General features: G+C 43.7%; 2 protein-coding genes across 2 annotated transcripts; one reads left to right on the top strand and one right to left on the bottom strand.

Moving 5' to 3' along the window:
* Positions 1–86,185: 86,185 nt before the first annotated feature.
* On the bottom strand, positions 86,186–97,107 carry LOC137374444 (TLR adapter interacting with SLC15A4 on the lysosome-like). The gene is made up of 2 exons (XM_068040568.1): positions 97,019–97,107; positions 86,186–89,695 (listed from the first exon to the last, which is right to left on the bottom strand). Exon 2 carries the CDS (start codon positions 89,680–89,682, stop codon positions 88,780–88,782), a length of 903 nt encoding a protein of 300 aa, XP_067896669.1. The 5' UTR covers positions 89,683–89,695; positions 97,019–97,107; the 3' UTR covers positions 86,186–88,779.
* A 39,712-nt stretch (positions 97,108–136,819) lies between these two features.
* Positions 136,820–283,461, top strand: gk (glycerol kinase). Its single transcript, XM_068040567.1, has 19 exons — positions 136,820–137,044; positions 145,985–146,058; positions 159,201–159,307; positions 177,969–178,046; positions 184,397–184,476; positions 184,944–185,081; positions 187,092–187,201; positions 190,518–190,584; positions 200,613–200,648; positions 203,718–203,785; positions 221,272–221,314; positions 221,578–221,658; positions 226,602–226,680; positions 246,664–246,760; positions 247,894–247,978; positions 251,107–251,227; positions 258,716–258,859; positions 266,887–266,967; positions 280,966–283,461. The coding sequence occupies exons 1-18, from the start codon at positions 136,985–136,987 to the stop codon at positions 266,952–266,954; spliced, it is 1,536 nt and encodes a 511-aa protein (XP_067896668.1). The 5' UTR covers positions 136,820–136,984; the 3' UTR covers positions 266,955–266,967; positions 280,966–283,461.
* Positions 283,462–288,358: the final 4,897 nt, after the last annotated feature.

Genomic DNA, 288,358 nt, shown 5'->3' with positions numbered 1-288,358 from the left:
AATGTGGACAAAAGAGCCAAACTCCAGAGGTGAGGTGAGAGTGACAGTCCTTGACATCAAAGCAGCATTTGACTGAATGTGGCATCAAGGAGCCTTAGCAAAACTGGAGTCAATGGGAGTCTGAGGGAGAACTCTCCACTGGTTGGAGTCATACCTAGCACAAAGGAAGATGGTTGTGGTTGTTGGAGGTCAATCATCTCAGTCCCAGGGCATCATTGCAGGAGTTCCTCAGGGTAGTGTCCTAGGCCCAACCATCTTCAGCTGTTTCATCAATGACCTTCCCTCCATTATAAGGTCAGAAGTGGGGATGTTCACAGATGATTGCACAATGTTCAGCACGATTCATGACTCCTCAGACACTGAAGCAGTCCGTGTCCAGATGCAGCAAGACCTGGACAACATTCAGGATTGGGCTGATAAGTGGCAAATAACATTCGCACTACACAAGTGGCAGGCAATGACCATCTCCAACAAGAGACAATCCAACTATCTCCCTTTTGATATTCAATGACATTACCATCGCTTTTTCCCCCACTATCAACATGCTGAGGGATACCATTGACTAGAAACTGAACAGGACCAGCCATAAAAGTACTGTGGTTAAAAGAGCAGGTCAGGCACTGGGAATCCTGCAACGAGTAACTCACCTCCTGACTCCCCAAAGCCTGTACACCATCTACCAGACACAAATCAGAAGTGTGATGGAATACATTCCACTTGCCAGGATGAGTGCAGCTCCAACAACATTCAAGATGCTTGACACCATCCAGGACAAAGCAGCCCACTTGATTGGCATCCTATCCACCCACTTCAACATTCACACCCTCCACCACCGGTGCACAGTGGCAGCAGTATGTACTATATACAAGATGCACTGCAGAAACTCACCAAGGCTCCTTCGGCATCAGAGAAGCAATTGGCCACCTCTATATAATGCTGCAGGATGACTTGAAGTCGCAGGACCCTACCAGCTGAAATAAAGGTGATGACCAATGTACCCTCTAATTTCTGCTTGCTATATGTAGCCTGTTTGTTGCACTGTGCGGTTCCCTTTAAGATTGTTGTGCAGCCAGATTTGCACGCGTCTTAGTGGGAATATTAATCGTGCATGTGTTGTTTGTTCCCTACGTGGGACATTCTGGATTGCTATGCTGCCGCGCACCCACCAACTTAGAGGGATCATTGGAGTCGACAGTGATCAATTTTTATGGCTCCAGTTCCTTCCAGTCATCACTGAAAATCTTTGCAACATCAGCAAAGGAGCTGTCAGGGCCTGGATTCAACAAAATGACGGATGCCTCTTGCACAGGGATTCAGACTTCATTACATATGGTGGGCATGTGCCTTTTGGATCAAAGAGACAGGGCTATCAACATCTATAGACTTCCTCACTTCCCCAGGGGCTATTGATGGTATCCAGGTGGTGCGTTTATCAATGGGAATAAATTCCACTTACTGTTATGATCTCACTAACAATTTAAGTACTCCACACAGAATCACAGAAAGTCATTCAGCATGTGATCTGTTGGTTGGAGTTGAGCAAGACACATCATCACATGTGTAAGACAGAGCTCTCTTGTAAATGTGTTCCTCTACAAATAAAGAACCCACAGTTTATAACCACTGAACTTAAGATTGTTTGTTTGGTACCTTATTGCTACATAAAAGCAATAACACAATCTGGTGGCAGAGATGGCAGCATATGGTTTCTGAAGATTTTTCAACTTTGAAGCGCACCATCCTCGACATGGTAGCAGGATGTGGTCTCTGAAGAATCACACCCTCAACGACATCGCAGCAGTGTGTGGTCTTTGAAGCAGCACACCATTCTCAACATGGTGATAGTGAAGCGCAGGGAAGATCACAGCTCCGAGGTAACTCTACTGCAGAGAACGGTACTCACAGGAACCAGCAATCTCAGGCAGGACATCATGACCAGCAATCTCTCCCATCATAGTCCAACATTGACAGGGCAGCGCAATGCATCGGCACGGGCAATTTTGACAACCATCCATAAAGTTGGTGCTCAAGACACAGCGAGTACACAAAGGGGGTTGTTCAAATCAACAGTGGCTGGAAAGAAACAGCAGGAATTGGGTGGAGTCATGCTCGGAAACAGCGAGCAAGGTCAGTTCTTGTTAAGGCTGCGGATCGGCATCGCCATTACACACCGGGTGTATAGCCACTGTTAGTGCTTCATGGGCAGAGCCTCCCTGATCACAGGCAGAAAACCCGTGCTGCAGACATAGGTTCTGGGCATGACCTACAAGTTTTTTTCCCCTCCAGGGAAAGGCCCAAGAAATAAAAGGGAAGCTGCATTTTAAAGGGAAAGCTCCAGCTGCATTTTTGACACTGGGAATTTGGCACCATGTCCCTTTAAATATCCTTCCATGCATTAGAAAGCCCAAGACCTCCACCATGAGTTTCATCTTTTTAAACAATGGCTGGAGATGTGTTTTTTGGATCTGGCCATCGCGGAGCTGGAGAAACAAGCAGTGAAGATAAAATAACAATCGGTAATGATTGGCTACAGCGGTTTAACACGTCAAGACTTTCTGAAACCAACCCAGCAAGACTATGGTCTACGTTAGAGGACCAGCTCAAGGTCAGGATTAATTTCAGAATTCAATGCCTGGAGCTGATAACGTACAGGCAGCAATCAAAAGAGACCATTAATCAATTTGTGAGTAGGTGCCCAGAGAAAGGCAAATTCTATGATTTCACAGAGGTGGAGTTATCAGAGGGCATGATGGAGTTGGTGATTGCATCTACCCCAATAGAAGCTTTGGTTATGAAAGTGCTTCTATTTTTAAAAAATATTTTGTAGATTCATATTTTAGAGTTGTGGGCATTGGTTTATTTGGGAAAACTGAAAAGACTACATGGATATTTTTTTTTACAAGGGTCACCAAGAGGTCTTGTTTGAAAATAACCTTTACTGGAAATCACATGCCTTAAGCTCAATAAACAACAGAAACCTTAGTGACCTGGGAGAGTTGTTTACAGAGAGCTGATGTGTCAAGATTTACAGTGGTCAGGAGGTGCTGACTGCTCTTTGAGGTTTCATTTCTGAGATATTATTTTGGTTCAGTTGGGATGTGTACTGTGTTTGAAGGCAGTTGGAGAGCAGCCTGCTGAGAGATAAGAAACGAGCTCATCTTTTTCTACCTCTTTGAAAAACCTGCAAATCCAGAGTGGGATAACTGAAACCCTTGATATTACATTTCTCCTGGAAAGCCTGCTTCTCAACATCCCCAGAATGAACTGCTCCAGAAAAGATCCCAGTAATCTGTCTCTGTATACCCAGATGCCAGACCAAAAGGGACAACTGATATCCGTCCATATCATCTTTTTTTTCAAGAATTAGCAAGTATTTGGCCAAAGTATTCTTTTTTGTTTCTTTTTTTGTAAAATCTCCGCAGAGAAAATCTCTGTGCGTGTGTATGTACTGGTGAGGACTAAGCAGAAAAGGGAACTTTCCTCCCTCAATCTGAACTAGGAAGAACAGTGCACTCCTCCTCCCTTGGTCGTAACAATATTTGCATAACTTGTATGTAATTCATTTAATGTCAGAGTTACTTCATCAGCATTCACTAAAGCTTGGGAATAGACTGCCTATTGGGATACAGTATATTCAATTCAAGTCAATTAAATTCAGTTTCAATTTATTGTCCATACAGAAATTCAGTTTGGGTACTGTCATGCAGGCCCCCACCTTACAAGCATGAGGCATATTAATTTTGCCACATGGACATTAAATTGCAAACTGTTGTTGAAGTGAAGAAAAGACTTGCTTTTAAAAATTGCCGGATCTCGGCTGGAAAAATATTTGCATATTAACAGACAGTGTTTGGTAGGGCAAAGCAGCCATTCCCTGACACATTCAACCCACAATGGACTCCTGGCTGGAAATACATTTGCATATCAACAGACAGTGCTTGGAATGGACAAAGGACCATTCCCTGACACATTCAACCCACAATGGACTTTTGATCACCAGACGTTGAAGGTGGGGGAGCTCGCATTCCAGGTTGACTGCTAAAATGACCGAATACACAAACGGACATGGTCAAACCAGCTAATCACATGACTAACCTGCTGGGAAACCTGAGTTTTTTTTAAAACTTGTACAAACAGTTTAGGCAGAATGCTCCTGGACCGAAGATCTCTCCTGGCTGGCTCGCCACAGCTGCTCCTGTCTGCCTGCTCCCATCTCTTTCTCATGCAGCTCCAAATCCATTGAAGGCACATGAACCCAAAAGAGAAAAGTCTCCTGCAGTGAACAAGGTTAAAGAAGAATACTGGGCCCCAACGAAAAGCAAGATCGACCTACAATAAAGGACACTACAGTGAGCTCTAAGAACCATAACACAAAAAACCTCCTCAGATAATGCCTCAAACTTTTCCACTTTATTCTATTTTCGTTCTGTCTCTATCTGCATGTGTGTACTGTGTGTGCATGCTAGCATAGGCGCATCGTGTATCCATAGGCATTAACCGAATTACAGATTAGTTTTCAGTTTAATAAAATTTCACTTTTCTTCTTTAAACCTGAGAACACCTGTTGTGCTGGTTTCTTTGCCTTATAATTGGAAAGTGGTGAAAAAGGATTCACCAAAGGGGAGCTGAAAACACAGTGTGTTTAAAATTAAACCCTGTTACAGTAAGACCAGGTGAAGGCTGAGAGGGACCCCTAGACGCCTTTCTTACCTGGTCGTAACAGAAATTTGTGTGCGAGCATTGGAAATTTACCCAAAAACGAGAGAAACCGGAAGTGGGAAGCCAAATGTTTCCCAATCAAAAAAAGAGAGCAAGATTTCAAGACAGGTTTTCTTGTGTTTGTGTGTGCGTGAATACTAACATGTCTGCAACTGAAGCTAGTAGCTCTCCAAGCCAGGGTGAAGTAACTTGGGATAAGTTAAAAGCACTGTCTATGGAGGAGTTGAGGAAAATGGCTGAGCAGTGTTGGATCATTGTACGTTGCAAGGCTAGGAAGTCTGAGCTCCTAAGGCTAGTGGCCAACCATTTTTCCCTTGAATCTGGAGAAGCAGAAACAGGGTTAGAAGCAGACCCAGACAGGGTACTGCTAGCAAAGATACAATTGGAACAAAGGAAAGTTGAATTAGAAGACAGGGAAAGAGAAACAGGGAGACAGGAGAGGGAGAAAGAAAGAAACTTCCAGAAGGAACGTGAAGAAAAAGAGAGCGAGGAGAGAGAGAAAAAGAATGACAGGAGAAGGAACGAGAGAGAGAGAGAGAAAGAGAAAGAATATTCCAGAAAGAATGCGAAGAAAGAGAGCTGAAGCGGCTTGAGTTAACTAGGGGGTGACAGAGTAACCCTAGTGAAAGCATGGCCAATATGGAGGAGCGTAATTCAGAGCTGAGCACAAAATTGTTAAAATAGCTCAACTAATTCCAAAATTCAATGAGGAAGATGTAGAGCATTTTTTGTGTCCTTTGAGAAACTGGCAAGGCAGCTAAAATGGCTAGCTGAGACCCAGTCTCTCTTATTGCAAAGCAAACTAACTGCAAAAGCCCATGAGATTTATTCCCTGTTGCCAGATGAGAGTTCATCAAATTTCGAACTGGCAAAAGATTCTATCCTCAGGGCGTATGAATTAGTACCCAAAGCCTATCACCAAAAGTTTAGAACCCTCAAGTTAATCAAACTTATCTGGAGTTTCAAAGAAGGAAGCAGCTGGCTTTTGACCAGTGGCTGAGGGCTGTTAAAATACTGCTCAGCTGTGAGAATCTCAGGGAAGTAATTCTGTTAGAGGAATTTAAACACTCTCTCCCACTCTCAATAAAGACCCATGTAGAGGAACAGCAGGTTCAGATAGCCCAGCAAGCGGCCGTTCTGGCTGATGAGTTTGCTTTAATTTATAAGTAGGTTTCTTAAGGGAGAACCTTTTCTCATCACCCCCACAAATCCAAAAAGGACAAAGGGTGGGAAGGTGATAGGAGCCCGATTAGTCCTAGGAGAGAAGGAAAGCAGGAGACACAGGGGGCCCTCATCTAGCCAAAAAGAAAGGTGTTGTGAGCAAGAGTGAGATCCGGAGACCTGTGTGCTTCCATTGTAATAAAGCGGGGCAATTAAAAGCTGACTGCTGGAAACTAAAGGGAAAACCAGTAGGGTTAAATCAACGGGATCCTGATGGAAAGCACAGCAGAACAAGATGTGGCTTTAACTGAATTAAGAGTGAGACCCAGGAACCTTACTACTGCAAGTGCAGGGAATTTTAATAGGATTCCTGAAGGTTATCAGGGTTTTGTATCTGAAGGGAAAGTACCCCATACTACTCGAGTGGAACAAGCAAGCCCTTAGTGATTCTCAGGGACACAGGGGCCACTAGATCCTTTTTACTGGGAAAAGGCCTGACCTTTCCCCCAGAGAGTGCAGTGAATACCAGAATGGTGGTGAATGCTATTGGAGGGCAGTATATGCCTGTACCTGTACACTGAGTGCACCTGGAGTGCAACCTATTTTTAGGAACTGTGACCGTAGGGATTTTCCCCAGTTTGCGTGTGGACGGGTTGACCTGCTCCTAGGTAATGATCTTGCGGCAGTGAAGGTGGTAGCCCTCCCAGTAGTGAAAGAAAGACCGTAGGAGGTCAGAGAAACAGGGCAGTGGCAGGAGACAGACCCCTGCAATTTCCCTGTATCTTGCATTTCTCTCTCGTGCCTTTTAATGAAATGTACTTTTCTCATTGCATTTCATTCCGCTGGGTGTGGAGGTGTCATGCAGGCCCCCACCTGCCAAGCATGAGGCATATTACTTTTGCCACATGGACATTAAATTTCAAACTGTTGAAGTGAAGAATGGGCTTGCTTTAAAAAATGCCAGATCTTGGCTGGAAAGACATTTGCATATTAACAGATAGTGTTTGGTAGAACAACGCAGCCATTCCCTGACACATTCAACCCACAATGGACTTTTGATCATCAGACATTGAAGGTGGGGGAGCTTGCATTCCAGATTGACTGCTAAGCTGGCTGAATACACAAACAGCCATAGTCAAACCAGTTAATCACATGACTAACCGGCTGGGAAACCTGAGTTTTTAAAATTTGTACAAACAGTTTGAGCAGAAAGCAGAATACTCCTAGACTGAGATGATCTCTCCTGGCTGGCTCACCACAGCCTCTCCTGTCTGCCTGCTCCCATCTCTGTCTCACAGAACTCCAAATCCGCTGAAGACACATGAACCCCAAGAATGAAAAGTCTCCTAAAGCGACCAAGGTTTAAGAAGAATACTGGGCCCCAATGAAAAGCAAGATCTACCTACAATAAAGGACACTACAGTGAGCTCTAAGAACCATAACACAAAAAACCTCCTCAGATATTTCCTCAAACTTTTCCACTTTATTTCTTCTGTTTTCTTTCTGTCTCTATCTGCATGTGTGCATCACGTGTGCATGCTAGCATGGGTGCATCGTGTAGCCATAGGTGCTAACCGAATTGGAGTTCCAGTTTAAGTTTAATAAAATTTCACTTTTCTTCTTTAGACCTGAGAAAACCTGTTGTGCTGGTTTCTTTGCCTTATAATTGGAAAGCGGTGAAAAAGGATTCACCAAGGGGGAGCTGAAAACACGGTGTGTTTAAAATTAAATCCTGTTACAGTAAGACCAGGTGAAGGCTGAGAGAGACCCCTGGACACCTTTCTCACCAGGTCATAACAGGTACATTGCTCATTCATTCATATATTATATATGAATAATAACAAAAAAATTTCCCTATCAAAAAATTCTAACTTGATTAAAATATATATGCTAAAAACAAATTCCAGTGCATTAAAAATAATCAGTTAATGAGTCCCATCATGAGTACATATCCTCATCCATTCATCAAGCTCCTGTTAAAAGTTCTTACAGAGAAAGGCACGAACAAGTTCAAGAACCAATTTGACCTACATCTAAGGGATCATAGCCATTTACCTGAATGCATCCAACAGTAATACTGAGACAAGGAATGATTCTCACTGTTCATAACACTCTACTTTTGTCAAAATTCTTCAAGAGCAGATTTTGTCAAGAGAGATTTGCTCACCAAATAACCTTCCTGCCAGATCCAACCATTTCTGTACCCTTAAAGAATCTCCATTCCTAAGACAACAGTACCAAGAGAGACATCCAAAAAGGATAACACTCTCAACATAGATACATAGAAAATAGGAGTAGGCCATTCGGCCCTTCGGGCCTGCTCAGCCATTCAAAAATGATCATGACTGATCGTCTAATTCAGTAACCTGTTCCCACTTTCTCCCCATATCCCTTGATCCCTTTGGCATTAAGAAATATATCTACCTCCTTCTTGAATATGTTTAATGACTTGGCCTCCACTGCCTTCTGCAGTAGAGAATTCCACAGGTTCACTGCCCTCTGAGTGAAGAAAATTCTCCTCATCTCAGTTCTAAGTGGCATACCCCATATCCTGAGACTGTGACCCCTGGTTCTGGACTCTCCAGCCATCAGGAACATCCTCCCTGCATCTAGCCTGTCTAGTCCTGTGAGAATTTTATAGGTTTCTATGAGATCCCCTCTCATTCTTCTGAACTCTAGTGAATATAGGCCTACTCGACACAATCTCTCCTCATACGTCAATCCTGCCATCCCAGGAATCAGCTAGTAAATCTTCTTTGCACTCCCTCCATGGCAAGAACATCCTTCCTCAGATAAGGAGACCAAAACTGCATACGATAGTCCAGATGTGGCCTCACCAAGGCCCTGTATAACTGCAGCAAGACATCCTTTCTCCTGTACTCAAACCCTCTTGCAATGAAGGCCAACATACCATTCACTTTCCTAACTGCTTGCTGCACCTGAATGCTTGCTTTCAGCAACTAGTGTACAAGGACACCCAGGTCTCATTGCATCTCACCCTTTCCCAATCTATCACCATTCAGATCTGCCTGTCTGTTTTTACAACCAAAGTGGATAATCTCACATTTATCCACATTATACTGCATCTGCCATGTATTTGCCCACTCACCCAACTTGTCCAAATCACATTGAAGCCTCTTTGCATCCTCCTTACAGCTCACATTTCCCCCCAGCTTTGTATCATCTGCAAACTTGGAAATGATATTACCCAAGTCATTAATATATATTGTGAATAGCTGAGGCCCAAGTACTGATCCCTTTGGTACCTTACTAGTCACTGCCTGCCACCCGGAAAAAGACCTGTTTATTCCTACTTTCTGTTTCCTGTCTGTCAACCAATTCTCAATCCATGCCAGTATATTACCCCTAATCCCATGTGCTTTAATTTTGCACACTAACCTCTTATGTGGGATCTCATCAAAAGCCTTCTGAAAATCCAAATACACCACATCCACTGGTTCTCCCTTATCTATTCTACTAGTTACATCCTCAAAAAAACTCTAGTAGATTTGTTAAGCATGATTTCCCTTTCGTAAACTCATGCTGACTTTATCCAATCCCGAGTATGCTTTCCAGGTGTTCTGCTATTACATCCTTTATAATAGACTCTAGCATTTTCCCCACTACTGATGTTAGGCTCTGTAATTCCCTGTTTTTTCTTTCCCTCCTTTTTTAAATAGCGTGGTTACATTTGTCACCCTCCAATCTGTAGGAACTGCTCCAGAGTCTATAGAATTTTGGAAGATGACCACCAATGCATCCATTATTTCCAGGGCCACTTCCTTTAGTACTCTGGGATGTAGATTATCAGGCCCTGGGGATTTTTCAGTCTTTAACCCCATTAATTTCCCTAGCTTTTTTTTTTACGAATACTGATTTCCTTCAATTCCTCCCTCTCATTAGACCCTGGGTTCCCTAACATTTCTGGGAGGTTATTTGTGTCCTCCTTTGTGAAGACAGAACCAAACTATATGTTAATTGTTCTGCCATTTCATTGTTCCCCATTATAATTCCCCCTGTTTCTGACTGTAAGGGGCCTACATTTGTCTTCACTAATCTTTTTCTCCACATATTTATAGAAGCTTTTACAGTCAGTTTTTATGTACCCCGCAACTACAGCTGAATAGAAGAGTTTCATGATTGTGGGATCTACTCAAAAGGTTTTGAACTTTCTGAGGTAGTGTAATTGTGTATGTCCCTTGGCCACCACATCTCTATACTGTTTCCCCCAATTCAACTTATCATCTACTTTGATACCTAGATAGTCGTAACTGGTGACTATTTTAATGTCCACATAATGAATCTTCACGGAAACAATACCATTAACTGGATTTTTCCTAAAGTCTATAATTCTATGGTACTGAGAACTTGGAAAAAAAAGAAAAATATTTTATATTGACCCTTAAAAGAAACAGGATCACACCTTATGTGTACTAAGTATGCAGTACATCTATTAGCAGAGGTGTCAGAGGACTTAACTTCAGTATATGCACATGGGTGCCTCACCAATTAAATCTATGGGTCACATTAGTTGGTACCTCAAGTTCTGAACAATATATTTAAGTTCATCTTTAATCTCACTTTTTCACAGCTGCATTGTTTCCTTAATATTCTTTTGTTTTAACAGATTCGGTACTGTTGTGACAGAACTGCCAGTTCTTGTCATTAGCTCTGCATCAATTGTTGGAATTTTTTAAAGTGTGGTTGCACAAATCATTTTATACGAGGATGAATATGAGAAGAAAGTGTACTTTGAAAGTGATAAGAATTATCAGAAACTATGGCAAAATAGTATCAGAGAAAGTCACTCTATAAACATCATTAAATGGAGTAAATTCCACATTCCATAGTATCTTTTCATGTCAGAATGAATCTTGCTAATCCTGGTTTCAAGGTTTTCTAGTCTGAGCACTTGAATCAATGTCAAGCAAGAGGCTTGGTAACAACCTTGAGAATGCAATTGAATGAATCTGTACCTCTTATTCCTGAAATGTCTAATTGGTAACCATGTATATGTACTCCACAACTGTGTTGATTCATTTTGTTTAACAATGCTGATTTTAACTAAATGCAATTTAGTTGAAGGTCTTTCAAAATAAAACTTATATCCTTAACAAAAAATATATGCTTACCTGAATAGTGATACTTTGATATCCAGTTTTTTGCTCAAACATAAACAATAATGTACATTTATATAGCATCTTTACTACAGAAAAACATCCCAAGATACTGGACAGATGAGAAAGGGAACAGACATCAAGCCTTTTTGCAGAGCTGACTGAAAGTATGGTTGCAGAAATAGCTCTTGAAAAGTCTTTTAAAGGTGGAGGGGAAGATGGAGAGTTGGGGGGCGGGGGTTTCAGGAAAAAGTTCCAGAGCGTCGCCCCGTTAGCTCTGAAGACTCTGTGGCCATGGTGAAGCAGAGGTACAGGGTGATGCACAGGAGGCCAGGGCCAGAGGATCAGAGGGTATGAGAAGGGAAGTAAGACTGGCGATGCTAGAAGGATAGGGTGGGACAGGGTTGTGGAGGGATTTATGTCAGTTTTTAAATTGAAAGTGTTCAGATCTAAGAAGAGGCTTGGGGTGATGGAAGGACAAAGCTTAGTATGGGACAAGTTATAGGCAGCAGAGATCTAAAGGATTTGGCATTCATGGACAGTTGAGATCGGGAGTTGAACAGAAGGGCATTACAGAAATAGGACCTGAAAATGCATCAGGTCATTTTTTTTTGTTGGGATTTGGGCATTGTCCTTGCCAACATTCATTGCCTTTCCCTAGTTGTCCTGAGGAGACACTATTGGGCCTTTTCCCTGAACAGCTGCAGTCCCTATTACGATGGTGCTCTCACAATTAGGTCGGGTGCTTAGATCAGTCTTGTGCACAGAAGGCTGGGATTCTGAACATCTACAGCACTAACCATGCTTTGAAATGTGTTAGGAATGTGGAATCAATGCAAAATGGCTGAAGATTGCAGCAGAAGGCTGGGGAGCAATAAGTAAATGGTGAAACTTTTTCAAGACTGAGCTGACCGGCAGGTAGTTTTAATAGACCAAAGAATATCTTCTACTGTTGGAGCAGGCAAAGGGACCTAAAGAGCATTAAAAGAAGGAAATATTTTCTTTTTATGAGGCCAACCTACAGATAATTGTGGAATGAAATGCAACAAAAGAGAGAAAGTTTGCTGGGTGCCCACAGGGGCAGACTTCAAAAAAGTGGCTTATTTATCATGTGGAGCAGGGAATGGAGGTGTTGTCATGTCTCTCACCCCCACAACTATAAACTAGTGCCAGAAAAGGCTTGCTTGGGAATCATGGGCATTTACACACTGTTCACACTGTAAAATGACCAGCTCCACAAGTAAACATTCATACTACATGGTGGTTCAGGGGCTGGCTAACTCTTACTCTTACTAAAGGTGTTCCCAGCTGCCCTAAGAGGAATGACTTGCATCTAGTAGCTAAAGCTCTACTTCGGCAAGGTAACTCTTTCAAATCTATAATCTCAGCTGCTTTATGCCTGGTAGGCATCCCTCACATAAACCTTCCATCTAATGCCCTTAATCTTGTTACTGGAGTAATTTATGCCCAATTCCCATGGAAAGCAGGGAACTGGAGGGGCTTTCCAGTCATTAGGAAACTGTTTCCCTGTGAGGCGCCAACCATTGAGCTAGTAGGAAGGCATTCTCTTCAAGCTGTTACAGATGGTTAGATCAGTGGCACAATGCAGGCTCCAGGTTCGTAGATATAGCACTCGGCATTCGCCATGCATATCCATAAATCAGCAGTTAGTCAGAAGGCTCCTTGCCATTCACTGCTTGCTTCACATCAAACAGTTATGTTTGCCCAACCTTAGTTTATGCCCTCCTTTCCTGAAGGCCATTACAGCAAAGGAGAGCAATGGAATAAGATCTGGAGAAAAATAATGAGAAGAAAGAGGAAAGGAATTTCTTCCTAGTGAATTATGATGATGATAAGGAGGATGAGAATAATCAGGATCGAGCCATACAAGGATCCCTGGATCAGCATCCTGCCCCATGTTCTGTGCCCAAACTTGTAATGTTTTATTTTACACTCCCATTCACCAGCTCAAATATTTTCACCTCGGGGAAGTGGATATTGTAAGTGAGAATGTGCCACGAGATCAGGATTATCCAACCTTTTCGGGTGGAGGGCCACATTACGATTTTTGCTTGGCCCAGGGGGCTGGTGAGAAAATTTTGAAAGATGAAGGCATTAATCGTTTATCTTACTGATAAAAACAACAAATGTGTATTTTTGTGACGAAGCTTTAAATGAGAAGACTAATTTATTGACTTACTTTCTCGTCACTATATTGAAAACTGATTTAGTGACATACTTGGCATTGTTTTCGTTTGCATAAGTAGGCAATCTCTGCCTGCACACTTAATGTAGCGATGCAGAGTATGCTGGATAGATATCCATCTGTCAAAAGTGATCCTGATCTCTCTCTCTGTCTCTGTCTCTCTCCCTGTTTTTCCCCCTTTCTGTGTTGTTCCCCCTGTCTCTGTGTCATCCTCACTCGCTGTGTTCCTTCCCCCTGACCCCCTCTCTCTCTGTCCCCCCTCTGCCCCCCCCCCTCCGCCCCTCTCTCTCTCTGTTCCCCCTTCTCTCTCTGTTACCCCTCTCTCTCTCTCTGTTCCCCCCTCTCTCTATCTGTTCCTCCCTCTATGTTTTTCCCCATCTCTCTCTCTCTCACCACTTCTCTCTCTGACCACTTCTCACTCTATCCCCTTCTCTCTCTGTTCCCCTCTTTCTCTTTGTTTCCCCCCTCTCTCTACCTGTTCCCTTCCTCTCTATTTGTTCTCCCCTCTCTGTTTTCCTCTCTTTCTCTGTTTCCCCCATCCCCTCTCTGTTCCCCCCTCTCTCTCTCTGTCCCCTCTCTCTCTTTGTTTCCCTGCTCTCTATCTGTTCCCCCCATTTCTCTGTCCCCCCTTCTCTGTTTCACCCTCCCGCTCTCTCTCTCTCTCTGTCCCTCTCTCTCTCTGTCCCCTTCTCTCTCTGTTTTCCCCCTCTCTCTTTGTTTTCCCCCTCTTTCTTTGTTTCCCCCTCTCTCTATCTGTTCTCCCCTCTGTTTCTCTGTCCCCCCTCTCTCTCTGCTCCCCGTATTTCTCTGTTTCCCCTCTCTCTCTCTGTTGCCCCCCACCCCTGCATGCCACCCTCTCTCTGTTCCCCTTTCTCTCTTTGTTTCCCACTCATGGAACTCCTAGAGAGGATGAGGAACAGCCCTGAGTAAGTTTGTATCCACGGGCCACATGAAAAGCTTTTTGTGGGCCAGATCCTGGCCCTTGGGCTGTATGTTGGACAACCCTGCACTAGATGATCCAAGGTGCTGGAGGAGAAAGGAGTGAGTGAGGATATGCCACCTTCTCAGTAGTGGCTAATGAGAAGACTGCCAATGGCTTTGGAATCATAAAACCCAAAACTCATGAGTACTTCCTGTAAAGAAAGATGTTTGAGGAACATCAAACCCAGGTGCATGCTCTGATGTCAGTTTCCCAGGATGTATGGTCACTGACAGCTGTGATCAGACCCGACAGTTTTCATTTCCAGGAACATCAAGGAAGCTTTTGCTTCATTGCAGGGAGCAATTGGGTATGTGGACATTTCTTCAGAATCCATGATAGTTGCCTCACAAGTGCACCAGGACCAGTCAGTTACTATAGTTCCATAGCAACATCAAATGCTGTCCTAGTGACAGCTGGGGATAGACTAGACAGCACAGTGGCTTCCAGACATTCAAGAATGTAAGTAGATGTAGTGGCCATTAGATCAGCCATCCCATTCATTGGCAGGCAAACAGATCCAGGGTCCAGTACAATGGGAATGCCTGAAGGAGATCTGCTTTTTCTCAGGACAGCAACACATGCCAGGCAGTGGGTCGTCCCCACAGAGCACCAGGCAAGTGTCAAGTCAGCGGCAACACCAAGCTGTCTAGACAAATGCTTAGGAGCTGCAGTCAGTGGCAACTCCCTCCCAGAAGCAAACTACCATGAAGTGAGGAACACTTTAAGACCATGAGCCTTTTGTATCACATGAGCAGGCAACCACCTGATAGAATTACTGAGGTTCCAGTTGCATCTAGGAGAAGCACCAGAATAAGTGGAAGTAAAGCCATTTAGTCACCCAGGAAAGCACTGTAAAAGAAAGGAGTAGGATGGATTGTGTTCACTTTTTAATTGCTTATAAGAAGAGAAAATGGCATTTATTTCATGTTCAGTCATTCATAGAGATTTTAAGACTAACATGGTCAAGAAGGGCTCATAAAAGATTTGATGTGTTGTGTGTTTTAAGATGGATACTGCATTGAAGCAATTGGAATTTATGTGAAGACAAGGGAAATAGAGTAAAGACAACTGTTACAAAGGGGGGATATTAAACAGATGAGAACACTTCACTGTTAAATTGAGTTCCGGTGCCACTTGCTGTCATCACTAAGGAGTCCTCCAAGTGATGGTCTTCATGATGCTCCATTACTTGGTCTTCTGTCTCCAAAACAGCTGAGAATGCCTCTCCAGGAATCTTCATGTTTATGCCTTTTTAAACTGTCAAGTTATCACTATGTGGGATAATTGCTCAGGAACATTTTGCAGAGCTCTTCCCAGATCTATCAAGACAATAAAAGCAGCCCTTAAGATCCCAATAGTTCTCTCAGTTACAATAGTTACAGAAGGAATGTTTCATTGCAGTACAGCTCAGTTACTGTTGTTGCATTTCACAAAAGGACCATGATCCATGGACAGCAGGCAGTGTCATTTGCCACCCGTCAGTCATCTGGTTCCTTCTGGTCTTCTTTGAAGAGATCAGGAGAGCAGAATTCCTGAGAACAGAAGTGTTACAAGACGTTCCAGCAAATCTGACACTGACATGCAGACTCCTTTGCATCTTGGTCAGACATGATCTGTACCATTAGGGAACAGTATCCCTTTACATTCTAAAAGGTTAGGTGCTCGCAATGCACATTGAAGAAAGCCAGCAACTTAATAAAATATGGCTGCATCACACTGTTGCCTGGAATTAATACCAACCTGAATCAATTTGCCTGCTCTCCTAAAAAAAATGGACGCACAGATAGCATACTTCATAATATTAAGGCTGAAAAATTTGCAACAATCTTCAGCCAGAAGTGCCGAGTGGATGATCCAACTCGGCCTCCTCCTGAACTCCTCAGCATTACAGATGCCAGTCTTCAGCCAAGTTGATTCACTCCACATGATGTCAAGAAATGGCTGAAGGCACTGGATACTGCAAAGGCTGTGGGCCCTGACAACATTCTGGCAATAGTACTGAAGACCTTTGCTCCAGAATTTTCCGCGGCCCTATTCAACCTGTTCCAGTACAGCTACAACACTGGCATCTACCCAGCAATGTGGAAAATTGCCCAGGTATGTCCTGTCCACAAAAAGCAGGACAAATCCAACCCGGCCAACTACCGCCCCATCAGTCTATTGTCGATCATCAGTAAAGTGATGGAAGGTGTCGTAGAGAATGCTATCAAACGGCACTTGCTTAGCAATAACCTGCTCACTGAAGCTCAGTTTGGGTTCTGCCGGGGCCACTCAGCTCCTGTACTCATTACGGCTTTAGTTCAAACATAAACAAAAGAGCTGAACTCAAGAGGTGAGGTGAGAGTGACTGCCCTTGACATCAAGGCAGCATTTGACCTAGTATGGCAACAAGGCGCCCGAGCAAAACTGGGGTCAATGGCGATCAGGGGGAAAACACTCCGCTGGCTGGAGTCATACCTAATGCAAAGGAAGATGGTTGTGATTGTTGGAGGTCAATGATCTCAGCTTCAGGACACCACTCCAGGAATTCCTCCGGGTAGTGTCCTAGGCCCAACCATCTTCAGCTGCTTCATCAATGACCTTCCTTCAATCATAAGCTCAGAAGTGGGGAGGTTCGCTGATGATTGCACAATGATCAGCACCATTCACGACTCCTCAGATAATGAAGCAGTCCGTGTCCATATGCAGCAAGACCTGGACAATATCCAAGCTTGGGCTGGAAAGTGGCAAGTAACATTCACGCCACACAAGTGCCAGGCAATGACTTTCTCAAACAAGAGAGAATCTAACCATCACCCCTTGACATTCAACGGCATTACCATCGCTGAATCCCCCACTATCAACATCCTGGGAGTGACCATTGATCAGAAACTGAACTGGAGTAGTCATATAAATACCATGGCTATAAGATCAGGTCAGAGGCGAGGAATCCCGCAGTGAGTAACTCACCTCCTGACCCCCCCAAAGCTTGTCCACTATCAACAAGGCACAAGCCAGGAGTGTGATGGAATACGCTTCACTTGCCTGGATGGGTGCAGCTCCAACAACACTCAAGAAGCTCAACACCATCTAGGTCAAAGCAGCTTACTTGATTGGCAGCCCATCCACAAACATTCACTCCCTCTGTCACCAACGCACAGTTGCAGCAGTGTGTACCATCTACAAGATGCACTGTAGCAATGCTCCAATGCTCCTGAGACAGCACCTTCCAAGCCCCTGACCTCTACCACCTAGAAGGACAAGGGCAGCAGTTGCATAGGAACATCATCACCTACAAGTACCCCTCCAAGCCACACACCATCCTGACTAGGAACTATATCACCATTCCTTCACTGTCGCTGGGTCAAAATCCTGGAACTCCCCTCCTAACAGCACTGTGGGTGTACCGAACCCACATGGACTGCAGTGGTTCAAGAAGGTGGCTCACTACCACCTTCTCGAGCAATTAGGGATGGAAAATAAATGCTGTCCTAGTCAGCGATGCTCACATCCCATGAATGAATAACAAAAACACAGACTCTGTATGGCTCTTTGAAATGTGCCAGTAGTATACAAGGTGGGTGCTGCAGTTACTTTTACTGCCAGTGGCAACGCTGTCTGGACAGATTGTCACGTAGAGCTTGGTGTCATCAGCATATATATGAAAGATGACTCCATAATTATGGATGATATCATTGAGCATGCAGATGAGGAAGGAGAGGTGACCATTCGTGCTGGGAAGAGAAACCATTGCTAAGGAGCACTGGCTGGTAGGAATTGAACTATGCAAAAGCAGTTTCACAGAGATGGTCCATCAAGCAAGGACAGTAGAAGAGAATGGCAAATCGACTGTGTTAAACACTTGGAGAGATTAGGATGGACAAGGAGGTTGCTGAAGTTGGAGTCATAGAGAATATTATTGGTAACTTTGATATAGACGATCTTGGTGCTATGAATGGGCAGAATCTGCACTGGCCTGTAAATAAGGTGAATAGATTGGCAGTTGACATGTAAAAATATTGTAGGATTCAGTATTCCTGCTAAGCTGTGCGCTTGCATGACCATGCAACAACCTGGAAGGTACCACACAGGCCTTGTTCTGTGTTAAATACTACATGCGCAACTGCACAAAAAACAATTAATGGTACCACACATTGAAAAACTGGTCACGCACAACAATAACATTTTAAAGGAAACATTGGGGGGACTAAGTATTTTAAGAAGACACCCTCATATATACCATCAGAAAGCATTCTATAGTAGCTTACAATGTTCACCCTTAGTTGAGCAGACACTAACTAAATCAGAAGTGTTTGAATTATTTACGGAAAGGTTAAGTTAGATAAATATGTGCACAATGCAACTATTGCCAATTGTTAAGTAAAGGTAGTAAGGGGTGTGGGTGGTTCCCATCGTTCACCTCCCAAATGACTGCAATCGTATTTTGTTTAATGATGTTGAGTTAGCCCCTGAGTGTTTTACTTGCTAACTAAACAGACAGTGACAGGTTTCCTTGTAGCTTTAAAACAAAAGATTAACTATTAATTGAACAATATTCATTCGCCAAAATGTTCACAATACCACTCACGCACACAATCAGTCTCACATACAGTCTCAAGAGAAAATAGATAGAAGGCAAAGGGTAAGAGTTCAAAGTGTGGTAGGCATTCATGGTTTACAGCAAACCTGTTGAATTTTACAAGTAGAACCATCTCTTTTAAAGGTGCAGGCCTGGGTTGTTTGTAGTCTTGAATTTGTTGAGGTGTTGTAGATTTTTGGTGGTTAAGATTTCAGATTGGAGGTGGTGGTCACTTTCAGTTCTCTGCTGCACAGGCTGCAGTGTAGAATCAGCAGCAGGGCTTCTTCTTCTTGTTTAGGCGGGATCTTACCACAGCCCTTAGCTGTACCCCTTCTGTGAGGTTGTTGTGATCTCTCTCTCCAGAGGGTTGCCTTTTAAGGTCAAAATCCATCAAATGAGTCTTTGTCAGTTGACACATTTCCCTCTGCCCTGGTGTGACCACACAATGGACCACATTAATGTCTGGATGAGTATAATGCTGTTATGATGTGGCTACTTCACACCTTCTTCGTTTCAGAAGAAACCATTCAATTCAGGAATGTCTCCTGATGGTTTCAGGATGGGTGTAATTGACACCTCTTAGTCTGGAATGTATCCTTGATTCCTTTTGAGATAATGAGGCAATGTTCGAACACACAGGCCATGCCGTCTGACCTTCAGTTGCCATCTTTTGCAGCATTGTCCACGTTTTTTTAGAAGGTAAAGTCAATTTTAAAGAGTCCATCTTGAATAAAGTTCATATCTTAAAAGTAGGAATATGATATGTATTCACTGGGCATGACATAATGTTATCAAATTGCAACAATCCCTAGTGAGAGTAGCATTCGGCATGTCAGCAGTCATACTCCTGTTCTTTAATTAAACAGTTTAAATATAAACTACTGACAGCACACATATGTCTAGAAGTTAATTTATAGGAAAAGTGAGGTTAAGATGAAGGAAATTCTATAGTGTGCAATAATTTATCAGTTGTCTGCATTTTTCACATACCCTAAAACTACCTCTTGGTTTTTGTAGTCGTAATGGGGATTTTGTGGGTGATTGGAACTGAACTTGTTAATTCTTGTTAAGTGGTAATTTAACTTACCTTGTTCTAAGTTCCTGTGATTTCACATTCCCACAGTTTAGTAGTGATAACTTGATTGTAAACCTGAGGATAACAAAAATATCAACTTATCTAAATGGTGTTACTTTGATGTCTGCATTTTTGTTCAAACATTTAAACTGGCAGAGTTTTCAAAGGGAGCAGAGGTCGTTCAGAGGTTTGAAGGATACTTTCTTTTTGTGCTTGTGCCAGCATTGCCACTGCACATAGTGGCCTACATAGTCAATTATTTAGAGGAAAAGGAGGGTGAGTACAAAAGGTCCAAGAGCATAGAAGAAGGAAGATGTGTAAAATGATATATGAGGTATTGTAGCATCTGAGCTGCAGCTACCTGGATCTCACAACAAATTCCAGTGCCTCAGAGGGTTGTTCCGAAACAGAGTTGGGTCATTTAGATGGAGCAGATAAATTGATATATTCCTTCATTAGCATTGCACTGAAGTGATACATACGCTCAGCTTTTTTGAAACACTGCCAATTCAGGCAGTTGTTGATCCATTCTATGCAGTGTCATAGTCATATTGTCATTTACAGCACAGAAGGAGGCCATTTGGCCCATTGACTCCATGCCGACTCTCCACAGAGCTATTCAGTCAGTCCCACACCCCATTCTACGTTTTTTATGTGGGCACAGTCTAATCATCAGAAGTCAACTTGGGAGAGTGAGTTACAGGAGCCAGTTAATACAAGCTGTGCTGGTGTAGTTTGAATTGTTTCCACCATTACATTTTAACTGGTTGAAATTACCTTCATTCTTAATCAAATCACACGGCGGCTGTAAATTTCATGTTACAAGGTTACAAGACCTAGGCACCGGAAATGACAACGGCAAACGCAGCCCTGTCGACCCTGCAAAGTCCTCCTTACAAACATCTGGGAGATTGTGCCAAAGTTGAGAGAGCTGTCCCACAGACTAGTCAAGGAACAGCCTGACATAGTCATACTCACGGAATCATACCTGACAGACAATGTACCAGACACTGCCATCACCATCCCCGGGTATGTCCTGTCCCACCGGCAGGATAGACCCACCAGAGGTGGCAGCACTGTGGTATACAGTAGGGAGGGAGTTGCCCTGGGAGTTCTCAACATCGACTCTGGACCCCATGAAGTCTCATGGCATCAGATAAAACATGGACAAGGAAACCTCCTGCTGATTACCACCTACTGCCCTCCCTCAGCTGATGAGTCAGTACTCCTCCATGTTGAACAGCACTTGGAGGAAGCACTGAGGGTGGTGAGGGCACAGAATTTACTTTGGGTGGGGGACTTCAATGTCCATCACCAAGGGTGGCTCGGTAGCACCACTACTGACAGAGCTGGCCGAGTCCTAAAGGACATATCTGCTAGACTGGGTCTGCGGCAGGTGGTGAGGGAACCAACAAGAGGGGAAAACATACTTGACCTCGTCCTCACCAATCTGCCTGCCGCAGATGCATCTGTCCATAACAGTATTGGTAGGAGTGACCACCACACAGTCGTTGTGGAGACGACGTCCCGCCTTCACATTGAGGATACTGTCAATCGTGTTGTGTGGCACTATCACCGTGCTAAATGGGATAGATTTCGAACAGATCTAGCAATGCAAAACTGGGCATCCATGAGGTGCTGTGGGCCATCAGCAGCAGCAGAATTGTACTCAAACACAATCTGTAACCTCATGGCCCGGCATATCCCCCACTCGACCATTACCATCAAGCCAGAAGATCAATCCTGGTTCAATGAAGAGGGCAGGAGGGCATGCCAGGAGCAGCACCAGGCATACCTCAAAATGAGGTGTCAACCTGGTGAAGCTACAACCCAGGATTATCTGCGTGCCAAACTGCATAAGCAGCATGCGATAGACAGAGCTAAGCGATCCCATAACCAACGGATCAGATCTAAGCTCTGCAGTCCTGCCACATCCAGCCGTGAATGGTGGTGGACAATTAAACAACTAACTGGAGGAGGTGGCTCCACAAATATCCCCATCCTCAATGATGGGGGAGCCCAGCACGTCAGTGCGAAAGATATGGCTGAAGTATTTGCAACAATCTTCAGCCAGAAGTGCCGAGTGGATGATCCATCTCGGCCTCCTCTTGAAGTCCCCAGCATCACAGATGCCAGACTTCGGCCAATTCGATTCATGCCGCGTGATATCAAGAAACGACTGAAGGCACTGGATACTGCAAAGGCTATGGGCCCTGACAATATTCCAGCAATAGTACTGAAGACCTGTGCTCCAGAACTTTCCGCGGCCCTACTCAACCTGTTCCAGTACAGCTACAACACTGGCATCTACCCAGCAATGTGGAAAATTGCCCAGGTATGTCCTGTCCACAAAAAGCAGGACAAGTCCAACCCGGCCAATTACCGCCCCATCAGCCTACTCTCAATCATCAGCAAAGTGATGGAAGGTGTCATCAACAGTGCCATTAAGCGACACTTGCTTAACAATAATCTGCTCAGTGATGCTCAGTTTGGGTTCCGCCAGGGCCACTCAGCTCCTGACCTCATTACAGCCTTGGTTCAAACATGGACAAAAGAGCTGAACTCAAGAGGTGAGGTGACAGTGACTGCTCTTGGCATCAAGGCAGCATTTGACCGAGTATGGCATCGAGGAGCCCTAGTGAAACTAAGGTCAATGTGAATCAGGAGAAAAACCCTCTGCTGGGTGGAGTCATACCGAGCGCAAAGGAAGATGGTTGTGATTGTTGGAGGCCAACCATCCGAGCTCCAGGACCTCACGACAGGAGTTCCTCAGGGTAGTGTCCAAGGCCCAACCATCTTCAGCTGCTTCATCAATGAACTTCCTTCAATCATAAGGTCAGAAGTGGGGATGTTCGCTGATGACTGCACAATGTTCAGCACCATTCGTGACTCCTCAGATACTGAAGCAGTCCGTGTAGAAATGCAGCAAGGCCTGGACAATATCCAGGCTTGGGCTAATAAGTGGCAAGTAACATTTGCGCCACACAAGTGGCAGGCAAATACCATCTCCAACAAGAGACAATCTAACCTTCTCCCCTTAACATTCAATGGCATTACCATCGTTGAATCCCCCCACTATCAACATCCTTGGGGCTACCATTGACCAGAAACTGAACTGGAGTAGCCATATAGATACTGTGGCTACAAGATCAGGTCACCTCACCTCCTGACTCCCCAAAGCTTGTCCACCATCTACAAGGCACAAGTCAGGAGTGTGATGGAATACTCTCCACTTGCCTGGATGGGTGCAGCTCCAACAACACTCAAGAAGCTCAACACCATCCAGGACAAAGCAGCCCGCTTGATTGGCACACCATCTACTAACATTCACTCCCTCCACCACCGACGCACTGTGGCAGCAGTGTGTACCATCTACAAGATGCACTGCAGCAATGCGCCAAGGTTCCTTAGACAGCATCTTCCAAACCCGCGACCTCTAACTAGAAGGACAAGGGCAGCAAATGCATGGGAACACCATCACCTGCAGGTTCCCCTCCAAGCCACACACCATCCTGACTTGGAACTATATCGCCGTTCCTTCACTGTTGGTGGGTCAAAATCCTGGAACTCCCTTCCTAACAGCACTGTGGGTATACCTACCCCACATGGACTGCAGCAGTTCAAGAAGGTAACCCACCACCACCTTCTCAAGGGCAATTAGGGATGGGCAATAAATGCTGGCCTGGCCAGCGATGCCCACATCCCATGAATGAATATAAAAACAATTCTTCTCTGTCAACGCCCACCCCCCAACCCCCACCCCCATCCCTCTGAATTTGGTGTTTATTTCCTTCACTCACTCTAATCAAATTAGTACTAATGCCAGGTATAAACGAATGAATGAGGTAGGCATAGTTACCACACAATAGAAAAGTGAATCTATTCATTATGACTGCCTTGTCATAGTTGACAATACCAGGACAAACAAAGAGTAAATATATATCATACATAATGATATCTATTGCAGACAACCAGGGACTGAGGTTACTACAATCAACACTTGTGCATGTCATGATTGACTCTGGGGCCAGTTTGATGAAAGCACTTACAAGGATCAGGAGTGATAGAGGTGAGTACTGCTGGGGATTAGCACTCAGCTATCCTCATATGCAGTGATGTAATATTTTAAACAATGCTTTTGTAGGCATTCTCACCTGCATAACATTTGGCTTTTCTGATGTTGATTTTCTTAAATTTATTATTTTATTTATATAACTTGTGTCCATGCTTTCTTCTTTTCCCTGTGTTTTTTTAAATGACTTTGTTCCCTGTTGTTGTCTCTTGGATTTCAATGTCAGGATGATTCAATCATTTCAGAATTAGCGGCTTATAAAGTGTTGCGTAAACCTTGAACCTCTGTTTTTGTATAGACTGTACATAAAGACTGATCACTCCAGCTGGGAATCAGTAATGCAATATTGTAGGTTCTTTATTGATTACTGAGAGAGCAGCAATTACATTGAGATGCTAATTGTACAGGTGTATCTTCAAGACTGCATAACACTCAGAATCATGTGGTGTGTTACATCATATCTCTTACATAACTAAGATGATCTTAAAGACCTCTTAAAGCTGTACACACGCAACATAAATAAAAGCAGGTATAATTGCATAGCACTAATATCTGCTTACAATTAATGAAAAATGTCAAACATTCCGATTGGACCTCATTCAAAACAGCAAACATTTTGACAGTGACAATTTTAAACCTTAATTAGTTGCATTTCCAAACTCCCCTGAATTCCAATCTGCAGCTGAAACCTTCCTCCACAGCTTTGTCACCACCAGACTCAACTATTCCAATGCCCTCTTAACCAGCCTTCCAACCCTCTACCCTCTAACGTTCAGCTCACCAAAAATTCTTCTCCCCATATCCTACCTTACATTAAATCCTGCTCACCCTTCACCTATATCCTCACTAACCTATGTTACATCCAGTATCCCAACGCCGCAAATTTAAAATTCTTGTCCTTGTATTTAAATCCCTTCATGGATTCCTGTCTATCTCTGTAACTTTCTCCAATGCTACAACCCTATCCCCACATTTCCATTTTGACATATCTTATGTGTAGCTCTCTTCCCTTAATCCCACCATTGGCAACTATGCCTTCATCCACTTAGCCCATGATCTAAAACTACCTCACTAAACCCCAATGCATCTCAACCTCCCTCTTCTCCTTAAAAACCTATCTCGTTGACCAAGGTTTTGTCATCTTTCCTAATATCTCCTTTTGCTCAGCATCTATTTTGTTCCTTATGTCTCTATGAAAGAAAGACCACAAAAGAAAGACTTCATTTATATAGCGCTTTTCACAACCATTGGACATCTCAAAGCACTTCACATTCAATGAAGTACTTTTGAAGTGTAGTCACTGTTGTAATGTAGGAAACACAGATGCCAATGTGCACACAACAGATTTACACAAACAACAATGTGATAATGACCAGATTATTTATTGTTCTGATGTTGATTGAGGGATAAATATTGGCCAAGACACCAGGGATAACTCCCCTGTTCTTCTTCAAAATAGTGCCATGGGATCTTTTACATCCACCCAAGCAGGCAGATGGGGCCTCGGTTTAACGTCTCATCCGAAAGATGCAGCACCTCTGACAGTGCAGAGCACTCTCAGTACTGCACTTGAGTGTCAGCCCTGATTTTAGAACTCAAGCCCTAGACTGGAACTTGAACCTGGAACCTTGTGACTCAGAAGTGAAAATGCTACCCACTGAGCTCTGGCTGACCCTGAAGTGCCTTGGAATTTTATAAAGGCAAGTTGTTTTTGAGATTTGAAGTGTCTTTTTGTAATAAAGAGTTAACTGTGGCCTACAATTAATTCGTTATAACTTAATGTCAACTCCAAGCAAAATAAGAGCGATGCTTCTTCTGTAATCCAGCCAACCTTGAATATTAATTTTTAACCCAATAGGGCTTCCTCCAAGATTTTGGGAATCACTAACATAGTGAATTAAGGAATATTCTTCCACCTCTGGGACTTGAGTCTGAATTCAGTCAGATTAATGAGATGAAAAGTCTTCTCTCCATCTGCCAGTTGTAAGAATTTGGCCAGCCTGCACCAGTTTCTAGTAGGCAGGAGACCTCAGCCCAATTCAGAAATTAATATGACACCAAATTGGCTCTGAATTGACGGTTTCACTCATAGTGCCATAAGACTGGCTTGTGTGGAAAATGCAAGTGATACAAAAATTGGCCATGTAGTTAATAAGGAAGAAGATAGCTGTAGACTGCAGGAAGATTTCAATGGACTAGTCAGGTGGGTGAAACAGTGGCAAATAGAGTTCAATCCGGAGAAGTGTGAGGTAATGTATTTGGGGACGGCTAACAAGGCAAGGGAATACACAATAAATGGTAGGATACTGAGAAATATAGAGGAACCGAGGGACTTTGGAGTGCATGTCCACAGATCCCTGAAGGTGGCTGGACAGGTAAATAAGGCGGTCAAGAAGGCATATGGGATATTTGCCTATATTAGCTGAGGCATAGAATAACCTGGGAGGTTATGCTGGAAATGTATAAAATGTATAAAATACTAGTTAGGTCACAGCTGGAGTACTGCTTGCAGTTCTGGTAACCGCACTATAAGAAAGATGTGATTGCACGAGAGAGGGTGCAGAGAAGATGTACAAGGATGTTGCCTGGATTGGAGAATTTTAGTTATGAAGAAAAATTGGATAGGCTAGGGTTGTTTTCTTTGGAATAGAGGAGGCTGTGCAGAGACCAAATTGAAGTGTATAAAATTATGAGGGGTCTGGATAAAGTGGATAGGATAGTCCTATTCCCCTTGGTTGAGGGGTCCATAACCAGGGGGCATAGACTTAGGGTAAGAGGTAGGAGGTTTAGAGGGGATTCGAGGGGAATTTTTTTTCACCCAGAGGGTGATGAGGATCTGGAACTTACAGTCTGAAAGGGTAGTAGAGGTGGAAACCCTCACAGTATTTTAAAAGTACTTAGATATGCACTTGAAGTAGCATAACCTACAAGGCTACTGACCAAGAGCTGGAAAGCGGCTATAGGCTGGATGGCTACTTGTCGGCCAGTGCAAATACGATGGGCTGAATGGCCTCCTTCCCTGCTGTAAATTTCTATGATTCTGTTTTATGATTCACTGATGTGGATAATCTTCTAGTGTTAGTATAAAGTCAGTGAGCTCAGTTATCCATTTGTCCATTCTCATTTGTAATCAGAACAAGGGAACACTTCAGCAAAAAGTTACTTAGGCTAAAAGTGAAATTTAAGTAACAGGACAACTCTTACAATTTGGAAGTGAGAGTGTTTGAAGTCATTGTCTCATTTAATTCAGCGGACTCGGATCATTCGAATGAATGATTTCCAGTTCATTCTAAGCCTTACCAGCCTGGTGCTGAGTGTAAACATAGCAGCTGGAAAACTGGGGATTTACATTTAGGATCTCTCAAAGTCGAGAATGGATGAGCTCATAGACAGTTCAAGTGGCCAATGTATCCAAATAAACCATTTATATAATTACATGTCACATCAACATGTTAAATACATGTGACATGGCACTCAACATTACAAATAGCTAATAACAATAGCAACATTCTCACACTACAAGCATATAGATTACCTTGTTTTATTCACTCTATAGCTTAAATTATTCCTGAGAACTCTCCCATTGTTGTAACCCTGATTACACAAGTTACAACTGCTGTTGACTGAAGGAATTCTCTGCTTGCTATGTGTAGTTTTATGGTAAGTGCATTTATAAAGATATCCTATGGTCAGTATTTCTAATGAAATCGTAAACCGGTTCTTTTTAAATGCACTTGCAATTTCAATAGAACAACTGACCAAGGGAAATCTCCACAAATTATATTACTCCTCACAACAAGCTGGACAATTTTGCTCCTGCAGGGGACTCTCTACATTCTTTTTCCCCCCCAGCAAGAAATGCATTAAGAGCAGTTTTGTGTCAATCAGTGACCTCCTCAATTGATACAGTATATTCAGCACCATGGTTTTTTAACAAGTGAGTCTAGTCTGTTTAGTTGTCTGCCACTGGCATTTATCCAGTGTTTCCTTTCTTGTAAACATGTTTTCTTTTACCTATACTGATTCTGTTTGGTTTTATGTTATCAATTCATTTAAAAAGGGGATTTGTGAAATATTTCAAAAGTTGCTTAATTTGCTCCCCAGTGTATTTTCTGAAATTGCATTTCTTTTCTCTTGTTATTGCCAACAAATCTCTGTAAACATGGAAATTATGTCATATTACTGGAAGGTCAAGGATAATTGTGCTACAAATCAACTTTGTTTAGTATTTTTAGATAAAGCAAACACTGAAGATTGGCAAAAGGCAGGTTTCCAACATTTACACACTGGTGGTATTTGTCTGACCCTGGCTGTCTTTTATTTTGAAGCAACAGGTCAACCGACCTGGAAAAGTCTGAATGGCAAGTATTGTGGAACTGCCCGTCCAAGGCCATTATTGTTAATGTAGCTGAATGTACGCCAGGTCCCAGCAGTAGATTGTATATCAGTAACAGAATTACAGTAATCAGTGTTAAAGCTGGCCGCACTTTCCAATTTACCAAATAGAAGGAAGCAACCCGAATGTTAGCCAAATAACTTTCACAGCAGAACCTGAGGGTGAATGTATATTTAAGGAGCACTATTGCCTTTTATTGATAAAAGTGACCTTGCCTTCATATTTAAACTTTTCCCTTTCAATTAGCAGTTTGGAGAATTCTCATAACAAATAAAGATCATCTTATTGAATGAAAAGGTAAATTTAAAAGAACAGTTCACATTTTTTAAAGTTCATTTTGCTAAACAGCAGAAGCAGCATGTGATAGAGCGAAGCAATCCTACAACCAAAGGATCAGATCAAAACTCTGCAGTCCTGCCACATCCAGTTATGCATGGTGGTGGACAACTAACTGGAGGAGGCTCCACAAGCATACCCATCCTCAATGATGGGGGAGCCCAGCACAGCAGTGCAAAAGACAAGGCTGAAACATTTGCAACCCTCTTTACCCAGAAGTGCCAAGTGGATGATCCATCGCAGTCTCCTCCTGAGGTCCCCAGCATCACCGATACCAGTCTTCCAACAATTCGATTCACATCACGTGATATTAAAAAATGGCTGAAGGCACTGGATACAGCAAAGACTATGGGCCCTGACAACATTCTGACTGTAGTACTGAAGATTTGTGCTCCTAGCCACGCCCCTAGCCAAGCTGTTCCAGTACAGCCACAACACTGACATCTACCTGACAATGTGGAAAATTGCTGAAGTATGTTCTGCTCACTAAAAGCAGGACAAATCCAATCTAGCCAATTACCACCCCATCAGTCTATTCTCAATCATCAGCAAGTAGATGGAAGGCGACTTTGACAGTGCTATCACGTAGCACTTACACAGCAATAACCTGCTCACTAATGCTCAGTTTTGGTTCCGTCAGGACCATTCAGCTCCGGACCTCATTACAGGCTTAGTCCAACCATGAACAAAAGAGTTGAATTTGAGAGGTGAGGTGAGAGTGACTGTCCTTGACATCAAGGCAGCATTTGACTGAGTGTGGCATCAAGCAGCCCTAGCAAAATTGAAGTCAATGGGAATCAGGGGAAAACTCTCTGCTGGTCGGAGTCATACCTAGCACAAAGGAAGATGGTTGTGGTTGTTGGAGGCCAATCATCTCAGCCCCAGAACATCACTGCAGGAGTTCCTCAGGGTAGTGTCCTAGGTCCAGCCATCTTCAGCTGCTTCATCAATGACCTTCCCTCCATCATAAGGTCAGAAGTGGGGATGTTTGCTGATGATTGCACAGTGTTGAGTATCATTCATGATTCCTCAGATACTGTAGCAGTCCATGCCCATATGCAGGAAGACCTGGACAACATTCAGACTTGGGCTGATAAATGGCAAGTAACATTTACACCATACAAGTGATAGGCAATGACCATCTCCAATAAGAGAGAATCTAACCATCTCCCCTTGACATTCAACAGAATTCTCCACCATCAACATCCTGGGGGGGGGGGGGTCACCATTGACCAGAAACTGAACTGGACCAGCAACGTAAATGCTGTGGCTCCAAGAGCAGGGCAGAGGCTGGGAATTCTGTGGCGAGTAACTCACCTCCTGACTCCCCAAAGCCTGTCCACCATCGACAAGGCACAAGTGAGGAGTCTGATGGCATAATCTCAACTTGCCTGAATGGGTGCATCTCCAACAATATCCAGGATAAAGCAGCCCACTTGATTGGCACCCCATTCACTACCTTAAGCATTCATTCCCTCCACCACTGGCACACAGATTCTGCATTGTGTTCCATCTATAAGATGCATTGCAGCAACGCACCAAGGCTCCTTCGACGGCACCTTCCAAACCTGCGACCTCTACCACCTAGAAGGACAAGGGCAGCAGTTGCTTGGGAACACCACCACCTGCAAGTTCCCCTCCAAGCCACACACCATCCTGACTAGGAACTATATCACCGTTCCTTCACTGTCACTGGGTCAAAATCTTGGAACTCCCTTCCTAACAGCACTGTGGGTGTACCTACCCCACATGGACTGCAGCAGTTCAAGAAGGCGGATAGCCACCATCTTACATAAGAACATAGGAAATAGGGGCAGGAGTAGGCCATTTGGTCCTTGAGCCTGCTCCGCCATTCAACTAGAACATATCTGATCTTCTATCTGAATGCCATTTTCCCGCACTATCCCCATATCTCTTGATATCTTCAATATCTAAAAATCTATCAATCCCGTCTTGAATATACTCAATGACTGAGCCTCCACAGCCCTCTGGGGTACAGAATCCCAATGATTCACCACCCTCTGAGTGATGAAATTCCTCCTCAGTCCTAAATGGCTGACAAAGCGTGTCTCCTAGTTCTAGACACGCACCCCCCTCCCCCAGCCAAGGGAAATACCCTTCCTGCATCTACCCTATCGAGCCCTGTAAGAATTTTGTATGCTTCAATGAGAGCACCTCTCATTCTTCTAAACTCTAGACAATACAGTCGCAATCCCCTCAACCTATCCTCATAGGACAATCCCGCCGTTATAGGGATCTGTGAACCTTCATTGCACTCCCTCTATGGCAAGTAAATCCTTCCTTAGGTATATCCTTCCTTCTCAAGGGCAATTAGGGATGGGCAACAAATACTGGCCTTTCCAGCAATGCTCACTTCCCATGAATGAATAAAAGAAAAATTGGCACTCAAACTGAAGCTCTGTCCAGGGCTTCATTTAATATAAACCTAAAGAATCAAACCCAAATCCTTCCTTGTCTCTATATTTAAGTCAAAGGCCAGATACATTTACATTTAGCCACTGAACAACTGGGGAAGCAATTTTAAATTGAGGCCATTTGAAACCTGAGTCCATGAGACAATCCTATATGTATGCTTACAGTTTATCTAGTATTTCCCCAATCCAACTGCACTTAGGTAGTAACATGGAGTTTATTGAATGTCAAGCTACATCATGTGAATGGCAAGCTCAATCATGACCAAACTGTTTCATGAATTGAGGCAACAGGCATAGTGTTACAAGAGGTTTTATTTTTGTACTAAAATCTTAGAATTCTGTGTGTTTTCAAAACTGAAAAAAGAATTTTCAGTGGACTTGGACACCTGAAAATAGCTGGAATTTTTGGATGTTGACTTTGTATACAACAATAGGAAAGCAAGCAGTTTCAAGGAAGCCAGTCAGGGGTTTGACCTCCTCAAAGCAACACTTTGAATGACAGAGGAGACACTGTGTCTGGTCAGGTGATCGGCTCAGGAAGGATTTTTGCTTTCACTTTGGACGTTTCAAAAACCAGTGAGTTGGCCAAAGAGCAGGCATTTTGCAACTTAGACCTGACCTGCCTGGCGACTAGAGAAAAAGACCTCTCGCTGTAAAGGAGATTTGCATTTCTTGAAATGAAATTTTGCATTTGAAAGGTGGCAGATTCTTATTGCCTCCTGTCTCTGAAGAATTCCTGCATCCAGTGTGGTTCCTGTTGCCTCCTGTGTCTTGGGAAATCCTGGAACCTGCAGATCGCTTCTACTGCTATGTTGCTCATGTGAGTCCTGAGCAGACCAGTTGCTACACCCCCACTGAAAGATCTATGTGATGCCTGCTGGAGTCAAATTGCCTTGCACGCCTACTCATCAAAGACTGTTCATCAACCTCACCTGGAGATATTTCAAGGGGCATCCGACTATTCGACTCTGAGACTCTTCACCATACCGGAAACATCCCTACCAGAACATGACAAACTGATTTATTTTTATTATTCTTTCCATTCCTAAGGAACAGCTGTAAACCAAAAATCCTGTTCCCCCAGTTAACCTTTTTTTTATGTATGTGTGTGTGCATGAGGGCTAAAGAACTAAGGAGCTTTTCATATATAGATTTATCTCATTAGTCATTAGACTTATTACTTCTTTCTAATAAATAGTTAATGTTGTTGTGTATAGAAGCCTGGTTTGGTGTGTTTTATTCAGGGATAAATAGAGTGTCTAATTTGGCTATTCTTTGGTAGGTGGGAAACTTTATTGATATGCTGTGACCTCTGGAGTAGTGGGACTGAACTAACAGTGCACTTCTCCCACCTTGGTCGTAACAATAGGAGTGCACAATTGTGGCCTGCTATATCACAAATGGTACCACTGATAGCATACCAGGACTGTAACTTGGCTTGAAAACAGCAATAAAAATTGCAACAAAAACAGGAAATACTGGAAATTCTCAGCAAGTCAGACTGTATCTGTGGAGAGAAAAGCAGAGTGAATGTTTCAGGTCTCTGTGATCTTTCATCAGAACTGACAATAACAATTGCATACTGTTCATGACAGAATGTTAAAATTAGTTCTGGTAAAACAAACTATTGGATGCTACTTCATTAAAATAAAATCAAAAGTTAGCGGTAAGCAAATCTCAGTGGGGTAGACATTAGTTTTGGATGGTTGCACTTGACCAGTAGTATTGCATCCAGCTGCCTGCTATACTTCCCAGCCGATATTCAGGTCTATTCAAGCCAACTGAACGGAGTATTAGGCAGGAAGTAACGGGCAGCAGATACTGTACTGCCTGTTCCATGCTTCCGCCCAGGCTCAATTTTTACCCTAGCCACTTCTAATTTTATCGTAGCTCGACATGGAGTGATGTAACTAACATTCAAAACCTTTTTTACTACAAAATTGGGAAAGTGGCTAGCATCTTCCTATCAGTCTATAGTATCAGTCAACCTGTTGATAAATGACTTCATTATTTTCAGTTCTTAAAGATACAAATAACTGACCAGCACTGCACACTTTCTGTATCAGCATCTCCTTTTGCACTTGATACTCAAGTATGTGGAATTCTCAAAAAAAAATTAATGGCATTTAATGGAGGGGCTTTCTCAAGCTCACGCCAAAAATCCAGTACCATGATAGATGAATTGGCAAAATGTGAATGCAATTTCAGGAAAGAAGGGTTTTATCCTCTACAGACTTGTCTCTAAGGACCCTGGTGCTGCGTGCGTCAGCCTCACAGCAGGCAAACCTTTTTGCCAAAGCTTCCTTGCCAATGCCCTTTGCATAGGGATGTGGCTTAAGCAGCTGGTAATGAAGAAGTCTGCTGTGCTGTTAAGTGTCAACAAGAGTGGGCTTATCTGTGATGCCTTCAAGGTTAAATAGCCTGTCCCAGTTATCACCTGGAAGCACTTTGGCAAGGTAGCAGGGGTTTGATGGTGTTCATTAATTTGTACCCTGGGATGAATTAGTGCCATTAGAAGAAAAGTAGAAAAATGAATGTTCATTTTAAAATCTGAATATGATTATTTTCTTGTTTTAAATATTCTTAATAGAGTAAGACAAAATAAATTCTAAACATACTTATAAAATATCTTTGTATAACTCAGCAAAGCCCCTCTGAGATGTCTCATTATTCAATTGTTTCCACTTGGTTTATATACCAGCGTAACACCAATCCAACTAATTTCATGCAAACAGTTTTATGGTCAGGTACCAAGAGTCGAGCATATTGTTCTCTGAAAGGTGAGTTTGCTGTTTTACATTTTTAAAACCACTATTTATTTTCCTTTGTTGTCACTTCTAACAGACTAAGGACAAACAGTTTTTGTCACACTTGAGGTAACTTGCTCCCACACTGGGATTCCATGAGACAAGGGCGAATCAGCTGGACTTTTATTCTCTATGGCTGGTTGGATAAAGTTGGAGTAGGATTTCATAAGACGTTTTACTTCTGAGTCATGATAAAACATGTAAATGCATCATGCTGCTGGGAGCAGGGGTGGATGTGGATACCATGCTGTTCTATTGACATCTTATTATATTCCTTTGCTGACTGCTGAGATGAATGTTGAAGTTGTGGAGGCATCGTGCTCTGTAATTCTTAAGTACAGTAGCACATCCAAAAAACTGTCACCAGCAATAATCTAATAGGCACAGTTGTTCCTATATGCAGGCCTGATCTTTATTGATTGAAAAGTAAAATTTCAAGCTCCCCAATAGCTACTGACTTTAACACACCTCCCCCATTCCACCACCATCAGTTTTAGTACTAAATTCCTAGATTATACTGACTCTCAGAATCTCAACTGGGACAGCAACTGGGCAGCTGTCATAGACTGGGGAAAAAGACAAGTCAAATAGAGTTCCTGGTTGTTATCCAATGATGCTTTAAAGTGCGTATATGTAGTCATTGGGTGAGAATAGGTTTCTTACTTATTCTGATGCATGTCGTTCTCCTAATTTTGCAATATTATAGACACTGACTGAGAGACTTTTTCACTGAGAGTGGGGATTAAAGGATTGCTCGTGGAGGTCAGTGTGTCCAACTCACAACATTCACAACGTTCCCATTATGAAAATTAATGTACCCTATAAAATAAACATAGTTTTGCTTCTTTAAATTGATTTGCAATTTCTCTAACTCTTAAACCTCTTATGTGATATTTATCTGTTCTGCCCTCTGTTTATAGTAGTTTCAAACACAATCCTAATTTGTTTAGTGTTTCCCTTCTAACAGTGCAGTCTAGGAATGTAGAAACAGGAGTTCAACCTTTCAATTAGACTGTGGCTGATGTGAGACCTAGCTAGACCCAACTCTAGTTCAGTCTCCTTGCCTCACTCCTCATGGCCTCAACATCTGCCTTTCTAAGTTTGAATGTTTCCATTGCACACATTCTCTTTTTCATCCTAAGCCTATCCTTAAATTCTATCATATTGTGGTCTCTGTTTCCAAGGTATTCTCTGAATCTCACCTGCTCTCGGATCTCCTGTTTGTTATCTAATAACACGTCCAATACGCCCATTCTGCCAAGATTTGCAATAGTTCTTAGAACTGATTTACACCAGTAATTGAAAATAGTTTCCCATCTTTTAATTAGAATGAAAATGTTACTGATAGACAACTTTGAATAGTGAGTAAAAATTGTACATTAGACAACATAGAACTGTTATTTTAAGCTTTTTAAAAAATATTCCTGAAAACCCCAACCTATTATCCTGGTCTCTCTATTCTTCTCACCTCCTGCTTCTTGTCAGCTGGCTATTAACTAATTCACGCCTCAAGAGTGCCTGGTGCAGTTTCAACTCAATCAGAGTGATGGATAATTTGTTTTCCCTCATGTTTACAACTTGTAGGCACTTTATTGTGAAAGTTTTGTACATCATGACCTTGTCTTGAATAAACAATGCCATCTTTGTGAAAGCTAAATGAGCTGTGAATTGGAATTTCAAATAAATGTATAAAATGGTGACACCTTGTGGTAGTGGAGAGACTTTCACTGGGATCACTATTTGCGAAAGTTTTCATACCCAATAATTTCCAATTTCCAGCTGTGTTACACACTGTATGCTTCAGTTTGTGTGGGGAGCAGAAAATTTGGTGGAGATCCTTTCTGTTATCCTCTGTTATGTCAGCACTCCACATGCATTTCCAAATTTGCAAATATTAGGAGGAGGAAACTTCCAGCTGTTTCAGGCAGGAGCTTCAACATAATCTTTGAGTTAAGGCTGGATAATATCATTTCAACATGCATCCAATTTCCCAATGTTCCAGAGTGCATTACATACTGTGCTCTTCACACACAGAGCTTAATGGGCATCAGGATTTCTATGTTATCAGTTATATAGTTGAAGGGTCCTGTCATGCTAGGCCCTCATCTGCCAAAAATGAGGCACATTAATTTTGTAATTGATTTTAAACTGTTACTGGAGTGAAGAAAGGACTTGTTAAACAGATCAGCCATGGCTAGAAAATGCAAATGCATATGAACAGACGGTGATTGGAAGGACGAAGGACCATTCCCTGACACATTCAACCCACAATGGACCTTGATCACTAGGTATTGTGTATACAAAGTGATTCCTGACAACGCAGCCGTCCACTGACATCATCAGACTGCGCCAAGCTGCGCACATGCGCAAACGGGCTCCTGCTCTCTGTGCATTTGCGGCGTTCCACATTGCCTGGACTGGTTGGCGCATGCGCAGATTACATCATCATGTAACACGGAGAACGTGGGGGAATTGGGGAGAGAACAGGGAGAAATCATTCCCCAACAACCCCCTCCACCCCGGCCACTGAATTGGGGAGAGAGCGTGGCGGGGGGAAACAGGGAGAGAGCGTGGTGGGGGGAAGCGGGGTGGGGGGGAAGTGGGGAGAGAGTGGGGAGTGGGGAAGGGGGTGGGGGAAGCAGGGAGAGAGCGGAGAGAGTGGGGGAAGTGGGGAGAGAACGGGGAGAAATCATTCCCCAACAACCCCCTCCACCCCGGCCACTGACTGCAGGCTGCTCACTCCCCGCTCTCCCACCCCCACCCTGCTTGCTCTCCGCATCCCCCCCCCCCACCCCCGCTCGCTCTCTCCGCTTCTCACCCCCACCCACCCCCCCCAGCTCACTCACTCCACTTCCCACCCCGCTCGCTCTCCACTCCCCCACACCCCCCGCTCTCCGCTTCCCCCGCCTCGGCCACTCTCCATTCCCCCCCTCTCTCCGCGCGCTCACTCCCCACTTCTCCTGCCCGCTCTCTCCCCACTTCCCCCACCTGCTCTCTCCCCATTTCCCTTGCCCGAGCTCTCCCCATTTCCCCCACCCACGCTCTCCCCGCCTCCCCCGCCCGCTCTCCCCGGCTATTGTGTGCTGCCATGGGTTTACGTTGCCTTTCTGTGATTATTTGAGCAGTGCCGTCTTTAGTCCTGGCAGCTGCCTGAATGTCGCAGACTGTGACATTTTAGTGGAACAGGCTACATTTGCGCATGTGCCAATACAGCACCACCTAGTGGTTGCGTTGTCAGCAAATGCAGCCTTGTGTAAAAGAGAAGCATTCCAGAGACTGCTGTAATCCAAGACGTGGTCAGACCAGTTAGGGTCACTGACCCGAAACGTTAACTCTGCTTCTCTTTCCACAGATGCTGCCAGACCTGCTGAGTGAATCCAGCATTTCTTGTTTTTGTTTCAGATTTCCAGCATCCGCAGTATTTTGCTTTTATTTTAGTGTTTAATTCACTGCCACTTCTCTTCCAGGAATGCCTACCTTGAAGAAGTTCTGCTCTTCTCTCCGACGGGATTTTCGTTTGTCTCTTTTACCTTGTTCACCTTCATTGCTTTCTATTTCCCTCCTGGTGTTTGATAAGGTATCTACCAAAACTCGTTTTCACAGCCACATCTCCTTCCTCAGTGACTGTCTCCGGCTCCGACTGATTCCACGTGGATTCCAACTGCAGTTTCACCCATCATGCTTTGAAACCACCCAGGATCACAGGTATCTCCGAGAAATACAACGTTCCTCGGACTGCTACTCTCACCGCATCCTGAGATCCACACTCAGTGCTCTGCGCCGCCATATGCACACACTGGACCTCTCTCTCCAGCAGCACCGTCTCACCTCATCTCAAATCTGTTCTACTCCGCAGTTTCATCTCATCTTACGTCTCATCCGACGCATTAACAAAAAACTTTTTTTCTTCCTTTCAGGTGTTAAGGAACGCAAGCTCCAGCAGCTGATGGGGACTAATGCCCCTCCAGATCCTCCTTCCGCTTCACTTCCCTCTGACCCCACCCCTTCTGATCTGACCCCTTGCCGTGTATTCACTATACCCTCTGACCTCCCCCTCTCTGATGCTGAGCGTTCTGTACTCAGCAAAGGTCTCAGTTTTATCCCCTTACGCCCCCACCTCAATGAATTTCGCGCTCGGCATGACGTTGAGCTCTTCTTCCGTCGCCTCCGCCTCCGGGCTCACTTCTTCGACCAGGAGTCCTCCCCCCGACCAGCAGACCCATTCACCCGCCTCCAGCATTCTCCCTCTACCTGGACCCCTCCCCCTGGCCTCTTACCCGCTCTTGATCTCTTCATTGAAAACTGTCGGCGAGACATTGGTCGTCTCAATTTCTCTGCCCCCCTCACTCACTCTAACCTGTCCCCCTCTGAACTTGAGGCACTCCATTCTCTCAGGTCTAACCCCAACATGGTCATCAAACCTGCAGACAAGGGTGGTGCTGTTGTTGTATGGCGTACCGACCTCTACCTTGCAGAAGCTCAACGCCAACTCACAGACACCTCTTCCTACCTCCCTCTGGACCATGACCCCACCACCGAACATCAAGCCACCGTCCAAAGGACTGTCACTGACCTCATCTCCTCTGGAGATCTTCCCTCTACAGCTTCCAACCTCATAGTCCCGCAACCCCGGACAGCCCGCTTCTACCTCCTTCCCAAAATCCACAAACGGGACTGTCCCGGCAGACCCATTGTGTCAGCCTGCTCCTGCCCAACTGAACTCATTTCTTCCTATCTAGACTCTATCTTTTCTCCGCTGGTCCAGTCTCTTCCCACCTACATCCGTGACTCTTCTGACGCCCTGCGTCATTTTGACAATTTCCAGTTTCCTGGTCCCAACCGCCTCCTCTTCACTATGGACGTCCAATCGCTCTACACCTCCATCCCCCACCAGGATGGTTTGAGGGCTCTCCGCTTCTTCCTGGAACAGAGGCCCAACCAGTCCCCATCCACCACCACCCTCCTCCGCCTGGCTGAACTTGTTCTCACATTGAACAACTTCTCCTTCAACTCCACGCACTTCCTTCAAGTAAAAGGTGTCGCTATGGGTACCCGCATGGGTCCTAGTTATGCCTGTCTTTTTGTGGGATATGTCGAGCATTCTTTGTTCCAGTCCTACTCAGGCCCCCTCCCCCAACTCTTTTTCCGGTACATTGATGACTGTATCGGTGCCGTTTCCTGCTCCCGCCCCGAACTAGAAAACTTTATCAACTTTGCTTCCAATTTCCACCCTTCTCTCACCTTTACATGGTCCATCTCTGACACTTCCCTTCCCTTCCTCGACTTCTCTGTCTCCATCTCTGGGGATAGGTTGTCTACCAATATCCATTATAAGCCCACTGACTCCCACAGCTATCTCGACTACACTTCTTCACACCCTACCTCCTGTAAGGACTCCATTCCATTCTCCCAGTTTCTCCGTCTCCGACGCATCTGCTCTGATGATGCCACCTTCCATGACGGTGCTTCTGATATGACCTCCTTTTTCCTCAACCGAGGATTTCCCCCCACTGTGGTTGACAGGGCCCTCAACCGTGTCCGACCCATTCCCCGCACCTCTACCCTCACCCCTTCCCCTCCCTCCCAGAACCGTGACAGGGTTCCCCTTGTCCTCACTTTTCATCCCACCAGCCTCCATATCCAAAGGATCATCCTCCGCCATTTTCGCCACCTCCAGCGTGATGCCACTACAAGTCGCATCTTCCCCTCCCTTCCCCTGTCAGCATTCCGAAGGGATCGTTCCCTCCGCGACACCCTGGTCCACTCCTCCATTACCCCCACCACCTCGTCCCTGTCCCATGGCACCTTCCCCTGCAATCGCAGGAGGTGTAATACCTGCCCATTTACCTCCTCTCTCCTCACTATCCCAGGCCCCAAACACTCCTTTCAGGTGAAGCAGCGATTTACTTGTACTTCTTTCAATGTAGTATACTGTATTCGCTGCTCACAGTGTGGTCTCCTCTACATTGGGGAGACCAAGCGCAGACTGGGTGACCGCTTTGCGGAACATCTCCGCTCAGTCCGCAAGCAGGACCCTGAGCTTCCGGTTGCTTGCCATTTCAACACTCCCCCCTGCTCTCATGCTCACATCTCTGTCCTGGGATTGCTGCAGTGTTCCAGTGAACATCAACGCAAGCTCGAGGAACAGCATCTCATCTACCGATTAGGCACACTACAGCCTGCCGGACTGAACATTGAGTTCAATAATTTCAGAGCATGACAGCCCCCCACTTTACTTTCATTTTTAGTCATTTTTAGTTATTTTTTCCTTTTTTTTGCATTCCTTTTTACATTTTTTACAATCTTTTTTTGCATTTATTTCATTTCATCTTAGTTTGTTCAGTTTGCTTACCCACTGTTTTTTTTCAGGTTGTTTTTCTTCAGGTTTGCATTTGCTGATGTTCAATATTCAGTATATTCACACCTAATCTGTACTAATGCTTTGTCTTTCAACACACCATTAACATATTGTTTGCCTTTGCTCCGTGACCTTTTGGTCAGCTATGTGGCCTGGTCCAATCTGCACCTTCTCCTTTGTTATCTCTTGCCCAACCCCCCCCCTCACTTGTTTATAATCTGTGACTTTTCTAATATTTGCCAGTTCCGAAGAAGGGTCACTGACCCGAAACGTTAACTCTGCTTCTCTTTCCACAGATGCTGCCAGACCTGCTGAGTGAATCCAGCATTTCTTGTTTTTGTTTGAGTCACATGACTAACCTGCTTGGCAAGTTGGGTTTTTGTGAATTGTACAAACAGTTTGAACTCAGAGTGTCTGTTTGCCCTGGACTGAAAAGATCTCTCTCCTGTCAGCTCCCTTTTTCTCACAAACCTCAGAATCCACTGAAGACACATGAACCCCAAAACAGAAAAGTCTCCTACAGGGAAAAAGGTTTAAGAAGAATACTGGGCCCCAACAAAAAGCAAGGACTTTACAGTGAGCTGAAAGAACTGTAACAAAAACTCTTCAAATATTGCCTCAAACATTTCCACTTTATTTTTCTTCTGCTCTTTTCTGTCTCTATTTGCATGTGTGTATCATGTATGCATGCTAGCGTGGACACATTGTGTATTCATAGGCGTTAACCGAATTAGAGTTTACGTTTAAGTTTAATAAATTTCAACTTTTCTTCTTTAACCCGAAGAAAGCCTGTTTTTGCTGGTTTCTTTGCCTTATAATTGGAAAGCAGTGAACAAGAATTCACCAAGGGGAAGCCAAAAACACAGCGTGTTTAAAATTAAACCCTGTTACGATAAGACCAGGTGAAGGCTGAAAGGGAACCCGAGACACCTTTCTTACCGGGTCGTAACAGTCCTAATAAGATGATTCAATGGACATTGTCTGGACCATTTTTGCACCAGTTTGCTTCATTTTTTATCTCATTTTTATTTCGCTGCTACTCAGCAACCTTTGCAACAATAATTCCTCTTTTTTTAATCACACAGCTCTGTTATTGGCACCTGTGGGGTTCTCAATGGAATTTTTAGAAGAAGAAAAACCAAGAGGACCAATAGGGAAATGCCAGCTAGGTCAGGCTGCACCAGATGCATTCTGTGCCCACTCACCAGTGCCCTTAAACCTGCATCTACAGAGTTGAACATACCTCATGTTGGCAGAAGATTAATGCGAAGGCTCCACCTCTCAAGGTGGGTCATATAAGCCAGCTAGATGACAGAATAATATTGGATGGCTCAATCATAATGGGGCCGGGGCCAGATACGGAGGTGACCAGGGGTCCAAAATACCAATGCTGGCTGGCATGCCAATTTCCCGACACCATTCTCAGGGATGGCCATGTTCACTAGGGCGGTGGGATGGAGGGCAGCCATGTAATTCCACCCAATCCTGGATTAAAGCTAATTAAGTTGGTCAAGGAGGTCATTAAGAGCTCATTAATGGGGGGCTGTTGTGATTTTCGCAGGGTTGCACAGCTGCATGCATTGTCTGGGGCAGACCAGGTAAAGGGGCGGGGTGTGCAGGATGCAGTGGGGAGCCAGTTATGGCTACCCCAGGGTATTACCTGGGCCACAAAGTAGGACTCAGCCATTGACAAAAAGGTTCCCTTGGCGCAGTGCCAGTTGTGGGGAGAGTAGGCAGTAAGCGTCTGGTAGTGCAAGGGATTATCACCCTCTTGGAACTGTGGGGCCATAAGAGCAGGAGGCAAGGCTGCCAAGCACAACTGGGCAGCCACCTGGCCACAAGGAAGGCAGTAGCTGGCAATGGGGACATGACTCTCAAATTCTGGGCCCAGTGGCGAGAAGCAACACCCTCTGCAGGAAGGGTGGAGCCTCGGGCATCAAGACAGCAGGGGAGAGGGACAAGGGGCAGGAAGGACATGGAGGCCATACCCTTAGCATAGGATCTATTGGTGAAGACGGAGCTACCTGGTGATGATTGAGAACCAGGGGTGAAGGAGCCTGCAGGCAGATGGTCACAAACATCTGTGCCCTCGTTGCTGAAGACCTCACACCTCACAGCACTGGTCGCCATGCCCTGCTAGTAGCTGTCACAGTCACTGTGACCTTAAACTTCACTTCTGGCTCCTTCCAAGGATCCTCTGCAGACCTTGGAGACATCTCATAAACGGCAGCACACCACTGCATCTCGCAGGTCACTATGCCCGATTTGCCAGAGCTGGACAATACATTCAATTCCAGACAGATGTGACCTTGCAGGCACAGAGGCTAGTGAGCTTTGCCATCATTGCTGGATTCCCCCAGATGCAGGGCATCATCTATTGCACCTATAAGGCCATCAAGGCAACCAGTGACTGGCCACACAGAAGAGTTTCCACTTCCTCAACGTTGAACTGCTTTGTGACCACAACAAGAGCTTCCTCCATGTGTGTGCTCACTTTCCTCATAGCTGCCATGACCCCTTCATCCTCCCCCAGTCCAGGCTGCCACAACTCTTCACTCTAACCCCCAAAGTCTGTGGATGGATTCTAGGGGATAAGGGATATCTCTTTAAGAGATGGCTACTGACCCTTCCAAGACAGCTCCAGACAGATGTGATATAACCAAAGCCATCTGCTCACCAGGACCACTATCAAGCAGGCAATTGAGCTTCTCAAGATGCATCTCTGGTGCCTAGACCAGTCAGGTGGCACCCTGCAGTACACTCCTGCAAGAGTCTCACTAATTGTGCAGTCTGCTGCGCTCTCCATGCCCCTCCAGAGAGTTGTGGACTCTGAGGATGGTGAACCCCTGGAAGGAGGCAGTTCATTGAAGGAAGAAAAGGAGCAGGACATGGAGTAGGAGGAGGAAGAGGAGGTGGAGTGGGAGGATCCAGAACATGAAGGGGCTCCAGCTGCACAGGGAGGTGGTCAAGCCTGGCACAATGCTGGAAGGTCTCTTCAGGGTGCCATGAATGTAAGGGATCATCTGATTCAGAAACGTTTCAAACAAGCCCCTCTAACCCGGTTGAATGGCATGGTATGCAACTTACTCTGAGTTGCCTGTGCTAACACTTCCTTTGAGGATGCAGCCTGGCAAAGAAGGATGCACATCTGCCTGAAGATTTTGCTGTCACTATTGAGGAACCCTTGATCTCCTTCACCACCTCAAACCTCTTTTCTTGTCCCGTCATCAATAAAGAGTCTCACACATGTAGCTTCAAGTGTCAATATTTACATAGTGCTCAGAAAGGAAAACAGCGCACAGTTACAGCAAGGAGACACGACAGTGACCCATTCAGTGCTCCGTGTGACGCTGTGGCCTTCACGCTCAGCCACTTTTACACAGGGCTCCCCTTGTGGCCTCGGAGGAGGTGGAGGCAGCCTGCTCACTTGTCTCGGTTTGCGGCTGAGATGTATGTGGCGGTTGTCCTCATCATGGGGGTACGCCTGGGAGAATCTCCAGAGGCTGTTGCACTTGCATCATTGCAGTGACAGCCTCTGTCAATTGGCCTTCAGCACAGATACTCCCACTGTCTGAGGAGCCAAGGAGGCCAAAAATGATAAAAGTGCCCCTTGAGGGGTGGTACCCTTATCCTTCTTGGTGACCTCCTCAGCCCTTGGCTGGTTCTCCAGATAGCTGGAGGGGAGCACCAGCTGGGGCGCAACTGGCATCCCCTCCAAACATCTCTGCTCCACCAGCACCACTGACTGGTCCAAGCTATATGGTGTGGCCTGCATCCTGTGTACATCAGTGCACTGCTCCTGCATGTGCTCCGAGTGCTGCCACATATGGCTCTCCATGAGGTTGGTCACTCTCTCAATGAAGACGCTCATGCGCTCAAAACTCTGAGCCATGTTGGTGCACGAGTTGGATGGGATCCTCTATTCTCTGCCCATGACCCCACACTGCCTCCAGGAACTCTGACATTTAGGAATGCATCCACTGCTGCTGGTCTAGGTAGTGACTCCTGAAGCCCTGCATCTGTGCCCAGCTGAGCAGAACTGTGTCTGTCCTCCCTCCTCCAAGGGAAACTGATCACAGTTGCCTCTGCCTCTGGCATCTCCTCCTGCACACTGGTACAGTGCTCCTCATCCAGTGCCACCTTATCTAAACGTGCGCCAGGACCCAGCGAGGTGAGAGTATCTGCGCTGGTGGACGCTATGCTGATGAGGTTTGATGGTGCTCCTATGGATCTTTGCTGGTCATTTTGGCCCAATGATGAAGAGGAAGAGGATCATCCTGGGTGGACGTCTGCACCTGTGGGAAGCACAAGAAGAGAGCATGAGAGCTAGCCTTGAAGAGAAGTGCTGAGGCTTCCTAACACACCTCAGCGTTCAGCATGCTGTTAGATGGGGTGGAGTGCAATGCACTCCCTTAATGAGCACATTGTCCTCTGCAATCACTATCTCCACTATTAGTGCCCATTTCACCAGGGCCGTCTTTCCCTTGGTCTGCAATCATGGCTTTTATCATCACTCTCTCCTCCAATGGTGTGATGTCTAAAGGTATGGTACCCTCCATCTGTTTCAGTCCTCTCTCAGGCATTATGAGTCCATTTCACCTGCAAGGACAAAAGGGAGTGTGATAAGGAACCTCTGCCTTCTATGGCAAATGCCAGCTGCTCTGATTCATTAGAAGCTGCATGTATCAGTGCTGGCAGGTCCTCAGCAGCACTATGACACTCAGCCGTTCTGAGGGGTCAGTAAGTGCCCTGGAAATACACATCTACCATATGAGGAGCAGCATGTGTCCTGAAGCTCCTCAGCTGTTGTGTCTGCTGGAGGGCAAATACCCAGAGGCATGTCCTGAAGGTTGGGGGTTGCACTCACTTTGCCAGAGCGTATCAGGTTACTAAACCTCTTCCGTCACTGGATCCAAGTTCTTCTGACTCGCTTCTGCCACTGACAGTGTAAGCAATGAGTATTCATGCCTGCTTGATCTGTGTGGGTGGCCTCCTCCTGCCACCCTCCAGGAAGAGGACCTCCCTTATCTCCCTCACAACCTCAAGCAGGACCTCCAGGTGTGTACTTGAAAAATGAGGGGCTGCTCTGCCCCAAGGTTTCCAGGCCTCTGACTCTGCTGGGACATCATGGAAATGAAATTTTCTGTGATTCCTCACTGTCCAGGGACAGTAATGAAGAGACAGCCACAGTAATGGCTGCCTTGGTATGTTTAAATTGGGCCTGCACTTGAGTTGGCCTGCCTCTGTTCCCACCCCCGCAGCCATTAATTGGCTGCCAAAACTGTGTCTACATCAATTAATTGGTTGCCCCTGTGAAACTCGGGGTCCATTTCTGTCTCACCCAGGGGTGGAATTCAGGACCTGGAAATGGTCCCTATTTCCATTTCCCGCCCCACAGCAAAATTCCAGCCCAGTTTTTCATCCATTCAGTCATACTGTCTGAATGAAGACATGTCAGGGTGATTCAGGGGCCAGTCTAACCAGACTGATTGGTTGCATTCTCATGAGGCAACAAATTATATCTACAGGCGTTGGCATACCTACCTAGCAACTGTCTTCACAGGCTCCAACTCAGCAACAAGGTCATTTGTTGTGCAATTTGCTACTAAGATATCAGAGCTTCCAGATTGCCTCCAGCTCTTTCCTGGCATGGTGAAATGTTAACCCATGGGAATTCTGCACAAGAATGGCACATCCCCTCACAATCACCTTCTGTAGCATTTCTTCCACCTGAGCAGCATCAAGCAAGGGTCGGTACTGGGCTCTCCCATCACTTGCTGACAGACTCATAACTGTGCATTTAGTTTCCTTTAACTACATTTTTGTTTGTCACTTCTTAGTCCTCTCCCCCTTCATTTGTAAAAAAGGCTGATAACAGGATGAAATACCTTTTGATCCTTGCCAAAGATTGGCAGGACTTTTGTCCCCATTACTTACCTTTAACTGTCCACATCACATTCAGCTATCTGCAATTTTCCAGACCAACTTTAGTCTACCTCCCTGTGCCCATCCAAATCTGCACTTGGAGCTGTGAATAATTATGAAAATGATCTGACCCCTTAGAACTGAGTACTATTTATGCATTACCATTGTGACAAGATACACACCAGTTCCTAACTGTTGAAGTTGACATACTGGCTCATAAATATTAGCCCCTGAGAGTCATTGATCACAGATAATCCATTAGTAGATAATCTAAATAATGTATTGCTGGTTATATATGACCCATACAGTACTTGGTTTCCCTAAATGTCTCCCTGCATGTATACTCCCCAACACATATTCACAGCGACTCCCCCCTTGGCCTTGCCATCTCACGTGGTCTTGCTAGTCCCATCATATCACTTACAGATAAGGCCATCTCTGATCACTTCCTTGTATCACTCTCCACCCGCATCCCCCTCCCATGCCCCAACACTCCCTCATTTTGTATCCATCCCTGGAATAAAAATTATCCCCCTATCCACTTACAACTGCACTTTCAAAATCCCAACTGTCTAGCCATAAGCTCTTGATTCGCCACAACATTTCTGCAGCTACTGATTTGCTCAACCACACCCTCACCTCCACCTTTGATGCCCTCATCCTCAATAAAAAGTTCAGTCTCTTTCACCCTGACTATTCCTGGTACGGCCCTCATCTCTGCTCCCTTGAGTCCAAAGGAAGCATACTTGAAAGCATATGGCGGTCAACTGGTCCAACCATCCACTGCCAGATCTAGCTGGACCGCTTAAAACACTATTAGGTGCTGCTCCTGTCTGCTAAAACTGCTCACTATTCCAGGATCATCCTGAAATGCAAAGATAACCTCTGGTTTTTTTTTCTCAACTGCAAACCGTCTTCTTAAACCCCTCTCCCCTATCCCCTCCACCCTTGCCACCAGCTATAAGTGCAAGGAACTCATGGACTTCTTCGTCACTAAGATTGAGACCATCCAATCAGTTGCCTCTGCCGTGTCCCTCCCTTTCACAAGTCCACTGGCCAAACTTCCTCTAATTCTCCCCCTGCCCTAGTCCTGAACTCGCATCTTTCTCTAGTTTCCCTCCTATTTCCCCTCATGCCCTCTCTGAGCTCATCTTGTCCATAAGATCCACCTCCTGCTCCTTCGATCCTATTCCCACTAAACTACTGACTACCCAAGTTTCCCTCCTGTTTCCCAAGTTAGCTGATATTGTAAATGGTTCTCTCTGTTCAGGTGATGTCCCTCTCTCCTTTAAATCTGCCGTCATCACCTCACCTCATCTCAAAAAAACAATCCTTGACCCCCACCGCCCTTGCAAACTACCGTCCCATCTCCAACACCCCTTTCCTCTCCAAAGTCCTTGAACATGTTGTCGCCTCCCAAATCCGTTCCCATCTTTCCCAGAACTCCATATTTGAATCCATCCAAGTTTCTGCCCCTACCACAGTACCGAAACAGCTCTTATCAAAGTCACAAATGACATTCTATGCGTCTGTGAGAAAGGTAAACTATCCCTCCTTGTCCTTCTCAACCTGTCTGCAGCCTTTGACACAACTGACCACACCATCCTCCTCCAACCTGTCTCCACCGTTGTCCAGCAGGGTGGGACTTCTTGCACCCGGTTCCATTCTGAACTATTTAATCATAGCCAGAGAATCACCTGCAATGGCTTCTCTTTCTCCTCCTGAACTGTTACCTCTGGTGTCCCACAAGGATCTATCCTTGGCCTCTTCCTATTTTACATGCTACCCCTCCATGACATCATTTGAAAGCACAGTGTTAGTTTTCACGTGAATGCTGATGACACTCATCTCTACCTCACCACCACCTCTCCCGACTCCTTCATAGCTGCTAATTATCAGACGGCTTATCCAACTTCCAGTACTGGATGTGCAGAAATTTGCTCCAATTAAATATTGGGAAGACTGAATCCATTGTTTTCAGTCCCTGCCACAAATGTCTTCCCTAGCCACCAACTCCATCCCTCTCCCTGGAAAATGTTGGGTGGATAAAGGGGAACCAGTAGATGTAGTACATTTGGATTTCCAAAGGCATTTGATAAGGTGCCAGATAAAAGGTTATTACACAAGATTAGAGCTCATGGTGATGGGGGAAATACATTAGCACGGATAGAGGATTGGCTAACTAACAGGAAACAGAGAGTCAAGGCAAATGGGTCATTTTCAGGTTGGCAAACTGTAACCAGTAGAGTGCCACAGGGATCAGTGCTGGGCCTCAACTATTTAAAATCTATGTTAGTGACTAGGGTGAAGGGACCAAGTGTATTGTAGCCAAATTTGCTGGCGATACAAAGATAGGTAACCTTTTATGCAGCACCTTATCGAATGCTTTAGAAATTCAAATACACGACATATACTAGTTCCCCTTGATCCACCCGGCTTGTTCCAACCTCAAAGAACTCTAATAAATTTGTCAAACACAATTTCCCTTTCATAACACCATGTTGGCTCTACTTGATTGTATTATGATTTTCTAAATGTCCTTCTACTACTTATTTAATAAGGATTCTAGCATTTTCCCAATGATAGTTTCCTGCTTTCTGTCTCCTTCCTTTCTTGAATCGAGGTGTTACATTTGCAGTTTTCCAATCCACTGGAACCCTTCCAGAATCTAGGGAATTTTGGAAGATTACAACTAATGCATCCACTATCTCTGCAGCCACTTTGTTTAAGCCCCTCAGATGCAAGCCATCAGATCCAGGGGTCTTGTCAGATTTTACTCCCATCAGTTTTCCCAGTACCTTTTCTCTAATGATAGTGGTGGTTTTAAGTTCCTCCATTCCTTTTTCCTCTTGATTTTCTGGTATTCTTAGGATACTTTGTGTCTTCTACCGTAAAAACAGATACAAAATATTTGTTCAAAACCTCTGCCATATCCTTGTTTCTCTTTATTAATTCCCCAGTTGCATCCTCTAAGGGAACAACACTTACTTTAGTAATTATTTCCCTTTTTATATATTTGTAGAAGTTTTTATATTTCTTGCTAGTTTACTCTCATATTCTAATTTCTCCCTCGTTACTATTTCTTAACCATTGTTTGCTGGTTTCTAAATTTTCCCAAAATTCTGGCCTACCACTGATCTTCGCAGCATTGTACACCTTTTCTTTCAATTTGATACCATTCTTAACTTCCTTAGTTAGCCATGGATAGTACATTGAGAGTTATGAAATATCTCCTTAAATGTCTGCCACTGCTTCTCTACTGTCTTACCTTTTAACCTATTTTCCAAGTCCACTGTAGCCAACTCTATCTTCATACTCTAGTAATTGCCTTTATTTAAGGTTAAGACACTAGTTTCAGACCCACATTTCTCACGCTCAAACTGAATGAGAAATTCTATCATGTTATGATCACTCTTGCCGAGATGATCTTTTACTATGAGGTCATTAATTAATCCTGTCTCATTACACGTTACCAAGTCTAATATAGCCTGCTCCCTGATTGATGCCAGAATGTATTGTTCTAAGAAACTGTCCCAAATATACTCTATGAACTCATCCTCCAGGCTACCTTTGCCAATTCGATTCGTCCAATCGATATGAAGATTAAACTCGCCCTCCGTTATTGCAGTATCTTTCTTACATGCCCCCATTATTTCTTAATTATACCCTATCCTACAGTATAGCTACTGTTAGGGGGCCTATAAACTACTCTCACCGATTACTTCTTTCCTTTATTATTTCTTATCTCCACACAAACTGACTCTACTATCTTGATCTTCCGAGGAAGATCATTTCTCACTACTGTACTGGTCTCATCCCTTATTTACAGAGCTACCACACCTCCTTTTGTTTTCTTCCTATCCTTCCGAAATGTCAAATATGATTGAATATTCAATTCCCAGCCTTGGTCATCTTGCAACTACGTCTCTCTATTTGGCAATCATATCATGCTCATTTATTTCTATTTGTGCTATTAATTCATCCAACTTGTTATGAAAGCTGTGTGCTTTCAGATAAAGGGCCTTTAATTCTGTATTTTTACCATTTTTCAGAATTCTGACCTTATTTGCTGGTGCAACCTTATGTTTGTTAAATTTGTCCCTTCCTGTCATACTCTGGTTATCATTACCTGTATCGTTACCCTGCACTATTGCCTTGTCTTTTCTCTTTAACTTTCCAAGTCACCCCTCACATGAACCCTGCCCACAACAAATTAGTTTAAAGCACACTCTGATGCCCTAGTTATACAATTTGCCAGGACACTTGTGCCAGCAGGGTTCAGGTGAAGGCTGTTCCAACAGTACAGCTCCCTCTTTCCCAAGTACTGGTGCCAGTGTCCCAGAAATCAAAACCCATTTTTCCCACACCAATCTATGAGCCAAGCATTCGACTTTCTGATCCTATTTACCCTATGCCAATTTGCTTGTGGCTTAGGTAGTAATCCAGAGATTATTACCTTTGTGGTTCTGTTTTTAATTTAAATCCTAGGTGCTGATACTCCCTCAGCAGAGCCTCTTTCTTAGTCCTACCTATGGTGTTGGTACACATGTGGACCACGACAACTGGATCCTTCCCCTCCTACTACAAGTTCCTCTCCAGCCCCGAGGAGATGTCCTTAACCAGCAGGCGGGCAACACAGCCTTTGGGACTTACGCTCTCAGCTGTGGAGGACAGTATGTATCCCCCTAACCATACTGTCCCCTACTGAAACTACATTCCTTTTTGCTCCCCTCACTTGAATGGCCCCCTGTACCACTGTGTTATGGTCAGCTATCTCATTTTCCCTGCAGTCCCTGCTTTTGTCCACACAAGCTGCAAGAACATCATACCTGTTGGACAAGTGCAAGGACTAAGGGATGTGACTGCCTCCCGGTACAAAGAGTCCAGGTAATTTCCCCCCCATCCCCAACTCCACCCGGATGCATTGTCTAAAGCTCGGGCTCCAACACATCAACTCTCAGTCGTAGTTCTTCGAGCTGCAGACACTTACAGCAGATGTGGTTGCTATGGATCACACTGGTGTCCACCAGCTCACACGTGCTACAGCTGCAACACATCACCTGCCCTGCCATCTGCAGCCAAAGATTTAGTACCATGAAGATAAAGGTCCGATTCTCCAATTGGGTGCTTTTCGTGTAGACCTGCAATGTCTGATTAATCTTCCATTAACTTAAATAGACACTGTGAGCTCAATTATTTTCTGACCAGCTTCCTGTGACAACACTTTGCATTCAACTGGGTAATCAGTGCTTACATCTCATGAAGTTACCATGACACAGGACATGTCTGGAGAATTTGCATTGGGATATTGAAAGGTATGATGATAAAACACAGGGGAGGTGGTGGCATAGTGGTAATATCACTAGACTAGTAACCCAGAGCCCCAGGCAATTGTTCTGGGGATATGGGTTTGAATCCCACCATGGCAGATAGTGGAATTTGAGTTCAATAAATAGATCTGGAATTAAAAGCTAATCTAGCAGTGACCATGAAACCATTGTTGATCTTTGTAAAAACCCATCTGCTTCTCTAATATCCCTTAGGGAAGGAAATCTGCCATCCTTACCTGATCTGGCCAACATGTGACTCCATACCCACAGCAATGTGGTTGACTCTAAAATACCCTCTGAAATGGTTTATCAAGCTACTCAGTTGTATCAAACTGCTACAAAGTCTAAAAAAAGGCATGAAACCGGACGGACCACCTGGCATCAACCTAGGTACCAGAAACCACAACAGCAAACCCAGCCCTGTGGACCCTGCAAAGTCGTCCTTACTAACATCTGGGGGCTTATGCCAAAACTGGGAGAGCTGTCCCACAGACTAGTCAAGCAACAGCCTTACATAGTCATACTCATCGAACCACACATTGCAATGTCCCAGACATCACTATCAACATAAAAGCAAAATACTGCGGATGCTGGAAATCTGAAATAAAAACAAGAAATGCTGGAACCAAAAGCAGGTCTGGCAGCATCTGTGAAAAGAGAAGCAGAGTTAATGTTTCGGGTCAGTGACCCTTCTTCGGAACTGACAAATATTAAGAAAAGTCACAGGTTATAAGCAAGTGAGGTGGGGGTGGGGCAAGAGATAACAAAGGAGGTGCAGATTGGACCAGGCCACATAGCTGACCAAAAGGTCACGGAGCAAAGGCAAACAATATGTTAATGGGGTGTTGAAAGACAAAGCATTAGGACAGATTAGGTGTTAATGCACTGAATATTGAACAGCAGCAAGTGCAAACCTGAAAAAAAAACAGTGGGTAAGCAAACTGAACAAACTAAGATGAAATGAAATAAATGCAAAAAAAAATTGTAAAAAATGTAAAAAAGAATGTAAAAAAAAAAGAAAAAATAACTAAAAATGAAAGTAAAATGGGGGGCTGTCATGCTCTGAAATTATTGAACTCAATGTTCAGTTCGGCAGGCTGTAGTGTGCCTAATCGGTGGATGAGATGCTGTTCCTCGAGCTTGCGTTGATGTTCACTGGAACACTGCAGCAATCCCAGGACAGAGATGTGAGCATGAGAGCAGGGGGGAGTGTTGAAATGGCAAGCAACCGGAAGCTCAGGGTCCTGCTTGCGGACTGAGCGGAGGTATTCCGCAAAGCGGTCACCCAGTCTGCGCTTGGTCTCCCCAATGTAGAGGAGACCACACTGTGAGCAGCGAATACAGTATACAGTAGTATACATTGAAAGAAGTACAAGTAAATCGCTGCTTCACCTGAAAGGAGTGTTTGGGGCCTGGGATAGTGAGGAGAGAGGAGGTAAATGGGCAGGTATTACACCTCCTGCGATTGCAGGGGAAGGTGCCATGGGACAGGGACGAGGTGGTGGGGGTAATGGAGGAGTGGACCAGGGTGTCATGGAGGGAACGATCTTTTCGGAATGCTTCCCATTTCCACCCTTCTCTCACCTTTACATGGTCCATCTCTGACACTTCCCTTCCCTTCCTCGACTTCTCTGTCTCCATCTCTGGGGATAGGTTGTCTACTAATATCCATTATAAGCCCACCAACCCCCACAGCTACCTCGACTACACTTCCAAACGCCCTACTTCCTGTAAGGACTCCATTCCATTCTCCCAGTTTCTCCGTCTCCGACGCATCTGCTCTGATGATGCTACCTTCCATGACGGTGCTTCTGATATGACCTCCTTTTTCCTCAACCGAGGATTTCCCCCCACTGTGGTTGACAGGGCCCTCAACTGTGTCCGGCCCATTCCCCGCACCTCTACCCTCACCCCTTCCCCTCCCTCCCAGAACCGTGACAGGGTTCCCCTTGTCCTCACTTTCCACCCCATCAGCCTCCATATCCAAAGGATCATCCTCCGCCATTTCTGCCACCTCCAGCGTGATGCCACTACCAGTCGCATCTTCCCCTCCCTTCAGCATTCCGAAGGGATCGTTCCCTCCGCGACCACAGTGTGGTCTCCTCTACATTGGGGAGACCAAGCGCAGACTGGGTGACCGCTTTGCGGAACACCTCCGCTCAGTCCGCAAGCAGGACCCTGAGCTTCCGGTTGCTTGCCATTTCAACACTGCCCCCTGCTCTCATGCTCACATCTCTGTCCTGGGATTGCTGCAGTGTTCCAGTGAACATCAACGCAAGCTCGAGGAACAGCATCTCATCTACCGATTAGGCACACTACAGCCTGCCGGACTGAACATTGAGTTCAATAATTTCAGAGCATGACAGCCTCCCATTTTATTTTCATTTTAAGTTATTTTTTCTTCTTTTTTTTTACATTCTTTTTTACATTTTTTACAATTTTTTTTTGCATTTATTTCATTTCATCTTAGTTTGTTCAGTTTGCTTACCCACTGTTTTTTTTTCAGGTTTGCACTTGCTGCTGTTCAATATTCAGTGCATTAATACCTAATCTGTCCTAATGCTTTGTCTTTCAACACACCATTAACATATTGTTTGCCTTTGCTCCGTGACCTTTTGGTCAGCTATGTGGCCTGGTCCAATCTACACCTCCTTTGTTATCTCTTGCCCCACCCCCACCTCACTTGCTTATCACCTGTGACTTTTCTAACATTTGTAAGTTCCGAAGAAGGGTCACTGACCCGAAACGTTAACTCTGCTTCTCTTTTCACAGATGCTGCCAGACCTGCTGAGTGGTTCCAGCATTTCTTGTTTTTATATCACTATCAACATTCCTGGGTATCTTCTGTCCCACCGGCAGGACAGACCCACCAGAGATGGCAGCAGAGTGGTCTACAGTCGGAAGGGAGTTGCCCTGGGAGTCCTCAACATTGACTCCAGACCTCATGAGGTCTCATGGCATCAGGTCAAACACAGGCAAGGAAACTTCCTGCTGCTTACCACCTACCACCCCACCTCGGCTGATGAATCAGTGCTTCTCCATGTTGAACATCAATTGGAAGAATCACTGAGGGTGGCAAGGGCACAAAATGTACTCTGAGTGGGGGACTTCAATGTCTACCACCAAGAATGGCTCGGTAGCACCACTACTGACCGAGCTGGCCGAATCCTAAAGGACATAGCTGCTAGACTCCATCTGCAGGAGGTGGTGAGGGAACCAACAAGAGGGACAAACCTACTTGACCTCGTCCTCACCAATCTACCTGTCACAGATGCATCTGTCCATGACAGTATTTGTCGGAGTGACCACCACACAGTCCTTGTGGAGACGAAGTCCTGTCTTCACATTGAGGGTACCAACCACCATGTTGTGTGGCACTATCGCCGTGCTAAATGGGATAGATTTCAAACAGATCTAGCAACTCAAAACTGGACATCCATGAGGTGCTGTGGACCATCTCCAGCAGCAGAATTGTATTCAACCACAATCTGTAACCTCATGGCCTTGCATATCCCCCACTCAACCATTACCATCAAGCTGGAGGGACCAGCAATGGTTCAGTGAAGAGTGCAGGAAGGCATACCAGGAGTAGGTGTAGGCATACCTTAAAATGAGGTGTCAGACTGGTGAAGCTACAACACAGGACTAGTTGCATGCGAAACAGCGAAATCAGCATGCAATGGACAAGGCTTAGCAATCCCACAACAAACGGATCAGATTTAAGGTCTGCATGCCTGCCATATCTAGCCGTGAATGGTGGTGGACAATTAAACAATCGACAGGAGGAGGAGGCTCCACAAATATCTCCATCCTCAATGATGGGGGAGCCCAGCACATCAGTGCAAAAGACAAGGCTGAAGCATTTGCATCCATCTTCAGCCAGGAGTGCTGAGTGGATGATCCATCTCAGCCACTTCCTGAGGTCCCAGCATCACAGATGCCAGTCTTCAGCCAATCCGATTCATCCACGTGATATCAAGAAACGGCTGAAGGCACTAGATACTGCAAAGGCTATGGGCCCTGACAACATTCCAGCAATAACATTGAAGACCTGTGCTCCAGAACTAGCCACGCCCCTAGCCAAGCTGTTCTATTACAGTGACAACACTGGCATCTACCTGGCAATGTGGAAAATTGCCCAAGTATATCCTGTGCACTAAAAGTAGAACAAATCCACCCTGACCAATTACCACCCTATCAGTGAACTCCCAATCATCAGCAAAGTGATGGACGGGGTCGTCGACAGTGCGATCAAGTGGCACTTGCTCATCAATAACCTGCACAGTGACACTCAGTTTGGGTTTCGCCAGGGCCACTCAGCTCCTGACCTCATTACAGCCTTGGGTCAAACATGGACAAAACAGCTGAATTGAAGAGGTGAGATGAGAGTGACTGCCCTTGACATCAAATCAGCATTTGGCTGAGTATGGCATCAAGGAGCCCTAGCAAAACTGGAGTCAATTGAAATCAGAGCGAAATCTCTCCACTGGTTGGAGTCATATCTAGCACAAAGGAAGATGGTTGTTGGAGGTCAGTCATCTCAGTCCCAGGATATCACTCCAGGAGTTCCTTAGGGTAGTGCCCTAGCCCCAACCATATTCAACTGCTTCATCAATGACCTTCCCTCCATCATAAGGTCAGAAGTGGGGATGTTCGCTGATGATTACACAATGTTCAGCACCATTCACGGCTCCTCAGATACTGAAGCAGCCTATATCCATATGTAGCAAGACCTGGACAACATCTATGCTTCGGCTGATAAGTGGCAAGTAACATTCGCACCACACAAGTGCCTGGCAATGACCATATCAAACAAGAGAGAATCTAACCATCTCCCCTTGATGTTCAATGGCATTGCCATCACTGAATCCCCCACTATCAACATCCTGGGGGTCACCATTGACCAGAAACTGAACTGGACCAGCCACATAAATGCTGTGGCTGCAAGAGCAGGTCAGAGGCTGGGAATTCTGCAGCAAGTAACTCACCTCCTGACTCCCTGTGCCTGTCCACCATCTACAAGGCACAAGTCAGGAGTGTGATGGAATATTCTCCATTTGCCTGGATGGGTGCAGATCCAACAACACTCAAGAAGCTTGACACCATCCAGGACAAAGCAGCCTGCTTGATTGGCACCCCATCCACCACCTTCAATATTCACTCCCTCCACCACCGACGCACAGTGGCAGCAGTATGTACCATCTACAAGATGCACTGCAGAAACTCACCAAGGTTCCTTCGACAGCACCTTCCAAACCTGCGAAATCTACCACCTAGAAGAACAAGGGCAGCAGATGCATGGGAACACCACCACCTGCAAGTTCCCCTCCAAGCCACACACCATCCTGACTTGGAACTATATCGCCATTCCTTCTATCGCTGGATCAAAATCCTGGAACTCCCTTCCTAATAGCACTGTTGGTGGAAATACAACCCAAGTACTGCAGCAGTTCAAGAAGACAGTTCACCGCCACCTTCTCAAGGGCAATTAGGGATGGGCAATAAATGCTGGCTTTACCAGCGATGCCCACATCCCTTGAACAAATTTTTAAAAAACAATGTCAGGGTTCCACAATTATGCTAACGGCATCCAGCTCTACCTCACCACCACCTCATTGACCCCTCCATTGTTTCTAATTTGTCACACTGCTTGTCCAACATCCAAACTTGATAAGCAGAAATTTCTTCCAATTCAATATTGGCAAGACCAACACTTCAGTTCCTGCCACAAACATCTTCCCTAGCCACCAACTCCATCCCTCTCCCTGTCAACCGAGACTGAACCAGACCATTTACAACTTAAGTGTCGTATTTGACCCCAACCATGTATCCAGCCATCACCAAGACCACTTACTTCTAACCTCTGTAACATTACCCAACTCTGCTCCTGCCTCAGATGATCTACAGCGAAAACATACCTTTGTTACCTCTAGATTTGGCTATCCTAATGCTCTCTTGGCCAGACTTCCATCTTCCACCCTACATGAACTTGATCTCATCAAAGGCTCTGCTGCCCATATTCTAACTTGGACCAAGTTCCATTCACCCAACAGTCCTATGTTTGATGACCTGCATTGATTCCTGATCCAGCAATGCCTCAATTTTAAAATTATCATCCTTTTTAAATCCCTCCATGGCCTTGTCCTTCCCTATCTCTGTAATCTTCTCTAGCCCCACAATCCTCTGAGATCTCAACGCTTCGCTCTTGCACACCTCTGATTTTAACTGCTGGAGGCTGTGTTTTCAACTGCTGAGACCCTAAACTCTGGAATTCCCTACCTAAACCTCTTTGCCTCTTTACCTCTCTACCTCTTTTCTCCTTGAAGCCACTTCTTAAAACCTATCTCTTTCCATTCTAATATCTCCTTAGTGGCTCAGTGTCAAATATTATTAGATAATGTTCCCAGGGAAGCAGCTTGGCCTGTTTTATAATGTTAAAGGTGTTATACAAATGCAAGTTTTTGGTGTTGAGAATCTGTTAATGGTTTAATATATGTTCCAGAAATCATTATTTAGCAGGGAATGGTGAATGCAGAGAAAGTACCTTTTGTTAAAAGTACTATCCCTTTTTACAGAAGAAAATAACATCCTTACCAAATATTTCTCCATGTTTTTTTAGAAATGCCAATTTTCTCAGTGATTTAATAATTCTGTGTAAGGTTTTCCTGCCTCCTAACTGACTCATGCACAGCCAATTACAAAAGCTAGTGGCTGTAACTTCAAATTGAAAGCTAAAGTCTCACCTTCAGTTACTTAATCCAGTAAACTGTGCTACAGGTTGGGTTTGTAAATTAAAGCACGGTATCTCAAGTGCCAGGTCAAGAAAGGAGTGCTTCTGCCTGTGTGAAGTTTCACTTCTCCCTTATGCTGGATATGTTGGCAGTTCTACATAACTGATGTCTCTGGAGCAGCATTGTAAATTGAGAAACCTTACCTGAAGGTCTTCAGATGAATATTAAATTACTTTTTAAAAAAGTAATAAGCATCTAATAAAGTAACACTTTTCTTCCCTTTAACTCCGAATTTAAAATGTTACATGCAAAAGATCAATGGAAGACAACACTGAAAAGAAAATTCCACAGGAAGAAGAAGTGGTTTTCCACACAGAAATTTTGCAACAACCAGTGTTCTGGGCATATACTGAGTCTTACCTTAAACATTAATAACTTGAGCAGTTTCTCTGATTCTGGTCTTTGTAGATTTTATTGAATTGGTCTCTCACTCTGACATTATGGAGAAAAACTGTACAATCTGTTGCAGGGAAACTGGTATCTTAGAGTTAGAATAAGGATAATCGGATATTGTAAATGACAAAAAAGATACTGAAATGCTAAGTTAAATATTGCACTTGAAAAATTGCATTGCTTGTTTACTTTGTCATATGAGAGTGCTGGGATTGTTGAATCTCTGCTATTTTGCGTATCTGAGAGACAAAGGTTTAACTTAAAGGAGGAAAATCATGGAAGGATTGTACAATTACCTGTATAAGGAGAGGAGTTCCAGAAAAACTAAGCTGTGTTTCGATATGTTGTAGAAGCAGGGGAGCACTAAAAAGTATGAACAGACAAACATGTGTAAAGTGATGGACAGGAAAAGTACTACTGGTACTACCAGCCTCTCCCATAAATATTGGAGAGATGTTGGATAAAAAGGAAAGATGCAAGTTCATTCAATCTTTGTTCAATTTTGGATTTGTGGTCTTCATTATAAAAACTTACCTTCATGCTTGATTACTTGCTAGTGTCAACTGTATTTAATCTCCAATAGAAAAGCAAAATACTGCAGATACTGGAAATTTGAAATAAAAACAGAAAATGCTGGAATACTCAGAAGGTGTGACAGCATCTGTGGAGATAGAACTAGAATTAATGTTTCAGATTGATAACCCTACATGTGGGTTCTGATGAAGGGTCATCAACCTAAAATGTTATGGACTGAATTTTTACAGACACCCCAATGTCGGGGTTCATGGCGAGGTGCTGTAAAATGCCTCCGGGAGAGGACTGCCAAGCACTCTGATGCCGAGAGGGCCCGGTCCGATATTGCCGGTGGCGGCAAAGCCTCGTGCTGGCCCCTCCCTCTGCTCAGCGATGGGACCCCATTAACATATTTAAATTAATTTAAATTAATAAATCTTACATTCCTGCCGTCTGTCCCGGTGTAATCTTCCTGCGGCTGGCCAGCACTCCCATGCCTTCGCTTAGTATCGCGGCGGCTCTGCGACGTTCACCTGCCATCAATTTCGGCGACGAGAGTATAAATTTCAGCCCAGTAATTCTGTTTCTCTCTACAGATGCTGCCAGACCTGTTGAATAATTCCAGAATTTTCTCTAGTTAAATTTCCTCCATTGCATTCTGAATGGTATTATAACTCGCATTAATTTAGCTCAGAACATAGAAAGAGCTGTAGAGTAGCGTTTATAACATCGGTAATTTTTGGTTTGCTGAGAAAATGCCTTTTTAACAGCTGGTTTACTCATTGGCCTGGACATTTTTGGTGTTCCCATTTTAACAGCTATTTCCAACCATCCTTATTATCTAATCGCCACAGCATAACTTCATTATGATCATTAACCTTGTATATACATTGCAAGGAGCTGCATCTTTACAATTTAAGGTAGTTTGATATCCTCCGAGCACAGGGTTTTTTTGGCAATATTATTAACTGGATTAATAGAGGAAGAAATTGGCAGCTTGGTGGCAGAACAAGGAAGTATCTTCTCAATCCTCTTCTTGTTCCACTTTCAAAGTAACTCATTAGTCTTTGCTGACCAATTTCTGTTTATCAGCAGCATGACCACACAATACCAATGTGCCCCAAATATTTCATGTAGGCACTGTAATGTTACACGTTCCTTTTATCCCTACATAGAACCCTCCCGAGATGATTTGCCAAAATATGTGAGCAAGAAACTCAGCCACCTTACCAGCAGCCTGTATCATTTTATAGTGAGTATGCATGTGCCAGCCCGGATACATCCATTTTGAGGAATTCAGATAAAGAGGTTTGGGGAGAACACAGTACAGACAATGTTTCCTGCAGAGAAACAGGAACCAGAATGGAGGACCAGAACTCCTCGTGCAGGCTTATACTCTCAGATCCTCAATCTCACTATTGCTCAGTACTTCACTCAGGGATAACCCTTCTAACTCACCAAGTAATTTCTCACGGTAGGTGGCTTTTCATTGGTGCTTGCGCTGATGGGATGCCATGACACAATTGATTAGAAAGTGAGAGAAATGGCAGTTTCAAGTTCAGTCGAGGCTGTTTCTCTAGAAATGATCATCAGAGTGGCCAGACTCTTTGTGTAAACCACCTCCCTATTAAGTGAAAGATAGTGAAGCTTGTTTAACTGTGCAGCTAATGACATTGCCTCTTGAAGAACTAGTTGCTAAGTGTAAGAGTAATATTTTGAGAAAACACATGAAGTGGAGAGGAAATATGATGAACTTTGCCCTGCCTTCATCAACATTGAGCTTGCCACCAACCTCAACCACTCCGATGGACCTGCTCAAATTTAGAGCGCTTCCTCATCCTGCAGACGCAGGGGCAAGAAGTTGGTCCCATTTGCATCCACTTTTTGGGCACTACTGGTGCCCTTAGAGCTCCAAAATGGCATTTGCAGCACTTGTCAAACAAATCACATTGGGTGCCATTTTGATGAGAGTGTTCAGGCACGTGCATGCATTGAATGTCTGCCAAATGTATGCAAAGCACACAGATCATGATGTCAATCAGTGTGCAATGCTGATTTGATGTCAGTGGTGCTGTTTTGAAACTCAACATTCCAGCTTGCACCGTTCAGCAGCAAGGACTCCCCCTTCGGCCACCACCCCACCCCTCACAACCCCCAAAAGCACTACTTAAAGGGATTATCAACCAGGATGCTGGTTGATTTCTTCTGGCTGGTGACATGATTTTACAAGTGTTTTGTACTTTCTATAGTTGTTTCAAGTTGCAAACATCTGCAGGAAGTGGTGTGGCAGTTGCCGAAGGACGTTTTGCTGACTTCAAGTCTTCCACTCAAATGAGTTGCTCCCAGACATGGGTGCATTAATAGGCATTCCCCTTGGAGCACAGCATGATTGGAAGAATGAACAGAGGGCATGCAGAGTAGAACAAGCTGCTAGAAGGGGGAGGAGGGCTCTTAACAGGAGGCTTATCCACACATCGTATTCAGGGAACAATTCTCCTACTTGAACCTCAATGCCAGAATATTATTGATGTGGTGGGGGCCCGACAACAAAAGCCAGGGGCAACCCCACTTCAGCTGTCTGTGGGACTCCTGGCCTCATTTTTCAGCTTTCCATCAACTAATTAGTTGCTGTTGGGCCTCTGTCCCTTTAAAGGATGGGCTTCAACCCCAGGAACTGCCAGCCAATTGGAGAGCCAGCAGCTCAGGAGTCTCACTGGCGCCACTGGGAGCGGCAGCCACTGCTGGGACTGTGCATAGAAGACATAATGCCACTGATGCAGGCCGCCCTCCCAACCATGTAAGTGGGATCTGGGGCGTCGGGGCCAGTCAGGCAGGCCGCAACAAGGGGAGTTGGGGGGATGTTGATGAGGGCGGGGCTGTGTTGCTGCGGGGTGGCCATTGCCACCAGAGAGCCCCTCCGTGAGTCACAGAATGCGCGAATGGGAGGCCCCCCTTCACCCCAAGCCCACAGGGAGGCCACCAGGATTTACCAGGCAGTGCTTCCATGTGGCAGAGAGCTCACCCGCTGCTAGTAAAATGTCAGCGGCAGTGGGAAAAAGCCCTTAATTAACACTTAAGGGCTCAATTGGCCTCTGGATGGAAGGGCCATCCTGCACCTTCCCCACTGCTGGTAAAATGACATGGCGGTGGGAAGACAAAAGGCACTCCACCTCCCAGTCTGCCTTCCTTCATCATTTTACTAGCACACCCACCTCGCAGCCTGTCCTCAGAAGGCCGATAAAATCCAGCCCAAAGTGTGACACATCTGTGCTTCAATTAGAATATCGTCACTGAAATCTGCCACCTGCTGCAGCCACAACTGCAACCTCAGAACAGGCCACGGACTGCATTGCTAGTGTCTGTGAAGGTGACTGTGACCATGAACTTTTATGCGTCTGGCTCCTTCCAGGCTGGAACTGGAGATATTTACAACATCTTGCAGTTTGCTATCTACTGTTGCATGTGAGAGGAAACTGAGGCTCTCTTCTCATTGGGAGCTAACTACATTTCATTCCCTCTTGCCAGAGACAAGTCAGCATGTGGCTTCACTAGGATTGCATGCATCCCCATGGTGCAGGGTGCTATTAACTGCACAGATAGCATTTTGCGAGCACCACATATCAACTCTGCTTTATATCAGAACTGAAAGGGATTCCACTCCATCAACATCCAGCTGATGTGGAACCATAGCCAAAAAATCATGCAAGGCAATGCCCCATATTCTGGCAGCGGTCATGATTCCTTCATTCTGTGGCAGTTCACTGCGCCCGCTACATTTGAGCCACCACAGCAAACCAAAGAATAACTAATGGGTGACAAGGACTATCTGCTGACGACATAACTGATGACTCCAGTGCACAACCCACATACATGTGGGCTGCAGGTATACAATGAAAGCCATGGCGCCACACAAAATGTGATAGAGCAGAGCACTGATGTGCTGAAGCAACATTTCAGCTGCCTAAATCACTTTGGAGAGGGCCTGCAGTACTGGGCAGAGCAGGTTCACGTTTCATGGGAATTTGCATGATGCAGCGAATAGCAGAGGAGCAGGAGGATGAGGAGAAGGAAGCTGAAGGGAGGAGAAAACCAACACAGCCCCTTTCTGGCTGTATTATCTGTGAAGAACTCATCTGAGTGTCATACCAGCAACCACATCTGATTGGCCACAAAGCAAAAATAAAAGCCACCACAAAATAAGCATTCTAAACTAAATTTATAAATGAAATCATGCCATATTGAATACAAAAGTCAACTAATCACCCTTGTGCATTCTCATAGTGGCTGCGTTGCTTTGCAGTGCTACACCAGTGGCTGAAGTCTGGCTGGTGGAAAGCTACTGACTTTCGGTGGAGGAGACTGCAGGTGGCCTTGGAGGATAAGCTTGAGCAACTCTGGGCGTAGAAGGACCAGCTTCAGACTGCACCACCTTAGCAAGGGTTGCAGCAGTCTGGGCTGGCTGGCTGACAGCAACAGCATAGGCACTCGTGGGGTGACGGGGTGGGACGATGAATGCTGTCATTCTGAAAGAGGACAAAACATTTGTGCTCCATGGAGCCACTGCCACTCCCCCAGTGCAGCGTCTCAGAAATCCTAGTAATCTGTTGGAGCACAGATTTCTGGACTGCTGTGCCACCCTGCTAGCCCCTTTGCACACTGTAGTCCACAGCCATGAAGACAACAGTCTGAACTTGCATGACAGCAAGCTGATCTTACTTGAACAACCATATGGATCAACCATATAAATAGTGTGACTACAAGAGCAGCTCAGAGGCTGGGAATTCTGCAGCGAGTAACTCACCTCCTGACTCCCCAAAGCCTGTTTACTATCTGCAAGGCACAAGTCTGGGGTGTGATGGAATATTCTCCGCTTGCCTGGATGCGTGCAGTTCCAACAACACTCAAGTAGCTCAACACCATCCAGGACAAAGCAGTCCCTTAATTGGCACCCCATCCACCACCGGTGCACAGTGGCAGCAGTGTGTACAATCTCTAAGATGCACTGCGGCAACTTAACAAGGTTCCTTCGACAGCACCTTCCAAACCTGTAGCTTCTACCACCTAGAAGGACAAGGGAAGCAAACGGATGGGAACACCACAATCTGCAAGTTCCTCTCCAGGTTACACACCATCCTGACTTGGAACTATATCACCGTCCCTTCATTGTCACTGGGTCATAAACCTGGAACTCTCTCCCTAACAGCACTGTGGGTGTACCTACACCACATGGACTGCAGCGGTTCAACAAGGCAGCTCACTACCATCTTCTCAAGGGCAATTAGGGAACAGAAACAAATACTGACCATTCCAGCAATGCTCACGTTATATGATAGAATAGAAAAAAACTGACAGTAGTCTGAAGTTCCACTGCAGCACTCAGATTCTGGGTACTTGTGCTGTGGAAGCTGAGCCGTCGGCCCACAGTGCTTCATGGTTGGGTCCACAAAAGTGTGTGAATGGAATAGGCCAACACGTCCATGCTGCAAGGTATGGGCCCGAAGCTCTATGCAAAGCCCTGTGCCAAGTTGGTGCAAGACAGCTCCATGCTCTTTAATATTGACTGCAGGTTTTCTGTCAGGCTTCCCAATGCACCAAGCATTCTATTGTACGTACCCAAAGCTTTCTTTTGCACACTACCCTATTGAAGTGCTCATCTGAGTCCTCTGCAGCAGAAACAGGGTGTAATCTCGCTCTGCAGTGAGCTGACACCTGCATTGCCCTTTTCCACTGCAGCCCACTCATGTTCGTTGTCCCACCACATGTAGGTCAGGATTTTACGGCCCCTCAGGAGTGGGCCAGGAAGCGGAGAGAGCCTTAAAACAAAGTGGGAGGCAGGGGGGTGGGGGGGGGGGGGGGGGGGGAGGGGGGTCCGTGCCCGTTGCCTACCTGCCTCTGCTGCTATTTCATCAGCGACAAGGGAGTTAGCAAGCAGCCCGCCCACCCTTAGACCAATTGAGGCTCTTCAAGAGCCAATTAATGGCCACTTAAGGGCCTCTTCCTGCCGCTGGTGGTATTTTAGCAGTGGCAGACGGCCACTTCACCACCTGAGGAGCTGGGGGTGTCCCTCCTGATTGGGCACCCTGCATTACATCGAGGGCCCCACCAGCAGTATGGGTTGCCCCCATTAAAACTAAACGCCTGCCTTGTTCTCTTCCCACCCCCACCAGGGCCTATCCATTTGTCCCTGGCAAGACCTGACTCCACTTACCTCTTTGAAGGGTGACATTCATCTTTCCTTTTCTTGCTGGGTGCAGTCCCAGCAGTAGCCACCATTCCCAGTTGCGCTGCTTGGAACTGAAGAGCTGCCCGCCTTCCGGCAGCTCTTGGAGGTGGCACTTTTTGACTCAGAGGGGCAGAAGTCCCAAATTCTTCCAATTAAGAGCCTAGGCCATGCAAAATAGCAGCATTGCTTCCAGGCCCCATAGAGGTGGGCTCGCTCCGACTTTTCAGCATGGCTACCACCTCCTTGTGAAATCCCAGCCATAGATCCTGCCTCTAATCTGTCCTCTAAAATACGCACAGTGTTAATATCTGAGCTGTTGGCTGTGAGTGTGACATCAAGTGTGCTGTGTCTTAATTATAGTGGCACAGTGGTGCAGTGGTAAGCACTGCAGCCTCACAGCTCCAGCGACCCGGGTTCAGTTCTGGGTACTGCCTGTGTGGAGTTTGCAAGTTCTCCCTGTGACCGCGTGGGTTTTTGCCGGATGCTCCGGTTTCCTCCCAAGCCAAAGACTTGCAGGTTGATAGGTAAATTAGCCATTGTAAATTGCCCCTAGTGTAGGTAGGTGGTAGGGTATATGGGATTACTGTAGGGTTAGTATAAATGGGTGGTTCTTGGTTGGCACAGACTCGGTGGGCTGAAGGGCCTGTTTCAGTGCTGTATCTCTAAATAAATAACTCTCTTCTTGGTGTTCCTCCACTACCTGGCCAGCTTGCATCTCTTGGGTATCTGAAAGAAAATAAAGCACATGGTTAAGGTTAATTAAAGCAACATACTGCAGATGCTGGAAATCTGAAATAAAAACAGAAAGTGCTGTGAATACTCAGCAGGTCAGGCAGCATCGCTGGAGAGAGAAACTGAGTAACGTTTCAGGTCTATAACATGGTTGTTGTGTGGGGAGTGAGAGGAAGGAAGAGGTTATTGGTTACACCATCTGCAACTTGTCAATCAAAGAGAGTTTGCGATGAAAGGGAAGTCGGCTGAGAGAAGGAAGATTAGGTATGAAGATACCGTTATCTTTGATGGTTTCTGATCTGCTGGTGACCACAGCCTCAGCAATGGGCAGCTCAATAATGGCCAGTACTATCTCCTCCTTGAGGGATAAGACATGAAAATGTGCCTGTCCTCTTCCAGTTAGCGCCTGCTGCTTCTGGTTTTGTGCCACTTTGTCCTGCAAGAGAGAGCAAAGTGTGTCAGTGTATGGTGCAATGTGAGTGGGTGATTTCCCTACCTTATTTGAATAGCTGGCCATGTGTGCAAGTTGTGACATGTGAGTGTACAGGTTGCATCAGTGCTAAGTGTGTGTGGCTAAGGTGAGGCTATGAATGAGGTATGAGTCATGACTGATGGGGATTGTTGGTAGGTGAGTGATGGGGTTGTGGTGCATTGAACAATATTTGAAGCTAGTGGTGCAGTTGGTGGGATATTGCATTTGAAGATGCATTCACTGACCTTAACCACTCATGTGAGGACATTGAACTTCTTGTGGCACTGCATCCAGGTCCTTGGGCTTGACTCCTGACATTGACCTCAATGGCTATCTGCTCCCACTGTCTTTTCATTCTGTGTCTGGAGAGCCTCCTTTCCTATTGCGTATAGAAGACATCTCTCCTCATTTACACCTCATCCCCCAAGACCACCAGTGCAGCGTCGGAAAACTTGGAACACGTGCTCTCCCCTGTTGTGTCATTCCTCTCTCTTTCCCAGGTTAGATTCTCCTGAACCACAACTCCCAGCACCTACAATGCACCTACCCTTTATAAAGTACTGGCTAACTTTAAGTGATGCTAGCCACCCATACACCCACTGTTGATGCCAAAGAACAGCATGGGGTTAGCGCTGGCTGGACACAGAGATCATGGAGGTGATCCCCGTGCCTATTTTCAGGGACTATCCAATTTAGTCCTCAGGATCTTCTATCGTCTTGATGCTCCCTAAATGATATTCCTCTGGCATTGATTGTCGGCCAGATATTAAGGGGAAAAGGTAAGGTAGATAAGAGGAACTATTTCTGATAGTAGGGGAGTTTAGGAGTAGGGGACATAGTCTAAAAATTAGCACCAGACCTTTCAGGAGTGAACTGAGAAACACTTCTAAACACAAAGGACAGTAGAAATTTGGAAATCTCTTCTGAAATGGGATGCTAGATCAATTGTTAATTTTAAAATTGAGATTGATAGATTTTTTTGTTAACCAAATGTATTAAGTGGTATTGGGCAAAGGTGGGTATGTAGAGTTAGTTTGCAGATCAGCCATGATCTCATTAAATGCTGGAACAGGCTTGAGGGATTAAATGGCCTACTCCTGTTCCTATGTTCCTAGACCAGCTTTTCCTCTAGGGAGTGAGGATGTAATGTTACAGGCCTATGGGTGGCATGAACGCTTGACCCCCATATGTGTGCATGCATCCAATGTTCAATTTCAGAAAGTCAGCCTGTGAAGGATAGAACTGAAGCCAATCTTTACAAACTTTTATACATATTTACAGAGTTGCACCTTACAAGCATAGTTTTACTCTGTTTCTATTTATTCCTCTTTTTGGATACTGATATAACAGGAGGGACTAAGTGCACCTCCAGAGATGCATCTGCCACCCTTTTGAAAGGAGCACCATTAATAAACTGTAACAAAACCCCAAAAAACTTTAAAGGAAACTTTAATAATCAAACTATCAAACTTGTCAAAGGCTTTGCTGAAATCCATGGAAACTACATCAACTGCTCTACCCTCATCAACACACCTGGTCACATGCTCAAAAAATTCAATCAAATTTGTTAGGCATGACCTCCCTCTGACAAAGCCATGCTGACTATTCCTAATCATATTTTGCCTCTCCAAGTGGTGATAGATTCTCTCCTTCAGAATTTTCTCCAATAATTTCCCAACCACTGACATGAGACTCACTGGTCTGTAGGTCCCTGGCTTATCTCTACAACCTTTCTTAAATAGTGGGACCACATTAGCTGTTCTCCAGTCCTCTGTTTGGGATTTTCTTCTCCCTGCTGCTCTCACATGCGTTCAAGTCTTCAGAAGAAGGAATTTTCCTCCACACAAGATCAGGGGGCAGGTTGTTCAACCTTGCTCATCTAAGAGCGAAGACCAAAGTACGGAAAGTCCTCATCAGGGAACTTCTCTTTGCTGACGATGCTGCATTAACATCTCACACTGAAGAGTGTCTGCAGAATCTCATCGACAGGTTTGCGGCTGCCTGCAATGAATTTGGCCTAACCATCAGCCTCAAGAAAATGAACATCATGGGACAGGACGTCAGAAATGCTCCATCCATCAATATCGGCCACCACGCTCTGGAAGTGGTTCAAGAGTTCACCTACCTAGGCTCAACTATCACCAGTAACCTGTCTCTCGATGCAGAAATCAACAAGCGCATGGGAAAGGCTGCCACTGCTATGTCCAGACTGGCCAAGAGAGTGTGGGAAAATGGTGCACTGACATGCAAGACAAAAGTCAGAGTATATCAAGCCTGTGTCCTCAGTACCTTGCTCTACGCCAGTGAGGCCTGGACAACGTATGTCAGCCAAGAGCGACGTCTCAACTCATTCCATCTTCGCTGCCTCCGGAGAATCCTTGGCATCAGGTGGCAGGACCGTATCTCCAACACAGAAGTCCTTGAGGCAGCCAACATCCCCAGCTTATACACCCTACTGAGTCAGTGGCGCCTGAGATGGCTTGGCCATATGAGCCGCATGGAAGATGGCAGGATCCCCAAGGACATATTGTACAGCGAGCTCGCCACTGGTATCAGACCCACCGGCTGTCCATGTCTCCACTTTAAAGACGTCTGCAAACGCGACATGAAGTCCTGTGACAAGTCGTGGGAATCAGTTGCCAGCGATCGCCAGAGCTGGCGGGCAGCCATAAAGGCGGGGCTAAAATGTGGCGAGTCGAAGAGACTTAGCAGTTGGCAGGAAAAAAGATAGAAGCACAAGGGGAGAGCCAACTGCGAAACAGGCCTGACAACCAATTTTATCTGCAGCATCTGTGGAAGAGTCTGTCACTCTAGAATTGGCCTTTATAGCCACTCCAGGCGCTGCTCCACAAACCACTGACCACCTCCAGGCGCTTACCCATTGTCTCCCGAGACAAGGAGGCCAAAGAAGTCCTCTGGCACCTCCCACGTGGTCAGAGAGGAATTAAAAATTAGGGTCAGAGCCCCTGCAATCTCCACCCTCACCTCCCACAGCATCCTGGGACACAAATCATCCGGACCTGGAGATTTGTCCACTTTTAAGCCTTCCAAAACCTCCCATACCTTGTCACTCCCTATGACAATTTGCTCAAGAACCTCACAGTCTCTCTCTCTCTAAGTTCCATCTCTACATCCTTTTTCTCCTGGATGAAGACAGATGTGAAGCATTCGTTCAACACCCTACCAATGTCCTCTGGCTCCACCCACAAATTTCCCCCTTGGTCCCTAATGGGTCCTACTCTTTCCCTGGTTATCCTCTTCCCATTGATATACTTATAGAATATCTTGGGATTTTCCCTACTTTTACCAGCCAGAGCTTTCTCATATCCCTCTTTGCTCTCCGAATTGCTTTCTTAAGCTCCATCCGACACTTTCTGTACTCCACTAATGCTTCCATTGATTTGCTCTCCTTGTATTTGCTAAAAGCCTTTCTTTTCCTTCTCATCGTACCCTGAATGTTTCTGGTCATCCATGGTTCTCTGGGCTTGTTGCTCCGACCTATTATCCTAGAGGGAATATGTTGGGCCTGTACCCTCCTCATTTCCTTTTTGAATGCCCCCCACTGCTCTCCTGTAGATTTCCCAACAAGTAACTCTTTCCAGCCTACCTTGGCCAGATCCTGCCTTATTTTACTAAAATTCGCTCTCCCCAATCCAAAACCTTTTTTTGCAACTTGTCTATTTCTTTCTCCATAACAAGCTTAAATTGTACCATGTTGTGGTTGCTATCACCAAAATGTTCCCCCATCAACACATCAACCACCTGTCCGGCTTCATTCCCCAGAATTAGGTGCAGCACTGCACCCTCCCTTGTTGGATCCTCTACATATTGAGCTAAAAAGTTCTCCTGTATACATTTTAAGAACTCCATTCCATCTAAGCCCTTAACACGATGACTATCCCAATTAATATTGGGAAAGTTGAAATCACCTAATATAATTACCCTATTATTTTTACACACCTCTGCAAATTGCGCACATATTTGCTCCTCAATTTCCCGCTGACTATCTGGGGGGCTATAATAAACACTTAGCAATGTGGCTGTCCCTTTTTTATTCCTAAACTCTACCCATAAAACTTCATTTGATGCCCCCTCCAAGAATTCATCTCTCCTTACTGCAGTAACTGACTCCTTAACTAATATTGCAATGCCCCCTCCTCTTTTACCCCCTCCTCTGTCTCGCCTGAAGATTCCCACATGCAGCAAGAGGAGCAAACCACGGCTTCAAGCTCTCCTGCCATGACTAAACCCTTTAAATTTAAAACTTTAGAAGATTATAATTTTAAAAAACAACTAAGTCTTGCTAAAACAATGACTTACAATTCAATCCACTTTGAAAAATACCCACCAGGACTTACTTACCAGTCAGCTGTGCTCTTTGGAAACTCTTGGCTCCCCTCACTCTGAGGACAGGTAGGAAATGAAAGGAGCTCCTCGCTCACTCCTCACCGAACTTTCTCAGTCACAAAACTTCCACTTTAGCACTCTATTGCAACCCAAGTCAGCACTCCAGCGCAAACTCACTGGTCACTGAGGAATACTCACAATCGCGTAGTAGATGGTTTGCTTTAATTCCTGTAAGTAGTGGGCCCATGCCACTTAATTATTCTTGAACTGTTAGGATACAAAGGAAACGCTCACCTACTAGATGAAAAAATATTCGCTTGGCCATACACTTCCAACGCAAAGGACATGAGAAAAATGCCTGACTGCCTCTACCACAAGGTGCTGACTCATATCAGAAGTCACCAAGTCAGTAAATTTAAATAATACTGGGTGGGACAAGGACAGAAGTCCCACAAGCAATAAGATAGTTATGTCCAGGATGGCAGGAAAATTTAGGAGCAGGTCAGGGGAGGAAAGCCCAGAGCAGAATTTAATGGTCTGTATCGTGTTGAAGGGGCCAAGTCACTGGAGGAGAAGAGGAGATGGTACTGGCTAAAGAAGCAAAGGGGGATTTAATGATGTGAAAATGCCTCTGGCAGAAAAAGGATTGAGAGGGGAATCCTTGTTTGAAGAAACGAGATTTCAGGCAATGCAGCAAAACATGTTGCATGGAAGGAGGTGACAGAGGTATTCAGCAGCACCTTTATACCACTGACAACCACTAACCAGCCTCCTACCCACCCAACACCTTAAATATAGGAAAACATTTAAAGACCTCACCAGGACAGCAAAGGTAAGTGATATGCTAACTAAGTGTCTTGACAACCTAGAGATAGTCACTTCCTATCCTCAATATGAATATGCAGTCTCTTTGAGGTTTCATAGAACAAATATTTTTCCATGCACCAGTCAATCTGCATGTTACATACACTCCTCACTTAAAATTCCCTCAGATATTACCATATATATTTGCCCTTTAAAGTTCACTTATAGAATCATAAAAACTTACAGCACAGAAGATGACCATCCGGTCCATCGTGCCCATGCTGGCTCTTTGAAAGAGCAGTCATGCTTAGTCACATGTCTCCACATTTTGTCCGTAACCCTATAAGTTCCTCACACTTTCCATATCCAAATGTCTGAACATGTCCTTCTATTTCTCGACACATCTTAAATGTTGACACCAAAGATTGAGAGTACTGCTGCAGTAAATGACAGCAGAAATCAGGTAACAAGAGCTTTTCTGCTCTTGCCTGAAAATTGCCAAGCAAAGAAGCAGCAAGTGAAGTAATGGAAGAAGTTGTTCCAGACCATTCCATTTCTGGCAGCAGCTATAGAAACTTGTCCTCCCTGTTGCTTTCGGTGTCACATATGCTCAGCAGTCTAGATAGAGTCAGTGGGGATTCTGAGCAAAGAGGCACCTCTGTCTCATGATTTTCTGAGCTCCCATCCACATCACAGACCCCTTTTCTTCAGGTTGCTTTTCGAGGTTGTGTTAGAATAGTGCTTATGATAAATATGAAGTTCACTTGGGCTTGTACATTGAGGAATCATCATAAATATTGCACAGAACGTATCCAGCCATTTGGGGAATGTTTTTGTATGTTGCCTTTTGCTGAATTTTGGAAGACAAAATGCATGACTTTATATTTTCTGCTGTCACTATTGTAAGGGCTTTGTATTCTCCACTGATTGCCGCATTCAAGGAGATAAGGATGTGATTTATGTAAAGGCAGCATTGTGATTCTCTGTGCAGGGAAGTGTGTGTTGACAAGCAGTCTTTATGCTTCAGTGAGAGTCCTGAATAAGCTGCAGTCACAGCTCTGTAGCTCGTGTGGCTGTTGGCTCATCAAATTCCTCTGCCTGTAGCTGATATTCATTTTCCATTGCATTGCCATCTGTGTCTCCCTCATCCTCTGGTACGTCAAATTGAATGCCTTTCTAGATTGCCAAGTATTGCAAGACACAGCAGGTTACTATAATTTGAGATATGCCAGGAACATGCTGAAGGCTATCCCCCAATCTATCTAGGCATCTGAACTTTGCTTTGAGCCTTCCTATTCCTTGTTCAATGAAGGTTAGGGCGGCACAGTGGCGCAGTGGTTAGCACCGCAGCCTCACAGCTCCAGCAACCCGGGTTCAATTCTGGGTACTGCCTGTGTGGAGTTTACAAGTTCTCCCTGTGTCTGTGTGGATTTTCTCCGGGTGCTCCGGTTTCCTCCCACAAGCCAAAAGACCTGCAGGTTGGTAGGTAAATTGGCCATTATAAATTGCCCCTAGTATAGGTGGGTTATAGGGACAGGTGGGGATGTAGTAGGAATATGTGATTAGTGTAGGATTAGTATAAATGGGTGGTTGATGGTCGGCACAGACTCGGTGGGCTGAAGGGCCTGTTTCAGTGCTGTATCTCTAAACTAAACTAAAGGTAATTTAGGTAAGTTTCATTATTGTATCTGTATTTTGCTGCATTGATTATTCTGCAATGTTGTGTCATGAGCCATAGGAGGCTTGCCCTTCATTTTGAAAACTAGCAGCTGGAGTGCCTGAGCATAAATTCATCATGTTAGCTATCAGCATGCTTGGTATTCACGTGAAGAAACTGGTGCTTAGAATCATGAACTAGTTAAACATTTAAGATGTGGAATCCCTATCAGTTAATGAAACAATGAGAATCACCTGTCAGGCACATATGACTACATGAATGCCAACAATATAACCTACAAACTGGGGAAATCTTGTTGCTAACAGCACATTAGTTCATTTTTCCACTGTCTAGTATCAAACTTGATGAAGTTGGCAGCCTCAGAATACAGAGCATAAGGAGTAATTTTAACCTCATCCATCCAGCAGGCAGTCAATAGAAAGTAAAATCAAGTAGGGTGTAAAACTGGTGCCAGCTCCCACTGGATGGGTTAAGTTAAAATTATCCCTATGGTGATTTACCTTAAGGTAATATGGACTGAAAACTGACTAAAATAGCAGAAGTCACCTGTCACAACTAGGAACGAGCCAATGTTAAAACAAATTAAGGCTATGGTCGCCTCCCCTGCAATGATAAATGCAATCCAAGCTTCAGGTCTGGGCGTCAGTTCTCGTTACAACAGGGAGCAGAGATTTAGGTTTGAATCAAAGTCCCCTATAGCATAACTCCAGAGACAGGATTAGGAAGGCGTGCCTAGAACTGTACACTGTGTTAGCAGAGTGTATCTGTAAGATGATCTGCCCCATTGTTGGTGCTTTCCCTGAAGTCACTTGTTCCTCCTCTTCGTCCTCCAAGTTATAATTATGAAATGAGAATTGGGGAAGATTTTAACTCAGAGTAGGGGAGAAGAGTTTTAACTTTTTGGCTTGCTGGGAGCAGAAGTACACAGTAGCACACAGGAAACCCACTGCGTGCATATGACATCACTGACAGGTTCTCCACCTGGACGTCAGTCTGATTGGCAGACCTGGCTTCCAGTCGGGCAGGGAATGGTGAAGAAGAGGCTGTACAACCAGGTAGATCCAGGATCTGATCCCAGTGGGCGTACGGAGGGGGATCCCATCAGGGGAGGGGATGGGGGTCTCCAATCCAGAGGGTGGGTGAGGTCAGAGTTGGAGGCTAGAGAAGGGTCATGAGCGGAGTCTTTGGGAGTGTGATTGGATGCCTTGGAGGGAGATAGGAGGGGGAGTCGATGGGTGAGTACTCAATTGCAGGGAGGTTGATGAGGCAGGTTTGCTGGAAAGTTACTTACCTCCTGGATCCAATTGTTCTTGCCTACCTGTAACGGCTGTGTTTCCCAAAGCCCGGGAAACCCGCCCGTCCAGAGCTAAATTTGAAATGGTGGATAAATATGAGGCACGCAAATGACCTAATATTTAAATTGCCAACCCACCACCTAGGAAGGGGTTGGTTCCCCGCACCACCACCCCACCCCATACCATTTTCATTAAAACCGGAAGTGAATGGTTTGGAGGTGATTGGGGGTCGGGATTTCAATTCTTAACGCATTAGTCTCCCAGCCAACCCAAACCTATCCATTCTTTGGGGTTAAAATTCCCCTGCCCAGGATTTTGGTAAAAAAAAGTTCTCCAACGAGAATTTGTAAAACCTAGCCTTTAGAATTATATTATGGAAATTATTCCATGAAACTGTTCAGGATAACTTCTCTCCAATGCTCATCTCAACATTCAGATTGGAATTTGTTTGTGTGAGTCAGACACCGAATTTTGTGGAGGAATTCATTTAAAATAGGGTAGTAGTTTTGTTGAATTACTAGAAAGGAAAGTTAGATATTTTTCCCATAAATATATTTGAATTGTTTATTTAAGCAATGGTTATCAATGTGGTGAGAAATGTATGTGATTTATTGCCATAACTTTTAATATTCTTTAATTTTGCCCATGCTTGTAAAAATAAGCATTGAAAATGTTTCTGGCCATTAATAAATTCTCATTGCTTTCATCTCCAAAACTTATAGGAAGTATGTCCATTTCTTGTGTCACTTCAGTAGTTAAAGCTCATTTAATTTGCATTGCAAGGCACACTGAAAATAGCTATTTATATTTGCATATTGTAATTTTAATGGAGCTAATATCTGCTCTATTATATAGGTAAAGTCATTTTGTCTTACATATGTTCAACTTTTTACTAAAAATTCAATTTTACATCAATTATCTTTGTTGACATTGAGAGCACATATACAGTTGTGCTGCTCCTCATTTCTGTTTAGCCACCTCTGTGCTTCTGGGCACTGTAGCAGAAACTGATGTTAAAGATGACCAACAGATGTTTCCTGCTGATTATAACACAGCCAATCTTTTATAGTGTTTCATTTCCACAGCTTCTCCTCTGTGGCTGATGAGCTATAAGTAAATAGAAGCTTAAGTTTCCACTAGTGTTCTTGAGGCTAGAAGCAGGTGTTGCTTTTTCTGTTGACTGCCAAACAGAAACTCAAATAGAAGATGGACCTGAAACCTATGATGATACAAGGTAGATGTTAATTTTTCCATGGTCTAAATAATCGTGGCACTGGTCATGGATAACAATTTTTTAAAAACTGATTTTGCTGTACCTTCCAGAAAATATTTCTTTTGTCCCCCATCCTTTAATTCTTTCTGTCTCCCTCCCTCAATGTTTGTCTTCCACTCGACTGTCTCCCTTGTTCTTTTTGAATGCCTGTTATATACATGCTCTTGTTATTGTCTCTGTATTTCCTTATTTGGTCTCTGGCTATTTTCTCTCTCTCTCTCTCTCTCTGTCACTATATCTCATCGTCTTCCTTTCCTTATGGCTTGTCTTTTTTTTTAAAAAGATATTGGCTCAAATGTCCAAGCAGCAATAAAAATTAGAATTTATAAAGACAAAACAACTACGAAAAAGATAAATAGAACCTTGAGACCCAAGAATGGGTGGCTGAGTACTAGCACTAAAATATTTTTCAAAACTAGTTAAAAATAAAGATATGTCTGGCACCTGATCTTTCGATTAGGCACTCTAAGGCCTGCTGGACTGAACATTGAGTTCCATAATTTCAGAGCATGACTGGCCCTTTTTTATTTATTTTTTTATTTTCTATTTTTTATTTTAATTTAATTTTATTTTATTTTATTTCATCATTCATTTTTTTTTACCATGTGTCTCCCCGCTGGTTTTTTCATGTTTGTGCTTTTGGCTAGGGCTGTTCATTATTCTGTCATTTAACACTCTCTCTGCACTAATGCTTTGTCTTTCACCACAACATTAGCACACACTCTTTGCCTTTGCCAAATGACCTCCTTGTCAGTTCATGTCTCTGACCCTCTGTCCTATCAACACCTCCCCTTTTGTTCTCTTTTCCCCCATCCCTGCTTTATTTGCTTAAAACCTATTACATTTCTAATCTTTGCCAGTTCTGATGAAAGGTCACTGACCTGAAACGTTAACTCTGCTTCTTTCTCCACAGATGCTGCCAGACCTATGACAGGATGGGGCCACAGTGATTTTAATGATTGGACCTCATTCTTCTTCTTCTTAGGTGGTCCCTCAGGAACGAGGATGACTTTCTTCCACTCCAGGGTTGTGGGTCCTTAGGTGACTGAATAGTTCAATTCTGGATCCGCACACTCTGCCATAGGTGGGGCAGGTGGTGTTTGATGAGGCGAGTGGATGGGATGCTCGAATTTCCGAACACTCCTTCCACTGTTACCTCATTAGCATGTTGTTGACCATCTTCCCACTTGAAGTGCAAAGGGCAGAAAGTAGATGGGAAGCAGTTGCTAGCCTGCAAAAATTCAGGCCGGTGCTCAGATAAGTGTGAGCACTGGGACTCTGCAGTGGGGTGGAGAGAAGTCTGGCCTTGTGGAAGGGAAGGAGGCGAGAGTTCATAGCAGGGAAGGCCTAAACCTTCCAAGTGGGACATGGAGGAGCATACAAAGTAAAGAATTTATTTTGAATGGCCTCTTTTGTTTCTGATTCTGATCTAACCAGAGCTTACCTGGTGGAAAAGCCTCATCAGCTTCCTCTCGCAAATCAGAGTTAAATTATAAATCAGGGCCCAATGACACTATCAGACCTTGATCTGCATATTTATAGAAGGGCCCCAATGGATTCTAGTGGGTGTCTTTGCAACTGCTCTGAAGAGCAGTTAAAATTGAAGATGAAGGGATCCACATGGGTGGGTATGTCACCTGGGCAATGTTAACTGCCAATCCATTGGTTTCTACCCATTAAAATTGATCTCTTAGATTCAAATTACAAAGACCAGAATTTATTTTAAAATAAACTCTTCGACTGTTTAAGATTTAAGTCTAAATCATCTACCATTGATTGCAATGTAAAATAATCATGACAGTACATCCCAGTTCAAGTGAATAACAGAGGTCCTTCTCTCTAGTGAAATGCTGTGAAATATCCTCCAGACGTCAGCACATGAGACATTTATGAAGGATACCTCTATCAAGAAAATACTGTCAACATTCTTTGACAGATCTCTAAAAATCTTGAGCAGCTTTTCAAATTTGAAATAGGTCTATAACTTGGATTAAAACTTTGGGCACATTTTACTTCTGTGTCTGCTTGGCTCAGTTGGCAGTACTATTGCAATTGAATGGATTTGAGTTGGATATCAAGGGTTCAAGTCCCATTTCAGAGACTTGATCATAAAATCTAGGCCAGTGCAGTACTAAGGGACTGTTGCACTATCAGAGGTGCCAATTTTCAGATGAGACATTAAATCACAGATGGATATAAAAGACCCCATGGCACTATTTCAAACAGAGCAGGTAAGTTCTCACCTGCGCCCTGGCCAATATTCATCCCTTGATCAACATCATTAAATATTAAAGATTATCACATTGCTGTTTGTGGGACCTATCTTCACAAATTGGCTGTCATGTTCACTGCATTACAACATTGACTACACTTCAAAATAGTACTTCATTGGCTGTAAAGCAGTTTGGGATGTTCTAAGGTCATGGAAGACACCAGATAAATGTAAGTTTTTCTTTCTCATAATCTGACCTAGCACTGCAGTGCATGTCTGTGGGAATGCTATGCCATTTGAGTTGCTGTCATTTAAAAGAGGTTAAAACCAAGACCCCAGCGAACTGCTCTATTAGATCTGGTTTATGTTAAGGACCGCATGGCACTACTCAAAGCAAAAGGCACCATGTTTTTCTCAGTGCTCTGGACAAATACTGTTCCCACATTTCTCAATTAATATCACTAATTCTGGTCTCCAGCAATGAACTAAAACTGCTTTGACATTGTGGAAGACCCATGCCAATGCTGCTGATATTAAAAGAACAGGTTTTCTGCAACATGCTGTAAACTGAATGAAAAACTGCTGGTCCTCATTTGACAGCTGCCAGGAAGGCTGTTCTTTTGCAGGTAGCTATGCTGCTAGTCTTAGCAAGTCTGGATGGTTTTATATTTGGCTTAGAGCTCATTGTCGGAAAACCCATGCTTTGAGAAGTAGCTGCATCAGCACACGTCCTATGCAATGTAAAAGCAGCCTAAACAATGAACTGCAGTCCCCTGTATGAGTGTGCCCTTTTGCATAGAAATGAATGAAATGATACCTACCCAGATGCACCTAAGATTTCCTGAACTTTTATCAAACAAGCAACAAGGAGGTTATCAAAACACATTTCTTAAAATCATAGTTTGCCTATGTTCTAAAATTCAAAATATTTCCATGTGTATAAATATTTTATACAGAAAATGAAGCGCATTCTCAGCCACAGAAGGTTTTCTAGTTTCTCTCTAGTAAGTGTGCAGTAATAACTTAATTTTGCTGTTTCTATATAGTGTGGTTTATTTTTACAATTTAAATATAGTTGACTTCCTCTTTCTTCACATATGGATGGTTTTGAAATGAGTGTGATCATGCACACCACCCAGGGTAGATTAAGCGAGTTGTCAAACGTTGATCGTAGATGGCGTAGCATCACTCTTGCTTTACCACCTTTCTTCCATTCAGGATTTCCTGTACACCGTCTCACTGTGCTACCTTTGTTCTTCTATGAAATAATCTCCCTGCTAGGAACCTTTCTATTCCCTTCTGAAAAAAAACAATCTGCAGCCAGGTGGCATATATGGTTTGCTCCTCGCACATTTCCCACATGCAAGCAATGTAGTTTCTCAGCATCAGTCATACTATCCTGCTACCTAATTCTTACACACAATGTTCTGAAAGCATCCTAATTCTATGCCTTTATTAGGCTGCACAGGACTTCTGACTGGATGCTAACCACATACATTTGTTTTTACACCATATATTGGGCTGAATTTTATGCCGCACCAGCGGGTCAGATGATGGCATGGGGGCAGATGGGGGTGGCTTAAAACTGAGTGGGAGGCTCCGGGAGGCCTTCCCGCCCCGTGCCCGCATCCAGCCAACTTTATGGCAGTTGGTGAGGTGGGAGGGGGGGGGGGAAACGGCCCGCCCGCCCCAGGCCAATCGAGGCCTTAAGTGGCCACTTAACGCCTGTGGCAAGCGGGCATGCTGGGGTCGTGAAGGCCGCCCAGCGATAGCTGCCGGCCTTTCCCCGCGCGGGCGGGGTGGGGTGGGGGGGGGGGGGGGGTTGCCATGGCAGTCGGGCACTGGGTGCACAATTGAGGGCCGCCCCGCCTCCCAACCCACACCTGAGACCCATGACCCCCCCTTTCCCCCAAACGACCACCTTGCCTCGCCAGGGTGCACCTGATTCCCTCAGCGAGGCTTCGAAAACCTACCTTGGATCCCTGCTCCATGCCATACTCCTCGCTCGGCTGGGCTGCAGTCTCAGCAGTGGCCACTGCTCCTGGTGGCGCTGCTGCGACTAAGAGCTGCCGACCCGCTGATTGGATGGAAGTCCCGCCTCTGGACAATTAAAGCCCGGGGACCCGTAAAATGCGGGTCAGATCCCCGGGCTAGGCGGAAAAGGTTCGCCACCGACATTAGGGCTGGATTTTGCCGTAGACGGACGGGACTTTGCCACCGATGTGAAAGGGATCAGTGGGCACTGCTGGGAATGAAGCCCAGCCGACCAAGGAGGATGCCATGGAGCCGGGATCCGAGGTACGTTTTAGATGCCTCGCTGAGGGAATCGGGTGCGCCCTGTCGAGGCAAGGGTGGTTGTTTGGGGGGACGTGGGGTGCCTTGGGCCCCGGGTGTCATTTGGGAAGCGGAGGCAGCCCTCAATCGGGCACCCTGTGCCCGACTGCCATGGCACCCCCCCCCCCTCCCCCACAGTGTGTGGAAAGCCCGGCAGCTATCACTGGGCAGCCTTTTGCATCCCCAGCGTGCCCGCTTGCCATGGGTAAAATACCCGTGGAGGAGGACGAGGGCCCTTATGTGGCCATTAAGTGGCCACTTATGGGCCTTGATATGCCTGGGGTGGGAGGGCGGGTTTTTCCTCCCCCACCCCACCCCACTGACCACCGTAATGTTGGCCGGAGGCAGGAGCAGGGTAGGAAGGCCTCCCGGAGCCTCCCGCTCAATTTTACGCTGCCCCCATTCACCCCCACGCCACCATCTGACCCACTGGGGTGGCGTAAAATTCAGCCCATTGTCTCTGTTCTGTTCATCCTGATCACAGCCCCAAGCTCAACACATCAAGCACACACACATCTGTTGTTAGGCTGGACAATGGTCAAAGCTCACAGAACACTGGGCTGCACAGTGGCACAGTGGTTAGCACCGCAGCCTCACAGCTCCAGCGACTTGGGTTTGGTTCTGGGTACTGCCTGTGCGGAGTTTGCAAGTTCTCCCTGTGACCGTGTGGGTTTCAGCTGGGTGCTCTGGTTTCCTCCCACAGCCAAAGGCTTGCAGGATAATAGATAAATTGACCATTGAAAATTGCCCCTAGTGTAGGTAGGTGGTAGGAGAATGGTGGGGATGTGGTAGGGAATATGGGATTAATGTAGGATTAGAATAAATGGGTGGTTGTTGGTTGGCACAGACTCAAAGAGCCTATTTCAGTGCTATATCTCTCTATGACTGATGCACCCTCCAACCAGGATTAAGTACAGCCTTTGTTCTCATCAATGGTATTTCAGTAACATTGACCAGGGACCTTTGTCATGAAGGACACTAATGACAAAAAAGGAGGTTTTTTTCTTTACTTTGTTTCATATTTGAATTAATTTAAAATTACCACCTTCCATGACTGGGCTCTGTCTTTACTTAGAAGTGAGCATCTTGGCCACAGAGGCAGAGGCCTGGATTTGCCTGATATTGTTGGTAAAATGGTCAGGTAGGATTTTCACCTAACTCACTGGAAGACTGCAATTTATTTGAGGAGGGGCCTGATTTAATAGACAACACTGCAGATGTTGCTGGTACTCATGGCAGTGTCAATGCACTGGCATCAATGAAGACTCCTCCAAAGCAAGTACAGGAGGAAGATTCTGGTCTGGGCCAGGCAGCCATTGGACACACAAGCACCATGACACCAGAAACAGGAATTTCAAAGGCATCGGGTTAACCTCAATCCTCAAGGGGTCACTCGGTACAGTCCCAGCCACAAAGCTCTCAAACTCTTGGCACTGAGGAAGCACTACTTGGAGTGAGAGGTAAGGATCATGTATGAAAATAATCCCAAACATAAGTGGTAGTCACTGTGATAAGAGGTAGCAGCAATAGTAAGGCACAATGCAGGGACAAGATCATAGTAAGCATGTATTTATAACAATTTACTGTGTTTGTGTACTTTTTCCAGGGAGACCTCCAAATGTGATTCATGTTTGTAATTCCTATGTTCTTACAGACAGTACCCTCAATGAGACCACCATAAAATACCTGGGACCATCCATAATTCAGCTACCTAATGAGTCACGAAGCACCAACTTGTTCTTTCAATTATCTACTTGCCCACAAATATGAACTTTTAACTGGATATTACTCGAGCTGTGCAGAAAATATCCCTCTGTGTGGATCATGTTTTTTTTTCTTGTGAGATGTGCAAAGTGACATATCAGATGGAGCGATGTTTATCCATTACACACGACAGCACACAATTTTTTAAAAATTCAATGGGAGTGAAAACAGTTTATGCCAACAGTGCAAACCAGGCTGACATTTCACCACGTCAGTTTTATTTTCCATTGACCTGGAAAATAATGCAATATTTTTAATTTAAAGCTAAGTAAAAGTGACAGAGACTAGGAAACGAGTCTGCAAAAAAGTGTGAACTTCAGTGGAAAGAATGTGCGAGTATCAAGCTGACATGTCAGTTCAAGAATAATATGAACTTGAACAACAGATAATGCTCCTCTGCTTGTCCCAACATTATATCTGCCACCCATCCAAGACCAGGCTGACTGATTGAAATCCAGGTCCAAAGGGTGAAGTGAGACATTGGGATGAATTTGTTTCAGTGGAGGATAAAATCCCGCTGCTGGGGCTGCAAGTGGGAGCCTACCCCGCTCTGGCGGGTGGTGGGACCCTCGGGTGACATTTTGCTGCCATCGGCCAATTAACAGGCTGCCACCTGGGCTGCCATCCAATTGAGGACAGCAGCACGCCTCCTAGAGTTGCCAGCCCATTAAGGGGCTGGCAACTCAGCAGCCTTGGCTGTGCTACTGCTAGCAGTGGCCACTGCTGAGGCTGCAGCTCCAGGGAGTTGACACCTTAATGCCGAGGAGCCCTCAGACATGTAAGTAATTTTTGAGCAGCCAGGGCTAGGCAGGCAGTCCCCAGCAATCAGGGCGAAGTGGGGGGGGGGGGGGGAGGGGGAGTGGGGGGGTCATAGTGCATCAGCAGTGCCGTAACCGCGAGGGCGACCATTGCCTCCAGCCTTCCAGCTTGTCTCCACGTGGCTGGGAAAATTTAACCCATTCATTCAAAGCTTGATTGTATAACACACAGCTAAAGTTAGCTTTTCAAAGAAAGTACTGAAAGTTAATATGTTTTGTCAAGTGCTATGAAGGTGCTCCGTTCTTAGGATGTTTTGAGGACTTGTGATAAAGATTGTAGACATTTGTTCATTTGGAAAACTGAAAAGCTTCCATTGATGTGTTTTTTTTCTATGAGGGTCATTGGGAAGACACTTGAGGTTTTGTTTGAAAACAAACCTCTACTGGAGGTCATATGCCTTGGTAAATCTTGCTAAATAAACAACAGAAGCCTTGGTGACTTGGGGAGATGCCGCATTTCTCCTGAGACGTTCCCAGAAAGCCTGCCAGATTAATTCTCGCCGCTACCTGAAAAAAGTGCTCCAGGAAAGATCCCAGTGACCCGTCTGCATGTAATCAGACATCAGACTGTATGCCATTTGGGACACAACGGGCTGAATTTTACTTGGGCGGACGGGAATTCGCCACCGACGTGAAAGTCCCTGGGCTTTAATTGTCCCAAGGTGGGACTTCCACCCACTTGGGGGAGGAGGTTCTGCCTCAGTGAGCAGCCAGCCAATCAGCGAGCCAGCAGCTCTTAGTCCCAGCAGCGCCACCGGGAGCGGTGGCCACTGTTGGGACTGCAGCCCAGCCAACACCATGGACCCTGGAGAGTTGGAGAGTGAGTGAGTTGGGCATGCCTCATCAGGAGGATCGGTGCTTCCCTGGTGAGGCTGGAGCGGTAGTTTGGTGGGGGGGGGGGGGTGCTGTCTTGGGTCCCGGGGGTGGGTTGGGAGGCGGGGGCAGCCCTCAATCAGGCACCCTGTGCCTGACTGCTATGCCCACCAACCCCCAACCCTCACCCCCCGGGGCACAGAAGTGCCGGCAGCTATCGCTGGGCGGCCTTTCACGTCCCCTGCCCGTCCGCTTGCCATGGGTAAAATACCCATGGAGGCGGGCGCGGGCCCTTAAATGGCTGTTAAGTAGCCACTGAAGGGCCTTGATTGGCCTCGGGCAGGCGGGCCATTTCCCCCCCATGCCCGTCCGCCGTAAAGTCGACCGGAGGCAGGAGTGGGGCGGGTAGGCCACCCGCTTAATTTTATGCCGCCCCCATGCCACCAACTGACCCGCTTGGGGCGGCGTAAAATTCGGCCCAACATATCATCCTTTTGCTTCAAAAATTAACAAGTATTTGGCCAAATCATTCTATTTTTGTTTTTTTTGGTAAAAGACCGCTGCAGAGAAAATTTCTTTTTTTTATCTAACTGGTGTGTGTGTGCTTGTGTGTTGGGAATCTAGAAGGCGTATATCTATTTACATTCATATTTCAAACTATGTGTCTTTACTGGATAATTCATGTTTTATAATAAACTGATAATTTTGTTGTTTAATAAAGAAACCTGGTTGGTGTATTTTATTCTGTGATAAAGAGTAGAGTATATGATTACCCAGTTACTGATATTGTCAAACATTTAAATATATTTTGTGACCTGTGGAACTAGAGAAAGACAGTGCATACCTTCCTCCTCGGTCATAACACAAGTGACAGAAGCACAGTAAAATAAAGCTGTGAATTGCTACTTCATTTTTGCGAAAATAAAAAGATAAAATATTGAAATATAAGATTTAATGGATAATATGAAAATAATCATACAATCTTTTAAGTTGAAACATGAAATATGATTCAAATACAACCGAAATGTTTTAACAGCAAACCAGCCAAATCCAAAGAAACTTATCATATTAACTATTTTACACAGTTTAACAGCTAAGCATAGTTACAACAAGCCTTAAATAATCATGATGCCTAATATGAATTGTTGATACAAAGCATTTTCTCTTTATTAAAAAAAGGGTGTGATTCAATAACACTTAGAATATCATATCTTTGAAATTAGTCAGCGACATTTTACTTATAGTAAAAGCAAGAGTGTCTTCAAACAATAACTTCTCAGTGCAAATGTCGGGATTTTAATAGAACATATCCAAACACCAAGGTGCCAGCATAATCAAAGGCAATCTCTAAAACTGTTACACAGGTCATAAGAGTGTACAATCAAGAAAAAGGCGATTCAGGTCCTGTTTCAAGACTCATTTTGATCACATTATCTTTTCACTAAGTAATAGATTGATCAGGAATCAATCCAATCTTATTTTTAATGATCATTAATTATATAATCATATTATAGAAAACATTGTCAAGTAAGAATTATTGTAATAGCCAATGTACATTATTCTATTTTTTTATAGCATTCTGTTTTGCTGCCCTAAATAATACAATGACTAACAAATCTTTGCCGAGTCTGTGAATTAAGTACAATTTTGTGGCTGCAAACCAAGAGCATATCTCTCCACTGGGGGCAACACATAATATTTACATTGTATCAGTATGAAGAACTCCTGTCTAGTATAAGTGAGATACCTGAGGAATTACCAATCTAATTTTTATTCTTTCTAGGAGGCACTCTAGCTTCAGTTTCTATAGCACTAATATCACTAGCTGGCAACAGTATAAACATGCCACCACACCTTCTCCCCGAGATTGTAAATTTGTGCCAATATGAGGGGTATCTTTCTGTGTTGGACTTGCATCCATTTGAAGTTGAATTGAGAAGCCACTTGCAGCTGGCAGAGAGAGAAGACGTGCGTCAATCCTTCTGGTTAGGCTTCAATCTCATGTCCCAGAGATGAAGGAACAGTGTCATAACCCACTGTGACATTAAATTTCTCAAACAGGTAATATTTTAACTAGTGCACTTGATATACATATGATTAGTTTAATCCTTAAAATTCAGGGCAGTTTCACTTTAAGTATTAAATCCCAATCTGTTTGAGTTAATGTTAATGGTGTAATTTAAGCACTATCATTGTCCCTATCACTTTATTGAAAAGTTTATTTGAGAAAATCTAGGAAACATTGGGGCCAATTTTCCTCTGCCCACCATCACCCAAATGCAAGTTAGGCATAGGGCTCCCAGAGTTCATTCCACCTGAAGGGATTGAGCTCAGTTGTCCTTATAGGTTCTGGTCATTATAATGGTCCCAGCATTCCCATGGTGCAATAGCACCCCTTGGAAGAAGCTTGCACCCAAAAGTGGGGGAAGAAAGTGTGCCCAGGCCCGCAGCAGCAGTACTGTTCACTATCCTCAGGAACTGTTGGCTGCTGTACAAAACCATTTTTGGAGATCCTGCAGTCTGAGTGGGCTGGATGCAACCATGAAGGTCCACCAACAACGGATGCTGGTGGACTTGGGCCTCTGCCAAGCAGAAAACAAGGAAAATGATGCAAAGTTATAGAAAGAACTTTCATTTATCTGGCACCTTTCATGACCTCAGGATGTCCCAAAGTGCTTTACAGCCAATGAAATACTTTTGAACTGTAGTTACTCTTTGAAACGTGGCAACTAACTTGTGCACAATTATGTCCTACAAAAAGCAATGAAGCAAATGACCAGGCAGTTTGTTTTTAGATGTTGGTTGGGGGAATATATTTTGATGAGGAGAATTCCCCCTCTCTTCTTTGAATTGTGCCATGGGATCTTTAACATCCACCTGAGAGGAAAGATGGTCTCAGTTTAATCTTTCATCTGAAAGACATCACTGCCATTTCATTACCATGCCATTTAAAAGCTTCTCCATTCTGAGCAAAAGTTCTTCAGCCTCAGTGCAGTGCCAGGAGGCAGAGGCACATTGTAACACACTTACATTCTTTAACGTTTCCTTTGCACCGGGAAATAGGTGCGACACAAAGGAGAGACTAGTGGGCCTTGTTTTCTCTGGCCTCATGTCCAATTTACTTGAGGTATAAATAATAAAAAGGATTAGCAATGCAAGGAAATGGCTGCGCTTTAACTAATGGAGTCAATTGAGCCACTTCATAGTGAAAATGTTTGGATTTATAATGTAGAGAAACTAAACAGCTACCCTTAAATGTTTCCACTTGATCAGTTTTAAGCCAGGCAATATAAGCTTTAAATGAGCTGATCAGAAGTTCTTTAGGAATAAACCAGACACCTATTTTTCTAAGTAGAAGTCATTTTATTTTTCCATTTATATATGTGTTATAATGTGGAATTATTAGTTATTACATCCTATGTGACTGTGATCAAGGTAAACTACCCCTCCTCCTCTTCGTAACCTGTCTGCAGCCTTTGATACGGTTGAGAACATCATCCTTCTCCAACACCTCTTATCCGTGGTCCAGCTGGGCCTTCACCTGGTTCCATTCTTATCTATCCAACCTTAGCCAGAGAATCACCTGCAATGGGTTCTCTTCCCACTCATGCACCATTACCTCTTGAGGCCCCCAAGGATCTATCCTTGATCCTCTCCTATTTCTCAACTACATGCTACCCCTCAGCGACATCATCTGAAACACATCAGATTCCACATGTACAATGATGATAACCCAGTTCTATCTCACTACCACTTCTCTCATCCCCTCCACTCTCTGATTTGTCACACTGCTTGTTCAACATCCAGTGTTGAATGAGCAGAAATTTCCTTCATCTAAATATTGAGAATACCAAAGCCATTGTCTTCTGTTCCTGCCACAAACTCCATTCCCTAGCTATGATTCCATCCCTTTCCTTGGCAACTCTCTGAGGCTGAATCAGACTGGTTGTAATCTTTGCCCCAAACAATATTTGCCTTGGGATGAGCTTAGGACCACATATCCACACTGTCTCTAAGATCGTCTACTTCCACTTCCGTTACATTGCCCAATTCTGCCCTTGCCTCAGCTCGTTTGCTGCTGAAACCCTGATCCATGCCTTTGTTACTACCGAACTTGATAACTCCAGTGCACTCCTGGCCGTCCTCCCAGCTTTCACCCTCTATAAACCTAAGGTCATTGAAAATTCTACTGCGCATATCCTAATTTACACCAAGTCTCATTCACACATCACCCCTGTGCTCGCTGACCTACACTGGATCACAGTCCTGCAAGGTCTTAATTTTAAAATTCTCACCCTTGTTTTCAAATCCTTCCATGGCCTCACCCCTTCCTTTCTCTGTACACACATCCAGCCCCTACAACCCTCTGAGATCTCTGTGCTCCTCCAATTCTGACCACTTATGCATCCTTGATTTTAATCAGTCTACCATTGGTGACTGTGTTTTCAGCTGCTGAGGCCCCGAGCTCTGGAATTCCCTCCCTCTCCCTTCTCCTTAAAACCTACCTCTTTGACCAAGTACTTGGTCACCTGTCCTAATATCTTCTCCTGTGGCTCAGTGTCAAATTTTTGTTTGATGATTCTCCTGCGAAGCAGCTTGGAATGTTTTGGCACCATATAAATGCACGTTATTGTTGTTCAAACAACTTTCTCCAGCAGGGAAAAAACAATTCAGAATTCAAACCATGGTCACACCCTCCCAACCCCCTCTTATGTCCCTATCCTGCCTCCTGTCCAATCCTGGACATGGCTACAAGTGGCAATCCTACTCAAAATTAACTCGTCTTTAATAACTCATACTTAAAGCCTAGATAACCTATTTTTTAAAACTGCTTTTTTTTTCAAGAAGATATCTGTAAATTTGGTGTACTGAGTTCATTCGATTGTATTTCACTTGCAAGACGTAACAGGCAGCTGATAACCATGTCCTTCGCCTTTGTAGTTTCCATATTCTGCTCTCGTGATATCATCATGCTAATTTGGTCAACATTACTCATTACAAGTTCTGATTCCATGATTTTTGTTGGTGATGCACTGCTTACCATGCTGTCCATCATGTACTGCTTGTACAGCTCTAAAACTTTCTGCTCTAGGTAGTCATTGAGCTCAGAATTGGTAAGTGGCTGAGAGTGCTGGATGATGCTTTTGTCTTTAGCACTGCAAATTCGCCAACAGGAAGTGTCGCTGTTGGCTGGCTTGTTTGGGAACTCTGCTGACAGTTTAGGAGACTCCATCGGCAGTGGAATTTCCGACGAATACAAGAATGGGACCATATTTGCTTCGTAGCTGCTCTGAGATGTCAAGCCAGATGTTTCTGAATTGATTGGCAGCACATGATCTCCTGCAATTTGCAGGTCATTGTAATTATCACAAATACTTTTACAACATGAGGGAACCAAATATGTTTCCTTGTTTACACTGGAGCTTCCTGGAATATCTACAACAAGGGACTTCTGCCTTGCAATTGGTGCCAAATTTGAGACCTGTAGCGAAGGTGTATTTATTTTTTCCCGTGTACCCAATCTGAAAGATCTGCCAATGGATTTACACCTTTCAAGAAGTGACAGAGCCCCATTAGGTATATCAGAGTGAGAGAGATGTGTAAAGTTACTGACAGAAGTCAGCTCATGTACCATGTCATCCTCTGATGGGTTTTGTTGCTTCTGCTCACTCTTTTTCATTCTGGTTTCAATTTGGTTTTCATTCCAGTAAGGAATTCCACAGATGAAGCCTTCACTTAACATCGCTGTTGAGAACCTTTAAAGAAAAAAGTAAAGCACAGGTAAAATGTAATAGGAATTTTGCATGCTGAAAACGGACTTCTCCATAAGACAAGGTTTTAAAGGAAAAATAAAATACTGCAGATGCTGGGAATCTGGAATAAAAAGATGGCTGGTCATAAAGGAATGGATTTTGTGCAGGAGGCGGGGCGCCTGGCACTGCGCCAAAAAGGCAGGGGAGCCCTGCCTCTGCATTTTTTCAGCCCGCCCACCCCGCCCCGGATCGATTCTCCTGTCGTCTGTGGTGAAAGTTTAAAGATTTTATGGGGATGGAGATGCTGCCTCCAAGAACTTCCAACCAATCACAGGGCCGGCAGCACAGCAATATCGGCAGCGCCACCGGGAGCAGTGGCCACTGCTGGTTCTGCATAGGCCTTTGACCCAGGCCCAGCACTGGAAACTTACAGAAGAGGGAGGTGAGGTGGGGTCACTGGGGCCTGTCTGGATGGCTCCGGCGAGGAGGGGTGGGGGTTGGGCATTTGGTCCAGGGGGAGAGGGATCCCGGGGGTTGAATTGGTTCCCAGTGGGGTTCCACAAATTGCCCACAAAGGAGGGCCCCCCAAGCCCATAGGGAGTTTTGTCTCGTTTTACAAGGCATCCTCCCCACGTGGCCAAGGCCACCCCCCAGCATCCTCCCCGGTGGCGGCGGAAGATGCCCTTAAGTGGCTGTTAATAGGCCACCTACGGGCCTTAGTCAGCCTCTGGGTGGGAAGGCTGTCATCAGCCGATCCTGCCCCGGGATGATCGGGCATGGAAGTCCCGGTGTCGGCTTCCGTGATGGCCACTCTCACTCCGATTCTCTGCCGCCCCACCCCCACCCCCCACCCCACCACCCCCAACACGGAACCAGCCATCAGGAGGAGAACAAGATTCAGCCCAAAGGAAGTGAAAATATTGTTGGGGAACTAAGTAACTTTCCATTTTCTGCATGAGGAGAGCAATCACTTCAGCTATAGCAATATAGAAAGACTTGCATTTACATTGCATTTTTCACAACCTCAGGATGTACCAAAGTGCTTGAAAGCCAATCGTTTAAGTCCCTTTTTTGGAGTGTCATCACTGTTGAGATTTAGCAAACATGACAGCCAATTTTCATACAGCAAGGTCCCACAAACAGCAAGGTGATAGAGCATTGACTGTTGGTTGAGGGAGATATATTGGCCAGGATTGCTAGGATTCCCCTGCTCTTCTTCAAACAGTTCCATGGGATCTTTTACTTATCTTATCTGAAAGATGCCACTTCCACAGTGCAGTACTACCTCAGCACTACACCAAAGTGTCAGCATAGATTTTGTTTTTAAATCTGTGGAGTTTAAAAACAGTGCATTGCTTCTCCATTTTGCCCAGGCTGCTTCCAAATTCTCAGAAAAGCATTCAGTAAGCTCTCCCAATAGGCCAGTGGGTAAATGTATTGCTTAATGCATCAGTAAGCTGGTAAGAACCAAGAGGTCTCAGGTTTCATACCTGCTCTGTGCCCAGTTAACTGATATCAACTGGTACCGCAGTATGGCTCCTGCAATCAGCTACATCAGCCCTGGGCTGGAGGAGGAAAAAAAAGACAAACAGGATAGCTATCCTGTGATTTTTGCTGAAACCCAAATGTTGGATGAGGTCAGGATCTGGCTTAGCTACATAGGAATGTAGGAACAGGAGTAGACCATTCAGCCCATCGCGCCTGCTCCGCCATTCAATACGATCATGGCTGATCCACTTCAATGCCTTTTCCCAACATTATCCCCATAATCCTTTTTGCCGTTTGTATTTAGAAATCTAACAATCTCTACTTTAAACATACTGAATGACTGAGCGTCCACACTCCCTCTGGGGTGGAGAATTCCAAAGAATCACAACCCTCTGAGTCGAGAGATTTCTCCTCATCTCGGTCCCAAGTGGCTTCCCACTTATTTTGAAATTGTGTCCCCTGTTTCAAGACTCCTCAACCAGGGAAACAGCTTACCTGCATCTACTCTGTCTATCTCTTTAAGTACTTTGTAGGTTTCAATGAAATCACCTCTCATTTTTCATCTAGATTGATACCTGAAGGATGAGTGAAGTACTGGAGTGCTGATGATGCTTGTGGCACCATTACCCAGCACAAGGACAGCGGTTCCAGGGGAAGCGGAGAAAGAAAAGACAAGAAAATGTAAAAGGAAATATAAAACAGCACTTTCAATATACCAATTTATTTTTATTTTTCAAAATTGTTATCATTATAGCCACTAAACATGGATTATGCTGAATTATTGAGGCTATAGGATGTCTGAGAGGGATTGGTTCTGGGTTTGTTGTATTCCGGCTTTGAATGGACAAATTGTTAATGCATGGTAAACAACAAAAGGGACAGATGGGAATGCTGCAGTTTCTCCTGAGTGAACCATGATAGCCTGTCTTCTCCATGAGAGGTTTCTGTCCTCCCGGAGCTCGACTTAGGACATCTGTGCTGCAGTGAGCCAGGTTTACTACCCCAGCAAAACTTCCCGCCTACCACTGTCCTGAAGGAGAGTTGTTTCTAATGAATGAAGGGCAGAAGGCTTTGATTATCATGTTTAATGCCTTAACAGGCAAAAAATGAGCTTCCTGAACTTCATCACCAATCAGTATGCGAAGAAATACATAAGTTTGCAAAGAATGAATAAGATGTCTTCAAATTCACAAACAAATACAAAGATCACACTTTTCAATTACCATCTTGGCATGCAACATGTAACGTGTCTGACTGGGCAATGGGCAATAACAAGTTTGGTAAAGGGAATTGTGATAAGCTTTATTCTGATATTTTATCCAGCAATTCTTATGTACAAACCTATGTAATGGTGTTAAATTATTATGAAGGTTCCACATGGATGCCTAATACCACCAAGACTGGTCAGTGAGGGTTCTCAGTACTGGAATGAATGGTAATCATGTTGATTCTTATCTTCAAGGGCTATAGCTACCTTATCTTGTCCTGGTATAGGTTATTGGAGCTCTATACGCATATGACACAAAGGCATTCCTCATTAAGATATAAATGAAGCTTGTCTTGATGATAGGTTTATATAGCATGGAGTAAACTACAATTATTTTGTACACTTTGCTCTCCTGGTTGATGAAAAAGATTGCAATTATATAGAACCTTATCATACTTCTCAGAAATGTTACAAAGCAATTCACTTGCAAAAACTAGCCTTAAAGTGCAGTGACCTTAATTATACAGGTAAATGTAACAACTATTTCGCAAATAGTAAGGTCCTACAAACACCAACAAAATCAACGTCCAGTTATCTGTTTTGATGTTGTTGGTTGAAGGAGGAATGATGCCCAGGACAGTAGAAGAACTTTCTGTTTCTCTATGAATTGTCTTTCTTTTGGGCCTCCTTATCTCGAGAGACAATGGATACGCGCCTGGAGGTGGTCAGTGGTTTGTGAAGCAGCGCCTGGAGTGGCTATAAAGGCCAATTCTGGAGTGACAGGCTCTTCCACAGGTGCTGCAGAGAAATTTGTTTGTTGGGGCTGTTGCACAGTTGGCTCTCCCCTTGCGCCTCTGTCTTTTTTCCTGCCAACTACTAAGTCTCTTCGACTCGCCACAATTTAGCCCTGTCTTTATGGCTGCCCGCCAGCTCTGGCGAATGCTGGCAACTGACTCCCACGACTTGTGATCATGAATTGTACAATTGTACTATTTGGATAGATTGATGTCTTACTCAAAGTGTAGCATGTCACCTAGAGTCATACACATAGACTAAGCCAAGAATATCTGCTCAAGTCCTAGATTGGGGCTTGAACCCAATCCTTCTAATCAGAAGGGAGAGTGCTACTAAATGAGTCAACATGCAATGGAACCTGTGCTTTAGGGCATTGATTCCTGAATCCTGTAATGTGAAGCTTTTTATGTTGTCTGATGCAACATAAATAAGATGCATGGAGTTCAGTTGATTGAAGATCTCAAACAGATTTATGAAAACTAACAAGTATATACAGTGCAGAGCTATCTACTTACATGACCTGCCTCTTGATATTACAGTTACAGAGTGCCTCAGGCTTGTAGTCACATTACTCTAGCCTGGCACGCAGCTCATTAGCATACTAAGATCTTAAAGGGACATAACTCTTAAAGGCAATCACACAACAAATCCTGAATGAACAATGAAGGTAATTTCCTGAAGAAATCAATTAAATTAACCAAGCATACCTTGCCTTTATAAATCTATATTGGCGAAGGTAACAGCAAAAGGCTAATCTTCCATCAAGAAAATCTAGCACTATTCCCCAGTTACAAGCAAAAGGAAAATGTAAAGCAGGATTTCAGTTGTTGGCAGCATCTCAGTCACGGTTTTATGCCATTTTTATTTCCTCCCTTCCATTTAAGGAACAAGTCCCCTCTACCAAAGTTACTGTTAAACTGTCGGTTAGCAGATGTGTAATTTCCAAACTTCCTGCGCTGCAACTGCACTATTTTCATGAAAAATCTGTTTGTCATATCAATTTTCATTGGTTTACAAATGCATGGACTAATTATATAAATTGCTTTAAGGGAATTATCCTGTCATTTGCATCTGATGCCACAATATTACAAATGGCATGGAGCGCTTCTGGCTCTGCAACCAAAAACAAAATTGATAAACTCTTTTTTCCAGCAAGATGTGGCCCAATTAAGAGATTGGAGTCTTGCCATTTGAGAAATTTGCAAAAATGTGCCAACGACCAACCTACTGCTTATATGGTACAGCTTGCCAATATACCAATGTGTTGTACCTTAGAGCTGACTCCCAACAGATGGCTTCATAAAGGTAATATTTGCAATTATTGTGCTTATGTTGCCTGTTTCTCTTTGTTCTGAGCTGAAGTAAAATGTCTACGAGGTAACAGTATGTTGTTTAAAGGAATTGAGTATATATACATAGAGAGCGAGAGAGAGAGTACCTGATAATTTCAGGTATATTTGAACACTTTTTTCTTTCTCCATAAGGTGGGTAGTCATGCTGGGTATAGTTCCACAGACATCATCCCCCAGTATTTTCCCAGAATGAGACTCTAGGGGCTGAATTTTACCGTGGGCTTCGGGAACATGACATTGGGCCAAAAAGAGGTTTACGAGCCTGCACTTGTTGGCAACAGGACTAGCTTGACAATTTTACTGCAGGCAGTCTCCTAATTGGCTGTCTGTGGGCTCGCCATCCAATTAAGGGTGGTGGGCGGGTTCCTGATGCTGCCGGCCTGAGAGGGCCAACACCTCGAGAGCGCAGCAGCCCCACTAGGAGAGGTGGTGCTACTGAGGCAGGTAGGAGACCTCAAGAGCGCCTCATAATAGTATATAAAATTAAAATTTAGGGGGCCGAGGGTGGTAGACCTCATAGGACAGAGGGGAAATCCTTCCGGGGGATCACTGGAGCTGCAGGGGCTGCCTTTATTGCCTGCTGCTCCCTCTTTGGACCATGGAGCCTCTGGCTCTGATGGCCACCGGGCTTCCCATAGGGAGGCTCCTTGAATGAAGCCTGTGCCGTCCCCACATGGCGGGGGGCAGCTCCGCCATCAGCAAAATGCCAGTGGCCCTGAAAAATGGCCCATAATTGGGCCCTTTAATTCTGCCTCTGTGGAGCGTTGCAGCCGATCTGCCTTGCAGCCCACCACCGGAAAACTTCTCCAGCAGCGGGGCAGCAACGGGGAGCAGCCCTGAATCAGCTTTTCGCTATTTTGCTGGCCATCCTGCCTCCATTCCCGCCAGTAAAATTCAGCCCTACATGTCAGTCTCGACAGCAAAGGTTAGAATTTGACCTGGGCCCATTTCAGTGCCTTCAGCATGTGCCCGATCCAAGAGGTCTGAGGATTGTTGGAAATTGTTCCTCGGGTCTCTTCAGCATACTCACCATTTATAGTTATTCTTTTATGGGCTGTGACCTTCACTGGCAAGGTCAGCATTTGTTGCCCTTCCCTAATTGCCCTTGATAAGGTAGTGGTGAGCCTCCGCAGGCAGCTCGCCCCAGTGAAGACCTGTCTGCCTCGCTCGCAGTGATCCTCAGGTAAACTCAAGCTATGAAGCAGGCTATGGATGGGATTGATCACAACTCCTATGGAGTCGGGGAGCACTCCTGCTTCTCCTGTCTCCACAGGATATCTTTTAATGAGAGCAATTTTAAAAAATTAACTGTGGGGGCCACTGAAGAATCCTGACTAGAACAGACCCCAATTGCTGCCCTGGTCATTGCTGACTGATTTCTTAATGGGATCCTTCAACAAGTATTAGGTACCCAATTGTATGTCCAGGATGCCTAAACAAAAGGGCTCCATGGTTTATTGGTGGGACCAATGCCTGCACAAAAGAATGAATGCAACACATACCAATTTCTATACCCACGTGTTTACAGGCTGTTCAGCAGGAAGCCAAATGCTGCCCACAAAATGAGATCTAACAGTATACTGAATTTATGAACTGAAAGATAATCATGAATTTATACAATTTACTATAATAGTTCCCGAAATTATTTTAGAAAACTTAGATTTGCAATATTTGAGGTAAAACTCAACAAAATAATAATGTTGAAATGTGCAGCATATGCAATTTATTTAATGGACACCTTCTCACAAATGCACTCCACATCACAATCTTAATCTGACTGAAAGAAGACTGATGGCTTTTAGCAAATTAATTCAGATGCTGACATTTTCCTCTTTTCATGAATTGGAAAGTTAAAGCGCTTCACCTAGATCCCAGCCAAAAATTGACACACTTTATGTGAACTGTGATGTGAAGGATTTGGAGTCAAGGTATTAACATCTGAATAAGAACAGCACCATTACTGCTGGATAAACAAGCTGTAAAACAAATTATCTCTACTAAAATCCCTCTCTTTTAAAATAAATATGAATTCTACAAACCAACATACAATTAATCTACAACAAAATGTATTTTCTTAATACCTCAAATATATTATTTATCTATGTGTATTAACTATCTCTTGTAACTGAGCAGGGTACAGCTCGTCGCATGGGTTTGGAAGACAGATACCTCATGACATTTAGCCTGGTACTAGCTTAAAGTGCAGAAAGACAGAGAAATTACAGTTATTAATTGCTATTTTACTAAAAATACATGGCTTATTCATATCAGAAATATTAAGTATTAATGTTATGATATGCTTGAACATCCTTCACTACATATATTATTCTTGTCACATTCCCATGCTTAGTGGAAATAGTTCATACTGTTTAATAATATATTAAAGATATCATTGAGCTTTTCAGTTGTTTAAAAATGTCCTAAACCACAAAGTTAAGTCTCATTTTGCTAAGTGATTTAATATTTTATCTAAAAAATGCTTACCTTTAGTTGCAGTAAAAAATTTCATTCATTATACACTGCACAAGAGAGAGAAACTCCTCAATTAGAGGAAGCTGAAAGTCTAGTTATTTTTATATATCAGATCAAAGAGGAAGTCAGCAGTAACGTCAACTGTTGAACGTTTTTCTTACATAACATCATAAGAAGATAAAGGAGATAATAGTGAACTTTGACACTTATTTTACAATTGGGGTAATGGTCATTCAAACATGATATAGCTAGCACATAAAACAACACAAAATGAATCTGACATTTTTGACTTACCAAAAAATGGTTTACAGAACTTTTTCCACATTGTGGGCCAATGTTCCCAGATATCATAGGTGCTAAAAAGCCTCTGAAGTGGCCAAGATGGGGTATCAAGCTGCAACACTGGCTTAATCCGTTTTGGTGCAACATGCCATCTTGGTAAAGGAGTTGAAGCTTGCACTAGGAACAGCTGCTCGGAGAAGAATTAAGGAGTTGATTGACAATTAAATTGCTTGCAGGTGCTCCTTAAAAAGGCTGCGTAATCTAGTAGGTAACAAGTCAATTAACAACCTCTCCTAATCGAACCAGCTGAACAGGAGTAGACACGTCATTGTTGAGGATTTTGAGCACCACTGAAAGCCATGCTTGACTTTCAATGTTCATTTACTGCTGGAGATTGACTGACTAAGCTGCATTTAAAAAGGATTTTTTGAGACACATCAGGAGATTTTCTGGGATGTTTTGTTGACCCCCTGGCTTGATGGTAATGGTAGAGTGGGACATTTGCTGGTCCATGAGGTTACAGATTGTGGTTGAACACAATTCTGCTGCTGCTGATGGCCTACAGCACCTCATGGATGCCCAGTTTTGAGCTGCTAGATCTGTTCAAAATCTATCGCAATTAGCATGGTGGTAGTGTGAGGATGGGACTTCATCTCTACAAGGACTGTGCAGTGGTCACTCCTAATAATACAATCATGGACAGATGCATCGACGAAAGTTAGACTGGTGAGGACGAGGTCAAGTAGGTGTTTCCCTCCTGTTGGTTCTCTCACCACCTGCCACAGACCCAGTCTAACAACTATGTCCTTTAGTACCCGGCCAGCTCAGTCAGTACTGGTGCTACCAAACCACTCTTGGTGATGGACATTGAAGTCCCCAACCCAAGGTACATTCTGTGCCCTTGCAACCCTCAGTGCTTCTTCCAAATAGTGTTCAACATGCAGCAGTATTGATTCATCAGCTGACAGGGGGTGGGTGGTGGTGATGGTGCGAGGTGGTTGGTAATCAGCAGGAGGTTTCGTGCCCATGTTTGACCTGACGCCATGAGACTTCATGCGATCCGGAGTCAATGTTGAGGATTCCCAGGGCAACGCGCCCTCCGACTGTATACCATTGTGCCGCCACCACTGGTGCGTCTGTCCTGTCGGTGGGAGGCAGTCATTGGACTAGCAATCCAGAGGCCCAGGCTAATGCTCTGGAGACATGGGTTCAAAACCCACCAGCTGGTGGAATTTTAATTGAACTAATAAATCTGGAATTAAAAAGCTAGTCTCCGTAATGGTGACCATAACACTATTGTTGATTGTCATTAAAAACCCATCTGCTTAACTGATGCCCTCTAGGAAGTAAATCTGCTGTCCTTATCCAATTTGATCGACATGTTTGGAGTTTAGAAGAAAGAGAGGTGATCTCATTGAAACATACAAGATTCTGAAGAGATTTGACAGGGTAGAAACTGAGAGGTTGTTTCCCCTGGCTGGGGAATCTAGAACACGGGGGCACAGTCTCAGAATATGGGGTTGACCATATACAACTGAGATGAGGAGAAATTTCTTCACTCAAAGGGTTATGAATCTTTGGAATTCTCTAACCCAGATAGTTGTAGATGCTCCATTGTTGAATATATTTACAGCTGAGATAGACAGATTTTTGGAATCAAGGGATATGGGGAGTGGGTGGGAAAGTGGAGTTGAGGCAGAAGATCAGCCATGATCGTATTGAATGGCAAAGCAGGCTTGATGGACCGAATGGTCTACTGCTGCTCCTATTTCTTATGGTCTTACGTTCTTTGAGATGTAATTTCTGTAAAAAGGCATACTCTGAGGTCAATTAGATGGTAATTGTTTCCTTTAAATTGGCAGTTTATTGTGAATCCATGGTTCCTCTAAAAGATCAGAAAAAACTGCAGGAAATGACTAGGTTCCTTTTTACAGGCTGTTTTGTAGTGTGACAGCTCAAGTCCGATGGACTCAATTTTGGTATGTAGATTAGCAGAGCCATGAAAAATTTTCATGGTTCCATTGTTGCTATTTTGCCACCTCCGCTGGGTAGATTTGTACTTTATTGGAAACCCAAACTGTGACAAGCACTATATCAAAAATCACATCCTTATCCTAAATTTTAAACAAACATCTTCGTATTACATTCAGAGTCTTAGCCTTGGAGGTGATCTAAATGGAATAAAAATAGGCTTATTTTTTGGTGTGAAACGATTCAGAAAATTATCTGTCTATATAACACCAAAAATCTGTGACTGTGGCCACATTTTGAGAATAGAAGCAATTTAACGTAATTCCACCCGGCCAAAACCATAAACATATTTTTAGGAATAATTTCAGAACTGAAAATTTTGATTTTATTTCACTAAAGATCATAGAAGGCAAGAATCAGCAACAGGAAAATAGGAAGTGAAAAATTAACATTCTTTAATTACACCTGTGAGTGGAAAATGAAATAGGATGCAGCTTGTAAAACTACCTTAATCTAAGAAGGTGAAACTCTTATGGAGGAAGTGAAAACTAATGGCCCAGATTTTGTGTGGTAATGACAGAAAAACTATCTGTGTTCATCATTACTCCACTGAAATTAATGCTAAGAAAGAGAGAAAAATCAAGCTTTTATTGAACAAGTCTATAGAGAGTTAATCAATGTCTGCCTATCTGTAACTCCCAGTTTCCAGAAAACAGATTCTAGTTCTAATATCAAGCTGACCATTTAGAGAGGCATTATCATTTCATAAGGAAAGTTTTGGAGAGGCTTAGGCTTAGAAATACATTTATGCCAACCCATATTACAGGTGTAAATGATGCCTGAGCATGCAATATTGACAGATGGTGTGCAAGCACACTTTCTGTGCCAGAGTAGAGGCATCCAGAGCCCGCACTGAAATGGGGCTACCCTGATGGGAGTCACTGCTGAATCTAAATGGGTCCTAACCAGTGGTACTTAAAGAGACCACCCCGCGAGAGGCCATCACCGAAAAGGAAGGTTTTTAAAAAAATGTGCCTCAATCATGCCTTTGTTATCGCTAGGCTAGACTACTCCAATACACGCCTCCCATCTTCCACCATCCATAAACTTAAGCCCATCCCAAACTCTGCTGCCCGTATCGCAACTCGCACCAAGACCCTTGTGCTTGCTGACCTACATTGGCTCCCTATTAAGCAATGCCTCAATTTTAAAATTCTCATCCTTGTTTTCAAATCCCTCCATAATCTTCCCCCTCCCTATCTCTGTAATCTCCTCTAGGCTTAGAAATCTCCAAGATATCTGTGCTCCTCCAATTCCAACCTCTTGAGTACCTCCGATTTTAATCACTCCACCATTGGCCGTGCCTTTAGCTGCCAAGGCCCTGAGCTCTAAAATTCTCTCGCTAAACCTCTCCACCTCACTTTCTTGCTTGAAGACACTCCTTAACACCTATCTTTTTGACAAAGCTTTTGGTCATTGGCCCTAATATCTCCTTATGTGGCTTGGTATCAAATTTTGTTTGATAAGCTCCTGTGAAGCAGCTCGGAGCATTTTACTACATTAACGTTGTTGAAATTGGAGCCAGAAAGAGCAGGTGACGCAGCAGCCTGATATTTAATTACTTTGCCAGCAAGCTACCTGGAAATGTGCAGCAGCTTGTCAATCTAATGAAATGACACCCGAGGCCCAATATCAGTGTGCCTTCAGCCTACCTGCTCCAAGCTTGTACTGGCAGGACAGCACTATCCAAATTCATCCCCACCATACGTACAAATTAGCAACAATGCTACTAAATTGGCCACTGTGGGAAGTTTGTGCTGACCCTGCACCTGCTACTGCACAAGTATTTATAACATGATTAGTGATTGGTGACGACACTGTGTTGCCAGCTCCATCATTGTGCTCTTCTCTATCAATAATGATGGTAAAGTATGCTGGAAAATGACACCTTCTATTTGGCAGGTAGAGATCTAGTGAACATAAAATAGCTACTTACAAGGTGTTCCTAGGTATTTGTACGAACAAATGTAAAGTACCATTCAATATTGAGGATCACCCCATTTTTCTTTCCTTTACACATGCCAAAACTTTTTAATGAAAAACAATATATGTAAAAACTTTTCATGATTAACTACAAATGTTGTGACTTATGTTCTTCAAACAATTATGCAAACATTAAGGCTGGAATTTTACCAGACCATTTACAGTGTTTTTGACGTGGTGGATGGGGTAGGTGGGTGAGGCGGGGGGAGGGGGTAGCCGTAACACAGAATCACAGAATAATACAGTGCAGAAGAGGCCCTTCAGCCCATTGAGTCTGCACCGATGCATTAAAGACACCTGGCCTGTCTACCTAATTCCATTTGCCAGCACTTGGCCCATAGACTTGAATGTTATGACGTGCCAAGTGCTCATCCAGGTACTTTTTCAAGGATGTGAGGCAACCCGCCTCTACTACCCTCCCAGGCAGTGCATTCCACACCGTCACCACCCTCTGGGTAAAAAAGTTCTTTCTCAAATCCCCCTTAAACCTCCTGCCCCTCACCTTGAACTTGTGTCCCCTCGTAACTGACCCTTCAACTAAGGGGAATAGTTGCTCCCTATCCACCCTGTCCATGCCCCTCGTAATCTTGTACACCTCGATCAGGTCACCCCTCAGTCTTCTCTGCTCCAGCAAAAACAACCCAAGCCTATCCAACCTCTCTTCATAGCTTAAATGTTCCATCCCAGGCAACATCCTTGTGAATCGCCTCTGCACCCCCTCCACTGCAATCACATCCTTCCTATAATGTGACGACCAGAATTGCACATAGTACTCTAGCTGTGGCCTTACCAAAGTTCTATACAACTCCAACATGACCTCCCTGCTTTTGTAATCTATGCCTCGATTGATAAAGGCAAGTGTCTCAAATGCCTTTCTCACCACCCTATTAACCTGCCTTTCTGCCTTCAGAGATCTATGCACAAACACGCCAAGGTCCCTTTGTTCCTCGGAACATCCCAGTGTCAGGCCATTCATTGAATACTTCCATGTCACATTACTCCTTCCAAAGTGTATCACCTCACACTTTTCAGGGTCAAATTCCATCTGCTACTTTTCTGCCCATTTGCCCATCCCGTCTATATCTTCCTGTAACCCAAGACCTCACTGTTAACCACTCGGCCAATCTTTGTGTCATCCGCGAACTTACTGATCCTACCCCCACATAGTTATCTATGTCGTTTATATAAATGACAAACAATAGTTGACCCAGCACAGATCCCTGTGGTACGCCACTGGACACTGGCTTCCAGTCACTAAAACAGCCATCTGTCATCATTCTCTGTCTCCTACAGCTAAGCCAATTTTGAATACACCTTATCAAGTTACCTTGTATCCCATGTGCATTTGCTTTCTTGATAAGTCTCCCATGTGGGACCTTGTCAAAGGCTTTGCTGAAATCTATGTAAACGACATCAACTGCACTACCCTCATCTACACACCTGGTCACACGCTCAAAAAATTCAATCAAATTTGTTAGGCATGACCTCCCTCTGACAAAGCCATGCTGACTATTCCTAATCAAATGTTGCCTCTCCAAGTGGAGATAGATTCTCTCCTTCAGAATTTTCTCCAATAGTTTCCCTACCACTGACCTGTGACTCACTAGTCTGTAAAATGGGTGCTGACCATATTTGGCCAGATGTCCAATGTCTTAATGTCACTTCTGGATTTTACAAGTGAAGGGAACCATGGAGGGTGGATTTCCAACATCGAGACGGCAGAGCACCAATTGAGGTATTGAAAAGGCCAATTAACTCCAATTTTTAGCGCCTTTCTAATTTTATCAATGGCACACGGGGACTATGGGACGTCGGAGCGCCACCTGGTGAAATGAGGCGGCAAGGAAGGGGGGGATGACAAGGAAGTGGGGGATGTCCTGACTTTCTCATGAAGACAGCATGCGGTGGCAGTAAGAGTGGAGCACAAAGGGCAGTGGCAGACGTCAGTAGAAATGGGCACGTGCCAGGACTATGGAGGTGTGTAGCCAGGGTCACATAAGGGCAATGGCACCTGTCCAGAGGAGAGGACTCGGGGACATTTTGTTCTGGGAGGGGTGGTTGTAGGGTGCCATCCTGGTAAGGTGGCCTAGGAAGCAGAGAGAGAGGACACCTGCTATGGGCCTCATCCATCCAGGACTCATGGCTCCCATCGGGGAGGAGGGGAAGCTCAGAGGGAGGGAGGTCCAGGCCCTGGTGGGGGCATATCACTGACCTCAGGACCAGCAAGGATGTCAGTCTTTGGGTGGACACACTGGAGAAGGGCACAGAGGGGCATGCCAACAGCCATGTGAGTGCAGAAGAGCCTTTCCTAGGAGAGAGTCTACTGCCTGAGGCTGAACTTCCTCTAAATGTCCAAATGGTGGTGTCAGAAAAGACTGCAGCTCTCTAGGGATGCCATCACTGGTCTCTGCACCATGCTGGACAAGCTGAGACCCATGGGGTTGGTGGACAGCTAATGCCAGTGGCCTGAAGATGACTATGGCACTCAACTTCTATGCTGCCGGCTCTTTCCAGGAATTCACTGTAGACATGTGTGAGAGCTCCCAATCTTTTGCCTATTGGTGCATCAAGAAGGTGACCAATGCCCTGTTTAAGAGGGCTGGCAACTATGTGCAATACTGTGGCAATCTGGAAAGTCAAGTGGAGTGGTCCATTGACTTCAGGACAATTGCTGGATTCCCCCAGGTGCAAGGTGTCATCGACTGTGTCCATTAAGGCTCCCACAGATCAGCCAGCCACCTTCATCAACAGGCAGGAATTCTAATCCATCAATGTCCAACTGGTCATCGACCACCGAAAGCAGATCCTTCAGGTGTGTGCAAGGTTTCCAGGAAGCAGCCACGATGCCAACATACTAAGGCAATCTGAGGTGCCACTGCTTTTCTGGCACCCCATGTGCCTTCAGGGATGGATACTGGGAGACAAAGGCTACCCACTAAAGACATGGCTACTCATGCCTGTGAGGAACCCACGCACAGATGGCAGGTAGAGGAGAGGTACAATATCTGTCACAGGTCAACTAACGTGAATGTTGAGCAGGCCATTGGCCTTCTGAAGATGTGTTTCAGGTGCACTGAGTGTGAAGAAGGGATTTTGGTAAATGAGTGAATTTTAAGGGTTAATCTTTCAAGACTAGTTTTTGTTTTGTTTACATCTTGCAATTAATTAAAATTCCTGTTTCAGTTAAAGAGGTAAGTTAGGTTTCTTGCAGTTTAAACAGAGGCATACTAACACTCTGAGAGTAGCTGTAGCTAGTTAATTAGGTAGCTAGCTTAAACTGGTTTCTGAGCTTTAGCAGAGCTCTAGCAGAACTGACATAGCATTGTTTTCAGAGTCACAGCGTGTAAATTGGGAGTTTGGTGCATAAGGGAGGGGCTCCTTTCTTTCATTCTTTCTTCCACCTTTTTTCAGCCTCCAGTAGCTGCCTCTCTCTTCGGTACAGGGTAATAAGTTGATTGGTGAGCAACTGGTAAGTTATTTTACTTCTTATTGTAATAAAAAGTTTTTATTGTTACGTTATGGCAGGTCAGCTCGGCCAAGTGGAATGTACACCCTGCGGTATGTGGGAAGTCATGGACACACCACGTGTCCTAGACCAACACATCTGCAGGAAGTGTCACCAGCTGCAGAAGCTTGAGCTCCGGGCTTCAGAACTCGAGCAGCAGTTGGAACCACTGTCCTGCATCTGCAAGGCAGAAGACTGCATGTATAGCATATTTAGGGAGATGGTCACACAGCAGGTTAGGAGCATGCAGGCAGAGAGGGAATGGCAGTCTAAGAGTACCAGGCAAGCAGTGCAAGAGTCTATCTTGCTTGCTAATCGGTTTTCCATTTTGGATACTGGTGAGAGCAATGGTTCCTTGGGGGAATGCAGCTAGTGCAAAGTCCATGGTACCACGGTGGCTCAGCTGCACAGGAGGGGCGGAAGAAGAGTGGAAGACAAAGTGATAGGGGATTCAATAGGCAGGGGATCAGACAGGCATTTCTGTGACAGTAAACATGACTCCAGGATGGCGTGTTGCCTCTCTGGTGCCAGGGTCAAGGATGTCACAGAGCGGCTGCAGGATATCCTTCTGGGGGAGGGTGAACAGCCATGGTCCACATTGGTACCAATGACATATGTAGGAAGAGGGATGAAAGCAGATTTTAGGGAGTTAGGAAGGAAATTAAAAAGCAGGATCACCAAAGCAATAATCACAGGATTACTCCCAGTGCCACGTGCTAGTGAACATAGGAATAGGAGGATTGATCAATTGAACACATGGCTGGAGAATTGGTGTAGGAGGGAGGCCATCAGATTTCTGAGGCATTGGGACTGGTTCTGGGGCAGGAGGGATCTGTACAAGATGGACGGTCTACACCTTAACAGGACTGGAACTAACATCCTCACAGGGGGATTTGCTAATGCTGTTGGGGAGGTTTAAACTAGCTTGTCAGGGAGATGGGAACCTGAGAGGTAGCTCAAATTGGAAGGAAGTAAAGCTGGTAACAGGAGGTAGAAAAGTAGCAAGTGACATTAGAAGGCAGGCGAAACAAAGGGAAGCATTAACTAGACTTAGAATGCAGAATGTCAAGAAGACAAGGTTAAGGGCACTCTACCTGAATGCATGCAGCATTCGCAATAAGGTACGCCCAAATAGAGGTAAATGGGTATGATCTAATTGCCATAACAGAAACGTGGCTACAGCATGTCCAAGACTGGGAACTGAATATTCAAGGATATTCGACATTTAGAAAGGACAGGCAAAAAGGAAAAGGAGGTGATGTTGCACTGATAATAAGGAATGGGATCAGTACATTAGTAAGGGAGGATCTCAGATCGGAAGAACAAAATGTGGAATCTGTTTGGGTGGAGCTATGAAACGGCAAGGGGCAGCAAACATTGGTAGGAGTTGTTTATAGGCCACTAAACTGTAGTGGTCGCGTGGGGCATGGCATTAATCAGGAGATTAGAGAAGCATGGGTAATACAGGAATCATGGGTGAGTTCAATCTGCATATAGACTGGGTAAACCTAATGATCACTAATGCTGTGGAGGACGTTTCTGGAGCGTGTTAGGGATGATTTTCTGGAGCAGTATGTTGAGGAACCACTAGAGAACAGGCTATTTTAGATCTAGTATTATGTAATGAGAAAGGGTTAATTAATAATCTTGTTGTAAAAGGACCTTTAGGGATGAGTGACCATAATATGATAGAATTTTACATTATGCTGGAAACTGAGGTAGTTCAATCTGAAGCCAGGGTGTTAAAATTTGAACAAAGGAAATTATGAAGGTATGAAGGGCAAATTGGCTGAGGTGGATTGGGAAAATACATTAAAAGGTATTACAGTACATAGGCAATAGACAGTCTTTAAAGAAATATTCCATAGTTTACAGCAACTATACATTCCTTCAAGGCATAAAAACCTCAAAAGTAAAGGCAGTCAACAGTGGATAACAAAGTAAGTTAAGGATTGTATAAGATTAAAAGAAAAGGCCTATAAAGTTGCCAGAAATAGTAGTAAACCTGAGGATTGGGAGGATTCTAGAATACAGCAAAGGAGGACGAAGAAACTGATAAAGAAAGGGAGAATAGAATATGAATGTAAGCTAGCAAAATATATAAAAACGATTTGTGAAGGCTTCTATAGGTACCTAAAAAGGAAACATTTGGCTAAGAAAATGTGGGTCCATTACAGGCAGTGTCGGGAGAATTTATAATGGGGAATAGAGACATGACAGAGAAGCTAAATGATTACTTTGTGTCTGTCTTCACTGAGGAAAATACAAGAAATCTCCCAGAATTAGAGATACAAGGGATTAGGGTTAATGAGGAATTGAAGGAAATTCGTATTTGTAAGAAGGTTGTATTGGAGAAATTAATGGAACTGAAGGTTGATAAGTCCCCAGGACCTGATACTCTGCATCCCAGAGTGTTGAAAGAGGCAGCTATGAAGATAGTGGATACATTGGTGATCATCTTCCAAAATTCTATAGATTCTGGAGCAGTTCCTGCAGATTGGAAAGTTGCAAATGTCACCACACTATTTAAGAAAGGAGAGAGACAGAAAACAGGGAATTATAGACCTGTTAGCCTTACATCAGTCATTGGGAAAATGCTAGAATCTATTCAAAAGGATGCCATAAATGTACATTTGGATAATAATGATCTGATTGGGCATAGTCAACATGGATTTATGAATGGGAAATCATGTTTGTCGAATCTGTTGGAATTTTTTGAGGATGTTACTAACAGAATTGATAAAGGGGAGTCAGTGGACGTGATATACTTCGATTTTCAAAAGGCCTTTGATAAAGTCCCCCACAGGAGATTGGTTAGCAAAGTTAAAGTACATGGGATCAGAGGTAATATACAGGCATGGATTAAGGATTGGTTAACAGGCAGAAAACAGAGAGTAGGAATAAACAGATCATTCTCGCTTTGGCAGGTTGGGACTAGTGGGGTACAGCAGGGATCCGTACTTGGAACCCAGCTGTTCACAATATATATCAACGATTTTGATGTGGGGACCAAATGTAGTGTTTCCAAATTAGTGGATGACACAAAACTAGGTGGGAATGTGTGTATTGAGGAAAATGCAAAGCGGCTTCAAGGGGATTTGGAAAGTGAGTGGGCAAGAATGTGGCAGATGAAATATAATGTGGAAAAATGTAAGGTTATCCACTTTGGTAGGAGGAACAGAGGTGCAGAGTATTTCTTAAATGGTAAGAGATTATAAAGTGTAGATATACAAAGGAACTTGGGTGTCCTCATCAATAAGTCACTGAAAGCTCACATGCAGGTGCAGCAAGCAATTAAGAAGGCTAATGGTATGTTAGCCTTTATCACAAGAGGATTTGAGTACAGGAGTAGTGAAGTCTTGCTTCAATTGTATAGAACCTTGGTTAGACCGCATCTGGAGTACTTTGTGCAGTTTTGGTCCCCTTGCCTTAGGAAGGATAGTATTCCCATAGAGGGAGTGCAACGAAGGTTCACCAGATTTGTTCCCGGGATGGCGGCACTGTCCTATTAAGAGAGATTGGGGAAACTGGGCCTGTATTCTCGAGAGTTTCGAAGAATGAGAGCTGATCTCATTGAAGCCTACAAAATACTTCAAGGGATAGACAGAGTAGATGCAGCCAAGATGTTTCCCCTGGTTGGGGAGTCCAGAACCAGGGGATACAATTTCAAAATAAGGGGGAAGCCACTTAGGACCGAGATGAGGAGAAATCTATTCACTCAGAGGGTTGTGAATCTTTGGAATTCTCTACTCCAGAAGGCTATGGAAGCTCAGTCATTTAGTATGTTTAAAGCAGGGATTGACAGATTTCTAAATACAAATGACATAAGGGGATATGAGGATAGTGTAGGAAAAAGGCATTGAAGTGGATGATCAGCCATGATCGTATTGAATGGGAGAGCAGGCTCAATCGGTTGAATGGCCTACTCCTGCTCCTATGTTCCCATGTTTCTAGGTACCTGGACCAATCTGGTGGAGATATTCCGTATGCCCCAGCCAGGGTCTTGTGTATCATGATGGTCTGCTGTGCACTGCACAGCCTAGAACTGCAGAATTTGAGGTATTGAACAATGAGGACATTGGTGATCACAATGCCTCCTCCCACAATGAGGAGGTGGAGGAACCAGCTGGCCATGCGATAGAAGATGAAAGACCCCCTTGAACCACAAGAAAGGTGCAATGAGATATGCGCAAAGGAGGCTTTGGACACCATACTACATAGCCTTGTGACCCTTGTGCCCTCTCAGAAAGGTACCAATAAAGCCTTACCTTTAATCAGCCGTGCTGTCATCCCCTTCATTTTGCCCTCCATCGCCCAGTGCCCAGTTACACAGCACACAATGGCAAGGCCAAGGAGCTGAACTGATACACATTAGTCCACCGCTTCAAGTTCATTGAGGGAGTACGGGTATAGATGAGAACTCAAGGGCAGCAAGAATTAGAATGAGAAGCACTAACAATGAGTAAAAGATTTATTCGGCACAAGGCTCAACATCTACAGACTGTAATCACTCATGAACCCCAAATGTAGCTAGGTGCATCTCTTAATCTTTTACAAGTCCTCATACAAGGTGCTACCCCTTCACCTGCAGCTGAGGTGGAGGTGGGCAGTTCATCGGGATACCCAGTGATTTGAGATGACCTTCGCTGTCCTCTGGCTACCCGAGGACTAGCGGGCCCCGCCATGCTGAGGGGCTCCTGTCCAGGTACAGAACCCTTCTCTGTCATCATGACTTTGAGTCGATGGTGTCAGTGGAACAGGGGCTGAGAAACCACTCTTTACCCAGGAGTGCCCTGAGAGGAGCCAGGAGAAGCAGAAGTCAGCTACTCCTCTTCCCTTGCAAGGCACACTTGTACCTACTTGCTTACCTGAGAAAGATAAGGAGCTGGGATGATGTGTGACTTTCATTTTTTCTTTGCTTGCCAATAATTTGTCTTGCATCGATGATGATCTCATTAAGTGATGACTTGGAAGAATTGTCTTGACTTGCCTTCCGAACATGATTTCTGTTGGGAATGTTAATTCTGTAACTAGGGATGTTTCCCATAAATATAACATGGCAATTTGGAGATTTTGATTAGTTTCTTTGCATTTCAGAATTAATGACTTTACTGTGCGCACCATCCTTTCTGCCAGCCCATTTGACTGAGGATAATGTGGGGATGATGTAACATGATTCACAGCCCACTTCGTGCACACGTCTTGAATTGTCTTACTGGTGTACTGTGGACCATTATCTGACACTTTCTCCTCTGGGGAAACCAAAGAGAGTAAAAATTGTGCTCATCGTGTTTGCTACCAATGCGCTTGATGTATCCCTCAATTGGTGGATGATGGGGAATTTGAAGAAGTAGTTAGTGATGAGTAGAAGTTTGTCACCTTTGACAGTAAACAGGTCAGTGACTATCCTTGACCATGCATGATGGAACATCATGAGGATGAAGTGGCTCTCTGTGTTGGCTCAGTTGATGCTCTTGACATGCATTGCACATCCTCACTGCTCGCTCTACATCACTAATGATTCCTGGCCAATAAACCGTTTCACATGCAAGTCGTCTGAACTTTTCAACACCCATGTGACCTGATGCAATTGTGTAAGGATATCTTGAATAAGCGTTTTTGGAATCAACACTTGTCTTCCTTTAAAAATAACGCCACTGAATATTCCTAACTTGTCACAATGTGGAAAGCTCTTGTATAGTGTTAGGCTAGCTACAGATAATAAGCTGCCATGGCACTTTTAGAACAGGATCTTTGGAAGTCTTCACATTTCTTCTGTCCAAATAGCATTAGGTCAATATTGTATACATCTTCAAGCTCCACATCGATTTCATCTACTTGGACATCGAGTAGTATGTCTTCTTGTTTCGTAATGTTGGGTAATCTACTCATTGTGTCAGAATTAACCATGAAGTTTCCAGGTTTATACTGAACCTCACAGTCGTACCCTTGTACCTTAATTAATAGTGTTTGTGTTTGAGGTGGCGCACTGGTGAGTGGTTTTTGCCAAATCATTGCCAACAGTTTGTGATCTGTCTCAACAACAAAGTATTTGCCAAAGAGGTATGTATGAAACCTTGTAATACCAAATACTAATGCTTCTCGTTTTATGTTCAAATAGTTCGCCTGAGTGGGTGACAAACTTTTGGTCTACCTTCTTGTAATAGACATACTCCAAGACCCTTTTGCAAAGCATCTACCTCAAATGTAGTTTTATTTTCCTTGGGTCATAATACTGCAAACTTGCTTCTGCAGAAAGTGACTGTTTCAGCGAATCAAATGTATACCAATGATTTTCGTGCCACACGAATGGCATATCTTTCTTGAGAAGTTTACGCAGTGACAATTCTTTCTCAAAAAAATTGCAATATAGGGCACTAAATGTTAAACAAACCCAAACAGCTTTGTAAATCTTCTTTGTCTTGAGGAGTAGGCATCGATTGTATATCCTCAACCTTACTGGGATCCAGTCTTATAGCTGTATCAGAGTAGACTGAGCTGAAAAAGTTGATGTATCTCACATTAATAGTACATTTTTTGCCATTAAATACAAGATCTTCTCTTCTGCCTGCTTCCTGGTCGGCATGGACGCGGTGGGCTGAAGGGCCTGTTTCTATGCTGTACGACTCTATGATTCAATTAAGATATGAAGATTCTTGTCACGCTCTGGCATGGACTTGATGGGCCGAATGGCTTCACTCTGTGTTGTGAATGTTTCTATGACTCTTGTTTAGTACTTCCTATGACTACTATGTCATTTGCAATGCAAACACATTCAGTAACATTTTCAATAATGCAATCCATGTGCTGTTGGAACAGGTCTTAGCTTACTGCCATACCAAATGACAAGCATAAAAAGCAATATCTTCCAAATGGTATTCTGAAAGTCGTTAGTTCCTGTGAATCTTCAGAAAAGTGGACCCACCAATACCCATGTTTTGTGTCTAACTTCAAGAAAAACTTGCCTCTTGCAAATCTTGGATTTAACTCTTCCAAAGTAGGACATTGTTGAAGACATCTTTTGAGTTCTCGGTTTAACTTTCTAGGACGTAGACATACACTGTTAGTACCGTCTTTCTTGATCACAGCGGTTATAAAGCTGCACTAATCAGTGTGTTGCTGAACACGGCGAATAATCCCCTGCTGTTCCATCATGTCAAACTCCTCTTTTAGCTTGTCCTTGATGTGGACACTGCACTGCACTTCCATGGTGAATCTATGGAGGGAACTGCATCATGTTACAAAAGTGCTTCCTTTTCAAAAAAATTTTTGAGGACTTGTGTTAAAACTGAAAAGATTCCATGAATGTATTTCTTTCTACCAAGTTCACTGGAAGGATATTTGAGATGTTGTCTGAAAACAACCTGTGCTGGAATTCATGTGCTTTAAGCTTAATAAACAACAGAAACCTTGGTGACCTGGGGAAGAAGTTTACAGAGAAGCCACATGTCAAGATTTATGGAAGTCAGGAGGCTAACTTTCTCTTTGGGGTTTGTATATTGTTTTCAAGTCAGTTGGGGTGTGAACTGTTTTGAAGACAGCTGGAGATCAACTTGCCCAGGAAAAACCACCCAGCTCACCTCTTTCTCTACCTCTTTGAAGAAACCTTGCAAAGATCCATTGTGGGAGAGCTAAAATCTCTGGTGTTGCATCTCTCTTGAGAGGCTGGAATAACCTGCCAGATTAATTCTCAATGCCACATGTAAAGAACTGCTGAATCTATGGAAAAAGTGTATTAGCAAGTTAGCTGTAAGGGAGAGGAAGAGATTAGTTAAGTTGAAGAAGCTCGCCATTTTGTTTAGGGCGGCACAGTGGTGCAGTGGTTAGCACCGCAGCCTCACAGCTAAAGCGACCCGGGTTCAATTCTGGGTACTGCCTGTGTGGAGCTTGCAAGTTCTCCCTGTGTCTGCATGGGTTTCCGCCGGGTACTCCGGTTTCCTCCCACCACCAAAAGACTTGCAGGTTGATAGGTAAATTGGCCATTATAAATTGCCCCTAGTATAGGTAGGTGGTAGGGGAATATAGGGACAGGTGGGGATGTGGTAGGAATATGGGATTAGTGTAGGATTAGTATAAATGTGAGGTTGATGGTCGGCACAGACTCGGTGGGTCGAAGGGCCTGTTTCAGTGCTGTATCTCTAAAATAAAAAAATAAAAAAGATCCCAGTGACCTGTCACCGTATACCCGGACACCAGACCCAAAGGGGTGACTGACCTCCTTCCATATCCCTTCTTTTTCTGTATGAATTAGCAAGTATTTGGCCAAAGTACTTTTTTTGTCTTTTTTTTTGTAACAGACCTCTGCAGAGAGAATTTCTGTATTTTTTCAGTGTGTGTGTGTGACTTTGTGTGTGAGTGGTTTCAAAAAGGAACTTTCATATCTCAATCTGTGTATTAAGACTTTGCTTCATTACTGGATAAGTCTTGTTTTATAATAAACTGATAATTTTGCTGTTTATTAAAGAAACCTGGTTGGTGTATTTTATTCTGGGATAAAGAGTAGAGTATATGATTGACCGCATCGGTAACTGGGTAAACATTTAAATATATGTTGTGACCTGTGGAGAAGTGAAACTAGCAAAGACAGTGCACTCCTCCACTTTGGTCGTAACAATCATCTTTCCAATGAAGACCAGCATCTCCTCTAAAACTGCCCATGGTATCAAATCCGTCCAAGTATTTCTGTTGCACATTTACCATGATCGTGTAGCATTGGCACATTACTGATCTTGTGAATCATCACAATCTGGAGTTCACTGCATGCTGGTAGTACTGCTACTAATGGACCATTGTTGTCAACAACACAAAAGACATGTGGTGACCATGCAGAATTTCCATAACTGCACTCCAACGTCAGTGCTCCCACGAAGCATATTGGTGAACCATTATATGCAGTGAGTATAGCTCTCGTCGGCTGTAGCATAGATTCCCATTTAACCAGGTACATATCCTTTAGTACCCACAGTGGTAAAATTGGTGCTTGCCCCAGTATCAACCTTTAGATGTAACTTGTGCTTGCCACTCTTGTTTGGGCATATGATTTCAATTGTAGTGAAGGCTTCCAGCTGTGTAACTGCATCCATGTGGTGTGCAACTGTCACCATGTGGAAGGCTTGTTCACTTTCAGTGCCTTCTTTGCTGTCCTGGTCCTTTCCTACTTCATGGACATGCTTGTGTTTAAACTGGCATTTGCAAACTCTTTTCTGTTTTTGCCACTAACCGGTGTCTGTTTCTTATTGAGCTGTAGCTTCTGACTGCTGCTTCATTGCCAGACCTTCTGCACAGTTGGAAGTGCATATTACACTTCTAATATAGATATAAAAATCTGTCGAGTAAGTATTTCTAGATAATGTGCATGAAATATTAAACATATTTCTATTGAATATTTTGTATATCTATCATATAATGAAAATATTGAGATTTTAGTATTTATTTTTTTTTAAATTTTATTTAGAGATACAGCACTGAAACAGGCCCTTCGGCCCACCGAGTCTGTGCCAACCAACAACCACCCATTTATACTAATCTTACATTAACCCCATATTCCCTACCACATCCCCACCATTCTCCTACCACCTACCTACGCTAGAGGCAATTTACAATGGCCAATTTACCTATCAACCTGCAAGTCTTTGGCCGTGGGAGGAAACTGGAGCACCCGGCGGAAACCCACGCGATCACAGGGAGAACTTGCAAACTCCGCACAGGCGGTACCTAGAACTGAACCCGGGTCGCTGGAGCTGTGAGGCTGGAATATAACTGTGAATGAAGTTGGATATGCTGTTACAATCCTGTTAGAGGCCAGTAACGTTTTAAAAAGAAATTTGAACTCCCAGTTATTCCTGAAAGAATTACACCACAAGATTTCATGTTTTAAATCAAAAAAAAACTTCACTGTACGAGTTAAATAAAGTAAGCACTACTAACTTAACACTACTAACTTAACACTACAATTTGTGATCACATATTTTAAAGTTAAAATTTTAACAGCACATGAAGACATTTACTTTAAACTCTAAATCTCAACATAACACTTTCCATTTAAATTTAACTTCCACCCCAAGTGTTCCCCTATACTTTACAGGATCTTGAGAGGTACATTTGCTTCTTCTGGGACCAATCCAGAGTGTGTCACAGCTCTTAGAAATTCACATTGATTCTCCTTAGGTACCCAGCTATCTTGCGAGGTTTGAGATTTCTTGGGGTCCTTCTGCTAACATCCGCTAGGCAAACCCTACAACTCTCCTACAACTGTCCTTCAACGCCTCATGAATTTGGGTTTCCCCAGACTGAGCATGGGCCTCACTCAAATCAGAAACACCCCCAATTCCTGAAAGCCCTTTGCCAATGAGTCCCAGCTGCTTCCAAAGCCAACTAACTTTCTGTGAGCAAAACACAGAGAAAAAAACATCTGACCAAAAGGCATTTCCCTGCATAATCTGTCTCCATAGCACTGTGGTACATTTGGGATGTCTCAGATTGAAATTTAAGCAAATTACCTCCAACTCCAAAACAATTCTTTGGTTCTGGATAACCACATAAATAATTCACATTGCTAAAAAAGACAAGACTTACTGGCTTCAGTTCCCCAACTAAATGGGTCCACCTGCTGTTTTATGGCTGTCACCTCTCTAACGCTGTTTCTGTAAGTACACACGGAACGATCTTTGAAATCTTGGGTCATCTGGCAATCTTTAAGTTCCAGAGTTTCAATTACCTTACACCTATACATTAAATTTCCACAAAATTAAAAGTGACCAAAAAACAAATATTATTATAAACCATGAAGTAGATGATCCTAACAATATGATGTTCAGAGATATAGGTTGGACTGTTTGGCTGGTGCAGAGGTATATAACATTGTGCTGCTTAGTTACTGGCTCATAATTTTACTCATCCATGGATTAGTCTTTCGTCTTTTTTTTTTATTTTGATTTAGAAGTTTCTTCAACTGTTTCTTGTTTGGAGAATTTCCCTAAAGTGAAGGGGATTCCCCTTTATTTATTGGATGGAAGAGAATGAAGAGAGGAACAGAAGGAAGCACCAGAAGAAATCTAGAGGCTGCTTCAGATATGCCAACCCAACAAGATCACGTATTGTTTTGACAACTATTGCAGAATTCATAAAACTCCTGTTCTGGAGTCCACATACAGGCCATAACTCTTCAAAGGGCAAGTATGCATTGCAGGATTCTCCATTGATATAGTTGAAATGATCCGTGGGAATAACAATTCATTTAATTCATAGGCTTATATTCTGAATTTCAACACTATACTTTTAGAGTTAAGTTTGTAGATGTCTTCATCTTGCTAAGTGTTGAAGAGAGGAACAGAAGGAAGCACCAGAAGAAATCTAGAGGCTGCTTCAGATATGCCAGCCCAACAAGATCACGTATTGTTTTGACAACTACTGCAGAATTCATAAAACTCCTGTTCTGGAGTCCACATACTTCTTCAACAACTTCCAGATATTTGCTATTTGTTTGCCACCTTTTGCAGTAGTATGGTGAAGATCACAACCCTACAAAGTGTGAGAATTGAATCTATGTTCCGCTACATTTTTGTGCCACCTTTGGCAGTAAAATGCACTGTTGTATTTGCCATGTTTAAACTGTCAACAAAACTTGAAAACAATCATGTTGAGTAAAAAAAATCATCTGCACAATATAAATGTAATTGCCAGCATACATTTGTGATCACTATGATTTTTCTGCAAACTTTAACAGCAGTCCAGCTTTAAGATCTACGCTTGAGCTCTCCTTTGTCCCTCCATGTTTTTCTGAACTCACCAACTGCTGGCAGGATTTGTACCTTTTGCCTGTCCAGCAATATTAAAATTAAATGACACTGCAGTTTTGGGTCGGGTCTGAATCTGGGCAATCAGGCTGTTAGAAGTTCCTCTCCACTGCACTTTGGGCTGAGGAGGTTTTGGATTGCGTTTCCTTTAAAAACAAGAGGGTTAAAAAAATGTGAACACGGAAGGGTAAAACTGGCTTTGTCCCAGGAAACGGTGCAAAGTGAGTGGTGTGTTTAGAATTTGCACCCACAGATAGGGGCCCAAGCTTTGCTCAAGATTGGACCTTAGGCCTCACCTTCATAAAAGGGTGGATGCTGATTGACATCCCCTGTAGCTCACCTACCTGGGCTTTCCTGAAATCACCTGGTTTGGACATCAAGTTGGATCACAGGCAATTTCTGGAAGGCAGAAGAATAAGCACCAGCTGACAGCAAGCTGCAGTAGTAAAACCAAAAAGAATGAAACATTCTTCAACAACCTCCAGTCCCACCTCGTTTTTACCGAATTTGGAATCAGGGTCCTGAAACAGTCCTTCGGCCTCTGATTAGTATTTTCAAGGGCATAATTGCTGTTCTAGAGGCCGTCTGGGCACTCAGAAATCACTTCCGGGGAGAGATCAAATGTGGAAAATTGCACTCCGGAATTAGTCTCCTTCAACATCCATTTTGTGCTCAAAAATACAGGCAGGATGGGGAACAATTTCCTCCCATGAAAGTTGGAGCAAGAACATACAAGAGTAGGACTAAAGAAAAACAGGAACAGGACTAAAAAGACACAGCTATATTTTAAAAACTTGCACCAAGGGCAGATTTGAAAAATAATGCCAAATTTGGAGTGAGACCAGACAAAATAGAAACTCCAGCAAATACTAAGGCGACATTAGTGCCTTTAACAGTTGTTATTCTTTAATGAAATATTGTTTTAAATGTTTGACGCTGGTGCAGTATATAACAGCATCAGTTCCCTATGCAACGAACTGACGGGACATGGATGTGTACAGTGAATTCACAGTCTCACCTGTGCAGTTGGAGGGAGATGTACAGAGAGTTGAGAGAGCAGCAGCATAGTGAAAATATTGGTCAGATTGCCTCAGGCTACTCTTGAGTAAACTCAAAGTGTACAAAGCTGTAGTCCTCACCACCCTTCTGTATGGTGCCGAGTCGTGGGTCCTATACCGCTGTCTTGTACACCTTCTAGAGTGCTTCCATCAGCGCTGCCTCTACAGCATCCTCAAGATCTGCTGGCAGGACTGCATCACAATCAGTGAAGTCCTGGAAACAGCCAACATCACCAGCATTGAGGCCATCCTCCTGCAAAACCAACTGCATTGGGCAGGTCATGTTGCCCGGATGGACGACAGTCGCCTGCCCAAGATCGTGTTTTATGGAGAGCTGACCACTGGCAAAGGGAACAGAGGGGCCCCATGCATACATTTCAAGGACGCCCTGAGGAAGTCCCTCTATGTGTGCCACATCGACCATCGCCAGTGGGAAGCGCAGGCCTTAGATCATGATGCCTGGAGATGCTACATCAGGAGGGTTACAGACACCTTTGAGACTGAGCAAAGAACCAATATTAAAACAATATTTCATCAAAGAGAAAAGGAGAAGGATCGATCCATTTGCCCCCAGCAGCGACTACACCTTCACTTGCACCCGCTGTGGGAGAATCTGCCAGTCACCGATAGGCCTGACGAGCCACCAACGGGCCTGCAACCGATGAGTACAACCTTCCCTTGAAAGTGTTGGAAGTAGAGAGGGTTTTAATCTGAATAGTGGAGGCAAGGAATCAAATTTGGGAAGATATGGTAAATCAAGGAGTAGAGACAAGACAAGAGAGATAGTCATTAGCGATAGTCAGCACGGTTTTGTGAAGGGTAGGTCGTGCCTCACAAACCTTATTGAGTTTTTCGAGAAGGTGACCAAACAGGTGGATGAGGGTAAAGCAGTGGATGTGGTGTATATGGATTTCAGTAAGGCGTTTGATAAGGTTCCCCACGGTAGGCTATTGCAGAAAATACGGAAGTATGGGGTTGAAGGTGATTTAGAGCTTTGGATCAGAAATTGGCTAGCTGAAAGAAGACAGAGGGTGGTGGTTGATGGCAAATGTTCATCCTGGAGTTTAGTTACTAGTGGTGTACCGCAAGGATCAGTTTTGGGGCCACTGCTGTTTGTCATTTTTATAAATGACCTGGATGAGGGTGTGGAAGGGCGGGTTAGTAAATTTGCGGATGACGCGAAGGTCGGTGGAATTGTGGATAGTGCCGAAGGATGTTGTAGGGTACAGAGGGACATAGATAGGCTGCAGAGCTGGGCTGAGAGATGGCAAATGGAGTTCAATGCGGAAAAGTGTGAGGTGATTCACTTTGGAAGGAGTAACAGGAATGCAGAGTACTGGGCTAATGGGAAGATTCTTGGTAGTGTAGATGAGCAAAGGGATCTTGGTGTCCAGGTACATAAATCCCTGAAAGTTGCTACCCAGGTTAATAGGGCTGTTAAGAAGGCATATGGTGTGTTAGCTTTTATTAGTAGGGGGATCGAGTTTCGGAGCCACGAGGTCATGCTGCAGCTGTACAAAACTCTGGTGAGGCCGCACCTGGAGTATTGCGTGCAGTTCTGGTCACCGCATTATAGGAAGGATGTGGAAGCTTTGGAAAGGGTGCAGAGGAGATTTACTAGGATGTTGCCTGGTATGGAGGGAAGGTCTTACGAGGAAAGGCTGAGGGACTTGAGGTTGTTTTCGTTGGAGAGAAGGAGGAGGAGAGGTGACTTAATAGAGACATATAAGATAATCAGAGGGTTAGATAGGGTGGATAGTGAGAGTCTTTTTCCTCGGATGGTGATGGCAAACACGAGGAGACATAGCTTTAAGTTGAGGGGTGATAGATATAGGACAGATGTTAGAGGTAGTTTCTTTACTCAGAGAGTAGTAGGGGCGTAGAACGCCCTGCCTGCAACAGTAGTAGACTCGCCAACTTTAAGGGTATTTAAGTGGTCATTGGATAGACATATGGATGAAAATGGAATAGTGTAGGTCAGATGGTTTCACAGGTCAGCGCAACATCGAGGGCTGAAGGGCCTGTACTGCGCTGTAATGTTCTAAAAAAAAAAATAGGTATTAATATGGAAAATGTTAAACATACTGAGACAGGAAGGGACAGAACGTACAAATCTAAAAGTAAATCAAATGAAAAGGCTAGAGGTTACAAAAATAATAAAATGACAAAACTAAAGGCTCTGTATCTGAATGCACGTAGCATTCGAAACAAAACAGATGAACTGAGAGTGCAAATAGAAATAGATAAGTATGATCTGATAGCCATTACAGAGACATGGCTGCAAGATGACATAGATTGGGACATGAATTTATTTTTTTATTTTAGAGATACAGCACTGAAACAGGCCCTTCGACCCACCGAGTCTGTGCCGACCATCAACCTCACATTTATACTAATCCTACACTAATCCCATATTCCTACCACATCCCCACCTGTCCCTATATTCCCCTACCACCTACCTATACTAGGGGCAATTTATAATGGCCAATTTACCTATCAACCTGCAAGTCTTTTGGTGGTGGGAGGAAACCGGAGTACCCGGCGGAAACCCACGCAGACACAGGGAGAACTTGCAAACTCCACACAGGCAGTACCCAGAATTGAACCCGGGTCGCTGGAGCTGTGAGGCTGCGGTGCTAACCACTGCACCACTGTGCCACCCACATATTGAAGGGTACATGGCATTTAGGAAGGACAGGAAGCTAGGAAAAGGTGGAGGAGTAGCTCTGTTAATTAATGATGGTATTAGCGCATTAGATGACCTAAGTTCAGGAGACCAGGATGTAGAAGCAGTTTGGGAAGAGATGAGATATCATAAAGGCAAGAGGTCACTTGTGGGAGTGGTGTACAGGCCACTGAACATTAACCACACTGTAAGATGGGGTATAAGGAAGAAATAATGGCAGCTTGTCAGAAAGGTACAGCAATAATTATGGGGGATTTCAACCTACATATAGATGGAAAAATCAGATGGACAGAGGTAGACTAGGTGAGGAGTACATAGAATGTTTTCAGGATAATTTCTTGGAACAATACATTCTGGAGCCAACCAGACAGCAGGCTATACTAGACCTGGTGCAACAAGATAGAATTAATTACCTCATAGTTAAGGCGCCCCTAGGTAGCAGCGATCATAAAATGATTGAATTTTACATTCAGTTTGAGGGAGAGAAGAGTGGGTCCAAAACTAGTTTTTTAAACTTAAATAAGGGCAATTATGAGGGCATGAAAGCAGAGCTAGCTAAAGTGATCTGGCAAATCAGGTTAAGGGATAGGTCAATAGAGATGCAGTGGCAGACATTTAAGGGGATATTTCAGAATACACAGAAAAGATACGTTTCAATGAGAAAGAAAAATTCCAAGGGTGGGACCTGCCATCCGTGCTTAACTAAAACAGTTAAAGATAGTATCAAACTTAAAGAAAAAGATGGGAGGCAGGTCAGAAGATTGGACAGAATATAAAAAACAGCAAAGAATGACTAATGGATTGATAAGGAAGGTAAAATTAGAGTACGAGAGAAAGCTAGCTAGAAATATAAAGACAGATAGTAAGAGTTCCTATAGATATTTTAAAAAGAAAAGAGTTAACAAAGTGAGCATTGGTCCTATAGAAAGTGAGTCTGGGGAATTAATAATGGATAACAAGGAGATGGCAGATGAATTGAACAGAAATTTTGCATTGGTCTTCACTAGTGAGGATATAAGTAGCATCCCAGTATTCTCCGTCAGTCAGGAAACGGAAAGGAGGGAGGAAGTCAAGAAAATTACAATCAACAGGAAAGTGGTAATGAACAAATTTTTGGAGCTGCTAACTGACAAGTCCCCGGGTCCTGATGGACTTCATCCTAGGGTCTTAAAAGAAATGGCTCGTGAGATTGTTGATGCATTAGTTTCAATTTTCCAAAATTCCCTAGATTCGGGGAAGGTTCCATTAGTTTGGAAAATAGCGAATGTAACTCCTTTATTCAAAAAGGGAGACAGAAAGCAGGAAACTACAGGCCATCTGTCTTAGGGAAAATGTTAGGAGCTATTATTAAAGACATTATAGCAGGGCATTTAGAAAAATTCAAGGTAATCAGGCAGAGTGAAGATGAATTTGTGGAAGGGAAATCATGTTTAACCAATTTATTGGAGTTCTTTGAGGGAGTTACATGTGCTGTGGATAAAGGGGAACCAGTGGATGTATTGTACTTAGATTTCCAGAAGGCATTTGATAAGGTGCCACATCAAAGGTTATTGCAGAAAATAAAAGCTTGTGTAGGGGGTAACATATTGGCATGGATAGAAGATTGGCTAGCTAACAGAAAACAGAGAGTAGGCATAAATGGGTCATTTTCTGGTTGGCAAGATGTAATGAGTGGTGTGCCATAGGGATCTGTGCTGGGGTCTCAACTTTTTGCAATTTATATAAATGACTTAGATGAAGGGACCGAAGGTATGGTTGCTAAATTTGCTGATGAGACAAAGATCGGTAGGAAAGTAACTTGTGAAGAGGACATAAGGGGGCTACAAAGGGATATAGATAGGTTAACTGAGTGGGTAAAGACCTCGCAAATGGAGTCTAATGTGGGAAAATGGGAAATTGTCCACTTTTGCAGGAAGTATAAAAAAGAAGCATATTATCTAAATGGTGAGAGATTGCACAGCTGTGAGATGCAGAGGGATCTGGGTGTCCTAGTGCATGAATCACAAAAGGTTAGTATGCAGGTACAGCACGTAATTAGGAAAGCTAATAGAATGTTATTGTTTATCGCAAAGGGAATTGAATACAAAAGTAGGGAGGTTATGCTTCAGCTACACAGGGCATTGGTGAGACCACATCTGGGGTACTGTGCACAGTACTGATCTCCTTATTTAAGGAAAGATGTAAATGTGTTGGAGGCAGTACAGAGAAGGTTTACTAGACTAATACCTGGAAGGGGCGGGCTGCCTTACGAGGTAAGATTGGACAGGCTCGGCTTGTATCTGCTGGAATTTAGCAGTGTAAGAGGTGACTTGATTGAAACATATAAGATCCTGAGGGGTCTTGACAGGGTGGATGTGGAAAGGATGTTTCCCCTTGTGGGAGAATCTAGAACTAGGGGGTCACTGTTTTAAAATAAAGGGTCGCCCATTTAAGACAGAGTTGAGGAGAAATCTTTTCTCTGAGGGTTGTGAGTCTTTGGAATTCTTTTCCTCAAAAGGTGGTGGAAGCAGAGTCTTTGAATATTTTTAAGGCAGAGGTAGATAAATTCTTGATAAGCAAGGGAGTGCAAGGTTATCGGGGGTAGGTGAAAATGTGGAGTGATCAGTTGAGCCATGAACTTATTGAATGGCGGAGCAGTCTCGAAGTGCTGAGTGGCCTACTCCTGCGCCTAATTTGTACGTTCTTATGTTCTCAAAATCTTCAGCCATGAAGAAATGCCAAGAGAGACAGGGAGAGACAGACTCTTGAGCATCTCCTGGTGGCTGGCTAGGCAGCAATGCAGAGGCTGGGAGCAAGTTGCCCGCAAGCAGGTTCATCATATAAGAGTTGCGTAGAACTAGCAAGAAAGGAAATAAAAAAGCAACTTACAAACTAATTAACCTTTATAAAGTTTTTTTTATATCTAATAAAAGTTTCTGTTCAGTAGTTTGTATGCAATTCACCCCATTACCATCCTCTCTATGATTCAAATGTCCGTTACTTCTTTTGCCTGCTTCTTCATTCCCTATTTCGCTATTAATTTCTTCACTGAATGTTACTAAAATGCTTGTTTGTCATTTAGTCTTCACTCCGAGTATTTTTTTAGTCTTGCTTTCTGTATTTTTGCAATAAGCACAATGAATGTGTTGTGATATATTGAAAGAGTAAAGATAGTTAATATAATTAAAGGCATATGACACACAGGAGTCGCACGTGATATGTTGCCTGCCTGGTGCCAAGTTGAGGGCCATTTCAAACCAGCTTGAAAGGATATTGGAGAGGGTGGGGAAGGATCCAGTCATTGTGGTCCATGTTGGGACCAACAATATAGGGAAGAATAGGCAATAAGTCATGTTTGGAGAATACCAGAAACTAGCAGCTAAATTCAAGAACAGGACTTCAAGGATTATAATCTCTGGATTATTACCCAGGCCACGTGCAAATTGGCATTGAGAGAAGCAGAGGTGAACACATGGCTGAAGGTGTGGTGTGGGAAAGAAGGTTTCCATTTCATGGGACACTGGCACTAGCATTGGACCAGGAAGGAACAATACTGTTGGGATGGGCTCTACCAGAACTGGGCTGGGACCAGGGTCCTAGCCGAAAGGATGGAGTGGTCAAAAGGACTTTAACAATAGCAGGGAGGGCTGAGGTGCAAAAGGAAGTATTAAATATATTTCAGAAACAAATGGAAGGGGAAGAGAGTAGAGTAACAGCCGGAAATTGTGCTTTAGGCAATAGAGGTAAAGGGTAAACTAAAAGATATTTGAAGAGATTAAACCAGGAAATAGAAAAAAGAAATATGGGAGTTAAACATTCGTGGTCTCCACTGAGAGCTGCTGAGTCTTGTACGTCTAGTAGGAAGGAGTTTTAAGGGTTAATTTCGATCTAAAGTCTAGTTTTTTTCTTCAGTTTAGCAGTTAACTTCTCTTAGCGTTAGGAGTAATTTTTAGGGAAGTTTTAATCCAACCTTAAAACAGGGACATACAAGCTCTCTTGGAGAAGCTGCAGCTAGTTACTTAGGAGCGAGCTTAAACTGGTTTTCAGAAGCTTGAATCACTTGTTTTTCAGAGAGTATAAAAGCAGGGCTTCCTCCGTGATGCTTCATCTGCACTGTGTGCTGCTTTCAGTACGCAGAGTGTAAAGTAGGAGTTTGGTGACTGAGGGAGTTTGGTGGGGGCGGTGCTCCTTCCTTTTTCTACATTTTCTCAGCCTCCGGTAACTGGCTCTCACTTCGGCATGGGGAAGACGCTGATTGGTAAGTAACTGGTAAGTTTTTCTATTTATTCTAATTGTAATAAATAGTTTTTAAAGTTACGGTATGGAAGGCCAGCTCAGCCAAGTGGAATGTACATCCTGTGGTATGTGGGAAGTCATGGATGCACTGTGTGTCCTCGACGAACACATCTGCAGGACGTGTCACCAGTGCAGAAGCTTGAGCTCTGGGTTTCGGAACTCGAGTGGCGACTGGAGTCACTATTGTGCAGCCATGAGGTGGAGGACTACATGGATAGCATGTTTAGGGAAGTGGTCACATAGCAGGTTAGGAGCATGCAGAGAGGGAAAGGTGACTGCCAGACAGTCTAAGAGAACCAGGCAGGCAGTGCAGGAGTCCCCTGAGTCTATCTTGCTTGCTAATCACTTTTCCATTTTGGAGACTGGTGAGAGCAATGCTTCCTCATGGGAGTGCACCTAGAGCAAAGTCTGTGGCACCACGGATGGCTCAGTTGCACAGAAGGGGAGGAAGATGAGTGGAATAGCAATACTGATAGGGGATTCAATAGTCAAGGGATCAGACAGGCATTTCTGCAGCAGTAAACATGACTCCAGGATGGTGTGTTGCCTCGCTGGTACCAGTGTCAAGGATGTCACGGAGCAGCTGCAGGACATCCTTCTGGGGGAGGGTGAACAGCCAGAGGTCGTGCTTCACATTGGTACCAATGACATAGGTAGGAAGAGGGATGAGGTCCTGAAAGCAGATTTTAGGGAGTTAGGAAGGAAATTAAAAAGCAGGATCACCAAAGCAATAATCACAGGATTACTCCCAGTACCACATGCTAATGAGCATAGGAATAGGAGGATTGATCGATTGAACACGTGGCTGCAGAATTGGTGTAGGAGGGAGGGCATCGGATTTCTGAGGCATTGGGACTGATTCTGGGGCAGGTGGGACCTGTATAAGATGGACGGGCTACACCTTAACAGAACTGGAACTAATATCCTCGCAGAGAGATTTGCTAGTGCTGTTGGGGAGGGCTTAAACTAGCTTGTCAGGGGGATGGGAACCTGAGGGGGCAGCTCAAATTGGAAGGAAGTAAAGCCAGTAACAGGAGGTAGAAAAGTAGCAAGTGTCATTAGAAGGCAGGCGAAACAAAGGCGAGCATCAACTAGGCTTAGAATGTAGAATAATGCAAGAAGACAAGACTGAGGGTACTCTACCTGAATGCATGCAACATTCGCAACAAGGTAGATGATTTAAACGCACAAATAGAAGTAAATGGGTATGATCTAATTGCCATTATTGAAACGTGGCTACAGGGTGACCAAGACTGGGAATTGAATATACAAAGATAGTCGACATTTAGGAAGGACAGGCAAAAAGAAAAAGGAGGTGGTGTTGCGCTGATAATAAGGGATGGGATCAGTAGATTAGTAAGGAAGGATCTCAGATCGGAAGATCAAAATGTGGAATCTGTTTTGGTGGAAGTAAGAAACAGCAAGGGGCAGCAAACATTGGTAGGAGTTGCTTATAGGCAACCAAACAGTATTGGTAGCGTGGGGCATGGTATTAATCAGGAGATTAGAGAAGCATGTAGCATGAGTGACACAGTAATCATGGGTGAGTTCAATCTGCATATAGACTGGGTAAACAAAATGAGCACTAAAGCTGTGGAGCACGAGTTTCTGGAGTGTGTTAGGGATGGTTTTCTAGAGCAGTATGTTGAGGAACCAACTAGAGAACAGGCTATTTTAGATCTAGTATTCTGTAACAAAGGGTTAATTAATAATCTTGTTGTAAAAAGACCTTTAGGGATGAATGACCATAATATGATAGCATTTTACATTATGTTTGAAAGTGAGGTAATTCAATCTGAAGCCAGGGTGTTAAATTTGAATAAAGGAAATTATGAAGGTATGGAGGCAAATTGGCTGAGGTGCATTGGGAAATTACATTAAAAGGTATGACAGTATTTAGGAAATGTAAAGTCTGTAAAGAATTGTTACTTCGTTTGCAGCAACTATACATTCCTTCAAGGCACAACCACCCCCCCCCCCACCCCGACACCCCCCCAAAAAAGGCAGTCAACCGTGGCTAACAAAGGAAGTTAAGGACTGTATAAGATTAAAAGAAAAGGCCTATAAAGTTGCCAGAAATAGTAGTAAACCTGAGGATTGGGAGGATTTTAGAATACAGCAAAGGAGGACCAAGAAAGGGAGAATAGAATATTGTTATGACCAAGGCAGGAGTAATGCACTGTTAATTCAGTCCCACTACTCCACAGGTCACAGCATATTAGTAATGTTTCCCACCCAATGGAAATTAGCCAAATTAAACACCTTATTTATCCTTCAGAATAGATCATGCCAAACCAGGTTTCTTTAAACAACAAAAAAAATTAACTTTATTCATGAACCAAGTTCTAAACGATAATGATAAATCTATATGTATGAACATATTATTATAACTCCTTAATCTTCCTAACCTTCATGCACACACATACATCCACACAAACGGTTAACCAGGGAAAACAGATGTATTGATTTTACAATAGTTTCTTAGGGATAATAAAATAACTGGGTTGTAACTTCTTGTAGGATATTTCCAGATCAGTGAGGTGTCCCGGAGTCAAATAGTCAGATGCACTCAAAGTCTCTTCAGGCAGTCTGTGATGGGTAGGCGTTCAAGGCAATCTGTCTGCAGCAGGCATCACACAGATCTTTCAGCAACAGGTCTACTTAGATTTTAAAGTAGCAGTCTCACAGTAGAAACAGCAGTACTCCAAAAGTACAGAAAAAAATCACTCTTGAGGCAGAGATTTATGAGAGACTGGATGCAATAGTAATTTTTGCTACCTTCAACAATGCAGGCTTCCTGTCAGCAAAGCAGTGTTTCTCCACAGAATGTAGCAACTCCTCTTTTCCTCTCTTCAGGCATAAACAGCAACAAGTGTTTAGCTCCCATACATTAGATTTGCAACTCCTTCAAAGTTCTTTTAATTTCATGAAGAAATTAGAATTTTATTTGATACAGGAATTATTTTTCAAGAGAAAGAGTTTTCTGGGCTGTATTCCTGCCTAGTCTCCATCAGTAACTGAACAACCCAAAAGTGAAACTAGCTTTTCAACAACCACCTAGGTCACAAGGTAGTAGTAAAACTTTCTGCTTGCTTGGATACAAATTGCCTTGCAGCCTGCACTTCAAATATCAAGGCAACAATCAGTTCAAAGAAAGTCCTTTTTTTCAGTCTTAATGGATACCTACCTCTTTGTTTAAAAAAAAACAAAACTCTTATGACAATATGAATGTAAACTAGCAAAAAATATAAAAATGGACTGTAAAAGCTTCTATAGCTATGTAAAAAGCAAACGTTGGGCTGAGACAAATGTAGGTCCATGACAGGCAAAGTCAGGAGAATTTATAATGGGGAATAGAGAAATAGCAGAAAAGCTAAATGATTACTTTGTGTCTGTCTTCACTGAGGAAGATACAAGAAATCTCCCAGAATTAGAGATACAAGGGATTAGGGTGAATGAGGAATTGAAGGAAATTAGTATTAATAAGAAGGTTGAATTGGAGAAATTAATGGGGTTGAAGTCTGATAAGTCCCTAGGACCTGACATTCTACATTCCAGAGTGTTGAAAGAGGTAGCTGTGGAGATAGTGGATGCATTGGTGATCATCTTCCAAAATTCTACTGATTCTGGAATGGTTCCTGCAGATTGGAAGGTTGCAAATGTCACCCCACTATCTAAGAAGGGAAGGAGAGGGAAAACAGGGAACTACAGACCTGTTAGCTTTACATCATTAGTAGGGAAAATGCTAGAATCTATTCTAAAGGATGTGATAAATGGACACTTGGATAATAATGATCTGATTGGGCATAGTCAACATGGATTTATGAATGGGAAATCATGTTTGATGAACCTGTTGGAGTTTTTTGAGGATGTGCTTTTAAGTTATCCCAAGTTACTTCACCCTGGCTTGGGGAGCTACTGGCTTCAGTCACAGACACGTTAGTATTCTATCACACACAACCACAAGAAAACCTGTATTGAAATCTTTTCTCTTTTTGATCGGGATAAATTTGACTTCCAATTTCTTGTTTGTCTGTGGGTCAAATTCAGACGCTAGCCCCCAAATTTCTGTTACGGCCGGGTGAGAAAGGGATCTAGGGGTTCCTTCTCAGCCTTTTCCTGGTTTAACTGCAACAGAGTTTAATTTTTAAAACACTGTGTTTTTAGCTTCCCCTCAGTGAATCCTTGTTCACTGCTCTCCAATTGTGACGGCAAAGAAATCAACCAGACAGGTGTTCTTAGATTTAAACAAGAAAGATGTAAGTTTATTAACCTTACAATTCTAATTCGGTTAAAACTACTAATAATATGCAACATGACCATGCATATGTGATAAACATACATGCAGATAGAGACAGAAAAGGAGAAAGAATCAAGGGGAAAGGTTTGAAGCAATAGCTGGAGTTCATTTACTGTCTTTTGAGTTTGATGTAAAGTCTTTGGTTGCAGTTAAATCTTCCCATCTCGTTGGGGTCCAGTACACTTTCAAACTTGTTCCGATGGTTTTCTGTCTTCTTGAAATCCAGTTGCAGTTTCTTCTTTTCGTGAGAGAGAGAGGGAGTGAGACAGGGAGATACTGTCTTCCTTCAAGTTCAGTTGCAGTCTGACCCGAACTATTCTGTGAACACAATTCAAACTAAACCTGGGTCAGCAGGTCAGTCATGTGACTAGCTCCCCACCTGGATTGTTTGTGGATTCTTTTATTCTCAGTAGACATCCTCAGTAGAGTCTGGAACGCTAGCTTTCACACACTCAATGTCTGTTGATCAAAATCCAAATTTTCAAGATTTTACCAGGGTAGATAGGGAGAAACTATTTCTCCTGGTTGAAGACTGTGGCCCCTAGTGTTATAGCCATTGAGGTTGAAGCTGCAGGAATAAGAGGACACCTCCATGTCGAGGCGCCCTCAAAGGCCAGGCAAGTTTTTTTATTGTAATGTGCTGGGGACACGCAGTTGGGCCCCAATGATTGGAGGGATGCACCCTCCAATGGCTGTGTCCAAGCCACGAGGCCAGCCAATGCGGCCAGGGTGGTCCCTCCCTGAGCCATGGAGCAGCCATGAAAGAAGACCCCCATCCCAGGAACCCGCTAGGAGGCTGTCATGGTTTATCCATGTGGTAGCGGACAATTATGAGGCTGGTAAAATGCTGGTAGGGAAGTGGCTTTTAATTGGTCATGCTGGTGAGGTTTCCACCGTTCAGAATATGCCATGGCAGCGGAAAGAAGTCGGGCTGAATCCATGGTAATCCTTCCATTGCTTAGACTGTTTTATCCAATATCCCATTGGACAATTGAAAAAAAGAGCAAGAACGTGCATATATATACCACGCTTTCATGACCTCAGAATTCCCCAAAGCACACTACAACCAATGAAGTACTTTTGAAGTGTAGTCACCATTGTAATGCAGGGAAATGTGCCAGTCAATCTGTGCACAGCAAGATTCCACAATTAGTACTGATATAATCACCAGTTAATCTGTCATTTTTACATGATACTGGTTGAGGGATAAATAGTGACCAGGAAACCAGGGGGAGCTCTAATTTGAATAGTGCCATGGGATCTTTCACATCCACCTGATAGGGCACATTGTTTCAGTCTCATCAAAAAGATGGGTCTGACATTCCCCCGTGATGAAAAATAGCTGAATGTCACCGCTCTCCAAAATTAATGATCCGCAAATAAAGTTGTGAACAGAAACATTTTTGAAGCAGTGACTGATGGTGACCCTTTTGACATTTGAGGCAGACGCTATAGCTGGCCAGATGAATTAATATAACAAAATTGGATCTCCAGTCCCTGACTGTTCCATGTTTAATTTGAAAGAATAATAGTATCCCACATAAATTTTAAGATTTGGAGTTTATGTTTCTGGTTTTGCAGAGACAAAAGTGGGGTTTCGTAATCAAAAAGGGTTTATTGATCATTATTGATTTAATAACGAACACTGGAAATAACAAATAATGTTTGTACAGTGACTTAGATAAATGTAGCAAAAACATGTGCTCACTGGAATTTCAAGTATACACTACCTTATTGTGAAAAAGCAAAAATAAATTACATTTTAATTATCTAGACGCTATGTACACTTCTGAAAAGGTTACAGTTGAGCACGGACATCAGAAGATTTCTTTCCTGGAACAACTTGTTTGTACAATGAGGCCCTGCTAGTAATACTGGGCTTTTGTCATTCAAACTGTGAAATCATGTCTCGCATTGGCTGGCGGTTTGCCAAATACCTGCCAAACTGTGCAAACAACTGTCTGATTGGCTCTCAGCCAGTCTTCACCGGGTTGCAGGAAAGCAGCCGCAGCCCAGCTACAGCAAGGTTCAAGATGTTCTGTTGCCCCAGCTGCGCTGTTAACAGTCCGCATCACTTAAACATGCATGAACAAACTGAACTAACAGGGCACACCATGAGATGCCCAGCTCCAGCAAAATCTGGGCCATGGTTTCTTGGGGCTTCCAAAAAGACCCAAATGGCCCTAGAGTGACAATGTAGGCGACGCATTTCCTTGCCTGACGAGCGACCCCTGCTTTGAATTATGTGAATTGTGAAAACATTAATTACATGATAATGTTGTTCATCTTCGGCCTTCTTGTCTCGAGACACAATGGGTAAGCGCCTGGAGGTGGTCAGTGGTTTGTGAAGCAGCGCCTGGGGTGGCTATAAAGGCCAATTCTAGAGTGACAGACTCTTCCACAGGCGCTGCAGATAAAATTGGTTGTTATGGCTGTTACACAGTTGGCTCTCCTTGCGCTTCTGTCTGTTTACCTGACAACAGTTAAGTCTCTTCAACTTGCCACTCTTTAGCCCCACCTTTATGGCTGTCCGCCAGCTCTGGTGATCACTGGTAACTGACTCCCACGACTTGTGATCAATGTCACAGGACTTCATGTCGCGTTTGCAGATGTCTTTAAAGCGGAGACATGGACGGCCGGTGGGTCTGATACCAGTGACACGCTCGCTGTACAATGCGTCCTTGGGGATCCTGCCATTTCCCATGCGGCTCACATGGCCAAGCCATCTCAAGTGCCACTGGCTGAGTAGGGTGTATATGCTGGGGATGTTGGCCGCCTCGAGGACTTCTGTGTTGCAGATATGGTCCTGCCACCTGATGCCAAGGATTCTCCGGAGGCAGCGATGATGGAATGAATTGAAACGTCGCTCTTAGCTGACATACGTTGTCCAGGCCTCGCTGCCGTAGAGCAAGGTACTGAGGACACAGGCTTGATACACTCGGACTTTTGTCTTGCATGTCAGTGCACCATTTTCCCACACTCTCTTGGCCAGTCTGGACATAGCAGTGGAAGCCTTTCCCATGCGCTTGTTGATTTCTGCATCGAGAGACAGGTTACTGGTGATAGTTGAGCCTAGGTAGGTGAACTCTTGAACTACTTCCAGAGCGTTGTCGCCGATATTGATGGATGGATCATTTCTGACTTCCTGTCCCATGATGTTCATTTTCTTGAGGCTGATGGTTAGGCCAAATTCGTTGCAGGCAGCCGCAAACCTGTCAGAGTCTCTGCAGACACTCTTCAGTGTGAGATGTTAATGCAGCATCGTCAGCAAAGAGGAGTTCCCTGATGAGGACTTTCCGTACTTTGGTCTTCGCTCTTAGACGGGCAAGGTTGAACAACCTGCCACCTGATCTTGTGTGGAGGAAAATTCCTTCTTCTGAAGACTTGAACACATGTGAGAGCAGAAGGGAGAAGATGATCCCAAACAGTGTAAGTGCGAGAACACAGCCCTGTTTCATGCCACTCAGGATAGGAAAGGGGTCTGATGAGGCACCGCTATGCTGAATTGTGCCTTTCATATTGTCATGGAATGAGGTGATGATACTTGATAGCTTTAGTGGACATCCAATCTTTGCTAGTAGTCTGAAGCGACCATGCATGCTGACGAGGTCAAAGGCTTTGGTGAGATCTATGAAAGCACCGTAGGGGGCATCTGTTGTTCACGGCATTTCTCCTGTAGCTGGCGAAGGGAGAACTGCATGTCAATGGTCGATCTCTCTGCTCAAAAGCCACACTGTGCCTCAAGGTAGACACGATCAGCCAGCTTCTGGAGCCTATTTGAAACGACTCGAGCGAAGACTTTCTCCACTATGCTGAGCAGGGAGATTCCACGGTAGTTGTTGCAGTCACCGCGGTCACCCTTGTTCTTATAGAGGGTGATGATATTGGCATCGCGCATGTCCTGCGGTACTGCTCCTTCATCCCAGCACAGGCAAAGCAGCTCATGGAGTGCTGAGACTATAGCAGGCTTGGCACTCTTGATTATTTCAGGGGTAATGCCATCCTTCCCAGTGGCTGTTCCACTGGCTAGAGAATCAATGGCATCACTGTGTTCCGATTTTGTTGGCTGTTCGCCCAGCTCATCCATGACTGGCAGAGACTGGGCTGCATTGAGGGCGGTCTCAGTGACAACATTTTCCCTGGAGTACAGTTCTAGGTAGTGCTCAACACAGCGGTCCATTTGCTTGCATTGGTCAGTGATCATGTCCCCTGATTTAGACCTGAGGGGGGAGCGATCTTCTTGATGGTTGGCCCAAAAGCTCTCTTAATGCCATCATAGATTTTTCTGATGTTTCTGGTGTCAGAGGCCAGCTGAATACGAATGCATAGGTGTCGCCAGTAGTCATTTGCACAGCGCCAGGCTGTTCTTTGTGCAGCACTTCTGGCTACTTTAAGTGCTATGGATGTTAACTCGCTGGGGACTTTCTTATAGTTCAACAGTGCAATGCGCTTAGCGGCTATGACAGGTTCCAGCTCTTCAAAGTGAGATTGAAACCAGTCTGCATTCTGCTTCTCACGTTTGCCATAGGTTTAGTTTAGTTTAGAGATACAGCACCGAAACAGGCCCTTCGGCCCACCGAGTCTGTGCCGACCATCAACCACCCATTTATACTAATCCCATATTCCTACCACATCCCCACCTGTCCCTATATTTTCCCTACCACCTACCTATACTAGGGGCAATTTCTAATGGCCAATTTACCTATCAACCTGCAAGTCTTTGGCATGTGGGAGGAAACCAGAGCACCCGGAGGAAACCCACGCAGACACAGGGAGAACTTGCAAACTCCATACAGGCAGTACCCTGAATTGAACCTGGGTCGCTGGAGCTGTGAGGCTGCGGTGCTAACCACTGCGCCACCCAAATTCCAAATTGCTGAGTCACAGATAATGTCATTAATTAATGCCATTAGTGACATTCTCTCATTTTTCATTACAAGGAATTTCTCACCTAAGTGCTGCTTTGATTTTTGGCTACAGAGGGTTGCTTGCTGGCTTCCAATGCACAATTTCTTAAATATGGCTGCTGGATGGATCTGGTTTTATTCAACTGTGAGTTAGCCTGGCAAGCTTACATTGTGCAGGCCTGCAAATGGGAATTGGCACTGCAAACAATCCTTCTAAAAGCAACTTTGACTTTTGTTTTTTGGGCTACTCTTCTCTACCGTAGCCACAGTAACTGAATCAGCTTGCAAGAACCCCAGAGCACATCTTGTAACATCGCATCCAGCACCATGCCTAACATCTCCAACACATAAACACTTGCAATATATCTGTCCTACTACTCAACTGATGTTTCAGTTTTACAAATATGATACAAAATTGGCAACAATGGTGGAACAGTGCTTATCACACAAGTGAAGAAAGGCTATGAAACTCATTTGTGTTTCGAAGCCAGCATTTTTTATCAAGTACTTTAAATTGGGTCATTTCCATGAGGCTAAATTTCCACAAGTGAGCTTAATGACCAATTCACATAATTTTAACTTCATGCCTGCCTATTTTGTAGTAAACCAGTTTTTTAATCACTTACCTTTTGTGACAAAGCAACAAATATGAAATAAAGCTCACGAAAGTTATCCAATTTACAGTATCCACTTCAGTTTATACAGAATATGTTTTAATAAATTCTGTGAGCTTATTGATTACTTATTTTGCATTTCCAGCATTCATCACAGAAGCATGCACAACAGCACTTTAGCATAATAATGTTTCATTATCACATTCAAAAGAGGGGTCTAGTTCACTACAATTCTGGAAATAATGTTCTTCTTATCCCATATTAATTTCCCTAAACCCTATGGGGTAGAGTTTCCACTTTGGATGCAATCAACGATTCTGGTGCAAATTGCACCCAAAATTGCCTCTGTTTTACAAAGTTTTTTCTCTCCCCCAAGTTTTCGCACCAACTCATTTGCACATCTGCAAACACAAAATCTGCCAAGAATTCGTGCAATCAGGAAATAGTTTTGCTTTAAAAATATTCCTTGATATATTTAAGATCGGTAGCTTTGTGTTGTTTGATTAATATAGCAGAAAATGTGTTTATCACCAAAAATAAGCATTTTTAATCTTTAGTGGAGACATTTCTTTACTCACAGCATTGTGAATCTTTGGAATTCTCTACCCCACTGTTGTGAATGCTCAGTCAACGAGTTATTCAAGATGGAGATAAATAGATTTTTGGATACTAAGGGAATCCAGGATATGGGGATAGTGCGGGAAGATGGAGTCGAGGTAGGAGATCAGCCCTGATCTTATTGGATGGCGGAGCAGGCTTGAAGGGCCAAATGGCCTACTTCTTCTAGTTCATACGTTCTTATGTTTAGTGAAAGAATGAATCATGGATGGCCATGGTAAAGAACGTGCACCAGGGTTTTCTGATGATGCACTTGAGGCCTTGCTGGAAGCTGTGGAATCCAGATGTCCTGTACCCTCAGAGAAGCCAAATAGGAGGTGGTGAGAAGAAATAGCAGCAGACATCAATGTCAGGAGTCTTGGTTGTCAACATACAGTGAAGGAAGAAGTTTAATGGTCTTACATGAGTTATCAAGGTAAGTGAGTTATCCTATGGAATATGTAGTAATTCAAATAGGATTTATCTTCAGGAAATTTTCCTTAAAAATTCAAAGATTACACACAAAGACTTTTATGAATGCTGGACTTTGTAACATGATTATGTTTTTAAAAAACTGATTTTTAAGTTTAAGATGGAATCAGAGAAGTCAGGTGGCCTCACATCCACACCCTATGGACAAGACGGAAATCTTGGTTACCAGTGGCATACATTAAAAGTCTGTGCATCATGAATGTGCATTGGTTTCAACAACAACTTGCATTCTATAGCAGTTTTAACATAGTAAAACATCCCAAGGTTCTTCACAGGAGCATTATCAAACAACATTTGACAGCAAGTTACATAAGGAGATATTAGGACAGGTAACCAAAGAAGTGGATTTTAGGGACTGCCTTCAAGAAGAGATAGAGAGGTTTAGGGAGAGAATTCCAGAGCTAAGGAACTTGGTAGCAGAAGGCATGACTATCAATGGTGAAGAGAAGAAAGCTAGGTATGCGCATGTAGCTAGAATTGGAGGAGCAGAGATCTGTGGGTCAAACTGGAGGAGGTTATAGAGATATATAGAGTCAAAGTCATGGAGGGGTCTGAGAACACAGTTGAAGTTTAAAATTGAGGCTTTGCCAGGCTGGGAGCCAATGCAGCTCAGTGAGCACAGGGGAGAATGGGTAACCTGAACTTAGTGCAAGTTAGGAAACAGGCAACAAAATTTTATGTAAGCTCATGGTTATGGAGGGTATGTGACTGGCAAGGAGAGTATTGGAACAGCCATGTCAGGAGGTACAAAAGGCAAGGCTGAGGGTTCAGCTGAGGCAGAGGTGAAAGTAGTTGGTTTTAATGATGGAGTGGATATGGGGCTAATTCAGTTCAGGGTTAAGTAAGAGGATAAACTTGTAAACAGTCTCGTTTTGTCTCTGACAGTTGCCAGGGAGAGGGATGGAATCAGTAGCTGAAGAATTGAATTTGGAGCAGGGTGTGAAGAGAATAATGGCTTCAGTTTTGCCAATATTCAGTTGCTGGAAATTTCTGCTCATGCAGTACTGGATGTCCCAACAGCACGAAAATTCGAATTAGGCATTTCCCAATCGCCCGTGCACATCCTACGTTCAGAAAACTGCTTCCTGGTAATCCCTGGCCATTCAGCGCGGTGCAGTTGAGTTTGGTTCCCCGACAGCTGCCGCACCTTCCGGCGCTATTGACCTCAAATGTCGCGGGATAGTGGCGGTGGTGGTGGGTGGGGCAGCTTCCTCTGCCTTCTGATTGGCTGCAAGTTGGCAATGCCTGATTGGCTGCAGCGTTCATTGGGGTGGGTGGAGCATACGCGGCAGAGTGGCCGGAGGACGTGTCATTTGCGATAATGAGAGCGGCAGCGTCACAAAGCGGTCGCTGTGGAGACGGGGTCAGCACCTAATTTTCCTCGGTTGCCTGGAGACGGGCTGAAGACAGTTGGTTAGGCAGAGGGAGAGAGCGGCAGGAGTGCTTGTTAACCATGGCTTCGGGTCCTCTAGTTGGTGCTATTGATCAGGGCACTAGCTCTTCTCGGTTCTTAGTGAGTACAACTTGACTCCCCTTTAATCAATCATTGTTAGCGGTTGCACCGGCTCTCGTCACCGTGACTGTTTGAAAAGCTCGCGGCGCCGACAGCATGCGCCCGCGCGCCAGGGAGTGATTTGCAAAGCTGCCCCCCCGGTTACCCCACCCCAACACACAAAAAAAAAACACTACTGCTTCCTTTGCCCTGCTCCAGCAGTGAGGCTGTGACCCAGTCACTGCAATGCATCGGCATTGTAGAACACCTCCCTGATGTGATCAGGAACATTAGCAGTAACCAAAACATTCTAAATTTTACGCGTGTCCTTTATGTTTTAAAAAAAAGTTAGCAACCCTACTGTAGTGATGCAACATTGCAGGACTGCTCCAGTTTCATTTCAGATCGAAGTTTGCAGTGAGACGAACATGAAAAGAAATGTCTCGGGCTGACCTCATGGCAAACCACCCCACACGTATTGGGACAGATTCTATGCAATAGTGTTTGCTGTCTTCATCCTGACAGATCATTGACACTCCCCTCTTGTTAAGTGATCGACGTCGCACGTGAGATCTCCTACAAATATTGACGCTAGGGTCTGATGAATTCTGCACCCGACTCACTTACCCAAAGAAAGCATTGTTGCTATTGAATTTTTTAAAAAACCTTTTGTCTAAACAACAACAAAAATGGTGAGCAATTATTTTGCTACACAGAAACCGGGTGGGGGAAGAAAACAAAAAAAAATGGAAAGGACAATGCAACAGCCAGCCCCGGGCAGCATTAGACTCTGGGGGTCAAGCTGATATCAAAAGATTACGAAGGTGGTGAGGGTGCAAAGGTAGATCCACAGGGCCATAAAATATTTCACAATAAGGAAATGAATGAAGAATTTAAGTGTGGTGTATTGTTTTATTATGACCTGAATGAGTAGGTGGAGTATGACTTTTGCCGGAGTGCGATTGACCTAATGAACAGGTGGAGGGAGGTTGACCATATTTTATTTATTTTTATTTAGAGATACAGCACTGAAATAGGCCCTTCGGCTCACCGAGTCTGTGCCGACCAACAACCACCCATTTTATACTAACCCTACAGTAATCCCATATTCCGTATCACCTCACTACACTAGGGGCAATTTACAACAGCCAATTTACCTATCACCTGCAAGTCTTTGGATGCAGGAGGAAACCGGAGCACCCGGCGAAAACCCATGCAGACAGAGGGAGAACTTGCAAACTCCACACAGGCAGTACCCAGAATTGAACCTGGGTCCCTGGAGCTGTGAGGCTGCGGTGCTAACCACTGTGCCGCATAAGAATGAATTATATAAATAATGAAATGTTAAATTCTAAAGCTTAAAACAAGGGAACGATAGGTTTTTAATTGAACTAGTGCATTTGTATACTGAATTTCAATATTTTTTGATAATGATATGAAGCAATGTTAGCAGAAGTTTCAAATGAGTTTATCATACATTTACTGCTGCAGGAAACTGCTGCGTTCCATTTCACTGTTGTGCAACACATTCCTATGTAACTTTTATAGCCATGACTTCCATGTTTGTAAAGAAATTGATCACTTTGAAATATTGTTTTTCCTCTTTTACCTTTCTCTTTTCAAGCTTTTATTGTCATTCCAAAATATGTTTTCACATCAGTATTAGCCTCAGGAGGGATTAGTGCACATCTCACAACAGCATGAAGCAAAATATTTGGCTTGTGCACCTGTAGTTTAGAATAGTTATGAAAAAGGACAAGGTACAATCAAATGTAAAAATACTTAACAGGAGGAGGGTGAACTTCACTGAATTGAAAAGGCCCAGGTGGATTAAAATAAAAATTGGCAAGCGAAACAGGTGAGGCCTTTGAGGAGTAGACATATTCTCATGAGGGGGAAAGGAAGGGCAACGAGAGCTAGAGTTTCCTGGATGACTAGAGATATAGAGGTTAAAAGCAAGCATCAAAATCGAGGCTGCCACTCCAGTGCAGTACTGAAGGAGTGTTGCACAGTTGGAGGTGCTGTCATTTGGATTAGACATTAAACTGAGGCCCTCTCTGCCCTCTCAGTTCGATGTAATAGATCCCATGACACTATTTCAAAGAAGAGCAGGGGAGTTATCCTAGTGTTCTGGACAATATTTATCCCTCAATCAATATCAGAAAACAGATTATCTGGTCATTATCACATTGCTGTTTGTGGGAGCTTGCTGTGCATATATTGGCTGCTGCATTTCTTGCATGTGGCTACACTTCAAAAGTATTTCATTGGCTCTAAAGTGCCTTGAGACATCCGGTGGCCATGAAAAACACTATGTAAATAGTCATAGATTCATTTATGGCATAGAAGGAGGCCACTCGGCCCATTGAATCCATGCCAACTCTCCGCAGAGCAATCCAGTCAGTCCCACTCCCCCACGCAATCCCTGTCGCCCTGCCAGTTTATCTCCTTCAAGTACCCCTCCAATTTCCTTTTGAAATCATTGATTGTCTCTGCTTCCACCACTCTCATGGGCAGCGAGTCCAGGTCATTACCGCTTGCTGCATTTAAATAAAAGTTCTTCCTCACATTCCCGCTGCATCTTTTGCCCAAAACCTTAAATCTGTGACCCCCCTAGTCCTTGTACCATCAGTTAATGGGAACAGCTTTTCCTTGTCTAACTATCTAAGCCTGACATAATCTTGTACATCAAATCTCCCCTTAATCTCCTTTGCTCCAGGGAGAACAACCCCAGCTTTTCCAACCTAACCTTGTAACTAAAATCTCCCATCCCAGGAACCATTCTGGTAAATCTCGGTACCCTCTCAAGGACCCTCATATTTTTCCCAAAGTATGGTGACCAGAACTGGGAGCAACACTTGGTTGGGGCCTAATCAAAGCATTATAGAGATTCAGCATAACTTCCCTGCTTTTGTACTCTATGCCTCTATTTATGAAATCCAAGATGCCATATTCATTGCTAACCACTCTCTCTCAATATGTCCTGTCACCTTTGAAAATCGATGCACATGTACCACACCACCCCCCCCCCCCCCCCCACAGGTCCCTTTGTTCCTGCAGTCTGAAGCCTATATTGCCTCACTGTTCTGCTAAAATGCATCACCTCACACCTCTCTATTAAATTTCATCTGCCACTTGTCTGCTCATTCTGCTAGCAGTGCAAGTCTTTCTTTTAAAACTGAGACAATAAAAGGACATTTTTGACAATTGTCAGTTTCATAATACAGTAGAGATCCAAGCTGAATATAAAAAGTACAGAAGAGGCCTAAAGAAGGGAATAAGAGGAGCAAAGAGGGAGTCTGAGAATAGATTAGCTGCTAATATAAAGGGAACCTAGAACACAAGTCTTTTACAGACATACGGGTAGTCAAAGGAAGAGTTGGGCTGATTAGACATCAAAAAGGAGATATTCTTGTGGAGGCAGAGGGCATGGCTGAGGCACCGAATGAGTACTTTGGATCTGTCTTCACTAGAGAAGAGGATGCTGTCAAAATCGCATTAAAGGAGGAGTCAGTAGCAAATTGGATAGAATATAAATAGATAAAGATGAGGTACTTAAAAGGTTGGCAGTCATCAAAGTAGAAAAATTACCCAGTCCATAGGAGATGCTTCTTAGGCTGCTGAAGGATGTAAGGGTGGAGGTTCTGACCTCAATCTTCCAATCGTCCTTGGATTGGGAGTGGTGCCAGAGGATTGCAGAATTGCAAATGTTACAAAAGGGGAGTGGGATAGACTTGGCAACAAATGATCCCTCTAAATTTCTTTGAGCATGGCGTATTTATTTCAATGCATGGTACCTTTACATTTTTTGTGCAACCGTGTACGTGCTGTATCTTAAGGAGACAGCTGGTGAGTGGCCTGGGCGGTCTCTTCATGATTGCTGTACACATTTGCAGCTTAGAGAAAACATTGCTGGCAACTCCAGGCTTGTCAGTCTAACATGGGGGAAACTTTTAGAGATAATAACATGCAGGACAAAATTAATTGGCATTTAAAAAAGAATAGGTTAATAAATGCAAGTCAACATTGATTTTGTTAAAGACAAATCATATTTGACTAACTTGATTAAATTCTTTGAAGAAGTGGAGAATGTGGAAGAGGATACTGTGGTTAATTTTATGTATCTGGACTTTCAAAAGGCAAATGATAAAGTACCACATAATACATTTGTTATAGGATTAAAGGGACAGTAGCAGCACAGATACAAAATTGGCTAAGGGATAGAAAGCAGAGTTGTGCTGAATGTTTGTTTTTCAGACTGGAGAGAGGTATATAAGGGTGTTCCCCAGGGATCTGTATTCGGACCACTGCTGTCTTTGATATATTTTATTGACCTGGACTGGGGTATACTGGGCATAATTTCAAAGTTTGCAAATGACACATAACTCAGAAATGCAGTAAACAATGAGGAGGGTAGTAACAGACTTCAGGAGGATGTAGACAAACTGGTGAATTGAGCAGATGCATGGCAGATGAAATTTAACACAGAGAAGTGTGAAGTGATGCATTTTTATAGTAAAAATGAGGGAAGGCAATAGAAACTAAATGGTACAATTTTAAAGGAAATACAGGCATAGAGAGACTTGCAGTGTATGTACGCAAATCTCTGAAGATGGCATGACAAGTTGAGAAGGGTGTTTAAAAAAAGCATATGGGTTTCTTAGCTTTATTAATAACGTGATAAAGTACAAAAGCAGGGAACTGAGGCAAAGCATTTATAAAACACTGGTTCAGCCCCAGTAGGAGTATTGTGTTCAATTCTGGACATCACGCTTTAAGATGGATATCAAGGCCTTGAAAAGAGTGCACAGATTTGCTTGAATGGTACCAGGGATGAGAGACTTCAGTTATGTGGAGAGACTGGAGAAACTTGGGTTGCTCTCATTGAGAGTGTCAGGCAAACCCCCACCTGCCAAGACTGAGGCACACATTATTTCACCACCTGAACGTTAAAATTTAAAATGGCAAGACCCTGGCTGGAAGGACAATTGCATAGTACTAGCAGTGTTGGAACAAAAGGGCCCCAGTCGTTGCTTCCCCAATACACAGAAGGAGTGGTCGGACCAGTTTTAGTCACATGACTAGCTGGCTGTTGAGATTTGAACTTCCAACAAAGGATTCAAATTCAGAAAACTCCTGGCTCCTGTTTTGATAAGACCAGTTTGATCCTGTCTGCCCTCATATCGCTTTCACCAGCTTTGGAAACCATTGAAAACACGTAAACTCAAAGAGGGAAAAAGTCTCCTACATGAACAAGGTTTAAAAGGAACACTGGGCCCCAATGAAACGCAAGACCATATCTTCAGTCAAGGACTACAGCGAGCTCGAAGCACAGTTACAAGAAATTGCCTCAAACTGTTCTACTTATCTTTTCTTGTGCTCTTTTCTGTTCCTATTTGCCTGTGTGTATCGCATGTGCATGCAAGCGTGGGCATGTTGTATATCCGTTGACGTTAACCATATTGGAATTTAAGGTTTAATAAATTTCATCTTTCTTCTTGAAACCTGTTTTCAAAAGAAAGCCTGTTTGTGCTCATTTCTTTGCCTTATAATTGGAAAGTTGTGAACAAGGATTCACAAAGGGGGAAGCTCAAAACAGTGTGTTTAAAATTAAACCCTGTTACAATAAGACCAGGTGAAGATAGTAACAGACCCCCAGACACCTTTTTCACCTGGTCGTAACAAGAGCAAGGAAGGTAAGAGGAGGTTTGTTAAAGCCGTTCAAAATCAGCAAAGGTTTTGATCAAATAAATAAGGAGAACATATTTACAGTGACAGAATGGTCAGTAATCAGAGCAGACAAATTCTTTGGACTCTAGAATATTTCCTGTGGATTGGAAGCTAGCAAATGGAACCCTGCTGTTCAAGAACGGAGGGAGAGAGAAAGCAGGGAACGATAGGCCAATTGGCCTGACAACAGTAGTAGGGGAAGTGCTAGAATCTATTATGAAGGGCAAGGTAACAGGGCAATGGAAAAATCACCAATGATCAGGCAGAGTCATTATAGTTTCATGAAAAGGAAGTAATGTTTGGCAAATTTTCACATTTTATTTCCAGCAGGGTAATTGAGGAGGAACCAGTAAATGCAGTATATTTGGATTTTCAGAAGGCATTCCATAAAGTGAGAGATTGCTAACAAGAATAGGGCTCAATGGATTGGGTAAATATATTAGCATAGATTGAGGATTAGTAAATGGACATAAAACAGAGAATAGGAATAAGTGGGTCATTTTTGCAGATGAGAGGGCTGTCCTATGAGGAGAGATTGAGTAAAATAGGTCTATATTCTCTGGAAGGTGATCTTATTGAAACATATAAAATTCTTAGAGGGCTTAACAGGATGGCGACTGTTTCCCCTGAATGGAGAGCCTAGAATTAGTCCCAGGATAAGGGGTCAGCCATTTAGGACTGGGGCGAGGTGAAATTTCTTCACTCAGAGGGTTGTGAATCTCTGAAATTTTCTACCCAGAGGGCTGTGGATGTCAGTCGATAGATTTTTGGACAAATACTTGAATGAAAAAAGAAAGAGCAAAGGGGAAAAAGCAGGGGAGTGGGATTAATTGGAAAGTTCTGCCAAAGAGCTGGTGCAGGCAGGGTGGGCTAGTTTGCCTTCTTTTGTGCTATCTCGTTCTATGATTCTATAACATCTCCCTTTGTTTATTGATATTGCTTTAACTATGTTAAAGGGATTTGAATATTTACTTAACTTTAATCTACAAAAGTCTCAATAAGTGAGACCAAGGCAACATGTTAAGTCCTGAAGAAGCTCTCGAAACTTGGTCAGTAACTATTGTTCAGCCAGCAAATAAAAAATAAACATAGTGTATTTTATCTAAATTGTGCACGCATTAGTTTAAAAAAGATAGTACATGAAGCTTCCTATATGTTTATAGCATTATTAAGGGAACTTGTCAGCATCAATTCAGGGGACACTAGTTACAACTGTGTTAGTGTTTTGTTGCAAAATTTACTGGGTTTGATCTCTCTCCATGTAATCTCTTTCTGTGCCAGTGTAATATACCAGCCATTCTTTTGACTCTTGTATGCGAAGTTGCCAGTTTGTACTGAAATATGGACAATTTTGCGTTATGGACATGCATAACTTGTGACTACACTCATTTGCGTTAGATTCAAACATAATTCTGAGTTATGAAAAGCATTATGATCATCCACTTGCATCATTCAGTACCTTTCCTTGTATCATAACATTGGAGTTAGTGATCTCTAAGCAATGCCACCGGGACAAAGGTCAAATCTGATTTTAGGTAATTGAAGCCAAGGAAAGTTGGCATGGAATTCATTTTGCTGTTAGAAATTAGCATTTTAATCTTGTACTGCAGATGCTCTTCAAGAGTATTGTAAAGCAATACACTGTTACCAGATGAGGACAATGATATGTTTAATTACACCAATATTTTAAATACATTTTGAACAGTCATTCATTGACTATTTGACCTATAAGGGCTTTTTGGTTTAAAGTAGAATATGTTTTTGATAGAATCTTGAACTTGACCTTTAAAAGTTAAGGTTCAGTATTTTTTTCTAATGGCCCAACAAAAAGAAAATAGGACAGAGCTACTGGTAAAAGGATGTCTGAGAATGTAGAGGGACTCTCCCAAAAGATAATTGGCTAGCCATTAAAACTTATCAATATCACATAGACAAAATTGGCTGGATTTTGTGGTCCTGCTGCTAGCAGTGCCGGCGGGCTCGGAAAATGGCGGCCATGCTTCTTGGGACATGCGCCACCGCAATTATGCAGTGGGTGGCCACTTTACATATTGACGGCAGCCACTACCACCCCCAACCAATGATGTGGAGGGGGCGGCCTTGGCGACGCCATGAATGGCGTCACCTGATTTATGAGCAGGTGCTGCCGCCATTTTTAATAGGCTGCCGGCACTACAAACAAAATGCAGATATGCCCCCAGCCCCCCCATCTATAAAATAATAGCGTTGCCCCCATTCTCCCAACCATGTGCACACTGAAAGCAGAGTTGACCCCTCCCCCGCCACCACGTATACACTGAATGCAGAGTTGACCACTCCCCCCCCCACCCCCCCCGACTCCCCACCTATACTCAAAATGCATCAGTGACCCCTTCCCCCTCCTCCATGGAGCCAGCTTCTCCTGAATGGAAAGTGAAGGCGTAAGTGCCATACGTCATTCTGAAGATCGGGAACGGATGGGAAGGTCAGGGCGGACAGCAACATAATGTATGCAGAGAGGTATTTTAAATATTCCAACTCTGGTCCTGTCACAGAGTGGCGGAGGGGCCGCCACGGAGTTTCCCAGCCGCCTAGAAGATTGGGCCTGGCAATCCCGACGTCTGGTTCCGTGGCGGCCACTGACGCTCCGATTCTCTGCACCCCACCACTGGACTAAATGTCGAAGGGAAATTGCGATTTTTTTTTTTCTTTCATTAGGAATGTTTTTTTCTATACAAGTATTTTTCACTTACAGTTAGTTATCTAAAATATTTTTAGTGTAACTTCCTCACATAGAGCAGATATAAGTTCTGGCAAGTCCCAAGTGCTTGTTATACATGCGTTGGTGTTCAGGGTAAATTTGATAAACCTGGTAGTTTTCTGTTCCTAATATCATGCCTGGGAAGAGAAGGGATGGCAGGGCCATTTAGTAGCATTCTCAATGAATCTCCATAAAATCTCAGTATCACATGTTTTGATAGTTACCCTAGCTCCCCTGTGATCAAATGCTGGGATTTTTGAAAAGATATTGCAAATATGCTTTTCAATATTTCATTTATTTTTGAATTATTTAGCTTATGTGATGCACCATTTTGTTATTTTTCATTCATGTTGAGTCCCACTGTGTCTATGGGTGGTACAACGTAATTTGGCAGTCGATACATACAGTTGTTTATTTGGCAAATGAATTTATTGTTTACTTCTTATCTCGTACTTTGAAGAAACTGACACAATTTAACAACCACTTCACAGGTATTTAATCCCAAGACAGCTGAAATCGTTGTTCAACACCAAGTGGAAGTTGTACAGAAACTTCCACATGCAGGGTAAGAGCTTCAGTTGCAGTTTACAGTTTTCTCATTAGTTTTTCTTGCTGACAAAATTTCATGTGTTTTTTTCTTAAAACTCATTTTATGTCTTTACTCATTGCAACATTAGACAACTCCATCAATTTTACAGCATGCCAGTAAAGACTCAACAAGGCTTCCTGATCAATGATGCTTTTGTGTTAACATTGTGTTGCAAATTCCATTTATTATATGCTCACGCTTGATGTCATCAAAGTTTTTGAATTTTCCTTTTTTCCAAAAATATACTTCATTCATAAAAATCCATTAAAAAAAAAATACCTAACAGTTCCAAGTTGACATTTCAGAAAGTGCAAAAGAAATCCGGTTTCTTCAATACAGAACGTGAGTTGCCTCACAACCCTTCCATTCCATTTTACATGCAATGTACATTTACATTACACAGCAAAACCATATTTTGGTGCAGACAGCCCAAGGGGTTTTACACAGGTTCCAGTCCCTCGGTTCACTATGGTAGGAGGACCTTACACAGCGGCCTTTCCCCATTGAGCCTTTGCAGTGGCTGCCCTCAGCACGTAGTCCTAGACCTTGAAATGTGCCAATCTGCAACACTCGGTCGTGGACAACTCTTTGCACTGGAAGGCCATCAAGTTTCGGGCAGACCAAAGAGCAGTTATTGAATACCAATTGTACAGTACATGAATTGTATAATTTACAAAGCTTCAATGATTCAGTTAAATTTGCTACAATATGTCCTTCTGAACGCACTGATCTTTTTCTGTAACTGTTCTGAATGCACCAGATTGATAGTATATAGTGCACTTAAATCAGTCGACTATCTTCCATTTTCATGCATTAGATTATTTTAACTTTTACTGCTGAGCAACTAACTGCCACTACCACATACACTCCACCCACCTTCTTTGCATCTTCACCTTTATGAGCCTTCTCTTCTCCATTTTTCTTCAAATTCCACCACCGAAGCCAAGTTATTTCCTTCCTATCCACATAGACTCAATGTTGACTGATAATCTGCTTTCTGCTCTGCATCAAGACACAGACCTGAAACGTTAACTCTGTTTCTCTCTCCACAGATGCTGCCAGACCTGCTGTGTATTTTCGAGCACTTTGTTTTTATTTCTGATTTTCAGCATCCGCAGTATTTTTCTCTTATTTTAATTTAATTTAATTTATTTGTAGGTCCTTGATTTTCTTCGACCTTGCATTTCTGACTGTAATGACCACTTCCCCTTCAGATTTTTAAAAATTCGTTCATGGGATGTGGGCGTCACTAGCTAGGCCAGCATTTATTGCCCATCCCTAATTGCCCTTGAGAAGGTGGTGGTGAGCTGCCTTCTTGAACCACTGCAGTCCTTGGAATGTAGGTACACCAACAGTGCTGTTAGGAAGGGAGTTCAGAATTTTGACCCAGCGACAGTGAAGGAATGGCATTACAGGTCCAAGTCTGGATAGACTGGAAAGATCAGATGGGCAAAGATAGCCTAGATGAGTTCATAGAACATTTTCAGGATAGTTTCTTAGAACAGCAGTTCTGGAGCCAACCAGGGAGCGGGCTATACTAGACCTGGTATTGTGCAACTAGATAGGATTAATTTATGGCCTCATAGTGAAGGCGCCCCTAGGCAGTTGTGTTCAAAATATGATTGAATTTTACATTCAGTTTGAGGGAGAGAAGAGTGGGTCTAAGACTAATATTTTAACCTTAAATAAGAGTAATTATGAGGGCATGAAAGCAGAGCTAGCAAAGGTGAACTGGCAAAGTATATTCAAGGATAGGACAATAGAGATGCAGTGACAGACATTTAAGGGAATATTTCAGAATACACAGAATAGATACGTTCCAACGAGAAAGGAAAATTGCAAGGGGAAGACCCACCATCTGTGGTTAACTAAAAAAAATTAAAGATAGTGTCAAACTTAAAGAAAAAGCATATAATAGCTCAAAGGTGTGTGGCAGGTCAGAAGATTGGACAGAATATAAAAAGCAGCAAAGAATGACTAAAAGATTAATAAGGAGAGAAAAATTAGAGTATGAGAGAAAGATGTTTAGAAATATAAAAACAGTAAGAGTTTCTATAGCTATTTAAAGAAAAGTTAACAAAGTGAGCATTGGTCCTATAGAAAGTGAGTCTGGGGAATTAATAAGAGCAAATAAGGAGATGGCAGATGAATTGAACAGGTATTTTGCATCGGTCTTCACTATAGAGGATACAAGTAACATCCCAGAAATAGCTGTAAATCAAGAACTGGAAGGCAGGGAGGAACTCAAGAAAATTACAATCACCGGGGAAGTAGTACTGAGCAAATTGTTGGAGCTGCGGGCTGACAAGTCCCCGGGTCCCCTAGGATGGACTTCATCCTAGGGTCTTAAAAGAAGTGGCTAGTGAGCTAGCTGATGTGTTGGTTTTAATTTTCCAAAATTTCCTAGATTCGGGGGAAGTTCCATTAGATTGGAAAATAGCCAATGTAACTCTTTTATTAACAAAATGGGAGGTAGACCGTAAGTAGAAAACTACAGGCCAGTTAGCTTAACATCTGTCTAAGGGAAAATGTTAGAAGCTATTAATAAAGACAGTATAGCGGGGCATTTAAAAAAAATTCAAGGTATTCAGCCAGAGTCAATATGGTTTCAAGAAGTAGCATGTGCTGTGGAAAAAGAGTAACAGATGGATGTACTGTACTTTGATTTCCAGAACGAATTTGATAAGGTGCCACAACAAAGGTGTTGCGGAAAATAAAAGCTCATGGTGTAGGGGGTAACATTTTGGGATGGATAGAAGATTGGCTGGCTAACAGGAAACAGAGTAGGCATAAATGGGTCATTTTCTGGCTAGCAAGATGTAACGAGTGGTGTGTCACAGGGGTCTGTGCTGGGGCCTCAACTTTATACAATTTATAAAAATAACTTGGATGAAGGTATGGTTGGTAAATTTGCTGATGACACAAAGTTAGGTCGGAAAGTAACTTGTGAAGAGGACATAAGGGGGCTACAAAGGGATAGAGATAGGTTAAGTGAGTGGGCAAAGACCTCGCAAATGGAGTCTAATGTGGGAAAGTGTGAAATTGTCCACTTTGGCAGGAAGAATAAAAAAGAAACATATTATCTAAATGGTGAGAGATTGCAGAGCTCTAAGATGCAGAGGGATCTGGGTGTCCTAGTGCATGAATCACAAAAGGTTAATATGCAGGTACAGCACATAATTAGGAAAGCTTATAGAATGTTATCGTTTATCGCAAGGGGAATTGAATACAAAAGTAGGGAGGTTATGCTTCAGCTACACAGAGCATTGGTGAGACCACATCTGGAGTACTGTGTATAGTACTGATCTCCTTATTTAAGGAAGGACGTAAATGCGTTGGAGACAGTACAGAGAAGGTTTACTAGGCTAATACCTGGATTGGGCGGGCTGTCTTACGAGGTAAGATTGGACAGGCTTGGCTTGTATCCCTTGGAATTTAGAAGGATAAGAGGTGACTTGATTGAAACATATAAGATCCTGAGGGGTCTTGACAGGGTGGATGTGGAAAGGATGTTTCCCCTTGTGGGAGAATCTAGAACTAGGGGGTCACTGTTTTAAAATAAAGGGTCTCCCATTTAAGACAGAGAAGAGGAGAAATTCTTTCTCTCAGCGGGTTGTGAGTCTTTGGAATTCTCTTCCTCCAAAAGGTGATGGAAGCAGAATCTTTGAATATTTTTAAGGCAGAGTTAGATAAATTCTTGATAAGCAAGGGGGTGGAAAGTTATCGGGGGTAGGTGGAAATGTGGAGTGATCAGTCGAGCCATGAACTTATTGAATGGCGGAGCAGGCTCGAAGTGCTGAGTAGCCTACTCCTGCGCCTAATTTGTATGTTCTTATGTTCTCAAAATCTTTATCCACGAAGAAATGCCAAGAGACACAGGGAGAGACAGACTCTTGAGCATCTCCTGGTGGCTGGCTAGGCAGCAATGCAGAGGCTGGGAGCAAGTTGCCCGCAAGCTGGTTCATCATATAAGAGTTGCGTAGAACTAGCAAGAAGGGAAAAAAATAAAGCAACTTACAAACTAATTAACCTTTATGAAGTTTTTTTATATCTAATAAAAGTTTCTGTTCAGTAGTTTTCTCAATTCACCCCATTACCTTCCTCTCTATGATTCAAATGTCCGTTACTTCTCTTGCCTGCTTCTTCATTCCCTATTTCGCTATTTATTTCTTCACTGAATGTTACTAAAATGCTTGCTTGTCATTTAGTCTTCACTCCGATTATTTTTTTAGTGTTGCTTTCTGTATTTTTGCAATAAGCACAATGAATGTGTTGTCATATATTGAAAGAGTATAATGTGGGAAAGTGTGAAATTGTCCACTTTGGCAGGAAAAATAAAAAAGAAGCATATTATCTAAATGGTGAAAGATTGTCGAGCTCTGGGATGCAGAGGGATCTGGGTGTCCTAAGTGCATGAATTGCAAAAGTATGCAGGTGCAGCAACTAATTAGGAAAGCTAATAGAATGTTATTGTTTATTGCGAGGGGAATTGAATACAAAAGTAGGGAGGTTATGCTTCAGTTATACAGGGCATTGGCTGCTTTGTCCTGGTTGGTGTTGAGCTTCTTGATTGTTGTTGGAGCTGCACCCATCCAGGCAAGTAAAGAGTATTCCATTACACTCCTCACTTGTGCCTTGTAGATGATGAACAGGCATTGGGGAGTCAGGAGGCTGGTTACTCACCGTAGAATTCCTGGCCTCTGACCTGCACTTGTAGCCACACTATTTATGTGGCTGGTCCAGTTCAGTTTCTGATCAATGGTAACCCCAGTGATGTTGATAGTGAGTGATTCAGCGATGCTAATGCCATTGAACATCAAGGGGAGATGGTTAGATTCTCACTTGTTGGAAATGGTCATTGCCTGGTACTTGTGTGATGCAGATGTTACTTGCCACTTGTCAGCCCAAGCCTGTATGTTGTCCAGGTCTTGCTGCATATGGACATGGGCTGTTTCAGTATCTGAAGAGTTGCAATTGGTACAGAGCATTGTGCAATCATCAGCGAGCATCCCCACATCTGACCTTATGATGGAGGGAAGGTCATTGATGAAGCAGCTGAAGATGGTTGGGCCTGGGGCTCTACCCTGAGGGACTCCTGCATTGATGACCTGGGACTGAGATGATTAACCACTAACAACCTCAACCATCTTCCTTTGTGCTAGGTATGACTCCAACCAGTGGTGAGTTTTTCCCTTGATTCCCATTGACTCCAGTTTTGTTAGGGCTCCTTGATGCCATACTTGGTCAAATGCTGCCTTGATGTCAAGGGCAGTCACTCTCCCCTCATCTCTGGAGTTCAGCTCTTGTCCATATTTAGACAAAGGCTATAATGAGGTCAGAAGTTGAGTGGCCCTGACGGAACCCAAACTGAGTGTCTGTGAGCAGGTTATTGCTAAGCGAGTGCCACTTGATAGCACTGTCGATGACCCCTTCCATCATTTTGCTGATGATTGAGAGTAGACTGGGGCGGTAATTGGCTGGGTTGGATTTGTCCTGCTTTTTGTGTATGGGACATACTTGGGCAATTTTCCACATTGGCGGGTAGATGCCAGTGTTGTAGCTGTACTGCAACAGCTTTTAGAACATTAGAACATTACAGCGCAGTACAGGCCCTTCGGCCCTCGATGTTGCGCCGACCATCTGACCTACACTATTCCATTTTCATCCATATGTCTATCCAATGACCACTTAAATGCCCTGAAAGGTGGCGAGTCTACTACTGTTGCAGGCAGGGCGTTCCACGCCCCTACTACTCTCTGCGTAAAGAAACTACCTCTGACATCTGTCCTATATCTTTCACCCCTCAACTTAAAGCTATGTCCCCTCGTGTTTGCCATCATCATCCGAGGAAAAAGACTCTCACTATCCACCCTATCTAACCCTCTGATTATCTTGTATATCTCTATTAAGTCACCTCTCCTCCTCCTTCTCTCTAACGAAAACAACCCCAAGTCCCTCAGCCTTTCCTCGTAAGACCTTCCTTCCATACCAGGCAACATCCTAGTAAGTCTCCTCTGCACCCTTTCCAAAGCTTCCACATCCTTCCTATAATGCGGTGACCAGAACTGCACGCAATACTCAAGGTGCGGCCTCACCAGAGTTTTGTACAGCTGCATCATGACCTCGTGGCTCCGAAACTCGATCCCCCTACTAATAAAAGCTAACACACCATATGCCTTCTTAACAGCCCTATTAACCTGAGTAGCAACTTTCAGGGATTTATGTACCTGGACACCAAGATCTCTCTGCTCATCTACACTACCAAGAATCTTCCCATTAGCCCAGTACTCTGCATTGCTGTTACTCCTTCCAAAGTGAATCACCTCACACTTCTCTGCATTAAACTCCATTTGCCATCTCTCAGCCCAGCTCTGCAGCCTATCTATGTCCCTCTGTACCCTACAACACCCTTCGACACTATCCACAACTCCACCGACCTTCGTGTCATCCGCAAATTTACTAACCCACCCTTCTACACCCTCATCCAGGTCATTTATAAAAATGACAAACAGCAGTGGCCCCAAAACAGAACCTTGCGGTACACCACTAGTAACTAAACTCCAGGATGAACATTTGCCATCAACCACCACCCTCTGTCTTCTTTCAGCTAGCCAATTTCTGATCCAAAGCTCTAAATCACCTTCAACCCCATACTTCCGTATTTTCTGCAATAGCCTACTGTGGGGAACCTTATCAAACGCCTTACTGAAATCCATATACACCACATCCACGGCTTTACCCTCATCCACCTGTTTGGTCACCTTCTCGAAAAACTCAATAAGGTTTGTGAGGCACGACCTACCTTTCACAAAACCGTGCTGACTATCGCAAATGAACTTATTCTTTTCAAGATGATTATAAATCCTATCTCTTATAACCTTTTCCAACATTTTACCCACAACCGAAGTAAGGCTCACAGGTCTATAATTACCAGGGCTGTCTCTACTCCCCTTCTTGAACAAGGGGACAACATTTGCTATCCTCCAGTCCTCCGGCACTACTCCTGTCGACAATGACTACATCAAGATCAACAACAACGGCTCTGCAATCTCCTCCCTGGCTTCCCAGAGAATCCTAGGATAAATCCCATCTGGCCCAGGGGACCTATCTATTTTCACTCTTTCCAAAATTGCTAACACCTCCTCCTTGTGAATCTCAATCCCATCTAGCCTAGTAGGCTGTATCTCAGTAATCTCCTCGGCAACATTTTCTTTCTCTACTGTAAATACTGACGAAAAATATTCATTTAACGCTTCCCCTATCTCCTCTGATTCCGCACACAACTTCCCACTACTATCCTTGATTGGCCCTGTTCTAACTCTTATCATTCTTTTATTCCTGATATACCTATAGAAAGCCTTAGGGTTTTCTTTGATCCTATCCGCCAATGACTTCTCGTGTCCTCTCCTTGCTCTTCTTAGCCCTCCCTTTAGATCCTTCCTGGCTAGCTTGTAACTCTCAAGCGCCCTAACTGAGCCTTCACGTCTCATCCTAACATAAGCCGCCCTCTTCCTCTTGACAAGCGCTTCAACTTCTTGAGTAAACCACGGCTCCCTCGCTCGACAACTTCCTCCCTGCCTGACAGGTACATACTTATCAAGGACACGCATTAGCTGCTCCTTGAATAAGCTGCACATTTCGTTTGTGCCCATCCCCTGCAGTTTCCTTCCCCATCCTACACATCCTAAATCTTGCCTAATCGCGTCATAATTTCCTTTCCCCCAGCTATAATTCTTGCCCTGCGGTATATACCTGTCCCTGCCCATCGCTAAGGTAAACCTAACTGAATTGTGATCACTATCGCCAAAGTGCTCACCTACATCTAAATCGAACACCTGGCTGGGCTCATTACCCAGTACCAAATCCAATGTGGCATCGCCCCTGATTGGCCTGTCCACATACTGTGTCAGAAAACCCTCCTGCACACACTGGACAAAAACAGACCCATCTAAAGTACTCGAACTATAGTATTTCCAGTCAATATTTGGAAAGTTAAAGTCCCCCATAACCACTACCCTGTTACTCTCGCTCCTGTCGAAAATCATCTTCGCTATCCTTTCCTCTACATCTCTGGAACTATTCGGAGGTCTATAGAAAACTCCCAACAGGGTGACCTCTCCTCTCCTGTTTCTAACCTCGGCCCATACTACCTCAGTAGCCGAGTCCTCAAACGTCCTTTCTGCCGCTGTAATACTTTCCTTGATTAACAATGCCACACCCCCCCCCCCCCCCCTCTTTTACCCTCTTCTCTGTTCTTACTGAAACATCTAAATCCCGGAACCTGCAACATCCATTCCTGCCCCTGCTCTACCCATGTCTCTGAAATGGCCACAACATCAGGATCCCAGGTACCAACCCATGCTGCAAGCTCACCCACCTTATTCCGGATGCTCCTGGCGTTGAAGTAGACACACTTTAAACCAAGTTCTTGCTTGCCAGTGCCCTCTTGCGTCCCTGTAACCTTATCCCCTACCTCACTACTCTCAACAGCCTGTACACTGGAACTACAATTTAGGTTCCCATTCCCCTGCTGATTTAGTTTAAACCTCCCCGAAGAGCACTAACAAATCTCCCCCCCCCAGGATATTGGTACCCCTCTGGTTCAGGTGAAGACCATCCTGTTTGTAGAGGTCCCACCTACCCCAGAAAGAGCCCCAATTATCCAGGAAACCAAAACCCTCCCTCCTACACCATCCCTGCAGCCACGTGTTCAACTCCTCTCTCTCCCTATTCCTCTCTTCGCTAGCACGTGGCACGGGCAACAACCCAGAGATAACAACTCTGGTTGTTCTCGCTCTAAGCTTCCACCCTAGCTCCCTGAATTTCTGCCTTAAATCCCCATCTCTCTTCCTACCTATGTCGTTGGTGCCTATGTGGACCACGACTTGGGGGTGCTCCCCCTCCCCCTTAAGGATCAAGCTTGACTAGGGATGCAGCTAGTTCTGGAGCACAAGTCTTCAGTACTGTTGCTGGAATGTTCTCTGGGCCCATCGCCTTTGCAGTATTCAGTGCCTTCAGCCATTTCTTGATATCACGTGAAGTGAATCGGATTGGCTGAAGACTGGAAATGTGATGTTGGTGACCTCAGGAGGAGGCCAAGATGGATCGTCGACTCACCACATTTGGCTGAAGCTGGATGCAAATGCTTCAGCCTTGTCTTTTGAACTGATGTGTTGGGCTCCTCCATCATCAAGGATGGGGATATTTGTGAAGGCACCTCCTCCTGTTAGTTTTTTATTTGTCCTCCACCATTCACGACTGGATGTGGCAGGACTGAAGAGCTTAGATCTGATCCGTTGGTTGCAGGGTCACTTAACCCTGTCTACTGCATGCTGCTTCCGCTGTTTGGCATGCAAGTAGTGCTGTGTTGTAGCTTCACCAGGCTGATACCCCATTTTTAGGTATGCCTGGTGCTGCTCCTGGCATGCTTCCCTGCACACTTCATTGATGGTCATTGTTACGACCAGGTGAGTAATGTGTGCAGGAGTCTTTGGCTGTCTTTACCTTGTCTTACTGTGTTTTAAACAGTGTTTTGAGTTCCCCTTTTTGTGAATCCTTGTTCGCAGTTTCCAATTATAAGGCCAAGAACTGAGCACACAGAGGTTTTCTTTGGTTTAAAGCAGGAAGAGGAAATTTATTTAAACCTTCAACTTAAACTCTAATACGGTTCATGCCTACGGATATACGACGCGCTCATGCCAGCATGCGCACGCAATATAAACATGCAGATAGGAATAGAAAAGAGCAGAAGGAAAGATATGTAGCACAGTTTGAGGCAATAAAAACAAGAAGCGCTGGAAATACTCAGCAGGTTTGGCAGCATCTGTGGAGAGAGAAGCAGAGTTAACGTTTCAGGTCAGTGACCCTTCTTCAGAACTGGCAGATATAAGAAATGTAAAAGATTTTAAGCAAGTAAAGCAGGGGTGGGGCAAGAGATAACAAAAGAAGTGTTGATGGGACATGGTCCAGAATAGCTGACCAGAAGGTCATGGAGCAAAGGGGGCTGGTGGGTGGGGGGGGGGGAGGCTGCTATCTACACGGCCGTCCCACACCGATATTCCGGCTGTTTGCCGTAAGCCCCGCACCTTCGGATCTCCGTTCAGAGATCCTCGGTGGAACACTGTTGGGGAGTGGGGAGGAGCGATGTTTTCAGGGCAGGGGGAAACGGGGAAAACTGTTACGATTGGCTGAGGAGATAATGGGTAGGGATTGAAGGGCAAAGATGATAAAATTTGGGGGTGAAAAGTTAGGACCCGACGAAGAAGTTTTTTCGGCGGGGAGAGGGAAATAAATATTTTGTTTTGTCATTGGGGGTGCTGGAAGAGAGGCTTTGATGTTTAATTGACTGTTTAAATTTGCAAATGCAGTACTCTTTCAAGATTTAAATTAGCTGTTGGGGCTTGAAGCCCTTTAAAAATGGCAGTGGCGTCGGACCCCGTTGCCAGGCAAAGAGTGCCTGCCCCCTCCATGTTATTGGGGGCAGGCGCTCCACCCCCTCCATGCTAATGAGCCTCCGCCCAAAATATCACGGTGGCTCCGCGGCGCAAGTCTCGCGTGTGTGCCGTGCATTTTTTCAAGCTCGCCGTGAACGGCAGCGAGCTACTAAAATTTTCCCGATGTGTCTGACGTTTTGATATGGGTGATGCCATGCCAATGTGTGCAAAATAAAAAGGTCCAACTTGCTCATGGAACATTCATGCATTTTAACTCAACACCTGGTACGGGTAACTTTAAACAAATATATAACTTGCAGGATTGAGTGCCTAAGGCTGCTAAGTGGAAAAAGAACCAGTGTGTAATAGTGCAAGTGCCATTGAAAGTATGCTACCAATGTATTTGTGGTGTTCGAATTTACTACCAACATAATTAAATATAAAGCAAGGAACACAATTCTTTTTTCATGTATAGGGACTTGGTCAAGCCTCATCCAGAATAGCATCCAGTTTTGATCCCTTTGCATGGGTTATTATAGAGGCTTTGGAAAAGGTACAGTGGAGGGCCACAGCAACAAGGATCTGATATCTGGCACTCACCATATACGTTAAAAGTTTTTGAAATAGATAAAGATAAACCATATTGCTACTTTCTTGCGTTTAGTTTTATTTACCGCTCTTGCTGCACCCTTTCATTCTTAGCATGAAACATTGCTTCAACATTTGGAGCAAATGACTGGACTGAGGCTATCTTGAGCATCAAGTTCACGTGTGTCTCACCCAACTTGTGAATGTGGTTTAATTTTTGCCACAATTTCAGTTTCTAACTCTCCATTTAGGGCGCCCTGTCTGTGACCATACTCTCAGCTCTTGTCCCATTCACATCCAGTTTATAAAGAGCTCCCACCAAGTTGTTCAAGAGGTCTTGTGTAATGTTGAGTCTCTCTTATCTACAGGCTGCTCTGTTATGCACATGTACTTATTCGTATAATTGATGAGGACTACTAGCTGAGCCACATCAATTACATGAAGCACAGTTGGAAAAAACTGCAAAGGACTTTGCTTTGTCCTGGAGTTGGCCGTTCAAATTCTCAGTGAAATCATTGGAAAGAATTTTAACCCCCCCCCAAAACTATGTGAATTTGGGTCGAGTGGGATTTAAAAATCTGAAACCAAGCCTTCTTCAACCTGCCCACCTATGAAGTGGGGCCAGGGGAAGGCAGGCAACGATCTCACTTGTAGTAGACAGCTTGGTTATTTAAATATTATAATGAGGCTGCATGCGTCAGAATTACCCACAATTTTAAATTTGCTCCTGATTAATTGGTTTTCCCAGGCATCGAGAAATGTTCCACTTACCAGCTAGATCCAGTTTACCTGGTTCACCCCCCTCCACCCTGCCCCCCAGCCTTTCTGATCCCACCCTCCCTCCACTCCGCGCCCCCCAGCTGCCACTCAATCTGGCTGACTGAGGCAAAAATGGTAATCAGGTCCTGCCATGAAAATCAACAGGACCTGAGAGAGAACAGTTCTCCTGAGTTTCCCAACCCAGAATTTGCCTCCCATCGTCCAAAATAGGTTATGGGTCATTGAGAGTATCAATGATTGTGTTTCTTGGAAGGCTGATGTTTTCAGAAGCTTTCTGCTTCTCAACACGCTGGTCTTTATATTCACCCCCTGATGGTCAGGGAGAGGGGATTAAAAATTGGGGAATGCATACACGCCTGCTGCCATTTTTTTGTGCAGGTTGTGTGGCGTACATCTGTCCCATCTTGATGTGGCATGAAACACTTCATTATCATACTTAAATCAGGCTTGCACAATGTCGTTGGGAGCCAGATTTAAACTTAACAGCAACTGGCTTGCTTTCCCATGGAGGCGAGAGCTACCAGCTGAAGCAGGTTGGTACTTTTTGTCGCACTTGTTGGCAAGAAGGAGCAGGAGTGCCCTCCCTAGCCTCTCAAGGAAGCTACCGATCGTGGTACTCCTTGACTCCACAATCAGCGATTTCAAGCCTTGATCTCTCCCTCCCTCCCAATTACTGGATTCTTGGCAATAATAGCTATTAGATGCAGTTGGTGGGGGGTGGGGGGGGGGGCCGGGGGGGTGCACGGGGTGTAAGTGATTTCAACTTGTTGCAAAATGCATTGAGTAGGCTTGGTCAGGGGTGTTAACTCAACAGGTAAATAAATTATGGTCTTCAAAATGATAGAATTAGACTCAGTCCAAAGAATTAGACACTGTCCAAGTGGATAGGCTATTCAAGCTAGGTATATTAAGGAGGACAGGGGACATAAGTAAGTTACAGAGCATGTAACTAGGTTAAATCCTGGGCGATACTTCTCTTTGTAGTGTTATTCACCTGTGGAACAAGTTTTTGGCACAATCAGTCAGTGAGGATTCATGACAAGCATTCAAAAGGGAGCTGGCTGAATTCCTCAGAATAGCCAACATAATTGCACACAGAAGGTAGGTGGGTCAGTAGGAGGGAATGTATCATCCGTGCAATATCATTTATTTATTTTTCTTTAGTATCTCCCAGGAGATTGCATGGGTAGGAGTATGGACACGGACGAAAGTGATGTGTGCATAAGTTGCACCATGCCACTGTGGGATGGGTTCAATAACCTTTCTTGTATTTTTGTATATGTTCATCAATCAAACATTTTTTTTTTGATGCTATAGGTGGGCAGAAGAGGATCCCAAGGAGATCTTGCACACTGTTTTTGAGTGTATTGAGAAGGCATGTGATAAATTGAAGCAACTCAAGATTAATGTTTCCAGTATTAAAGGTATTTAATAGTTAAATATTTGTGGCATGATCATAACGTGGTTTATTAACCTTTTAGAAAAAACTTATCATTGTAAGTAAGCATTGATTGCAGAAGTAAAGAACTGAATAAAGTTACATAATAAGTACGTTGCATCCGTAACATTCATGCCGCACAAGTGCGAGGCAATGACCATTTCCAACAGGAGAGAATTTGACAATCTGCCCTTGACATTCAATGGCATTACAATCGCTGCAAGCCCCACCATCAACTTCCTGGCGAATACCATTGACTAGCAGCTTAACAGGACCAGCCACATGCCACATAAATACTGTGGCTACAAGAGCAGATTATGAGTTCTGTGGTAAATAACTTACCTCAGCCTGTCCACCATCCACAAGGCACAAATGATGGAATGCTCCCACTTGCGTGGACAAGTGCAGCTCCAACAACACTCAAGAAGCTCAACACCATCCAGGACAAAGCAGCCCGCTTGATTGGCACCCCATCCACCACCTTCAACATTCACTCCCTCCACCACTGGCACACAGTGGCAGCAGTGTGTATCATCTACAAGATGCACTGCAGCAACTTGCCACGCCTCCTTCAACAGCACCTTCCAAACCCATGGCCTCTACCACCTAGAGGAACAAGGGCTGCAGATGCATGGGAACACAACAACCTCAAAGTTCCCTCCAAGCCACACACCATGCTGACTTGCAACTATATGGCCGTTTCTTCGCTGTTGCTGGGTTAAAATCCTGGAACTCCCTCCCGAATAGCGTTGTGGGTGTACCTACCCCATGTGGACTGCAGCAGTTCAAGAAAGCAACTCACCACCACCTTCTCAAGGGCAACTAGGGATGGCAATAAATGCTGGCCTTGCCAGCAATGCCCACATCCCATGACTGAATTAAAAAAGGTGGTTTATATGTATTGCTTCCTTCAAAATCACATTTAATCAATCTGACCCTTTGTAGTGCAGAAACTGGAGAAACCTATTGTTCATGTAATGTACCTCACTTGAAAAAATGATTTGTGAAATTCCTCTTGCTTTTGATCCCAAATTCTGTACCTTTTATGAAGAATTGTGTAGTAAAATATGGATAATGGTATTCTTTTAGAAGATACACATTAGGCTACAGTAATACAACTCCTACTATTTCTAGTGGATCAACAAATTTTGGCTGCCTTTCCAATGGCTGTGCAGGTCAATAAGTGGCTGGTAAAAAGATGTGGGTGGCAGGAAATGGAAACTATGGATATGTGAGTGGCATCACATCCAATCTTGGTTTATTGGTGACTAAGTGGAGGTGCTGTTGCATGAGGTGTCTTGTGACTACTTCAGGGTACCATCCCAAGAGGACAGCAGTGCAGCACACTTTCAAAGTGACTGCCAGGATTAACTTTTTCAGAAATGGCAACACAACAATACGGTGCACCAGGTAGATGGCTTAGTGTGCATACATGCCAAGTGTTGTCGTTCAACCTGGTACACATTTATTGCCTGCCAATAACCTTGTAGCTTTCAGTACTTGCTAAGAATATTCTAGCAGAGTACACCTAAACTTGCAACTGAAACTTACTAGCAACTTCATCTCTTAAGTGCTTCACAAAGCTGCTTGTTGTAGCACAGGATCAGCTGCTGATACATAGGATGGGGTGCAGATTGGGCAGATGTTTGTCAGTCCTTCAACTTGCAACATTTTAAATCTACATTTCTGCTTGCACAACAATTTGATGCTCAATACAAGATGAACAAACCAGACTGAAGGAGGGCCAGTAATTACAGGCTCTTGGATCAGGATACTTTAAGGGTATGATATAGTAGCCATTATAGAGAACTGGGTTTGATTGGGAGCTAAATATTACAGGCTATAAGATCAAAGGAAATGAGAAATGGAAATTGAAAAAGTAGGAAGAGTAGCAATATTAATCAAAGCATATACAGTAGTAGAAAAATGGATTTTAGTAAGGGTGATCTATCAGTGGAAGTGCTATTGATAGAATTAAGAAACAGCAAGGAATGTGAAACTCCAGTAGGTGCTATCTACAGACTTCATGATTGTGACAATGTAATGGGAGAGGGAGGTGTATAAATCCAGAGATCAGTGAAGCATCTAGAAAAAAACAATGCAGCTATCATTGGGAGGTTTTGATTTTCACATAGACTTGGGAAAGCAGAACAGTTCAAATAGCAAAGGCAATGAATTTCTAAAATGTATTCAAGGTTGTTTTCCAGAACACCATGCTTTAGAACTAACTGGGAACAGGCCATACTTGATATAGTGATGAGTAAATGAACAGAATTAGTCAACACAGTGGCGCTGAGGTGCTAACCACTGCCTCACCAGCGACCTGGGTACTGCCTGTGTGGAGTTTGCAAGTTCTCCCTGTGACCGCGTGGGTTTCTGCCAGGTGCTCCGGTTTCCTCCCATAGCCAAAGACTTGCAGGTTGATAGGTAAATTGCCCCTAGTGTAGGTAAATGGTAGGAGAATGGTGGGGATGTGGTAGGGAATATGGGATTAATATCTTCTTTGGCCTCCTTATCTCGAGAGACAATGGGTAAGCGCCTGGAGGTGGTCAGTGGTGTGTGGAGCAGCGCCTGGAGTGGCTATAAAGGCCAATTCTAGAGTGACAGGCTCTTCCACAGGTGCTGCAGAAAAATGTGTTTGTTGAGGCTGTTACACAGCTGGCTCTCCCCTTGCGCTTCTGTCTTTTTTCCTGCCAACTGCTAAGTCTCTTCGACTCGCCACACTTTAGCCCCGCCTTTATGGCTGCCCACCAGCTCTGGCGATCACTGGCAACTGACTCCCACAACTTGTGATCAATGTCACAGGACTTCATGTCGCGTTTGCAGACGTCTTTAAAGCGGAGACATGGACGGCCGGTGGGTCTGATACCAGTGGCAAGCAGGCTGTACAATGTGTCTTTGGGGATCCTGCCATCTTCCATGCGGCTCACATGGCCAAGCCATCTCAAGCGCCGCTGACTCAGTAGTGTGTATAAGCTGGGGATGTTGGCCGCCTCGAGGACTTCTGTGTTGGAGGTACGTTCCTGCTACATGATGCCAAGTATTCTCCGGAGGCAGCGAAGATGGAATGAATTGAGACATCGCTTTTGGCTGACATATGTTGTCCAGGCCTCGCTGCCATAGAGCAAGGTACTGAGGACACAGGCTTGATACACTCGGACTTTTGTGTTCCGTGTCAGTGCGCTATTTTCCCACACTCTCTTGGCCAGTCTGGACATAGCAGTGGAAGCCTTTCCCATGCGCTTGTTGATTTCTGCATCTCGAGACAGGTTACTGGTGATAGTTGAGCCTAGGTAGGTGAACTCTTGAACCACATCCAGAGCGTGGTCGCCAATATTGACGGATGGAGCATTTCTGTCATCCTGCCCCATGATGTTCGTTTTCTTGAGGCTGATGTTTAGGCCAAATTCATTGCAGGCAGCCGCAAACCTGTCGATGAGACTCTGCAGGCATTCTTCAGTGTAAGTATCATCACCTCGTTCCATGATGATATGAAAGGCACAATTCAACATGGCGGCTCCTCATCAGACCCCTTTCCTATCCTGAGTGGCGTGAAACAGGGCTGTGTTCTCGCACCCACACTTTTTTGGGATTTTCTTCTCCCTACTGCTTTCACATGCATTCAAGTCTTCTGAAGAAGGAATTTTCCTCCACACAAGATCAGGGGCAGGTTGTTCAACCTTGCCCGTCTAAGAGCGAAGTCCAAAGTACGGAAAGTCCTCATCAGGGAACTCCTCTTTGCTGATGATGCTGCTTTAACATCTCACACTGAAGAGTGTCTGCAGGGATTAATATAGGATTAGTACAAATGGGTGGTTTGTTGGTCATCACCTGTTTCAGTGCTGTATCTCTAAATAAATCTGACAGAAAGGAAACATCTAGGGAATAGTGACCATATAATTGTTGAATTTGATATTGGGTTTGAGTGGGAGAAGGAAGAGTCACAAAACTTTGAAGTAATAAGAACTTAATTGATCACTGTAAACTGTTTTGAAATTTTAATGGGTAAACCTATGGACAAAGAATTATTTACAGAAGTAATTGATGAGATACAAAATCGGTATGTACCCTAAAAGGTCAAGGCTGCACTTTTGTATGATTGCTTTACTGCACAAGGGGTAAGAGCCAGTATTAAGCTAAAAGAAAAGGCATACAAGAATTCAAGGAAAACAGGAAATCCGGTGGAATAGGAACACTATTAAAAAAAAATTATGAGTTATAAAGAAAATAATGAGGTGCAAAAAAGGATAATTGTGGAAAAATTCTTGCAAGAAATATTAAAGCTAATAGCTTGTTGGAAGTTAATCATCACAGTCCCAGAACATCACTGTAGGAGTTCCTCAGGGTAGTGTCCTAGGCCCAGCTGCTTCAACAATGACCTTCCCTCCATCATAAGGTCAGAAGTGGGGATGTTCCCTGATGATTGCACAATGTTCACCATTTGCAACTCTTCAGATACTGAAGCAGCCATGTCCAGATGCAGCATGAGCTGGACAACATACAGGCTTGGGCTGATCAGTGACAAGTTTTGTACCATATTAGTGCCAGGCAATGACCATCTCAAACAAGAGAGAATCTAACCATCTCCCCTTGATGTTCAATGGCATTAGCATCGCTGAATCCCCCACTATCAACATTCCGGGGGTTACCATTGACCAGAAACTGAACTGGACCAGCCACATAAATGCTGTGGCTACAAGAGCAGGTCAGAGGCTGGGAATTCTGTGGCGAGTAACTCCCCTCCTTTCTCCCTGATGCCTGTCTACGATCTACAAGGCACAAGTCAGGAGTGTGATAGAATACTCTCCACTTGCCTGGATGAGTGCAGTTCCAACAACACTCGAGCAGCTTGACACCATCTGGGACAAAGCAGCCCACTTGATTGGCACCCCATTTACCACCTTCAAAATTCACTCCCTTTATCACTGACACATAATGGCAGCAGTGTGTACCATCATCTGCAGCAACTCACCAAGGCTCCTTCGACAGCATATTCCAAACCCGTGACCCTTGGCACGTAGAAAGATAAGGGCAGCAGATACATGGGAACACCACCACCTGCAAGTGCCCCTCCAAGAAGGCAGTTCACCACCACCTTCTCTAGGGCAATTAGGGATGGGCAATAAATGTTGGCCTTTTCAGTGACGCCCACATCCCATGAACAAATTAAACAAAAAATGTTTTACAAGTGAGTTAAGAGCAAGTGAGTGGTAAAGAGGAATGTGGGTCCCTTAATAATTGATGGAGGCAAGACTTTAAAAAAAAACTTCCATTTATATAGCACCTTTCATGACCCAAAGCACTTTACAGCCACTGAAGTACTTCTGAAGTGTAGTCACTGCTCTAATATATGCGACAGCCAATTTGCACAGCTCAAGCTCCCACCAGCAACAGTGTGATAATCACCAGACAATCTGTGTTTTTGTGATATTAATTGATAGCGAAGTACTGTCCAGGACACTAGGGATAACACCCCTGCTCTCAGAGTCATAGAATCATTTACAGCACGGAAGGAGGCCATTTGACCCATCGAGTCCATGTCGGCTCTCCAAGGAGCAACCCAGTTGTCTCACTCCCCCACTTGACCCCGTCGCTTTGCAAGTTTATTTCCGATAAATTGCTATTCAGTTTCCTTTTGAAATCATTGTCTCCGCTTCTACCACCCTTGTGGGCAGCAAGCTTCAGGTTGTTATCACCCATAGAACCGTAGAAAGGTTACAGCACAGAAAGAGGCCATTCAGCACATTGTGTCTGCGCCAGCTGAAAAAACTATCCCACCATCCAGCACCTGGTTTGTAGCCTTACAGGTTACTGCACTTCAGGTGCAGGTCCAGGTACCTTTTAAATGAGTTGAGGGTTTCTGCCTCCACCACCGATTCGGGCATCAAATTCCGGACACCCGCCACTCTCTGTGAAAATGTTTTTCCTCATGTCCCCTCATCTTTCCCAATCACCTTAAATCTGTGCCCCCCGCTAATTGACCTTTCTACTAGGGGAAACTAGTCCTCCTCCTACTGTATCTCGGCCCCTCATAATTTTGTACACTTCAATTAAATCATCCCTCCGTTAGGGTCTGAAGTTCTGTTAATGGATGATAAATACCTCGTTGTTTGCTCCAGAGCAATTATGTCCTTCCTGTAATATGGCGAACAGAACTTCAGGCAAGCACAATGGCGCAGTGGTTAGCACCGCAGCCTCACAGCTCCAGCGACCCGGGTTCGATTCTGGGTACTGTCTGTGCGGAGTTTGCAAGTTCTCCCTGTGACTGCGTGGGTTTTCGCCGGGTGCTGCGGTTTCCTCCCACAGTCAAAGACTTTCAGGTTGATAGGTAAATTGGCCATTATAAATTGCCCCTAGTATAGGTAGGTGGTCGGGGAATTGAGGGAAGGTGGGGATGTGAGAGGGTAATGGGATTAATGTAGGATTAGTATAAATGGGTGGTTGGTGGTCGGCGCAGACACGGTGGGCCGAAAGGCCTGTTTCAGTGCTGTATCTCTAAATAAAAAAAATTTAAAAATAAATAATACTCCAGCTGTGGCCTAACCAGCATTTTATATAGTTCCAGCATTACATCCCTGCTTTTGTATTTTATACCTCGGCTAATAAAGGAAAGCATTCCATATGCCTTCTTCACCACTCTATCTACCTGTCCTGCCACCTTCAGGGACCTTCCTCTAACCCTGTCAATACCCTTCCATTTATTGTGTATTTCCTTGCTTTGTTTGCCCTCCCCAAATGCATTACCTCACACTTCTCTGGATTGAATTCTATTTGCCATTTCTGCCCACTCAACAAAACTGTTGATATAATTCTGAAGTCTACAGCTATCCTCTTCACTGTTAGCTACACAGCCAATTTTTGTGTCATCTGAAAATTTCGCATTCATGCCTCCCAGATTTAAGTATAATTCATTAATATATACTACAAACAGCAAGAGACCCAAAACCGAGCCCTGTAGAATGCCACTGGAAATTGCTTTCCATTCGCAAAAACATCAGTCGACCATTACCCTTTGTTTCTTGTCACTGAGCCAATTTTGGATCCAACTCCCTTATTTCCCCTGTATCCCATGGACGTTTACTTTTCTGACCAGTCTGCCATGCAGGACCTTGCCAAATGCCTTACTAAAATCCATGTAGACCACATCCACTGCACTGTCTTCATCAATCCTCCTTGTTACATCCTCCAAAAATTCAATTAAGTTAGTGAGACATGACCTTCCCTTAACAAATCCATGCTGACTATCCCTGATTAATCTGTGCCTTTCTGAGTGACAGTTTATTCTATCTCTCAGAATTGATTCCAATAATTTTCCCATCAACGAGGTCAGACTGACCTGCTATAACTATTTGGCCTATCCCTCACACACTTTTTAAACAATGGTACAATGTGCGCAGACCTCCAATCCTCTGGTACCTCACCTGTATCCAGTGAGGATTTGAAGATGATCCTCAGAGCATCTACTATTTTCTCCTTGGCTTCCTTTAACAGCCTGGGATACAATCCATCCAGCCATGGTGATTTTATCCACTTTCAAGGATGTCAGACCCTCTAGTATTTCCTCTCATGCTTATTGCATCTAATATTTCACACTCCTCTTTAACTACAATGTCTGCATTATCCTATGTGAAGACCGAGATTCATTAAGAACCCTGCCAACATCTTCTGCATCCACGCATGTTACCTTGTACTTCTCTGATAGGCCCTTAATTATCCTCTTGCTCTTAATAAACTGATAAAACATCTTTGGGTTTTCTTTAATTTTACCTGCCAAGATTTTTTTGTGTTCTCTCTTTGCTTTCCTAATTTCCTTTTTTATTTCATCCCTGCACTTTCTATACCTCTCTAGGCTTTCTAAAGTATTTTTTTTTCTGACTGTCATAAGCTTTCTTTTTCTGCTTTATCATCCCCTGTATGCTTCTAGATAACCAGGGGGGCTCTAGATTTGGCAGTGCCACCCTTTTTCTTTGTGGGGACATGTCTACACTGTGCCCTTAGAATCTCGCTTTTGAATGCCTTCCACTGGTTTGCCACTGATTTTCCTTCTAGTAGCTGTATCAAGTCCATTTTCGCCGTATCACCTCTCGGCTTTCTAAAATTTGCCTTCCCCCAATTTAGAACATTTACTTTTGTTCTGTTTTTGTCCTTTTCCATAATAATGCTAAACTCTAAATAATGCTAAATTCTGATGGTCACTGTCTCCAAAATGGACACTCACTGCTACATCATCCACTTGCCCTGCTTCATTTCCAAAGACTAAATGATAGAATTGCGCCCCCTCTTGTTGGGCTTATTTGGTGGTATTTTCTGCATGTGTAGTTGTCCAGGACATGGGTGGGTTCATGGAGTTCCCACATGCCACAGGATGTCCATTCGACGGGTGTGAGCAGCCCTCGAATTATTTATTTACTGCACTGAAATTGGAAGTAAAATAAATACAATAAAATGGTTATAAATAAAACAAACAAACGAGTAACCACCTACCAACGACTGGTATTTTCACTTCTACTTAGTAGATAGACTTAAATGTTTGAGAAAAAATTAAAATCAGCAGAAAAAAGAAAATAAAGTAAGAAAATACCCACCAGATACTTACCGACTAGCTCTCTCTGCCTTGCTGCTCTCTCTCCCCTCTTGTGCTATTTGTCGCTCCGACTTCTCATCCAGCCAATTACCTACCTGTTTCACTGTGATGTCACACCTCGATTTTTCTTCTGAATGCATGCTGTATTGTTGGAGATGTTGAGATGTGCTCTGTTGCTGTGTCTCTTTGCCGGTGGTTCCCATGCTCTTTTTAATCTCCTCTCTCTCAAAGTGCTATGCTGCTGTGTCTCTGGCAGTGGTTCCTGCACTCTTTTTAAACTCCCCTCTTCCAATGTGTCCTAAATTCACCGGCTGGCGTGGTGCAATATGAACTCATGTCTCTAAATCATTCATTAAGGCCTCTTGATTACTAGTACAGTAACATAAGCACTATGCTACTGTATTCCCTAGTATGCTACTATATCCCACCCACTGCATAACAAAGTTCTTCATGTTCCCCCTGCATTTCTTGCCCAAAACCTTCATTCTGTGCCCTTTATTCCTTGTACCATTAGTTAATGGAAACTGTTTTTCCTTGTCTAACATATCTATGCCCGTCATAATATTGTACGCCTTCATGAAATCTCCCTCCATTTCCTTTGCTCCAAGAAGAACAACCAGAACCTTTCCAACCTCACCTTGTAACTAAAACCCCCATCCCTGGAACCATTCTGGATTCTGGTAAATCTCCTCTGCACCCTCTCGAGGACCCTCACATCCTTCACCAGAACAGGACCCCTGAATAATACCGTGCAGTAAAGCAACTATGGTCAACAAAAGTGGAGCCTTGACCTTTTAGGGGTATGTACCGATTTTGTATCATCAATTAGTTTTGTTAATATTCCTTACTGTGTTTTGTCTACAGGTTGTGGCCTAACCAGAGCTTTATAAAGGTTCATCATAAATTTCCTGCTTTTGTACTCAATGCCTCTATTTGTGAAGCCCAAGAACCCATATGCCTTAGTAACCAATCTCTCAATATGTCTTGCCACCTTCAAAGATCGATGCACATGTACCCCCAGGTCGCTATGTTCCTGCACACTCTTTAGAACTGTGCCATATGGACATCTTTAGAACTGTGCCATTAAGTATATATTGCCTCACCCTATTCCTTCTGCCAAAATGCATCACCTCACACTTGTCTGTATTAAATTCCATCTGCCACTTGTCTGTCCATTCTGCTAGCCTCTCTATGTCCTATTGCAGGCGGTTCAAATCATCCTCACTGTTTACCACACCTTCAAGTTTGGTGTTATTGGCAAATTTTGAAATTCTACTTTGTATTCCAAGATCCAAGTCATTTATGTATAGCAAAACAAAAGCAGTGGTCCAAGCACTAACCCTTGGGGAACATCACTGTCTACCATTCTCCAGTCTGAAAAACAACCATTTACCACGACTTCTTGTTTTCTGTCCTTAAGCCAATTTTTTATCCATTGGACACTGATTCCCCCTATTCCATGAGCCTGCATTCTATGTGGTACCTTATCAAACGCTTTCTTAAAATCCATATGGACAACATCTGTCGCATTCGCTTCATCGGCCTTCACTGTTACTTCATCAAAAAATTCAATTCGATTAGTCAAGCATGATCTCCCTTTTACAAATCCATACTGGCTATCCTTAATTAACCTGAGCCTCTCCAAGTGTCTGTTGATTTTTTTTTTCTCCCTGATTAATGTTTCTAAAACCTTACCCACCACTGATAAACTAACTTGCCTGTAGTTGCTAGGACTGTCCTTACACCCTTTCTTGAATAAGGGTGTCACATTTGCCATTCTCCAATCCTCGGGCACCTGCCCAGTATCTAGGGAAGTTTGGAAGATTATGGCAAGCCCTTCCGCTCTCCTCCCCCACTTACTTTCGCAATCTGGGATGCAAGCCATCTGGACCCAGGTGACTTATCTACTGTAAACATAGCCAGCTTTTTTAGTATCTCCCCATCTCAATTTTTACCCTATTTTTCTCTCTCCGCTTCTACTGATATTTTGTTATTCCTCTTCTTTAGTGCCCTGATCTTTTACATCCACCTGTGGGGGCAGGTAGGGCCTTGGTTTAATGTTTCATCGAAAGATGTCACCTTTGAGAATGCAGCATTGGAGGAATGTCAGCCTAAATTTTTGTGCTCAAGTCCTGGAGTGGGTCTTGAACCCACAATTTTCTGACTCAGAGGTTTGAGTGCTGCCACCTGAGTAATAGCTGACAGTAGCCAGACTAATACAATGAACAGTAAGGAAATGGCAGACTTGTTAAATTAATACTTTTTTTCGTTATGAAAACAGATACAGAGGGACAAATATCAGTAGTACAAGGGAATGTAAAAGTAAGTAAAATGGTAGAACCTTGTGATTTAATATAAGAAAGAAAATGGTGATGGAGAAACAGTGCCATGCCCAGTAAAGACATATCATATTCCTACTTTTAAGATATGAACTTTATTCAAGGTGAACTGGTTCTGAATACTGAGAAAAGTGATGGTTCCTCTGGGTGCAGCCAGAGCCAAGGCCATGGCACCACGGGTGGCTCAGCTGTACAGTGGGATACAAGGAAGACTGGAAGAGCAATAATGAAAGGAGGTTCAATTGTCAAGGGAAGAGAACTGGGGTTTCTGTGGCTGCAGACGTGAATTCAGGATGGTGTTGCCTCTCTGGTGCCAGGATCAAGGATGTCACTGAACGTCTGCAGAGGCCCTTGAGGGAGGAGGGTCAACAGCCAGCAGTCTTGGTCCACATTGCTAGCATAGGTAGGAAGAAGGATATGGTCCTGCCGAAAGAGTTTAGTGAGCTAAGCACGAATTAGCAAGCAGGACCTCAAAAGTAGTAATCTCTGGATTACTCCCAGTACCACGTGCAAGTGAATATAGAAATAGGAGGAAAGTGCAGATGAATGCGTAGCTGGAAAGATGGTGCAGGAGGGAGGACTTTAAATGCCTGGTTCTGGAGAAGGTGAGACATGTATATGCTGGACAGGTTGTATCTGAACAGAGCTGGGACAAATTTGCTGGCGAGACGATTTGCTAGTGCTATTGAGGAGGGTTTAAACTAACTTGTCAGAGGTGTGGGAAACAGAAGATAATACAAGAAAGGAATACCAAGGTGCACAGAGAAGTGGAAGAGACTGATAGCACTTGAGTAGGGAATAGCAAAGTATTAGGTGGGATCAGAGTGAGAGTGATGGACAACACTAGAGAAGGGAGTAGCTCCGTATTAGATGGGAGTGGACTGAGAAGGACTATGAGGGATGCAAAGAAAGAATTACAATGTATGTGTGTAAATGTACAAAGTGTGGTGAATAAGGTTGGTGAGCTACAAGCACAATAGCAGTATGGGAATATGATGCAGTGCCAATAATGGAAATATGGCTTAAAAATGGTAAGGACTGGGCGCTTAATATACAATGTGACGGAAACCCCAAATGGAAAATATTAATTTGATTGTATGGAACTCTGCCTGAGACTTTTTACTAGATATTACAAATAATTTTTAAAAAGCAGAACAGATCAACTGAAGATAGTCGCGTACAATTTGCATGTGCGAAGTTAAAGGCCAGCTGAGAGACAGAGGTAATTACCCTGTCTAGCTAGAACAATAGGGGGGTGCTCTGATTCAATTATCTAAAAGGGTTTTTGTCAGTTGTGGACATCAAAAGCCTCAACACCCATTGACTTTGAAAGAGCCAGACCCCCCCCCCCCCCCCCACAAACAAAGTATGTTTGCACAGCTTGAGAAGAACTCCAGAAACTTCTGTTTTCAAACAAAGAGGTAGTCACATGACACCTGCCTGTGTAACTCTGAGTTTGTGAATTGTGCCTCAGAAAGAAAGAAAGAAGACAGTAACTGAACACCAAGAAGAAAGCACCTCTCTCTATGTCTTCCTCTCCAGCAAAATCCCAGGGAATTCTCGGTGACAGCTACTGAGCCTCAAAGACTACAGAACCTTACAGGCAGCAACCAGGGGACACGGATAAAGCCGCTCTTTTGCATTCTGGAACCAGAGAAGCAAGCCTGAATTTTCCATGTGGCCCAGCGAGAACTTCAAGACTTTAACTTCAACTAAGGATAATAAAACTCAGCATTAAATTCCATTTATTATGGACTTTACTTCAACCTCCCAACTCTTTTCCCTCTTTGTATCTATTTGTGTATGTGTGTGTGCCTCTTGTATGAATGTGAGCATGGATGCTTCATGTGTTTTAATAATTTTAACCTGTTTAGAGTGATGAGGTTAATAAACTTAGATTTTTCTTGTTTAAACTCAAGAAAACCTGTCTGGTTCATTTGTAATTATATTCAAGGAACAGTGAGAAAGGGCTCACTGAGGTGGTAAGCTAAAATCACTGTTAAAAGAATAAACCCTGTTGCAGTCAAACCAGAGAAGGGGCGAATGGTGAGCCTGAGACCCCTTCCTCATCTGGTTGTAACAGAAATTTGGGGGCTCTCGTCTGATATCGGACTCACATACAAACGAGAAATTGGAAGTGGGAAATGAAATTGATCCCAATCAAAACAACAACAACAAACTTCAATACAGGTTTTCGTGTGGCTTGTGTTTCTAGAATGCTAACATGTCCACATCCGAAGTCAGTGCCTCCCCAAGCCAGGGTGAAGTAACTTTGGATAAGTTAAAGGCACTATCTATGAAAGAGTTGAGGAATATGGCTGGGCAATGTGGGATCACTTTCCGTGCCAAAGTTAAGAAATCCGAACTCTTAGGATTTGTGGCCAACCGTTTTTCCCTCGACCCTGAAGAGTCAGAGGCAGGGTTTGAATCCAGTTCAGACAAGGTAATGTTAGCTAAATTACAATTAGAACAGAGGAAACTAGAATTTGAATTCCAGAGAGAAGAGAAAGAAAAAGAGAGACAGGAGAGAGAAAGAGAGAAAACGTTCCAGAAGGAGCAGGAGGAAAGGGAGTTATGGAGGCTTGAATTGGCTAGGGGGCGACAGAGTAACCACAGTGAAAGCATGGCCAATATGGGGGCTACAGTTAACTCGGGGCTGTGTGCTGAACTTTTAAAATTCTCTCACTTGAAACCAAAGCTTAATGAGGGAGACGTGGAAGCACTTTTTGTAACTTTTGAAAAGCTTGCAAGGCAGTTAAAATGGCCGACCGAAAGCTGGACCCTCCTGCTGCAAAGCAAGCTAACAGGGAAAGCCCATGAGGTTTATTCCCTGTTGTTCTATGAAAGCTCGTTAAATTATGAACTGACTAAAAATGCGATCCTCAGGGCATATGAGCTAGTACCGGAAGCATACTGCCAGAAATTCAGAACCCTCCAGAAACAAGCTGATCAAACTTGCCTGGAGTTTGAGAGAAGTAAGCTTTTGATCAGTGGCTAAAAGCCCTTAAAGCACAGTCCATGTATGAAAACCTCGGGTGATGCTTCTCAAGGAATTGAAAAACTCTCTCCCACTCTCTGTGAAGACCCATGGGGAGGAACAAAAAGTGCACAGAGTGAGGCCACCCGCATTTCTGGCTGATGAGTTCACTCCCATGCACAAGTTGGTTCCCCAAGGGAAAACCTTTCCTAGTCACCCCCACAACACTGGAAAGGATAAGAGGTGGGAGAGTGATAGGAGCCCACACAGTCCTGGGAGAGAAAGAAAAGCAGGACACACGACAGGTCCTCCTCAAGCCAAAATAGATGGTGCTGAAAGCAGGAGTGAGACCTGTAAGCTTCCATTGTAATAAGGCAGGTCACCTCTGAGCTGACTGCTGGAACTATGGGGAAAGCCTGTAGGGTTAATCAGGGCGCACCCACCCAGTGCAGGAGAAGGGACCACAGCAGAACAGGCTGTGGGTTTAACTGCAGCAGTAAGACCCAGGAAACCTAATGTGTGGGTGCAGAAAAATGTAATGAGATCCCTGAAGGCTATCAGGATTTTGTATCCAAAGCAAGCCCATCATCATACCCAGGGATACAGGAGCTACTAGATCCCTTTTGCTGAGAAAAGGCATGACCTTTCCCCCAGGGTGCAGTAAATGCGAGGATGATAGTAAATGATATCGGAGGGCAGTGTATGCCCATACCTTTACATCGGGTGCGCTTGGAGTGCGACCTAGTTTCGGGACCGGTGACCCTAGTGAACGGGGTTGACCTCCTAGGCAATGATCTGGCGGGGGTAAAGGTAGCTTTCCCAGTAATAGAGAGACCAAAGGACGTCGGAGAGACAGGGCAGCAGCATGAGATGGTCCCCCGCAGTTCCCCTGATTGTGTAGTGACTTGGGCCATGGCCAAACCGGCTCCCCCAGAGGAGACTGAATTGGCACTGCAGACAGATGGCCATACAGTCTGGTTGTTTGAAACTTTCTTTGGTAAGGTAGAACACCTTATGAGGATGAGGATTAAATCAAAATAAAAGCAAAATACTGCGGATGCTGGAAATCTGAAATAAAAACAAGAAATGCTGGAACCGCTCAGCAGGTCTGGCAGCATCTGTGGAAAGAGAAGCAGAGTTAACGTTTCGGGTCAGTGACCCTTCTTTGGAACCGACAAATATTAAAAATGTCACAGGTTATAAGCAAGCGATGTGGGGATGGGGCAAGAGATAACAAAGGAGGTTTAGATTGGACAAGGCCACATAGCGGACCAAAAGGTCATGGAGCAAAGGCAAACAATATGTTAATGGTGTGCTGAAAGACAAAGCATTAGTACAGAAAAGGTGTTAACGGACTGAATATTGAACAGCAGCAAGTGCAAACATGGAAAAAAAACAGTGGGCAAGCAAACTGAACAAACTAAGATGAAATGAAATAAATGCAAAAAAAAGGTTGTAAAAAATATAAAAAAGAAAAAACAACTAAAAATGAAAGTAAAATGGGGGGCTGTCATGCTCTGAAATTATTGAACTCAATGTTCAGTCCGGCAGGCTGTAGTGTGCCCAATCGGTAGATGAGATGCTGTTCCTCGAGCTTGCGTTGATGTTCACTAGAACACTGCAGCAATCCCAGGGCAGAGATGTGAACATGAGAGCAGGGGGGAGTGTTGAAATGGCAAGCAACCGGAAGCTCAGGGTCCTGCTTGCGGACTGAGCGGAGGTGTTCCGCAAAGCGGTCACCCAGTCTCCACTTGGTCTCCCCAATGTAGAGGAGACCACATTGTGAGCAGCGAATACAGTATGCAACATTGAAAGAAGTACAAGTAAATCGCTGCTTCACCTGAAAGGAGTGTTTGGGGCCTGGCACCTTTGTGACATAGAGGGATATGGAATTAATGCAGGCAGGTGGGAGTAGTATAGATAGGCATTATGGTCAGCATGGATGGGGTGGGCCGAAGGGCCTGTTTCATGCTGTACGACTCTATGTAGTGACTATAAAGTTTGCCACGTGCCAGGTTGTGAGGAAGCCCCAACTTACAGTAAAATCTACACCCCTAATTCCTGTACTGGCATTTGGAGGGCTGGTGAATTGTGAGGGACCCCTGCTTTGAACAAAAGGGGACAGACAGACACAGGTCTGGCAGACAGTTAGGAAGGTAGGGGACAAAATGGACAGGGAGGACAGATTAAAGGAGAATTCCCTACAGTCCGGTCAGCCAACCTTGAAATATTGGAAAAATTAGACCCTGCACCCTCTTAAGTAAATGCAGAGAAAAGGAGCACACTACCAGGGCTGCTAATAGCATTTACAGTATATGCAGGGACAAAGAAAGTCCAAAAAAAGGGCAGAGATGCCTCACCAAGTCAGAGTGCTGCAGGGGAATGCGATGGAATCTGGACAGATACCTGTGAGCAGGAATGTCCCAGAGGACACGAGGGAGATTAACAAAGGGACCCTCCCTACAGTCAGGAGAAAAGAGAAACAAAAATGCCTTAAAGTTCTGTAAAGATAGAAAAAGAAAAAAGGGAGGTGGGGTGGCAGTCCTAATTAGGGAAGTGTTGGAAAGGGAGGATGTCTTTGAAAGGGCAAGACCAGAATCCATTTGGTTAGAGTTGAGGAGCAAAAAGGGTACGATCACGCTACTAGGAGTATTCTATGGGCCTCCAAATAGAGAGAGATACAGGAGCAAATCTGCAGGGAAACCAGAGATGTGCAACATCTATAGAGTGGGGAACTTTTAATTACCCAAATATCGGGATAATTTTAGAGTAAAGGGTAAGGAGGGGGAGAAATTCCTCAAATGTGTTCAGGAGAACTTCCTTGATCAGTATAGAGCCATAGAGTTATACAGCACAGAAACAGGCCCTTCGGCCCATCGTGTCTGTGCCGGCCATCAAGCACCTATCCATTCTAATCCCATTTTCCAGCACTTGGCCCGTAGCCTTGTATGCTATGGCATTTCAAGTGCACATCTAAATACTTCTTAAATGTTGAGGGTTCCTGCCTCTACCATCCCTTCGGGTAGTGTGTTCCAGATTCCAACTACCCTCTGGGTGAAAAGCTTTTCCTCAAATCCCCTCTAAACCTCCTGACCCTTACCTTAAATCTATTCCCCCTGGTTATTGATCCCTTCGCTAAGGGAAAAAGTTTCTTCTTGTCAATCCTATCAATGCCCTTCATAATTTTGTATACCTCGATCAGGTCCCCCCTCCGCCTTCTCTGTTCTAAGGAAAACAACCCTAGCCTATCCAGTCTCTCTTCATAGCTGAAATACTCCAGCCCAGGCAACATCCTGGTGACTCTCCTCTGCACCCTTTCCAGTGCAATCACATCCTTCCTATAGTGTGGCGACCAGAACTGTACACAGTACTCCAGCTAGTGTTTTATACAGTATGTTCCCAGACAAACTAGAAAAGAGGCATTGCTGGATCTGCGAAATGAGGTGGGCCAAGGGGACCAAGTGTCTATGGGGGAGCACTTGGGTGAGAGTGATCGTCGTATCATAAGTTTTAGACTGGTAATGCAGAAAAGTAAAGATCAAAATAAGGTGGAATGCCAAGGTTGAAAGAAAGCTAATTTCAATGTGATGAATAGGGATCTAGCCAGGGTAGAATGGAACCTAAGACTGGCAGGAAAAGCTGTTTTGGAACAATAGGGTATCTTTTTTAAGGAACTGATGCTTTGGATATCGGCTAGGAGCATTCCAACAAGGCTGAAAGGTAGAGGAACCAAGAACCGGGTTCCTTGGTTACGTGGGAGATTGAGTTGATGATGAAACAAAAAAGAGGGTGTATGATGCATGTCAGGTGAACTCAAGTGAGAACTTATACAATAAGGTGAGAGGGTAGGTGAAGAGGAAATTAAGACTGGCAAAGAGAAAAATGAAAATAGAATGGCAGTCAACATAAAAGGAAACACAAAGATCTTGTACTGGCATGTAAATGAGTAGTAAGAGGAGGAGTGGGACCTATTAGGGACAGAAAGGGTAATGGAGGCGCAGGGCAAGGCTAATATATTTATTGAGTACTTTGTATCAGTGTTCACTCATGAAATGGAGGCTGACAAAATATCGGTAGAAGCAGTGAGAGTTGAGGCATTGGATAGGATAAAATTTGAGAGGGACGAGGTTCTAAAATGGCTGGCTATATTTAAAGTTGATAATGGTAATGGGAGTGGAGATAGAGGAAAGGTTTGCCATAACCTTCCAATCTTCCCTGGATACGGGGAAGATGCCAGAGGGTTGCACAGTGGCAAATGTGACACCCTTGTTCAAGAAAGGGTGAAAGGACAGTCCTAGCAGTTGGCCAATTGTTTTAACATCAGTGGTGGGTAAGGTTTTAGAAACAATAATCAGGGAAAATATCAACAGACACTTAGAGAGGTTCAGGTTAATTAAGGACAGCCTGCCCTGTACTTAGCAATTAGATGCATTAACTCTCCCTGAGCTACAATGAGCTGGAATACAAAGGGAGTGTAAGTTATGTTACATGTCCCAAATTAACTGGATGAGAAATCACATGGGACAGGGGGGACCAGCTCTCATGTGCATTGGCACTTTAGTTAGGCCAGATCCCTACCTGACCTTCCTGGTCTTTGCATGCTGTTCCCTCTGACTGGAAAAGCTTCCCTTGGATATCTTGAGGGAAGGACAAAGACTTCGATTTTAAATTTTAAAAAATTGTAGAGATTGTTTAAGATTCCTTATATTCTTGAGCAAAAGAATAACAATTTTTTTTAAAATTCTAGCTGTTGGAGTTAGCAATCAGAGAGAAACAACGATCGTATGGGACAAAAAAACAGGGCTCCCACTCTACAATGCAATTCGTAAGTGTTGTTTTCTTCATTTGCTTACTCCCTCATAAATTATAGGCTGTCTGCTAAGATGGGTCATTGTATATTTCTGAAATAAATACTAGAAATAATAGATTTCACAGGAGTTCTTCTCAATTTTTAAATTTCAAAGAATGCTGTGCCAAGATGGTATTCCAGTGCCAGGATGCCAGTAGTGCTTGTCTGCATTGTGGTATCATGAGACTCTTGGGATTGAGTCTCAGGACTTCTGAATCATGGATGGACTCTGAAGGCTGTGTTACCTTTCCATGTACGTGGTCAGCCTAGTTTCTATATCTTAACAACTACACAAACAAGGATCCACGGCCATTAGCTAGAAAGGTTAGCTGAGCTATCATCAGGATTGAAGAGGCATTGTGAAGATGGACTTTGGCTGTGATATTTGTTTTGGATTCTGAATTAACAGAAAGGCAGAACTGGTAGCGTCATTTTAATCCTGCAGCCACTGAGAGATATTGCCCTGAAGCTAGAACACACAAAAACACAAGAAATAGGAGCAGGAGTAGACCACATGGCCCATCAAGCCTGCTCCGCCATTCAGAACGATCATGGCTGATCTTGGGACTCAACTCCACTTTCCCGCCTGCTCGCCATACCCCTTGATTCCCTGAGAGACTAAAAATCTGTCTATCCCAGCCTTAAATGTATTCTACGATGGAGCATTCACAACCACAAGAGAATTCCAAAAATTCACAACCCTTTGAGTGAAGTATTTTCTCCTCATCTCAGTCCTAAATGATCAGCCCCTTATCCTGAGACTGTGCGTTTGTGCTTTAGATTCCCTGACCAGTGGAAGTAATCTCTGTGTTTACTCTGGCCAGCCCCTTTAGAATCGTATATGTTTCAATCTTCTAAACTAGAGAATACCGTCCCAATTTACTTTGTCTCATATCATAGGACAACTCCCTCATCCCAGGGACCGATCTACTGAACAGCCTCCAATGCAAGTATATCCTTTTTCAAATGTGAAGACCAAAACTGCACACTTTCCTGCCCCTCCTCACTTCCATTCATTCCCTCCAGGTACTGTTCAGCCCATTGGTGGCCTGAACCCTCACCCCGTTTTATTTTCCGCTGACTGAGGCCTCCACTTAACTGAGGGGTTTGACATAGCCTGCACACATCTGTGTTTAAATTAGATGACCCAACAATTTATTGCAGGGTCAACACCAATACCTGAAAACTGGCAGAAGTCCTGTTCCACTTTTTAGTTCTGACTGTGCCATTGTAATTTTGGGCTCTGTTACGACTAGGTAAGAAAGGAGTCTAGGGTTCCCTCTTAGCCTTTATCTGATCTTACCGTAACAGGGTTTAATTTTAAACACACCGTGTTTCAAGCTCCCCCTTGGTGAATCCTTGTTCACTGCTTTCCAATTATAAGGCAAAGAAACCAGCCAAACAGATTTTCTTAGGTTTAAAGAAGAAAGGTTGAAATTTATTTAACTCTAATTTGGTTAACCCCTACGGATACGTGACACGCCCGCGCCAGCATGCATACCTGATACACACGTGCAGATAGAGACAGAAAAGAGCAGAAGAAATAAAGTAGAAAAGTTTAAGGTAATATCTGAAGATTTTTTCATTACTGTTCTTCGAGTTCGCTGTAGAGTCCTTGATTGTAGGTAGGTCTTGCTTTTCATTGGGTCCCAGTATTATTCTTAAACCTTGTTCAATGTAGGAGACATTTCTCTCTTGTGGTTCATGTCTTCAGTGGATTTGGAGTTCTGTGAGAAAGAAATGGGAGCAGACAGGAGAGGCTATGGTGAGCCATCCAGGAGAGGTCTTTACAGTCCAGGAGCAAACAGTCTCTCTGTCTCAAACTGTCTGTACAATTAAAAAAAACTCAGGTTTTCCGGCAGGTTAGTCATGTGACTATCTGGTGTGACCATGTCTGGATTCGAATAGTCATCCTGGAATGTGAGCTTCCTCACCTTCAATGTCTGGTGATTTAAAGTCCATTGTGGGTTGAATATGTCGGGGAATGTTCCTTTGCCCCCACAAGCACTCTGTGTTAGTCATTTCCTCGCTCCAGCAACAGTTTAAAATCAATGTTCATATGACAAAATTAATATGCCTCATTCTTGGCAGGTGGGGGTCTGCATGACAGGCTCTTTTGTTTTTGGCTTAACAAGACAGTACTGAGCTTAAAGTTTTACCTGCCATTAATGAGAATTGACTTTGTCATATCATGATGGCACTTAAAGTGCAGAGTTTAGGTTAGATCGCTTATTTGTACGTTCTTTACCTAAGGGGGCGAATTTTACAGTCCTCCAGATGTTGGGTGTCATGGCGGGCTGGGGGAGGTGTGGAAAAAGCCTCCAGGAGAGGCCCCTCACGGGCCTTAAGTCCGAGAAGGCCAGGTCCCATATTGCCGGCAATGAGGCCTCATGGTGGCCACCCTGCTGCTTGGCAACGGGCGCGCTATTACCGTATGTAAATAAATTTAAATAAAGGAATTAATGAAATTTATGCTCCTGCCATCTATCCTGAAGCGATGTTGGTACCGGTGGCTGACACTCCACACCTTTGGATCCCCATTCGGGGATCCGAGGTGCAACACTGGTGGGGAGGGGGGAGCAGATAAGTTTCTCAGTGTGGGAGGGGAGGGAGCGGGGTCAAACTCATATCATTGGTTTAGGGGATGGTAGGAAGGAGTAGAGTTTAAATTTAATGTACTTGGTGGGGGAGGGGGGGGGTGCAGGAGGAGGTCAGGTGGACAAGGGAAGCGTTTTTGGGGGAGAGGGCAAGTAATTAATTACATGGTTATTGGAGGGGTGGGAGAGGGGTAAATTAAATGGTTGTAAATTTTTATGTAACTTTCTTTTAAATATTTAAATTGAATGGAAGGGCTCAAAGCCCTTGAAAAATAGCATCAGCACCTGCGCAAAAACAGCTGAGGCCATTGCCGGGGATGGACAGCCCGCCCCTTCCATGACATCGGGGCGGGGCAGTCCACCCCGGCTATTTAAATGAACCATCGGGCTTAATATCACGGCAACTCCACGATGTGTGGCCCGCGTGGGTGGACCACCATTATTTACGTCCGCCGCCAATTACGGCGTGGAAGTATAAATTTCACCCCAAGTTGTCTGAATGCAGTGACCTTGTGGAGGAGCCCTATAAATATGTTGTTAATTTCCTATTTCGATACCTGGTCAGTCTCTATGCCAGTGATATTGATCTCCAGTTCTTGAGCTGTGTATGACTCCCAACCCTTTCCTTTAAAGAAAAAGATGGACATTTTTTGGAGCCTGACATTTTTGACTTTTTGTGTCTTGTTGAATTAATGATTAACTTACTTTATTTGTATAACCTTGGCAAATATTATGTTTGGATTGCTGAGGTGATCTGTTATGTCCTGCTATTAGGAAATGTAATAGATATATCACTGAAAACCTATTGTTTTCCTTCTTTCTCCACACATTGAAAGGACATGTCAAAAATTTAACATAAATGCATGAACAAATCAAATAAAACTGCAATTGTAAAGACCAATTAAAAAAAAAAATTAGATGACACTTTCTTGGATGTATGTAGCTTGACATTGTAATGCAGTTGAACTAATTTCAGTTGGTAATTATGTTACATTCTTTCATGGGATATGGGCATTGATGGCAAGGCCAGCATTTGTTGCCCATCCCTAACTGCAAAACCAAGATTGTTTCAGCTGTCAGTGCCAATTCCGTTCTCTTCTGCCAAACCTTTTAGCTCCCTCTAAGCCTTTTGCATCAACTTTATGCTACATAAATAAGTTTTTAAATGAAGTGAAAGAAAAAATAATGGGTAGCACGAAAATATGGTTATAATTCTTTGCAATTGCCTTAAATTTTATGCTGATGGTGATATTTCTTTTAAACATTTAGACTGATACTTGTGTATTGGGACTGGCATACAGAAACTCATGCCTCACCAATCTGTGACATTATGCATAGATGCTCCAAGGTAGCAAGCCATAACACTATGTAAAGGGGGAAAAGAATTGGTTGCTTTTATTTTACTTGGTGGAATAAGTTCCACAGTCTAAATGTTTTTTCCTGTTACTGAGCTGTGTACAGTGTAGCCTTCGGATAGTTCAGTGACATAAATGAAGCAGTTATGTCTAAGATTTGGCTTGGTTTTGGCTCCTTGAATTCCACCTTGGTACATAAGAACAGCAACAACATCCTTGCATTTGTATTGCACCTTTAACATAATAAAACATCCAAGGTGCTTCACAAGAGTGTTGTCAAGCAATTAAACATCGAGCAAAATAAGGAGATATTGGGAAAGATGACTAAAAGTTTGTTCAGAGGTAAGTTTTAAGGAGAGTTGGAAGGAGGCGAGCGAGGTTGTGAGGCAGAGAAGCTCAGGGAGGGGAATTCCAGAGCTCAGGGCTTGGCAGCTGAAGGCATGATGATGGAGTGATTAAAATTGAGGATGCGGAAGAAGCCAGAATTGGAGCAGTGCAGAGATCACGTCGGTTTGTGGGAGTGGAGGTGGTTACGAAGATAGAGAGAGGTGAGGAAACAGACTGATTTGGAAAAGAGGATGAGAATTATAAACTTGCAGTGATGCCGGACTGGGAGCCAATATTACTGGGCGAGCACTGGCAACAGATGAATGGGACTTGGAACAAGTGAAGGGATTAAGAAGCCATTTCACTCATTGAAATCCTGTACAAGTCCAGTTTGATACATTGCATTGAATTGAGTTAAGCTGGGATTCTATTTCTGTAAGTGAGGTTGGTGGGTTCACACCCTCATCCTTCAAATTCATGTTGTGGGGCATTACTATTCGCTGCATAGATGTACCCTTTTTAAAATGGAATAGATAATGCAGTCAGATTGTGCGAAACTGAGCTTTGCTGTATTCCAGGCCAGAATAGTTTGTTACATAGACATTGTTGCACAATACCTTCTTGGCTGCAAAACACGTCAAACTCAATTCCAAAATGATCATTTGACATTATGATACTAATTAATGGTCTTCGAATGTGTACATTTTTATATTAAAACAACACTAAGGTTATTTTCCAAGCACACATGGCAGTAGGGAACCACTCACAATTCTGACATGCAGTCACAATGGATGAAGTTTCATTTCAAAAGTGTATACAACACCACAATTGCACCAGCTGCCAGAAGAAATAATCCAGCATCTGACCTGTAAGTACTTCATGATCCCTTGAAGGTGAGGGAGTTTTAAATTCCATTTAACATCATTTTCAAATGTGCAGGGTTAAGACTAGTTTTGGTTGGACTATGAAGTTGCAGTGGCATCAAATCAGAGTTGTGCATTGATACATGCAACATCTTGCTGGCCTGCATGCTGTCAGCACTTGTTAGCCATAGAGCATCCCTTTATCAAGGCAGCATCCTGAACACTTCCCATCAGATGTGTGTGCGCATCTCTGACTCCATTTTTGAGTCTTAGTTGGCTGCATAGTGCCTAAAAAAAAAAAGACACTACACGGCCCCATTTAGTCTCCAAGTAGATGCTTTGAAATTTTTGTTATCCTAAAATATGCAAAGTTCAGTGTTTGGATGTATTCTAGCCATGTTGCTGGGGGAAAAATCAGACACTTCCATTTTTTGATCTTGCATCAATTCTGGATTATCGACAAGACCTTTTGTCAGGATAGTTGCAAATTTGGTTACTTCAGGGGGTGGTAGAGATAATAAACATCTTTAGAAACTAAACTGTGGTGGTGCTAAACTTTGGTCGTTAAATAAAATATAGGGCGGCACAGTGGCGCAGTGGTTAGCACCGCAGCCTCACAGCTCCAGCGACCCGGGTTCAATTCTGGGTGCTGCCTGTGTGGAGTTTGCAAGTTCTCCCTGTGTCTGCGTGGGTTTCCTCCGGGTGCTCCGGTTTCCTCCCACATGCCAAAGACTTGCAGGTTGGTAGGTAAATTGGCCATTATAAATTGTCACTAGTATAGGTAGGTGGTAGGGAAATATAGGGACAGGTGGGGATGTGGGAGGAATATGGAATTAGTGTAGGATTAGTATAAATGGGTGGCTGATGGTCGGCACAGACTCGGTGGGCCGAAGGGCCTGTTTCAGTGCTGTATAACTAAACTAAACTAAAAATGCAGAAAGCAGATTACTCTCCATTCATTTTATTTTGATGAATCATTCATTGTGATGAGCTACATTGACACTTGGTTGTTAATTACTGAGAAAATTTATGTTTTCACTTTGAAATGGCTCTGTAGGCCAGGGCACAATTATATTTTCCAAAATAATTTGCTCCAACATAATGCAATAGTTAACAAACTATCAATTGCCCCTTGTAATACTAGCGTTGCAATTAAGGTATATTGTATGTGTTTTTCTCATCAGTGTGGCTTGACCTCAGGACACAGTCAACTGTAGAAAAACTGATCAACAATACACCAAAGAAAGACAAAAACATTTTACAGGTGAGTGATTTATCAGTGACACTAAGTTAGGTTTGTTGTTAGCTTGTTTCAAAATACTTTTTTTAATGGTTAAAATATCCTTGGGTAAGATTCCCAAATTTTGTTCATGTTCTATCTACAAAGATGATGAGCATTTTCTATGCATGAATACACTTGGGAATAAACTTTACATTTGGCTGATAATGACTATTAACATTAACACATTAGCCTCTTGGAAAATCTAAATATATAAGTTGTTGTTTAGGTGGAACTTTGTACATTTCCAACTAAAAGTGGCCCCAAAACATGTACTACTTGTATGAAAAATATTTTTCACATTTTCCCAAATAAGTCAATTGCAGATATGTTGCACTTTATTTTTAGTCACAGACTTAGCTATGAATATGTGTACAAAACTTGTATTTAAACTATAACTTTACATGATTAACCTTTTCTTTAGCTTGCTTTTGATTTTGATTTCTTTTTAGGAAAAAACTGGCCTTCCTATTAGCACCTATTTCAGTGCTGTGAAACTACGGTGGCTTCTGGATAATGTGGATACAATTAAGAAAGCTGTAGCAGATGGCCGGGCTATGTTTGGAACAGTTGATTCTTGGCTTATATGGGTAAAGTTATTGATACTTTTCAAGTAGCCGGTTTCAGGAAGATATTCTAATCAATAAGTGTATATTAATTTGGTCCATAAGCCATGAAGCAACATTAGAAAAGAGAGAGATAAAATAGAAAAGGAGCAAAGTATGGTTTGAATGATGACTTTTATCTTAAGATTTGCATGCAGCAAATCTCGGCTTTAGATTTTGATTCTTGTTGATTTACAATACCCATTTTGAATGGCTTATAATAGCTAATGTGCTGAAGTTACGGCGGTGCACTGATTTTGTTTGACTACAACTGATTCTGTTTATGAATATGAATTCCTATAAAAATTATTTCAGAAAATAGTAGCTTTTGGGGGATGATTGTGCAATTCACACACCATTAACGTATTTTCCTTAACTGTCACAATATTATGAAAATATTTCTTTTCAACATTTTCTTTTAACCCGATCTGCTTAAAATAGAATGAAAGTAGCAAGAAATATGAAAAGGGATTGTGAGAGCTTTAACATGTATGTAGAAAAAGAAGAGATTAACTAAAGTAAATGTGGATCCGCTACAGGCAGACATGGGAGAAATATAGTGGGGCATAAGGAAAAGAGACCATAAACAAATATTTTTTTATCTGACTTCACAGTAGAAGACACAAAGAGTATACTGGAAATTGTGGGGAACCAAGGATCTAGTGAGAATGAGGAGCTTAAAATAATTTATAAATATTGGTAAAGTACTGGAGAAATTAATGGGACTAAAAGCTGACCAATCCTCTGGATCTGATGGCCTGCGCCCTAGTGTTTTAAAAGAGGTGGCTGCAGAGATAGTGGATGCATTGGTTGTGATCTTCCAAAATTTCCTAAATTCTAGAACAGTCCCTGTGGATTGAAAGGTAGCAAGTGTCTAGGAAAGGAGACACTTTCTAGGAATGGGGAATTATAAGCCAGTTAGCTTGACAGTAGTAGGGAAAAGCTAGAAACTGTTAGTAATTGCCTTAGAGTGGATGCAATGAAAGTTCACCAGATTGATTCCTGGGATGGAAAGGCTGACCTATGAGGAGAGATTGAGTAGAATCTGACGACATTCTCTGGAGTTTAGAAGATGAAAGGTGATCTCATTCTTCTTTCTTTTGGGCCTCCTTATCTCGAGAGACAATGGATACGCGCCTGGAGGTGGTCAGTGGTTTGTGAAGCAGCGCCTGGAGTGGCTATAAAGGCCAATTCTAGAGTGACAGGCTCTTCCACAGGTGCTGCAGAGAAATTTGTTTGATGAAAGGTGATCTCATATAACATACAAAATTCTTTGGATAGGGTAGATGCTGAGAGGCTGTTTCCCCTAGCTGGAGAGTATTGAACTAAGGGTCATAGTCATTTAGGACAGAGAGATGAGGAGGAATTTCTTCACGCAGAGGGTTGTAAATCTATGGGATTTTCTGCCCCAGAGAAGTGGATATTCAGTTGATGAGTATATTCAAGACTGAGGTTGATACATTTTTGGACACTAGGGGAATCAAGGGCAGGAAAGTCGAGTTCATGTAAAGGCCTACTCCTGCTCCTATTTTGTGCGTTATGTTCTTATTCTGTCTCTCCAATATTACTCTAAACTGTATGAGAACTTCTCCATTGTGCAATACCATTTAGTTGTCCTGAAAAATGTTTTTTTAACTTTTTAATGCTGTTTTACGGTGAATAAAAACTATGGAAGAGTTGACCTTTTCAGACAATAATTCTAACCTCTGTTATTATAAATTGCATAATCTTATGCTCCATATCAATTCATACTCCAAAAGTTTAATCTTGAAGCCCTATCTGAAATATTGCAAAACAACCACGAGACAAATATGTCCCTATTGGAACTTTATTTTTAGAAAGAAGCTTTAGACGAATATTCCTACCAAAGTACCCACTGTGAAAAGTTCTGTTACAAAAAGTTGGACTGTTCATTCAGTGTCATTATTCTTGTAATAGAATGTAAATATTTGTTTCATCTGTTTGAATAATGAAAGGTACTGTCTGTGGCTTTAGTGTTTGACAGGTGCACATGAGAATGGTGTTCATTGTACAGATGTGACCAATGCTAGCAGAACTATGCTGTTCAACATCCACACCTTGAAGTGGGATCCTGAGCTCTGTCAGTAAGTTGTATCTAATGAAACATTTCCATTATTGTATGGAATGATCACAATCATGATCAGGGTTCAGAGAAACTATCTCGGCATTTTGGTTTTGTACATGCTGGCTTGCTTTTAAACTTGATGCTGCTCTGCAAATTTCTTAATTTACAAAATTATATTTTGTTCACATTAACTTTGAGTTATTGTTAAATACCTTGGTATGTTGAATTTAATCATTGAAATGATGGTTTTATGCATTGTTAACTGGGTAAGGACCATTATGAGCTGCACTTCAAATTTAAGAGTGTTCATTTTCACATAACCAGCAAATAGAAGTTTATAGCACAAAAAGGCCATTTGGCCAACTGTGCATGTGCTGGGTTAAATTACTTCTACTGCCCTGCTCTCTTTCCCAACCCCTGAAAGCCATGGCCTAGATTTCGCAGTAGTAATAACAGCAAAACTGTCAGCATTTGCCATCATTGCTCCTCTGAAACTGACAGCACCTTCTGTAATTCACACTTGCACAGTTAAACATGGAAATCCAGATGTTGTTGTCAGTGATTCCTCGCTTTCCCATAGGTGGTGCTGTTGAATTACCCCCAAACTGCATACATATAGAAATCATTGATGAAAACTTGCCTTTTACACTTAGTATTGCTGTAAATATCCTTAAAAGAGTTACAACTTGTTGTATGAGATATAAATAGATTTTTAATGGCCTACCAAGTTTATAATTATTTCTGAACAGCCTCACTGACCCTGAAAAACTAATTTTATATTTGTGGAATGCCAAATTTCTCCATTATGATTTTTAAAAATTCAATTTTTTTAAATAGCTAGTTTGATATTCCAGCTTCTGCCTTAAACACTCAAGAAGCTCAATGCCATTCAGGACAAAGCAGCCCGCTTGATTGGCACCCCATCTACAAACATTCACTCCCTCCACCACCGACGCACAGTGGCAGCAGTGTGTACCATCTACACGATGCACTGCAGCAATGCACCAAGGCTCCTTAGACAGCACCTTCCAAACCCGTGACCTCTACCAACTAGAAGGACAAGGGCAGCAGATGCATGGGAACACCACCACCTGCAAGTTCCCCTCCAAGTCACATACCATCCTGACTTGGAACTATATCGCCGTTCCTTCACTGTGCGTGGGTCAAAATCCTGGAACTCCCTTCCTAACAGCACTGTGGGTATACCTTCCCCAAATGGACTGCAGCGGTTCAAGAAGGCAGCTCACACCACCTTCTCAAGGGCAATTAGGGATGGGCAATAAATGCTGGCCTGGCCAGCGAGACCCACATCCCATGAATGAATTTAAAAAAAAAAATCCCATGTTTATGTCCCAGTCATTTATTTTGCTCTCCTGTGAGGTTTTTACTTAAGAGTGAAAAGTTCAGTGCAGTTTACTTCCTGGTTTGCTGTGTGTGAGAATACTTCAATGTGATTGGTTGCTTACCTGCTTGATGACATTGCTATTGCTGGATGTCTGGAGATCCCCTTGACTTGGAACCAGATTCAAACTAATGTGACTTTTCCCTTTTCCAACATCACAGAGATCACCAGATCTTCATGGGCAGTTTTCTTTTGAGGTCACTGACAAGTGCTATCACTTTGCTACTGACCGCAAAATCCGGGCCCATATATTTTCCGCTCTTCCAATATTTGTGGTAACCATTGTGTGTCGTTGAAGAATTTGAATACCCAGTTGATTTTCTTTTGTGTGCCTGTTTGTATTTATAACCAAATTTGTTTCTTTTCAAAGTCATGCATTATGTGTGAGGTCCTTTGAGGGGTTTCTGAGTAATGTGATAAATTTCTACGTGCAACTGTTTCTTTTATCTCTTGAATATTGCTTTTGAGGACTGTAATTGATCCATAGGAAGAATGTGACTGATTCAGTCATTATTTGGTAACCATTGCTTAGTGGTCCCTGGTAATCACTTGACTGTAACAAGGAATGGTATCACAATGATAAGCAATTTCATTGCAAAGTTCCAGTTGACATTTCTTGTGCTGCAAAAAAACTCCTTCAAAATGCTTGTGCTCTTTCAGAGCTACTTAAAATGATTCAATAGCTACACCATAATGACTATTGTTCCATAGGAACAATTTTTCAATTGATACCCGTTGTCAGCTTTGAAATCTGCAAAGCCTAATATTACTGCTACAGTTGTGGATTTTTTAACATAATGGACTGTATTTTATTCTGGCGACATGGATCCCTGCGGTCCCGGAGGTTCAGGGCCCTCCGTCAGACCCTCAAAGTCATTTGACAGTGGGCAGGCAATTAACTGCTTGCCATCGGGGACGCTGGCCCTTTAAGGGACATGCTCCCGCTTCCAGAGCTGCTGGCCAATCGGAAGGCCCACAGCTCTGTAGGAAAGGCCTGCTACCTGACCCGAACACGACAATGTGTTGGGTTCGGGTTGGGCCCCTTTTGCGGGTCAGGCTTTCGGGCTCGGGCCGGACACATACTGTAAGTGCTCTGCCAATAGTATTGAAATTTTAAAAACTTACCTAAGCAGGGAGTCTGGGACGAAACTGAGTCTGTGCAGTGAGCGGGTGACATCACTATGATGTCATCATGCATGTGCTGCAGCTTCCTGGAGGATCCAAGTTGGAAGGTAAGTAAAGGGATGGTCGGGTCGGCCGCGGGGCAAAATCGGAGGGACTCTGGCCGGGTCGGGCTTGGGTCCGCTGTGGTTCGATCGGGTTCTTTTTCCACAGGCCTTTACTCTGTAGTTCTACAGCGCCACTGGGAGCAGTATTAGTGAGGTGGGCCCCTGCGCCAGGGTTGTGGGGGAGGGAGAGTGGTCTTCCTGGAGGAACGGCTATCACTGGTGGGGGGCCTTCCGAGGGCCCTGGATTGCCCCCAGAGGTGGGACTGCCCCAATCCCACTGAGGCCTCCAGGCTTTACCTGGCAGCACCTCCCCTTTGTGGGTCTCTGCCTTCTGCAAATTTGAGGTGGAGGCAGGCCCTTAACTGGCCATTTAAGGGCCTCAGTTGGCCTGGGGCAGGAAGGCCATCCTCGGACAAAATGGTAGGGGGCCCGGGCAACGTCAGGAACGGCGCCCCATCATTTTGTTTGTTCCCTTCCCCCCCCCCCCCCACCTCTATGCTGCCTCCAAGGGCAGGATAAAATTCTGCCCAATGTTTTAAAGAGGAAGTAGAGATATCCACAAGAGCATTTGTATTATCTATAGTGTCAAGATTTGGAAACTTCAGTATTTTTTTTGTTGAGTGCAGAGTTGTGTTCCAAACATCAAATGATTAATTGGATCTTTTGAGTTTTCTGGTCTGTAATTGCTTTGTTTGCTATTCTAGATTTTTTGACATTCCAATGAGTATTCTCCCAGAAGTGAGAAGTTCATCAGAAATTTATGGATTGATGGTGAGCCAATCCAAATGATTTATACATTGTTAGCAACTGAAGTATTCTTATTGATGGTAGTATAAGCTACTGATTCATTGTGTTAAATGTGAACTCTTGGCAAAGTTACTTCTATTCTTGATTTTGCTGTAAAATTTGCCTGAATTGAAGTAGGAAAATCTCATCAATTAACAGTATTCTTACATTTTGCAACTGGGCAATGTGAGGAAACAGAATACTGCAGAGTCCCAGCTCTGGTCAAAACCTGGAATCCCAGGCAGTGACTTTATCAAAGTCCCGCTGGCAACCAACAATCTGAGCAAGTGTAATAGTGAGCATCAGCTGCCACTGGGTCATCCCCTGAGTCCTTTTCATAAACTATACGCATGAGGGCTGGACTTTTGCTCTGACAGAGCGGAGCAGGGGGCTGGATTGAGGTCAGGAAACTCAGAAGAACAGGCTTCCCTCAAGCCCTGAGTAGTTCACAACAGGATCTGATTAACGTTTTTTGTCCCCATTTCCTGGCTGTAGCTAATCAGATAGAATGACAGGCTATTGGGAAGGTCAGCCTTCGGCATCAGGCTGCAGCCAGGGAGCGGAGGAGAGTGGTGGCGGTGGGTGGATGGGAGTTGGGTTTGAGGCTGGGGGGGGGTGGTGTGGGAGATCAAGGCCAAGTTCTCAGGTTGGGGGAGACGGTTCGGATCAGAGGTTTAGGGTGTGAGACCGGAGGCTTCATGGATAGTGGGTGTTTAATTGGGGTTGGCGAGGCAGGTATGCTGGATCCAGGAGGTAAGTGGAAAGGCACTAAGCTCCTGAATCCATCAGTTCTTGCTGCCAGGTTTCCCAAGGCCAGGGAAACCCAGCCAACGAGAATTGAATTTGGAACCATGGATCAATTTGAGTCTTCCCCGTCTTTGTTTCGCAGAGATTTGAACACAAAACCCCAAAATCTGGGTTTTCCCACAGGCTGAGGGGTTTGAACTCCACCAGGTTTCTTTTGTCCTTGACAGGTTCCCTGCCGGGAAGTCAGCCTGATGGACAGGCTTATTTCCAGTAGGGCAGGATGTACTCTGGAGTAGGCTGCAGGAGCAGGTAGGTCCAATCTCTGACTCCTGGAGGGGTTACCAGACCCCCGATCTCAGTGAGGCGGGAGCTGTCTTATGGTGGGGTAGCTTGTGGGGCTGGGGCCACCCTTCTGGCCCACAGGCAGTGCTGAAAATAAAAACAAAGTGCTGGAAGTACTGAGCAGGTCAGGCAGCATCTGTGGAGAGAGAAGCAGAGTTAACATTTCAGGTCTGTGACCTTTCATCAGGCACTTACTGCAAAACTTGCAAAGCAGGTTAATTCAGAGACTACCAGCCTCAATAGCATATTTAAAATGCTAACCTGCCTCCTAGGAGTAGGTTGTCTGCCCCTTGTCCAGCCTCTATAGAACTCGGAGATTGGTGGGTTGAAGCGAGCTTCCCGAAGTGCTCAGAATTTTTCGCGATTTAACCTCCCACGTACAACCTATCCCATGTGCTCGTCCATGTTAAAATTGCCCATTATGTCCAATTCAGACCACTACACTTTAGGAAGGACATCAAGGCCTTGGAAATGGTACAGAGGAGATTTACTAGAATCATAGAAGGGATGAGGGACTTCAGTTATGTGGCAAGATTGGAGGGGACCCCGATGTCGGGATCAAATGTGGGTTCCGACCCCGCACCTTGTCAGGAATAGTCACCAAACACAATTTTTGTAGGATTGGCCAGTTAACTGTCCTATTAAGGATGGCAGGCGGGCTCCCAACCCTGGAGGGCCAATAGGAGGCCCCCCAGCAGCGAGAGTATGTCAGCCTACCATTGCATATAAGGGAAAAAGCGCATCAAAATTCCCTCTCAGCACTTGTAAAAATTTATAAAAGTGAAAATGGTCACAGCTGCCATACTGTCTTTGTGGAGGGGTAGCTGCTGGGAGGCCGCCTCCTTTGGCCATGTTTTAGCAAGTGTAGTTAAGGCCCTTAAGGGATGCAATGGACTACCTGCCATTGGCGGATGGATAACCATTCTGGACCTGACCTGGCCTCATGGAAAATGGCCGTGAATCTGGACCATGCCAGAAAACCAGATGCCTGCCGGTGGTGGGAAATTCCAGACCCATGTGCCTCTGTTCCCACCCCCATTTTGCCATGTGAATCCTGCCCTGGAAGCTGGATTGTTCTCTTGGAGCAGAAGCAGTTAAGGGGAGATATTTAATAGAGTGTTCAAAATAATGAACTGTTAGCAGGAAAATGAGGAGAAACTGTTTCTGCTGGCAGGAGAGTCAGTAACCAGCGGACATGGATTTAAGGTGATTGGCGAAAGAACCACAAGTGAGTTGAGGAGAAACCTTTTTTACCAACTGAGTTATTATGATCTGGAGTGCACTACCTGAAAGGGTGGTGGAAGTAGATTCAGTAGTAACTTTCAAAAGGGAATTGGATAAATATTTGAAGGAGAAAGTTCCAGGGATTTGGGAAAGAGCAAGGGAATGGAACTAATTGAATAGCTCTTTTGCCCGCCATCAAGATTTTTTCTGTTTCATTCCTTATCTGAGCACAGTACTGACATGCCACAAATTGCCTGTGGTCAATCTCTGTCTCATCCTGTTAAAGAGAGCCATACCAAAATCTCGAATCTTAGTAACTGAGTTAAGTTTCTCTTTCCATTCCTAATAATGAATTCGGTCATATTATGATCACTAGTTAATAAATTTTCCCTTACTGTTAGATTATTAACTAAGTCTGACTCATTACTAAATCCAGAATGGTCTGTTATACTCTGCTATTCCCAATCTATATGAAACATGAAGTCTGCTATTAATACAACTCGGCTTTTCTTACAAGCCTCTCTAATTTCTGAATTACTCTGCAGCAAATAGTTTGTTCGGATACCTGTCTTATAAAGTGACAATGGTAGGTTCCCTGCTCTCCACCTACTTGTAAAAGAGTCCAGAAACACAAGTCCCATGGTCATAACTGGTGCAGACAAAATGCCTTTGTCGTTGTTGCACAATTGCTTGTTTGCCTCGAGATTTCCTTTTTCTCATCTAAATTGTGCAGCATGCTAGAACCTGCAAAGGAATACCCATTTTTGTCACTTCATATGATTTGAATTGCAGCAGCAATAAAAAATAATGATTGAATGTATTGGCTGGGAAAAATGCAAAACAATTTCATGACCCTTGCTATTGCCGAGAAGGTTTGTTGAATTGAATATTTTATCCCATTGTTCCCCTGCGTTTGTTTGGCTACATTTGGAATGTATTATGAATCTAAAAATTTCAGCTAGTTACATGAAAATGCACCAGGAAGAATTACTTGATTTCATTGGGAAATTATTATAATTGTATAAGTTTTACAGACTTCTAAAAGAATTAATGATGTCTAACTGTGGAAGAAAAGCAAATGTTTAAGTAATTTATGGTTTTATTATTGCTTGCTGCTGGTTGTTGTGATGCTAGTTCTACTACGATTAATAGAAAACCTAATCTGTATATTAGGAATTTTAAAGCAATATTTTATGTTACATACTGATAATTATCTGTTATCTTTTGGTTGGTTGTTGTGTATGCAACCCAATAAGATGAGACAGACACCAAATCTGGGAGGGGAGTATGCCAATGAGGCATGAGGCCCAAGCCAATTTAACAACCACCTTAACGGAGACTGTCTTCTGGAACACATTGAAAATTTAGCAGCCTGTCCACCTGTTGTGCACAATTTTGGTCACATCTACCTAGGCCCATTGAAAGTGGTAGTGCACCTCTTAAAGGGAGTTTGAATTCCTTGCTTTGATTTCTGTTTGCCCAACCTGAAGGATTTGTTGCTGAGTAAAAGGTCTGTTGCCCACTTCTCAGAAGCCTCTCTGGAAGTACTAATAGATGAAGTGAGGGCAAAGATTAAAGAGTTCATCATACAAGTTGCACGAGTATCCATGGGGCCACAATTGTGTGGGAGTGGACAGAGATGGCTGAACAGTCAGTAGCACCAACATCACCCCTGGAAGTAGATTCAGCTGCACTTTGCACCTCCTTTTGGCCCCTCCTCACTGCTATCAACAGTCTCCTACCCTTTGTCATATCTTTCACAAGGGCACAATGCAATACTTCTCTTTCCCATTTGAAGCACTCATCTCTTCCTTTCTCCTCCACACCACACGCTAGCACCGTCTTGCTTCTTCTGCACCTGAGGACAAACATCACTGCCCTCAGCTACATTGAGCAGAAATTCCTTAAGATCACTGGGCCAGGCAGAGTAATGAGCATCTGGGAAAGCCAGGCAGTCAGCACTGTCTGTTACTTGTAACTCTTTGTTCATCTCAGCAAACATGCAGCAACTTCAAACTGCATTCTCAGGACTGTTGGCTCCTTATGTTTAGTTTTTCTGTGCCCTTATAATGAATATCCTTATTCTCTTTCCTCTCAGTCCTTCTCAACATCAAGAGCCTCATGAAAAAGAGACCTCGAGTAGAATCCCCCTGGGTATGCATTCCACGCACTCTGTCCCTCTAGCAGCAGCTCAGGCATTGGCACAACACGTGGGTTAGTTAGTGAGTTGAAGGGATTATATATGGTGAAACACTGAGCTTGGGTAGGCAACAGCAGGTACTGGCACAGTCCAGGAGAAGAGCTCACTGCAGGGTGAGGACCTTTTCCAGCTTTGCTGATGAGGGTAGAGATGAATACTTGAGAGGCCCAGCTATGAAAAGAAAACTAGACATAACACAAAACAGTTGCACCTGGTGTTAGAAGGCCTGTGAAGTCCACTTCCAGACAGAGTGGTGTAATCTCATAGCTCACCAGGTCTCTGGAGCCTACAATTGATAGTGTGGCTACCTCCAGCAATATTATGGTTAGGCCCTCACATGGGAGTCAGTGTTGCCAGCTGTTGCTGGAAGTACAAACAGCTGCCATGCTGGCTCTGGGTTCCTTGTTGAAGAGATTGACAGACAGAATATATAAGAGTCATTCATCTTCTGCAGTTTGCTCTCCCACAGATAAATGGAAGTGCTAACTCCCAGCCCCACAAGGGTAACAGTAACACAAGAGTAACAGAGACGTGGTTGCAGGATGACCAAGACTGGAATCTAAATGTTCAAGGATATTCAATGTTCCAAAAGAATAGGCAGAAAGGAAAAGGAGGTGGGGTAGCTTTGCTATTAAAGGAAGGGATCAGTGCAGTTGTGAGTAATGATATAGGTGTAATAGTTCGTGATGTAGAATCAGTTTGGGTGGAAATAAGGAATAGCAAGGGGAAGAAATAGCAGGTGGGAGTGATCTGTAGGCCCCCGAAGAATAGCCTCTCTGTAGGACAAGATATAAGTCAGGAAATAATGGAGGCGTGTAAGAAGGGCACTGCAATTATCATGGGTGATTTTAATCTGCATATAGACTGGACAAATCAAATTGGCAAGGGTAGCATGGAAGACGAATTTGTAGAGTGCCTCAGGGATTGTTACTTAGAGCAATATGCTGCAGAACCTACCCGGGAACAGGCTATTTTAGATTTGGTATTGTGTAATGAGGTAGGATTAATAAGAGATCTCGTAGTTAAGGGTCCTTTAGGGGGAAGCGATCATAACATCGTAGAATTCCAAATTCCGTTTGAGGGTGAGCAACTCTGGTCTCAAACCAGTGTCTTCAGCTTAAACAAGGGCAATTACAGAGGTATGAAGAAAGAGTTGTCTAAAGCGGGCTGGGAAAATAGACTACAGGGGAAGTCAGTGGATGAGCATTGGCAGACTATTAAGCAGATATTTCATAACATTCAGCAAACATTTATTCCAGTCAGAAGGAAGGACTCGAAGAGAACAATGAACCACCTGTGGATAACAAAGGAAGTTAAGGAGAGTATCAAATCAAAAGCAAAGGCGTATAGTGCAGCGAAAACGAGTGGTAGGCCAGAGGATTGGAAATTTTTTAGAAACCAGCAGCAGATGACTAAAAAAACTAATAGAGGGAGAAAATTGACAGAGTAAATTGGCAAGAAATATAAAAACAAACAGTAAGAGCTTCTATGGGTATATTAAAAGGAAGAGAGTAGCTAAAGTAAGTGTGGGACCCTCAGGATGAGGATGGGGAATTAATAACAGGAAGCAGGGAAATGGCAGATAATTTAAACCAATATTTTGCATCGGTCTTCACAGTGGAGGACACGATAAACACCCCAACAATAATAGATGAGCAAGGTGTTAATGGGTGGGAGGAACTTGTAACAATCGCTATCACAAGGGAAAAGGTGATGGACAAACTGATGGGACTAAAGGCAGACAAGTCGCCAGGACCAGATGGCCTGCACCCAAGGGTTTTAAAAGAAGTGGCTGCAGAGATAGTGGAGGCATTGGTCATAATATACCAAAACTCACTGGATTCCGGTAGGGTACCAGCGAATTGGAAAACTGCTAATGTCACACCCCTATTCAAGAAAGGAGGGAGGCAGAAAGCAGGAAACTATAGACCAGTTAGCTTAACATCAGTCATTTATTAAGAAAGAAATAGCAGGACATTTAGAAAAACATAATGCAATCAAACAGAGTCAACATGGTTTTACGAAAGGGAAATCATGTTTGACAAATTTGTTAGAGTTCTTTGAGGATATAACAAGCAGAGTGGATAAAGGTGAACCAGTAGATGTGTATTTGGATTTTCAGAAGGCGTTTGATAAGGTGCCACATAAAAGGTTATTGCACAAAATAGGAGCTCAGGGTATTGGGGGTAATGTGTTGGCATGGATTGAGGATTGGCTAACACACAGAAGGCAGAGAGTCGGGATCAATGGGTCTTTTTCAGGTTGGAAAGATGTAACTAGTGGGTGCCGCAAGGATTGGTCCTAGGGCCTCAGCTATTTACTATCTGCATTAATGACTTGGCGGAAGGGACAGAGTATAGTGTATCCAAATTTGCTGCTGATACAAAAATAGGTGGGAAGGCATGTAGTGATGAGGACACAAAAAATCTGCTAAGGGATATAGATAGGTTAAGTGAGTGGGCAAAAACTTGGCAGCTGGTGTTCAATGTGGGAAAGTGTGAGGTTATCCACTTTGGTAGGAAAAATAAAAAGGTAGATGACTATTTAGATGGAGAAAGACTACAAAATACTGCAGTACAGAGGGATCTGGGTGTTCCTGTGCATGAAACACAAAAGGTTAGCATGCAGGTGCAGCAAGTAATTAGGAAGGTAAATGGAATTTTGGCCTTTATTGCTAGGGGGGTTAGAGTTTAAAAATAGGGAAGTCCTGTTACGACTGTACAGGGTGTTGGTGAGGCCATACCTGGAATACTGTGTACAGTTTTGGTCCCCGTATTTAAAGAAGGATATACTAGCATTGGAGGCAGTTCAGAACAGGCTCATTAGACTGATTCCTGAGATGAAGGGGTTGTCTTATCAAGAACGGCTAAAAAGGTTTGGCCTTTATTCATTGGAGTTTAGAAGAATGAGAGGTGATCCTAAAGAAACATATAAGATTTTAAGGGGCTCGACAGAGTAGATGTTGTGAATATGTTTCCACTGGTGGGGGAATCTCCAACTAGGGAACATAATTACAGAATAAGGGGGCACACATTTAAAACTGAGATGGGAAGGAATTTCTTCTCTCAGAGGGTGGTGCATCTCTGGAATTCTCTGCCTCAGGGAGTTGTGGAGGCTAGGTCACTAAATGTATTTAAGGAGGAGGTGGATAGATTTTTGAAATCTCACAGTTGAGGGTTATGCAGAGCAGGCTCGAAAGAGGAGTTGAGGCCTGGGACAGATCAGCCATGAGCTTATTGAATGGTAGGGCAGGCTTGAGGGGCTGAATGGCCGCCTCCTGCTCCTATTTCTTATGTTCTTATGTAGCCTCTCTCCGGATGTCAGCACAGCTACCCCTTCACTAATCCCTGAATCAATATCTGTTATGATTCCAGCAGGTCATCAAGGCAACATTATTCCAGCAGCAGTCAAAGTGCAGCCATCTGTAGCCAGGTCCTTGAAGCCTCAAGCTCCCCAAAAAATAGTGGCTACCCATATTTCAGGAATACAACACAAGGAACACCAACTTTTCTAAGGCCACTAGGGGAGTACGTTGTTGGAACAGCAGAGCTAATAAACCTTTTAAGAAAAGCATTGTGGGTTGATCATTTGGATGTGAAATGAATGGAAGGAAATAGTTAGATCTGCCATGAAATCAATCACCATTGTCACATTTGGCACTTTAGCCTACAGTAGGGTTGTGCAACATGCGCCCCGGGCCAGAATTTGGCTCTCCAAAGGTTTCTATCCAGCCTGTGATGTAAACTGCGAGAATGTCAGGCACCTTGGTGGGCAGCTACAGGTTTGTTAGGACACTGCTCCCACACAGTATGGCTGTGCCTAGCAGAGAGGTGGCGTTCACAGCTTGCCTGTATATAATTCACTTTTATGGTGAGCGGGGAGCAGGCAGTGGAGTTTGGGAAGTGAGTTAGCAGTGGAGAGCGGAGAGTGAAGAGTGAAGGACACATAGAAAGAGAGGGGGGGAAGAGAGAAAGACAGAGAGAGAGGGGCGAAAGAGGGAGGGAAGAGGGGGAGACAGAGGAGGAAGAGAGAGAGCAACAGGGAGGGAGAGAGAGAAGAAGGATGGGAGGAAGAGAAAGAAGGGAGAACAGAGAGCGCAGGTGAAGAGGGAGCGAGAGAGAGAGATAGAGTGGGCTGGTGGAGAGAGAAAGATAATTTTTAATGCCTTTATCTCACATTTTCTCACTGGCCCCCTATGTAGAACAAAAATTGAAATGTGCCCCCCCCAATGCAAAAAGGTTGGACACCCCTGCCCCCTTTCCCTCTCTCTCTCTGTCTCCCCGTCTTTTTTTTTCTCTCTCTCTACAACTGTAGCAACACTACAAAAGAACTCAGTTGGCTGTAAAGTGCTTTCGGGACATACTGAGGTCGTGAAATGCCCCTCCTGCTGCACTCTCACCTCCCCTGATATTCTTCATCTGATGAAGATTACTACTGTTGTGGTGCCTCCTACAAATGAAGAAATGTCTGGAATATGAGGTTATGCGGCATACATTATGGCAGGATGATGCGGGAAATGCTTTGTAGGGAGCTCCCAGATCTGTGGAGACACCTGAATCTTTACTTCAGAATCTGTATAGTGTGATCAATAATGATCCTGCTGGTTTCCCTTGACATTACATGTAGAGCTCAGGCAGGCTAGTGTTGTGGAGGGATGTCAGTGGCCACATTGAATATTGTGGGAGGGGTGTTGGGACTGTCCTGCAAGATAAATGCCCTCCAAAAACCTGAATGTAATGCATAATGTTTTAAAGAATCCAATAAGTAAGCAATCTAACCTCCTACAGAATGTATGCTAATTAGTTTTAAAATGTTTATGGTAGAGAAGATATTGTTCATTCACTTTTCAGATTTCTCTCATCCTATAAAAGAGTAATATATCCCTTAGACAGCAACAGAGTTTTTCTCGCCATAAGTATCACTGTTAAACTAGCAAGACGAACCCTTTTATAGTTTTAAACCAATATATATGACTGCAGATACGTTACTTAATGCTAATCAAAATGAATTTCATTGTTTCATGCCATGTTTCTTTGGTAACTTCAAAATCCATGATATGGTGTGAGTTCTTGTCTGGCGGAGGGGTTAAAATTGAGGCTTTCATCTATTTGCTTTAGTTTGTGTGTTTGAAAATTTGTGTGTACTTTTATGGGGCAGGGGGAAACTGCCGCTGGTTAATGTTTTAATTTCGTCGTTGTTGGTTATAAATACAACTGATGTAATCTCATTACTGAGGACAAGCAATAATATATGTTGGCACTGAAATAGAACCATATTTAATAATGTCTGAGTACAAGCTACATACTTCAGGATGATCATGGAAGAGACAGTTTGGAAGGAAAATTGTATGAAGGGCCTAATGTATTATAAGGTATGAGAAAAATCTTCAAGAGCATAGGTTTTAAATACAGTTCCTGATTTTGTTTTTTAAATGCAAAAACTATTGAAAATGTGAGCTACCATTGTCATATGTTTTACATTTCTTTTCTATTTTTAATAGAAATGTGGGACACTAACTAAAGTACCAATTTCAGGTGTAAGTATATTTTGTTTGTGCATTTGTGTTCTTCTCCTGCTGAAAACCCCAGAGAAGGTTTTTTGCATGTGCAATCCAGAAATATTGTGACAAGAGAGATCCTGTGCTCATTCAATTTGCAGTATGACTAAATGATGCCCTGATTCAATGCCAGGAATGGTTTTAAATTTTTAAATAATCAGTTACAAATACTTGCGAAAAGAATATATTTCAATCTGAGCCTTCAAATTTAACTAAACCAACTTGTCCCCATTATTGATAAACACGTAAGTTTGTTCCATCTAATTTTCTCTTTTTGTTATTGAAAAATCCTTGGTAAATGCCAACAGAACGATTTGAAACTAGATTCCCAAAATTTAAGAACAAGTTCCAACTTACTGAAGTGCGCAACAACTATTTTATATAACTTGGAATAGTTTCATTTCAATGGTCAAAATTCCAATTTGTGGCACAGCACCTGCACTGCAATCACTATTGTTTTATTTGTTTATTTATTTAATTAACTAGTCTATGTAGTCAATCAATGTATCTTATAGTTGTTAGTCTTTTAACTAATTACTTGATCTAGTTTAAGTTGTGGATAGATTAAATTAAATACTTAGCTGTAACACAAACCGCTGCAAGTATTGGAGGGAAAACGAGGCAGCTCCTTCCCCCGTTGTACAGAATTCCCACTTGCACCAAATGCCCAACATTTACACTGTTTTCACTCTACGATCACTCTGTGCTGACCACTGTCAAAGAAATACATGGTTTGACTATCAGTTATCTATTCTGCATAAGACTGAAATTTTTTTTTTTGAAAAAAGGACAATCGTCAGACTTCTGACGTGACCAATTTGTGTGTTATTAGTATGGTCTTAAGCTTCAGGTTTGGTAGCGAGCAGCTTTTGATAGGAACAAGTATTTGAACATAAAACGAGAATTTTCACATTTTCTGTCAGCATAAAAAGCACACCTAAGTAATTCAGAAGACAACAACTTGGATTTAGACAGTTCATTTAGCGTGGTAAAACTTCAATTATCGAGCAAAATTTAACACTAAGCTACATAAGCAAACATGAAAACAGATGACCAAAAGCTTGGTCAAAAAGGTAGATTTTAAGGAGTGTTTCAGAGGAGGAGAGAGATAGAAAGGCAGAGAGGTTCATGGAGGGAATTCTAGAGCTTGGGCCTTTACACCTGAAGGCGTGGTCAGCAGTGGGGGATTTGAAAACAAGGGTGAGAATTTTAAAAAACATTCTACTTTCTATCTTTTAAAGTGAAACAGGAGTTAAATAATACTAAAACCGGTATCTGATACTAGTTGCTCTATATTATTTCTGAAGGAATAATAACTGAAATATGAAAAATGAAATCTTCTAACCTGCTCCTGATTCAGGAACCGTTCCTTTAGAATGGAAATTTGCATGTCGCGTGTGAGGTGAGAGAGGGCAACCTGGGATTTATCGATCAGTTAGCCTAACATCTGTTGGCAAATTAAGGACAGAGTGACTGAACACCTTGAAAATTTTCAGCTGATCAGAGCGCCAGCCTGGAGTTATAAAGGCTAGATCATGCCTAATAAACCTGAAATTTTTTTAAAGAGTTGACTAAAGTACTGGACAGAGGAATGTCAAAGGATCTTATTTATTTGGACTTCCAGAAGGCATTCAATAAAGGCCCTCATAAAGAGACTGTTAGGTAAAGTTGAAGCACATGGAATTGAGGGCAAATTCCATGTGGACCGGATTAGGAAATTGGTTGAGTGGCAGAAACCAGATAATTGACTGATACTCAAATTGACAGGATGTGCGAGTGGTGTCATGCAAAAATTTGTGTTGGGGCCTCAACTATTCATTATATTTATTAACAACTTAGATGGTGGGATTGCGAGCCGCATATCAGATTGTCAATGACACTTTGTCAGCTGTGTAGATAGAAGCATAAAATTACAAAGAGATATTAATAGATAAAGTGTGCAAAACTGTGGCAAATGGATTTCAGTGTAGGCAAATGTAAGGTCATCCACATTAAACCGCAAAAGGATAGAACAGATTACTTTCTAGATGGTGAAAGGCTAGCAACAGTGAAGGTCTGAAGAGACTTGTAGGCCTAGGTATGTAGATCATTAAATTGTCGTGGACAGGTACAGAAAATAATCAAAGAGACTAATGGAAGACTGGTCTTTATATCTGAAGGCCTAGAATACAAGGGAGTAGAAATTATGCAGCAGCTGTACAAAACCCTGGTTTTTACCACATCTGGTGTACTGTGTTCAGTTCTGGCCACTGCACCTTAGGAAGGGTGTATTGGCCTTGGAGGAAGTGTAGCGTAAATATACCAGAATTATCCCTGGACTACGGGGAGAGATTAAACAAGCTAGGGTTGTATTCCCTAGAATCTAGAAAATTAAGGTGTGATTTTGTTTGAAATTTTGAAGATATTAATGAGAACTGATAATTTAGATAGAGAAACTATTTCTGTTGGTTGGCAAGACCAGGGACATAGCCTATAAATTAGAGTCAGATCTTTCAGGAGTGAAGTTGGAAATCCTTCTACACACCAAGGATGGTAGAAGTTTGGAACTGACTTCCACAAACAGCAGTTGATGCTTGGTCAGTTGTTAATTTTACACCTGAGATTGATAGACTTTTGTTGACCAGAGCTATTAAGGGATATGGGGCAAAGGTGGGTACATGGAGTTAGGTCACAATTCAGTCATGATCTCATTGAATGGCAGAACAGACTCAAAGGGCTTTTGACATACTCCTGTTCCTATGTTCTTGTATCTCACTGTCTACCCATTCTTCCTCATGTTCTATTTATTCTGCTCTACTGTGTATATACCTGAATGACAAAACTGACAAATAGATGTGGAGAACTAAACCTGCACAAGAAAGCCAATTAATATAAACTATAGGTGGCTGAGCTGCTGTACTGTCAAATTAAAACACAATTTCATAGTTCGTTTACCCCTCCAGTTGTGTTAACCGCTTTATACTACACTCCAAACAATATTTTCTACTTGCAGTGCAATACCGTTCAGAGGAACTAATTGCACTTACATTTTTGTGCTGTCTTTAACAGTGTTTAGGTGACCAATCTGCTGCCTTGGTTGGACAAATGTGTTTTAAGCCTGGACAGTCAAAAAACACGTAAGTTTGCACTTTTAAGGAAACCTTTTGCAATTCACCAGAGATTAATGAGTGATGGTGGAATTCAAACATACGGCTGGATTTTGTATTCGGTATAGAAATAGATACTATATGGGGTGGGGGGGGGGGTGGGGGAACGGATAATCGGCGCATATTTGTCCACCAAAGAACCCGCCGCCATAATGCCAGGTTCCGATTTTCTCGGAGGTGGTGAAGTTCCATGGCGGCACCTCCGCTGCTCTACGACAGGACCGTACTTCAAATAAGTTAAATATGTGTTATGACCAGGTGAGAAATGTGTCTAGGGGTCTTTTGCTGTCTCTACCTGGTCTTATTGTAACAGGGTTTAATTTTAAACACACTGTGTTTTGAACTCCCCCTTTGTGAATCTTTGTTCACAACTTTTCAATTCTAAGGCAAAGAAATGAGCACAAACAGGCTTTCTTTGGGTTAATGAAGAAAGATTAAATTTATTAAACCTTAAACGGTTAATGCCTACGGATATGCGATGTGCCCACACTAGCATGCACACACGATACACGTGCAAATAGGGACAGAAAAGAGCAGAAGAAAAGATAAGCAGAACAGTTTGAGGCAATCTCTTGTGACTGTGCTTCGAGCTCGCTGTTGTCCTTGATTGAAGATATGGTCTTGCGTTTCATTGGGGCCCAGTGTTCCTTTTAAACCTTGTTCACGTAGGAGACCTTTTCTGTCTCTGAGTTTGTGTCTTCAGTGGTTTCCAAAGCTGGTGAAAGGAAGATGAGGGCAGATAGGAGAGAGGTCTTATCAAACCAGGAGCTTTCTGAGTTTGAATCCTTTGTTGGAAGTTCAAATCTCAACAGCCAGTTAGTCATGTGACTGAAACTGGTCTGACCACTTCTGTGTATTGGGGAAGCAATTACTGGGTCCCCATTGTTTCAGCACTGTCTGTTACTATGCAACGATGACTTTCCAGTCATAAGCTTTAATGTTCATGTGGCAAAATAATGTGTGCCTCAGTCTTGGCAGATGGGGGGTTTGCCTGACATACATTTTGCATGAATTAGAATGTAATGGCGATCTGACCAGCCATTCGCAATCTTCTGGATGACGCGCGGCGGTCGCGTATCTTCGCCTTCCCGTCTTTGAAAAGTTGGTGCCACCGAGGTGAGAGTCCTCGTTGCCTGCAAAGGTTAGGTAAGTTATGCCTTGTTATCCTGTTGAACTTGTTTCAGCATCGGACATTGTCACTAAGATCAATCTGCAGGTGTGAGGGGAGGTTGGAATTCTGCAAGTGGGTCCTATTGGAGGCAGGGGAATTGATGGGTGGGAAGGGGGGAGCTCTGCAAGTGTGTACTATTGCCGGGTGGAGGGGGAAACTCTAAGTGGGTTCTATGGGGGGGTGGTTGAACTCTGCAATCCAACATCAGGAGACACCGTAAATTGCGTCGCCAATGCCACCCCCGCCACATGATTGGGGGGGACGACCGCCATCATTATGCTAAGTGGCCGCCCACCACATAATCGTGGAGGCACAGCCGCGAACGTACAGGCAGGACGGCCAGCATTTTATGCACCCACCACCGCTCCCAGCCACATAATAACAAAATCCAGTCCATAGTGTTTGAATAGGTTTTCATAGAAGCAGTGTTTCCTCCTCCAGCGGCCTTTTATTTGGTCGTGGTAGAAAATGTAAAATTACAATAGTGATGTTTAAATTTTTGTATTGGGCAGGATCTTGCTACAGCAGGGCATATCACAATGTGTGCCATTAGTTAGATTTTTTTCTGCATCCTTCAGCTCAAATTGCTTTGTGGCATAACTTGCTGGTAGTGCAAGCTGGTTAATCAAGATGGCTCCCTAGGAAACTCCCTTGCTGTGCAACTCTATCCATGGCCATCTGCTCCCATTCTTAGAGCTTTCTCCCCAATCTACCCTCTTAAACTGTTCAAATTCCCCTGGCTCTTTAATCAGTACATTTTAGCCCTAACTACAAGGTAACAGCTAGTTTAATGTTACCTGGGCCCACTGCCCTCTCCCAGCCATACCTGCTCTTTGATTTCTTCATTGAGCACTGAATTTTGCTCAAATTGACATCCAGTTTTCTGGACGCCGAGGCTACACTTTTCTACCGGACCAAATTGCAAAGTACAGCTGGTGATACTCTGATCTTCTATCCTGTTGTCTACATCGTCCAGAGCGTCTGCGGCCACGGCGTGCAGTAAGTCCAGTGCAGAGAGGAAGGAGCAGCAGCACCCTAGGGTAATAAGACCTAGTACAGAGGGGAAGCATTGAGAAAAATCCCGAACACGTAAAAAGCCACGACCCGGCCCCAGTTGACTCCATCGCGGAACGGCTCCTTGGCCACAACTTCAAAGCACCTGTGGGAGATGTGCGGCTCGTAGCGCATCTGCAGCGCAATGTCGGCTAATTCCTGCTGGTACTGGCGCCCGAGGCTGTCGCCCACCTCCCGGAGGACGCGGATGAGCTTTTCCGGCGTCGATGGTGGGAACGGATGAAATGTTTTATCACCTGCAACCCCTCCACCCCCACTTCCCCTTCTCCCCCCCCCCCCCACTTCCCCTTCTCCCCCCCCCCACTTCCCCTTCTCCCCCCCCCACTTCCCCTTCTCCCCCCACCACTTCCCCTTCCCCCCCCCCACTTCCCCTTCTCCCCCCCCCCACTTCCCCTTCTCCCCCCCCCCACTTCCCCTTCTCCCCCCCCCACTTCCCCCTTCTCCCCCCCCCACTTCCCCTTCTCCCCCCCCACTTCCCCTTCTCCCCCCCAACTTCCCCTTCTCCCCCCCCCACTTCCCCTTCTCCCCCCCCACTTCCCCTTCTCCCCCCCCCACTTCCCCTTCTCCCCCCCCCACTTCCCCTTCTCTCCCCCCCCACTTCCCCTTCTCTCCCCCCCCACTTCCCCTTCTCTTCCCCCCCCCCACTTCCCCTTCTCTCCCCCCCCCACTTCCCCTTCTCTTCCCCCCCCCCACTTCCCCTTCTCTCCCCCCCCCACTTCCCCTTCTCTCCCCCCCCCACTTCCCCTTCTCTCCCCCCCCCACTTCCCCTTCTCTCCCCCCCCACTTCCCCTTCTCTCCCCCCCCCACTTCCCCTTCTCTCCCCCCCCCCACTTCCCCTTCTCTCCCCCCCCCACTTCCCCTTCTCTCCCCCCCCACTTCCCCTTCTCTCCCCCCCCACTTCCCCTTCTCTCCCCCCCCACTTCCCCTTCTCTCCCCCCCCACTTCCCCTTCTCTCCCCCCCCACTTCCCCTTCTCTCCCCCCCCCACTTCCCCTTCTCTCCCCCCCCACTTCCCCTTCTCTCCCCCCCCACTTCCCCTTCTCTCCCCCCCCACTTCCCCTTCTCTCCCCCCCACTTCCCCTTCTCCCCCCCCACTTCCCCTTCTCCCCCCCCCACTTCCCCTTCTCCCCCCCCCCACTTCCCCTTCTCCCCCCCCACTTCCCCTTCTCCCCCCCCCCCACTTCCCCTTCTCCCCCCCCCCACTTCCCCTTCTCCCCCCCCCCCCACTTCCCCTTCTCCCCCCCCCCCCACTTCCCCTTCTCCCCCCCCCACTTCCCCTTCTCCCCCCCCCACTTCCCCTTCTCTCCCCCCCCCACTTCCCCTTCTCTCCCCCCCCCACTTCCCCTTCTCTCCCCCTCCCCCACTTCCCCTTCCCAGCTCACCCCTCGCCCCCCCACACGCTCTTCTCCCACCCCCTCCCACCTCGCAACCCCTTCCCAGCTCCCCGTCGCATCCCCTCCTCCCACTGGCATCCACCTACCCCTGAGCAGGGGCCCTAACAACCTCACTGCCTTGTGGGCATCTCGGGAGAGTCCAAGGCTAAGGGAGTAAACCAGAACAGAAAATCTGGAGCGGAACCACGTAGGCAGTCATGTGTCACCTTTGGCATGTTTCCAGCAGTTCCTGCAGCCATACTGGTGCCAAACGTCGTGCTCTGCACTCCTTTGGACCCCACCAGAAAGGCCGAGAGGGGGGTTTTGACGCTTGGGCAACTCACAACCTCCATACATTCGCCCAGGCATGCGCCATGGAGAGGTCACTCCATAGTCGCCTCACAGCGACCGAAACAACACGGAAGGCAGCAGTTACGGGTTATAAGTCCAGCTCAATTGGCGTAGAGATTGGGCGCCACGGGTTGCCTTTGTCGGTGGGAGAGGTCATCGCACCTCACTGGACAGCTACCGCCCGCCTCAAACCGGGCAGCCCCCGGTCAATAAGGTTCTGTCCCTCCACAGTCCACCTGCTTCAATGGGTGCTTGGAGCTCAGGGTCATTGCCCGAAAAGTGGACTGCAACACCGCACCAAACAGCACGAAAAAAGAAAAGAAGGTACCAGCCCTTCATTTTGCAAGCTAGAACGTCCAAACTATGTGTCCTGGCCTGTCGGAAGACCTTACACAAATCAACGATTCTCGGAAGACCGCCATCATTAACAACGAGCTCAGTAGACTCAATGTGGACATTGCAGCACTTCAGGAGACTCGCCTCCCTGCGAGCGGATCTCTAACAGAGCAAGACTACACCTTCTTCTGGCAGGGTAGGGATCCTGAAGAACCAAGACAACATGGAGTGGGCTTCGCCATCAGAAACTCTTTGTTCAGCATGATAGAGCCACCTTCAAATGGCTCAGAACGCATACTGTCCATCCGACTGCTCACCGCCACTGGTCCAGTACACCCACTCAGCATCTATGCTCCAACACTCTGCTCGCTACCTGAAGTTAAAGACCAGTTCTATGAGGAACTCCATAATATCATTAGTAGCATCCCCAATACCGAACATCTGTTCCTGCTGGGGGACTTGAATGCCAGGGTTGGGGCTGACCATGACTCATGGCCCTCCTACCTTGGGCACTATGGCATTGGAAGGATGAATGAGAATGGACAGAGACTGCTTCAGTTGTGTACCTATCATAACCTCTGCATCACCAACTCGTTCTTTCACACTAAACCCTTTCACCAGGTTTCATGGAGGCACCCAAGATCACGTCGTTGGCACCAGCTGGACCTCATCATCACAAGACGAGCCTCCTTAAACTGTGTTCAAATCACACACAGCTTCCACAGTGCGGACTGCGACACCGACCACTCCCTGGTGTGCAGCAAGGTTAGACTCAAACCAAAGAAGCTGCATCACTCCAAGCAGAAGGGCCACCCGCACATCAACACAAGCAGCATTTCTTATCCACAGCTGTTAGAAAAATTTCTAAATTCACTTGATAAAGCCCTTCAAAACACTCCCACAGAGGATGCAGGAACCAAGTGGGCCCACATCAGAGACTCCATCTATGAGTCAGCCATGACCACCTATGGCAAACGTGTGAAGCGGAATGCAGACTGGTTTCAATCTCATCTTGAAGAGCTGGAACCTGTCATAGCCGCTAAGCGCTATTGCACTGCTGAACTACAAAAAAGCCCCCAGCGAGTTAACATCCGAAGCACTCAAAACAGCCAGAAGCGCTGCACAAAGAACAGTCAGGCGCTGCTTTCAAGTCTTCAGAAGAAGGAAATTTCCTCCACACAAGATCAGGTGGCAGGTTGTTCAACCTTGCCCATCTAAGAGCGAAGACCAAAGTACGGAAAGTCCTCATCAGGGAACTCCTCTTTGCTGACGATGCTGCATTAACATCTCACACTGAAGAGTGTCTGCAGAGTCTCATCGACAGGTTTGCGGCTGCCTGCAACGAATTTGGCCTAACCATCAGCCTCAAGAAAACAAACATCATGGGACAGGACGTCAGAAATGCTCCATCCATCAATATCGGCGACCATGCTCTGGAAGTGGTTCAACTATCACCAGTAACCTGTCTCTCGATGCAGAAATCAACAAGCGCATGGGAAAGGTTTCCACTGCTATGTCCAGACTGGCCAGGAGAGTGTGGGAAAATGGCGCACTGACACGGAACACAAAAGTCCGAGTGTATCAAGCCTGTGTCCTCAGTACCTTGCTCTACGGCAGCGAGGCCTGGACAACGTATGTCAGCCAAGAGCGACGTCTCAATTCATTCCATCTTCGCTGCCTCCAGAGAATCCTTGGCATCAGGTGGCAGGACCACATCTCCAACACAGTAGTCCTCGAGGCAGCCAACATCCCCAGCTTATACACACTACTGAGTCAGCGGCTCTTGAGATGGCTTGGTCATGTGAGCCGCATGGAAGATGGCAGGATCCCCAAGGACGCATTGTACAGCGAGCTCACCACTGGTATCAGACCGACCGGCCGTCCATGTCTCCACTTTAAAGACGTCTGCAAACGCGACATGAAGTCCTGTGACATTGATCACAAGTCATGGGAGTCAGTTGCTAGCGATCGCCAGAGCTGGTGGGCAGCCATAAAGGCGGGGCTAAAGTGTGGCGAGTCGAAGAGACTTAGCAGTTGGCAGGAAAAAAGACAGAAGCGCAAGGGGAGAGCCAACTGTGTAACAGCCCCGACAACCAATTTTTTCTGCAGCACCTGTGGAAGAGTCTGTCACTCTAGTATTGGCCTTTATAGCCACTCCAGGCACTGCTCCACAAACCACTGACCACCTCCAGGCGCTTACCCATTGTCTACCGAGACAAGGAGGCCAAAGAAGAAGAAAAAGAAGAGTGCAAGCTGATAATAGCGAGGGCATCTGGGACCTTAGTGAACAGCTGCACCATCAATGTATCTCCTTAACCAATGAGATTTAAGGTTTGAGAAAGGAACGAAGGCGAAAGAGAGTGAATTAGTGTCAAACAATACAAAATGAGAAGTAGAGAAGGAAAGAAAAATTGGTTTGAGAGAAAAAAAAGACAAAGGAAAAGCAAGAAAACATTTTTTTTTTAAATTTCTAACAGTTGACTCCATGTAAAATTGAGATTGAACAGTTTAAATTGTTCACTTTCTCAGCCTAAGATGATGGTTGGCATTCCATTAAAAATTATCACATTGTTTAAAAAGGTAATTACATTATTAAGATCCAGTCCTAACTTTCTGCAGTGAATTTAATGGGTAATTAATGTGCAAATCCAACAAGTTCTTCAAAAAAAAAAATCTGGGACGATGAGATGCTGTTGATGCAAAGCAAGCAGCAGAGTGGCATAAATCTGTCAACTAATTCTGGAGATTCACAACTCAAGATATATCTCTTAAGCTCCTGAATCTGCTGCCTGAGTTGCACATTAATGATGTTACGAACATACCGTGATTTTTTTTTTCAGCAAGATCTGACCCAATATTTATTGTGTCTGTAGTTTTCTTTGAATCTGTAATCTCTGATCAGTTTTCATTCTCATTGGTTAAGTATCTTCTACTTTCTGTTTAATTCTCTTTAGGTTTCTGTTTTCCTCCTCCTTTCCTCAGTCCCTATTTTCTACTTTAATTGTCCTAAAATTATATTATAAAATACCTTATTCCCCAATTTTAATATTGTCTCCAAATATATTTCACTCATGAATATTCCACTTCATCTCACTCAAGCAAATCTAAGGTAAAGCCGTGAACGTTCCTCACTTACTTTACCATATACTCCTAAAATAAAGTTGATCATATAACAAACATACAAAATAATGTTTTAAAAATCAAAATAACTGATCGTACAATCCAATTATTACAAAAGCTGCCCACACAGCCTGATGTGAACATGTTTAGGTGAAACCCCAATTCAGCAAGAAGCATTTGTATAAAAACTTTATTATTTTCTCATGTTGATTGCCTTTTGTCTTTTCTGCTTTAATAAAAGACACCACCCTCCCAAGGCATATACTGCTGCTAGACTTGCAATCTTTTGGGTGAAGCATTAAATTGAGGCCTTGTTGGCTATTCAGGTGGGTGTAATGATCCCATGGCACTATTTAATTAATTAAATAATAAATAATTATTATTTATCAATAAAGATGGCAATGCAGGTGATATGTTGCAGCTGTAGCATGTGGGAGCTGGTAGACACCAGTCTGATCCACGGCAACCACATATGCATTAAGTTTCTGCAGCTCGAGGGGCTTCGGCTCAGGGGCTGAGCTATAGAGGCTGCAATGCATCAGGGAGGCGGAAAGTTACCTGGACACTTTGTTCCAGTAGACAGTCACCCCCCGTAGGATAACAGCTTCTGATTTGGTCAGTAATCAGGGACTGGAGGGTCTAAGTGTGAGTGAAGCAGGTAAGGGGATCCAGAAGGAGGAAGTAGAGGAGCCTCAGCCTTGCAATTGTCCAACAGGTTTGAGGTTCCTTCAGCTTATATGGATGAGAGCAAGGGCTGCAATGGGGTGGATGAGCAAACTGACCATGGCATTGTGGTACAGGAAAGCCATTCACGCGGTGGGAATAAATAGGAATGTAGCGGTAGTAAGGGACCGTATAATCAGGGGGATAGACACATTTCTCTGCAGCCAAGAGCAAGGTTCCAGAAGACTGTGTTGCCTGCCCAGTGCCAGGGTTCAGGACATCTGCTCAGGGTTGGAGAAGAACTTACAGTGGGAGGGGAAGATCCAGTTGTCGTGGTCCACGTGGGTACTAATGACATAGATAGAACTAGGGAAAAGGTTCTGCATAGAGAGTATGAACAGCTAAGGGATAAATTAAAAAGCAGAACCTCAAAGATAAAAATCTCTTGATTATTCCCTGAGCCACAAGCAAATTGGCATAGGGTAAATAAGTTTAGAGAGTTAAATATGTAGCTCAAAGATTGGTGTGGGAGAAATGAGTTTTGATTCATGGCGCATTGGCACCAGTACTGGGGAAAGTGGGAGCTGTACTGTTGGGATGGTCTTCACCTGGACCATGCTGGGACCAGTGTTCTGGCGAGTCGTGTAACTATGGCGGTAGAGTGTGCTTTAAACGAAATAGTTGGGGTAAGGGATCAATCAAGTGAGGGAAGATATGATAATTTAGAGAGAGAGGAAAAGGCAAGAGAGCAAGGTAGGAGTAAGGGAATTGATAACCTGAGTGGTAGGAAGGGAAGATTGGAGGGAAGCAAAACTGGTAACAGCAAGTAGAAAAGTAGTAAGGGAAATTAGAAGACCGTCGAAGCAAAGAGAAGCTTCAAATAAGATCGGAGAGCAGAATAATGTTAAAAAGACAAAGTTAAGGACACTCTATCTGAATACACGCAGCAGTAACAACAAGGTACATGATTTGAGGGCGCAAATAGAGAAAATGGGTATGACTTAATTGCCATTACAGAGACGTGGAGCTGGATTTTAAGAGCCTGCCGCTGCTTCCGGCATGTGCGGGCCGCACACCATGGAGCCACCTTGATCTAATGTGTGGCAGGTCATTTGCATGCCCCAATCAGCCTGGCACCCCCCCCCCCTCCCCCAATCACATGGAGGGGCGGGCTCTACGATGCAGGGAACAACATCAGTTGACTAGTCAGCAGGTGCTGGCACCATATTTAAAAGGCAGCCAGCCCTGCATGAAATCTCTTGCAAATTTAAATTTGTGCTGCTGGAGCTGACCAGCCAACAGTGACTGCAGAAGAGCCCCATCTGCAAAGGATCACCCCCTGGAAGGAGCTAGAGATGTCGGAGGTACAAGGAAGGGTGAGCGATGCTTCCCTGCTCACTCTCCTCCAAGCTGCAAGGGAAAGGTGAGAGGTCCTTTTCCCCAGCAATGGTGTGGAGATGCAGAAGAGTTAAGCTGGTGTGGGGTCATCCAGCAAGACTGGGTACAGTGCCAGAAGAGGGTGAACAATCTCATGCGTCTGGCAAAGGTAAGTGGCACTTCGCAGAAAGGTTCCGTTTGACCTGTGTGTCCCCACACAGAATGGCACATGGGTGCCACTGCCCTGTCAAAGGCAGGAAGGTTGGGCAGGGAGGGTTGATGCACGAGTGGCTGCATGCGTGAAACAACTCGGCCTCGTTTGCACCGCAGAGCATGGCACATACGTGACCGCCTGAGTCCGTATTCCCGACTGAGCTTCCCCCACCTTTTGTTGAAGCGCCCCTGTTGTGACGCATGCTTTGCAATGTTCAATATTTGCATCCTTGCTCTTCCAGGCGAAGTGGGCCCACAATGCGTGAGAGGCATCCAGGACCGGTGAAGGGGTGCCAGTGCTGAGGCCGCTGACACGGGCTGAAGAGGAGGCACTCGAGCTAGCTGGCAACCAGGGAGCATATTCCGTTTCGTACACGGAGCTTGGGGTCCCAGGTGAACATACAGCTTTTTGACGGACACAGTGATTACTCATGACATTTCACTTTTGGAGACAATGCTGTCATATTTGTGATATTTGCTCCATAGAAACTAAAACTGTGCTTTTCACATTGTATCTTGCAGGGCGAAGCTCCGAAGCGACACTGGAGGCCCGGGAGACTTCTACCACCTCTGAGGAAGAGACAGCCTCAGACGATGCAGGGTCCCATGCAGGGTCCCATGACACCATGTGCACCTTCCACCAGTGCAGATACACTCACCTTGGTGGGAGTCCGTTTGGCTTCAGAGTCGGGGTCTCAAGCTGGTGAGAGCACCACACACGCGCCCTGTCAGCTGGCTGAGGCTGAGAAAGGCAATGCCTTTAACAGTCAGAGGACTGTGAGTGGCCAGGCCCATGCTGAGGCCTAGGCTGCTGATGATCTTCCGGTATCGACAGCACGGGATGCTGGAGTTGCAGGGAGAGGTAAGGCAACATCTGGCAGAGATGCCACAGGCTGTGCACAGCTTTGAGCAGTCGATGGAGTCCATCCAGGCCAGGACAGCTGCCATGTCCCAGACATGTGAGTGCATGGCTTCCTCCATGGAGAGGCAGATTGCACTGATTGGCGCTGACCTGCAAACCCTCGCCTTGGCCATGAGCTGGACGCAACAGTGGCTAGGCGAGAGATGGGTCTGGAGAGTGTCTCTGCTACTGGTCATTCTCGGGAGAGCAATGAGGTTCCTACGAGGCTTGAGAGGGAGGAGGCGAGCCTGTGCGCCACATCTGGGGTACCCCCTCAGAGTGATTCCATTGTGGAGGCTGGCTCCTCAGCTTCTCTGGCGGTGAGTCCAGCTCCAGCAGCCACGACATCTGAGGACAGCCCTGCACTGATGCAGGAGAGCCTCGGGCAGCCGGAACCCTTCCAGGCCTTAGGCACCCAGAGGAAGACCACCAAAGTCATCCAAAGCCATAGCACATCCTTATCAGCAGCCTGCCTCCAGTCAAGCTGCTAGTACAGAAGGAGCACCTGAAAACATTTCAAAAAGACACCATCACACATATGGGTTTTCACGGGTGACACGACTATGTATTATTCTCAGTAAATGTACTTTTCGAACGTGTATCGTGTCATGCTAGGCCCCCGCCTGCCAAGAATGAGGCACATTACATTGGGCATGAACATTGATTTTAAACTGTTACTGGAGTGAGGGGAGGACTTGTTGAACAGATCGGCCATAGCTGAAAGGGACATTTGCATGTTGGCAGATAGTGTTTGGAAGGACAAAGCAGCCATTCCCTGACATTCAACCCACAATGGACTTTTGATCACCAGTCGTTGAAGGTGGGGGAGCTCACATTTCAGGTTGACTGCTAAGATAGCCGAATATACAAATGGACATGGTCAAACCAGCTAGTCACATTAATAACCTACTGGGCAACCTGAGCTTTTTGAATTTGTACAAACAGTTTAGGCAAAAGGCTGTTTTCTCCTGGACTGATAAGATCTCTCTTCTGTCTGCTCCTATCTCTTTCTCACAGCTTCTGAATCCACTGAAGACACATGAACCCCAAGAGAGAAAAGTCTCCCACAGCGAACAAGGTTTAAGAAGAATACTGGGCCCCAACGAAAAGCAAGGTCTACCTACAATCAAGGACTCTACAGTGAGCTCGAAGAACTGTAACAACTCTTCAAATACTGCCTCAAACCTTTCCACTTTATATTTCTTCTCTTTTCTGTCTCTTTTTGCATGATTGTATCGTGTATGCATGCTAGCATAGGGTGCAACATGTATCCATAGGCGTTAACTGAATTAGAGTTTTAAGTTAAATAAATGTCAATTTTTCTTCCTTAAACCTAAGAAAGCCTGCTTGTGCTGATTTCTTTGCCTTATAATTGGAAAGCGGTGAACAAGGATTCGCCAAGGGGGAGCTAAAAACACCGTGTGTTTAAAATTAAACCCTGTTACAATAAGACCAGGTGAAGGCTGAAAGGGAACCCTAGCCCTCTTTCTCACTTGGTCGTAACAATCCTTTTTCTGTGTGAATGACACATGCCAGCATATACCAATTATGTGGCCTCCCATTACATCATTGGCCTGATAGAGCTGCCAGTGTAAGGAATAACATCATTGCCATGCCATTATGCATTATGTGGTACTGCATGGATGCAGTCACATGGGCAATGGCTCAGTCAGTTGCTGCCAGTAATGGAGACACAGAAGTCACAGATGCAGAAGACTGCAGACCAGATGAAGAACAGTGGTGCGTGATGTGGGGAGCATATGGTGCACCTCAGGAATTGTGGAAGTGCTCAGCCATAAGGCATTGTCGTGCATCCGTTCCTTGCTGCTCGCCATGTATGCGCTGCATCGATGCTTTCAGTCCTCCCATGCATGTATGCTGCTGGAAGCCCTCTGTGTCCTTATCGTTCGAGGATGGATCCTGCTCCCGTCTCTCATCATCCTGCAAGGCCTCCCCCTCGAATGCAATGTTGTTTAGAACGATGCGCACAACCCTTTCTGATACGTACTGTATGACCCCACCTGATCTATCCAGGCAGCGGAAGTGTATCTTCAGCATGCCGATGACCTGCTCGATTATAGCTCATGTTACGCCCTGGCAAGCATTGTATTCTCTGCATGGCTGGTGGGGTTTCTCACTGGCATCAGGAGCTATGTCTGCAAGGGGTAGTCCTTGTCTCCAAAAATCCACCCCTGGAACTGAGCCGGTGCAGTGAAGAGCAGCAGCACTGGGGTCTGGCGCAGGATGAAGGAGTCATGTCAGCTACCTGGAAAGGGGGCAAACACTTACATGAAGCACTTCCTATGGTCGCATACCAGCTGCACGTTGAGCAAGTAGAAGCCTTTTCTATTGAAGTATGTAGCTGGTTGTTTGGTTGGAGCCTTGATGGCCACATGCGTGCAGTTGATGACGCCCTTGCACCTGTGGGAATCCCACAATGGCCCCAAATCCGAGGACTCTCTGGGCATGACTGTCAGAGTCCGTCCTGAAGCGAACATAGTCACTGGCCCTCCTGTGCGATGCACTGCTGACTGTGAAACCCCACACAGATGGATCGCTGGAATCCCTGGCTTAGATGTTAAGAGCCGCTATCACTTTGAGAGCCATAGGCATAGGGTGTCCACCAAAGCCCATCGGCTGCAGGTCATCCATCAACAGTGCACAAAGATGTGTCACCGCCTCTTAGGACATCCGCAGTCGTCTCTGACACTGATGCTCTGACATTTGAAGGTATGACACGCGGGGCCTGTAACCTGGTGTTTTTTCTGTCCTCTAATGCACCTTGGTGACTGCTGCTGCTGCTGCTTGCGTCTGGGAGCTTCCACGTGGGCTGTGCCTGCCTTTTGGTTCCACCTACGGTGGATATGGCTCCTCGGTACATGAATCAAGAAGACAGGGTGGACCAGCCCCATCTCTGTGCTGGAGGTCAACTTGGTTCCTTCAGTAGGTCAGTGGCACCTGTCAGGGTAGAGAGTGATGTGAATTGGTGCTTTAGCTGCATTCTGGCATCATCTATATGATATGGCATGACATTGCCCACCTTAGCTGTTAGTAAGAGCAGGGCAGCATGACCACACTCATTGCAGTTGCCTGGATTGGACCAGCGGCAACATGACCTTAAACCACCAACCGTTTGTGGCCCCGACCCCACATAAAGGACTCATGGACTGCCATTGTTTCCGCACCCCACCCCCCAAACATTGTTGGCCGACTGCAGGGCCATCCCCCTTTCCCCCTCCCACCCCCCATTCCCCACAACGTTCACAGGAGCAGAGTGGTCCTCTTTACAGAACAAGGGTACGGGGTACCACCCTTCATGAGTGCAGAGTTGAGACTCCCCCACAACACACACCCACCCAGTTCCCTTCATGAATGCTGTGTTGAGATCCCATTCACAACACAAACCTACTCACCTCCCTTCATAAGTACAGAGTTGAGATCTCCACAACACACACCCACCCACCTCCCTTCATGAATGCAGGATTCAGACCCCTTGTACAACGCACACCCACCCACCCACCTCAGGCTCCAAGGACTGACGCCTCGGTGCTGCCAGCTTTTCTCGGACGTAAAATCAAAGGCATGTGAGCGTCCAGCAGAAGATCGTGAACTGATGATGGCTGAATTGCACCGGCATGAATAATAATGTATGCTTAGAGGCTATTTAAATCTGGGTCCCATCGCCGAGCTTGAGGGGGCCGTAACAGAGCCTCACTGCCGCCAGGAAGATAGGGCCTGATACTCCCAGCATCAGGCTCTGTAGCGCGCCGCTGCAGGAACAATCTTGGGCTTGCCCTGCTGCCAGGGAGCTCGACATCGGAAGCTGTGTAAAATCCCGGCTGTGATTACAGGGTGACCAAGGCTGAGAACTGAATACTCAAGGATATTCGTCATTTGGGAAGGATAGACAAAAGGGAAAAGGAAGTGGGGTAGCGCTCTTAAGAAGGGACAGAATCCATACATTAGTGAGAGAGGATCTCCGATCGAAGGATCAAGATATAGAACTAATTTGGTTGGAGCTAAGAAACATCAAAGGGCAGCAGACATTGGTGGGAGTTGTTTATAGCCAACCAAACAGTAGTGGTAATGTTGGACATAGTATAAATCAGGAAATTAGAGGTGCATGTAACATGGGGAGTACAGTAATAATAGATGACGTCAATTTACATGTAGACTGAGTAAACCTAATCAGCACTAATGTTGTGCTGTGGAGAATGAATTCCCAGAGTGTGTACGAGCTGGGTTTCTGGAGCAGTACATTGAAGAACCAACTAGGGATCGGACTATTTTAGATTTAGTATCTTGTAATGAGAAAGGGCTAATTAACCTTGCTGTAAAGGAGCCTTGGGAAATGGTGAACATAATATGACTCAATTTTGCATGAAGTTTGAAAGTGATGTGTAGTTCATTCTGAAACCAGGGTCTTAAATCTGAACGAAGGAAACTACAGAAGTATTAGGAGTAAGTTCGCTATGGTGGATTGGGAAAATACACTAAAAGATTTGACAGTAGACAGGCAATGATTAGTATTTAAAGCAATACTACATGGTCGACAATAAATATATATATTTGTCTAAGACACAAAAACTCAACAGGAACGATGAATCAACTGGCTAAGGAAAGATGAATCAACTGAAGAAGTTAAATATTGCAATAGATCAAAGGAAATGGCTGGAAAGTAGCAAATGTAACCCCACTAAAGAAATGAGTGAGAAAGAAAACGGAGAACTGCGGACCTGTTAGTTTGATATCAGTAGTAGGAAAAATGTTGGAATCTATTATAAAGGATGAGATAACAGACACTTGGAAAATAGTGATATGATTGGGCATAGTCAACATGGATTTGTGAAAGGGAAATCCTGTTTGACAAACCTATTGGAGTTTTTTGAGGATATTACTTTGTAGCATAGATAAAGGAGAACCAGTGGATGTGGTGTATGTGGATTTCCAGAAGGCTTTTGATTAGGTCCCACACAGGACGTTAGTCAACAAAATTAGAGCATGTGGGATTGGAGGTAATATACTGCAATGGATTGAGATTTGGTTATCAGACAGAATGCAGAGAGTAGGAATAAATGGGTCATTCTCAGGATGACAGGCTGTTACCAGTGGGGTACTGCAAGGATCAGTGCTTGGGCCACAGCTGTTCACAATCTATATAAATGATTTGGATATGGGGACCAATTGTAATATTTTTAAATTTGCTAAAGGCACCAAACTAGGAGGGAATGTAAGTTGTGAGGAGAATGCAAGGAGGCTACAAGGGGATTTGGACAGGCTAAGTGAATGGGCAAGAACATGGCAGATGGCGTATAATGTGAATAATTGTGAAGTGGTTCACTTCAGTAGAAAAAACAGAAAGGCAGAGTATTTTTTAAATGGTGAGAGGTTGGGAAGTGTTGATGTCCAAAGTGACCTGGGTGTCCTGGCTCATGAGTTACTAAAAGCTAGCATGCAGATGCAGCAAGCAATTAAGAAGGCAAATGGTATGTTGGCCTTCATTGCAAAGGGATTTGAGTACAGGAGTAAAGACGTATTGCTTCAATTGTATAAAGCTTTCGTGAGACTGCTGCTGGAGTATTGCGTACAGTTTTGTTCTCCTTATGTAAGGAAGGATATACTTGCCATAGAGGGAGTGCAACAGAGGTTCACCAGACTGATCCCTGGGATGGCAGTATTGTCTTATGAGGAGAGATTGCAGAAACTGGGCCTACATTCTCTAGAGTTGATCTCATTGAAACTTACAAAATTCTTACAGTGCATGACCGGGTAGATGTGTGTAGGATGTTTTCTCTGGTTGGTGAGTCTAGAACCAGAGGACACAGTCTCAGAATAAGGAGCAGACTATTTAAGACTGAGATTAGGAGGAATTTCTATACTCAGAGGGTGGTGAATCTGTAGAATTCTCTACCCCAGAAGACTGTGGAAGCTCAAACACTGAGCATGTTCAAGACAGAAATCTGGAAACTAATGACATCAAGGGATATGGGGATAGTGAGGAAAAATGGCATAAAGATAGATGGCCTACTCCTGCTCCTATTTCCTATGATCCTATAAGGTTGCCAAAAAAGTGGTAAGCCTGAGGACTGGGAGCAATTTAGAATCCAGCAAAGGATGAGCAAGAGCCTGATAGGGAAAAGAGAATATGAATGCAAGCAAGCGAGCAACATAAAGGCAGACTATAAAAGCTTTGTTATGTATGTGAAAAGGAAAAGATTAGCCAGGACAAATGTGGATCCATTACAGGTGGAGACAGGAGAATTTATAATGGAGACTAGGGAAATGGTGGAGAAACTAAACAATTACTTTGTGTCTGTCTTCACGGAGGAAGATGCATAAACTCTCCTCGAAATATTCAGGAATCAAGGGACTTGTGAAAACGAGGAACTGAAAGAAATTAGTATGAACAAAGATGTAGACGTTTCCCCTGGCTGGTGAGTCTAGCACCAGGGGACACAGTCTCAGAATAAGGGATAGGCCATTTAAGACAGAGATGAGAAGGAATTTCTTCACTTGGCAGGTGATGAATCTTTGGAATTCTCTACCCCAGAGGGCTGTGGAAGCTCAATCAGTGAGCATGTTCAAGACAGAAATCGATAGATATCTGGATACTAATGATAAGGAATATGGGAATAGCGCGGGAAAGTGACGTTGAGGTAGATGATCAGCCATGATTTAATTGAATTGCGGAGCAGGCTCGCGGGCTGAATGGCCTACTCCTACTCCTATGTTTCTATCCAAAGAGCTCCCTTACCATCAAAATGAAAAGTAATTAAGGGTTATATCATTCTATATTAATACACTGTTTCTCATTGCCAATGTTGATTCCTGTGAACTAATTAATTATATTTTGTATAAGTATATCCTTTTTCTTTTAGATATGGAACAGGTTGTTTCCTCCTGAGTAACACTGGCGAAAAGGTTAGTCTGTCTCTGTTTTAAAGTCTCAGATTTGGGCAGAAGTAAAGCACATTTTTTCCTATGTAAAATTGAGCGCAAGTTTGAAGAAAACAGTAAATTGCTGAGCATTATATACTCATCAATGTAGTGTCTAAAATGTTATGCCGTAATCAGTTTGTAACTCATTTTCCAGAACTATTCAATTCCTTGCAATGTACAATTCTCTATTCAAATTCCAGTATAATGTTATTTTACAGTTGAACTAATGAGCTTGCTCTTCACAGCCTGTGATATCTAAGCATGGCCTGCTGACGACATTAGCGTATAAATTGGGCAAGAACAAACCTGCAATCTATGCACTAGAGGCAAGTTTTTTGTTTTTATTCAGCTGATGGTTGTAGAACTCTGTTGTGCATTATTCACATAGATAGTATTACATAGAATTTGCAGCTCAGAAACAGGCCATTTGGCCCAACTGGTCCAATCCAGTTGTTCATGTTCCAAACAATCTGCTCCTTCTTGTAATATAAGTCTGTCAGCAGAACTATCTATTCCTTTGTCCCTCATGTTTATCTAGCCTTCCCTTAAATGTGTCTATGCTATTTGCCTCAACTATTCTTAGTGGTGCTGAGTTTCACCTTCTAACCACTTTGTAAAAAAAAAGTTTCTCCTAAATTCTTTATTGGATTTATTAGTGACTGTCTTATATTTATGGCCCCTGGTTTTGGTCTCCCCACAATTGGAAACATCTTCTCAACATATACCCTTTCAAACCTCTTCATACTCGTAGTTAGGGAGACAGACAGGTATTTCTGTAAGCATCATCATGAGTCCCGCATGGTGTTTAGCCTTCCTGGTGCCAGGGTAAAGGACATGATGGAGAGGGTGCAGAATATTCTGCAGGGGGAAGGGAGTGAGCCAGATGTTGATACATGGAGTACCAACAACATATAGAGAGCAGGTATTGAGGTCCTACGGTCAGGTTTTCAGGAGCTAGGAAGGAAATTAAAAAGTAACCCCTCGAAGGATCTCTGGATTACTCCCAGTGCCATGCGCTAGCAAGAGTAGAAATAGGAAGATAGGGAGGATCTATGCATGGCTTGAGTCATGTTGCCTCAGAGTCTTAGGACATTGGGACCCGTTCTTGGGCAGGAGGCACCTATTCAAAAGGGATGGAATGCACCTCAATAGGACTAGGACCAGAGTCATAGAGTTATTATAGCACAGAGGAAGCTATTCAGCCCATCGAGTCCATGCCGGCATTTTGTCGAATGATCCAGTCAGTCCTATTCCTCTACTCTATCCCCATAGCCCTGAAACTTTATTTCCCTCAAGTGCCTGTCCAACTTCCTTATGAAATCACTGATAATCTCTGCTTCCACCACCCTTGTAGGCAGCGAGTTCCAGGTCACTACCACTCACTGCATTAAAAAAAGGTTCCTTCTCATACCCCCCGCAAATCTTGCACAACACCTTAAATTTGTATCCCCTAGTCCTTGTACCATCAGCTAATGGGAACAACTCACCTGTCATAATCTTGTACACCTTTATCAAACCTCCCCTCAACCTCTTTTACTCCAAGGAGAATTTTTGTGTTTTCTTTTCCTTATGCTTACTAAGACTTTGGACATCAAGGCACTACCCTGCATCAGGGTCAGTTAACACTTGAGTAGTGGGTTCCTTTATTGAGGGTAGCAGCATGGCCTTACATTGCAAGAGAACATCTGTCTGGTCTATTTGTTGATCAGCAGCAGACTGAGGATGAGATGCAGTTATATATGTTACATCATTTCCTCTCGAGTAAGGGGTACTGAAAATGTACCCACTTAAAGGTGTACTACAACAAGAATAACCCCAGCTTCTCTAATCTAACCTTGTAGCTAAATTCCCTCACACCTGGAACCATTGTAGTAAATCTCCTTGGCACCCTCACCATCACATCCTTCCGAAAGTGTGATGACCAGAACTTGACGCATTACTGTAGTTGGGGCCTAACCAGAGCTTTATAAAGGTTCAGCATAACTTCCCTGCTTTTACACCCAGTACCTCTATTTATGAAGCCTATATGCTTTGCTAATTACTCTCTTTTTCAAAGATCTATGTACATGATTGCCCAGGTGCCTCTGTCCCTGCAAACATTTTAGAACTGTACCATTAAGTATATATTCCTCTCCCTATTCCTTCTGCCAAAATGCATCACCTCACACTTATCTGTGTTAAATACCATCTGCCGTCCTTGTAGGGAGGTTTACTAGTGTGGTTGGAACACGAGGACTGCAAGGAATACAAAGGCAGGTTTACAAAGCTTGCATGTAAACACACAGTGTGGTGAATAAGGTTGGTGAGCTACAGGCACAAATAGCAGTGTGGAAATATGATGTATCGGCAAAAATGGAAACGTGATTTAAAAATGATGAGGACTGACTGCTTAATATTCCACAATACAAAGTATTCAGAAAAGATAGGGAAGGAATAAAGGGAGGTGGGGTGGCAGTACTGATTAGGGAAGACATTGTAGTGTTGGAAGGGGCGGATGTCCTTAAGGGAACAAAGACTGAATCCATTTGGTAAGAGTTGGGGAGCAAAGTGGGGATGATCATATCACTTGGGGGTATTTGATAGGCCTCCAAATTGAGGGAGAGATAGGGGAGCAAATTTGCAGGAAAATCACAGAGGTGCAAGAACTATAGAGTGGTGATATTGGGGGACTTGAATTACCCAAATATTGATTGGGATAACATAGGAGTAAAAGGTAAGAAGAGGGCAGAATTTCTGAAACGTGTTCCTTTCCACACTGGCCCTAAGAGCTTTGGGCCTTCCTTTCTTGCGCTCCCCTACCTGCCTTAGTAGCACCCATCTCTCCCAGTGGGGCTGCCATCCATTCAGTGCTGTGGGGCCTTTAATTAGGTCTCCCACCTCAGGAACCTGCCCACTGTCTTTAATTGGAGAGGCGGCCTCAACTGGCTGCCTCCCAGAAGTTTCCCCCTATCAGCGCACCTTTGAGCTATGCGGGTTTGGACCTGAAAATGCTCCCAATGCCTGCAAATATTCTAAGACCAGAGATTCTGCCCATTGAGTCAGTAGTGATACTCTTGATGAAAGGTCACAGATCTGCACCATTAACTCTGCTTCTCTGACCACAGATGCTGCCTGACCTGCTGAATATTTCCAGCACTTTCTGTTTTTTATTTCAGATCTCCAGCATCTGCAGTACTTTGCTTTTATTTTAACTTTTTTGCTATTTTTATTGTGGAGCTGAGATGAGCAGAAGTGCTCCTTCCGGCTCCAGCTCACATTTGCAGGTTGCTGCCGCAACCACTCATCTCTCTGCTCCGCTACTCATCACCCCGAACCCCGCCCTCCCCCCTCCCCCCAATAGCCTCCTCTGTCCCTCTGTGCTTTCCGGACTCTGATTGCCAGCTTAGCTGGATGATGTTTTTCCCAGGGCCAGTGAGTTGCCTGTGAGGTAAGACTAGCACCTGTAAACAAATGAGGTTGCACAGACCAATTTTATGTGGTCCTGCCACTGGCCCCATAAGGCACAGGCAGCCCAATTTGGTCGCAATTCAGTTTCTAGGCCAGTATGTGGATTGTTACAGTCAGGTGAGGAGGGGTCAAAGGGCTGCCCTCTTGTCCTTCTCCTTGTTTGACTGCAACAGGGTTTCTTTTTTAAAGTGAATATGCTTGCCAATTCATTGAGTGTTTAACTAGTTACTTGCTATGATCATAAAAGACAGCTTTTCTTCAACTTAACAAAGAAAGAGGTTAGCTTTATAGTATTTAAAGCAATCTAAGTAAAATAATAAACTAAGTTGCAACTTTCTCTCGCTCTCTCTCGTGCTCTCGCTCTTGCGCGCACACACATGCACAGAGTGGGGAAGGATAGATTGGTCAGATTAAAGTCCGGAGCAATAAAAAAGGGGTATATAGTCTGTGGAGGTTGGTGACACTTGGTTGTCCTCTGGCTGAACACGGTGGTCCTGAGGCTTCCAGCTTGTAGATCTGGCCCCAGATTTGGTGGTCCTCCTGGAAAACAGTGATGCGGATGAGTTCCTTCATGGGGTCTCTGTCTGCTGCAGTGATGGGCCGAGGTGGTTATGGCCAGCAGGCAGGGTTTGAAACTTGCCTAATGAATTGGGAGGAGGAGAGAGACCCCACATGGGGTTGCCTGTCTGCTGCAGAGACTGAAAAGCCAGCTTAAAACACACAGGCGGTGGGCCTGTCACATGTTGGCTCAGTGTGTATTTCCTCTTGCAACTTAATTAGTTCATGTTTAGGAATTCCCTTCTCTCAATCAGGGTCCCATTGTTCAAGTGATTGCCTTTGAGTGGTTCGTCTCCACCAGTTTAATGCCCAAGTGATTTCCTTTAAATGTCTTGTTAATGGGGACTGGCCAGGTGATTCACTCCAAACTTCCCAAGTCATTGTTCTGGAGGAGACTGGCCAGACATTTCTACTCCCTCTCAATGCTTTGGAATGTAGGGGATTTTGATGCCAATTTCGGTAGGCATTTTAGCTGCTAGCAGTCGCCCTTTGGTCTGTTCTTATTTTAAAATTTAATTCAGGTTTCCAGCCGATGGATTAAAAAAATCATCATTCGGCATAGCACGTGTTCGTGACAGGATATTCATCTCCAAGCATTCATAAAGTTCTTACAACATGACCCTGTTTATTAGTCTACTGGCTCTTGACTTCCAGACTTTCAATATTGCATTTAAAGCCATGTTGTATTCGATACTATGTCAAATGCTGTGTTCCTCCAATATAATGTGCAAAATTCTGCACTCTCTGGAATATGCTGTAATGGATGTAGGTGGCTATCATGCCCTTGGATTGAACACAGGACACGACTGCTGAAAAAACTGCATGTAAGAAAATAATTTTCTTTTTAACTACTAATTCACATGAGTGGATAATAGTCCTTACTCTGCAACATCTGTATATTCCTGCTGTCAATGAAGAGTATGTTCAATAATCAGTAGGCATTAACCTGTAGCCAGATAGAAAATAAAGGACTGAAAGTTGAGAAACGAGGAACTTTCTTCACAATCGTCTTCCTTGCAAGAGGGCAAGTTATTTTATTTTTCAGCTTGGCAAAGGTGGAAAGTAACTCCAGCTTTCCGATCTGGTGAGGGGTAACTTTCTACTTTAGGTGTGTGCAATATAATTGATGTATGAACAAAATTAAAACTCTCCAAGTAGCATTATTTATTATGAGATCGCTTACTCAAATTTTAAAAAATGAGGTTACATCCCTTAAATGCACAGTTCCTCCGCTAACAATTGCTCTATTTTCGTGTTTCTCTAGGGATCAGTCGCCATCGGTGGTGCTGTGGTACGCTGGCTTCGAGACAACCTTCATATCATTAGTTCAGCAGCTGAAGTTGGCAAGTACTCTTTATTTTCATTTATAAACACAGAAAATATGCAGTAAATTGACAGGAAAAGGGGAATAAATTCCACTTAATGTATCTCCAGGACCTGTGTTCATTCAAGAACAGACTAATGGGATTATTACATTCAAATTCTAGGCTTGATTATCAAAGGCTTAAAGGTTCTAAACTGTAGACACAAGGGCAGCTTATGGAGAACATTAAAATGTATCAAAGACAATCATTACAGTTCATCTGGTTGGTCTATATATCTATTAAATATCATTCTATATCATTCACATGCCCCCCCATTAATTTTCTTCAGGTACGCATCCAACTCAAATCAACAAATTTAAGTTGTCCCTTAGTGCCTCTTTTCACAGTTTATTCTGTAGATTTTCATCCAGCTGAGCGAAATAGTTGCATCTAAGTTGTCTTCACTCTCATTCTTTGAAGTTTAAGTTAAACTGCAATGCCTGTTTAGTGCAAGATGCCACCTTGGTAAAGGAGTTGAAGTCTGCATTAGGAACAACCACTCATTAAGGGACTAATTGACAAATTGCTTGCTAGTTTTCATTAAAGAGGCTGCATGGCATATTGGTCTCTCCTAATGGCAACCAGCAGAACAGGAGTAAACAAGTCGTTGTTAAGGGTTTTGAGCACTACTAAAAGCCAAGCTCAACTTTCATTTATTCACCTGCTGCTGCAGATTCACTGACTACATTGCATTTGAAAAAGATTTTTGAGACACCAGACGATTTTATGAGATGCTTTGTCAAGATGTCACCAAAGTCGTTAATAGTTTTTCCAGAAATTCTCTCAGGATTTCCCCTAAAAAGAGAGTGTTGTATAACTCAATTTTATTGGACACCTTGTAGGAATCACCAGGAGAAAGGGAGTGCTTGCCCATGGGCACATTGCTGGGATGGGGGGCTCTTGGTTTGCATGAGGAATAGGAGGGAGAGATTAGGCCATGCAGACCAGCACCAGCTGCTAAGGAGGGCTCTCAGCAGGAGGCCTTATCCACCTAGGGAAGGTCTTCAGAGAGCGCTAATCCTACATTCACATGACCCAACAGCAGAATGCGAGGTGGCTGTGTTTTACCAAGCAGATTTGCACCCTCATGGAGTGAAGACTCAGACCTCGCTGTACAGCTAGGTCTCCATTGCCTGTGGCAGTCAAGTTCAGAGTGATGTTTAATTTTTGTGCTACTGGAAACTTCCAGGCTACCACAGGTGATATCAGTCACATATCACAATCCTGTCTACGCTTCTGCATAAGGGAGATCGCTGGAGCTCTGAGGAATGACTATATATCATTTCATATTTCCAGAGAACACCAGAGACAGGGAGCTCTAGAATTCAACAGGATTGCAGGATCCCCCATGCTCCAGGGAGCCGTTGATTGCACACATGTTGTCATGCAAGCTCCTCATGTAAATTCAGTAGTATTCAGAAGCAGGAGGGGATTCTGTTCCCTCATTGTGTGCAGCTTGTGTACAATCACTGGCAGTGTATTTTACAGGTGAACTGTCCCACAAATCCTTGAGCACCAAGCCATGTGCATGACTGCCTACTAGGTGACATGACATCATGGTTCATGACTCCCCTGAGAAAGCCCCAGACACTAATTGAGCACTGATACAATAAGAGTCACTCTACCACCAGGAATATCATTTGAGCAGACCATAGGGGTCTTCGAGCAGAGGTTTAGATGCCTTGATTGGTCAGGAGGTGTCCCACAGTGCTCAACTGAGAAGGTCTCCAGATTAGTGGTGAATTGTTGCATTCATGCTCCGCTATCTGGCAATCGAGAGGCCCGCCATTACCACCAATTGTGCCAGAAGGTCAATCTCAGGAGCCACAAGAACAAAAAGACGAGGACCACTGGAGGATCCACACCGAGGGATGCTCATGCTGTCTAACTGAAAGGCACCTTTGAGAGTTATGCTCCACCTTCAGACTCTGGGCACTGTTACTACATGCTTCACCTTCCATGATTGAGGATCCATCAGGAAGTCCATAAACTGCAGTCAATCCTTTCAACCCCTTCCCCATGAAAAGATCATCAATTCCACCTCTACCCAATTATTATAATCAAATATTTATCTGCAACAAAACCAAACAATAGAAATATCACACAACTAACAAATATTAAACCATTCACCCTGGTGCTTGCCCTTATGGCTACCTATTAATGCTCTTGCCTAATCAATTGATTCTATGAAGTGCAACCCCAGTGGCAACACAAAGCAAGGTGGATAGCTGTTGAGATTCAGAAGAGGGCAATTCAAATGTCTTCCTGCGATGCCCTCGAGAGGCCATGGACCATGTTGGCCCTACCTCAGACTGCAGCATCTCAGCATGGGCTTCAGCAGTATGGGCTGCCTGGCTGAGAGACATCTGCAAGGACAATGGTGGAGGAGTGAGCAGCAATACTGGCGTCTGGAGAGAGGCCTGTAGGTTCCTGCTGTATGATTCCCATGCCACTACCTCGGGGTTTGTGTTCAACCAACCCAGTGATCTGGTGGAGGACAGATTTCTGGGCATGAGAGATACTTTGCAAACCCTTTTTAACCGAAGAGCCAAGAAGGGAGCTGGCTGAACATCCATTGCAGCATTTTGGTGTTCCATGGAAGCTGTAATTACTGCATTGGAAGCTGAGACCTCCATCAGGTGCTGCATAAAATTGGGCTTCATCTCAAATTCTCTATCAAGCCATGGACCAAAGTGGAGGCAGACTCCTCCATCCTCCAGCCATAACCAGTAAGCATTCAGGCTGGCTGTCCTTTGCACCAAGTATTTGGTTTGTCAGACCTATCAGCCTTTTCTGAAGCTTGACCCTTGCCTCTGACTCCTCGACAGCTGATGCAACAGTGGTAGCGATTGATGCATTCTCTTTCTTCTTCCTCTAGAAGTGTGCAAGGTGGGACTTGCTCCTTGGAATCTGCAGTGATAAAATTAGAAGGCTTAGGGACGTCAGTGACCATCACCAGAGTGACTCAATAGCAACACTACTCACTGAGCTGGCCAAGTCGTGAAGGATATATCTGCCAGACTGAACCTGTGGCAGGTGGTGAAAACACCAACAAGAGGGAAAAAACCTATTTGATCTCATCCTCGCCAATCTACGTGTTTTAGATGCATTTGTCCATGACAGTATTGGTAGGAGTGACAACCACCCAGTCCTTGTGGAGACGAAGTCCCATGCTCATATTGAGGACATACTGCATCGTGTTGTGTGTCGTAGTTTTATAATTCTCTTGTGAAGCACCTTGGGACATTTTATTAAATTGAAGGTGCTTTATGAATATCAATTTTTGATGTGTGGCACTAACACTGTGCTAAATGGGCTAGATTTAGAACATACCTAGCTGCTCAAAACAGGGCATCCAAGAGGCGCTGTGAGCCATCAGCAGCAGCAGAATTCTATTTCACCACAATCTGCAAACTCATGGTCTGGCGTATCCCTCAGTCCACCATTTCTATCAAGCCATGGGACCAACTCTGGTTCAATGAGGAGTGTTGGAGAGTATACTAGGAGCAACACCCGGTATACCTAAAAGTGGCGTGCCAACCTGGTGAAACTACAACATAGGACTAAAAGCTATCCCACAACCAGTAGGTCAGATCAGAGCTTTGCAATCCTGCACATCCAGCTGTGAATGCTGGTAAACAATTAAACAACTGATTGGAAGAGAATGCTCCAGAAACATTCCCATCCTCAACAATTGCAGAGCCCAGCACATTAGTACAAAACTGAAGTATTTGCAACTCATCAGCCAGAAGTGCTGAGTGAATGATCTATTTCAGCCTCCTTCTGAAGTCCCCAGCATCACAGGTGCCAGTTTTCAGCCTCTCCATGTAATATCAAGAAGCAGTTAAAGGCACTTGCTACAGCAAAGTGGACTATGAAAACATCCCGGCTGAAATACTAAAAACATGTTCTCCAGAACTAGCCAAGCTGTTCCAGTACAGCTTCAACACTGGCATCTACCCAACGATGTGGAAAATTGCCAGGTATGTCCTGTCTACAAAAAGGACAAATCCAGAAGCAGCGGCGGTGAGAGGAGCCAGGCTATAAAAGGAGCGGAGAGCCGAGACCAGATGTGGTGGCGGCGGTGAGAGACGCTCTGTTCAGTGGACCTGCTTGACCAGCAAAAATCGAAGTGTGATGTCACAGGAGAGCTGGTAAGTGATTGGTGGGTATTTCTTCTGTGTCTCTTTTTTGTTTTTGTTTTGGCGATTTAAATCAGGAGATGTCATTACAGGTTAAGAGTACACTTAAATAAAAAATAAAATAAAAAATTTTAATACTGAGATCCAAATTAATTAATTAAATAGAATAGAGATGGCTGGGCAGGCGATGTGTTGCCGCTGTAGTATGTGGGAGCTGGTGGACGCCGGTGTGATCCACGGTGACCACATCTGCAGCAAGTGTTGGATGTTTGAGGAACGTCTGCTCAGAGTTGATGAGCTGGAGTCCGAGCTGCGGACACTGCGACACATCAGGGAAGGGGAGAGTTACCTGGACACTGTGTTCCAGGGGACAGTCACACCCCTGAGATTAATTACATCCAATTTGGACCGTGGTCAGGGACAGGAGGATATGACTGCGAGTGATGTAGGTATGGGGATCCAGAATTTAGCTTTGGAGGAGCCTCAGCCAGTGCTCTTATCCAATAGGTACGAGGTTCTTGCTCCCAATGTGGACGAGGGCACAGACTGCAGGGAGGATGAGCGAACTGACCACTGCACCGTGGTTCAGAGTGCCATTCAAGTGGGGGGAGAAAATAGAAATGTTGTAGTCATAGGGGATAGCATAGTTTGGGGAATAGATACTGTTCTCTGCAGCAAAGATAGAGAGTCCCGAAGGCTGTGTTGCCTATCTGGTGCCGAGGTTAAGGACATCTCTTCTGGGCTAGAGAGGAACTTGGAGTGGGAGGGAAAGGGTTCAGTTGTCGTGGTCCACGTAGGTACCAAATACATCGGTAGGACTAGGAATGAAGTTCTGCTGAGGGACTGTGAGCAGCTCAGGGCTAAATTAAAAAGCAGAACCATAAAGGTGGTAATCTCCGGAATACTACCTGAGCCTTGTGCAAATTGGCATAGGGTAAATAAGATTAGAGGTAAATGCATGGCTCAAAGATTGGTGTTGGAGAAATGGGTTCTGATTCATTGGACACTCGCACCAGTACTGGAGAAAGAGAGAGCTGTTCCGTTGGGATGGGCTGCACTTGAACCAGGCTGGGACCTGTGTCCTGGAGAATCATATAACTAGGGTTGTAGATGAGGTTTTAAACTAAGTAGTGGGGGGGAGGGTTCAATTGAAGAGAAGTTTAAAAAGACGAAAAGTAACGAGAGAGCAGAGGTGCAGGGTAGTGAAGGGGCATACATTAAGCAGAGTGTGACAGGTAGGGACAGAGAATACGAGCATAAGTGTACAGCAGAAATCAGAACCAGAGTAGGTAAAAATGGTAACAAGTCAAAGCTTTAAGGCTCTTTGTCTGAATGCATGCAACATTTGTAACAAGATAGATGAGCTGACGGCACAGATAGAAATAAATGAATATGATTTGATAGCTATCGCAGAGATGTGGTTGCAGGATGACCAAGACAGGAATCTCAATGTTCAAGGATATTTGACGTTCCGGAAGAATAGGCAGAAAGGAAAAGTAGGTGGGGTAGCTTTATTATTAAAAGAAGGGATCAGTGCAGTTGTGAGTAATGATATAGGTGTAATAGATCATGATGTAGAATCAGTTTGGGTGGAAATAAGGAATAGCAAGGGGAAGAAATCACGGGTGGGCGGAGTCTATAGGCCCCCAAGGAGTTCCCTCTCTGTAGGACAAAATATTAATCAGGAAATAATGGAGGCGTGTAAAAAGGGCACTGCAATTATCATGGGTAATTTTCATCTGCATATAGACTGGACAAATCAAATTGGCAAGGGTAGCATGGAAGACGAATTTGTAGAGTGCATCAGGGATTGTTTCTTAGAACAATACATTGCAGAACCTACCCGGGAACAGGCTATTTTAGACTTGGTAATGTGTAATGAGGTAGGAATAATAAGAGATCTCGTAGTTAAGGATCCGCTAGGGGGAAGCGATCATAACATGGTAGAATTTCAAATTCCGTTTGAGGTTGAACAACTCGTGTCTCAAATCAGTGTCTTCAACTTAAACAAGGGCAATTACAGAAGTATGAAGAAAGAGTTGTCAAAAGCGGGCTGCGAAGATAGACTACAGGGGAAGTCAGTAGATGAGCAGTGACAGACTTTTGAGCAGATATTTCATAACACTCAGCCAACATTTATTCCCGTCTGACGGAAGAACTCTAAGAAAGCGATGAACCACCCGTGGATAACAAAGTAAGTTAAGGAGAGTATCAAATCAAAAACAAAGGCGTATAAAGTGGAGTTGGAGGCCAGAGGATTGGGAATTTTTTAGAAACCAGCAGCAGATGACTAAAAAGCTAATAAAGAGAGAGAAAATTGATTGAGAGTAAATTGGCAAGAAATATAAAAACAAACAGTAAGAGCTTCTACGGGTATATAAAAAGGAAGAGAGTAGCCAGAATAAGTGTGGGACCCTTAGAGGATGAGACTGGGGAATTAATAACAGGGAACAGGGAAATTGCAGATAATTTAAACCAATATTTTGCATCGGTCTTCACGGTGGAGGACACTATAAACATCCCAACAATAATAGATGAGCAAGGTGTAAATGGGAGGGAGGAACTTGCAACAATCTCTATCACGATGGAAAGGAAGGAGACAGAAAGCAGGAAACTATAGACCAATTAGCTTAACATCTGTCATTGGGAAAATGCTAGAGTCCATTATTAAGGAAAAAATAGCAGGGCATTTAGAAAAACATAATGCAATCAAACAGAGCCAACATGGTTTTATGAAAGGGAAATCATGTTTGACAAATTTGTTCGAGTTCTTTGAGGATATAACAAACAGTGTGGATAAAGGGGAACTGGTAGATATAGTGTATTTGGATTTTCAGAAGGCATTCAATAAGGTGCCACATAAAAGGTTATTACACAAAATAGGAGCTCAGGGTATTGGGGGTAATATGTTGACATGGGTTGAGGATTGGCTAACACACAGATGACAGAGAGTCGGGATCAATGGGTCTTTTTCAGGTTGGAAGGCCGTAACTAGTGGGGTGCCACAAGGATCGGTCCGAGGGCCTCAACTGTTTACTATCTGCATTAATGACTTGGAGGAAGGGACAGAGTGTAGAGTATCCAAATGTGCTGACGATACAAAAATAGGTGGGAAGGCATGTTAGATTAGATTAGAGATACAGCACTGAAACAGGCCCTTCGGCCCACCGAGTCTGTGCCGAACATCAACCACCCATTTATACTAATCCTATATTCCTACCAAACATCCCCACCTGTCCCTATGTTTCCCTACCACCTACCTATACTAGTGACAATTTATAATGGCCAATTTACCTGTCAACCTGCAAGTCTTTTGGCTTGTGGGAGGAAACCGGAGCACCCGGAGAAAACCCACGCAGACACAGGGAGAACTTGCAAACTCCACACAGGCAGTACCCGGAATCGAACCCGGGTCCCTGGAGCTGTGAGGCTGCAGTGCTAACCACCCATGTTGTGATGAGGACACAAAGAATCTGCAAAAGGATATAGATAGGTTAAGTAAGTGGGCAAAAATTTGGCAGCTGGTGTTCAATGTGGGAAAGTGTGAGGTTATCCACTTCAATAGGAAGAATAAAAAGGCAGATTATTATTTAGATGGAGAAAATCTACAAAATACTACAGTACAGAGGGATCTGGGTGTTCTTGTACAGGAAACCCAAAAAGTCAGCATGCAGGTGCAACAAGTTATTAGGAAGGCAAATAAAATTTTGGCCTTTATTGCTAGGGGTTAGAGTTTAAAAATAGGTAAGTCTTATTACAACTGTACACGATGAGGCCACACCTGGAGTACTGTTTACAGTTTTGGTCCCCATATTTAAGGAAGGATATACTAGCATTGGAGGCAGTTCAGAAAAGGTTCACTAGGCTGATCCTGGGATGAAGGGGTTGTCTTATCAAGAACGGCTGAACAGGTTAGGCCTTTATTCATTGGAGTTTAGAAGAATGAGAGGTGATCTTATTGAAACATATAAGATTCTAAGGGGGCTTGACAGGGTAGATGTTGAGAATATGTTTCCACTGGTGGGGGTGTCTCGAACTAGGGAACATAGTTACAGAATAAGGGGGCACACATTTAAAACTGAGATGCGAAGGAATTTCTTCTCTCAGAGGGTGGTGAATCTCTGTAATTCTCTACCTCAGAGAGTTGTGGAGGCTAGGCCACTAATTGTATTTAAAGAAGAGTTAGATAGATTTTTGAAATCTCAGGGAGTCGAGGGTTATGCGGAGCAGGCCCGAAAGAGGAGTTGAGGCCTGGGACAGATCAGCCATGATCTTTTTGAATGGCAGGGCAGGCTCAAGGGGCTGAATGGTCTACTCCTGCTCCTACTTCTTGTGTTCTTGTGATCTGGCAATTACCACCCCACACCCCCCACAACACCATCAGTCTACTCTCAACCACCAGAAAATTGATGGAAGGTGTTGTTGCTAATGTTATCAAGTGTCACTTACTCAGCAATATTCTGCTCACCTATGCTCAGTTTGGGTTTCACCAAGGTCACTCAGCTCCAGACCTCATTACGGCTCTGGTCCAGACATGGATATAAGAGCTGAATTCTGGAAGTGAGGTGAGTGGCTGCCCTAAACATCAAGGCAGCATTTGACCGAGTGTTGCATCAAAGGAGCCTTAGTAAAGTTAAAGTCAATGGGAATTGGGGGAAAATCTCTCCACTGCCTGGAGGCGTACCCTGCACAAAGGAAGATGGTCGTGGTTGTTGGAAGTTAATCATCAGCCCCAGGATGTCCCTGCAGATGCTCCTCAGGGTATTGTCCTATGTCCAGCATAAGGTTAGAAGTAGGGATGTTGTATGTGGCCGCTTTAGGAGGCTGTGTTTGATGTGACCATATGGAATTTGGGAGTGAGGATACATTTGTGGGATAATGGATCAGGAATAATCATGCATCTTTAAGGAAGCTGGATGCACACATACCTCCTAGGCCGACTGTCTTGCCTCTTGCCACGGCTTCCATTCTGATCGTAGCCAGCACAGCGTCCTCAAGGGGAGTTATATCATGCAGGCGAGCTTCCCCTCCCCGGCCCCTGTTATGTGCTATCTTGTCCTGTAAGAGAAAGAGTAATGATTGTGAATAAGTGTATTGACAGGTGTGTTTGTGTGTGTCTCATATGGTTGAAGAGCTGTGAGAAGTGAGAGTAATGCCTGTGAAGGATGCAATAGTGTGGGGTGTGCAAATACTAGTGTACAGTTAGCTGGTGGATGCAGTGTGTTGAAGTGGTTCGGTTATTGAGCAATGTGCTCTTGAGCACTTGTGTCAATTTGTTAAATTTCTTGCAACACTGGAGCCACTTCCTGGGGCCAGGGTTTCTGGCTGTCACTTCCTGGCTATCTCTCCCCACGCATAATGCACTAGCTGCTTCTGTGGCTTGTTGTCTCCATATGTGTGCAGGACATCCCTGCTTCTCTGAACCTTCTCCACCAGGATATCCGGTGCTGCTTCTGAGAATCTGGGTGCCTCCTCTCTCTCCCTGAGCCATCCTTCAGTTTCTGCTCCACACCTTTGGTGGAGGCTACGTATACAGCTTCAGGAAAATTACTTGTAATCAATGTGTGAGTACTTAATGTAAAGATATTCATGTTAGCAGCTGCAAGCACACTTAAATCATGGAAATCATCAGTTAGCCCCAAAATGTTATGCTAAATCCACACGTTCAAACCAGTGTTTCTTATTGGCACATCACCCATTTACCACCTGTTTTCACTCTCTCACCAAAATAACCCCCATTGGCACTTAGCTTGTATGTGTCCTTTTAAGATCTTGAATATTGTTATAACATTATCCTTTGAGCATCACCTTCTCCAGCTTCTGCGATCTCTAATCATAACTCGGGTACCTAATCCCAGCTGTCAATATTAATCACCCAAAGCTGCATCCTCTCCAACACCTGAATGTCTTTCCCAGAATTGTACAGAATGCCCCAGGTTGGGCTGGGCCAGTGATCTGTACAAATTCAATCACATCCTAAGATTTGTGGTCTATTTGTCTGACCCAAGATCCTATTTGCACTCTCCACTGCAGCTGTATACTGCTGATGAATTCAGTCATCTATTCACCATTATCCATGTACTCTCTCCTGTGCCATTTGCTGTAGAATAATACCGTTCAGCTTACAACTCAACACTGTGATGTTACATTTGTCCACATTAAGTGAGCAGGAAGAGAAGCCATTACTGGTGATATTCTTGGGGGGGTGGGGAAAAGCTCGTTTTCAAAGTTTGGTGTGCTGCTCTTTGCTTCATCCCTCATCTAGCCTCTCATGAAGACTGCTGTTTTATCACCTGCAAAACAGCACCTTTCTCTGTAGTTACATACCCACAGCACTGCTGAAATGGTCATCATGTCTTTATCCCTCTAGGCCTAACACTCCTGGCTGACCTTGTGAGCTCCACCCTACAAAATCTCCAACTCATCTAAGACCATCCACATCATATCTTGTACTAAGTTCTGCTTACTCATTGCCCTGTTCTCACTGATTTCCATTCCTACTTATTTACAAGTACTTTTACTTCAAAATCCATATGCTCGTTTACAAATACCTTGATGGTTGACACCATTCTAGTTGTATAAACTTCTCATACTCTGTACTGCAGCATACACTCTTTGCCATGATAGCACCAACTGTGTATTCATTTCCCCCACTCCTCAGGCAGAACTTCATCTACATGATCCTGCACCCTGGAACCCTCTTCTAAAACTCCTTCACCTTGCTACATATTTTCATACTCAAAACATACCTTCAGGCACCTTTTTTTCCCTAAATCCTGCTAGCTGTTTATTTTTTGTCCCTTCTCTTCATTTCTGTGAAGTGCCTTGGGAGTTTAACTGCATTAAAGCAATTATGTAAGTGCAAATTTGTATTTGTACTAGGATTGAAATGCAGTGGCTAAAACTGTGAAGTAATGTCTTCTGAGATATTTCAAGAACATTTTTTATTTGGATAAGCTCTGGGATGTAAATACTGGTAATTGAAACAGTTTTTTGGGGGATTTGGGTTACCAGGGTCAGCATTGAGGACTTCTTGAGTCAAATATGGAAACTCTTTCCCCAGCAAGGTAACTTAATGCCAACCTCAGAAACAAATCTCTCTACTGCACCTGTGCACGTATTGCATTTCCCATATCCTTATGGCCTTTTGGAGTGTGGTTACCAGTTTTATGCAATGGACCATGTTTTACATGAAACTGGATTATGATCTTAGAACCATCAGTGGGAAAAAATGTTCATGCCGTTTGTCTGGGTAGGATTTTAAAAAATTTGTTCATGGGATGTGGGCATCGCTGGCGAGGCCAACGTTTATTGCCAATCCCTAATTTCTCGCTGCAGTCCATGTGGTGTAGGTACACCCTCAGGGCTGATTAGGTTCCATAGATTTTACAGGATGCTTCACAGATTCTGATGCAATACTACATTTAAGCAGCAAGTAATATATATAAACACCTGTATAAGACAAATGACAATATAGTGTGAGTGTTTTGTCTGATACAGGTCATAAGCTTTTGTACTAAAATGTGGCAGTCTGTTTATGTGGTAATTGGCCAAGAATGGAACATATTGAATATTGCTGTGGGTGACTAAGGAACAGTTTTCCCATTCACCTAGCTTACATTTGACCAAAGACTTTTTGCAGGCTTGTCCATGGAGACTGCTAGTTTTCGGGTGTAATTACCAGTCCAGTGTCCTCTACAGGTGATTTGTGGCATTTGTGAGCAGGACATGCAGCAGAGAGGCTCTCACCAACCAAATTGAAGAATATTCACTGAGATACACAGAGTACAAAGCAGGAAGTAAAAAATAGGAAATGTAAATTATATTAAGTCTTTGTACAGGAAGCAAAATAATTATTGGGACATATGCAGGGGATTAAGAGAAAGATTAAAGAGAAAAAACAAACTTTTTTTAAAACTACAACATTAATTTTCTTCTGAGCGAATGAGACTCCACTTGTAAAGTTAATTTTTCAGGGCCAGGGAGGTTGTTCATAAGTAATTATCACCTATTACACCATTTAAAAACTCAGTTAATCCTTACTGACTGAGCCCTAACTTTCCATCTGTCTTTAGTGCAAGAATATTGGATAGTTAGCCTAGGTTCATGCTATTACAGTGATCACTGTGCAATTCAATCAGCAAAGACTGCAGCAGCGCAGCCTGTGGAGGAGCATGGTATCACTAACAGCAACTTCCAGATATCTGTGTTTTACCAAGCATGTGCAGACACCAGATATTGCTGTTAGTTTTAACCTGTGATAAAGGGACTACTAACAACTGTGCTGTTATTCGTACAGCAAGATCTCAGCCATTATGATTGGGAGGGATAAAGAAGGTGCAGGCTCATTATTGCCAAAAGAGAGAATACAAGCTGTCAAGAGGAACAATATAGACAAGAAAGAGGTGCAGACAAAGTCAATGTGGTTGGATCTCAAAGATAAATAAATGCTTTTTACATTATTTAGTTGTGTTGCCAGATCTAGATACAAGTAATGAAATAGATTAGGTAAATGTACATAAGCATCTTTGGATTAGTGACCACAATGGAGACCGATAGAAAGGGGAAAAGGTCAGAAAAAAAACTGGAACAGTACATGAGATTATAGCAGTTTTAGAAAGACAAAGGAGCACGCTCGCTGAAGTGAGACAGAAGCCAAAATTGGCACATAGGACTGTGGAAGAATAGTGGACTGTTTTTTAACAAATGATTGCAAAAGTACTAACTATAATATAACTATATTCCACTTCAAAAAAGGAACAACTGGTAATTTTAGGGTTCCATGGATAAAGAAAGAGAATAGCAATCAATTAAAATTAAAGAAGATGGAATGGATGATTGAAGAGTGACTGATGTACTCATTTTCAAAATGAGAGTCATAGCTAATCTGAGTAATTAAGGCCAGTTAGTTTAGTATCTTTGGGTAGATCCTTTCACAAAGGATGAAATTACCACAAAGAGAAAAACATTAGAAATATCAAAAGTGGCAATCATGTTTGACAAACTTCATATAATTTTTTGAGGAGATGATGTGGTAGATGGAGGAAATGAAGTGAATATAGTTATGGCCACGTGGTGAGGGGTTTGGGTGGGTCCCACTGTTCAACTCCCACCTAACCACATCAAGTCTGTTTTGTTATTGGGGTTTAATCCCTTTTGTGTTTTTGTCAAATAAACAGACAGTGACAGGTTTTCTTGTAGGTTTAAAACAGAAAATCAATTATTTATTGATCAAAATGCCTTCCATAACCCGAAAATGTCGCAACTGCATCCACTCGCGTGCGTGTGCTCACACACACACATGCGCACAAAGAGACTGATAGAAAGGAAAAGGGGTAAGCAGTGATAAGTGGGGGGGGGGGGTAGGTTTCAGGGGGACAATCAAACCTGTTGAATTCTCTGGAAGTCAAGTTCTCATTGGTTGCAGGCCTGAGTTGTTTATAGGTTTCCCTCTTGGCTGAAAGTTCAGTTGAAGACAGTGGATTATTCCTAATTCAATACTGTATAAGTGTAGATATAGAATTCTACAGCAGGATATGTCCCTTCTGTATGTGTCTCTGTTTCTTCGAGGGCTGCTATTTTAAGGTAAAATGTTTGTCATATCATCTCATGGTCGGAAACAATTTGGTCTTTTCCCCCATGGTGATCACGCAATGGCCAGGATGAGAATAATCTGATTATGATGTTTCCACTTCACACCTTCTTTGTTTCAGGAGAACCCATTCAATTTGGAAAGATTTCAGGATGGGTGCAATTGACACCTCTTAGCTTTGAAGGTATTCCTTTGTCCCATCAGACAGTTTAAAATTACAAAGGCCCAGTCTGTTAATGTTCGGTGGCCATTTTGGAGCACATTGTTCACTTTTTAAAAGAAAGGTCCATTTTTTAAAAAAAAGATGGTCAATTTTTATAACTTTTCAATTTTAGTCCATAATTTTTCATCATCGCACTTCTTGTACGTGTGACAATATAGCGTACATGGATTTTAGGAAAACCTTTGTTTAGTAGCAAAGAGGGGATTACTATAGAAAACTAAGGTTACTGGAATGAGGAAGGAGTGATAACAAACTGGTTGAAAAATTGGTTTGGGAGGAAAATAATGAGCGTAGGAGATGAGGGCAGTTTTTCAGAATGGTTAGAAGTGGGTAATAGTGAGCCAAAGGATTCAGTTCTGGAGCCGCTTCTCGGAGACATGGATAATCATTTAGAAGATCAAAAGAAGCTGTAAAGGGGTGTTGATAAGATGAGAATGGGCTAATAAGTGGCAGATGGAATTCAGTATTAGCAACTCTAAGGTGATGCATTTTGGTAAAAAGAAAATAGCAGTTAACATATTGTAAGAAGAAGTAGGCTCAGTGCTGTTGAAGAGCAGAGGGATTGGGGGACAAGCTCACAGCACATTAAAGGCAGCACCTTGGGTTGGTGAAGCTGTTTCTTTTAAAAAGAAGCTAATGGAATTCTACATTTTATCATGGGGCATGGAATATAAAAGCCAAAAATATAATGATAAGCCTACTTAAAACCTTAAGGTCTCGATTAGTGTACTGTTGACAATATTGGGCTGTACAGTGTAGGACGGATATTAAGGCTTTAAAGAGGGTACAATGCAACATGATTAGAATATTTTGGATATACATATGAAGAAAGACTTGAAAAATTAGAACATTTTCATCAGTGACACAGATTACAGGGTAATCATATAGAAGTGTTTAAGATTATGAAAGAATAAGACAGGGTAGATAAAGTAGACTGTTTCCAGTAGTTTAGAGGTCTACAGCAAGGATTCGCAGATTTAAAAGCAAAATATGGTGGATCCTGGATATCAAAGAAAAATGCTGGAAATACTGAGTAGGTCAAGCGGCATTTGTGGAGAGAGAAACAGAGTTAACGTTTCAAGTCGATGATCTTTCATCAAAACTGGAAAATGTTAGAGATATAACAGTAATCAAACAAGTAGAGGGGCAAAGTAAGGCAGCAGTGGGAGAGGAAGAACAAAAGGCAAGGTGAAAGGCGGGAGAGATTAAGTGACAAAAGGGATGATGATGCAAGGCTGAAAGAGATGGTAATGAGACAGGTAAAGAAACAAAACATGAGTCGAGATGAGATGAGATGCAAATTGGAACATCAGAATTGTCAAAAGCATTATCTGGGAAAAAATGGGGGCAGAATTTATGGTCTGAAATTGTTGAACTCCATGTTAAGTCCAAAAGGCTGTAACGTGCCTATTGTAAGTTGAGATGTTGTTACTTGAACTACGCTGAACTTTATTGGAACAATGTAGGCCGAGGACAGAGATCAGAATGGGAGTAGGTCAGAGAATTAAAATGACAGGCAACCAGAAGCTCAGGGTCACGTTTGTGAACTGAACAGAGATATTCGGCAAAGTGGTCACCCATCCTGCGTTTGGTCTCCACAGTGTAGAGGAGCCTGCATCGTGAGCAGCGTATACAATATGTTAAACTGAAAAAAGTATGCATAAATCGCTGTTTCACCAGGAAGGGGTGCTTGTGGCCCTGAACGGTGGGAAGGGAGGAAGTAAAAGGGCAAGTATTGCTTCTCCTCTGGTTGCATGGAAAGGTGCCATGGGAAGGAGAGGTTGTTTTGTGGTTGATTGAGGAGTGGATCGAGGTGTTATGGAGGGAATGGCCCCTTCGGAATCCTGGGAGGACAGGGGAAGATGGGTTTGGTGTTGGAATCATGTTGGAGATGATGGAAATAGCGAAAGTAATCTGTTGAATGTGAAGGCTGTTGGGGTGGAAGGGGATTCCTATTGTGGTTCTGGGAAGGAGGGGAAGGTGTGAGAGGAGAAGATCAGGAAATGGACACGTTCGAGGGTCCTGTCAACAATGTCAAGGGGCATACTTAGTTAAAGCAAAAGGAAGATATTGCAGAAGCACTGATATGGAAGCTGACATTTTTAGAACAGATGCAACAAAGACAGAGAAACTAGGAGAATGGAATAGAGCCTTTGCACAAAGCAGGGTGGGAGGAAGTGTAGTCAAGGTAGCTGTGGGAGTCACTGGGCTTATAGTGGATATTAGTCAACAGCCCAAATCCAGAAATGGAGATAGAGAAGCGAAGGAAGGGAAGAGTTGGAGTTGGACCATGTGAAGACAAGGGAAGAGTGGAAATTGTACAAAAAGTTGATGAGATTTTCCAGTTCAAGATGAGAGAAAAAGAGGCTGTAATAATGGGTTACTAGGGAAGTCCTGTTTGTGGATCTTGGGGAGTAGGTGAGCTGTGCAGGGATGGGGGCTATAAGGTTGAAGGCCATGGAGGGACGGTCTCCAGAGGAGATGAGGTCATTTGCAGTACTGGAAATGATGGGTTTGTGTTTCCTGGTGGGGTCATGGTCCAAGGGAAGGTAGGAGGCGATGTTGGAGAGTTGGTATTTGGTCTCTGCTCGATGGAGGTCGTTTTGTCAAACAACAGCAACACTACTCTTGGAAGGAGTTTGAATGAGAATGTTCGAGCTGAACGTGAGAGAACACAGTGCTGCAAGTTCAGAAGGAGATGGGTTAGAGTGAGTGAGGGAAGCAGAGAAATTGCAATGGTCAACGTCACGCCTACAATTCTTGATGAAAAGATCTAGGGAAGGTAAGTGGTCAGAAGGAGGGGTTTAACTGGAATGAGAATTTTGAAGATGAGAAAAAAGGGTCTGTTGTGCAGGGGGTTGGGGGGAAAACACCTGGCCAAAGATCTGGCTGCAGAGGTGAAGGCAATGGAAGGCCACTGTCAGCATGATGGCTCTGCCAAACACATGTTCCCCTCCCTTTTAATTATTCCAAAGGGACCGTAGCCTCTAACAACTGGCCTTCAATTACCCCCAACAGCCCCTCTCTTTCCTATGGCACCTTCTATGTCACTGGAGAAGATGCCATACCTGCCCTTTTACCTCCTCCCTTCCCATATCCAGGGCCCCATACACTCCTTCCGGGTGGAGCAGCAATTTATTTGTGCCATCATTTTAGTGTACTGCATTCGCTGTTCACAATGCAGTCTCCTCTGCATTGGTGGTTCTTCCTTCATTCTGGCTAACACTTACCATTCAACCAACACCACTAGGCACATGTCAAACATTTACAAAACACTGGTTATTCCTCCGCTGGAATATTGTGTTCCATTCTGGGCACCACACTTTAGGAAGGATGTCAAAGCTTTGGAGAGGATGCAGAAGAAATTTACTAGAATAATATCAGGATATGAGAGAATTCAGTTATATGGAGAGACTGGAGAAACTGGGATCCTCCTTCGAGCAGTGAAGCTTAAAAAGAAATTTGATGGCATGCCCAAAATAGCAAATGATTTTCATAGGGTAAATAAAGAGAAAACATTTTAAATGGCAGGTCGGTCGGTAACCAGTGGACTCAAATTTAAGATAATTGGCAAAAGAACAAGAGGCAATGTGAAGAAACTTTTTTTTAAGCAGCCGGTTGTTGTGATTTGGAAAGCACTGCCTGAAAGGATGGCAGAAGCTGATTCAACAGTATTAATAGAAAGAATTGGATATATATCTGAAGGGAGAAAAATAACTTGCAGGGCTAAGGGGCAAGAGCAAGCAAAAGGCAATAATTGGATAGGTCCGCTAAAGAGCTGGCACAGACACGATTGGCCAAAGGGCCTTCGTCTGTGCTGTATGGTTTTATGGAGCGAGTTGGAGCATGGTGTTGTTTTACTACAGGGAGTGATTGAGATAGAGAGCTTGGCATCTTTTAAGCAACTTTTGGATAATGTTTGAAGCAGAGGATGATATGGGGAGAAAGCAGGGAAATGGGATACATTTTGGATCACTTTAGCAAATATCTGATGCAGACACAATGGCCCGGATTTCGCAGTTAGCTGCAGTTGAACACCACCAAATATTCATTACACTTGCACTTAACCACAGACTTTGTATTGGGCTTTTACACTGGAAGTTGCACTATTTAAAAATCCAAAGCCCTTTATAGGGGCCCTTGTGAACAGGCAAAAAGTGTTGTGTCTCCTTAACCAATCAGATTGAAAAATTCTTACTGATGCATGCAGAGTCTAGACCAGGAAGTGTAAGTTAAAAGAGTTATTCAATGTGTTATCATGTACAGACAATGCAATAAAGATGGGATTAAGAGAGAGACAAAAGATAAAGAATAAGTCAAAGAAAAACATTTGAAGGAATAAGACTCCATATTTGTAAAAGTTAATTTTCACTGCTACAGAGGTTGTTTAACAGTAAGTAGGAGTTATCATTCTGTTAAAAGTCCACCAAGACCAGAATGGATAAACTTTTAACATTTTTCTTGAGTTTAGTGGGTTTCTAGTGGGCAAATACAGTGGTGGCACAGTGGCGCAGTGGTTAGCACTGAAGCCTCACAGCTCCAGTGACCTGGGTTCAGTTCTGGGTACTGCCTGTGCGGAGTTTGCAAGTTCTCCCTGTGTCTGCGTGGGTTTTCGCCGGGTGCTCCGGTTTCCTCCCACAGCCAAAGACTTGCAGGTTGATAGGTAAATTGGCCATTGTAAATTGCCCCCAGTGTAGTTAGGTGGTAGGAGAATGGTGGGGATGTGGTAGAGAATATGGGGTTAATGTAGGATTAGTATAAATGGGTGGTTGTTGGTCGGCACAGACTGGGTGGGTCGAAGGGCCTGTTTCAGTGCTGTATCTCTAAATAAATAAATAAATAAATAAATAAAGTACAACAACTTTAAATGTTCTATGTGTTTCAATGGCGAGTCTCTTGGTGAAATAACAGTGGATTGAATTTTACTCCACCCCCAAAGAGCAGGATGGTGGCGGGGTGGGTGACGTAAAATTAAGCAGGAGGCTCCGGGAGCCCTTCCCAACCCGCTCCTGCCTCTGCCGCCACTTTACGCGCAGCGGTGGCGAAAAACAGCCCACCCGCCCCAGGCCAATCAAGGCTCTTAAGTGGATTTTACGTGTGGCAAGCGGACGTCCTAGACCCAAGAAAACCCGCCTGATGAATGCTGGCAGCTCTGAAACATCCTGGAGGTGGGGGGCCCTCATGATCGGAACCCTGTGCCTGATGGAGGGCCACCCCCACTACCCCAACACCCAACACGCCCCCATCCACACAACCGACCACCCTTGCCTCGCCAGGGCCCAACTGATTGCCCCCGGCAAGGCAACCGAAACTTACCTGCCTTCCAGGCTCCCCAGCATCTTCACCTAGCTGGGCTGCAGTCCCAGCAGTGGCCATCACTCCTGATGGCGCAGCTGGGACTAGGAACTGCCTGCCCGCTGATTGACCGGCAGCTCCATTAGGCAGAACTTCCTACCTCAAGCGGGTGGAAGTCCTGCCTCAGAGCAATTGAAGCCCGGGGACCCACAAAATTCGGGTCCATAGACGAGACGAAAGCGGTTTCACCGCCAACTTCTCAGTCGGTGGCCAGCTCCCAACCGCCTATGTTTAAATCCTGGCCAGTAAACCAAAGCTGTTATTTTTGACTGCAAAATCCAAACCATTGAGCTGAACGGCTTAGTCCTGTGCTGTAAATTTATATTGTTCCATGTTAGAAAATCTTACCACACTAGACAAGTTAAATTTTTGTTGCTACAGAAGGAAAATGTGCAATTGTCATATTCATAGTTGCTTGCCTCAGCTTGATGTTAACAGTAATCTTTGAGGGGGATGGAGTGTTTCATATGGATAGCAGTACAGTAAATAAAAGGTATTAAATTGTCCCAGAACTGAGGATCACAGAGCTCTACCATTACCTTCCAGTAGACAGTAATTATTAAACCTCCTTTTGATTAGAGTTGTATTATTTTTGATTTTGGTAAATGTGAATCATTGCTCTAACCTTTTTATTGTATTTTGTTTTTCAGAGAAGCTTGCTGCTTCTGTGGGTTCCTCTTATGGGTGCTATTTTGTTCCAGCCTTCTCAGGGTTATATGCACCTTATTGGGATCCTACTGCAAGAGGGTAAGAGATTTATTTTTTACACCCTTGTCAAAAAACATAACTAGTTATTACTGGTTTCAGTATACCGCAGCAGTATTTATTGCAAATACAATATCATGATTTCTGAAAAGCTGGCTGTTTACATGGACAATAACTATTGAACCATTGTGTGGTGGTACTCATCTGTTGTATTTGTCTGATAATGGATTATTTTCTGATCCTGAACTTCCACATAATTTTGAATTGTTATTTCTGCATCCTTTATAAGCATTCACACTTTTTTGAGGACTAAAAATATATTAAATCAGATTTACATGTTGTGTTCATTCACAGATTAAGTCTGAATAGCACTTCATCATTGTATTAATTATAACCTGTAACTAACTTCTTGTTAAACTAATTTCAATCGTGTGAAATACTTTTTACTAAATTCAGAAGTGTCAAAATGAGCAGGTAATAGATGACTTGCTTACTATAAGTTGTTTTTGAAACACGCAAGATGTTTGCACCCATATTTTTTTTCACCTCCAATGGGCAAAATTATATAATATACATTGGTTATATTTTGTAGTGTCAACAGTGATCTCTTAAATCTGTGTCTTTTGAATAAGCAAATTGACAATACTTAAAAACACAGGAATACTAGAGCAACAGTGGCTAGCAAAATCACCATGATTTTGCCAAAACTCTTGTTAAATGTTGTTCAAATACAAGAATATTAAAAATTAAATCTCACGAATCATTGGTGGATTAATCGCAAGTATGCTTTAGCTGTCTACTTTAGCCTTGTGTTCTCGTTTCCTCTCCATTTTCCTTTCTTTGCCTCCTGCTCAGAGTCCACTATTTCAGATGTATTTTCAGTCATGAACTGTGCTATAGAAATGCACACAATTGGTTCTGTTGCTAGAATAGTTTGTTGCATCCAAACTGCAGTTTTGTAGTGGCTAAGTAGAAGTGACTGTGTAAAGAGGTGGAAATTGTTCAACATTTCAAAATATGTTGTTTCATGTGGGAAACAGGCTGCATTGTTAACTGTTAATAAAGCTATTGAATAATGATTTCTTCTAAAACATGGAATATTGAAGTCTTTTGCACTATGCAAATCATATCTGTTCAAATTTACTTAAATGTTTTTCCACTTATTTGCTCTGCAGAATAATATGTGGCCTCACCCAGTATACAAATAGAAATCATATTGCATTTGCTGCATTAGAGGCTGTTGCTTTTCAAACCCGTGAGGTAAGCCAATGCTTTATTCTATTGGGGCGTTTCTTGGTTTCAGTTTACATTTATTTGCTGCATTTGTCCTGGCAGAACCAAACTAAGCATCAGTGAAAGGTTATTGGTGAGTGCTATTTGATAGCACTGTTGATGACTCTTTCCAGCAATTTGCTGATGATTAAGAGTAGACTGATGGGTTAGTAATTGATGGGATGGATTTGTCTTGCTTTTTGTGGGCTGTATATCCCAACTTTCCACATTGTAGGGTAGATGCAGCTGTTATAAATGTGCTGAAATAGATTAGTTAGTGATGCAGCTAATTCAAAAGCAGGTTTTCAGCCCAATAGCCAGGATGTTGTCAGGACTGGTGCCATTCGCTATGTCCGGGGCACTAAGCTAATTCTTTGTCATGTGGAATGAATTGAATTGGCTGAAGACTGGCATCTGCACTGGTGGGGACTTCAGGAGAAGACTGAAGGATTATCAACCTGGCACTTCTGACTGAAACTGATTGCAAACGATTCAGTATTGCCCTTTGCACTGGCATGCGAAAGACCAGACTGGGTGTTTGCAGCCACCTTCAGTACATCTAATTGCTTTAACTAATTGGTGATTTTTAGAATCAGAACTTTAATCAGTTGCCTTTGAGTGCAAATGGAAGTATATATTCTTATAAACAGGCTTCTTCACGAAATTGAAATAACAATACATGTTAAAGGAGTAAAAATGCAGATTAAATAATTAAATTAAAAATTTGATTTATGTAATTCAAATTACATCAGTTTAGGCAATGGATTGTTTATGATGTAAAAAGTCTGATATATTAGTATATAGCCAGCAGAGTTTGGATGAGTTCAAGTTTATGGAGGTGAAAGATAATTGGGCCCTGAAGATCATCCATAGATTTGGTATCCTACTGAGTGCCTTCCTTCCCTCCCAGCACCCACACCCACCTACCAGTCCATTCAAGAGCTTGTCCTTTGCATGGCGTCTCTTCATTCTCCCAATCATGCTCGATTCCCAGAGGGAGCCCTCCCAGGCCACCCATGTCTGGAAGCAACTTGTTTCAGCACAGTAGTTTCCTTGTCACAAAAAGGACTGCCAGACTAGCCAGACCATTCCTTGTATAGTACTCAAACTTCAGCCAAGTATAGGAAGCCTCCAGAACCAGATGCTTTTGCATTTGTGAATCAGAATCAATTTACTCAGCCTCTCATCACAGGACAACCCCTCTCTCCCAGTAACCAATCTAATGAACCTTTGCTGTACCACCTCCAAGGCAAGTATATCCTTTCTTAGATATGGAGACCAAAACTGTACACAGTATTCCAGGTATGGTTTCACCAAAGCCCTGTACAATTGTAGTAAGACTTCCTTGTTCTTGTACTCCAATTCCCTCACAATAAAGGCCTACATTCCAATTGCTTGCTGTATCTGCATGCTAACTTTGTGTTCCTTATACGAGGACACCCAAGAGCCCCTCAACATCAACATTTACAATTTTTTGTTTTAAAAAATTCTGTTTTTCTATTCTTATTACCAAAGTGAATAACCTCACACATCCCCAGATTATACTTTTCAGGATTGCACTTGCTGCTGTTCAATATTCAGTGTATTAACACCTAATCTGTACTAATGCTTTGTCTTTCAACACACCATTAACATATTGTTTGCCTTTGCTCCGTGACCTTTTGGTCAGCTATGTGGCCTGGTCCAATCTAGGCCTCCTTTGTTATCTCTTGCCCCACCCCCACCTCACTTGCTTATAACCTGTGACTTTTCTAATATTTGTCAGTTCCGAAGAAGGGTCACTGACCCGAAACGTTAACTCTGCTTCTCTTTTCACAGATGCTGCCAGACCTGCTTAGTGGTTCCAGCATTTCTTGTTTTTATCCCAGATTATACTTCATCTGCTACCTTGTTTCTCACTCATCTAACTAACCTGTCTGTCTTTGTGTCCTCCTTACAGCTTATATTCCTGCCTCGCTTTGTATCATCAGCAAACTTAGATACATTACTCTTGATCTCTTCATCTACGTCATTAATGTAAATTGTAAATAGGTGAGGCCCCAGCCCCAGTTGATCCTTGCAGCGCTCCACAACCTGCCAACTTGAAAATATCCCATTTATCCCTACTGTTTGCTTCCTGTCTATTAACCAATCCTCTATCCAGGCTAATATATTACATCCAATTCCATGAGCCCTTATCTTGCGTAGTAACGAATACTACATCTGCTGGTTCCCCTTTATCTACCCGACTAGTTACATCCTTAAAAAAAATTCTAAAATTTGTCAAACCGTTTCCCTTTTGTAAAATCATGTTGAAACATGATGCAGTCATTTGTACCATTTGCCTATTTCCCTTGTCCTGCATGACCACCACCCCCCCCCACCCCACCCCCCCCCAGTACAATCTTCTGCAGAGCTACAACCCAGAGAGAAGAAAACTTGGGTCAATTTAAGAAAATGACTGGAAACCACTTCTCCAACTCCCAAGGGAATCAACCAAAGTTCCAAGAGATTGTAGTCGCCCACGAATGATTCGAAACCCACCTACCCCCCGCCCCCACCCCCCCCCAACTTGCCCTGTAATAACTGGAAATGGTGTCTTCAGACAGGACGCTTTGCAGATCGCTTTTGAAGCACTGCAGAGACTCCAAACTCAGATCATGCTGCAGTCTCAGTGCTTTAGTTGAATATTCTTCTGACATTTGTAGTGAAGCCTGTGGTTTGAAATCATGTCAGACTTTCATATACTACAGGTTAAATGCAATCATTCCATATTTCCAGTGGGAACCATGCTTGAATTAATTGTTGATGGTAAATTCACACACCGTGAGCTGAATTTTATCAGCCCTCAGACATTGGGAGTCGTGGCAGTGGGGCCCGGAAAATTCTTTGTTCACAAGTGGAAAGTTATATTAGATGTTTTTCTGTGGTAGAAAATGTGCATAGGACATTAGGCAGGTGATGCAAATGAAGTGAGTAACTGCTCTTCAAATTATTTTTAAATCTTTTACATGTTGAATAAAATTTCTTATTGGGCAATGTCAGCAAGGAATGAATCTATATTGGAGGGACAACAAAAACAAATATAGACTTAACTGTGCTTCTGTTACTGTTCAGTCATTGTATGCTTCTTTTAGCTTCTTGAGGCCATGAATCTAGAATCTGGGGTCAATCAGACCAGTCTCCAAGTGGATGGAGGAATGACCACTAACAAAATAATGATGCAGCTTCAATCGGATATTCTTAACATACCAGTAGGTAAGAATCCAAGATTCCACCCTTTTTTGTTCCCTTTCCACAAGAAAAGGAATCTGATTTCAATTACATCATACTTTTCTTCTAGAACGATCAAAATTGAGGAATATTCTTGTCCTTTCTAAAATAACAATCATTCTGAAAAGAATTGCTATTGCTAACATTACTGAGGGTTGTCTGCAGTTTCATACATATAATTTAGACATTTTAATGTAATGAAAAATATGCCATTTGAATCTTGTCTATAGACTGTGGATGAAGGCACAAGATAAAATTTCTGCAGGAATTCTCCCAATCTCCTGCTTAAGGTCAGTGGAAACTCCAGAGAAATGTTGGAAATACTATATTGTCCTGCAGGTCCTACCTGCCAAGAATGAGGCATATTAATTTTGTCATATGAACATTGATTTAAACTGTTGCTGGGAAGAAGAGAAGGCCTGTTACAAAGGCTGCCAGACAATTAGCTGAAAAACATTTGCATACTAACAGACAGTACTTACATACAAACATATGAATTAGGAGCAGGAGTAGGCCACTTGGCCCTTCAAGCCTGCTCTGCCATTCAATAAGTTCATGGCTGAACTGATTACTCCACTTTTCCACCTACCCCCGATAACCTTCCACCCCCTTGCTTATCAAGAATCTATCTACCTCTGCCTTAAAATTATTCAAAGACTCTGCTTCCACCGCCTTTTGAGGAAGAGAATTCCAAAGACTCACGACCCTCAGAGAAGGAATTTCTCCTGATCTCTGTTTTAAATGGGCGATCCCTTATTTTTAAACAGTGACCCCCTAGTTCTAGATTCTCCCACAAGGGGAAACATCCTTACTACATCCACCCTATCAAGACCCCTCAGGATCTTATATGTTTCAATCAAATCACATCTCGCTCTTCTAAATTTCAGTGGATACAATCCTAGCCTGTCCAATCTTTCCTTTAAGACAGCCCACCCATTCCAGGTATTAGTCTAGAAAACCTTCTCTGCACTGCATCCAACGCATTCATATCCTTCCTTAAATTAGAAGACCAGTACTGTACACAGTACTCTAGATGTGGTCTCACCAATGCCCTGTACAGCTGAAGCATAACCTCCTTCTTTTGTATTCAATTCCCCTCACAATAAACGATAACAGTCTATTAGCTTTCCTAATTACATGCTGTACCTGCATACTAACCTTTTGCGATTCATGCACTAGGACATTCAGATCCCTCTGCATCTCAGAGCTCTGCAATCTCTCACCATTTAGATAATATGCTTTTTTATTCTTCCTACCAAAGTGGACAATTTCACACTTTCCCACATTAGACTTCATTTGCGAGGTCTTTGCCCACTCACTTAACCTATCGATATTACTTTGTCCTCTTCACAAGTTACTTTCTTGCCTACCTTTGTGTCCTCAGCAAATTTAACAACCATACCTTCGGTCCCTTCATCTAAGTTATTTATATAAATTGTAAAAAGTTGAGGCCCCAGCACAGATCCCTGTGGCACACCACTCGTTACATCTTGCCAACCAGAAAATGACCCATTTATGCCTATTCTCTGTTTCCTGTTAGCTAGCCAATCATCCATCCATGCCAATATGTTACCCCGTACACCATGAGCTTTTATTTTCAGCAATAAACTTTGGTGTGGCACCTTATCAAATGCCTACTGGAAATCTAAGTACAATACATCCACTGGTTCCCCTTCATCCACAGCACATGTAACTCCCTCAAAGAACTCCAATAAATTGGTTAAACATGATTTCTCTTTCACAAAACCATGTTGACTCTGCCTGATTACCTTGAATTTTTCTAAATGCCCGGCTATACTGTCTTTTAAAAATAGCTCCTAACATTTTCCCTAAGACAGATGTTAAGCTAACTGGCCTGTAGTTTCCTGCTCTCTGTCTCCCTCCCTTTTTGATTAAAGGAGTTACATTCGCTATTTTCCAATGTAATGGAACTTTCCCCGAGTCTAGGAAATTTTGGAAAATTAAAACTAACACATCAACTATCTCATTAGCCACTTCCTTTAACACCCTAGGTGAAATCCATCAGGACCCAGGGACTTGTCAACCCACAGCTCCAACAATTTGTTCAGTACCATTTCCCCAATGATTGTAATTTTCTTGAGTTCCTCCCTCCCTTCCATTTCCTGACTTACAGCTAATACTTGTTACTTGTATCCTCAATTGCTTGTGGAGACAAAAGGACCATTCCCTGACACATTCAACCCACAATGGATTTTGATCACCAGACATTGAAGGTGTAAGGAAGAGCATTCCAGAAACTGCGAAGGTGGTACAATCCACAAAAGCCAGGACTGGTTAAACCAGCTGGTCACATGACTAACTGGCTGGTCCAGGGTTTTTTGAACTAGCCAGAGTTTCTGAACTCAAAGACTGTTTGCTCCTGGAGTGAGAAGACCTCTCCTGTCTGCTCCCATCTCTTTGTCACAAGCCTCTGGACCCAGTGAGGCCACATGAATTTCAAGAGAGAAAAGTCTCCTACATCGAACAAGGTTTAAGAAGAATACTGAGCCCCAACGAAAAGCAAGACCTACCTACAATCAAGGACTTTACAATGAGCTCGAAGAACAGTAACCAAAGCCATCTTCAGATATTTCCTCAAACTTTTCCACTTTATTTCTTCTGCTGTTTTCTGTCTCTATCTGCATGTGTGTATCGCATATGCATACTAGCTTGGGCGTGTCGCGTATCCATAGGCGTTAACCCAATTAGAGTTTAAGTTTAATAAAGTTCAACCTTTTTTCTTTAAACCCAGAAAACCTGTTTGGCTAGTTTGTTTGCATTATAATTTGAAGTTAGTGAACAAGGATTCACTAAGAGGGAGCTAAAAAAAGTGTGTTTAAAATTAAACCCTGTTCAGGTGAAGGCTGAGAGGGAACCCTGGACCCCTTTCTCACTGGTCGTAACAATATGATCAATAAGAGTATTTAACTTATTTAAAAACTAAAAAGGTACTAAAATTAAATTAAAGCTGTTGGCTTTTTCCGATGACAGTCAACATTTAAAACCTTCTGCAAAAATAATGTGGTGTGGCACTGGTTCTTAGTTTCACGTTGACCGTGTTGGGAGTCATTTTGGGAATGGCAACTTTTGGGGAAGTGCTTGTTGCTACAAATGGAACTCTATTTCAGTAGTTGTTACTAACATTGGGAGCTTACTAATGATAACCCAGAGTTTGTTCTTGGATTTCACATCTTTTTTGTGTCTGATACTCTGGAATTTCCTGTCTATTCAGTCAACTGTGTCACTGGTCCAGCCAATCCTGTGTCAGCAACCCCTCTGTGATTAAATGTTGACAACTACAAGGCCATCAGTCATGCTGTGTTGTAAATGTACTGGGTTGTTGCACACCTAAAGTGTGGAAGGCAGTTACTTTATTCTTCACATTATCTGCTACATTATTGGTAGGGCTGTGCTCAGAATTTGAAACAGCTCTGATTATGGATGTCATGGTCGATATTTTTTCCCAGCTTCTGTTGCATCCCTTATGATTGGGTTTGGTGTGGACAATAACAACAACTCACATGTAAGTAGCATCTTTAACCATAGTAAAATTTCTAAAGCTGCTTCACAGGAGCATAATCAAACAAAATCTGATACCAAGCCACACAAGGAAATACCAGGGCAGATGAGCGAAAGCTGGGTCAAAAAAGTAGGTTTTAAGGAGTGTCTTAAAGGAGGTAGAGAGGCAAAAAGGACTGGGGAGAGAATTTCAGAGCTTGGGGCCAAGGCAGCTGAAGGCACAACCGTCAATGGTGGAGCAGTTAAAATCGGGGTTTCTCAAGAGGCTAGAATTAGTGGAGTATAAAGATCTGAGGGTTGTATGGCTGGAGGGGATTATACAGTTAGTGAGGGGTGAGGGCGTGAAGGATTTTAAAATAAGGATGAGAATTTTAAAATTGAGATGTTAACAGGGAGCCAGCGTTGGTCAGTGAGCCCAGGAGTGATGGGTAAACGGGAATTGGTACAAGTTCCCAAATGGGAAATGGACAGCAGAATTTTGGATGATGAGTTTATGGAGTGTAGAGAGTGGGAGGCCAGTCAGAAATGTGTTGGAATTGTCAGGTCTAGAGGTAGCAAAGGCATGGATGAGGGTGTCAGCAGCAGAGGAGGCAGTACAGATTCAGGCGATGTTATGGAGGTGGCAATAGATGGTCTAGGTGATGGTGGGGGTATGTGGTCGGAAGCTGATCTTGAGGTCAAATATGACCCCAAGGTTGCAAACAGTCTGGTTCAGGCTCACAGTTGCCAGTGAGAGGGATTGAGTCAGTGGCTGGAGAATGGAGTTTGTGGCAGGGACCAAATACAATGGCTTCGGTTTTCCCAATATTTAGTTGCAGTGCAGAGGTGATCTTTGAGGAACTCTCTAAGTCGGTCTCTATACAGTCACGCGGGGGTGGAAAACGTTGATGTGTTTGGTCTGGTTCTACCCTGTAACAATTAACAACTTGCATTTTTAACTCATTTTGGGGATATGGACATTGCTAGCAAGGCCAACATCCACAGTTGCCTTTGAAAATGTGGCAGGGGGGCACCTTCTTGAACTGCTATAGTCCATGTGGTGAAGGTGCTGCTAGCTAGGGACTTCCAGGATTTTGACTCACCGACAATGAAGGAATGGCAATATATGTCCAAGCTGGGGTTGTATAGAACTTGGAAGTGATGGTGTTCCCATGCACTTGCTGCTTCCTCCTTCTTGGTGGTGGAGGTCACGGGTTTGGCAAGTTGCTGCAGTGGATCCTGTGGATAGTACACATGACGGCCACAATGCACTGGTGTGGAGGGGCTTTGAAAAGTCGGAAGGTGAGCCACTTGCTGCAGAATTGCAAGACTCTGACATGCCCTCGTAGCCATGGCAATTATCTGGCTGGTTTAGTTGAGTTTATGGACAATGGGAAACCCAGAATAACATTGGTAATGCCACCAGGAGTACTGATTCATAAGCTGAGGGAGGGGTGTAGGTGGTCATCACCAGTAGGTTTCCTTGACCAAGGGGTAAGTATTGCTCTTGTATTAAATAATTCTTTGAATACATTCCACTGTTTTTCTGTATTTTTGCTTGTTTACAGCTAGGCCTAGTTAAACTATTCAGCAAACATTTCCTTACTTTGAAGTCAGCCTTAAGTCTAAAACTGTAATTTGTTTGTGATCTTTCTCCTTGAACTTAATGTCAAACTATCATGTTATGGTCATTGTTTGGAAGATGCTTCCTTACTGTCAGATTATTAATGAATTCTGGCTTGTTACTTGTGAAAGCGTGACACTCACGCAATATGAACTTATGAACTATAAAATGAACTTACGAAATTAACCCAAAACGGACACTTTTCCTGTAAAAGAGAATGGAGTTGAGAGGTCAGGTGACCTTTTCTTTCCTGCTAGTACACATGAAACTTCAAGAACCCTGAGCTAGTTTTCATGTCTGGACAAGTCTTGGTGAGGTCATTAAAATACAATCAATCTTTCTGGACATAACTTTGAGATGTCATTAAGATGCAAAAAGCCTTTTCGATGGTAAAGGCTGCATCTCTTCAATCAGTTGGGTTAACAATACTGTGACAGCCTTTCTGACTCCAAGCCTGAACTCCAGAGAATGGGTGTGAAAAGCTCCACTATATCAGGATGGAATGTGATTCACACCCAAATTCCATTGTCTGACAATGGTCTAACCATCAGAAACCATTTATGAGTTCAATGGAAGAGACTCTGGTCACATGACAAATTTAGGCTGGGATTTTTTCTGGGGGTGGGGGGGGTTCTCGCCAAGAACCCCGCTTCGACCTTTCTGTGGGAGGCCTGTATAATCAAGAGCCAATTAGGCACTTAACTGGACAGCGGCGGGTCTTCCCCGGGATCAAGGACCCCTGCGACAGAAGTCCCGCCCTCTGAAAGCTGCTGGCTAATCAGAAGCCAGCAGCGCTTTAACTGAACAGTGCCAACGCAGAGGTGGTGTCTGTTGCGGTAGAGCATCTACCTGAGGCCTAGGAACGGCACTGAATCCAGGCCACCGTTAGGTCAGGGCAGGAGGAGGTTTCGTGGGGTGCAGGTTGGGGGAAGAGGAGTGTAGGGGATATGGCAGCAAGGGTCCCTCAGCTGGCCCCCCTTCCCAATGCCGGGTCCCTTGTTCAGACACTGTGCCTTTTAACAAGGGACCCCCCCCCCCACCACCGCCCCCCTCCTGGAGCCAGCAAGCAACCTGCACAATTTTTGTTACCATGCTCCCCGTGCGGCAACAGGCCCATCTGCTGCTAGGCTAATTGTGGCAGCGATAGGCTGAAGCCCTTAATTGGATATTAATTGCCCACTTAAGAGCCTCCATTGGCAGCATAGTGGGAAAGCCGTTCACAGGCTTTCCCAACCCAGACTTAATTTTAGTGAAGGTGGCGGGGTCCCCCCACCACCGCTGTCCCACCTGATTACATGCTCTCCCCACCTCCAAACCTGCCGCAGGGGAGAGCATAAAATTCCTCCCTTGGTTTCTGATGAGTTTTAACAAAGGTGTATTCTGGGCAGACAAAGGACAGAGAGAGAAACATCTGTGCCATCAAAGAGAAAGGACCCTGCCGAACACCACCAGTTTTTAAGCTACATGTAGGCAGAAATTGGAGTTGGCCTCAAACTCCCCACCTGAGAAATTGTATCAGGGTTCCACCACAAAATTGTGACTGGAATATAAGCAGAGAAATCTGCAACAGTACATCCGTCCTCCAAACCGCCCCCCCAACCCCCCCCGCCCATCTTTTCCTTCAGTGAACAAGAAAAAGATTACCGGGCTTCACCGTTTCAAGTCTTCACCCCGGGAAAAAGCAAGTGTAACAGAGAACTCTTAAAAATTCATAAGACTAAATGCATGTTACTTTATAATCTCTATCTCTTCTTTGTATGTTTGTATGTGTGTATCTGCATGAGAGTGGGTGTAGTTGCATATATTTCAGATGTTAAATAGTAAACATTTATCTTTATAAAACCTAGGAGAAAACCTGTCATTTGTCTGTTCTTGACAATTAAAGCACTTGGGTTAAAACACTTTTTTAAACATGCTGTCTTCGGTCAGTTGAGAGGTGGAAAAAGGGGAACCATCCCTATCATCTCTCATCTGTCCATAATACTGCATAGCTGGAACAAATTTCACTATTCGATAGTTAGAGTTGGGGTATTGAGGCACTTCCCTTGCAATAGATGGCAAAGCTGTTTCCAAGCAGATCTCTTGCTCTTCATATGGGGGTGATGATAGTGGGTCAATGACTTCAACAGTGCCAGATTCCTGCCTGAAGCACAGTGAATAGCTTTTGCAGATTCTGATTTTTGAAAAAAATGGGAGAAGTGTTTGCGATATCAACGTGCTAAAATATTCTGCACCTTGTACTGATAGAAGTGTAGCAACTTCTGTGATTACACCTACATTTACAAATAATGTAATGATAATCTAAACACATAGCAAGCAAGTACAACATTTAGTGTTTGGTTTCTTTTCAGTAAAACCAGCTATGGCAGAAACAACTGCTTTAGGTGCTGCTATGGCAGCTGGTGCTGCGGATGGCATTGGAGTGTGGAGTCTGTCTCCTAACGATCTCACAGCAGTGGAATGGGAGAGATTTGAGCCACAGATAGACGCTGATGGTAAGAAAATGTTTGTTCTGATTAACTTTTCATAAAATGTTCATTGTATTAAATTATATTACTTCACTTTTTTAATTTAAAAATGAAAATGTTATGATCCCATCACAGCTCCTAAAAATGCAGCAAGCAACAAATTATATTCCTTACCTTGACATTTCTGCACATACCAAAGAAAATAAGCAAGAAACTAACAATAACGAAGACCTTTAGAATTTATAATATTCTGATGGTCAGTTTCCTGGACATATTCTTATTGGCATGTGCAGGACACTTCCATTTGAAAAAAGAAGGAAAACTTTGAGATAGGTGATCTTTAAGTATGTGTTTAGCTCTCTGGTAAGATAAAATTCTATTCCAGTAAAATCCAGAAACTTAAATCCAGAAATGTTAAGGTGTAAGAAATGATGGTCTCATTCAATTTGAGATGATGTATACATTTGGTGTAAAAAAAAGAAAAAGAAAGGTTTGGCGTAATGGTTAAAAAGCAGTTTAGAAGTGAATATATTCAATGAATCCTGTTCAGCTCATGTTTTTTCAACAGCAGAGGTTCCCAAACTGTACGTATTATATACCCCCTTCCCCCCCCCACCCCCCCTTCCAGATCTACCAGCCACCTGTACCCCTATCAGCATACTGGTTTAATATTTTAACCTTTAATGGCCAAGCAGTGTAGAAAATGTACAAATTATAAAACATATATACAAATTAAACAATGGCTTAAATGCACTACTAACCATTAGCGTGATAGACTAAGTTGTTTGGAGTGATAGATAATAGTTTGAATGATAAGTTGTTTTCTACACTTTGCTCCACTCTCCCCCTAACCTCCTATGCATGTCCATTAGCTTCCACTCCTTCAAAAGTATTCTCAAAACCCATCCTTTTGACCAGGTTTTGGCCACCCCCTATTAATCTCTCCCTCTTTAGTCGCATTCCTTTCCCTGCCAACCTCCACTTGTAAAGTTCCTCGGGACGTTATTTGTTATATGACTGCAGACTTTTATTTGAATTTACTTTCCAGTTATTGTATTGTATCTGCACACTAATCAGTTGAACTTTTTTCATCAAGACAGTACCCCTTTAAATGTTTACCATCATGCACATGTTTATATAAATTATATTTCGTCAAAGGACTGTAAAATGATGTGTAGATTTTCTGATTCTGTAATATCGCGGGCTGGATTTTACCGGGCCCCAGCGTCGGGCTCTGTGGTGGGGTGTGGCTGGAAGATGGTTCCAGCAGAGGCCTGACACGGAGTATGACACTGGGAGGGCCTGGCCTGATCCTCCTGGCGGCGGCAAGGTTTTGTGGCGGCCTCCAGCTGCTGGGCAATGGCATCTACATATTTAAATCAATAAAATGAATACATTAACGTACACGTACCTTAAATCTTCCAGGCCCACTGCGATCTTCGGCGCCACGGCCGGCACTCCCACACCTTCAATTCCCTGCCTGAGGAAAGCTGGCATGGAGCGGGCAAGAGCTCTGGTTTTAACTGCAGGGTTGGGAGGGATGGGGTCAAATAAGCATCATCAGTGTAGGGCATGGTGGGAAGGGATGAACTTTCAACTTTGTACAGTTCGTGGGGGAAAGATCAGAATTCAAGGGTAAGTATTTTTGGGGGGGCAGAAGGGCAAATACTGTAAGTTTTATTCGGGGGTGGTAAGTTTTGGGGGAATACCTCTTTAAAAATTTAAATATGCCAGCAGGGCTAGCTGCCATTGCTGGTGTCGGACAGCCCACCCCCTTCCATGTGGCAGGGGTGGCGGTAGATCGCCCCAGCTATTTAAATGAGCTGGCGCATGGAAGATCGCGGTGGCTCTGGCGTGCAGCCCGAGTGCGGCGGCGGACTCTTATACTCCCGCCCCAAGAGTTTTTTTTTAAAACTCATTTTCTTGCCTAAATTGGTGAAGTTTTCAGCAGAGTCTCCCACCCCGCATCATATGGCAGAAGGTACCATCTAGCCTTGCTGATTCTTCCTGGTTTCTTTGTATCGATCGGCGCCAGGATCCCAGAGGGGTGTAGGGACTCCATGAAGGTAAACAATGCACTCCTACCCTGGAAGAGTCAGTCTAGAAACACGGGGGTTTCCTAAAGCCCATGGTCGGTGATTGAGGTCAGTGGCCTAGAGCAGTCAGCCAGCTCCTCCAGACCTCAGAAGTCCAACTCCAGCCAGAGTCCTGTGCTCTCAGGAAAACGTTGGCAGCTTTTTTCACTTCTCCAAACGTGTGTACATCTCTCTCTCGTACTCACACATACATATAAACTCTTCACTGTTTGCATTAGATCTTAAATCCGCCATTAAACAATTTCTCCCGCATACCTGCCAAAGTTGTCACCTGTACCCCCAGGGATGCGGTTACCACAGTTTGGGAACCACTATTTATTTATTTATTTAGAAATACAGCACTGAAAAAGGCCCTTCGGCCCACCGAGTCTGTGCCGGCCAAGAACCACCCATTTATACTAACCCTACAGTAATCCCATATTCCCTACCACCTACTTACACTAGGGGCAATTTACAATGGCCAATTTACCTATCACCTGCAAGTCTTTGGCAGTGGGAGGAAACTGGAGCACCCGGCGAAAACCCACGAGGTCACGGGGAGAACTTGCAAACTCCGCACAGACAGTACCCAGAATTGAACCCGGGTCCCTGGAGCTGTGAGGCTGCGGTGCTAACCACTGCGCCACTGTGCCGCCCAAGATGGTTTGGTACATTAGATATCTGTCAATACATAGATTTGATTGTTAGCCACTATAGAGCTTCATTTAATAAATGTCAAAAGTTAGTAAATAGTACTTTTATAAGTTCCCACAATCGGTTTCTTTGCCTTAATATATTCTGTTCTGAACATTCTCTAACAACACTAAATTTGCATGTTTCAGAATTGTTTTGTTTCAGCATACATATGCTATAACTTTTTCTTGAGATTAACATCAATATAGATAGTGTTATAGGATTAATTTACATAATGAAATGTTGGACCCAAGAGTAAAGCTCAGACTTCTGTGTAAGTGTATTGACTATAGTCAGTGAATTTGTTCAATGTGGTCAGCTCATGGTGCATGATTACAGTTCCCTCTTCTTCTTTTCCTGCACACCCCTCACATTCCAATATTTTATTGCTGCTCTTGAGGGCAGTGACTCATTTTGGGGTACAGTTCTAGGACATGAGAAGCTATCTGATAACTCATTCAAGTTCCCAATCTTTATATGAATTCAGAGTGCAATAAGCAATTTAACTGAGAGATGAGGAAAAGAAAATTGGCAAATCTCTCCCTCCACTGTGCTTCTGTCTGATATCAGGTTTTTTATTCTGCTCTCTGGACTTCTCTTCAGAAATGTTCTTAGATTAATCCTACCCCCTAAGAAAGTTAATCCTCATCCTTCTGATTGAAATGATATTGCCATGTATTTATTGTTTCTAGTTGTGAAAACTTCTATTAATTCATCACCTTGCAAGACCTGGCTGTTGCTAACCTTGTTAAGTATCTGTGGATACTTGAACATTCCATTCAATTATCTATCATCACTTTGAACATCTACAAAACTTTGACAGGATCTGTTATTCTGGAATTCTAAATTATCTGGCCTCTCACCAAAAGCTATATTTTTTGTAATATAAAATAAAAACAAGAAATGCTGGAAACACTCAGCAGGTCTGGCAGCATCTGTGGAGAGAGAAGCAGAGTTAACGCTTCAGATCAGTGACCCTTTTTGGTAATATAGTTTGTTCTCAAATCCTGTGATATATTTGATGGTTCAACTTCTGATTCTTTCCATTAAATCGGGGGTTCTCTATTAGCCCTTCTGGTCCACTCTGTTCCTTTTCACATCATTGGGCTCCTCGCACTCCTTTAATCCTATCCACTGTTTTGTGAATTGCACATTATTCACAGTGCACGCTTCAAGTAATATAATTTCCTATTGTCTCTAAGTGTAATGATTCAAACACTATATTTTGATTTCCTCCACACCTTTTAAAGAAACAGTGAAAGTCTTGTTTGCAGATGAGTGGACTTCTGGTAAGAACGTGAGTGGGCTCTGTCCATAGTTGGAAAGTTAGTTGTCACCCCAGCTGGGATTTTATTCTCTCATGCACTCCACAACATAAGTAATGGATTGGGCTTTCAACCACCTGACGGACTTGGTGCCGGCCCAGCAAACTTGGTTTCGTTTAAATGTTTTTGTTTTTTGATGCTATTTACGCTTGGGGATTTGGTGAGCAATGACTACTTCTGTTGTAAATAGATGTCTACAGCTTAAAGGGGCAGGATAACCTCAAAGATTTAAAAAATGTTCCTGGTTCCGATAGATTTTGTACTTCAATTTGAAACGGCCAACACATTGTGCCAAAATTGATTTCCAGTCCTGCTTTGAGCTTTAATGGCATTGCCATTCCCGTATCAGTGATAGACAATGTTTTCATTAAGTAACACCTTTAACATAGAAAAATGTCTCAAGGCACTTCACGGAAGTGTTATCATACAAAATTGATTGCTGCACCAAAGGAGAGATGAGGAGGGGTCAAAGAGGTATGTTTTGAGATGGGTTTTGAAGGAGGAAAGGAAGATTGAGAGGTTTAGGAGTTAAACAGGAAATTCCTAAGTGTGGGGTTGGATCAGCTGACAATTGGTGTTAGATGGATGGCTATCCAGGATAGAATTGGAATATTGGCATCTTGGAGTAATGAAATTATAGATGAAGGTTTCAGTAGTGGACTGAGGTAAGGGTAGAGGTGAGCACTAATACAGAAGCAAAATACTGTGGATGCTGGATATCTGAAACAAAAACAAAATGCTGTACTCAGCAGGTCAGGCAGTATCTGTGGAGAGATAAACAGTTAATGTTTCAGATCAGAACAGAGATGAAAGTAGGCAGTCTTTGACAGTATGGGGTTGGAATAAAAACAGAAAATGCTGGAAAAACTCAGCAGGTATAGCAGCATCTGTTGAAAGAGAAACTATTAATGTTTCAGGTTGATGAGTCTTTAGTCTTGCCAATTTTAACTGGAGGAAATTGTGACTCATCTAAAAATGGATGTTAGACAAGCAATCTGACAGCATGGAAATAGAGAGTTTGAGAGAGGTGGTGGTAAAGTAGAGGAGGTGACCATCAGTGTTCATTGAAAGATGACCCCATGTCTGCAGGTAAGATAGAGGAGAGAGCCAAGGATAGGTTTTTGGATAATTTTACGGGTAACTGTGCAAGAGTTGGGAAAAGAAACCATTGCTCGAGATTCCTTGGCAACAATTTGAACAAGTAAGAGTGGAACCAAATGAGAGCAGTCCCATTGAGCTGGGCAACAGAAGAGAGGGTTTGTAGAAGACTGTTGTGGTTGACTATGTCAGAGACTGTAGAGAGGTCAGAGAGTGAGGAGGGATAATGCATCAAGTTCACAGTCACAGAGAATACAATTTGTCACTTCAACTGGGGTCATTTCAGAAACAAAATATAGAGATGAAGTAGCAAGAAAAGCGGCATGAGTTTGGGAAATAAGAAATCATTGAAAAACTTTGAAGAAGTAAGGGAAGTTGGAGATGCGATAGTAGTGTACAAGGACAGATGTAGGACTATCTGTAAGGCTGCCATAATTAATGAGCTTACAAGTAATTCTTTTAATTAGTATTTGCTTTATTGTGTGCACTTAATTAGCTTGCAAGTGATTCTTTTTAATCTATCTGACCACATGGTTTTAGAAGTGCAACTGCTTGAGGGACCCTTTCAGAATATAAACCACATGTATGGGCAAAAACTATTTAAAACCCATTGTGCAGACACTTCAGTGATTTTTTTTTTATGGAAGTGCTGGTGATCAGTGATTGATTTAAACTTTTGAACTGCATAAAAAGCTGCCATTGCTTATGACAAACTGCTAAATTGAGCTGATAACTGTCACTATGAGTGACTGATAGGCCAGACAGTGAAACCACAAAGCCAAAAGAGACACAAGAATAGGATGCCCATGCAAGATGTGCCCTAGGAATTGGGGAAGTCTGAAAAGTGTATGTGCAGAGAGGCACAATAAAGGACAAATGTTTGGAATTATTAGGTCAGGTGGTAAAGAAACAGGAGTATAAGAAAGGGTGAATTTCTAATGAAAGGTTCAGAGAGAAATAAGAACAAGTTCCATAGCCTGAGCAAGTGCTGGCTGAAGCCTAACGCCTTGCTATTGAAACAGAACAAAGGGTAAAAGAGAAATGAACGAGAGAGAACAACACGCGCTACTCCATCCAGTGTCCTTGCATGTACTATACAATCTATTTGGTACTGTAAATGACTGCCTACACTGTAATGTGTTGATCTCTGCTGTGTGACAATAAAAGAGAATTGCTGCAACTTTGGTTGTCAAGTCTGAATCTCTTGCACAAGATTAATCTTACATGGGACTGATCAAGTATTGTTTTTGAGGAAAATGGTGATGATGCCAATTTTGGAAGAGAGGGTGATGGTACATGAGGAGAGGGAATAATTTACAATGTCAGCCAGCATGGGGGCCAGGAAGGGAAATTGGGTGTTCAGTTTAGTTGGAAGAGTCCAAGGGAACAGAATTTTTGTTTCATGGACAAGATGAGCTCAGACAGGACATGAGGGGACATCGGAGAGAAACTGAAAGACATGATGCAGGGCAGGAGACACAGGTGGAGAAGTGGGGAGCAGCAGAGGCAGTTAAACAGATGATTCCAGTCTTAGTGACAAAGAAATCCGTGAGCTCCTGGCATTTATTGGATGTGAGGGTGGAAGGGGAAAGGAAGTGGTTTGAGAGAGGTTGGTAGTAGAGTATAGAAGTTGCAAGTTACCTTTGTTCTTCAGAATGATCTTCTTGAAATAGTGAGTGGTTTTGGCAAAGGAGAGTAAGGTTCAATAGTGTTTCATATAGTTCACTCAGATCAAGTGATGAATGACTAAACCATTTGTGTGCCAGATATGCTCAAGTCTGCACCCCTTAGGCATGAAGGAGTAATGGAAGGCCCATACGAGGTAATGACAAGGGTTGGGGAGTGTGTGTTGGTTTTTGCTGAGAAGAGAGGCGCAAAGATGGAGGTTAGAAGGTGATTAAGCAGATTGATAACTGCAGAGGTATCCGGGTGAATGGAGGAAGAAAGGCTAGGTATTTGGCTGACAAAGTGCAGTTCTAAGTGACTTGGGAGAGATTTTGCCAACAGCAGATCCAGAAACAAGTGGAGTGGGAAGGAAGTAGGGGGATGTATTTAGTGATGGATAGATCGACGTGGACTAAGATAACTTTGTATGGGATTAAGTCCATGATAATGGAGAGGCCATGGGAGACTGTAAGATCAGTGAGGTGGCTGTGAATGTGGGCAAGGAGGTTTATATGGAGTAAGGTTTAGGAAGCACGATGGGGGTGCGGGGTGGGGGGGGAACAGTAAAATCAAGAATGGAGTCAAAGGGAGTGTAATGGAGGTTGAAATCAATTGAAGAACTGCTCCGTGCAGAAGCTGAGGCAGGTAAAATGGGAGTATATCAGTGAAAAACTCAAGTAAAACTGGGCAATGGGTGGTGGTGAATAACAGGGATTTTAAAAGGGGAGGTGAGAGTGGTGGAAGGAGAGTGGAGTAAGGGGAAGACACCAGGGTGTGATTTAGTGATAGCCACATGTGGCGATATGGGTGGGCAGATAAAAGTATAGTGCACTGAGTGTATGGTTTAGTAAGGGGTAAGCTCTTGCCCAACTGTGAGCCACGTTTCAGTCAATTAAGTTAATGCACTCATGTACAATAAGCTTTTGGATGGCAACGGTCTTATAAAGTGAATGAACATTCTGGAGGGAAATGCTGAGAGGGGTGATGATCATTGATCACCTGGCAGAGCTCGAGGGAAGTTTGTTGAATGTATATTACATAACTTCCACCTAACTGATGAGAGGTCCACTATACCAGTGAAAGATCACTCATTCATTCCATAATTGCTTTTGGGGCATCCCTAATGGAGTTGTCTATAGGTAATGGTTTTTGAAATAATATTTTGATGACTTAATGAATGTTATTTTTAAATTTTCAGAAGGCAACCAACGTTTTACTAAGTGGAAGCTAGCTGTACAAAAATCGAGGGGCTGGGAAAACACATAAAATGTTGGTGCTGGTAAGAATTTATTATTGTAATGCCAGATGCAGGTTATGTTTAATACTGAGGAAGTTTGTAACAAAATGCACAAAGACGTTTATACATTTTCAGAATGGGTGTTTAAATGGAAAGTTCTTTTCAATGTAGTAAGTGTGAAGTGGTGTGTCGTCGTCGGTTGTCCCTTGATTCAAGAATGATGTCTATTCAAGATCGCTGGTTTCTGTCGTGGGTCTTCAGGTCACTAAACAGGTCGACTCTCGACCCACAGATCTTTGAGAACATGGGGCAGGACGTCCCATGAGGTAGTGGGATGCAGAGTACTGGATTTGCTTCCTTTTCTTTCCTTCTCTGCCACATCATTTAAGGTGTTTGGACTCAAAGCATGATGCAGCTTGATGGACAAGACACCATTTTGAACGATTGGTAGCAAGCTCCACCCAGTCATCAATGCCAATGCTGCTGCACTTCAAAGAGAGCTTCAGAGTGTCTTTGAAGCATTTTCTTTGTCCTCCCCTGGAATGCTGGCCATTTGAGAGTTGAGAAAGCATGATCTGGCCGGGGAGACAGTTTTTGGCCATCCGGACACAGTGTCCAGTCTATCAAAGTTGGTTTTGCAGGAGTTTGGCCTGAATGCTTGTGGAGCCCAGAAAGGTGGTGCATTTGGTAGGGGGGGAATAAGGAGGCCACATAGTCCTTGGAAAATTAGAGTCTGAATGGGGTAGAGGAGCAATGGGATTTGGAATACAGCTTCACATATCATTAAAAGTAGTAACACAGCTTAGAAAGGCTATAAAATGCAAACAAAGCACAGTGGTTCATTTCTAGAGGAATGGAATTGAAAAGCAGCAAAGTTATGTTAAATTTGTATAGAATCTTGGTTAGGCCACTTGATACCACAGTGTAGAATTCTGGTCTCCAAATTACAAAAAGGATATCGAGGCACCAGAGAAGGTTCAAAAAATATTTACCTAAGAGATTACAACCATAGAAAAAGCTGAACAGGTTGGAGCTCTCTTTCGAAAAAAAGGCTCCAATAATGTAATAGAGCACTTTAAAATTAAGAATGGATTTGATAGGAACAGGAGTAGGCCATTCAGCCCATTGAGCCTGTTCTGCCATTCAATTAGATTATGGCTGATCATCTACCTCAATGCCACTTTCCCATGCTATCCTCTTATCTCTGTCATTAGTTTCCGGATATCTATCGATTTCTGTCTTGAACGTGCTCAGTGATTGAGCTTCCACAGCCCTCTGGGTAGAGAATTATGAAGATTCACCACCGCTGAGTGAAGAAATTCCTCCTCATCTCAGTCTTAAATTGCCTACCCCTTATTTTGCGACTATGTCCCCTGGTTCCAGATTCACCAGCCAGGGGAAACATCCTATCTACATCCACTTTCATGCCCTGGAAAAATTTTGTAAGTTCCAATGAGATCACCTCTCATTCTTTGAAACTCTAGAGAATACAGGCCGAGTTTCCTCAATATCTCCTCATTAGACAATCCCGCCAGCCCAGGGATTAGTCTGCTGAACCTATGTTGCACTCCCTCTATGGCAAATATATCCTTCCTTAGATAAGGAGACCAAAACTGTACACAATACTCCAGGTGCAGTCTCACCAAGACTAAATTGCAGCAAGACCTTTTTACTCCTGTACTCAAAACCCGTTGCGATGAAACCCAACATACAATTTGTCTTCCTAAGTTGCGTGCTGCACCTGCATGCTAGCTTTTATCATGAACAAGGACACCCAGATCCCTTTGGACATCAACACTTCCCAACCTCTCACCATTTAAGAAATACTCCGCCTTTCTGCTTTTTCTGCCACAGTGGATAACTTCACACTTATTCACATTATATTCCATCGACCAGGTTCTTGACCATTCACTTAGCCTGTCCAAGTCCTCTTGAAGCCTCCTTGCATCTTCCTCACAACTTGCAATCCCACCTAGTTTTGTGATAGGATAGAAGTAGCAAAGATGTTTCCACTTGTAGAGAAACACCTTTACCCAGAGAGTTGTTAGAATGTGCAACGTGCTATTACATGGAGTAGTTGAGGTGAATAGCATAGATGGATTTAAAGGAGAGCTAGATAAGTCCATGAGGGAGGAAGGAATATAAGGGTATGCTGAATAGGGTTAGATGAAGTAGCCTGGAAGGAGTCTCATGTGGAATATAAACACTAGCATAGATCATAAAAGCAAAATACTGCGGATGCTGGAAATCGGAAACAAAAACAAGAAATGCTTGAATCACTCAGCAGGTCTGGCAGCATCTGTGGAAAGGGAAGCAGAGTTAACGTTTCGGGTCAGTGACCCTTCTTCGGAACTGACAAATATTAGAAAAGTCACAGATTATAAGCAAGTGAGGTGGGGGTGGGGCAAGAGATAACAAAGGAGAAGGTGCAGATTGGACCAGGCCACATAGCTGACCAAAAGATCACGGAGCAAAGGCAAACAATATGTTAATGGTGTGTTGAAAGACAAAGCATTAGTACAGATTAGGTGTGAATATACTGAATATTGAACAGCAGCAAGTGCAAACCTGAAAAAAAAACTGAAAAAAACAGTGGGTAAGCAAACTGAACAAACTAGTATAGATCAGTTGAGCCGAATTGCCTGTTTCTGTGCTGCAAATTCTGTGTAATTCTCATTAATGAATTGTGGATAATTTCAGTTTGGATTTGGGGCTACGGATAACAGTTTTGAATCCAGTGAGAAATCTTGCGTCCTGAAATGTTATTATTTCTTAATTTACATACATTGAATTGCCAGACCATGTTGTTGAATTTTCTTCCATTCATTCACACATTGATGTGTATTTAGCTAGGGTTATTTTTGCACTTTTCCTACTTGCACCTCAGCAATATACAAATAATAGCTACTTGGCAATATAACAGAATGAGAGTCATTGCCTTGAATGGGTGATGTAATTTATAAAGTATTATTTGGTAGAGCAGATGGACACTGTCTATTTTGTGCACGTGGTTCCAGAAAATAAACTTGCAGTTGGAACAACCAGCCTGAAAGTCAAGTGGCCTTTATCATTCCAGGTCATGTCTTTTTATTAAAGCTGTGTGCAGTTTTCTGGTGCTCCTACGAGCTAAGCTATTAGAATGGCAAGATGTGGTAGCTATAATTCCCCACAAAGCACATTGTTCAAACCTAAGTATGCAGTTTGTAGTCATAATGATGGAAAAATTGGCAGCATGCATCATCATACAAATGTAAAACTGACAGCAAATTCTGGCATCTATACATACAGAAGTTTCTATCAGTGATCCCCTGCTCCTTGATGGGGTATGCTGTTGAAGTCTTTAGAAATCACTTCAACTGACATGGACTTCCCTTTTATACTGTAATATCACTGTAGAAACCCCCCAGAAAAGTTACGCCTTATTGAATGAGGTGAAACTGGGTTTTTAACAGTGACCATTAGTGACCAACCTCTCTGGCCCTGAAAACTAACTTTATATTTGTAGAATGTCCAATTTTTACATTCTGATAAAATACTTAGGTTTTTAATAAAATTATATTTTTAAAGTTTGTGAGATATTTCAGCTTCTGTGTGTCTTGATCTTTATTTTTTAATTTATTTATTTTTTAAATGAATGATAATCAGTGTATTTTATTTCCTGATTTGTTAGCCTGCTTGATTGCTTGATGACATCACTTGCTGGATGCCTGGAAGTCTCTTAAATTTGGTGCCACAATTAAACTAATATAGGGAAAGGGAACTATCCATTCCACAGAGGTCGCTAGATCTTTGTGGGCAGCTTTCTTTGAGATCAGTGGCGAGTGCCATCATTTCACCGCTGACAGTGAAATAAGGGCTAATATGTGGAGATCGAGCATATCAATAAATGGAGGAAAATTTGGAAGTATGAAATCCTTTGGGCTATGTTCTCGCACTACCAAGTAGCTGGTTATGGAGTGAATTAAAACTTAAAATTTAAACTCATTCATTAAAAGTATAAAGTCTCCTTTACAGATGATATACAAAGAGAGAATTTGCTGGTAATTAACTGCAGATTTCTTTTTATCCTGCAGTCGAACATTGCTGACTTTTATTACCTTGATCACTTCTCAAGAACATGGACCACACATAATGAGCATACATGTAGATAGCCGCTGTTCATACAAAAAAAATCAAAAGTTGAATAAATTTCTCTCATCAGAAAATGGTCCAACCTAGTTATTTAAATTGCTAAATCTTCTATAGCCAGGAAACAGAGAGTAAGGATAATGGGCAGGTACTCTAATTGGCAAGATGTGGTGCCCACAGGGATCTGTGTTGTTGCCTTAACTATTCACCATATTTATTAAAAACTTAGATGATGGGATAGAAAGCCACACAACCAAGTTTGTTGTTGATCCAAAGATAGACGGCATACCGTGGCTGCAAGAGCTGGTCAGAGGCTAGGAATCCTGCGTTGAATAACTCCAGACTCCCCAAAGCCTGTCCACCATCTGCAAGTTACAAGTCAGGAGTGTGATGGAATACTCTCCACATGCCTGGATGGCTGCAGCTCCAACAACACTCTAAGCTCGACACCATCCAGGACAAAGCTTGATTAGCACCCCATCCACAAACATGCTCTTCCTTTACCACCAACCTTCGCGAGGGCAATTAGGGATGGGCAATAAATGCTGGCCGAGCCAGTAACACCCACATCCCAGGAACGAATTTTTAAAAAAGTAAGCCTGAAGATGGAAGCATAAAATTAGAGTTTTTATTTCATGGGATGTGAGCATCGCTAGCGAGGTCAGCATTTGTGCCTGTCCCTAATTGCCCTCGAGAATGTGGTGACCCGCCTTCTTGAACCGCTGCAGTCCATCTGGTGCAAGTGCACCCACAGTGCTGTTGGGAAGCAAGTTCCAGGTTTTTGATCCAGCGACAGCAAAGAAATGGCAATATAGTTCCAAGTCAGTATGGTGTGTGACTTGGAGTGGAACTTGCTGGTGATAGTGTTCATGCGCCTGTCCCTCTCCTAGGTGCTAGAGGTCGCAGGTTTGGAAGGTACTGTTGAAGGAGGCTTGGCGAGTTGCAGCAGTGCATCTTGGATATGGTACACACTGCTGCCACTGTGCGTCGGTCGTGGAGGGAATGAATGTTTAAGTAGGTGGATGGGGTGCCGTTCAAGCAGACTGCTTCATCCGAGATCGTGTCAAGATTCTTGAGTTTTGTTGGAACTGCACACATTAAGGCAACTGGAGAATATGCCATCACATGGTTAGATTCTCTCATGTTGGAGATGGTCATTGCCAGGCACTTGTGGTGTGAATGTTACTTGCCAATTATTAGGCCAGGCCTGAATATTGTCCAGGTCTTGCTGCACACTTGCACAGACTACTTCAGTATCTGAAGAGTCGTGAATGATACTGAACACTGCGATCATCAACGAACATCCCCACTTCTGACCTTATAATGGAGGGAAGGTCATTGATGAAGCAGCTGGATGGTTGGGCCTTGGACACTACCCTGAGGAGCTCCTGCAGCAATGCCCTGGGGCTGAGGATTTGCTTCCATGATATTAATAATGAATGACCAAGACAGTGGCAAATAGATTTCAGTGCAGGTAAGTATCAGGTCATCCACATTGGACCTAAAAAAGAACAGGATTCTGTATAAATAGTAAGAAGTTAGAAACAATGGCAGTTCAAAGAAACTTAGAAATCCATGTACATAGATCATTAAGTTGTCACGGACAGGTACAAAATAATCAAAAAGGCTGTGGTCGCGAATGAGACTCCCGGATGGTATGTTGCCTCCCGGGTGCCAGGGTCAGGGATGTCTCGGATCGAGTCTCCAGGATTCTTAAGGGGGAGGGGGAGCAGCCAGAGGTCGTGGTACATATCGGTACCAATGACATAGCAAGGAAAAGGGATGAGGACCTGAAAAGTGAATATAGGGAGTTTGGTTGGAAGCTGAAAGGCAGGACGAGCAGAGTAGTAATCTCAGGATTGTTACTGGTGCCACGTGCTAGTGAGGCTAGAAACAGGGAGCGAGTGCAGCTGAATACGTGGCTACAGAACTGGTGTAGCAGGGAGGGATTCAGATATGTGGATCATTGGGATACCTTCTGGGGAAGGTGGGACCTGTACAAGAAGGACGGGTTGCATCTGAACTGGAGGGGCACCAATATCCTGGGCGGGAGGTTTGCTAGAGCTCTTCGGGAGGGTTTAAACTAGTTTGGCAGGGGGATGGGAACCGGAGCTACGGATCAGTGGATGGGGTAGCTGTTGAACAGGCAGATACCGAGTGCAGAGAGTCTGTGAGGAAGGTTAGACAATTGACACAACAAAGTTGCAGCCAGTATGATGGGTTGAAGTGTGTCTATTTTAACGCAAGAAGTGTCAGAAATAAGGGTGATGAACTTAGAGCATGGATCAGTACTTGGAGCTACGATGTTGTGGCCATTACGGAGACTTGGATATCACAGGGGCAGGAATGGATGTTGGATGTTCCGGGGTTTAGATGTTTCAAAAGGAATAGGGAGGGAGGTAAAAGAGGTGGGGGAGTGGCATTGCTAATCAAGGATAGTATCACAGCTGCAGAATGGGAGGTCGTCGAGGAGGGTTTGTCTACTGAGTCAGTATGGGTGGAAGTCAGAAACAGGAAAGGAGCAGTCACTTTGTTGGGTGTTTTCTATAGACCCCCCAATAGCAACAGAGACACGGAGGAACAGATTGGGAGGCAGGTTTTGGAAAGGTGCAGAAGTAACAGGGTTGTTGTCATGGGTGACTTCAACTTCCCTAATATTGATTGGAACCTCCTTAGTGCAAATAGTTTGGATGGAGCAGTTTTTGTCAGGTGTGTCCAGGAAGGTTTCCTGACTCAATATGTAGATAGGCCGACTAGAGGGGAGGCTATGTTGGACTTGGTGCTTGGCAACGAACCAGGCCAGGTGGCAGATCTCTCGGTGGGAGAGCATTTCGGTGATAGTGATCACAACTTCCTGACCTTTACTATAGTCATGGAGAGGGACAGGAGCAGACAGGATGGGAAAATATTTAATTGGGGGAGGGGGAATTACAATGCTATTAGGCAGGAACTGGGGAGCATAAACTGGGAACAGATGTTCTCAGGGAAATGCACGACAGAAATGTGGAGGTTGTTTAGGGAGCACTTGCTGCGACTGCTGGATAGGTTTGTCCCGATGAGGCAAGGAAGGGATGGTAGGGTGAAGGATGACAAGAGATATGGAACAGCTGGTCAAGAGGAAGGAGGAAGCTTACTGAAGGTTGAGGAAGCAAGGATCAGACAGGGCTCTAGAGGGTTACAAGGTAGCCAGGAAGGAACTGAAGAATGGACTTAGGAGAGCTAGAAGGGGACATGAAAAAGTCTTGGCGGTTAGGATTACGGAAAATCCCAAGGCGTTCTCCACTTACGTGAGGAACAAGAGGATGGCCAGAATGAGGGTAGGGCCGATCAGGGATAGTGGAGGGAACTTCTGCCTGGAGTCGGAGGAGGTAGGGGAGGTCCTAAATGAATGCTTTGCTTCAGTATTCACTAGTGAGAGGGACCTGGTCGTTTGTGAGGACAGCGTGGAATAGGCTGATATGCTCGAACAGGTTGATGTTAAGAGGGAGGATGTGCTGGAAATTTTGAATGATGTGAGGACAGATACGTCCCCGGGGTCAGATGGGATATACCCAAGGATATTACGGGAAGCGAGGGAAGAGATTGCTGCTCCTTTGGCGATGATCTTTGCATCCTCACTGTCCACTGGAGTAGTACCGGATGATTGGAGGGTGGCAAATGTTGTTCCCTTGTTCAAGAAAGGGAATAGGGATAACCCTGGGAATTATAGACCAGTCAGTCTTATGTCGGTAGTGGGCAAATTATTGGAGAGGATTCTGAGAGACAGGATTTATGATTATTTGGAAAAGCATGGTTTGATTAGAGACAGTCAGCATGGCTTTGTGAGGAGCAGGTCATGCCTCACAAGCCTTATTGAATTATTTGAAGATGTGACAAAACACATTGATGAAGGAAGAGCAGTGGATGTGGTGTATATGGATTTTAGCAAGGCGTTTGATAAGGTTCCCCATGGTAGGCTCATTCAGAAAGTGAGGAGGTATGGGATACAGGGAAAGTTGGCTGTCTGGATACAAAATTGGCTGGCCCATAGAAGACAGAGGGTGGTAGTAGATGGAAAGTATTCAGCATGGAGCTCGGTGACCAGTGGTGTTCCGCAGGGATCTGTTCTGGGACCTCTGCTCTTTGTGATTTTTATAAATGACTTGGATGAGGAAGTGGAAGGCTGGGTTAGCAAGTTTGCCGATGACACGAAGGTTGCTGGAGTTGTGGATAGTGTGGAAGGCTGTTGTAGGATGCAACGGGACATTGACAGGATGCAGAGCTGGGCTGAGAAGTGGCAGATGGAGTTCAACCTGGAAAAGTGTGAAGTGATTCATTTTGGAAAGTCGAATTTGAATGCAGAATACAGGCTTAAAGACAGGATTCTTGGTAGTGTGGAGGAACAGAGGGATCTTGGGGTCCATGTCCATAGATCGCTCAAATTTGCCACCCAAGTTGATAGGGTTGTTAAGAAGGCGTATGGTGTGTTGGCTTTCATTAACAGGGGGATTGAGTTTAAGAGCCGCGAGGTTATGCTGCAGCTCTATAAGGCCCTGGTTTGACCACACTTGGAATATTGTGTTTAGTTCTGGTCGCCTCATTATAGGAAGGATGTGGAAGCTTTAGAGAGGGTGCAGAGGAGATTTACCAGGATGCTGCCTGGACTGGAGGGCATGTCTTATGAAGAAAGATTGAGGGAGCTAGGGCTTTTCTCATTGGAGCGAAGAAGGATGAGAGGTGACTTGATAGAGGGGTACAAGATGATGAGAGGCATAGATAGAGTGGATAGCCAGAGACTTTTTCCCAGGGTGGAAAGGGCGATCACCAGGGGGCATAATTTTAAGGTGATTGGAGGAAGGTTTCTGGGAGATGTCAGAGGTAGGTTCTTTACACAGAGAGTGGTGGGTGCGTGGAATGCGCTACCAGCCGTGGTGGTAGAAGCAGATACATTAGGGACATTTAAGCAACTCTTGGATAGGTACATGGATGATAGTAGAATGAAGGGTAGGTAGTTAGTTTGATCTTAGAGTAGGTTAAAGGTTCAGCACAACATCGTGGGCCAAAGGGCCTGTACTGTGCTGTACTGTTCTATGTTCTGTGTTCTAATGGAATTAGTCTTTTGTATTCTAGTCCTCTAGATATAGAGGGTAGAAGTTATGCTACAGCTATTCAAAGCCCTGGTCAGAGCACACCATGAGTACTATGTTCAGTTCTGAGCACCACATCTTATGGATATATTGGTGTTGGAGGGAGTGCAGCGTAGATTTTGCGGAATGATATATGGACTCCAAGAGTTAAATTACAAGGAGAGATTACACAAACTACAGTTGTATTCCCTGACATTTTGAAGGTTAAAGAATGATTTTGGTTGAGGTTTTCAACGTGTTAATGGGAACTGATGGGTTAGATAGAGAAGCTATTTCTGCTGGTGGCAAGTGTAGGACATGGGGACATAGCCTAAAAATTAGAGTCAGATCTTTCAGGAGTGAAATTAGGGAACACTTCCACATGCTCAGGGTGGTAGTAGCTTGAAACTCTGATCTGCAAATGGCAGTTGATGCTAGGTCAATTCTTGATTATAAATCTGGTATTCATAGATTTTTGTTAACCAACGGTATTGAGGGATGTGCAGCAAAGGTGGATATATGGAGTTAAGTCACGGATCAGCCATGATCTCATTGAATGGTGGAACAGGCCAAGGGGCTAAATGGCCTATTCCTGCTCCTATGTTCTTCTATGGATTAACCATGATTAACAGATTCCTCCACATTAGCTAGTCAGTTGTTGCCTTGTATTTGTTGTACAGTACAGCTAATATAAGTAAATTTAATTAAGTAAATATTGGAACAATTATTATGAATATTATTGGACTTTTGGGTAGCTTACCTCAGACTCTTTGGATTTTCACAATTTCTGACAGTTAATGGCTGTTTCTGCCATTTGTCCAGAGATTCCACTCATTTGCTGGAGATCAGGAAAATCTCTGGCATTTTTATCCCTATGTTAAGATAATGAGCCTACCTTTTTGACAATTTGCCTTTCAACACAGCAGATTTTGTTGTTTTAAATAGCTAGATACAATATGAATATGGGGGAAGTCCATACGGAACATTTCTGCTACATTTCATTGAGTATCCTAGCAATCCTGTTCATGTACGAATCAGAAGCAATGAGTTTCTTTTTAAGCCAAACACTGGTAAGTTCTAGTGCTCAGCAGTATTTATAAGTGAAATGTTAAATGAAAACATAATTTAGGACACTTCGACTTGAATATACTCCAAGGACAGTGTTTGCTTAAAGTGTAAACCAGACATAGAAAACTAAACTAAAACTCTCAGATTTGTTAAAAACTGCATGCATGAGTGTGAAGCAAGGCTGAAGCGAAGGATAGACTAAGCATAAAACTTTTATTTTTGGAGGTAAAAGTATGCCCACTTTTTGACAGCATATATATATGAGCTGCACGTACAGCCAACAAAATCGGAACTCAGTGATGCCATTGATTCTCTAGCCAGCGGAAAAGCCCCTGGAAAGGACGGCATTACCCCTGAAATCATCAAGAGTGCCAAGCCTGCTATACTTTCAGCACTCTACGAACTGCTTTGCCTGTGCTGGGACGAAGGAGCAGTACCACAGGACATGCGCGATGCCAATATCATCACCCTCTATAAGAACAAGGTTAGCCGCGGTGACTGCAACAACTACCGTGGAATCTCACTGCTCAGCATAGTGGAGAAAGTCTTCGCTCGAGTCACTTTAAACAGGCTCCAGAAACTGGCTGAGCGTGTCTACCCTGAGGCACAGTGTGGCTTTTGAGCAGAGAGATCCACCATTGACATGCTGTTCTCCCTTCGCCAGCTACAGGAGAAATGCCATGAACAACAGATGCCCCTCTACGTTGCTTTCATTGATCTCACCAAAGCCTTTGACATTGTCAGCAGACGTGGTCTCTTCAGATTACTAGAAAAGATTGGATGCCCACCAAAGCTACTAAGTATCATCACCTCATTCCATGACAATATGAAAGGCACAATTCAGCATAGCGGCGCCTCATCAGACCCCTTTCCTATCCTGAGTAGCGTGAAACGGCTGTGTTCTTGCACCCACACTGTTTGGGATCTTCTCCCGGCTTCTCTCACATGCGTTCAAGTCTTCAGAAGAAGGAATTTTCCTCCACACAAGATCAGGTGGCAGGTTGTTCAACCTTGCCCGTCTAAGAGCGAAGACCAAAGTTCGGAGAGTCCTCATCAGGGAACTCCTCTTTGCTGACGAAGCTGCATTAACATCTCACACTGAAGAGTGTCTGCAGAGACTCATCGACAGGATTGTGGTTGCCTGCACCGAATTTGGCCTAACCATCAGCCTCAAGAAAACGAACATCATGGGACAGGACGTCAGAAATGCCACATCCATAAATATTGGCGACCACACTCTGGAAGTGGTTCAAGAGTTCACCTACCTAGGCTCAACTATCACCAGTAACCTGTCTCTCGATGCAGAATTCAACAAGCGCATGGGAAGGCTTCCTCTGCTTTGTCCAGACTGGCCAAGAGAGTGTGGGAAAATGGCGCACTGACACAGAACACAAAAGTCCAAGTGTATCAAGCCTGTGTCCTCAGTACCTTGCTCTACGGCAGCGAGGCCTGGACAACGTACGTCAGCCAAGAGCGGCGTCTCAATTCATTCCATCTTCGCTGCCTCCGGAGAATACTTGGCATCAGGTGGCAGGACCGTATCTCCAACACAGAAGTCCTCGAGGCGGCCAACATTCCCAGCATATACACCCTACTAAGCCAGCGGCGCCTGAGATGGCTTGGCTATGTGAGCCGCATGGAAGATGGCAGGATCCCCAAGGACACATTGTACAGCGAGCTCGTCACTAGTATCAGACCCACCGGCTGTCCTTGTCTCCGCTTTAAAGACATCTGCAAACGCGACATGAAGTCCTGTGACATTGATCACAAGTCGTGGGAGTCAGTTGCCAGCGATCGCCAGAGCTGGCGGACAACCATAAAGGCGGGGCTAAAGCATGGCGAGTCAAAGAGAGACTGTGCAGTTGGCAGGAAAAAAGACAGAAGCGCAAGGGGAGAGCCAACTGTGTAACAGCCCCAACAACCAATTTTATGTGCAGCACCTGTGGAAGAGTCTGTCACTCTAGAATTGGCCTTTATAGCCACTCCAGGTGCTGCTTCACAAACCACTGACCACCTCCAGGCGCTTACCCATTGTCTCTCGGACAAGGAGGCCAAAGAAGAAGAAGAATCGAGAATACACTAAATATACATAAATTATTTTGCTTGCTTAAGGCCTTGGGAGATGGCAGAAGATGGTAAGTTGCACAAGGCAAAGACATAGTGGCAGCCATCTTCTGATTAAAATAATAAGTCTCTGTGACAGCTACCATCATAAAGAATTATTACATCAGTGATTAATTTTGAGACAAAACCTCAGAAATTATTGTTGCTGATATTCATGGGCAAACATTTAATAGAAGGACAAATAATTCTGAGTTCCAGTTCATATTTCATTCAGGACCTTTATTCTATTGCTCCCAAGTGATCAGCTAAAACTGTTTTTTAAAAAAAAAACCTATGGTAACCAGTAAAGGCTTTTCTAGATCAGATGGGCCGACCAGGTTCTACAGATGTTTGCATATGGCTCTGCTTAACTTCCCGGCAGTAAAATACGAGATGGTGTCTTAGTATGTAAATTTCCTTTTCTGGGAAGGCACCAAAACTCCCATGATGGAATCAAAAGTGGCATGATTAGGACAAGAAGCATTACATGCAAGGCACAACCCACATGAATGGCATCTTAAAAGCTTACTGAATCAAACATCCATTCAGGATGTCTACCAATAGATTAGTAAGGTGCAAATTATTTCCGGTGAAGAGCCACATTCAAGTCACAGTAAATGAAATTGGCTATGTGATACATCTTTAGCAGCAATCAACTATTAATGCACTGGAGGAATGGCTATCTCGCTTTGAATCTTTGTGGTAATGCTGACGATCACTATTTACAAAGTGAACCAGATCTTGCATTCAGTAAGGGGGATATGAAATAATTAGTTTCTGCTCAAGTTTGCAGTGTGTGATACACATATAGGGGTCTTTTAATATTTTTGGATCTTGATTCCTGACTTTTTAATATTTCTGTATTTCATTTTTGTGTTGTCTGTTGTGTGGGTGCATCTGCTATCGTTCACACTTTATTGTAGCACAAAATGCTTGTGTCCTAGAAGGAGGGAAGAGTATTTAAAACTAAAAAGGCTTGGATGATGGCTGCTGAAAGATGTTGTCCAAAGATCTGTTATGGAAACATATGGTCCTATATCCAAGGTTTACTGCCCATCATGGTTGGGTTCCAGAGAGCACATAATTGCTGCAGAACTTTGCATCCCACCCATCAGTAAATGGAGTAAACCTTCTGATGAACTGGATAATCGTGAGCTTAGCTAGGGAGTTCTGTAATGTTCCAGAACGGTGTTAATTAACTGGACTGCTTTACATTAATGGGACTTGGAGGGGAAAACATGTCACTTAGGCCAGTAATTCTTCTACTGGGCTTCAGACAACTCTGCAAATCATTGCCTCAACAGGCAGGTGTAGTCTTAACCTTACCATTGTGCTGCTGGTGAATTGACATGGTTTTTGTTGGTTAAACTCTAGTCATCGCTCAGTGTGCACTTGCAAATCCTTAAGTATTTTCTGTTGGCAGTCTGCTCCAGAATACTCAGGATTTGGATTTGTGGGATGAGCCACAATGGAGAAGGCATGCAGATTTCATATTGTGCTTACAAAATTCTGATATAGATTTCTTGGCTTGATTTGGGGACTCCTGAGCACAATGATGGATTTCCACATTTGTCAGTCATCTGGCAGACCAAAAACATTGACAGTGTAATTCACTACATTTTTTTTTTCTTTCTAGGCATTGTTGAAAGCTGATTGAAGTCATGTAAAAGGATAGCAAGATCCCGTTTAGTGCTTTGTGAACTTGTGCCTCCTGATTGGCTAGAAAAGCCTGGGAATTCTACACTTTTTAGAGGACTTCCAATGTACAGTTTCCTTATTAATTGTATGCATTGTGATAATTACAGCACTAATTGAAAGTGACTTTCAGGTATTATCAAAATACAGAAATATAATTGCAGGTACTTAAATCTCAGCATAATACAGAAAAAAATCTGTAAACACAAGAATTTCTGTGAAAAATGAGATGAAGCAGATTAAAAGAAACCTTGGTGGAGTTATCAAATGTACTGTCTAACATTTAAAGTCCAGGACTTGCTATTTTGCACACTGAAACTGTGATGTCATTCACTGATTGCTTTAGTACCTGGTTCCCTCCAAAATCTGGTGAATGGTAGTGGTTGAACTGCAACTGTAGATCACTTTCTTGCCCCACCAGGGATAGGCACCAATGTGTTGCGCCACAGACATTTGACAAAGTTATTGATTCAGCCACGGATATGAGGGCAATTAATTTGTATGTAAAGTGTATAGCTAACCAAATATCATCAAAACACAACCCAATTTAAAACACATTACTACCTAATTAGTGAGTACCTGGCATTGTTTTTTCTTGAACAAGTCAGTATCTGCCCACACACTTAATGTTTCAATGCAGAGAATCCAGATAGATGTCCATCTGTCAATCCTTATTCCCTCTGTGTCCATCTCTCACCCTTCACTCTCTCCCCTCTCTGTCTCTTCCCTCCCACTCTCTCTCCCCTTCTCTCACTCCCCCCCCCCTTTTTCTCTCTCTCCCTCCTTTCACTCTCTCCCAATCTCTGTGTCCATCCCTCTCCCTCCTCTTTCTCTCTCTCTCTCTCTCTCTGTCTTCCCCCTCTCTCTCCTCTCTGTCTCTCACTGCCCCCTGCTATCTCTCGCCCCCCCCCCCCCCTTTTTTTTTACCTTTTTTCAATCTTCTTACAGTTATAAACAATCCAACAAATAATTCTTCCAGGTCCTATAATAGCAGCTAATTCTTATTCTTTATTCTGAACAGTCATTCAGAAATCCAGCAAAGATCTCAGGAACACTGAATGTTTTAATTCTCTTGTGCACCATGAATTTCTCTTGGAAGTATAGGACTGTTCATCAGTCATGGCAGAAGCAACAATCATAAATTGATATGTGATGAAAGCACAGATTATCTTAATATTTATCTGAGATTAGACTACAATCATAAAAAAACCATGCCGTGCTAATAAAAAAGTTAAGTATATATTATCTGGAACACTTAAGCTTGTTTCCTACCACTACAGACATTGCTGAAAACGCCTATGTTGGCTATCAACTGTACTACCAAAATTGTATCAGATCAAAACATTAAGCGACTATTAAGCTGACTCTGTCTCTAAGCAGCCATTTTAGATTTAAAAAGATTGGAATCCATCTTGAATCAAAGTTACTACAACTTTTGAACAGTTATAAACCTAACAGAGCAAAGTTCTATCTTGCTTGCAATCATAAAACATAATGCATGTGCTACCAATAAAGATATATCTACAATAAAATCCTGTGTTTTCCAATTTAACAGCTGCCATAATGGCAACTCCATAAATTCTCTGCCCTTCACTATGCTCTACAATATAGTTGCAAACCTATCAAAGCATTGAACTATTTTTTTCCATGTTGCCTATTTTTCACAAAGCCACAGAGTTCTAGTGGGTGAGTCAGAAACTTAACATTTAATCAAAAGCCTACAATCAATAACAACCCAAAAAGTTTAGCATCAGGAGTCTGTTCCAGTTGCCCCTCAAACCAGAACCTTGGCATCACTTCAGATTTACACATTACTGCTTGCTAGGGTGATTAGATTTTAGGAGAATGCATAGAATATTTATATTGACGGATTTACTTTTAGCCCCACTGTTTCTTCAGCACAGATTGGAGTTTAATGAATCCAATTGGTGCTGCTGTTCCAGGAGTATGGTGAGTTTGATATAAGAATATTTCACTGAATATCCCTTTGGTGCTTACGTGTTTGTCATGCTGAACCACATTCTTCTGAAGTATGATTAATTCTTCCTTGCAATGCCATTGAAGAGGAGGAAGTGAGCACGGCAAGAACGGCCATCCCTTAAGCTTCTATAACATTCTCCAACTATATTTCAATTTTCTCATAGCCACTATTCTGCATGATAAGACAGTCGGCAATTGAGCCTCCTCACTCAAGTGGATCAGTTAAAGTTATACAATGTAACAAGTTGTGAATAGCATGCTTTTTCTCATCTAATTGAAAACTAGAGGAATGATTAGAACGTGGATTTTTTTAAATTGATGTTTATGCACTATACCTTTCTAGTAACTAAAAATTGGGAAACCAATTTTATAAGAGGAAAAATATTTTAAACAGTTAAATTGATTCTAGATTTTTATTTACAATGTTGATTTCTATGGACAAATATTTTATTTAAAGCTTGTACTGATTAATTTCATGAACAATTTAATAAAGGTGTATAACATCACTTCTGTGTTACTGATTTAATTTAATACTGTGTGTATATGTTGTTCTTGACGGTAATCTCTACTGCTGCTTATCATGGTTGAAGAAAGTAATATTTCTGGTAGAGAAGAGCTATCTCCTGTAGCTAAAAACAAAATACTGCAGATGCTGGAAATCTGAAATAAAAACAAGAAATGCTGGAAATACTCAGCAGGTCTGGCAGCATCTGTGGAGAGAGAACAGAGTTAACATTTCAGATCAGTGACCCTTCTTCAGAAATGACAAATATTAAAAATGTAAAAGATTTTAAGCATGTAAAGTGGGGGGGGCGGTGGGGGGGGCAGCAAGAGACAACAACAGAGATGTTGATGGGACAAGGTCACAGAGAATAACTGACCAGAAGGTCATGGAACAAAGGCAAAAGGTATGTTAATAGTGTGCTGAAAGACAAAGCGTTAGTACAGAGATGGTGTGAATTGACTGTGAAGCACAAAGCACTCCAAGCACAAACATTAAAAAAAAAATTTAAAAACAAACTAACTAAAAAACAAACTAAAATAAAATAACCAAAAAATAAAGAAAAAAATAACATAAAAAGGGGGGGGGGGGCCCCGTCATGCTCTGAAATTGAATTCAATGTTCAGTCTGGCAGACTGTAGTGTGCCTAATCGGTAAATGAGATGCTGTTCCTCAAGCTTGCGTTGATGTTTGCTGGGACACTGCAGCAATCCCAGGACAGAGATGTGAGCATGAGAGGAGAGCGGGGTTGGGGGGGGGGAGGTGGTGTTGAAATGGCCAGCAACCAGAAGTTTAGGGTCATGCTTTCGGACTGAGTGGAAGTGTTCCGCAAAGCGGTCACCTAATCTGCGTTTGGTCTCCCCAGTGTAGAGGAGACCAGATTGTGAGCAGTGAATACATTATACTAAATTGAAAGAAGTACAAGTAAATCGCTGCTTCACCTGAAAGGAGTGTTTGGGGCCTGGGATAGTGAGGAGAGAGGAGGTAAATGGGCAGGTATTACACCTGCGATTGCAGGGGAAGATGCCTTGGGAAGGGGACGAGGTGGTGGGAGTAATGGAAGAGTGGACGAGGCTGTCACGGAGGGAACGATCCCTTTGGAATGCTGACGGGAAGGGAGGGGAAGATGTGTTTGCCAAATGCATCTATTTATTTATTTAGAGATACAGCACTGAAACAGGCCCTTCGGCCCACCGAGTTCGTGCCGACCAACAACCACCCATTTATACTAACCCTACAGTAATCCCATATTCCCTACCACCTACCTACACTAGGGGCAATTTACAACAGCCAATTTACCTATCAACCCGCAAGTCTTTGCCTGTGGGAGGAAACTGGAGCACCCAGCGAAAACCCACACGGTCACAGGGAGAACTTGTAAACTCCACACAGGCAGTGCCCAGAATTGAACCCGGTTCCCTGGAGCTGTGAGGCTGCGGTGCTAACCACTGCGCCACTGTGCTGCCCTGACCAAACGCAGATTGGGTAACCACTTTTTGTGGAACACTTCCACTCAGTCCGTAAGCATAACCCCGAGCTTCCGGTTGCTGGCCGCTGCAACTCCACCCCCCGCCCCCAAGCTCGCATCTCTGTCCTGGGATTGCTGCAGTGTTCCAGCAAACATCAGCGCAAGCTCGAGGAACAGCATTTCATTTACCGACTAGGCTCGCTACAGCCTGCCGGACTGAACACTGAATTCAATCATTTCAAAGCATAACGGGCCACCAGCACCCCCCCCCCCCCCCCCCCCCCCCCCTCCTCCCCCGCTTTTTATGTTTTTTCTTTTTTATTTGGTTTATTGTATTTTTTTTAGTTTGTTTCTTTTTTTTTTAATGTTTGTGCTTTACAGTCAATTCACACCATCTCTGCACTAACGCTTTGTCTTTCAGCACACCATTAACATACCGTTTGCCTTTGCTCCATGACCTTCTGGTCAGTTATTCTCTGTGACCTTGTCCTATCAACACCTCTTTTGTTATCTCTTGCCACCCCACCCCCCACCCCCCCCCCCCCCAACTTTACTTGCTTAAAATCTTTTACATTTCTAATATTTGTCACTTCTGAAGAAGGGTCACTGACCTGACATGTTAACTCTGTTCTCTCTCCACAGATGCTGCCAGACCTGCTGAGTATTTCCAGCATTTCTTGTTTTTATCTCCTGTAACTAGTTGATGTAAGAACAAATTTGCTGCCTAATTTTACCCCTAAGTGTTACTTTTTTAAAAAATTTTATCGTATTTTAAAAAAATATTGCTTTTACATGCATTTCCTTACTTTCTGTTGTCATGCAATTGTCACATTTCAACACACCTTTACCATTGTAAGTTCCTTTTTGTTAGTGTTATCATGAATTTTGCGCTTTTTGGCTTATCTTCAGCAATTAAATAGTTTCAAACTAAAAACAGCATGTTTAAATTTTAATTATAATTGCTCATGATTACATTAATTTCTTTAACTGAAATGTTGAATTATTTATCTACTGAGTGTTGCAGAATTATAGCATGTCACTTCATGCACAGAGTATGCTATAATGCAAAGTATCCAATTTTGCTTTGTCTCTGAAGCCCATAGGTGATCAATTAATAATTAAGGAAACTTTAACTCTAGCTACCTCACAAACTCTAAACTGTCCATTTCTCCGAGCTGATTCTAAGTTTGTCTTGTTGATTAATCTAGCTGCGCCTCTCCCTATATTTGGACAAAGCTGATAAATTATCAATCACAGCTGGCGTCACTTTTGGATCGCTACCAGTTAGTGCCATGAAAAGAAATGTAAGCTAATGATGTATCACCTTGGCTGTTCTGAAGGAGATAATTTTGGAAAAGATAGAGCAAATAGAAATACTTGGTATACTATGATCAACCTCTAATGTATGAAATTCTTTTAAACGATAGTAAATCTAATACATGGGTTTTAATGTAACATCCCAGGATTTCATCCTCAGGGAATTCTTTTGTTTTTTGCACCTGAAATTCTTTGTACTAAGACATTCATTCATTTTTGTGTAAACAGGAAGCAGTAGCAATACAGTCCCCATCACTCATCCACTCTTAACATGAGCAATAACTATACCTGGAAAATAGCGCTAACCATTTGCCATAACTTCCGAGCAATGATAGACAGGAATCGACCCTCTGTTGCACCCAGCCTGTTCCATATAATTGTGATACCTTGTGTATCACAATAAATACACTCCACTCCACCAAAAGCCATGTGATCTGGGAGGAAAGCAGATTGAAAACCCAGGCCAACTGGAAGAAAAAAATGAGAACTTCCTCTGACTCATCTAGCCAGTCGAAATTAGCCCACAGGTTCACTCTGACCCTGAACCTTTTGTAAGCGGTGATCTCTGTCCCAACCAGAAACGGATTTAGCTCTTGCTTGAAAGAATTCACTGGGTAAACAGCTGCATCCTGGCACTAACCTAGATCTGGCCTTATACAACTTAAAATTGGGATGCCTGGGCCTCCCTAACCTATTGGAATAAACTATCAACTGGAATAAATTCTATTCACTTCATCTTATCATCTTGAGCAGGTCAGCCCATGTCTGAACTCCACTAAAGTATAGAGTTCCAACACTTTTAGTCTGTCTTGATAACTAAGATGTTTAAACTGGGAATTAGTCTAGTGGCCCTCCTGTGCACTTTTTCAAAGCCTCAACATCACCCACCGTGTGAGGAAATCCAAAACTGGATACATTATTCCAAGTGAGATCTTGTACAAGACCGAAATAGTAAGCCACGTCTTATAAACAATTGTCCCATGAATGCACCCCAACACCTGATTCACTCTAGCTATCTCTTCATAGCATTGCTCATGAATCTTTAGCAATACATGGACTAGAACACCCAGGTCTCTTTCTTTCTACACCAACTTGAATGCTTTTCCCTGAAAGGTGTATCATATGTTTTTCGGCACACTTCCCACATTCTTAACACTGCACGTTTCCAAATTAAACCTAACTTGTCAGTCATGAGCTGAACTCCCAACACATTGTGGCTGTATTTTTACGCCCCCACCCTGGGAGGCGGAGAGGGGGGCGTAAAATTTAGTGGAAGGTGGGGGTTGCCTTTCCTGTCACCTACCCACCCCGTTGCTACTTTACCAGCAGCGGGGGAGGTAGCAAATGGCCCACCCACCCCAGGCCAATTGAGCCACTTAAGTAACCAATTAATTCCCACTAAAGAGCCTCTTCCTGCCACTGCTGGCAATATACCAGCGATGGACAGGCATTTCAGCACCTGAGGAGAATGCCCAGTAATACCTGGTGGCCTCCTTGTGGGCTGGATGGGGCCCTCCTGATCAGACACCCTAAGCACCACGGAAGTGATCCCCCAGTGGCACAAACCACCTGCACTGGACTCCTTCCTCCACCCTCTCAATAGATCCCCCCACTCCCCTCCCTGGGGCCCAGCTGATTGTACCTGGCGAGGCCTGATCCCCACTTATCTGTTCCGAGGGCGATTGGCTGGCAGCTCTTGGAGGCAGGACTTAGGGATGGATATCCCGACCGAGGCCAATTAGGGGCCTGAGCCACACAAAATTGCTGTATGACTTCCAGGCTCAACGGAGGCAGGCTTACCTTTGACATTTTAGCTGGTGGGAAGGGCGACTGCTACCATGTAAAATTCCGGCCCAAGATTCACCTGAAGCAGCAGAACAGAGTCTTTCGTCATCTACAAATTTGAAGATTATGTACCCTCCACCTCCCCCTGGATTGCATGCCCACACTCCCACCCCAGTCAAGTCAAGTCAAAAGAAGGGAGAGTAGTAAAAAGCCAAGGTGGCTGACTATTCATGTACAAAGATATGTAAACAAAAATGTTTCTAAAGTTCTAAGGCCACTGTT

This window comes from Heterodontus francisci, chromosome 10 (assembly GCF_036365525.1).
Source record: "Heterodontus francisci isolate sHetFra1 chromosome 10, sHetFra1.hap1, whole genome shotgun sequence".
NCBI lineage: Eukaryota > Metazoa > Chordata > Chondrichthyes > Heterodontiformes > Heterodontidae > Heterodontus > Heterodontus francisci.
The sequence above is the reverse complement of the archived record's forward strand: the minus strand, read 5'-3'. Positions and strand labels throughout refer to the sequence as shown.

What these genes read in the sequence shown, in the direction of transcription:
- LOC137374444 (XM_068040568.1), bottom strand. Translation starts at nt 89,682, where the DNA reads ATGTTAAGTGAAGGCTTCATCTGTGGAATTCCTTACTGGAATGAAAAC.
- gk (XM_068040567.1), top strand. Translation starts at nt 136,985, where the DNA reads ATGGCTTCGGGTCCTCTAGTTGGTGCTATTGATCAGGGCACTAGCTCT. An exon ending in CTGCAATCTATGCACTAGAG is followed by an intron (nt 221,659 to 226,601) that starts GCAAGTTTTTTG and finishes GTGTTTCTCTAG; the next exon opens with GGATCAGTCGCCATCGGTGG. An exon ending in TAGTTCAGCAGCTGAAGTTG is followed by an intron (nt 226,681 to 246,663) that starts GCAAGTACTCTT and finishes TTTGTTTTTCAG; the next exon opens with AGAAGCTTGCTGCTTCTGTG.